At 42.4% G+C, this 270,755-nt stretch overlaps 8 protein-coding genes and 1 long non-coding RNA gene across 28 annotated transcripts; 5 read left to right on the top strand and 4 right to left on the bottom strand.

Annotated features, from left to right (window-relative positions):
- The first annotated feature begins 4,007 nt into the window (after positions 1-4,007).
- PEX5 (peroxisomal biogenesis factor 5) lies at positions 4,008-15,365 on the top strand. 4 transcript variants are annotated; one of them, XM_051780766.1, is made up of 16 exons: positions 4,008-4,122; positions 4,414-4,617; positions 5,071-5,106; positions 5,284-5,416; positions 6,112-6,246; positions 7,280-7,385; positions 8,593-8,683; positions 9,051-9,167; positions 9,532-9,624; positions 9,799-9,918; positions 10,497-10,640; positions 12,770-12,840; positions 13,010-13,225; positions 13,365-13,530; positions 13,718-13,875; positions 14,240-15,365. In XM_051780766.1, exons 2-16 carry the CDS (start codon positions 4,468-4,470, stop codon positions 14,439-14,441), a joined length of 1,938 nt encoding a protein of 645 aa, XP_051636726.1. In that variant the 5' UTR covers positions 4,008-4,122; positions 4,414-4,467; the 3' UTR covers positions 14,442-15,365. The 4 variants fall into 4 exon arrangements, with proteins under 4 accessions (XP_051636726.1, XP_051636728.1, XP_051636725.1 ...); XM_051780765.1 differs by lacking the exon at positions 4,008-4,122 and having other exon boundaries at positions 4,313-4,617; XM_051780767.1 differs by lacking the exons at positions 4,008-4,122; positions 9,051-9,167 and having other exon boundaries at positions 4,314-4,617.
- A 9,806-nt stretch (positions 15,366-25,171) lies between these two features.
- On the top strand, positions 25,172-36,067 carry LOC127468090 (uncharacterized). Its single transcript, XR_007903397.1, has 3 exons — positions 25,172-25,393; positions 33,174-33,274; positions 34,983-36,067. It is a non-coding gene; the product is annotated as an uncharacterized LOC127468090 (long non-coding RNA).
- Positions 36,068-54,184: 18,117 nt separating this feature from the next.
- Positions 54,185-55,195, top strand: LOC127468056 (olfactory receptor 10AC1-like). The gene has a single exon (XM_051780838.1). The coding sequence runs from the start codon at positions 54,185-54,187 to the stop codon at positions 55,193-55,195; it is 1,011 nt and encodes a 336-aa protein (XP_051636798.1).
- Positions 55,196-65,764: 10,569 nt separating this feature from the next.
- EPHA1 (EPH receptor A1) lies at positions 65,765-100,065 on the top strand. Its single transcript, XM_051780711.1, has 18 exons — positions 65,765-66,157; positions 69,126-69,193; positions 80,690-80,965; positions 82,624-83,014; positions 87,843-87,998; positions 88,920-89,252; positions 90,483-90,607; positions 90,710-90,869; positions 93,391-93,487; positions 94,226-94,281; positions 94,558-94,680; positions 94,784-94,969; positions 95,404-95,465; positions 95,861-96,070; positions 96,677-96,826; positions 97,493-97,686; positions 98,007-98,162; positions 99,026-100,065. The coding sequence occupies exons 1-18, from the start codon at positions 66,091-66,093 to the stop codon at positions 99,102-99,104; spliced, it is 2,889 nt and encodes a 962-aa protein (XP_051636671.1). The 5' UTR covers positions 65,765-66,090; the 3' UTR covers positions 99,105-100,065.
- Positions 100,066-103,671: 3,606 nt separating this feature from the next.
- On the bottom strand, positions 103,672-132,584 carry ZYX (zyxin). Of its 10 annotated transcripts, none has more exons than XM_051780763.1 (10): positions 132,564-132,584; positions 112,389-112,649; positions 108,580-108,779; positions 107,497-107,589; positions 106,695-107,201; positions 106,240-106,381; positions 105,986-106,155; positions 105,650-105,828; positions 105,301-105,421; positions 103,672-104,876 (listed from the first exon to the last, which is right to left on the bottom strand). In XM_051780763.1, the coding sequence occupies exons 2-10, from the start codon at positions 112,636-112,638 to the stop codon at positions 104,766-104,768; spliced, it is 1,773 nt and encodes a 590-aa protein (XP_051636723.1). In that variant the 5' UTR covers positions 112,639-112,649; positions 132,564-132,584; the 3' UTR covers positions 103,672-104,765. The 10 variants fall into 10 exon arrangements, with proteins under 10 accessions (XP_051636723.1, XP_051636720.1, XP_051636714.1 ...); XM_051780760.1 differs by lacking the exon at positions 132,564-132,584 and adding an exon at positions 130,427-130,768; XM_051780754.1 differs by lacking the exon at positions 132,564-132,584 and adding an exon at positions 116,424-117,660.
- A 202-nt stretch (positions 132,585-132,786) lies between these two features.
- Positions 132,787-166,230, top strand: FAM131B (family with sequence similarity 131 member B). The gene is made up of 7 exons (XM_051780820.1): positions 132,787-133,146; positions 151,850-151,959; positions 153,387-153,422; positions 155,967-156,060; positions 156,663-156,860; positions 157,163-157,306; positions 157,740-166,230. The coding sequence occupies exons 1-7, from the start codon at positions 133,119-133,121 to the stop codon at positions 158,282-158,284; spliced, it is 1,155 nt and encodes a 384-aa protein (XP_051636780.1). The 5' UTR covers positions 132,787-133,118; the 3' UTR covers positions 158,285-166,230.
- A 5,514-nt stretch (positions 166,231-171,744) lies between these two features.
- Positions 171,745-229,205, bottom strand: CLCN1 (chloride voltage-gated channel 1). 7 transcript variants are annotated; one of them, XM_051780702.1, is made up of 23 exons: positions 228,984-229,205; positions 201,422-201,572; positions 200,769-200,900; positions 199,127-199,255; positions 198,890-199,023; positions 198,203-198,280; positions 194,757-194,835; positions 192,411-192,536; positions 189,002-189,086; positions 186,399-186,500; positions 184,899-184,983; positions 184,348-184,497; positions 182,395-182,464; positions 180,988-181,098; positions 180,648-180,900; positions 179,775-179,908; positions 179,041-179,267; positions 178,819-178,924; positions 177,080-177,162; positions 176,297-176,332; positions 175,539-175,643; positions 173,588-173,674; positions 171,745-173,105 (listed from the first exon to the last, which is right to left on the bottom strand). In XM_051780702.1, exons 1-23 carry the CDS (start codon positions 229,032-229,034, stop codon positions 172,710-172,712), a joined length of 2,910 nt encoding a protein of 969 aa, XP_051636662.1. In that variant the 5' UTR covers positions 229,035-229,205; the 3' UTR covers positions 171,745-172,709. The 7 variants fall into 7 exon arrangements, with proteins under 7 accessions (XP_051636662.1, XP_051636657.1, XP_051636659.1 ...); XM_051780697.1 differs by lacking the exon at positions 228,984-229,205 and adding an exon at positions 207,715-208,135; XM_051780699.1 differs by lacking the exon at positions 228,984-229,205 and adding an exon at positions 207,715-208,135 and having other exon boundaries at positions 180,648-180,861.
- A 5,308-nt stretch (positions 229,206-234,513) lies between these two features.
- CASP2 (caspase 2) lies at positions 234,514-254,797 on the bottom strand. Its single transcript, XM_051780814.1, has 11 exons — positions 254,686-254,797; positions 252,180-252,330; positions 246,710-246,877; positions 244,933-245,008; positions 243,478-243,572; positions 241,859-242,035; positions 240,529-240,657; positions 240,011-240,101; positions 236,284-236,433; positions 236,083-236,192; positions 234,514-235,466 (listed from the first exon to the last, which is right to left on the bottom strand). The coding sequence occupies exons 1-11, from the start codon at positions 254,748-254,750 to the stop codon at positions 235,332-235,334; spliced, it is 1,347 nt and encodes a 448-aa protein (XP_051636774.1). The 5' UTR covers positions 254,751-254,797; the 3' UTR covers positions 234,514-235,331.
- Positions 254,798-255,347: 550 nt separating this feature from the next.
- On the bottom strand, positions 255,348-258,882 carry TMEM139 (transmembrane protein 139). Of its 2 annotated transcripts, none has more exons than XM_051780880.1 (4): positions 258,727-258,882; positions 258,423-258,499; positions 257,116-257,424; positions 255,348-255,772 (listed from the first exon to the last, which is right to left on the bottom strand). In XM_051780880.1, the coding sequence occupies exons 3-4, from the start codon at positions 257,361-257,363 to the stop codon at positions 255,364-255,366; spliced, it is 657 nt and encodes a 218-aa protein (XP_051636840.1). In that variant the 5' UTR covers positions 257,364-257,424; positions 258,423-258,499; positions 258,727-258,882; the 3' UTR covers positions 255,348-255,363. The 2 variants fall into 2 exon arrangements, with proteins under 2 accessions (XP_051636840.1, XP_051636839.1); XM_051780879.1 differs by having other exon boundaries at positions 258,423-258,508; positions 258,731-258,879.
- Positions 258,883-270,755: the final 11,873 nt, after the last annotated feature.

The raw sequence follows: 270,755 nt of genomic DNA, 5'->3' as shown, positions 1-270,755 counted from the left end.
CATCAATAGTGCCTGTCACTACATGAGCAATGAGGGGAAGATCAGTAAAAAGACTGGCTTTCTGGTCAGCGAAATCAGAAACTGGTCAAAGATACCAAGAAGTTGGAAGTATTTTTTACTTGTCTTCACTGTATGGTGGCTAGGTGAATATCTTAAATAGCACCAGCTGCAGATGGGGGAAAAGTCATTCTAGATTTCTAAACACTTACGCAAAGTCAATGTTTTCAGACCAGTTAGGCTTGATGAACTTCATTTTGTGATGGTTAGAGAACTGGCTCAAGCAACATCAGGCTCACTGGCAGTTATCTTTGAGATATCTAGATAATGGAGAGATTCAGAAGATAGAAAAGGCCAAATATATTGGCTACTAAATAACAACAACAATAACAATAATAATAATAATATCTGATTAATTATTGTCCAGCCAGCATCACTTTACTGCCTCCCCCTGTGATACTGGAACAAATAAACATTAAGTAGACCACTCACATTTTATATTTGCCAGAAAAAGAAATCAAGTCAAACCAATCTTTCATGGTGGACTAACAGGCCTTTTGGATAAGGAAGTAACAATATATGTTAAATATTCTGACTTCAGCAGGGATTTTTATTCCATTTCATCTGACAGTATAACACATTAGGAAACATGGGAAACTGATCTACTGAAACTAGCGTTAGGAGAGTCTGATGCTGATTAGAAAATTCTAAGATTAGATTTTGATGCTATGCTATCTATCTGGAGAAAAATATCAAGAAGCAGTCCCACAGAGATCTTTTTTCAGTGTGCTATTAAGTTTTTTCAGTTATTTATACAGTGGACTAGAAAGTGCGCCTATTAAATTTGCAGACAACACTAACCTGAGAGGGGTTGCAATGTATTGGGTAGAGAAAATTCTTATTCAAAATATCTTGATCAATAGGAGGAATAGCCTGAAAGACTAGAACACCATTTAATAAAAGCATGTGCAAAGTTCTGTACTTGGAAAGGAATAATGAATTTCACAAAGTTAGGAAGGGGAATAACTAGGCAGAGACCTGCATTTTGTCACTGGTCCCCATCAGGTCCAGGAAATTCAGCATAGTATTGAGTACTCAGACTGACTGAAGGATGAAGAGCCTGGAATAGCCTTTTCAGGAGCTGTACAATTTGCTTCTCTCACATCTCCGAGAATTATTGAGGCTCCCTAATATTTCACTTCTTACTACCAAATTATTTACACTTCACATGCAAGGGTCCATTGATTTTGCTTCTTTTCCTGATGACTGTAGATCCAGACCTTTTGTTTTCTGTCTCTGAACAGAAACAGTTGTGGCTTCAGCAGGACACTTATGCACCATGAGTTATAGCTGTGGTTGTCGTGGATGCTTTGCCACCATTGCCACTTCTGGCCCTTTCAGTATCATCACATTCTTTTGAGACTATAAGGGATATATGGGGCCATCCAACTTTTCCTTTTTTCTCCTTTACTCTGGGTCCAAGACCTAGAAAGTCTTGCTCTGCAAGGTTTCTTTCTGTACCTTCAGGTGGAGGGGCATCCGTGCCTCACTCTTAAGCAATGGAAAACTATGACTGAGTCATAGAAGATGTTTTCTGAAGGGCTCCTACACTGCAGGCTGTCTTCAGCCTGGTGCAAATGATACCACAACATTTTCACTAGACCAAAAGATTGCTCATTGTTGGAACTGGTTCATCAATGAGCGCTGCTTTACAAGACTCTTGGTGAGCCTGAAGGCCATCAAGAAACAGGAAAAGCTGTCTTCCCAGGAGAAGAGAAAGAGGGGAAGAGAAGATACATTTTTCTTTAGTATTTCTTGTCCCTGCAGGCAGCAGCGATGACCCTGGGTGTATTCTCTATGGGGCTGTTCTTGCTCCTCAGCCGTGCTGCTCACAGAAGGGAGGCTGTGGGGACTTTTTTTACAGGGCAGTCTTTCCAAGTCCCTATCCTGAACCAGTAAGCCAGGCTGGACTGGTATCATAGGCTGGTGTCATAGGCACACCCCAAGACTTTGTTACAAATGTTTATAAATTAGAACTGCTTCACTGACTTCTTCACTGCTCAGTCTGTGATGACTTTGTTTTTTCTGTCCATGCCTTGCCTCAATGCTTATACTCCTGCTCTCCATGTCTTTGTGTGGTCTATTGGTTTTACCTAGGAGCAGCATTGCTCACCTGTTCTTCTAGAAAGTAATTCAGGATTCTGCCCCAAAGCCTCCTTCATCTTTCTCTCTTCAAGTGCTCTTGTTAACCCTTGATCACACTGAGTGTATGTAGGATTGCCATTTGGTAATAGGGGGCGAGCCTTGCTTTGTCCTTCTGGGGGTTCATTCTGGAAGGATTGGGTTAGTGCACTCACAGTCCTAGGATGACTACAACTTACAGGAAGGGCAGACAATAGGGCAGACATCTGGAAGAGTGGAATGTATCGTGCCTGTGTTACATCGCGTGTGCAACTTGGTCTCCATGTGTAAGAGTTGTTATGTAAATGGCTTTTCAAGCATCACCACCTTAATGCAGCTACCTGTCAGATGTAGGGCACTTCCACATCCATGCCTGAATGGGTGTCTGATGTGGTCTTTCAAAATGAATCTTCCAGTAATCCCTGCTTGCTGGGCTTGGCCTTGTGCTGCAGAACAGTCTCAGTGTGCAAACAGGATTCCCTTTAGGTGGTGCTAAGACAGTGTGCTGCACATAGGAGATACCTCCCCAAACCTGTTTGGTGTGGATGTTGTATTTTCAGCCCCAGCTCTTATAACTTTAAAGATTTGCTCCTGTTGAGCCATACTGCTTGCTAGCACAGAACTGGCTGTAGATGTCACATGTGTTTCAAAGCTGTAAGCAGAGCAGTCAAGAAGACCTACTGCCAAAGAACTGTGTCTAAACCAGCACCAGATGTCAGTTTGGACAGATGAACTGCACCTGGCAAATCTGGACAGGACCATGCAGGGGAACATATTCCTTTGAAAAGGAGAAGATGGGATTTGACTCTGTAAACAATTTATTTCTAGTACCCTATTGTCACGGGAGGCAGTACACATCATGCAAACCCCTCCTTGTGCTTTTCCCATTCTTTTAGAGGCTATACACAAATGACCTCTGATTTTCCAAGTGGTTTGACGCTCCTGTGGAATCACGCATGTAGAAGGATCAAGGCTGTAAAGGAGTTGACGTTTCTATGGCTTATCTGAAACCATCACATACTTTTCAGTCAAATGCAGCCACTTTTGACCTGTGGCTACCAGTTGCAACATTTTATTGATCCCAGAGCAAACTATAAAATATTAGTCCATCAGCTGGATGAGCGTGTTCTAATACAGTATACGTTCATTTACGGATATATGCAAATATATACAGGTATGTACCATATCCATCTCGTTGAAAATATATATATGAATATATATATATGTACATATATTTACAAATACAGAAGATGCATATGGTGCATAGCATGTATATAGCTTGTATATACATATACATCCATATCTCAGATAATCATGCCATATACATACCTCCCATATATATACACATACATATCTCATATATACATACCACATACATCTTGTATATAGAGATACATATATATCTCAGATATACATACCATATACATCTCGTTGTATTCGCGGACATATGTATGTATACATGAATATATGTGTATATAACTATACATATAAATATATGTGTGCATTTATATATATATTCAACGAGATGTGCAGGGTGCATGCCATGTACATATACACACTGCTTCGCTCCAGCGGCGGCCAGCAGACAGGGGCACATCCCTCGGGAACCGGCCCGGGAGCTGCGGGGCGGGGCGGGTCCAGCGGCCGGGGGTGTGGTGCCCGGTGGTGAGCGGTGACAGGGGCGGTGACGCGGGCGGTGGCAGGGGCGGTGACAGGGGCGGTGACGCGGGCGGTGACAGGGGCGGTGACGCGGGCGGTGACAGGGGCGGTGACGGGGGCGGTGACGCGGGCGGTGACAGGGGCGGTGACGCGGGCGGTGACAGGGGCGGTGACGCAGGCGGTGCAGCCCGCGGGACTCTGCCCCTTTAAGGCTCCCCGGTGCGTGTCCCTTTAAGGGCTGGCCCCGCCCCTCCGCGCGAGCCGTGCGCGCCCCGGCGGCCCCAGGTGCGGAGCTGGCGGGGGGAGCCCCGCGGCCCGTCCCGGCGCCGCCGCCGGCGCGGGGCGGGCGGGGACGGGACGGGGCGGGACAGGGGTCCCGGGCGGTGGGAGGGAGGGGCGAGTGGGGGCGCGGGGCTGGGGACGGGCGCCGCGGCCTTGCCGTCCTGGCGAGCGGGTGTCCGTCCTCTCCCGGGCCGGGCCCGTGGGGCGGGCGGCGCTGGCGGGTTGCGGTCGGGTCGGGGTCAGCAGGTCGCTTCGCCCGGCGCTCACTCGGTGTCTGTGCCGCCCCAGTGCCAGGTGCAGGCGCGGCGGCGTTCGGCGCCGACCCTCCCTTCCTCCCTGCGCGGCGCCATGGCCATGAGGGAGCTGGTGGAGCCGGAGTGCGGGGGCTCCAACCCCCTGATGAAGCTGGCGGGGCACTTCACGCAGGACAAAGCCCTGCGGCAGGAAGGGCTGCAGGGCCCGCTGGCCTGGCCCCCCGGGGCTACCGAAGCCGCAGCCGTGAGTGTTGCTCCGCTTGCTGGGCTATGGCTGGGTCGGTCGGCTCGGGTCGGGGGCGGGCTGCGAAGGCGGCCGCAGGGTGAGCAGTGCGCGGGAGCAGTCCCTGCACAAAGGGCAGTGGGACATTTTTCTGAGGAAAGAGGCCGCGGGGTCACCCGGCACAGGGCTGTGGGGTGAGGGCATGTTTGTGGGCGCTCAGGGGATGCTGGTGGCTGTGTTGAGCTGTATACCTTGCTGTCACCGTCCTAAGCCAGACAGTGGTGGGAGGGGGGGTTGGACAGAATCCCTCAAAGTGTTCCTGCTGCTTTAGCTTTAGCAGGCAGCTAATGCAAGAAAATGTTGACAGCCTAAGCTGAAGGAAGAGGAAGATGTAATCTAATTGGGTCACAGTGTGTGTGTGGAGGGGGTTATGGGATCAAAACTGTTGACACAATTGCCCACTGTTCCCTGCAGGTATCCAAACCACTGGGAGTGGCCACCGAAGATGAGGTAAGAACAGATTAATTCATCTCCTTATAGCTTTTCTCATCAACACTATTTGTTATTTTTTTGCCCTACCTGATGCTAGTATTTCATTCTGACAAGCCCACTTCTTTCTCTCATGCTCCATGGATCTGTCTGTTCATCTTCTATGCAACGTTTGTAATCCATTTCTGTCTTTGGCAGCTGGTTGGAGAGTTTCTGCAAGCACAGAATGGCCCTTTACTATCCCGTGCACCCCAGACCTTTAAGATGGATGACCTGTTGGCTGAGATGCAAGAGATTGAACAGTCAAGCTTCCGGCAGGCCCCTCAGCGAGGTGAGGGGAGATGGAGTAGGTAGAGGTCTGGAAAAGATCTTGGTGTTATGGTTAAGCTCTTAGCAGTGTGGTTCCCATCTACTCAGCACTTGTGAGATTGTATCTGCAGTATAGTTTCAAGACTGGGCTTCCCAGTACACTGAGCTAGAGGAACAAGTTCAGTGGAGATAGTAGAGTATTCAGGAACAGGAATACATGTTGGAAGAGGAAAGGCCGAGGGAACTGGACATGTTTAGCCTAGGGAAGAGTCTAAGGGGCAGGGGGGTGGAGCGTCTCATTGCTGTCTTCAGCAGCCATGGTCAGGATCTTCACAGCGATAGACAGGAGAAGGACAAGGGGAAATGGATACAGTTTGTGGAAAGAGAAACTGAGTAGGTGTATGGAAACATTTCTTCCCTTGGAGGGGACAGTTCAGTACTGGAACAGGTGCCTAGGGAGGCTGGGGAATTGCCAGCCTTGGACAAGTTCAGAAGTTACCTGATGAATGCCCTGGGCAACCTGATCTCTAGCTTTAGTGTTAATCTGCTATGAGAAAACTAACAACCTCCAGAGATTCTTTCCAAGTGGAATATTTCTGTGATTTTATTCTAACAAAGAGAAGGAGAAAGGTCAGAGGTGATGAGGGCCAACCTGGAACACTTAAATGATGCCTTTGAGTGCTCCAATCCTCACTTCCATTTTTTTTCTTCATGTAGCTCCAGGTGTGGCAGCCCTGGCACTGTCTGAAAACTGGACCCAGGAATTCTTGGCTGCAACAGATAGCACTGGTGATGTCTCTTCAGATTACAATGAGGCTGACTGGTCACAGGAGTTCATTGCTGAAGTGACAGGTGAAGTGTCCCTTTTGGGATTACTGTCAAGATGAATGTCAGTCACATGCCTGTGTATAGTGAAGAGTTACTGAATGTGAAATTGGGAGTCTTGCTTTGGGCCCAGCAGTCGTTGTTTCCTGTAGCAGCTTTAATGGGGTGGAGGGTAGGGAAGCTGCTTTGTGATGGCTTAGCCAAATTGTGAACAATGTGGTGTGGAAACCTTTATTTAGGTGTAAAGGTCTTTTGGTTTTATCTTAGATTACTTGGAGAATTTAGAAGCACTCTATTTAAACTGCTTTTATAAAAACTGTGATTCAACTGATGCAAGTTGGAGATGGTCTGGTACTGCTTCTTGCTTTCATGTTCTCTAATTCCCTCTCTTAAGGCTAAATTTTTCTTTGGTACAAAGGTGAATCTTTGGCCAATATTTTGTGTCAGTTAAATGGAGGTAGAGGGGAGTTACACCCTGGAAATGTGCAAAGTGAATGTTTCTGGCCCAAAAGTTAAGCTTCTTATTTAAAGCAAGCCAGTGCTTTATCTGAAAAGCCATTCTGCATTGTGTATAGAACTGTGTCTGGAATAGGATCCTGTTACCATCCATGTCCTAATCTGGAAATTATGAGTAAGATTTAAATAGATCCTATTCTATTCTCCTGGGGTTGCCAGTGTAGAAAACTGGGTAGTCCCATTCCTTGACCCTCAGTCTTTATGTTTCTGGGAATATAAATTGGCATTTATGAAGGTCTTTGAGAAAGTCCTGTTGAAAACCTAGTGCTTTGTAGGCTCTGCTTTTGACAGAAACTTGTAATGCATTGCTAATTTTCTTGACCTACATAGTATTGCACAGAGAGCAGATGAATAAGTTGTGATATTAAAGCAGAAAATCATAAGTTTATTCTCACTACAGTGGCATCTGTATTAATACACTGTCTGAACCTGAGGCTTGATTTTGAGATCAGAATAAACAAATACAGAATTAGCAAATAGAAGCAAAGGTGTAGTGGTCTGCCTGTCTTACTTTTCTCCCTATTCCTCCTGATGTCCTGTGCAGATCCACTGTCTGTGTCTCCTGCCAAGTGGGCAGAAGAATACCTAGAGCAGTCAGAGGAGAAACTGTGGCTTGGGGAATCAGAAGATCAGTCTTTGGCAGATAAATGGTGAGTCTGACTTTTCAAGACGAGCTGTTGCTGCTAGGTACTTGCGTCGGTGAAATTTGGATAGATGGTACAAGTCTGCTATGGCCTGAATGCTTTTGAGTCTTTTAACCTAAAATGATGTTCTCAGGCCTTTGGTTTCAGAGAGAAGAGGAAACCATGCTTGGAGACTGAAGTTTTTAAGAGATCCCAGCTTTTCTGTTCTCTAGTTCCAGGAGGATACTTTGATTGTGTAGGCTAGATCAATCTCATGCCTAATGCAAAGCTCCTTATAGTGATTTCAGGTGTGAGCTCAGGAAATTTTTTTTAGCAACAGATGCTTTTTTAGATTTAGAGATTTCAAGCACTAGACTCTCCTAGCTGTAAACTTTCATCACTTTATTCTCACTATCTGACAAACCACTTCCATCCTTTCCTCAATATGTTTCTGGATTCAACTGTCTAGATATTATTTCAATGTGTTTTTTTCTGGTAGATAAAAGAACGGTCTACTACTTCGGATCATCTCTCTGTAGGTACCTGTTGAGTATAGTCAAATTTTTCAATTAAAGAAGCAAAACGCACACAAGCAATTTGGGCCTCTTAGATCTTTTCCTAAAAGACATTTTGCGTATTTGGATTCTCCTTCCTCTCAGCTCATGCCTTTCCTGATACCTTTCTGCAAATAATGGACATTCCTGAGTCATTGCCACCAGTTCCAAAGACTTCCTCAAGTGGTAACACCTAGAACTGGTCCTATCCTGCTGTAAGCCAGACAACATATTGAATTTTGTACTTACTGTGAGCCCTCAGTCCTCTGTGGAGCTGATGCTTTTCCAAGACACTGTTTTCCTCTTCAACAGGCATGACCTACTTTCTTTGTTCCTGGATATATGACCTTGTTTTTGGTAGTGCTAAAACTTGCAGTGTCTGATAGCATGAGAGCTTGCCAGGGAATCCAGACTGCTCTGCAGAGCTGTGCTGACTCTGTGATTGTTTAATTCTGATACTGTTTGCGTAAGTTACTCGCACAGTTAACTTAGGACTAATTTTGAATTTTTACAGATGGATAGTGGTACTGAATCACATAGGAAAACCCCAGAATCTTTGAGGAGGGGTTGTATCCCTCAGTACTGTTGTCTGGCCCATTGTATACACTGTGGTTAATGAAAGAGTTTGCTGTTGCCTGGTATCAGGCCACCTCTTTCCCTTTTACTGCCTCTGAACACAGGTATGAGGAATATCAACCTGAGGAAGATCTTAAGAAAACTGTTACTGATTTCCTCTCTAAAGTGGATGATCCAAAACTCAAGAACACTGAGGTGAGAAAGCTCCTGATTTGGGCTGAGAGATGAATTATTACTATGAATTAGTAATTTTATAATTGGTAGTAACTATATTACTGTGAGTAAGGGGTGTGTGGAATTGAGAGGGGTGAAGACAGTAAAGGAATAAAGCCTCCCGTTGCCCCATATTTCCATTTCTCCCCTGATTCCTGGAAGTTGAATCCTACAATCCACTTTTAGATGTTATCCATCTCTACAACACGACTCTCCTCCCCACCTTTCTGGGCCTTTTGAGCTCACTTTGCAGAGAGAAGCCCTCTTAGCGAAGGAGGGGGGCATGGGCAGAGGGCTTGTAGGCACAACATCTGCCCAGCTCCACCCTTGTTTCATTTCTCTGCTGCAGTTCCTAAAGTTTGTCCGCCAGATCGGAGATGGGAGGGTATCGATCGAAGCTAATCAGGTGACCCACAGAGACCAAGATCAGGCAGAGCAATGGGCAGCTGAGTTTATACAGCAGCAGGTAGGAGCCCCAGGCCTGTATGCTCTGAAGGAAGAAAGTTTTTTGCCACAGTGCCACAGTCTGGGAGCAAGGGAGAATGGCAAATCCAACTCTCAGCAATGCTGAGGGAGACAAGGGAGGGGCTGTTGGGCTCTTAGCAGAGTCTAGCCAGAAGCTGGGAATGTATGTGGACAGTTTGTTTTCTCATCTCCCATAGCGTCTGGGAGGAAGAGGAAATTCAGATGAACTCTTTTCCACTTTATAGGCCATCAGTTCTTACTGATGGGGAGGAGGGGTCGTCACAGACCCTCCTGCTGTTTTGGGATGTGCCCTAAGGTAGCCAAATTCTAAAAAGAAAAGTGTGTTTCTGTTTCCGAACTCCCAGGGGGCATCCGATGCCTGGGTGGATCAATTTGCGCGATCTGGGAACATGTCAACTCTTGATACGGAATTTGAGCAGGCAAAGGCTGCTGTGGAGGTAAAGCTGACTGAGGAGGAGGGCTGGGGTGCCAACTGAGTGCCCCTAGTAGGGTTACCTCTCTCCTTTGCATGCTATGAGGAGGGCTGGAGGCATTTTAGAGGGAGTTCTCTGGCATGTATAGATCTGAGTTTATGGTTGAGTTACTCTAGTCACATTCTGTTCTCCCTTCAGTCAGATGTGGACTTCTGGGACAAACTGCAGGCAGAGTGTGAGGAGATGGCCAAGAGGGATGCAGAGGCTCACCCTTGGCTCTCTGATTATGAAGACCTCAGCTCCTCATCATATGACAAGGTAATGGAGAAGAGGGTCTCTCAGCCCTAGCACTGTGATAGGATGCCTTGAGGAGGCTGGCAGTGTGTCTGGCTCACATGTGAACTCCACAGACCCTAAATGCTGATAGGACTCCTCACACCGATCTTTTACTGCTACTTACACTCTCATCCCAGATCAGCTAGGAGTTAAATGCTGTTTTCACTTAGGCTTGTCTGCAAATGCTGTGTGGTTCTTGTCCAACACCAAATACCAGTGAATGCAGGGATTCTATGCAATAGGTACAAGTGTTGTGTCCCCTGGCCCTGTCCATGCCCCTCTCCCCACCCCTCCCAAGCTGATAAGATCCATACCAAATGTTTCATCTCTGTGGCAACTTGTTCCAGGTCTGGTTTGGGAGAATTTTTCATCGAAGAGCAGGCAGGAAGAAGAACCATTCTTCTCTGATCTGCTACAAATTAGCAATGAGGACGAGATGCTAGCTGGTCTGCAGTTTGATTGTTCCTGATGCAACAAGACTAGATTGTGCTGTGCTTTAGAGAGTGCTCTTCTCCCTAAGCCTGTCTCCTAGCATTAGCCCTGTCTGTCTTCCCTGCTAGGGTTACCAGTTTGAGGAAGATAATCCCATGAGAGACCACCCAGATGCATTTGAAGAGGGGCGGAAGCGCTTACAGGAAGGTGACCTCCCCAATGCTGTCTTGCTCTTTGAGGCTGCAGTGCAACAGAAGCCAGATCATATGGAGGTGAGTGACAGCGGAGGTAACAGGCAGAGGTGTCAGGGTGAGTATAGAAAACTCACTTCAGTGTTAGGAGCTGTGCAGGATGTATGAAAACACCTCATTTTTTTGTGGCTCTGGGTTTGTAGCCGATATATGTGGATCCCTGGGGGGGGCTGTGAGCAAAGGAGGTTTATGACTTAAGGTCAGTTGGAGGAAACACAAAGGCTCTGGCCCAGAGCTCTAAAATCTTTGTAGCACATGATACTGCACACGGAGCCAAGACAAATTCTCATCTCTTAAGTTGCTTCTGTGAAAGTCTTTATTGGCATTGTAAGATTAGAGATACTTATGACAGATAACTGCTTTCAGTATTTGTATTGAAGTCTAATTCTGAGCAGCTCATTAGATTTGGGGTTCTGACTAAGACTTTCATCTAGATGCTGGGAGAAGATGTAACCCAAAAGGGTTGAGAGAGATGGCTTGGGTGTCTACACAGTCTTCATTTGAATTTGTGGGCCAAAGAATGATTTTTACACTGAAGACAGATTTCCAGCTCCAAATTCAGTGAATACTTTTTTCCATAAATCATTTCAGCTTCTGCAGGATGAATCGAGAAATGGAATAGTCTGTGTGCCTTTCTCCAGAGATACAGGACATGGATGTTCTCAGGAGGAAGAATGCAAATATGCTTGTATTGTCTGTTTCTGGAGTGTCTGCCTCAAGGACTTGGGGCCGCTGAATTCTCTGTGTGTCTAATTCAAGCCCTGCTAATTGTGTGTGATTGGACATACATAGTTTGTTTCTTCTGAGACTTAGATGAGTGACACCTTGGAACAGAGGTTCTTGCCTTCAGGGAATAGACATTTGTCTTTTTAGCATACTGGGAGTAGGTGAAAAGTAGGTTTGAAGGTTTGAAGTAGAAGGTTTGAAGATCAGCTTTAGCTTTAAGGTGGTCGAAAGGCATTATTAATGCTCTTTTAGAACTGTCACTTTCTTCTCATAGGCAGTGTGGGCTGCAGGCTGAGCATGATGGAGAGCTAGTAGAAACCTTAGGGGAAGAAATCTTGGTCCAGTTCTGGCTGGCTGTATTGAAAACATTCTGAATTCTTCTATTGTGACTGCAAAAAGTACAGAAGTCAAGACTTCACAAATGGTACTGTGATCAAATAGACATGAACAATTGCTCTGAAGGAAATGTCAGGTTTGCTTTGGTCCAAGTCACAACTTTACCTTGAATCTCAGCTCTTCTGCTGGCAGAACACTATGCAGTTGTGTGGTCAGCACTTCTTGAGTTGCAGCGAGCTGTATGGTGAGGCATTAGAAATTCAAGACAGTAGATTGCCTTCTGCTTGTGGTGGCTTGTACAGCATTTCTGGGTCTTTGCTAATGAAACAGTTTCCTTCTGTGATGCAGTGGATGCTGCATTTTGTGACTTATGTTCCAAAAGCAGGTACTTCGTGCTGACAGTCCCACCAACTGTGTAGCCTATTTTGAAGCCAGGGGTGTGGACATCAACATAAAGTGTAGATAAAACATGTGCTTTGGATTTAGTGCCTTAGTTAAATATTCCCTATGTCACCTGCCTGGAGATGGAAGTCATTTTCATGTACTGGTATCACGATGATTGAAAATTCAGTAAAATAACAGTGCTTCTACTTTCAGGTCTGATAGTCAACTCTCCAAGATTGCCACTTGCTAGTGGACCACTGCACAAGTACATACAGCTGCCTGCCTCGGGGGTCTTCCTATTGTTAGCACTGCTGCTATGCTGTGTTGTTCTTGGGAAATAAGAGATCGGCATTTTCCTCCTCCCTCTGCAGTTTGACCACAGTTAGAAGTTAAAAGTGGAGATTCTGTGATTTAAGTGTAAAACTGCCAACAGTTGCTTTATGATAGATTTCCAGGTAGACATTCACTTCTTTTCACTATAACAATGCCAGTTTTGTTGGCCTTGAGGACCTATGTGCCATGACATCTGTGTATCTTTTGAGAGGAACTTATACCTGTGGTTAATGTGTATATTTTGATATATTTGGTTTCATTTTTAAAATGTGTAGGATAATATGGTGGATTTAATCTCTGTGTCTGTGGCTTATTGGCTGATCTTTTTCTCTGTGATTAAGTTGGACTTTATACATCTTTATCTTCCCCAGGCCTGGCAATATCTGGGAACCACCCAAGCAGAGAATGAACAGGAGCTTTTGGCAATCAGTGCCCTCAGACAGTAAGTGTTGCAGAAGTGCTCCTGAGCATGGCTCCTTGTCTTATGTGTGGTGCCACAAGGACCATATGGTTCTCATGGTGTGCTCTGTCTCGATTGTGTTACCTCCTGTATCTGGGTGTCTCCTGGACTGATTTAATACTGTATTCACTTCTCTTTCTTTGACCTGCAGGTGCTTGGAACTGCAGCCTGGGAACCTCACAGCACTTATGGCTTTAGCAGTCAGCTTCACCAATGAGTCCCTGCAGAAGCAGGCATGTGAGACCCTGCGGGACTGGCTACGCCATAAGCCGGACTACGCCCACCTGCTGGAGAAGGAACCAGAGGAGAGTGTCTCAGGGACAAACCTGGGGCCTTCCAAGCGTGTCCTAGGTTCCCTGCTGTCTGAGTGAGTTAGGGTGACAAATTTCAGCCTTCAGCTGACAGGCTTCTTGGAGGGCTTGGGCTGGTCCAGGCAGGAACAGAGTGAGCAACCCCAGGCCAGCTCTCTCCACAGTATACCAACATCCTGTTCTGTGCTTTTCCAGCTCGCTGTTCATGGAGGTGAAAGAGCTGTTCTTAGCAGCTGTGCGCAGCAACCCCTCAACTGTGGATCCTGATGTTCAGTGTGGCCTGGGTGTCCTTTTCAACCTCAGTGGCGAGTACGAGAAGGCTGTGGATTGCTTCAGTGCTGCACTCAGTGTGCGCCCCAATGTAAGAAAGGGCAGACTGTGGATGCCAGAGGTTTATGGGTGAAGGCTTGGGTGGAGGCACTCTGTGTATGAGAGGTACATATTTGGAGTACATATTGGAGGAATAAGACAGACACACGGGGAAGGAAAGCTTGAAGCTTAAAGACATCCAGTTCATGTCAGTCCCTTCTCTCTGCTCGTTCCTCCAGGACCATCTTCTGTGGAACAAGCTTGGTGCCACCCTGGCCAATGGGAATCGGAGTGAAGAAGCTGTGGCTGCGTATCGTCGGGCACTGGAGCTCCAGCCAGGATACATCCGCTCTCGTTACAACTTGGGCATCAGTTGCATCAACTTAGGCGCCCACCGGTGAGCACAGGATGGGCAAGATGTGCTGTGACCCAGGAGTTTGCATGTGTTTGTGGGAGACAGGCTGCAATAGATTACTAGGACAGTGCCACACTGCCTATGCCTCTTGGCATAGGAGAGCAGAGCAAGTGTGTGGACTCTGCCCTGAAATCAAAGTGTCACACAGTTACGGTTGGAGTAGAGGCCATCTGGACTTCAGATTCTTTTAGAGAGAAAAGGGGGACCTCTGGTTTTTGAACGGGGCAGAATCTGATGAAGAGGAGGAAACTGTTTTGGAGGGGAAATACTTTAGAAGCAAATGGGAGAGGGAGTATGAGATGTACCATCTTTTCCACTAAGCATATGTGTGTTCTCCTGTTGACAGTGAGGCTGTGGAGCACTTCTTAGAGGCTTTGCACATGCAGCAGAAGAGCCGAGGCCCGCGGGGGCAGCAAGGAGCTATGTCTGACAACATCTGGAGCACGCTCCGCATGGCCCTCTCCATGCTGGGGCAGAGTGACCTGTACGGGGCAGCTGATGCCCGGGATCTTCCCACGTTGCTTCAGGCATTTGGCCTCCAGCAGTGACTCTGGGATGGGCTCCCCTGTGAGTGCAGGGTTGGCCCAGCCCAGCAATGAGTGACCTTTCTTAGAGAGAAAATGTTCACAAGGGTTCACACACATCTTTGCCCTGGTAGGGCAGATCATTGGCAACTTTTTTTTTTCAAGGCCCCCCCTTTTGAAGTGTGCAACTTTTGCAAGCTGTCTGTTGTGGCTTGAGCATCTCTGAGTGGTTCACGTTATCACCTCCTTGACTGACTGACACTTTGCTGGTATGCAGATCATCAACATGGGGAAGATGGCAACATCCAGCCCTCTTACCAGACTGCATTTGCAGTAATGCCCAGCTTGGCCATGAGACTTTGTGTTAGCCATTCTGCAGAGACTGCCTGCAAGGGTGTATTTTGAGTGCAGGTTGCTTTGGTGGGGTGGGATTGCCATTTGGTGAAAGGGTGAAAAATTCTGGGTTTTGAGCATGCTTCCCCATGTATTTGCTTGCATGTATGTATATATGGGTTGCTAGGGAAAACTGGGGCAGTAGTCCCCTTTTCTGGCCACTGGTGACTTCATGGTACAGACAGATGCTAGTTTCTCAGTGTCTCTTCATGAACCTTTTAAGACAAGAGTATTTACTTATGCTAGGGACACAGGTGGAGGCCCTTACCCTGTTAGGGTAAGAGGAGATCCCAGAGTTCAGGCTTGAGAGATTGTGATAGGAATAAAAGTCTAAAATGTAACCTCTCCTCCCAGAATATGGTGGGGAAAGGGGTCAAGTCTTAATTTTCTCTTGCTCACCTGTCATTGTTTTCCTTTGTGCAGAAGTTTCCCATCTTGTGTGTAACTGAATCTTGTTAATTATAAATATCTGTATATGATTCTATTCGGGAAAATGTTTTTTAATTGTAAAGTATTTTGTATAATAAAGGTATAAGCCCACTGGTTTTCAAAAGATAGATTAGAATGTCTCTCAGTTTCTGTCTCCCTTTTTGACCCAGGTTTTGTTTTTTGGATAGTTTATCTAAATGAAGCTTAAAGGACCTCATTTTGCTGTAGCCCCAGGCTTCAGTTCAGTGAGCCAGCAGAAGAGCTTCCCTGTGCCAACAGCTCTTTTTCCTTACTTAGGTTTAGAGGTCAGTGACACTTTTTTTGCATCTTCTGGCCATCTGCAGTGAGGGAGGTTGTGTTACATTTTATCACCTCTTTATGGAACCTGACTGCTGCAGTAGTCAAGGCCGGGGGCTTTCGCAGGGAGGACCAACCCTTTCTCTTCCTCCAGGCACCTGTTTCTTCATACCTCTACCTCTCAGGCTTGGTTTTCTCTTGATACTGTAACAGTCAGGAGCAGGAAGTCTGTGCAGGGAATAGTTCTTGCTGTATGTTTTCTGATCTTTAGTTTCCCCAGTGTCTCCCATCCAGCCCTGTGTTCTCCGAGACCTACCTGCACTGGTCTGAGATTGCTGTAATGCAGACAAAACAACTTGCTGCTTGTGCAACCTAAAAGGAAAGGAAACACTACTTTTGCATCCTGCTCACCCACACTGCTCCTGGCCAGAGATGTGTCTTTTGGTTTTTATTGATCTCAGTCTTTCTGTCAGATTCTTCTCTGGTAAGTGAAAGAAGGCATTTGCACCTATTCTATGCCTCACCTGCTGTCCAGGTGTTTTCCCTTCCCCTGTTCTCTGCTGTCTCTCTCACCACTCGTTTCCTTTGCCTCTTTGCTCCACCACATTCCTCTCTGTTCACACTCAAATTATAACTGCTTGACCTTCCTTTTTCTCATCCTCAGATTTCATTAATGCTTCTCCTTTCCTAGGTTTCCTAGTTGCCTCAATTACCCTTGCCATTTGGCTTAATCTCTAGACCTGGTGCTTGGTATCCTTCCCTGTCACACACTCCCCTGTCCCTGCAGTTAGGGTGGGCTGTCACCATTTGTTTTCTTTCCCCATAAATTCTTCCCACTTTTTCCCCCCTCCCACCTTAAATCATCTCACAGCATGTGTGCTACCTTTGCTGAGGATGAATCTTCACCTAGACACTAGTCCCTATTTAATCTCCCAGGGCTGAGTGAAAGTTGAGCTGCCTTTTTCCAAATTGTGTCTAACCTTGTCCTATTAAGAGCTGTCTTTGTAGGTGGAGTGTTGATGCAAGGAACACCAGCTGACTGATTGGATCTGCATTCTGGTTCCAATTCACACCTTTTGCCTACCCTCTGCAACCATGTCTCTGGTCTCCAAACCCAGCTTGAACTGGGACTCTGTATGTATCATGATCCTAGTTTGCATTTCCAGCCACATCCATGTCTTCTGTTAGGAAGCCCAGTTGTACAGAGGGGGTGCGTAGCAGGTACCGAGCATTTTAGATTCACAGAAAGATAAGGCACTGAGGGATGTTTGGATGCCCCTAATCCAACCCCCTGCTCACAACAGGCCTGACCCTAATGGTAGATCAGGTAGCTGAGGGCCTTATAAAGGATCATACTCTCCAATTTTTGTGCTTTCTGTGTTTTCTCCTCTTGTACTTTTCCCAATGCCCAGAACAGTGGCAGGGCTTATCACCACTGAAAACTTGTGAGGGATCCCAGCATGCCCTTTACCAAATCATTGGTGATTACAGGGGACAAGCTAATCTTTCATAGGGCCCTGAGCATGTGGTCAAATGGGATAGTTCAGTATGTGTTCTTCCACCTGTGCCTCTTGATACGTTTCTGCTGTTTTAATTCCTTCAGTGTTTTATTTATTTGCTGCTTAGGTCCCAATAAGTCATAGAATCTCTTGGTGTTGACCTTAACATCCAGACAGAAAGTGAAAATGTGCTTTGAGATCCTTATGTCTCTAGCCACTGTACTCCTCATTAGCTGCCATACTTTTCAAGGAGGTGGTTGTGCTGTCATTGTATATTCTGCTTTACCACTGCAGCTTCCTCATCCTGAGCTGCTGAGCCTCATTATAATTCCAAGTTTTCTTGAGTTAACCCCTGAGCTCATGTTTTGGGTCCCAGACTCCTACCTCTTTTGCTGGTGTGTGCTGAAAAGTTGTCTGAAAAGTGCTCAGAGCAGTCCTTCTCTAGAGGAACGCTCTTGGGGTGGTAACCTGAAGTGGGTCTTCATGGAAAGAGCATAAGGGCAAGCATATAGTGGCTACTCTCATATTCTCTAGGAATCTGCTGTTTGAAAGACTGCCTGACCCAGAAATTGCATCAGTATGCTTGTTTAAGAGCCTTTGGTGAATTTATTCTCTGCCTGTGACTTTTTGATCTTTAAACCACATGGCGCTTCTGGTCTTTATGATGTCGGGTGGATGCACACAAGAACTGTGTTTAAATACCTAAAGTATTTTCTTTTGGTTTTTTTTTTTAAGCCTACTCTCTCATCTTTTGTGGTGTCCTATTTCAGGTGCTGTGAGGCGTAGCAAATGAAATGGTTCTGTTTGTTCCCTACCTCTGTACCCCACACTTCTGTATCTGCTTTTACTGTATTCTTGCCAGTATTTCCTTCATGCCCTAGCCTGCCTCGGGGCCCTGACCACAAACACCATGCCTCTTTTTCCTCCTCTGAGTTGGCCCCTGATGCTCAGAAATCTTTTGGTAGGCAAGGAAGGACTGAAAGCAGTACAGCAGCTCCCCCACCAGCAGCAGCACAGCAGCAATAGAGACAGGCCAGCAAGACAGGTTACTTTGTCAGAGCAGGCTCTGGCAGCTTCTCCGTAGGGTAGCCCCTTTTTCACTGAGGGAGGTATTCCTTTGCACCCACAAAAGAGAAACTTTTTGTAGGTCACTGCTGTGCTTAGTATGGCAAAGTATTGTCTGGTATTTTCTGATGCTTTTGGATGCCTGATTTGAGACATGTAAAACTTAAAAACTCTGTAACTCTCCATGACTTTAGGAAGAGTTATAGCTACAGAGGTCCCCTGAAACACCTAATTCCAGATGGGTTGGGTTTTATTTTGAAACTTTTCCGTTTCCCTGTTGCATTTATTAAGCAGAAGTGACACCTAGTGTTGAGTCGAGGACGGGTCCGTGTCTGTCACACTCATGCTTGGACCAGGACGCTAAAGGGTTTGGGAGCACAACCTGCTAATCAAACATGAAAGGAACAAAATGCTGGATACATTTTCTGAACGTGCAGCTCTTGTGAGCTGGAGAGGCTTTCCCAGCCAAATGTGCTGTGAAGCCCCTGCTTCTCCCTGGTACTAAGCATCTAATTAATCTGGGTCTTTGTGTTTGTGGAGCCCAGGCTAGCAACTATGCCATGGATACCCACACATTCATTTATTATACAACCTAGAAAGCAAGCCAGTTGGGTTTCTGACATTTTGAACTAACGGTTATTGACAAATGATCTGTTGCATTTTTTGTTTGTTTCTTTGTTTGTTTGTTGCCCCTCAAGGGTTTGGTAGTAAATGCATTTTAGTCTGACTTTGTGAGTGGGCTGTTCACAGCTTGGGATTTTGTGGTCCAGTTGCATGTTCCTATGTTGCATTTTTGGGGACTGTTTTGTTTGAGAAACAGAAGTCTGAGAGACAAAAGTGAGACAGACTTCATCTTTGTGGTGAAGAATTACTTTACCAGCCCTAACAACTGCTAAGAGTGTAAAACCCAAAAAACTACCCCCTCCAACCACAAGAACTCCTCCAAAACAAAGGAACCAGTGTCCTGCTCCCTTGAGTTCAAAACTACCAGACCAAAAAAAAAAGCTATCAGAAACTGGGGAGGTGCAGTTTATGTGTGATTTTATTATTTTTTTAATCCTCTTGTTTTAGAGTAAGGAATAAAACAGATGAGTAATTCTTGAGATACAAACTAAGGTATCCACTGTGGGAGAGCAGGATGGGAACACAAAATGATCTGGTGGGTGAAGGAGTTTGCTGTTAATTTGATTTTTTTCACCATTTTACCTTTTTGAGCACTGTGAAGTGGGTGCATACAGAAATCTACTGCTTTAAGTGAAATTGTTTTATCACCCTGCAATAGTCTCTAAAAAAAAGAGAGAAAACCAGTCTTATGAAAGAGATAAAAATACTTTAGTCTTTAGTCTTTGCTTGTTGAAGTGTTTTTTGCATATTTGCTCATTTTCAAAGAATCTTTATGTTCATCATTCATCTCACTCCTACTGATTTTTGTCTGAGGGCTGTAGAGAAAGAGGGGTTTAACCCTTTCCTCTTGGAGTTTTCTTCTCTTTCACTTTTGAAACAAACTTTCTTTTCCAGATTTTGAGATACTGCTGTTTCTGCAGGAAGGGGATAAGGGGAAGTTTGGGAAACCTGGTCTAGTGGAAGGTGTCCCTGCCCATGGCAGGGGGGTTGGAATTAGATGATCTTTAAGGTCTGTCCCAACCCAAACCATTCTGTGATTCATAAAGAAAAAAAGCAAACAAACCCAACCCACAAAGAAAACTCCATAAGTATTTCCAGTGTCAAACCCCTAACCCCACCCTGTGCTATTCTCCTTTTTTTCAGTGGCTTACTTCCTTGTGCATAAAGCACCATATAAGTGAGGTTAGCAGCATTTAAATCCATTTAGTTTTCAATCCCAATAATACTAGGTCATCAGAACCAAGGACTCATTTTTTTCTGTGAACCTGGGAATATTTATATAGAGACCCTTTGCCATCTTTTTGTATCAATATATCCCATCATATATCACCTTTTGGTTTTCCTTGAAGCCATGAAAAGCCCCACTGCCAGCTTTGGTGCTCTGCAGAGAGTATGTGGATGATTTAGGAGTCCACTGTTGCCTGCATCACCTTGTAACATAGTTGAGATACACTCAGTATTTGTGATGCCTTCATGGCTCACACATTTGGCCAAAGGGCTTTTCTGAGTATGCGGGTGCTGAGAAAGATGGGAATGTTTAGTTCACAATTAATTATGTCATATTATGTATATAGGTATTATTTTTTAGGAACACAACTAAATAATTTCATGAGTAAAACATACTAGCAGGCTAAGAAGAATGTTGTTCAATGGCCACATAAATCCATCCTGTTCTAGTCCTTCTTTCAAGCATTCCTCTCACTGGTGTGCTCATTCTCCCTCCCTTCTCTTACCAGACAGTGAACACAATGGTTGAAGAGTGGAACAGGGCCTTTCCCTTTCCAGCAGCACTGAACTGTAGGTGGAGGTCAGTGCAACACACAAAACCATGCCCTCAAAGTGTGATTGTGTGATTTGCCTGTACAGAGAAGTGATTTCACATATAGCTGCTGCTATAAAGTAAGGGCCTGCTTCTCTCCAAATGCCAAAATGAAAATTTTGATTGCTCTGCTTCCAGCCTCTGCAGAGCAGCAAAAGAATAAACCATGTGGAATAAAACCAAAACCACAACCATGTATTTTAATGCTGGCTTAGTTCTGTGGTCTGGCACACCATGGGCTCAGCCAAGCACTAGTGAAAGAGATGCAGCATGAGGATTTGGCTGGACCTAGTGTACAGGCTGCTTGTTTTGGCAGGGATAACCTGTCTCCCTTTCCAGCTCCCCATCTTCGCTAGTAACTTCCTACCTGACAGAGGAGGGATGCCTGAAGCATCCCACAGCAAACTAATGAAGATCCCATTGCTTCCTCCTACTGTAGTACAGATTTCTGGCATGCTAGCCAATGAACCCCTCTGAAAATACATTACAGAGTGAACCTGCCTTGTGAAAATAAGAAAAAATATTGCCACTGCAGCTCTGCTGCAGCCTCCTTGCCCCACTTTACCAGCTCTGCATCTCTGTGGCTGCTCAAAAGGCAACATAGGTGAGAAGGGGGAAGAGAATTTTTAAAAACCCTGCTTAAATGCCACCTCTGTCACCTGGATATCTTCCATTGAAACCCTTTGGAAAATTAATGTTGTTCATTATAGGTGCTTCCCAGCTAAGCAAAATATAAACTGCAACCAGTAGAAAAGATCTACAGCCTATATGTCATGAAACACCTCAATACATTTTTTGTTACTGTGATTCATCTGGCTTCTGAAGAATGAGGACAAACAAAAACCAAAGTTCTAAGGTTTTATCAAGATGCTTGTGCTTCAACAGACCTTTGACCCAGAGCAATAAGATGGCTGGTTGTAGGAAGATCAAAATTCAAATGAAATAGTTAATGAGTTTTATTCTCTGAGAGTAATTTTAGCCACTTCCCAGTTCTATTGACTGGGGTGTTTCACAAGACCTCTGTGCAAGCTATAAATGGAGACAGGTGAGACGCCTTTCACAAACAGCAGCCCCGGACTGCAGGAATTGCCCTCAGCTCTTCCCATCCCTGAAGCTGACATCAAGGTGAGAGGCACACTTTTTACATGAAAACTGTAATGATTTCTTGGGCAGGTGCTGTGAAATGCAGTTGAAGAGAGAGGGGTTTTAGTGTTGAGATGAGAGCTGCAGGCACATGTGTGAGGGTCTGCTGTCTGTATCTGTGGACACTTATCCCATCTTTCAGGTGATGAGAAGATGGCTGCCGGACAAACATGCCTTACAAAGGGAGAGTGTGGAGAGGGCTCGTGATACATAATTCCGAGGGTGAAATGAAAATACTTCACAAATTTATCTTGGTCACAGGATCTCTATGCTGTATCAGCAAAATTAACTGGCTTACTATTGTTACTTTTTCTACAGGTAGAAGGTAATACTGCTTAATCAATCTGTAAGTTAAAGTTCGGGTTCCCTCAGCTTCCATAAATTCTATTGCAACTGTGAAAAAAATGCTTAAGTGTTTTTAATCACACAGTGAGATTTTCTAAAAAGGTTTAAGGGATTGTGGGAGTTTTATTACTTATTATGATGCACATTTCTTGCAGTATTAGTCTGGCTTTTAATCTTACTGGGCACATCTGGTCTTCTCTCATCCCTTCTCACAATCAGCTAGAGGAACTGCTTTTTTGCCTCAGATATATTTGCCCTGAAATCTAAATCTTTGCTCTGATGACTGTTATATGATTTAAAGAGGGAGTTGTTACCATAACTGGCTGCTCATGACTGTTCCTGAAACTGTTACTAATAAATACTATAGGTCTGAATCCAGATGACTGTGTGGAATTAGATATGTGTATTCCTAACAGTGTTAGAAAAAGACATGTACAATCTGAAATTTAGTTTGATTCAAAGAGTTGTTGCTTAGAACTTGATTGCTTCTCAGTATATGTTAAGAACAGGAATCTCTTGATTTCAGTAAAATTTCATATAAAAAGAGAAACAAGGTATTTCAGTGACTCTAAAGTTCATTTCTGCCCTTAAAAAATAGCTTTTTTTTTTTTTCCTATTTGAAGTACAAAATGCGCTTTCTTTTAGAAATTAATTCTATGTCTCACTGCTTTTATATTTTAATCTATGTGGATCATGAAACCTAGTCCAAACAATGAGGGCCAGTTTCTAAAATAATTCTCAACTGCAACATCAAATATCGACTGAAAGATTTATATTTTAAGCTATATATTAAGCTATATATTTTATTTTAAGCTATATATTAAGCTATATATTTTATTTCATTATTATTTTGCATATACCAATAAAATGTTAAACTAAATGCTCAGATGTCCCTTGCACATACACAAAATCCAATATGTGCAACTAAATAAAAATGGATAGTTCCGGTGTACATACCTCATTTTATTTTTTTCTCCAAATTCAGATTTCTGTGTCATGTCCTCGCTGTTTCACAGCTGTTGCTATGTTTATCCTCTGCTAAAAATGTTTTACTTTTCTTATTTTTTATCTTTTGTCCCCTATGCTCTCCAGCATTTTGTTTCTAGTGTGTAAAGGCTTCTCACAAGCATTTCTTGTTTTCCGTTTTCATTTTCTGCAGGTTATCATCCAATTTCTACAGCAGAAAATCTGAACTCTAGAAGTCCTGCTGAGATGGGAAAAATCATCATTTATGAGCATGCCAACTTCCAGGGTCTGTCCAAAGAATTCTTCACTGACATTGCCAATCTAAAAGATGTAGATTGGAATGATTGTATCTCCTCAGTGAGAGTCATTGGCCAACCTTGGGTGGCTTATCAGGATGCAAACTATTCGGGCAATTTAGTGGTATTTGAGGAGGGAGATCATGACTTTGTTGGTAAAAAGATGAATGATAAGATCAGTTCTCTGAAGGTGATCACTGAACATCTGCATGATCCTCAGATCACTCTTTATGAACATGCTGATTACCAAGGGAAGAGTAGAATAATAAGAGAAGCCACCAATCTGGCTAGGGGACATGACAATGACACCATATCTTCCCACAAAGTCCAGAGAGGTGCCTGGCTGTTGTGTGAACATAGTGATGGAAGCGGATTTCAATACATTGCACGAGAACACGAACACCTTCCAAATTACAAGGCCATCAAGTTCAATGACAAACTTTCTTTCCTGCGTCCCCTTCTCCCGGGTCTTTCGTGTCATCCAGGTCATCCGGGTCATCCAGGTCATCCGGGTCATCCGGATCATCCAGGTCATCACTGTTAGACTGCAAATCCTGCAAGACCGAGGGAAGATGCAGCCCAGCAAGAAGTTGGAGACCTAGATCTCTGCCTCTGCTTGTGCTGCTTTTTTCCCTTGTGTCACAGGAACAGCAAAGATGCAAGAGCTCCTTGCTGTGCTTCCCTGCAGATCTGTACTTCTTAATCCTGCCTTGCGCTCTTCTCCCGCCCCATGAATGCAGGAATTTTCATACTTGATCATATAGAAGAGACTTCAAGCTAAGAGACATGCCAGGAGTGTGTAAGCTATTGCACTCACAGCTGGCAATGCCCTGTACTATGTGATGTAGAAGCATTGTATGTTGCCTCTGTTGCCAGGTACATAAACAAAATGTTAATATAGAACCAGTATCACTTCCTTTGTAATTTGTTTTACAATACCCCTGCAATACTATGGCCTCTGCCATTGCCTGTAATCCATTTTGTGTTGATGCCATTAAAAATCCTCTTGCAAACAACAGTGGGTCTGTTTTATGCATTGTTTATTATGAATAAATATTGCTGTTTCATGGTGAGATGTCTCTGTGTATACTGAAAATGATCCCTTGTAAGCATTTTTCCTGGATCTCTCCTAAAAGATTTTACCTCTTTCCAGTTTGTTTTATCTCAGGACATTGATCACAATGATGATATAGTTTTCTATTGCCCTAAATTATAGTTAGCTTCTGCTAAGCTTGTATCCCAATCTTTGAAGGTCCCACCACCCACTGCTCTCAGTGTAGCACTTAACAGACTATTGCATCGTTCAATTTCTCCAGAGGCTGGTGCATGACAGGGGATGTGGCACACTCACTCAATGCCATGTTCTTTAGCCCAAGTATCCATGAGTTTGTTTACAGAGACCCATGGGAAGCCTGACTGCCAGTGAAGACTGAGACAAATAACTCATTGACTACCTCAGCCTTCTCCATGTCTGTTGGTACCAGTTCTCCCTTCTCGTTTATCTGGGATGTACACTCTCCTTGGCCTTTCTTTTCTGACATTTGTACTCATAGGATCCCTTCTTGTTAGTCTTCACATCCCTTGCCAAGTCCCATTCTATCTGTGCCTTGCCTTTCCCAGCCAAATCTCTACACATCCGAATCATAGCCTGGTATTCTCCCCAGGCCACCCGTCCCTGCTTCCACCAACTGTTCATTTCTTTCTTATACCTTAGTGTGAGGAGCAGGTCCTTGCTCAACCATGCTAGATTCCAGCCTGTCTTGTCTGATTTCCTACACATGGGGTTGGAGAGCTCTTGTACTTTACAAAAAGGGACCTTAAAAGTTGCCAGGTCTGGTCCCCACAAGAAGTGAGAACAGTTTCCAAGGGGATCTCATTCACCAACCCCTTAAACAGCTGGAATTTTGCTCTTTCAAAACTCGTGATCTGGACTTGGCTGTTTGCCAGGCCCATGTTCCCAAAGATAACAACCTCACCCAGGGCATGGTTGCTGCAGCCCAGGCTGCAAAAACGTACTGTGCAACACTCTTGCTTGGGAAAGAATACAGCACTGGCACATTGATCTGCCCTTCAATGCAGGGATAAACAGCCGACATCAAGGTGAGAGGCACGTTTTTACATGAAAACTGTAGTGGTTTTTTGGGCAGGTGCTGTGAAATTCAGTTAAAGACAGAGGGGTTTTAGAGTTGCAGTGAGTTGCAGCAAGTATGTGAGGATCTACTGTCTGTGTCTGCAGAGACTTATCCCATCTTTCAGGTGATGAGAAGATGGCTGGGGGACAAACGTACCTTATTGAGGGAGAGGATGGAGAGAGCCATTGCTACGTATTTCTGAGGGATGAAAGGGAAAATATTTTACTTATCTATGTTAGGCATATAACAAAACCAACACACACAACAAAATAAAACTAGACCGTTGTGGGTACATAATGCATTTTACTTTTTTCCTCCAATTTCAAATTTCTGTGTCACACTCTCACTCCTTTCCAGCTGCTGCTATGTTTATCCTCTGCTAAAAATGTTCTACTTTTCCTTTTGACCCCTATGCTCTCCATCATTTTATGCGTTTTTCCTAAAGGCTTCTTACAAGCACTGCATGTTTTCTCTGTCCCTTTCATGCAGGCTGTCATCCAGCTCCTACAGCAAGAAATGCAAACTCCAGAAGTCCTACTGAGATGGGGAAAATCATTCTTTATGAACACGCCCACTTCTAGGGTTTGTCCAGGGAAATCACCAGCAACATTTCCAATCTAGGAGCTATAGATTGGAATGATATTGTCTCCTCAGTGAAAGTAATTAATCCTGCCTTGCACTCTTCTCCTGCCCCATGAATGCAGGAATTATTGTTCTTGATCATATGAAAAAGACACTATGCTAATAGACATCAGGGTGTGTAACACATTGCACCTGCTGCTGGCATTCCGGAGTCCTGGACTTTGGAATGTAGAAGCATTGCGTGTTGCCTCTGTTGCCAGGTGTCATCAGTTCCCTTAACCAAAGAAATCCTCCAGCTTAGAAAGCTTCTGTGATCTACATTTTGGGCATCCTGCTGTCCAGTCCATTAATCAAGTTACCATGGCTGCAACTTGCAGTCAGATGCAAGTTTTTTACAAAGTGCTGGGCTTCACTCCCATACTTCCCTCAAAGTCTTTGCTTTCCAAAGCTGTGGTTCCCACTCAGGTTTGTTAGCCGATGACTTCCAGAAGCAGGTTTATGTATTACAATGCTGGGATCCTCATTCTGTGAAGTCAATCCACTTCACAGTGCTTTACAATAGTTTTGGATCAGGAAATGGCAAGCCCATCAAATGTAGCTCATACTGGACTCCTGTTCTTCCAGATGGTCCAGAACTCAGATGTTCACAGAAGAGGGGCTCTATAGGTATTGATCCTGCAAGATTCTGCTTCATACCTCATCCTTAACAAAGTCAACATTGTTAGGGACCAATGGCAAGGCAACTCTCCACAGTCCACATGTGATCCGCTATCTCCTCAAGCGTGGGGCAAGTTCATTTCTTGTTTGCTCGAACAATACTGTCGTACAGTCCTCTATGCTTCAGCTTACAAAAACCTGTTAAACAAAAGAATTGTTCAAGCTGAACTATCCTTTGCACAGCCTGAGGACCATTCAGATTAACTTCCCTAGGGCATCAAAACTTTGAGAGATCTCAGCTGTAAAAAAGATGAATGTTAATAGTGACAAAATGGTAGAGTAACAGACACAGTGCAGATGTAGCTATTTGTTGGTAACTGCATCCTCTGAATTTCCAAATTGAGAATTACAACTTAGTAAAAAAAGAATAATTCTGGAGGCATTTCAGAACTTCCTGTTGATAATATCTGTAAAAACAGCTTCTATAAAATAAATTATGTAAAGTAACCCTTGAATAAAAATCATAAATGTTCTCTAATCTATTTCTCTTAGTAACTTTGTGTACTATATAAAACTACAGGCATGTAGTTTAAATATAAATACAAAAGTTATCAGAATAATTGGATTTTTAAATTAAGAAATTAGGACACACCAAGGATTTATCGGACATGGAGTATATTATGAAGGTTTACATAATGGTAGTTCCTTAGCTAGGAACTAGTAGGTGCCATTAAAAATCACACATGGTCTAATTCAAATAGGGTTTCTGCTTCTGTGTGGTTAGACTGCTACTGAGACAAATGCAAACCAACTCAATTTTATTTTGATGTCACTGCAATGATGCTGTGCAAAACCCTGAATTGAGGGTACTTCTAGGGACTATTTGTGGATTCAAGAGATGATTAATAAAAGTTCATTTATTATTTCTGCATGTTTGCTGGTGGAGATGCAGGGAAATAATTGCTCTGAAGTAGATAAGCTCTGCTATGACAGGATGAAAAGTTTTATTAAGGTTCACTGTGACCTTTGTAATTCTCATCTCACTTCTAAGTCTGTGTGGCTCAGGATGATGGAAGATGTACCGAGCTGTTTCATCCAGAAATAATCTGTACTGTACAGCTGAAGATCAATCAAGACCTGGATGGAAATTCTTTTTTGTCTTAATACATGAACAGTCTACTTTGGGGAAATTTTGTATTACTAGGCAGCCAATAGAACAAGATAAATTTCTGTAAAATGTAATTCAGTCTAAAACCTGCCATGGTGAATGACAAAACTATAAATGAAAGTAAAGTTGTGCAAATTCCACACGGGCCTATCATCTCTTTGTAGGTCTCGTGTAGAATGAGAACTGACTTACTGTGGTCCCTAATGGGAAAGAAATCTTGAAACAGGAAAGATAGGATGAGGCTGTGAAAGCAGTTGCAGAGAAAACATCTGTCAAGAGGTCATCCTTGCATTTTGACAATATTGGTTAGTCATGACTGAAAACTTACTGTATTATTGAGCCATTTAGCATATTTCTGAGCATTTAGGATAAAAAAAAAGGAATAAGATGTATTTCGAAGTGATCAAATGTACTTTTACAATCTGTTGCATAAGTTTTTAATTTCTCTTAATCTTACACTGTTATACATCAGTCTACAGAGACCGCAGGGTTTTATGAAATGGTTCTAGTTTATTTGTCAAAACATAGGAACCATAATTCACAGTGTGATCTACTGTAGTTAAGTATTGAAATATCTGACTGCCTGAAGACCTGTGCAAACATGGAAAAACTGAGTTCAGTCTCCCTACCTTGCTCACGTCACTCAGAAGTCACCACAGGACACCACATGAAAGGAATTGCAGATGAGTTGAATTTGAGAGCTCTGAGGAAAGGCCAATGGTTGTTTTGGGAAGGAAATGAGACAAACATTTGTCTAAATTTCTAAGTTACTATTCTAGTTGCTTCAAAAACCCTGAGGTATGCTGTATCCTCACCCTTTTGCTTAAAGAGGGACACAGCTTCATTTTGTGAGAGGATAGACTTTCTTTAGCATGCTTGTGGGTGCCTGTGGAGCCAAGTGGCAGTATCTGGTGGTGAGCAACCCCCACTTCGTCAGATTACCTGTTTTGTCCCAATTACAGGCTCCTTTCTTGCTGAAATATATTATAACAAAGACTTTTCAGGTTATGGTCCATAATGAGAAACATGTTTTGGCCATCTACTGTCTCCAGTTTAGCTGGAGAATCTGCTCAAGAGGGATTAGGCACATGAGACCATTGCATTTCCCATAGGCATGCCATCAGGACTGAATGTTTTTCAAGCTCTGCCCCCCTGCCCTCCTTCCATGTTGCCAACAAAAGCACATAATTTGCTTTGGAAGGCAGATAATTTTATGAGCATTTAATTTAATCTCAATATGGATGTGCTTCACATTTCTTCCCTATTTTTGCTACCATTTGACCTTGACAGCAACAACTGCCTGTAAAACAAGAGCATAGTTTCTATGTTGGTGCCTGTGGCATTACACCTTGGAGAATGAGATCAGAAGTGTTCCAAAAATCCAACTGGGACAGAGAAGGGTTGTTTTTTCAGGGGAAATCAGTGCACAGGTGTGTGTATTTCTCCCTGTGGAGAAGGATTCAGTTGCTAGGATATTGTCTGGCCATGTTACTAGACACAGAGGCAGGATGTTCTCATGGCCTTCTGTACACTTCTATCTGTGCATCTCTACGCTGGGTATACAGATAGTTATGCATTTATTTCCATCTATATAAATTTACACTGCAATTTTTAGATTGAGTATTGTGTCCCAGACTGTGGTATCTTCTGTACCCACACTGTGAGCCTTCTCAGGCATTTCACACTGCTGACAGAAGAGGCTAGAAATGTCACCTGTGCTGTTATTCTTCACAATCCATTGATCCTTCTAGCAGCTTCAGCAGAAAAAGCCTTATTCACCCTGTAAAATTATGGGCCCCATGTCATCCTGTAGAAATACCACATTTCAGCCAAACTTTCAGTTCCCTTAGTTTCCACTCTGCTGTGGGGGAGAGGCTGAGGGGAAGAAGACAGCCAAAGTCTGTGCTTATCTCACTCCTAAGCCAATGGATCAGTTCTGCTGTGACATTCACACCGAATACCACCATTTCTGAGAGCCCCATTACCCCAGTTCACAACAGACAGCGGACCCTGCTGTGGAGGGTGTGAACAATATCATATATAGCAGATAATATATATGATATATGAACTATATATGTATGATATTCTGCATATACTGCATAATGCATAGTATATGATATGAAATATGAAACATATTATGTATATATATCGTATAATATGATGTCTTATGATCTTGGTTCTCTGCAATCTCTCTTCTTCAAGAGTGGGATATCTGGGAAACCTGAGTTCTTTTAAGGTAGACAGGAAGCTTTGGTGAGAGTGTTGCTCCTTTCAAGACCAGCTCCTCTGTCTTGGGAACCCTCTAGTTAATCAATATTTGTCCAAACATGATATGGAAGAATGTCATTTGATTCCAACTTCACAACGCCATCTTTTATAAGTGATGGGGTTACTTCTGTTGTCAGACTTGATCTTGTTGCCAAAAATGTACTGGAGGTACCATTGCTCCAGTTATCATGCATTAAGTGTTCACCCATTGAGCTGGGAACACTCTTGCCTGAGGAACCAGCTTCAGAAAACAAACTATTCCAAAGAACTTCATTTAGAAGAGGCTTTCCGAAAGTACAATTTGCTCAAATGAGTAAAAAATAAAGTGGTACAAACAGTTCACAATTTAATTTTTCAGCTTAACAAGAAGAAAATAATCTAAATACTGAAATCCAATTTTAAAATTATAGGAAACAGTAACAGGTGACCAGCCTTTCCAGTGCTATGTTCTGTCCATACTGTAGTCATTAAACAGTGTGTGAAGACCTCATTCCACCTGCAGGTGGAACCTTGGCATTAAAACCAGCTCAGTGACAAGGAGAGCACTGCTTTTGGTACATCCTATCTTTTAGCAGTCAACTATTAGCACCCTGCACACATATTACAAACATACATATATTGCAAAATAAGGGAAGCAGGTATGCTTGCTTGTCATCTGGTTTCCAGGCAGACAAGATCTGACCTTGAGCCCAATTTGTACATTTGGCAGTGAGCTAAACCAGCCCAGTCTTGCTCTGTGGTTGTCGCTGCCTGTGAAGTATTAATTCTTTTTACCACCTTTCTGAGGACAGGTTATCCGCAGGATGCTTTACAGGCAGTACAGGCCAGACACGTTTAAGACTTACCCTGCTAAGACACCAACGGAGGCACTCCCATGACTCACCCCAGGGAGCCCTGTGGGCTAGTGAGCACATACAATTTGGGAATCTGGCCTCAGCGGTGCCAATGGGTTTGCTTTTACATGGCAATACAGCATGGCATAAAAAACTGCTCTGGAGCCTAAACTGAAGGAACGTGCAAGTGTAAGGCTGCACCTGAGTCAATTAACCTGTTGTAAATCAGCCCCTCCTAGCACACTGACTGTGCCCTACTGCCACGTACACACAGTTGTGTGTACAGGATCCAAGTTCACATCTTTTTTTCGGGAGGTGCTGTGCCCTACAGACACAGCAGATCATGATGGCCCTTTGTCAGATGAACACAACAGTGTACACAAAGACCGGCCTTTGAGTGGGCAGGTGAACAGGGTATGTGAACTGTTGGTTGGACTGAGGCAACAAACTGCACCTAAATCATGATAGGCCTCTTAACCCTGTTTGGATGAAGACCCAAGTCACACAGGATCTTATCTGTACAGTGCTGTCACTTTTCAACAACTGGATTTTTCAAATGCTAGTCTTAATAAATCTTCTTTTTCATTAGTTTAAGTGTCAAAGTCTTTGAAAGTTTTGCACATTTACTATGTAAGAGAGGGAACCTTTATCCTAGAAGAAGGTGTTGAGAGAAGACATCTGGAAAGAATCTCTTTCTGAATTTCAAGGATGAAGTATGTTTCTCCCAGGGTCTTATAACTAATAATTTTGACAACTGAGAAACTCCCTAATGTTCCTAATAACTATGGATGAGTGACAGGTTTGTAAGAGTAGAAAGTGATGCTCTTCCACCAGGCTACTGCATTGCCATCTGGGTCTTCATGTTTGTTACTTCATAAATCAGCAGAATTTATGTCCTTGTATTTATGCCGCTAAAATATTTCACACAATATTCAAAGCTTGATGAAGACAGCCTCAGACCCATTAGGACCACCTAGTGGCATAGGTCTTATAGGTCTTTTAAGTCTCTCTAGCTTTTCCTGTCCTTATAATTCCAAGAATGGTCAGGTCACTGCAGACAGTTTCCTCTGAGTTGACGTCAGTAGTGTATGACATTCTTTCAACAAAAAAGGCAAGCAGAAATTTAAAAGAAAACCAACCAAACAATCCATCATCACTTTTTCTTACTTTTGTGCTAAAAATTCATTTTATGCTAACTTAGGTTTTCACAAATGTTTTACCTGATAACAAAAGACATTTTGTGAAAACATAAACCAGAAATATTTTTAACAACTGACAAAGCAACCAAGGTTGGAAGCCAATTCTGGGAATTGTTTTAGTGATGACTTTGTAATATTGTCCAGAATGCCTGTTAGTTAATTTCAAGATTAACCATCAGAGAGGAAGCATACCCTCCAGTAGCCTGATTCTGTAAAGTAACTTCCTACTGATTAGTGATGTAAGGCAGGCAGTTAATACTTATGAGGAAAAACACTGAAATACAGCTAATTCTGCAATTCACTCTATGTTTAATTCAATTCAATAACTCATGAGATGATCTTTCTGGTGGTTGACAACTGGTCAAGTACAGCAGAGCAGAAAGCAGGAAGTCAACCCTCTTTGACCCTTGGAAGACAGTGACCAGAGGGAAGATGGGTTGAGTCCTGAGGACACACTACAGAATTCACTCCAATAGAGTTTAAGGAGTGCTGTTTTCTGCAAAGAAGAGTTCCAGTAGGACTGTTTGAGAGCAAAGTCTGGCATTTGGAAGAACCAGTAACTTGATGTAGAAGAACACTTGTGCCCATGTAGAGAAGAAAATAAAGGAGGATGGAGAAATGAAGAGAAACAAGATCAGTGGTTCAGAAATTTCAAAAGAGAAAAATAAGCTGGGGAACAACATTCTAAGCTTTCTTGTTCCGTAGACAGAAATGGAAACAGTTGATACAGGAAAAGTATTAAAAAGAAATACTATATCAATCATTTACTTCAGACTGAACTGGGAAAATGTTTGGAGTCATATTTAGGAGAATAATATTGCAGGTTAACAAGGGTGTGAAAGAAACTCCATCTCTAACCAGATTAAATTATTTAATTTCAAAACTGACAGTATAAAGCACAATTTACAATATTTGGTATTTACTGAAAACAGTGTCTGAAAATATCCATGTTTCTTTTCCCATGCCTCAGCTTTGAAATTTGGACTTTTAAGCTACTATTTAAACCATACTAATAGGCCTCTATTTGCACCCTATTTCTAGGTTCTACATGGTGACCTGCTTTCTGGTTTTGAGACAACAACGTTGGTGCTTTTGATTATCATCTACAATAGTACCCTTTACATCTATGACTATACATAAAGGTGTGTATGAATACATATGTCATAGAATCAGAGAACAGTTTGGGTTGGAAGAGACCTTAAAAAACACTTCTAGGGATGGAGCATCCACAGCTTCAGCTGGCTGAACATGAGCCAGCAGCATGCCCAGGTGGCCAAAAAGACCAATGACATCCTGGCTGGCATCAGAAATGGTGGATCCAGCAGGCCCAGGGCAGTGATTGTTGGGTTTTGGGCCTCTCACTGTAAGAAAGCTGTTAAGGTGCTGGAGTGAATCCAGAGAAGGACAACAGATCTGGTGAAGGGTCTGAAGAACAAGTCTGAGGAGGAGAGAGAGAGGAAGCTGGCAGTGTTTAGCCTGCAGTAAAGGAGGCTGAGAGGGGGCCTTTGTGCTCTCCATAACTGCCTGAAAGGAGCTTGTGGTGAGGTGGGGGTTTGTGTTTTCTCCCAGGCAACTTGTAATAGGACAAGGTGAAATGCCCTCAAGTTATGCCATGCAAGGTTCAAGTTGGATATTAGGAAAAAGTATTCTCTGAAAGAGTGGTTAAGCATTGGAATAGGCTGCCAAGGGAAGTGGTGGAGTAGCCATCCCTGGAGGTGTTCAAAAAACATCTAGAAGTGGCACTTTACAATATGATTTATTGGGCATGGTGGTATTCAGTCGATGGTGGGACTTGATGATCTCGAAGGCCTTTTACAACATTAATAATACTGTGGTTCTAAGAGGGAAAGGAGGTTTAGGATAAAAAGCTACTTAAATGTTGATGGATATCTCCCGTCGAAACTCTTTGGAAATGAAGGTTGTGCATTAGTTGTGCTTCCCAGGTAAGCAAAAATGTAAACTGCAATTAGCAGAAAAATTCTACAGCCCATGTGTCACAAAGTACTTTAATGTGTTCCAACCACTGTGGTTCAGCAAGCTTCTAGAGGATAAGGACAAACAATAACCGAAGCTCTAAGGGTTATCAAGATGCTCATACTTCAACAGGCTTTGAACCAGAGCAGTGAGGTGGCTGGATGTCCTTGTAGAAATTTGATCCCTGAGTGTAATACTGGCCACTTTCAGTTCCACTGACTGGGGTGTTTCCCAAGACTTCCGTGCAAGCTATAAATGGAAGTAGGTGAGACGCCTTTCACAAACAGCAGCCTCGGACTGCAGGAATTGCCCTCAGCTCTTCTCATCCCTGAAGCTGACATCAAAGTGAGAGGCACATTTTTTACATGAAAACTGTAATGATTTCTTGGGCAGCTGCCATGAAATGCAGTTGAAGAGAAAGAGGCTTTAGTGTTGGGATGAGGGCTACAGCACATATGCGAGAATATGCTGTCTGTATCTGTGGACATTTATCCCATCTTTCAGGTGTTGAGAAGATGGTTGCAGGACAAACATAGCCTACAAAAGGAAAGGATGGAGAGGGCTATGGCTACACAATTCTGAGGGGTGAAAACGGGAGTATTTTACAACTTAATTTTGGCATATACCTAAACCACCACGCACAACAAAATAAAACTGGACAGTTTTGGGTACATAATACATTTTACTTTTTTCCTCCAATTTCAAATTTCTGTGTCATGCCCCCACTCTTTTCCAGCTGCTGCTTTGTTTATTCTTTGTTAAAAATGTTTAATTTTTCCTTTGTTTCTTTTTCCCTCCTGGCTCTCCATCATTTTGTTCGTTTTCCCTAAAGGCTTCTTAAAAGCACTGCATGTTTTCTCTGTTTCTTTCACACAGGCTGTCATCCAGCTCCTGCAGCAAGAAGTCCAAACTCCAGAAGTCCTACTGAGATGGGAAAAATCATTCTTTATGAGTGTGCCAACTTCCAGGATTTGTCCAAAGAATTCACCACTGATGTTTCCAATCTAAGAGATAAAGATTGGAATGACATTGCCTCCTCGGCGAAAGTAATTGGCCAGCCTTGGGTGGCTTATGAGCATGCAAACTATAACGGCCAGTTTCTGGTCTTGAGAGGGAGAACATAGCTTTGTTGGTAGAAGGATGAATGATAGGATCAGTTCTCTGCAGATGATCACTGAAGAACTGCACAATCCTGAGATCACTCTCTGTGAACACACCCAGTCTCAAGGGAAGGAGAGGGTAATAAAAGAAGCAACCAATCTGGCTGCGGGACGTGATAATGATATTATGTCTTCTCACAAAGTCCAGAGAGGTGCCTGGCTGTTGTGTGAGAACAGCAATGGAAGTGGAATCCAATACCTTGTACCAGAAAAAGAACATCTTCCAAATTACAAGGCAATCAACTTCAACGACAAGCTTTCATTCCTGCGTCCACTTCGCCCTGGCTGTTCCTATTAGAATGCAAATCCTACAATGCCAAGGGAAGATGTAGCCCCAGCAAGAAATTGGAGACCTAGATCTCTGCCTCTGCTTGTGCTGATTCCTTTGTAATTTGTTTTACAATGCCCTTGCAGTGCCTTGGCCTCTGCCATTTTCTGTAATCCATTTCTGTGGATGCCATTAAAGAATCTCTTGCAAGCGACAGTAGGTCTGTTTTATGCACTGTTTAGTATAGACCAGTATTGCCCTTCCATAATGAGATGTCTCTGTGCATCCAGAGAATGATTCACACAGTCACTTGCAAACATTTTTCCTGGATCTCTCCTGAAAGATTTTATCTTCTTCCAGTTTCACGGGTCAGTAACAGCAGGTTCAGGTTTGACTCAATCAGACTAAAAGTCTTGGTAAGCATGTTGATTATTGCTGTGATCCTGGCCCATATTTCACCTGCAGATTGTATTTAACTATTACAACTATGATTGTATCTCAAGGCATTGATCATACCGACAACAGAGTCTTCTACTGCCCTAAATTACATAATCAAACAGAAAGCTTTGATAAATCGGAATCGGCTAAATGATTGATCTGAATGGGAAAGTCTGTCCATTCTTTTTTAAACAACCACCTCACTTTCATTTCAGTTGTTGATGTTTCCTTTAATTTCTTCTAGGTTTTCTTTGTCAGAATATTCCTCCCCCTTATGCTACTGTGTTTTCTTGACAGTGCCTTATATGACTTTGGGTTAATCAGAGCAACACTACAGCAAAGTTTAAATGAGATTCTCCATCCTTGTAAATCAAATCTCAAAAAATGCAAAGCATGTTGCTGACAAAAGCATTAACAAGAGACCTTCCTTCAGAGATCCTTAGAGATCATCAGGAAAACAATTGTGACAGCGAAATGTGCGCAACTGCAGCAGGTTACTCCTATGAGGAATTCCCTCCTTGGCCCAAACTTGTCTTTGTCATTTTTACTGTCACAAAGCCCTATTCCTGTTCACACAGTCCCACATATTAAGAGTGCAGTTCACCAAGCTAAACACCGTCGGCCTCAGAGCTCAGCACAGACTCATCCGGGATCTCCCAGGCTCCTGGCCTGTGTATGATCTCTATGTCCCATAGGGAGGCTCACTCAAACCAGATCTGCTGCTTGAGACACCCTCCCAAAGCAATGTGACCTGTGGGGAATAAAGCAGCTTATCAATCTAGAGCTGCTGCACATCAGTTCCCATTGTGGTGACACCCAGGCACAAGGACAACGCAGTTTGAAGTGTCCTTATCAGCACCATGAGATGGAATGAGCTGTTGTTTGTGTGCACTACCGGACTTCACAAATCAGAGTAATAAATGAGGTGGCAAAACCCAGTCAAATGTCTTTGAAAAGGCTGGGAACAAACTCTCTGTTGGTGTCAGTGAAGTCACAGCCTACCAGCCAGCCTCTTCCCCACAGGGAATCACAGCAAACAGACATACCGGAGGAAAATCTCCAGCATATTTAAGAAATGACCAGTGACAGCAAGGTAGGTGTCTACCTGTCACTTTATATTCCTTCTCTTCCTGTGGTCACTCAGGAACCAGGAGCAAGAGACACTGACAAAGTTAGTGGATACGAAGTGTACAAAGCAGATGAGAGGTGATTAACTGCTGCTTGGAACCCTGTACTCAGCACATCTGCTCTTGGAAATGCCCATGACATATCAGATAGACACAGCCTTCCAACCATCCCCAGCACCACCTTTCAGGAGGTGACAGGAATAAGCTGAAAAATCATCGTTTCCCGGGGACAAGGGCAGATGGTTGAAGTGTGGGAAGTAAAACTGCTGTGTTAGGAGATCAAGATGACTGTGGAGAACAGAGGTAAGAGTATCTGGGCTAAATAAGTATGTAAGCAATAGCATCACAGAATTATAGAATGGTTTATGTTGGAAAGTGCCTTTAAGGATCCTCTAGTCCCAACCTCCCTGCCATGGGCAGGGACACCTCCCATATACCAGATTGCTCAGGGCTCCATCCAACATGGCCTTGAATACTTTCAGTGAAAGCGTATCCACAGCTTCTCTGGGCAACAGGTTCCAGAGTCTCACCACCCTCACAGCAAAGAATTTCTTCCTAATATCTAATCTAAATATGCTCTCTTTCAGTTTAAAGCCATTACTCCTTGTGCTATCATTGCATGTTCTTGTAAAAAGTCCCTGCCCAGCTTTCTTGTAGTCCCTTTAGGTACTGGAAGGTACTATAAGATCTCCGCAAAGCTGCCTCTTCTCAAGGCTGAATAATCCCAGGTATCTTGGCCTGTCTTCACAGCAGAGGTGCTCCAGCCCTCTGACCATCTTCATGGCCCTCTTTTGGACCCTCTCCAACAGATCCATGTTCTTCCTATGTTGGGGCTCCAGAGCTGGATGCAGCCTCCAGGTGGGGTGTCATTAAAGTGGAACTAAAGGGGAGTTTAGAGACAAGGATGTTACGCTATAAAGCTTCAAATGCTTTGCACAAGTCCAGATGGATAATGTCAAACACTTCCCCTTTCCACCAGTGCTGTAACTCCATTGTAGACATATTTTTTGTTGATATAGACATTTATTTAGAGACGTAGCATTTTCATTTTACTCTCACCATCTTTCAGAAAAATAATCTACAGGTAGTACAAGGTATGTTCACCTTTAATCAGCACTGAAATTTCCTTATCTAACAAATTTGCCCAGCCCCTGTTTTATGCTAGCCAGAGCATCCATAATACACTTTCCATTGCTTGCGGAAATAAATGCATTTTATTTTCAACAGGCAATCCAGTGCTGTGGTAGGTTAGTCTTTCCCAGTCCTTGAAATCCCAAGTTTTTCTGAGAAAAGCAGGAAAGCGGCACTCCTTGCACAGCTTTGGGAGGTGTAGGACCAGGGTGCAGAGGACTATGAACATCGGATGGCATCCAGGTGGGGACCCTCCTTATCCTGGGCGTCCACCAGGACAGCCATGTGGCTGGGGTGGTTATGCTACTCTTGCACTGCTCACTGTACTTTCTCTCGGTGTTACCTCGGAATACTAACCAGATTTTTTGTACTACTGAATACTACTTTATTCCAAGGGATCTCACCTGGAACCCTTAGGAAGCTTGCTTAGATCAAGCCTGGAAATAGCAGGGAGCTCAGCAGGGTCTGAACTTTGGAGGTTGGAACTCGGTGTTTTTGAAGTCCCTTCCAACTCAAACCATTCTGTGATTCTATGAACCAGGGTGGGGAAAAAGATCCTTCAGAGTTGCTTGAGCTCTGCTGCCATCCTCTGGAGAGGGACAGGATGCAGCTACAGCAAGCTGACCCTAAATGGCTTCCTTTGTTGGGTTGGGGGGGTTGCTGTTAATAAGAAAACCTGGCCTTAATTTGGGTGGGGGCAGGGGATGGGACCCTGTGTTACCGTGGCCCTGATTGGAAAGATGTGGGCAATGAAGCTGGGACCAGTGTGCCCTGAGGAACTGGTTGCCATGATGTGCAACAGCCTAGTGCCTTTGGCCCTGGGGCCAGCTGCAAAAGGGTTTTAAAGAAAGGGGACTTAGTACAAGAAACTCCTTTTTACTTATAGTCCTTGCAAGAGAAGTTAAAGAGTAAACCAAACACTTCAAGAATATCATTATTTGCATAGCTGACATAATTAATCTTTAGCGGGACTATTACTTGCAGACTGCAGTGGCTGTTATCAGATTATTGTGGTCACTATAGCCTGAATATCTGCTTCCTAGAAAAATAAATATTATCAATCATTAAAATGAATGGGGAGGAGAGGGGATGGTAGGCTCCATCAGGATAGGGTTTTTTTATTCCATTCTTGCAGTATTTGAAGGAAACTGCTAAAACTTGCCTGGAATTTCATCAGAACTCTCTATTGCACTGTCATTATGATTAACAAGATGTCAAGGACTAATGTTAAGCAAAGATGTCATGGTCTGAACTTCAATATATCATCGGATATGTCTCTCATCTGATAGTGAATGAATATGACAGGAACATAAAGGAGGGTGGTGGAAATAGCTTCCAGTCAAGCTGGGAAGGGAAGCACATTAAGATAACCTCTGCATGAGAAGCTGGAGCTGTAAGCACAAGTAAGTATTCATTTGTTATTTATCAGTTGCTCATGGATTTCTGTGTCATAAAATCAGTGGTGTATTGTTCAGAAATTCTACTTCAAGTGAGACTATCTGCAACACCATGTCAAGTCACTGTGACTTTATCTGGCTAAGTGTTGAAAATATTGATGAAGTCAATATCCTACACCTAATCCTGTGCTGCACAGAGTCCTACTGAAAAAGTTTTTCTTAATACCTGGCCCAACCCTCCCAAACCACATCTTGTGTCAGGACAATTATGAAGATGGATGAAGACTTGTGCAAACACCAGAAGGATATGATCGTTAAGTGACATGCACTGAGATTATGGTTAGCACAGTTGGTGGAAGCCCTTGTGTAAACACTGACTTTGTGTGAGGGTTGTCCACCCCACAGTACTGTATTTCTTTAATTTAGGACTTCCCTACACTACGAAAGGGTAGGTAGATGTAGTTTTTTCTCTCCTCCAAGGAAAGGTACTGAGTATGATATGAGGAGTGTAGAAAAAATATCTCCCTCAGCGACTCAAGGAAACAGAAGTTTCATGTTCCTAACTGATGTAACTATGCTCTAAACATAAGGGGATTGTGATAGTTTCAGTCTAGGCCTTCCTGGAGACCAGCTTGTAACCAGGAAGGAACTAGGGAAGTGACCAGAGAAGTATTCCATGCTATCCCTTTATGTGACATGAGATATAAATAAACCAGTCAGAGAGACCTCTCTCTCTCTCCTCTTCTGGCGAGGTTTGGGAACAGTAGGTCCCTGTGTTGGTCTTGCTTATCTGGAGCTGAGGCCTGCAGCAACTGCTGTTGTCTGCCATGCATGAGGGGAGGGTGCTGGGCTGGGTCTGACTGTCCTGCTTTTCTCAAGGGAAGTGGTGAGATTTTGCTAGTTCTTTACTGTGTCAGTTACCGGGTTTTTCAATTGTGCATACCTGTTTTGTTTTTGTTCATTTTTGTCCCTTTCTGTCCCTTTTCCCTTCCCCTCTTTCCCTTCTGGAAGCGATTTGGGGTCCCTGTGTTCATATGTACACAGTACCTTAATTGTATATATGTGATATATGTAAAATATATATATTTTATATAGCTTTTGCTATTCCGTTTTTTTTCTCCTCTCTCTTCTGGGAGCTTTTCTTCTGTAGTCTGTGGGGTTTGGCAGGAAGCCAGCTACAGGGGATGGTATCAGGAAAGCCAAGGCACAGCCGGAACTGAATTTGGCAAGAATAATAAGAATGGCTTTTATAAGTACATTGACCAGAAAAGGAAGATTAAAGAAAATGTCATATCCCACCCCACTAATAAATAAGACAGGAGAAATGGTAACAAACTGATATGGAGAAGGCTGAAGTACTGTGCTGGTTTAAAAGTAAACCAGCAGAAGAAATGAACCCAACTCAAGAGAGATTACAAGTCAGAGTTACAATTTACTAAAAAGGCTACAATAAATGCAATGACACTGTGAAAACTGGTTTTAACTCACAAAACCAGATATACAGCCCAGCTCCCTGGGACAAGAACAGAACAGTGTTCATTAGCCCCTGTGCTGAGCACCACATGGCCCCCCAGAGTGCAAAGTAAAAGCAAAGGAAACCTGTTGGTCCAGATGATAGTCACAGCTCTGTCAAAGTTCTGGTCCTCCTCTGGATCCGATGAGTGGTACCAGAAGTCCCCAAGCCCCAAGATTATATATACTTAGGTTCAGGTGGGAATGCCCAGTACCTCCCCTAGGATAGGAAGGTTCACAATGGGTAATTTAACTCTGTGAGTCATGGGATAGTTTTAGAATCTTTGATGGTCTAGGTCGTTGCAGCTGCCTATTATGCCAGTCCATTGTGGCCCATTAGCAGAGATGACCCCTCAGGCTGGGTGTGAAGGTGCTTATGCCTCTCTGGAGGGGAGTTGTCACAGCTGAGTCATTGGTGTGAAGACAAAGAAACACTCTCCTGCCTCACAGGATTTCTTTAACACTCAGCTTGTAGCCTGAGGTGTCAGGTGTGCCCTGGGCAGCTGCTGCAAATGATCCATTTGTTAACAATCCATCAGAAATTACATAGAGGATGTAGAATACACAGTTTTGCTTATACCCACGTAGTGATAAACTGGTCCTGGCCCCTGGAACTAGGACATTATCCACCCCTTATTCTATACTGTTTATGTCATGCCTAAATTAATACTTTTTTTAACTATATATATATATTTTTGTATATATATAATGAAATATTACAGACAGTTCTCACTCAAAATTAGGACCTCTTGTGGTACAAAATGTGTTTCCCCATCTTTCTCTATTACCCACTAAGTGAAACCAGGTCCTTGAGCAAAAACAATCCCACTGACGAGTTTGCCTTTACTTGAGGTAGGACTAATCCAAACAGTCTTTCCTAACATACCTCTTATATGCACCACGAGGACTTCATCTACAGTATGTGAGGGTTCTGATTGGGCAGGGCCAGCTCAACTGATGGAGCCTCGGGTGTTGACCAAACAGGGGGCCTTTGCTAAATGCAGCTCCTAATGCTTGACAGTCCCCCCCCTCCCAGTACCTTCAAGGTGGTTTCCAGCAGTCATTTCCAACCCATTCTGTGATTCTATGTTCAGAACTCATCTGGACAAGACCTTAAGGAACCCCACCTAACTGAAGTCAGCCCCGTTGTCAGCAGGAGATCGGGCTAGAGGCTTTTACTGGTCCCTTTCCACCTTATGGTTTTTGGTAAATCTGGTTTTTATTTTTCCTTTGTGAAAGGAATTTTTCGAGATCTTTATTGTTTTTGACATGGCAAAAATAGAATAACATCCTACAACAACTGCAAGAAGAATAGAACTGAAATATTATCCACTGTTCTGTAGGATTTCAACAGAAAACATGCCCTTCCAAGATAGCTCATGGTAGTTCCTGCAAGCAGCTGATCAGCAACAAAGAATGAAAGGATGAAAATATATCACAGAACAAGGACAGAAAGTAAAAGAACATAACAACAAAGTTACACAAGATGCTTTTTTTTCTGGGGAGAAAAAAACAGTTCCAGAGTTTCTTTCTGGCCAAGTCACTTTTCAAGTTCAGTGTGTAAGTATAGTTAAGGGATGACCAGGGTTCAGCCCCAGTAACTCCTCCTGCTCAGCTGTCAGCTGCTGGAGCCCATCCAGGGCAGGTTTTCATGGCTGCTGCTCCCCAGGTTGCAAGTTCAGCCAGGGCTGAGTTTGGGTGTGTAACCCAGAGACACGCACGCACCTGTCCACGGAAGGGACATGGCCATGGCCAACTGCACAGGCTGCCACAGACAAGGTGCTGCCTTCAACAGCTCCACATATAACACTTCCAGGACTCAAATAAAACAAGTATAGACAGCCAAGTCCTCCATTTAAATGCAATGTAATTACAACACTGCAGAGTTGCAACATCAAGAACAGCCTACGTGTTTTTTGCAGTCATGGCTGAGGTACTTACCAGTTCTATTCTCATTCTCAGTTTGGCTTTGTTTTCCTGGAGAGAAAAATCTTGTGTTTACAGTTTTAAATAACATACTCTTTTGAAGCCGTTCCTGAACTGAAGTGAATCTCAAAAAAAAATCAGCCTAACAGAGGAGATTGTTTCTGGGTAGAGATGTGAATACCTGCCTAATGTTGCCAGCACATCAAACATCACAGACACAGTTGACTAAAAGGAAACATTTCTGCTTTTGTCTTATTATCTGAATTTCTAGACTTTTGTTTTTTCTTCCTCAGTGTAGTGGAAAATGGTGTTAGTCCATTTATCTGCCTGAATGTCAGCACACTGTTTTGACTATTGACCTTCCTCTGCAACAGAGTCATCAAAATTCATGCTTTTCCACAGGTTTTCTCTTCTAAAGAAATATCCCATGAGACAAGTAGCAGTGCCCAGGCTTGGTCTGCTCCCAGTTTTATCACTCTGCTTTTGACTAGGGCCTATTGTTGTGGGACATTAAAAAACCTCTATTACCAATGACTTCACTGTTTTCAGTGTGGCCTTGTGCCCTTTTTACTTTCCATGCCATGCATAACTAATGACATGTAGAGCTCTATTTTGTATCTTGCATTCTACCCACCATTCAGACATTTCCATTGCTCCACAGTCCTCAACGTCTGGACACAAAACGGGTACTATTAAGTCTAATATGAACTCCTGAAGTGAAAAATTCATAGGAAGGTTGTTGTCTGGGAAAACAATTGTGCTTCTAGGAATAGTCGTGGAGCTTTCAAAATGAGACTTGTGATTTCTCAAATCCACAGTAGTGATTTGAGAAAATATGGATACTGTTTCTCCACCTTGAGTAAAAGTTAAAGCCTTGGTTTGGAGCATCTTGGAAAAAAAAAAGTTTAATTCTTAGATACAATTATATGCATTACTTAATTCCAGTGAAGTTGATCTTCTGATTTTAGTGTCCATCAGTAGTGTTGAGAAACACATATCAAGACTCCTATCTCAGTGACCTAATTTATGCAACATTAACGTTGTTCCAAATTTTGGGCAACAAAAGGCTGTTCTATTCATCAAAGCCTAAAACAAATAAAATCAGTTTTTAAGAACATGCACATATTGCAGAGTTTCATTGATATTTCCAGCTGGCACTTAATAAATTTCTTTGACTTCACATCCTTCAAAGGTATGGGTGGCCTATCCTTATTATAACTGTCAAGTGCATAGCTGCATCTGTTACAGTTACATCTTTCCCAGTTGACTACTCACCTCTTGAGGCTGTAAGACAGAGCTGTTGTAAGAGACATCATCTATCCAGATCCTCAGCAGAGAGAAAACTGTTTACATGGATTCCTAACTTTCCTTTCATTTATCTCACTAACGAATTTTCATATCTGCAGCCCATTTGAACTGACTGCTCTGATATTCTGATATTCTGATGTCCTCTGTGAACTTAAAGTAGTGAATGAGATATGATGATTGATGAGGCCATAGGGGGTAAAAAAAGCAAGTACAAAAGAAAAATTATAAACAAAGCTTCACTAGCAGTGTCTCTCAGCAGTACAAGATATTTGTCATACACACACTCAGTTGCAGATGGGTCCTCTGTCCATCTGTGTGGAAACCAAAATGGAAGTCAGGATATACTGGAAGCTGAACTCTGTTTCACTGCACAGCTACCTACAGTCAGCTCAGCTCAAGCCATTAGCAATGCAGTAGTCAATAGGCTGTGCCTGCCAAGCACTTGCCTTATACCACAGAAGACAGTAGATTTCATGCTTTTTATTTCTGTACCAGTTCAAATGCAGTTGCTTAGCACAGAAAGACTGCTGGCTAATGAGCACAGCAGTTCAAAGGAAGGCATTGTATTTAAATGGTGCTTATTGCAAAGAAGGTCTCCTCTGCTTCTCTGCTCCTTCAACTCTCTCATGTTGTGACTTTGTGCAAAAGAAGAGTAAAGAAGACTACTTTGTCTTTATGCTGTTCTAACAGGCCGTTTTCCAACAAAGTCTTCATGCACTGATCTTGTTTTTCCTCCTTCCTGTCCTGTTCCTCTTTGCCCCTCACCTTCCAGTCCCAAATAACAGAAGTTTATTACAGCTCCATTAAATTAACAGTAGTGGTAAATAGCTCTAAATCATAGAGTTCTATTTGGCATTAGGAAAAACTTTCGCCAACAGGCAGCACAGCACTGGGACTGGTATCCAGAGTGGTGAAGTCGCCTCCAGCCTTGGAGGCTTTCAAGATGCAGTTAGACAAGACCATTGTTATGGGAAGTAGAATTAGTGATACTCCAGCTCTGAGCAGGAGGTTGGATCTTCCAAACAGCTTTCTTATGTTTTTGTGATTCAGTGAAGAGCTTTTGTAGCATGGGAAAATGTTTTGGTATCACATCCACTCGATGCAGCTTCATTACATTTCCCATTCATACTCAGCTGAAAGAACAGCTGAGTACTTAGCCTGGTTTGTTGCTCAGGCTATCACAAGATCTGCAGCCTATGTTCCCCACTCTGGGAAAATGAGGTTTTGCTAATAAAGGAAACTTGCTAAAACCGAATATGGAGGAAGATCTTCTCAGTGTTTGAATATAAAGGAAAGGGCATAAATATGCATATCAGCTAGCATGTGCTCTAACAAGCAGTTTATTTCTGAATACAAGCCTTTGTACCAAATAGATCCACAAAAATACAGCTTGGAAAACATTATGGGCACCAGAGGTATCAGGCTTTTAATCACGCATCCAAGGACTGGAGCTGCTATATTGGTCAACAAACACGTAAATATGAGGAGTTTTGGTTTTTTTTTTCATGGCTAAGCTTTGCGAATGAAGATTTGGGAATGCAAGGAGCCACAAAAGGTAAGAATAGAATAGAATAGAATAGAATAGAATAGAATAGAATAGAATAGAATAGAATAGAATAGAATAGAATAGAATGTCCTGAGTTGGAAGGGTCCGACAAGGATCATTGAGTGTAACTCCTAGGACTTCCAGAGACCTGAGCCAAGCACAAGTCCTCTGTTAATGCCACATCTTCGCTGAGACTCCCAGGAGGTGATAAGGGCCTAATGCTTTTGGCCCATGTTTACAGTGAGGGCTCAATGTCACCTCATCTGCCAATTATTTGTTCTAGAGGAGCCCCAATAGCAAAACTAGATGGGAATGGGCAGTGAAGCAGACTGGTATAGCTTGTCTGCTCATTGGAAGAATAATAGGGCTACTGTCCTCTTCTTGCTCTTGTTCCTTCATGAAGCTCATGATTTTGTTGTGCCCTGAATTCAGATAAGGGCTTTGGTCACCCATGGAACACAATGAAGAAATATATGACACATCTATAGACAGGGATCCCTGCAGGCTGACAGGTCCTCATGCAGAAAAGCTATTAGAAGTCTGTTTCTTTTACATCCACTCGTCTTGAAACTATTTCCTGTAAATCTGCATTCATGGACACCTGGACCAGTAACATTGTACTGCATCTCACCCTGTATTTTGCTGTGGTGCTGCAATGCTTGGCTTTATATGAAGAATAGTTTGCCAAATTTTCACTGAGTTGTTTTAGTTTTTGCTCTTATGGCAGGTAAGTATAAAAGAGATGATGTGAACACAAGAAACAAAATAATAGAAGTATGAAATGTATATAATTATGTGACACAATAAGTAGAAATGATGCTAGAGAATGCTGAAGGCAACAGCTGAATGGCTTTTCTATTGAGCACCTGCTCCCTTACTATCCAGTTCAACAAGTTGCTATACATGGTTTCTAAAACATAGTTCTTTCCCACCATTAATGACAGATTTCTCTTTTCTTTCACCTCCAACTAACTTGCTTGAAAAATATCTTGAAACAACCTCAAGAGTTCAATGCTAGAACACATTCTGAAGCTCACCTGCTGTCTCTGACCACATATATTGCCTGTCTGCCATAGTTCTTCTGTCTAAAAAAGCTCCAGTTCGTCTGGATTTTGTTCATTCACTCTGAGATGGTGGTTTCCAGAGTTTACTTTCTGCAATAAGCATCTTTGGAAAAGTATATTGATCTAATAGTTACTCACCTCACTATCCTGAAAATGAGCTTTGGGCTCCTAATTGACATAGATGCAAAATGTTAATCTAGATGGCCAAACATGAGATGGGATAAGAAGGATGAAATGAGTGGCAGCCTGGGTACATTGGGGATGAAGTGTGTGCAGCATCAGCTTGGGGTGGTGTCTCCTTTGGAGAACTTCATAAGAAAATGAACTTTTCTGTGTTTTCTCCCAGGAGCTGCAGTTGCATCAGAATAAATTAAGCAAAAACAAATGATGTCCCCAGGTGGAGTGTCTCAGCACTGACACCCTAAGGAAGAGCTCAGGTGGGACAGTGCCTCATCTACCATTGCACAGGGAACAATAAATACATGATTTTCAGAAGTCAACACCATGATTCTCAGCAAGACCCCAGAGTGATCCCTGCCCCAAGAGGGTCTGAGCACTGCTGAGTTCCTTCAAGGACTATGAGAGTTGTAGCTACTCTGTTCCTTTCCAGATGAGTCTCTCTGGTTGCAGGTAGTTAAAACCCAAACTTTTAATTAGATCCACAGAGACATTCATAAAGTTGTCCAAATGAATCTGAAACTAATGTCAGATAAAAGAAGAAAACTTAGATCTGTCCTCAGAATGTCAGTCTTCCTTATTACCCTCACCTGCCTCTCTTAACTATTGGGGTTCAAATTAATATTTTCCAAGGCCTGTAGCCTAATTTTCAGTTTGTCTGTCTTTTTCATTTTCATTTAACCTGCTGTTCTCAGGTTCTAAACCAGTTTTCTTCCAGTAACTTTATTTTTTTCCAGATAAGAAGAGCTTGCATGTTTATGATACTTTTAAGGGATTTATTTTTTTTAGTAGAAATGCAAGACAATGCCTTTGGCTTGTTTAGACTATGACTAAGTACAACGAGGTGAAAGAAACACCCCACCTTTAACAAATCATGAGGAGTAGTCAGCTGTCAGGCTGCCTACCCTTTTTTTGCAAAACTCTGTTTTGGTTGGTTTATGGTTCATCATCTTTCCCAGACTGAGTTCCCAGACAGTGTTTATCAAGCCAAACAACAGAAACTCAACAAGAGAAGGGTGATGCTTTTTCTCACCAAGGCAAATTGATGCCAGTCATCCTGCTGTTACCGTCTCAGCCAGTTTCAGTTCCTGGTTTCCAGAAAGCTCTGAACATTATAGGAATAAGGAAACACTGCTCCTCCTAAAGGCTGTGCACAATTGTTTCAGTGCCTTGCCCCTGGGGGAGGCAGCATTCTTGACTTCTGTTGGCTACAGAATGGGGATCCCATACCTGTTAAAAAGTCTCTGTCAAAATGCTATAATTTTCAGCCCGTGGCCCTGCTATATTCTGATCCTAATCAACCTTACTGGAGTCACAAATGCACTTTCTCAAATGATACTAACATTTATTTTTACATTGCCACTCTTACCATTTTCATTGGAGCAAATCTTACATTTCATCAACCACCAGAACCAATTCAAGCAATCTGCCTTAAAACTACCTTTAGTTCTCTAATCAGATAACTCACCATCATGTTTCTGAATAATGAAGTAGCCTCTGCTACTGAACATACCTGCAGCAGAACATCAGTGCAGCTGCTAAAGCCAAAATCTTTGCTTTCTTTTCTTTGCCATACAATGGCATGATACCCCCAGAGGATCAATATCAGCATGCTTTTGCATGCAAAGAAGATCTGCAATCTTTCTTATCCTCTTTATTCTCTTTTACCACCGGCTAGTTACTTCATGTTGCTCGAACATTATTTTCAGCCTGCTGAAAAGTTTTGTATCTCTCTGTCATGGCTGCCTGGGCTGAGATTGCTGTTTCCCCAGCCATCACTGGGACTGGCCATCCCTCTCTTCCAGGTTTCCTGGTACCTGTCTTAGTTGTTTCCAGTTTGTCCAGATTGCTCCAAATTACACTGAGCTTCCTAGTTTCTGTTGCCTTCTTTGGAGCAGGCTGGCGATTCATGGGTGTGGGTAGGCAAGCCCAGCACGGGTCCTTTTTCTGAAGACCAGGGGAAACATCCTCTGAAGTGTGTTGCAATTGCTGATAGAAGCTGATATGATGTGATTCATTAACTGTAGCTGGATTCCAAGAAACTCTTTATACAAATTCGGGCTAAGGCAGGCCGTCCCAAAGCCTCGCAGGCATGTACTGAAAAAAATCACACAGTTAGAGTGCGGGGGAGGAGAGCAGGGCTGAACTCTGCAGCAAGGAAGAAGGTACATCTCTGTAACGTGCTGCAAACTCAAGACATGCAAACACTAATGCCAATGTGCAGCTTTTAATAATCTATTATGAATTTGGCTGTAAGCTGATGCAATGAAAATGCTGGGAACCTGAAAGTTGTGGGCTAAAGGAGGAAGTATGGAGTCGCTTTGACATGCATATTCTCATCCTCTCCTGCTTGTTGTTTGTCTTGTTGCTGTGTGTTCTGGCACTGAGATGCATACCTCACTCCAGCTAATGCTCCCCTGTTTGGTGAGCTGTGTTTTGGAGGTAACGTGTGGGAGTGTGTTGAAACATTGCAGGGAGGTGTAAGTTGCATGTTAATAAATGACAGCTTATCTACACACTCACAAACTGAAACAGTAATTTGCCTTACTTATTTCAGTGTAAGGTTGGGCACTATGGCAAAAAAAAAATTAGTGCATATAACTGCTGACTCTGTGGTATTGGTTACTAGGTACGTGCTGACTCACCTCACTTCACCTCCCGTCCAGCAGGAGCAAAGGACGATCTGAAGACGAGAAAGTTGGAACAGACTTGTCAAAATAGTTCCTTGTAATTATTTTTGCATTGTTACTGAGGCAGCAGATTTTCTCCTACAGTTTGGGTTATAGAAGAGGATAAATATAAAGTAAGAAATGGACCTAAACCCCTGAGTTTTATTTTACAACACGAACTATGAGTGAGTTAATCAGCTGGTGTTCTGAAATTCTCACAGAGTTTACTAGGGGGAGCAATCTTACTCTGCAAAGCATTTGACTAAACTAGATTTCACTGTAAAGATTTGCTTCCATTTATAACCTCCTCAATTTGCTAGACATAATTAGAAAATAATCAGCTCCTCAATTTTACTCCTATTACATCTGCAGAGACAACATGCCAGAGAGGCTTCAGGGTTCTTGTTTTGTTCAGTATTATGCAACAATATCTAGAAATTCCAGATAAATTCTGGATTTGGTTTTGTAAATGCTCTAAGGACATTCTGTGCCCTGAAATGTTTGCAGAATCTTAAACAAAAAGAAAAGGGAAAAAAATTGAAATAAAAAGCATTGGAAGTTTAGGAAATTAATTGAGAGACTAAAGAGCATAGACTCCACTGTCATAGCTTTAATTCCAAGAAGTTATGTGACAGGTTTAAAAGCAAGTACAAATACCTAAAACCAACTTTGTCATTTATGTTCTATCTAATTTCAAAATTGTGACATTATAGAATCCCAGATAGTGGCCTTGGAGGAGCCAAAACTCTATGAGTATTTCAGTTCATGACAGCAAAGTTCTTTAAAGTTCCTTGGGTACACACAATTCTGATCCTGTCTATACTGGATGTCTGACCAGGGCTGTACAGAATCATAGACTCAAAGAAAGATTTAGACAGCTAGCTCCAGAGCTAGATCAGGATGCTCATGGTCCTGTCCAGACAACCTGCGAACATCTCTAAGGAGAAAGATCTCCCAGCCTCTCAGGACACCTGTTCCAGTGCTGAACCACTGCTGTGAAGAGCAGCAGTTTTTTCTTTATGATTAATCAGAATTTTCTTTGATTCAAATATTGTGACTGTTTTTGCTGTGCATCTCCAAGAGGACTGGCTCTGATGTCTCTGTAGCCTCCCATTTTGTAGCTAAAATCAACCCCTCTGGCCTTGTCTTTGCCAGGTTGAACAAACCTAACCCCCTCAGCCTCCCCTTGGACATCATGTGCTCCTCTTGAGCTTGTTGTCATCTCTCGTATGGGGGAATACAACAGTGGACCCAGTGGTCCAGATGTGGCTACATGCGTGACAGGTAAAGGGGAATAATCACTTTCCTTCACCTGCTGAACACATTCATGCTATTGCAGCCCAGTATGTGGTTGGTCTTTGTTGCCCCTTCCTGGCTCCTGTTCATCTTACTGTCCGCTGGAAGCCCGGGTTCTTTTCTGCAGAGCTGCTCCCAACACAATTGGTCCCCAAACTGGATTGATGCATGAAGCAGTTTTGTCCCAAAATGACTATGCCATATAGATAAAGTATAGAAGAATATTTTGAAAGGACTTCTTTTAAACTTGTGAAAAATCTTAAAATAGCATATTCACATGTTTCTGCCAAGCTGGGTTAACAGAAAGCAGATCCATTGTAGCGGTCAAAAATCTTGAGTTTGCCTCTCTTTTGTACTCACAGAAGCCTACAGATCTCTTTAGATTTCAGTGTAAGTGGCCAGGAATGAATGTAACAATGGCAATGAAAATAAACTGGGTTCAAATAATTGCAGTCCTACTTACTGCTGAATAGTGATTTCATCTGACTAAATAAGAAACAATGGGTCATCTGAACTCGTGAAAACTCCACACACAGATGGGTTTAAAGTTTTTATATCTGCTGTGCTTTGCCTTTAAGTGTGAGTTTAGTTTAAACTTACTTAAAGACCCACAGATTTATTTTTAAGAAGAGCAGCACACATTCTGTTAATTAAAATGTTGCCATTCCAGGTACAAACTATCCCAGTAAATAATCAGGTACTTTCAATTGCTTCAGTGAAAAGAACAAGAGAGGAGAGTGCTAGTGCTACAACTCTGCCTTCCTCTGAAGGTCCAATTACATCCTATTGCTTGATTTACAGAAAAGCTGGAGTGGAATTTCCTGTCATTCGTGCAGGGAGAACAGAGGCATCAGGGAAGAGGACAGACTTCTGCGTCATATGGTATATAAGGAGCTGGATCCTGCAGAGAGAATTAATATGAGATGCTGAAAGAAAGCATTGGCCCTAGGGACACTCATAGCCAGAGGGACCCCAGACTGGGCAAGAAACAGAATCTCAGCCCAGACTGAGCAGCACACATCATCAAGGGGAAGAAGTCTTTATTTCCTTACCTTCTAACCCAGAGAAGACGGTATGTTGTCACTGAAGTGATCAGATCCAAACCAAAGGGAGGGAACCCCCTCTTTCTTCCCCACATTTTAGCTTTGTTGTGCTTAGTAGAATCCTCTTAAAGTCTCAGTACTTGGAGCAAGCTGGTCCTCAGTGACTGAGTCCACAGTCATGTATCAACCTGTTACTCCTGTTTTCTGTGAAGACCTACTACTTACATGGAGTATCAAGAAAGCTTTATAGTCAGACTTTAGAATAGCTGTTGGGGAGGTCTTGCAGCAGCAAAAGGTAGATGTAGGAGTTAGTTGTGGCTTTATAACCCTGGGAACTGTTTCTAGCAGTGGTCTTTGTTGGGTTACCTCCTTTTGCAGGATTGCTGTTCCCTCTGTGTTCTCTAAAGAACTCCTTCTTGGTCTTCACTGACTGTCCATTTTTTTTGTCTTGGAGTTTATCGTATTTTCTTCCTAACCTGTCAATTTTGCTGACTTCTGCTCTGAAGCAGGGAAATTTAATTCCTAGTTTTGCACCAGAGGTAATATAATTGTGGAGGTTTTCATTAGTTGTCTGAGTCCCCAGATGTTTTGAATCCTGCTGAGATACTGAATCACAAGGAAACCTTAGGGCAAAAATAAAAGAAAGATCTGTAGGCTTAGTATATTCACCTCCTCAATTTTATTGATTATTTCTTTCTGGAGCTTTTTTGAGATTTTTTTTCCAGGAAAACACCTGTCTCGACTAATACTTTTCCCTTCAACTTCCCATTCCTTTTATTTGTCTTTCATGATATTTGATGTAATTTTCCAGTTTCTTTCACACTAAAATATTGCTGGTTTTTTAATATAAGCAGAAATCTTCAAGGAATCACTGCTTTTATTCTTATTTTACAACAAAGTGTAGAAAGAGTGGGAATTTTTCCTTGTAGTAAATATTGTATTCCATGATGAACACATGAACAGTGAACACTGTTCAACTGTGACCAGTATATGTAATTTATTATTATATGGCTCTCTACATCCTTATCTTTCCTAGGTTTTTCTACTTAAATAGCTTTGCATCACTCCATATTCCTAGGAAATTTCTGTTCTTCTTGTGAAAAGAGGAATCTCATTCTCTCTAAGTCCAAAATATTAGCTTTGCATTTTCTTTAAAAAACCAGTTACAAAGTATGTTGTCATGGAAATCTTTGGTTGTTTACTTTAACTCTGATACCATAGGGTGGAGCCAGGTATAAAGATGTAAGCAGTGAAAACGTCAGCTCTAATTTGCAATCCTCATGTCTAATCACTGAAACCTTGCTTCTGTGTGAACTTTATGGCAGATCTACTGTAGCAGAGGGAAAAGCCAGTCAGCAAACATCTCAAATTCCCCTTAATGGGAGTCAAGCAGTAGCACAGAAGCTCCAGCTCATTGTTTAGTTGCCCTTGTACATCTCTGGCACAGATATAGAGGGCTGCACCACACATAGTGGTGTGAACAGAGAACAAATGGGTCTGCCTGGGAGTGGAAGCACCAGAAGAAACAGTAGCAGAATATCTCCAAGACCTACTTGTTGATGGTCATCAAGATGCAAACACATCTGTCTGCAGCTTCTTAGGACACAGATCAGAAAGGATAGGACTTTCTAATCTGAAAGTCCTATCAGAGTTACCTCCTAAAGGGTACCTAATGCATGTTCAAAACTTGCACATGGTCACAAACCTAAGAACAACTCAGAAGAAGTGATGAAGACAGAACTGTTGAAATTCTTTGTCATCAAAGTTATGGCAAGGAATCCTAGGGAGATCATTCAGGCACAAGAACCTTGGTGGTTGTGAGAATATGGGTCGAGAGCATGCTGAATGTGACTGAGTGAAATCAGTCTGCTTTTTTTTAACTAAATCACCTTCCTCCCTACACAGTCAGCTTTACTACACTGGTTCTACAGTACTGCAACACTATTTCTTATATGGAATTGATTGCCAAGAATCAGGTCAAATTCAACTGTCTCCCTTTTGCTTCTCTCCCTGTAGATGCCATGTGAAGGCTGCATGGAGAGGGACAATATGAGCACTGGTGCAACCATGGAGTTCCTCCTGCTTGGCTTCTCTGAGCTGCTCTGTCTGCGGGTCCTCCTCTTCCTTTTTTTTCTCATTGTTCATTTGGTCACGTTGGCAGGGAATATGATGGTCTTCATGGCAGTGGTTATGGAGCCTTCACGTCCCCCCATGCTTTTCTTCCTCTGCCAGCTCTCTGCCATCGAGCTCTGCTATACCCTAGTCATTGTCCCTAAGGCACTCCTCAGCCTGATAGTGGTGGATGGCAGCACCATTTCTTTCATAGGCTGTGCTGCACAGATGCACCTTTTTGTCACACTCGGTGGGGCTGAATGCTTCCTCCTGGTAGCCATGTCCTACGACCGCTATGTTGCCATCTGTCAGCCCCTTCACTACGTGGTTGTGATGAGTGAAGGGTTCTGCCTCAGGCTTGCTGTGGTGTGCTGCCTGGGAGCCTTTGCTGTTGCCCTGGGTTTGACAGTGGCTGTTTTCCGCTTACCTTTCTGTCATTCTCGTTGCATCAACCACTTTTTCTGTGACGTCCCTGCTGTGCTGCACCTGGCCTGTACACAGAGCTACACCCCTGAGCTGCCCTTGCTGGCTGCTTGCGTGCTCCTTCTGCTGCTCCCCTTCCTCCTAATCCTGACCTCGTATACCTGCATTGCTGCGGCTTTGTTACATGTCACGTCCTCTGTGGGAAAAGGCAAGGCCTTTTCTACCTGTGTTTCACACTTGGCCATCACTTTATTACACTACGGATCTGCCACTTTCATTTACATTCGTCCTAAGTCCAGTTACTCACCAGCTCGAGACAAGGTGGTGTCTCTGGTCTACACCAACATCACTCCACTACTGTATCCCCTCATTTATAGCCTGAGGAACAAGGAAATCAGAGGGATCCTCAGGAAAATGTTGAGAAGGAAGAAAATAGCTCAGCTGAGCTGTGATATAATCAGAGTTGAGATGTGTGTGTGTGGTAAATTTTAGTGTTTATTGGAAAATAACCCCATAATCATGTTAAGACCAGATCACCATACACTATGGCAAATATCCTGGCAGAATTCTACATGCATCACTATGTTTATAAGAAAAAGAAATCTCTGCTAAAAGAAAAAAAAAAAAAGAAAGGTCTTCAACATAACACTTGATCTAAAGGAAAATGCTTCAATGGCTTGTGAGAATGAAGAGCTTTGGTCAATTTGTGGTCTCACTTCTGTGATCAAACACATATCTATTCAGGCATACATTCATGGTCATCACAGTACAATCAAAAGATCAACAAAAATATTTAAAGCAAATAAACCAATATTAAAGTATTGGTTTCATTATTTTTCTATCAAGATGACAGTGGAAACTGGGAAGTCAATAAAAATTTTAGACTGGTAAATTATTGGAAGGTTAGAAGAAGGAAGTCCATGGCTAGAAGGAAGGGGAAAAGAGCTGTGGTTTTCTCCAAATTTAGCAGACGGTTGCACTCTGGCATCCCATCACAAATGGAAAGATTGTTAGTGCAAACTCCTGTAACGTTGAATTATTCTAGATATAGAAAATTCAAGTGCCATCGGTTTGACAAGAGCATGAGCTTCCTATGTACATTTTGCAGGAAGTAAGCTTTCCTTTTACAGGGCGATGCTTTAGATTTGGGTTGTTCCTATGGTAACATAAAGACTAAGACATTGGCCTTATCATGTGACTTTTATCAGGAAAGACTGCATCATATAAATAAGGATGCCTGGGGAGTGTTGAAATCTATCACTGTAAGAGTAATAATACTGCTGCTACAGTTACTGTAATTTCTTTAGCAATCCAGTGAGAACTACAGCACATGCTGGACTGCAGTGGGCATGAGTCTGAAAGGTGCAAAACAGTGTTATTTTATGAGTTTCCTACATGTAAGAGGAACAGGATGATTCAGACAAATTACAGAAGATGAATTCTGGACAGGAACAGAGGGGAAAGAAGCAACTTCGTTGGGCTCTTTAGAGCCCAAACAGACTCTATGATTCAGAACCCACCTCTTACATAGCAAATTGTTGAGAAAAAATTAAAATGCTTGCTTCTGTTTCTCTGTCTAATCCAAAGGAATTTCAGCACCCCAGCTGCCCTCAGCTCTCTCCCTCAACAGACTGAGAGAGCAAAGTGGTATTTGCTTTCTCTGGGCTACAATTGTTAAAAATTACAGTAAGTGGATTTGACTAATGTAAAAAATTGGCACTGTAACTAAGGAAGCTCATCATCATGGCCAGGCTTCACGAATGAAGATTTAGGAAGGCTCTATCCACATTTGTTACAAGCACGCTGGTGGCTAATGAGGCCAATACGGGACAGACATATCTGATTGCAAAAGGCACAGCAGAAAGACTCCTTAGGTGGTAAACTAAGGAAGCTAAGTTGGAGTCATCTGACAAAAGAGAAATGTGGAATTTAAAACTGGCATTAAAAGCTGTCTTCAAGTTGACAGCTTAGCCTGCCTAAAACATTAACACAGAATGTTGGCTTTCATGTCAATGAACACCTAATTACTGCTGTAAGCAAATGTTTAGCTACATTATTTAAAATTATCAAAGTTGTAGTGAACATTTTAATCACCTGTCAGGCCTTCCAAGAATGAGAAGGTGAGGGTCTCAATACTAGCACATTACTTACTAATGGAGAAGTACTTTAGAAGGACTTTGAATCAAATACTATTAAACAACTATTAATGAACGCAGGACAAATCTGAAGCATCAATTCTAAATCCTGTCAAGTCAAATCAAGCTTTGAACTTAATCCTGCTGCAAGCAGTCAGCTGGATTTGAGACCTCCAGAGGTCCTTCCTGAGATTAGCAGGATTTTACAGCAGAGGTTTCTAACTTGCCTTCTAGGAGGTGTTGATATGCTTAAATGTCTGGCAATAAAACTGAAGGACAGAAAGACTGAGGTTTATAATACTATGATCAAAACCTTGGGAGAGGCCCTCGTGTTTCTGGTAGCTGTAGGCATGGGATAGCAGAGAGATAACTGTTATCTGCTACTGGCTGTGGGAAGATAGCAAGATAGCAGGGCTCTGTCCTGAACTAGGGACATTTCTCATGAACCGTTGCTTATCAGGGGCACGTCAGCAGATCTCTCCTCACTGTAAGGATACAGATGATGCCTTTGGAAGGGATGACATGACTGAAACAGCAGCCAGGCTAGACTTACAGCTCTTTCATTCTGAGATGCATGTGGGAAGCACAACAAGCAGTGGAGGCTTTCTGGACATTCTTTCCACCCTTGCAGATGAATGAAAAGATATCCCAGAGCCCAAGACTATCCCCACACATTAGTCCCCACACAGCATTCCCACACACATTAGTCTAAGACTATCCTCATCAGTATCCCGACATCCATTCACAGCACCCCTTCCCCCTCCCCTATGGCCAACTGTGTCGAGCATTGTACAGGTCTGTAGAGAGGACTCAGGGATAGGAGTGGGAAGTGGGGTAGCTTATGAGGTAAGAGCAGCAGCAGTGTATAAGAGATGTCATAACCACTTTCTTTTTAATATGTTATCTTTCAATTGACAGGAGCTGCCTGAGGTCCCTTTTCTACCCCACCCCACCCACATTTCCAAGTGGTTGTTTCAGTCCTGTTGACTCAGTACACTGTGTGCTGAGAGCTGGGGAATGCTCAAGTGAAGTAAGACAGCAATATCCCTGTTGTAGGGAGTTGAGCATAGAATAACAAAAAAAAAAAAAAAGAAAAGATAATTTCTAAATCCTTTTCAGAACTTTGCAAGGAACAGCAGAATCCAGTCAGGCAGCACAGAGTTAAACAAGTGCATTTCCACCTCCAGTTGAAGATGGATATGCCAAAGATCTTTCCATGGGCACTGTAATTGTTTGGGTTGTGTAGGGTCTCAAGACTCCCCACAGAATGAGCACAGCTGGGCACCTGCATTTCACAAATGGTCTTGTCCTTTCTTGGAAGAAGAATGCTTACATTCCCAAATTTGGAGAGGCCTGAGATCTGGCAAACAGGGGCATCATGAAGTTTTCCAGTGAAACCAACTAAGACATCCCTAAGAATCACTTTGTGATTTACACAGCCATAAAAACAGAGTATCATCCTCGCAATTAAGTTTGTAAAGGTGGCCCTGAGCAAGCACTGTATAGAACACAGACCTTATCAGTGGTTGAGCACCAGAGCTCAACCTGTAAGGTCTCTATGATAATATCAGTGCTGTCCATTTTCTCAAAAATGAAGAGAGTTTGGATGATGATGGCTCAGACTTTGAGGGTATTTAAAGGGTACTCAAGTAGTACTTTAAGGGTGCTTAAGATCCAGCACCTTGAATGGTACATGCCATTCAAAGAGACACTTCAGGGTGGGATATCTTGAGTACTACCGGGGATACTGGTAGGATACCAGTGAAATCTCCCTTTCAGCATAGAGAGAAACCAGTGAAAAATTCTTGGTTTTTTTCTTCACACTTGTCATATTGTACTGGCAATCCAGGTAAGACACTGCCTAGGTATGCTCCTATAAATAGTCAATCTCCTAAAAGAATTAAATGCACTTGCATTAAAAATATTTCCCTATTTTCCTAGGAATCCAAATAGAAAAAAGGAATTTGTTTCTACTATGGGTAAGGGAAGTTGAAAAACTGCCAAAAGTCCAATTTTAAGCGCTTGGAAGAAGTTTCAATGTATTCATCTCCCCTTGACAGTCATGTTATGACAACCTATCCATTTTGGCTTACATGGAAAGTGAGTCCACCAGCCTCCTTTCTTCTGGATTCTTCAAAAGCTTAGAAAACCTGTAGATAATCCTATAGTTACCCAAATAGCTTTTTTTTGTATTTTGATCTGAAGCACAAGGAAAGCACTAAGGTGAAATTAATACAACCGTTTACAGTGGAGTGGCAAAATGAAATGGATGTGGGGATAGTAGTAAGCATAGAAAAATGGATGTTAATATCATGAGGGTGAAAAGCTGTCACAGAGGTTGATTTGCTTTATTGACAAAAGGCTCCTGTTTTCCATGTTTATCATTGAACATGCCAAAGGCAATGGCAATATTTAGTGTGCTTTACTATTTACATACTTTACTGTGATAAAAACTAGAATGCTATAGGAGTTTCTTTTGCAGATATTTATAGACAGAAGACTTACAAAAGAAGAGAGATGAGTCCTTGCTGAGATTGTTTTGTATTATTATATGAAATTTTGTGCCCAGCATATAAAACCTGAAAGATTCCTATAGGATATAAAAGAATACAGTCCACACCCCTATAAACAGGCTAATGGGAAAGAAATATGCTTAAATCACCTTCCATTTCTCTCCAGAATAAAAAAATTTCTGGACTTTACAAGCTTTTTGTTTACCAACTGGGTTGTTGTACAGGCCTTAAGTTTCCTTAAATGGATTGTTTCAGGAAGTAACCAGGAATGTGAGACAAAAAATAATCAGGAGACCAAAGTGGAGCTGAAGAAGGAGGTGAAGCTCTCTGCCAGCTGGTTGGTTTCAGAGTGAGTTTCACTTTGCCCTGCAAGCACCTCCACATCAAAAAGCTGACTGAAGGCGTTATTAATAATTCCAGCATTGTATCCCTCACCTAAAGCTCTTGACTCTAAAAATTCTGCTGTGCTCAGTTGTCTTCCAGGCAAGCCTAGGAAAAAGTGACCATGGGAAGGTCGATATCCACCCAATGTGTACCCTTGGCTTCACCTGCTTAAGTGCAAGCATATGAGACAGTCTGGTTTTACAAATTGGTATGCAAAGGTATAAGACCGTCTGGTTCTACAAATTGGCATGTAAAGTAGAGGGAAGACCAGATGGTTCAGCAGCATATGGCCTTTAGCCTAGTCGCTGCTGAAAATCAGGTCTCCTAAAGTCTGTGTCGTGTTTCATTGTGGTTTTGGTATACAGTTGCTCTCAGCATTCATTTTAGTTTTCATGTTTTGATTTAATTAAGAGTTCAGGTTTCAAAAATCAAGTGGGAGGCTGAACTGCGAGTAGAGTTGGCAGTGAGTCGGGAAGATGTTAACACGTTCAATGCCCTCTTCCCACTTGCAATGCAACAAGTATCTATTTCAAATATTTTCTCTTGAAACCCACATTGAAACCTCTCAGGAAGAACACAGGTTGCTAACACAGTAACCAGTGGTAACTATTTAATTTCTGCACAGCGTAGCAACACGACAACACCAAGATTAAGCTACAACAGCAAGGAATAAAGACAAGTTTATTGTGTTGAGATTGTGGAAGCAACTGTAATTTGTCAAGAAGAGGAGCATAAAAATAATTGCAGACATGAAACATACATAAAAGCTTTAAAATATCTATTATAAACACCCAGAAAACAAAAGATTGATTAATTCACACATACAGCTGCAAGAGTAGAACAAAGAAATTTAAAATCACACTATCAAAGTGACTAGTGATATGGCTGCTTACTGCATGTTATTAATGCTGATGATTTTTTCCAGAGTTGGTGAGTTACTTTCACACTTTAGCGTAATTAATCCAAGAGTGGGGAAGAACAGATAGAAAATATGAACAAATCACAAATTACAGAGAGGTATTTGCCATGAAGAGATTGTTATTGCTATATTTTGAGCTATGATTCAACTACTAAAAGTATTAGAATTCTATTTTTCTACAACCTAGTTAAAGAAGTCATGAGCATTTTTAATGGAAATTGAATTTATCTGGGTCAAATTTTATGTTTATCATATATGTACTGTTGTGTTAGTAATGCTCAAGGAGAAATTGAATCATCTTGTGAAAACTTAATGTCACAAAGATAAATAATATTTTCAAATGTGCCCAGGAAGAATGTGCTCTTGAAGAAGAGTTTTAAGTGTAGAACTGCACTTTTTGGGTTTATAAGTATATAATGTGTTATAATAGTATTTAATAGTATAATAGAAAGTAACTAACTCCTATGACCCAGATTTGTGCCACTTAGGGCAGTTTTATGAATGGGAACATGAATCAGACTGTATTATGACTGGGTTTGCATTGCTTCCCACTTGTCTATCCAAAATGTCACACTTAATGTAAGAAAAGCCCAGTTTTATCTTTTTTTTTTTTTTTTTCTTTTCAATAGGTCTCTCAGTCTCTCACGGCTTTACTGTTGACCAAGGAAACAAAATCCCCGCCATCACCAGACAAAACTTAAATTTCTTGTGGTCCTGATGGGTGAGATGGGCTGCGCTCTCCTGGAGGCAGCTGGGACTTCTGAGGCTCCACAGCCACTGGACCACGAGGGGGAGCAGAGCTGAGATATGAAGGCAAGAGAATTATCTCAGGCAATTTCTGCGGAAAAGAAAGTTCCTCCCCTTCACTTGCAGGATGGTGTAATAATTTCATTTATTCCTCTTTTGCAAGCCAAATAAGAGCAAGGCAGACCATGTGCAGGATAAGCTTATTCAGAGACAAAAGCCACAAAGCCTGCAGTTCAGTCGGCAGTGGAAATACACTTCTCTGTTTAATTAGGTGTCCAGCCAGGGCATCAGTAGGTAGAGAAACACACATAAATATGTTGCTGATGAACAAGTAAGTGGAGTTTTATGCAGGGAAACTGGACTTCTGGTCCCTGCACTAGTATGACATCTCTGTTAGGTGGAGAATACATATGGGAAGCTGCCCTTGTTTTTTGACTGGAGCCCAAGTAAGGAACTGTCTACATTCCTGTTGAAAGAAGATGTGATTGCTCATCTACCAATGATAAACTGAATCAGAAAAAGATTAAGGTGGGAAGGGATAACTGGAGGTCTTTAGTCCAAATATCTACTCACAGCAGAGTTAACACCAAAATTGTGTCAGGTTGCTCAGGGCCTTTCAGGCAAAGCTTGTACCCTCTCCAAGGGTGTTTATCTCTGCACATGTGAGGATGAATGAGGGAGTGTTCCCTGCTTCTTCTGGGTATGAAACCCCAAATCTATGGCTTGTCTCTATCAGCTTCATTCATTCTCTTCCCTTGTTATTCTTCTCAAGGGAGAAAGATAACCAGCTTGACTACTTGTGCAATCAAGTCTTCATGTATCTAAGCTAGGGGTGGCTGCTTTGTGATAAAGAGGAGTCAGCTGTGCTCCTTCAAAGGAGTTTAAAATATCTGTTTAAAATAAAATCTGAGTTTCTGAGTGAAAAATTCCATGTACAAAACCAATTTAACAGCTTAAACCACTAGATGGTAGGAGTCTATTTTCTGCAGAAAAAGTCTGAAGTCAGCTGTTTGAAATATTCTATGACAATTGTTGGTGGAATAGAGCCAGAAAACTTTCCAAGATATAATTGAAAACACTAGAATATTAAACTATGGTCATGGAGGTGAGAATAAGAGAGAGAAAGCATGAGTTTTCTACAGGGAATAAAACATTGAAACAGAGCATACTTTATGCTCTACAGAGCTGTCATAGATTTTTCTCAGAGTTGTAGAGATAGTGGATAAAAGGAGAGAATCAGAGACCACAGAACAAGTTCCTCCTTTAGACTGAAGTGGGGCTTGCTGCAAAATGTGTTTGAGGCCCCTAACATCTGTGTTACTATGACCCCTTACTGAAAGCCAGTTCAGGACGCACAGATTCAAGTTATCAGTACCAAAAGGATGCTTTGATAGTTTGGAAAGTAATATCAAGTGAGGAACTCCAGAGATTCCTAGGTTCACTTTCACTCATCATCTATAAGGATATTTAACAGCGCAATGGTGAAACACATAGCTCTTTCTAAAATGTAAGGAGCAGCAAACACAGTAATCAATTTGTAAGAAACATATGAAAGAGTTCTGTCTGAACTGCAGTTCAAAAGAAGCACGTCCCAACTCAGCCTTGGGAGTGCCCTTTGACTTTCCCAACAGTACATCAAAACAAGAGCTGGTGCATAGCCTTCCTCCTCACTTCCCTCACCACAAGCCCACATATCTGTAGGAGGAAAGCCCAGGTGTGTTGTATAGTGATGTTTTCCAGCTAGATACCTAATCTCAGTGGTACTTGAAACAGGATACTGGGAAATGGAACAAAAAAAATATGCCCTGCAATTCAGAAATTCTCAGAGGGACAAGAAACACAAGATGAGATTCAATCCAAAGACAAGTTGAGAGTAAGTTTAAAAGATGTAGTTATCTTCTGACCACCAAAAGGCATGCCAGAGGTAGGAAGCTCACTGGGAAGCCATGACAGTGAGAGTTTCTAGAGATGTAAATCATAGAGTCCTAGAATATGACACAGAAATTGTAAACATTTAATTAAGTTCTTTCAGTTTTGTTTGTCTGTTTGTTGTTAGGTTGGTTTTTGTTTGTTCTTGTTTGTTTGTGTTTTTTTGTTTTGGTTTTTGTATTGTTTGTGTCTTTTACTAGACACTCAGGGAATTAGTTTTGTCCAACAGTTTGCAAAGACAAAATTCAGCCTTGTAAGGCACAAGCAGAAGAATGCTCTCTACAAAATACTCAGCAGAGTTGTATGAGAATTCACACGTAGTGCTTCACTTTAGTGAGCACAGCCTCTGTGTATATTGCCTCTTTTACCCTTTGGATCTGCATTTTGGTGCAGAAGACACATGGCAAAGCAATCTAGCGGAGCTTTTACAGATATCAGCAAAGTTCTAGGCCTTTGGCGTTTCTACTTTTTTATGCTCCCACTTTTTTATAGATTTTCTTCAGATCTTGATCCTATTGTAACATTAGATTATATTTTGTTTCACTGTCCTTGTACACATTCTGACTGTGGGCTACACTAGGTGATCTCCAATCTACAAAAACACAAAGTGGTACATACAATTTCTGATCACTGTTATCTGGAATAGTCCAATTTCTGACCCCCATCAGCCGACATTGTCAAAGGGGGGAAAAAGAAAATAAATCTTTTCTTTATGACATCTGCTCTAACAAGCCCTAGTTCCTGCCTGTTCCTTAGATCAAATATCCTGAGTATCTGCACACCAATGAAACGAGATAGAATATCCCCAGGTTCTTCAGTTCAGAGCTTGGCACTTCTGAGATTCTACAGATACAAACTCTGATAGCATTGAGGAATCAAATATCAATACTGACTTCTTTATTTTTTTTTTCCTGAGGAAGGACATGAGGTCCTGATCTGCCCTAGAGCCTTACCCTCCAGAGTGCAAATGGCTCTTTCCCATCTCATGTCTATGCAGGCCACACCTACGTTGTCCCATCACAGAGAAGTTAGCTGTGGGTCTATCTGCCCCAATGATACATCATAGACTGAAGAAGGCACAGTACTGTACAAATGAAGATCAAAATGGATACATTTCACTAGTGCAAACTCAAGGTATGGGCCGTAGACAAGAAAACCTTTTATTGGTGCTGCAATGGGAGTAATTCAGATGCGGGGGAAACATGGGCATAAAAATTTGAGACTTAGCACTGCAGACTGATAAAGAGCACTTTAGACAGGATTAAACTGTAATGAATTTAAGATATAACTACTCTGAATGTCATTAACATTTACATTATTTGCACAGATCTTTTACTTCATGTGCTACATAAAATTTAAAGGTTAGCATTTTAACCATTTGTTCTCAAATTTCTCTTGCCTGTGTTCAAACTTCTTGGGATAGATTTTGATTTCCCAAGATGTATGGTTAGAGAATCACAGAACTCGCTGAAAGATTTAGATGCAAGGGACCTCAGGAAGTCCATAGTCCCCAACTCTGCTCACAGCAGGGCTGACTCCAGAGGTGGATATGTTACTCATGGCTGTGTCCTGGTGAACATGGAACATCTCCAAGGGTGGAGAACCCCCAGTTTCTCTAAGCAACCTGACAAGGTCCTTTCTTTAGCCTTCCTTGAGGAGGAGGAGGAAGAGAGCAGGAGGAATGCAGTCTTACAGCAAGTGTAAGTGTAATAATACCATCTGTATCTTACGGGGAGGGGTGTAATAGCTGTGCATGGGTGGGAATAACATCCTTGATGAATGGCAGAAGAGACAGAACAAAGGCAAGTTTCATATTTATGTCCCTCAGGAAGAAAACTTAAAGTCCCATGAAGTCTTCCTACAGAGAGAGAGAGAGAGACAATCCTTCTAGCTTGATTCCTCTCCCATGATTTTTTTTTTTTTTTTACTGAAAAGCAGGCACCTTCTGTCAGTGCTGAGAAGCTTAGTAAAAGAAAAACAGTAATTCTGCCACACAAAGTGGTATGATTGTCTCTCTGTGACATGCTCGGGGAATGAAATGGGCTGTTGCCCCGGTGTACAGACGGATTTCCTGAAGCTATTCAGTGAAGATGGCTCAGTGGTTTCAGTCCCATTATCATAGATCATAGAATCACAGAATGGTTTGGATTGGAAGGGACCTTAAAGACCACCTCTTTCCAACTCCCCTGCTGTGAGGGTTGGAACTAGAGCTTCCACTAGACCAGGTTGCTCAGGGCCCCATCCAACCTGGCCTTGAACACTTCCAGAGGTGGGGTAGTCGCAACCTCTCTGGACAACCTGTTCCAGCCCCTCATCGCCCTCATAGTAAAGAATTTCTTCCTAAAATTTCAGCTCAAAACCACTGCCGGGGCCGGCCGAAGCGGGAAGGATGGCGAGGGCTGCCCAGGAGGTGGCAACCGGGAGCCTCTTACGGGAGTGGAGCAAAGGTGGAGGGAGGCTCCCAGGAAAAGAGGTGGCTGCCTTTAAGGTGGGTTTATTTGCCTGCCAGATGGGAAGTCTGTGACCAGCCCCTTTAGAACAGGTAAAGGCAGTAAGGCTTCTCCACCCACTCGCCTTGATCTTTCATCACCACCGTGGGCCAGGCGGGCGGTTGTGCAACGTGCGCGCTGCGCTCGGGAGGCTGCGGGAGAGGCCCATGCGCTGCCCGCAGCAGCCCGGGCGCGGAGGCCTGAGCCGGCGGGGGCTGCGAGCCGGGCCCCCTCTCCGGCCAGCGTGGAGCTGAGCGCCTGGAGCGCCGGGATGGAGCTCTACCTCTGGCTCCTTCTCTTCTGGGCTCTCCTTCCTCCCGAGGTGTCTGGGAAAGAAGGTAAGCGTGGGACCCGCCGCCGGTCCCTCTGCCTGGAGGGCTGGGCTGGGGCGGGCAGGCGGAGAGGGACCTCGCTGAAGGGTAGGGAATGGGACCTGGCCCAAGCGCCTGGGGCTCCAGGGACACCACAGAGGGACTGGGGTATCAGGGAAGGGCAGGTTGGTGGGTGGGAGACCAAGGCCTGGAGCAAACCCCAACCAAATCTCGGTGGCTCAGTGAACGAGCCCAGGTATGTTCTCCCCGTCCTTCTCCACCTCCTCCTAGTTGAAGAACAAATGCCTCGGCATATTCAGTGATCCAAGAGAATTCTGCCCGTTTCCCTAAAACACGGGCCTTGCATATAACAAGTTTAAACACAAACTCAGAAAGTTTCTTCCCCCCCTCTGCCAACACCCCTGCACAGTCCTTAGGAAGCTCTCTTGGGAGTTAACCCTTGTGAGCAAGCAGACAGTCATTTTATTGGAGAATCTTTTACCTACCCCAGTGTTGGAAGCTGGAGCTGGGGTTTACAGTTTCCTCTTCCACCTCTTAAGAATTCCTTGTTTCCCTTCTCTGTTCCACTTACTTCCTTTTATTAGATCTAGTGATCTTTTTTCCTTCTATCCTGAGAGTAGTTACACAGTGGTTATGAAACCTGGGAGAATGGTAACTTGACAGAGAGGTGAAGAAGCGTGCATCTCTGGTCTGTTCCCTACCTCCTCCTGCAGTTAATTTCTGCTAGGGACTTCTGTGTCTCACAGTGAGAGATGTTGGGGCTTTTCCATCCCAAAGACAGTACTTTGCTTCTCCAGGCTCTTGATCAAGAGGACTTAGTCACAGCTGGCAGTTCAGCCATGGGCTCATCTCAGACTGTGAGTGCTGAGTGCTCTAAAGCACTCGTGACAAGCACGTTTCTATCAAGGATCCAGCTACGTGGATGCAGCTAGCAGACATTGTGGAGGAGGCCAGCCTAGGTGAGAAGTAATACAGGGTAGCACCACACAGGCTTTGGTTTCCAGAAGTTTGTGACCAGCAGTTGGCAGTAACACTCAGGGACCTGTCCGCCAGCTTCTCCCCAATCTCAGCCATCTCATTTGGGCTGTGTCTGTGATCTGCTCTTCCTTAACTTGTTGATCTGGGAAACAGCTCATTTTCCCAGCGTCCTGTCTTATCTGAAGTCTTTCTTCTTTTGGAGGACACCTCCGCCCATACGGCTGGACAGCCACATGAGATTCCTAGCAGCAAGGCTGTGGACCAAAGAGCTAGTAGCCTCCAAGTAGTCGTATTCCCTGTGCTTTTCTAGTCTTGCTGACTCAATTTTCCTTTCCTTCCAGAATCCCTGTTGTGGGATTCACTTTGAGAGGTACTTCTTGGCAATGGACTTCATCCTTGCAGTGGGCACTCAGGAGCTAAATGAGTTGCCCTTGCTGACAGAGCAGAGCATGGCATATGGGCTCTGCAATGTTCTTGTCCTGGCCACTTCCAAGTTCCTTTTCCCTTGCTCTGATGGAACTTGCCATACAGCCCCTCTCACTTCCACATTGATGCTTCAGTCCTGTAAAGCATGGGATAGATGTTATCTCGGTGAATGTTCTGGTAGGACTGGCTACCTCACCCTTGGAGGTTTTGAAGCTAACCACAGAAGAATACTATCTCAAATAGAAAGATTGAGAGTAGAAGGGAAGTGATTGAGGAGCCTTGTCTGGACAGGGAGCCTGTGGCTTAGGAAGGTTTTGCCATATGACCACACTGTGAACACTGTGAACTTGCAAAACCCAGATTCCTGCTTTTCCCTTCTCCCAATCCTGAAAGGGTGTTTCAGAGGTGAGAACAGCAGCACAATCCCTCTTATCTCTGATTCTGGGCCCACAGCCTGCTTCCTCATTCCACAGGACTTTTGCTGATCTGCACTTTACACTCTATTACTTAAGTTGGCAGGCAGTATTTGTAAAGCAGTCAGATGAGGGGAAGGAAACCCGGCTATTTAAATGCCATTTAAAAATTTCCCCCTCCTACCTTTCACCCCAAATTCTTTTCTGAGATGTTTAGAAATGACCCCTCTGAATACACCCACAGGAATCTAAAAGAGAATCCAAGGAATTTTTCCTGCTTCCTGTGATCCCCAGCTGGGGCTGCGATAGGTGCAGGGAAACCAGTAGTCTGTTCTGGCAGCACCAGCAGACCCAAAGGCAGGCACAAAGCTGCACATGTGATCTAACATCTCTTTGGATCAAGACTTGAGGGCAAACTCTGATCACATTTTCAAATTTCTTTGAGGGCTAAAAATGAACATAGCAATGATTTTCTCCTTTGTCACACGACTCCAGTAGCCAAAGCTTAACACAGCTGTGCAGGGCAATTCTGCAAGAGGTGGCCATAGTATGGCCAGAGCTGTTACTCTCTTGATGTCCCTGCTAAAGACTTAAACGATTTCTAGGCCACCATCAGATGGTGGACAGCCTGAGTTAGAAGTAGAGGTCTCATCAGTTTGCACAACTGATGCATCATCATGGTTTTTGGATACTGTGACAATGGCAAGTCCTTTCTACACTTCGCACTCCCTCAGTACTCTCCCACTGTGTTTCAAGCACTGAATAGTAACTCTAGGTGACACTGATTGATCTTTTGTGTTGGTAATTTGTTTGATTGTCTTCCTCTTCATCCATTTAGTCTGCTGCCTTCGTATTCCAAGGGAAAGGTGTTCAGCTGCTAATGCTGAGTTGCCATTTGAATAGGCTTCAGCCTTCTCCTTCCCTTTTGGGGCAGGTTTAGGAAGTAATAAAATTTGTCAGGGTTGCATTTTTTTGGTATCTGTGAGAGGGGGTCTTGTAAAAACTTTTAACTCCTGACTAGCTGCACTGTCTTGTATCTTTCCATCCTTCCTTTAGCAATACTTTTCTTCTGTGACAAAACAAGGATGAAACCATTCTATTGGCCATATAAGTTGAGTCACTGATTTCTTTTTTCCTCTTCTTCTTCTGGTTTTCAGTGAATCTACTTGACACAAGCACTGCGCAGGGTGAACTAGGCTGGCTTCCAGACCCTCCAGAAGTAGGGGTGAGTACACACATTCAAGGAAGGGGAGCCACTGGGAGTACTAAATGATGCAAAAGCATAATCCATGTTGAACTTTCACCCTTCCTACTGAAATCGAGCTTCTGCAGCTCTCTCCTGAAAATTTTATGCTTTGTAAATATCTCTCCCTTTCTGCCCCTTCACTTCTGCAGTCTCAGCCACTAGCCAGCTTTTAAGGACTGATAGCTCATTGAGTTTCAGTAGCTTTTCTGATGCTTGCTGACTTTCATTAGCTCTCAGTGATTAAACATATCCTTGAAATATATTGTTTCCATGAAGTAATAAAGCAATGGAGAGAAAAAAAAGAAAAAATATCCAATCATCATCTAGTTTTTCATTCTGTCATATTACAAATAAATCTTACATCTCTTTTTCTAAGAAAATAGGCATAGCAGAAGTATTACTGTCTCAAAGTCCTTCAAGAAATTAGAAACACATTACACATCTTTTAATTCAGCAGCTGACTGAAGAAATAGCTGTTAACTCATGGGGCAACAACCTGCTCTTATGAGTGGGCTGCAAGATTCTAGGACCTTACACCCAGCCCTAATGCTGTGTTTGGTCCACACAGCTGATAATGAGAAAAGCATTTCCCTTTGTTTCATGAGTACAAAACTGAGTTGATGGAAGTGCTTAAAAATCTACTCCTGAAATCACTGCAAAATAGGACCCCAAAAGACAGCTGAACTCTCAGGTATTTTTGTACAAGTACAGCTATTTTGTATGCAGTACAGTCGAGCAGTCCCTTTAGTGTCACAACCGACGTTGTCAAAGATGGTTTCCTTTGTAACAGCAGAACTGTGGCAGTGGCGGAAGGAAGGCACAAAGAAAATGGAATTTACGAAGTAGTTAGAAGGACATACATAATTCATAGTTCTAAGTTCCTCATCCATGCTCTTGTCTTTCTAGCAAGTCCCAAGCTTTCCTGTGGAGAGAGTCTTCACCCTTGATGCCTATAAAGTAGACCTGGGTTCAGCCTGTTCCTAATTAATTTTCATAACTTTCCTCTGTAATGTGCTGTGGCTGCTTTAAATTCACCCCAGCCTCCTCCTCCTCCTCCTCCTCCTCCCAGTAGCCTTGCTGGGTAAAGTAGAGCCAGACAGTGAGGTTCTCCAGTACTGGCATAACTGCCTTTGTTTTATTAGTAAACTGTTTTGGTTATTATTATTATACCCTACTCAAAACAGGTGCCCTAGTGAGACATACATGTAGATCATGTTTTGCCCATTGTTTCCTTTGTTGTCCCATCAACTGTCTGTGTGGCAATTTTACCCCAATTCTAGGCTCCAAGCATGTTCACAATGAAGTCTAACTCTTGAAGAGATTAGAAAAAATCACTGAAAAGTGCATTCTAAAAAAAATCTGATAGGAAGAAAATAAAATCTCTATTACAGAACATCTGATTTTTGCATAGTAGGTTCACAGCAGTGTAAGGAGTAGGCATACCCATCTACTTGTGCTACATCTGCTTTTCAAAATATGTATATTCAAAATGTAATTGGAACTGAGAAAACATGACCTGTGAGCAATCAAAACTAATAGATCAGGATACTGATGACTGATAAAATAACAGAGCATGAAGAATAGATTCATTGACTCTCAATGAGCAAGTCTTTTGCAGAGATTTGTCTAATCACATCATTTCCCAATAACTGCTAGGTGGAAGGCTGACAAATTACCACAAGCAAAAAGGGAAAAATGGATGATTCTCTTGTAATAGAACTTTGAACAACTCTTCATGAAATAATTTGTCCAAAATGAAGAAATAAATATGTTTAAAAAAGAACTGAAAATAATTCAGAATATTTTTTGACACAAATGAGCCAAGAGTAATACTGAATAGTCTGACTAGCTTGATTAGTAAAAGGCTGGAAACACCTGAGCTGTATTGCATACACAGTTGAAGGGTGTATTTCATGTAACACTGGTACTTGTACCTCACCTCAGATGCCAGAGATCTCCCATCTCTGAGCTGGATTTGTGTCAATACACTTATCGCACAGAGGAGGAATTTGCCATGAGGAATTTTCATGCTTTATATGGACAAGGCCTCCGAGGCATAGCCCAGAGAGATTGGATAAGTCTGTGGAGGCAGAATTACACCTTTGTTTTCTCCTCACTTTTAGCCAATGACAGTGGGTGAAATGGCTTGCCATGGGTGGTTGTTTCAGGGTCAGACTTGGTCTGTGTCCAGCACAGGCAATGTTTCTGTTAACACGTGAGCAGCCTAAGGGCACCAAGCTGTACACCAGTCAGTTTTACACAGTATGTCTAGTAGTTCAAAACTTGTAGATTACATTAACTGCCATCTTGCCTAAGCTTAAAGTTAGTCTTTAAGTGAAAGTCTCTGTACTTAAAGTGTCTATAGAGTTGTGTTTGCTAAAAGATTTGTGTTAGTTTGTTTTATAGTAGCTGTTTAGAAAGGGTTTCATTCATTTTAGGCTACTACTGGAAACTAGGCTTTTAGAAAGGCAGACTATAGTTTCTACAACTCCTTTTTTATCTACTTTACCACCCCCCTCCACCATCTTCTAACAAATTTCTTGATAATTTTTTTTGTCTTTGAAATTTTGCAACAGCAATAGCAGCTGGGCACAGAGAGGTGTATTACACCACTAGTGGTAGAATTCCACCTTCTAACATACATTAGAGAGCTAATGATGACCGTTTTGAAGGTAACAGGAGTATGGAATTTACTTGCCCTGACATTTCTTTAAGATTCCTCATGCTGCACAAGCAGCCTAGCTACTTGAACTGGTTTCAAAAATCACTGAAACTGTTCAAAAAAGACTTCCCAAATCCAATCATGAACAAATTCAGTTATTAGGCATAGTAGCATTGCTTTCTGGTAGCTTGTAAAATAACAGTATAAAAAGTTATTTATTTCTAATTTTCTTTCAAGTAGAATTGCATCAGCTTTGAACAGATTGTGATGAGAAATCATGTTATCCTCTTGCATTTTGCTTTTAATAGGCAAGGCCCTGAGCCACACAGCCTGGCTTTGAAGTTAGCTTTGTTCTGAGCAGGGAATTGGAGGAGAGACCCAAAGGTCCCTTTCCACCTAAATCTTTGTGTTTGTGTGATATTTTTAATTGTTTGTTTGTTAGAATTCTGAGCTTGAATTTTTAGCCCAGGCACAAAAGGTCCTTCCAATTTTACATGAACTCTGTAATAACAATTCCTATGGATTTTCTGTATCAGTTTATGTAGGCCTATGATACAATGTATTGAGCAATGCAATATTTGTCTTTAATGCTATGATTATCTCCTCCCCAGCTTGTGGGCCTGTCTTGAAATTTTCCTTTTATCCACAATTTCTAATTTCCTTTCTGTGTATGTGAATAACATTTGCATAATCCAGTCATACTTCCATGAGTATATGTGACTACTAAAATTCCAAGCCATTTGTACTGGAGAATGCTGCACACTGGGCTTGTCAATATGACTTTCTCTCTCTGTGCTGTTGAATGGATTGTAAATTAAATACTCTTTTATTCTTTTTTAGCTACTATGTTTTCTTGAGAGGTGTGCTTTCACTAGTTCTACAGCTGTCTATGCTTGTAGAAGGGTCCTGTTTCAAGTGACTTTGTTTTCAATTGGATGTATGTTATTTTAGGAATCACATGAACTCTGCTGCAGCCAAATCCTCTCATATTTATTACATATTAAAAATTTGGCAAGGCTCAGTTCTCCACTGGTAGCTGGTTTTATGGAGCTTATTTTTCCCAGCTTATATTCCTGCATGGATCATAGTATTATCAAAGCTCCCATATTATTTTCTTAGTCTCCTTTCTAGGTTGGTATTGTTCTCAATCTCCTATTCGTGGTGAGGAGGAGGCCATAGTTTTTTTCCTGCCTATTTCATTCTCTTGCTTGCTTCCCCACGTACATCAAAGCTATCAAATTTTCTAACCAGGTTTCCCAGTGTGCATGGCACTTGATCTGCTCAACTTTTCCAAAGTCTACTTTCAAACAGGACAAACGATGTGTACGTAATCCCAGTGGCCTAATGTATCCCGGAGGCATCCCAGTAGCCACTAGCTACAACTATTGTAGCTCCAAAAACACTTGAAAACTTTGGAAATTATGTAATTCTTGTTCAGTTCTGCACCCTGTATTTCACATGATCATAGTGGCTGCCAAAGCTATGTGAATACAATTTGAGTAAGCCAAAAATCAGATTTTTTTTTTTATGATATCGTTGTCCTATTGAATCCCAGGCATGGTTCAAATTCTACAGTGCTAAATTGTTGTCTTTAGGTAACAGACTAGATCAAGTACCTGTGACCTGTCAGCAACTTCTGTATCACTGACCACACAATAACATTTACATGCCTTCAGGTTCTAGCAGACTAAGAGGTCCCAGATGTTGATATCAGCTGATGGCTGGTTTCTGTTTCCACCACTTCTGGTCAGACAGATAGGCCTGTCATGAAGGAAATAGTGCTGCAGGCCACACAGCCTTCAACCTGCAAGCAGTTCCAGCAGAGCACTCCTTATCTCGTTAAACCTGGGCAGTTCACTTAGTCAGACTCCTTGGTATCTTACTCAGTCTTACCTGGAACAAGTCTCAGCCAGTCAGCTCTTTGTAGCATTGGAAGGTGGTGTGAAAAATAGCCATCAGAAACTCTATTCTGTGCACCTCCTCCCACAACTGTGGGCAATGCATGTCCTTTAAGAGCTAACTCAGAAGGGTGTCATCACCTCTGAAACTGGAGAATAGCAGCATACACCTCAGGCTGTGCTCAGCTTAAGTACAGGCACAGGGGATTAGCTCCTCCAAGTGAACAGGATCTTTATAGAAATAAGGGACAAATGCTTAGTAAAGAAAACAACCACCTGGAAATGCGAACAGCTCTGGCTTCAGGGTTGTATCCTGACATGACCTGCTGCTGTTGATGCATGCACTGGGTGCAGATACTTGTTGATGGTATTCTGTTAATTGAAAATTAGTTATTTTGTGTGGATTTGGAAGAGAAAGGATAAAAATATTATGGATATCCAGATATACTTTACTCAGAAGGGTGAGAAGGGTGAGTAAAAAATAGTGAGATGAGAGCAAATAAAGTGTAAATTAATAGCTGTACGGTATCAACCAGGTAGCCTAGGATGGAATCGCTGCCATAGACCCAAGTAACAATCTCAGCCAGTGCACTCAGTGGTGTGATCTAAAGGCCAGAAAAGAGCACATTCTGAGCCAAAGTGAAGATGCTGTACAACCATGACATTCATCACTACAGCTGCTTGGGCACTGTGGTGGTGACAGCACTGTTGCCTAGCAGCTTCAGAAGGCTGATTCACCCTTTTATAGCTGTTGAATGAGTGGACAAGGTTCAGTGAACTTCCTCACGTCAACACAAAAGCAGCACAAGTCAGCTGGAGCTTTGAGATTAATCTGCCTATAGCATGGTCCTCCAAGAAGACTAACAGGCTATTTAAAATAATAATAATAATAAAAACCCAACCAACCAAAAAACCAAAACCAAAATAACTTTTATTATAATACCAACCAGAATACTGGTGAGTTTGCAGGCAGGCAGGTTAGAAAGAAAAGGCTTCATGTTTTTTATTGCCTTTTGTATGCTTGCTAGATGAACCTATGCTTTGAAGTGTGATTCTTACTATCTCAGAGGTGGATCTGCAGAAAAATATGCCCATGATTTCTTGGAAGGTTATTTCCATTGTTTTTAACACCTAGTTCCCGGCTTTTCTATGCTGAGCTGACCCGAAGCTTGCCAGCTCCTCATGTGACTTCCATGCTGCCAACTCCTGCAGCTTCTTTTCTCCAAGCAGGTTTGATCATCTCAAGGAAAAGGCACAATTACCCAATTCCTGATCCATCTTTAAAAGGAACTTACACAAACAGAGCAAGTATTGTCCATCACCATCAGACTCTTTTCCAGGTTTCTGTAAGTCTAGAAGTGTAGTTGACATACCATACAAAACCACAACTCACAATAAAAAGCCCTTCAACTTGAAAAAATATAAAAAATCACTTCCATTTACGATGGATCCTATGCAATGTACAATGTAGTGCAAAAATAACATGAGAGCTAACGTTTTCTGTAGTGGTAATACAACTTTAGCCATAAATTCTGAACTCTTAAGATGCACCATCTGATTTTCCACTTCTGTCCTTTTTGTAGTTACTGATATCATTAGTCAGTGTTAAGAAAAGAGGTATATATGAAACAAATGTTCCAAAATACTGAGGTGAAATGTTGGACTAGAGTATCATTATCCCTCATCTAGTAGCATCTCTCGTGACTAGAACTGTTTTCATGCAAGACCTTACTTAATGTGGCCAGACAGTTCAGAGAATGAGCAGACAGCAGAACCTGAGTTTGATAAACAGGTTCTGTAATCAATGTGCTGGAGCTCTGTGGCTCACATTAGCACTTATATTCCCATAAGAACATGCATGAGTACAAGTTAAATTAAAAGGATGTGGGTGGGATGGAGACCTATGTGCTAGTGCCCTAAAGAACGAGTAATTACATAAAGCAGTTGCTCCTCCCTGAAAATAATCAATGGATCATTGTGGGGAAAAAATATCTCATCCCACCCATAAAGATACTGTAGATAAGTAAACACCACTTCTATGTTCATTTGTGTCAAAGGCTCCATGATGATGTGATGAAATCAAAATTGCCTGACCATAGCCAAATGATCAAAGAAATAAAAGTAGCCTTGGCTGTTCTCAGATTTAAAGTTATAGACACTCATGAAGTGTCTAGATGTCACCACACTTCTTTCATCATCGTCATCTAAATTGTCTTCCACACCAGCAAATGAACTTCAAAGAGTATTGAGAAACTTTCAGTGAAGGGTCACAGAAGCTTCATTTTGGAATACACCACTGTGGTGCTGCTATTCTTGGCTGGCTGGTCTAGCCTTACCTACTTACAGATTTTTGTCAGATGTATTTTGGCTAAAGAGAAGCTCTTCATCACACCATGGCAAGTGCCAGCAAAGTGCCTCTACTGTCACAGGCTTTCCTCTGAGGCACTACACTAAGATTGTAGTATAGTTGCAATTGTCTTCAACTCTGAATCTGTTCCAGGAAGGTTTTTTGGTCATAGTGGCATGCAAATGCTACTATACAAAAGTCAAAGACACTCCACAGGCAAAAGTGCAGCCAGGGAAAGGGGACAGAAACTGTTCAGTGGCACATGTTCTGCTAGGAGGTTTCTGGCTTGGCACAGCAGTGATGTATTGCTGCTGAAGAGGTTTGCTGGTTTGGGGCCTTGCAATTATTCTTCAGGAGGAGATTTAATGGCTTCTGAATTCTCTGAAAATTAGATGGTAAAGAGATACACTTGCTAAGCTCAGGTACACTGTAGCTGGCTGTACTAACTTAGCCAGTGTTTTCAGCTTAGTGGAACTTTCTAACCCAAAGTTAAAGAAGTTATTATATTTCAACTTTTCCAGTGGAGACATGCATCTTAGTTTAGTTACTTTAAACCTACTGGCAATATGCTTGCCCTGTTGTCGCTTCTGTAAGTCTCGTAAAAGTATTGCCGCGCCTTTCCTCAGGGGTCTGCAGGCCACAGATTGGAAGCCACTGTGCTAAGGTAATGTGAAAACAAATGAGATATAGGTCACAGCATGCAGGCTCTTATCTGAAAAGAGACAGGCAAGCTGGAGATGGAGACAGCATTCCTATTGCAAGTCACAAGCTCTTTTGACTTGTCGGAGCCTAACAATTTGCAAAACTGTCAGTCTGCTGCCTCTGTCACTGGCAGCCTACCTCTTCATTAGCAGGGATGAACTTTGTATTCATCAACATAAAAAGCTTGTTTGCTTTTTTTCCCCCCCATCTAAAAAAGACTAAAACCGAAAGAGACCACTTCGCTGATGCCTGCAGAGCCTGAGACAGTGGCTCTAAGAAGACAGATTGTCCTAGATAGGATCCTTGACAGGGACCTAACTTAGAGAAGGTTCATTATATAGAAAAAGCAGAGTAAGCCTTCCTCAGGCTTCAGACCTTCGAACTGTGTAATCAATTCAGAGTCGATGGAGGCAGATATTAAAAGGCATACACCTTATCTTATCTTGTCTTTGGATTTGTACTCACATAGCAGACCAAACCAATATTGTTTACTACATATATATATTGGTGCCCTTCTAGATTGTTATTCAAGTCATTCTGAACTGCCTTCATAAAGACAGCCTGGCTCCACCACTACTTTCTTTATATGGAATCCAACCGATTGGAGGAAATCTGTCTTCCTTTTTTCTAAACTTGTAGTGTTCTGAGGTTATTGAGACAGTACTTTGTTTTGAGGTTGACATTCACTTACTGCTCATTGCTGTGCTGGAATTATTTTGCTCTGTGTTATACCACCCCACCAAGACTTTCAAGAACAAACTTTTGAAACTAAGTGCCTGTATTAGTGTATAGGGTCCTGAGAAGCAGAGAACACTCTTTTTCTTCTCAAATCCAATGGCTACATCCTTACACTTTTAATGATGTCAAAGTACTAAGTCATGGCCCTCTCCTGAATCCACTGGCATTTGTTTTCTTAGCAACTTTTAAAGAATTCTATTTGATTTGAAAGTTTGAAGACTAGTTTTAAGACATTTTAGACTTTACTTAAAAAAAAAAAGAGTTTAAAGGGATTTTTAAAGAATAAAATTTAAGGAATTAAGGAAGTCCTTAGCTTGCTTGGAGTAAGGAATTGGACTTGATGTTCTCCAAGGGTCCTTTCCAACCTAAGTCTTTCCATGATTCTGCATGCTGTAAGTTTTCTCTAGCATCATAAAACCAGAAGTTCACTCACTGCTAGAATGAAGAGGTCTGATTGACACTCTCCCCCACTCCTACTAGAAGAATGTCACCCATCCTGTGGCCTGATGACTGGAGCAAGGACACAGTGCCTGGAATGAAATGGGTAGAAAGTTATATTATCAAAGGAGGTTGGTTCAATCTCATTGGCAGACAAACTGGAGAGCCAAGTAATTAATATTGATTGAGCCAGACTTTACCACACATGTCTATTAAGAACATTACATTAAAAATCAGAGGCATACATTTTGATTTTGCAGCAGATTCTTTGAGGATATGAGACAGTTGCCTAGCAACTTCTGGTCTCATCACCCTTTCATTAAGTGTTGTATGTAACAGTTTTCCTCTACTACTTTGAATTTAAAAGCTTCATTGAATAATAAAAAGAAGTCAGAAGCATATTAAACAATAGTTCTGTATTGTTAGCATAAATAATATCCTCATTTTACTTCCTTTACCCATCAGCAGTAGAGTCTAGAAAAAACATGTCTGACTCCCTTGTTATTTTTTTGCACCACACTGCATATGAAACTGTGCAATAGTCAGTGCCAAGCATCTTTGCCCTGAAGAGCTCAGTCTGGAAAAGGCTGGGCTAAGATGAGCTAAGAAATACAGGGGTTAGCAGTAGGAGTCTTTCCAGAAGTAGAGTTTAAAGGATTTTTTTTTTTTTTGCTAGAGCTGTCACTACTGAAAATGTAACTTTGATCCTGTATCACTTAAATTTTGAAAATGGTATATCAAGGACATGCATCACAACAGCTCATGCCTTTTGGTGAGACATGAAAAAAACACTTTCTGGTGACACTTGTCTGTGGTACTGCCTTAGGATAAACTGCTAATGGAAACTTGTCAAACTCTTGGCCTCCAAATGCAATTATGCTTTTCCCATCAGCTTGGTTGAGGCAGACACCCATTTAAAAATGCTTCTAAGAGCAATCCTAACACTGGCAGTTCCTTATGAAAACTTCTTTTCTCTTATTCTCCTTTCTAACTTCATTTCTTCAGTGTACTTCAGGATGTGTTGTAAATTCAGGCCTGTAGCATTTTCCAGAAGATTTTCAAATAAATAGTGCAAGAGATGATTAAGTGATTGTCTCTTCCAGTTCAACAATTGTGACTGACCCATCAGCCTGTTTCTCTCTTTTGCCATCTTAAGTCCTTTGACCTCCAGTTAGCGAAATAAGTGTAAATCCTGTGTAGTGCAGGTATATGCCAGCTGGATCAGATTAAGAGGGTGGGGTAACACTGGAGATTAATTATGTGGAGAGAAAAAAGGGAACAAGAAGGGACACATAGATACCATCCACAGAACTTCCTGGGAGGAGACTGTTAGAATGCACTTAGGTAAAATGCTGAAATCATCCAGATATGAGCTTGTGCTATCAGCAGGGCTTGCTGGCTCAGAGAAAGCATTCCCATACTTTCCAGAGTGGGGCTGTGTAGGAGGTATGCTCTAAGTCATAGCATCAAAACAGAGCCTCCTTTGGCACTCTGTGGGTTCCTCTCTTGTATTCCACTAGCAGAGTGACCTGGTCCCTGGCATCAGAAGCTAGGAGAGAAGCTGTTGTGCTGTGAGCACAGGAGGGGGTGGTGCCAGAGAAATGTGTGAATCTCATGCTCAGCCCATGAGACTTGACAAGCCTGGAGTAATACAGAGACTGAGGCCTTGTTTAAATTGCATCTTAACCTGGGGTGTGATTTAAAACCAAGATGCTTAAACTTGTGCCAATACCTATGTGGGCACTTGTTTCAATTTAATTTGATTAAACATTTAAAGCATAATGAGAAAAGGTAGTCTTAGCAAGTGGGGGAAAAAGGATCTAAGTTATTTTCCCTGTGGACAAAACCTCGCTTTCCAAATTTTCAGTTCTCATGTGTGACCTACTCAAAGAGACTGTTTGCATTTTGTATCTGACCTGTGGTAAGGTAACAAAACTACAACCACATAAAATTTTGCAAAAGTGTATGTTAAAATCAGAATCAAATCTTATTGAATTCATGCAAATAGTATTAGTGAGGTCATATAAACAGCTGGGCCCATGTGCTCCTCTCAGCTATTTTTTGCTGAGGAAGATGCAGAACCTAAATGCAGTATGAAGTCAGGAGAATCAACTGAGTTTTAATAGTTAAACTAGGGTTTGCAGAATATCCCACTTACAGAAGCGTGAACTCCAAATTAATAAGTGCTTGCTCTAGCACAGTCCTTCTGTAATTTGCCTTCCTATCATGTCAGGCCATCTTTTCTCTTACTCTCAAATGCTGTGTGTTATTTCCAGGGGCAGATAATAGTCCTGGTTTGGTAGGTCCTGCTGTACACTTCGAATGTAAACTCTGGCAGAGAGAAGTGGCAAATATATGGGAGTAGTGGGTCTTTTTCTCAATCTCTAAGGTAAGGCAGTACATGAAAGAAATAAATTGGAACCAAGGGAGGATGAAGAGGATGTACAAGGGTCCATGTAAATCAGATCCTAATAATAGTATCCTCTTTGATCTCCATGTACAGAGTTTAGGCAGCCATGGGGCTCTAGACCAGACACGGCTTTTGCTAAGTGTAGGAAAACTTTTAGCTGAATAGAGCCCTGAACCCTATATGAGAATCGATTTTTTAGGCAAGATTATGTCATATTTGAAGTGAAACTTGATTCTCAGATCTATCTAACAATGTGTGTTTTCTTCTGTCCTGGGAGCAGTGGAGTGAAGTGCAGCAGATGATAAATGGTACCCCGGTCTATATGTATCAAGACTGCAGTGTACTTTCCGAGGGTGACACTGATCACTGGCTTCGCACCAACTGGATTTATCGGGGTGAGGCAGCCTCCCGCATTTATGTGGAGCTAAAGTTTACTGTGAGGGACTGCAAGAGCTTCAAAGGTGAAGTGGTGACCTGCAAAGAGACCTTCAATCTCTATTACATGGAGTCTGAACAAGATGTTGGGATCCAGTTCCGCCGCCCGCTGTTCACCAAGGTCCGTATCGCTGGGGGTGAAGACTGAGTCATATCTTTCAGCTTAAACTAGTTGTATCTTTTAGCTTAAACTAGGTGTGTCCTGCTGACTGGGAGAGGCTAGGAGAACCAGCATCTGGGGAAGGGCATGGATAGTAAACACTGTCCTTAGAATAAACTTTGTCCCCAGTGCTCTCTGTGACGCTCAGAGCAGACTTTGCCACAGGAGGCACTGGAGTTTTCAAATGAGATCGGACTTCTGTTCTGCATAACCACTTATTTAACCAGACACCACATAGGTAAGGACTCTAAAGGGTTGTGACTGAGCTGGATGGTTGCACCAATCTATAGAAATAGTAAAGCAGAGACCAAAGGAATTTGACTTGCCTTAGGTAATAAAACAAGATTAGACCAAGTGACGAACAAGTCCAGTTCAGGTCTCTCTGGTCCCGATCATTTACTCCAATTGCTATGAGATATAGGGTCTTCTTTTATAAACCTGAAAGTGATGGCTTGCTATAATGAAATTCTCCCTGGTGTGAAAGTATTTAACACTGCCATGTTTTACCTGCTATTTTCCTCAACATAGGAACATTTTTGCCATGGAAATATTTGAATTGCAGAGTAGGGAACCTCTGCTTTTTTTTGCACAGGAAATTCTGCAATCTAGTTTTGTTCTAAAAGAAGCCACAGACCTAAATTACTTGACTCCCCTTTTCTTTGCAGTTTAAATGGGATATGATAAAAACAAAGAGCAGTAAAATCCACCACAGGCAGAGCAGGACTCTGGTAACTGATTCCCCTCCCTCCCCAGTGTTCCTCCACCTCCCCTGCAGCCTATGATGTGAATTTGTGAGATACCTCCACAACTCCTAAACATGCCTTATGATCCCACTGCCAGATGCAGCTGCTCTACAGATCCTTTCATCTCCCATCCAGCTACAGGGAGTGGGTGGTGTCATGCAATGGGGATGGGCCTGCGGAGGAGAGGATCAGTTACCAGGCTCACTCTGAGAAGAAAGGCCACTCCACCTGCAGTCCAGCTGTTCCATATCACAGGATGTCATGGAGACCTTTCCCATTCGCTCAAGCATGGAAAGTATCTCTCACTCACACTCATCCTTTGTTTGCTGAGGCAGTGGGAATGCAAAAGTGTGGGAGCATTTTTCACCCAGGTATCTACAGTGCTGAAATATGTTGACTGCTGCATGAGAAGCACCTTGTAGTAGATGATCTGAACTGCAACAAGAACAGCCTAAAAACAGGTGGCTGTAATTCAGTAGTCAGTTTAAAAGCTCAGCTCTAAGTGGTGTTCTGATTTTACTGCATACAATTTGCAAACAAAATTATCACAGAAGAGAGATTTGTTCCTTTAGGGGCAGTTCCTAAAGACCTCTGGAATCAGAGACTCAGAACATAGGGTACTGTAGAAGATCAGTGAATGAGTACAAAACAGTTAAAGGAGATGATGGAAAGTATGGAGATACAGAGACAGGAAAAGGTGCTTTGTTAACACCTCTTCCAAGTACAAGGAAAGTATGCAGTGCGCTGGCACTAGAAGCAGTTGACTCTACGGCCCCTAAAAGGCCTTAGTGTAAAAGAAGGTTGAGAGACATGGGTATCTCAGCTGCTGTGGCCTGCTCAGGTGTTAAAGCTGTTGTCTTTCTCTTTTTCTCTTAGCTCAACACTGTGGCAGCAGATCGAAGTTTCACAAGCAGAGACATCGAATCAGGGGCCATGCAACTGAACACAGAAGTGTGCCCCATTGGGAAGCTCTCTCGCCGGGGCTTCTACTTGGCTTTCCAGAACTCTGGAGCTTGCGTAGCAATGGTGTCTGTCCGAGTGTATTATAAGACTTGCCCAGAGGCAGTGCGGGGCCTGGCTCGCTTTCCAGAAACACTAGCAGGTTCAGAGGGGCTGACAGAAGTGCCCGGGGTCTGCGTGGAGTATGCAGCTGAAGAAGTGGGCTCTCCCCCCAGGATGCACTGCAGCACCGATGGGGAGTGGCTGGTACCAGTGGGCCGATGCCTTTGTGCTGTGGGGTTTGAGGAAGTTGATGGGAGCTGCGTAGGTGAGTATGCAGACACTAGCTGTAGGCCATGGGAGAGGATCCAGAGACCTAGAGATGAGAGTATCTGTAAGCACAGAGTGGGATCAGGGCAGTTAGTGTGGTCTATCTCTCTTGCCCGCCCTCTGTGCCTGCCAGGTGTATCATACCTTTCCTCCCCTCCTTAGCTTCTCTTTTTCAATTGTGATTTTTCTCCTTATGTGTCAGGTGTAAGACTTGCACACACCTCTCCACTCCCTCTTGGGCTTCATCCAGGAACTTTCAACTCTGCAGCTAGTTTCTGCGAGCTGTAACTATGTGATTGACACTGACTCACTCAACAACTGGTTCTCAACCCTTAAACAGAAGCCTTGTTCTCCCAGGGCAAATGGGTTAGACGCCCAGAACAGGGTATTTGTCCCGTAACTAGAAAGCTGAGAGACAGAGGGGACAGGTTTCTCCTCTGTCTCTCCTTCTTCTTGGACTGGGATGGCTTTTCTGCCATGGGAAATCATGTAAAACACATTGCACAATATCGTCGTGCCTGCTCTTCTGAGGAAGAGCAATTATAGCAAGCAAAAGAGTCACCAGGGTGCTGGAGTCCCAGCGAGCAAGGGTTGTTGAAGCAGGCAGCACAGGGCTCTCCCTTGGCCACTGAGGGGACACGATTCAGCTTCTTAAGGCAACTTTGTTTGTTTGTCATGGGAGAGGATATGTGTGTTGTTTTGGAGGTATGTACTACTGCAGAAATGGAGGCAAAAGCACAACTCTGCTCTTGTTGTCAGAGTTCTATGGCACAAGGTTAAGGTGTATAGAAAAAGGAATCCATGCACTGGTCTCAGGTTCAGCAGGTGCTCCGTGTCTCTGCTTTGTTCTGCTACAAGGAGCTGGTGACGCTATGAATCCCCACTTCTTACCGCTCATTTCGCTTGGGGAGCTGGTGAAGGTTGAAGCACAAAATCTTTGCCTTCCTCCAGCAATCCCCTCTCTGCACAGCCCAGCCAGTTTTTCCACTTAGGTGCTACAGAGCTCTCCCCGCCCTCCTGAGAGCACTCGTCTGGGAAGGGGCAGGGAAGCTGTCATGTCTGGACAAGCCTTGACTGCTATCACAGCACAGGTTCATTCTACATCTGTGCTTTCATCCCACTCCGCCCAAGCACAGCTGCAGCCAGAAGTATCTTTTGTACAATTAGCAGGGACTGGGGGGGTCTCCCCCGGGAGGAAGGGAAAAGAGGAGAACCTAGCAGCAGTAGGGAGAGGTACTTCATGACCAGAGAGCAGTGTTGTCTTGGAGGATCAGAGGAGAAGGTGAATGTAGGTTGTCTGCTGGGGCATATCTTGGGGTTCTCTCCCTCAGCAGAAAAGACCAGGCATTGTGCAATGGACTGGGAGCAATCCAGGTCAGGATAAAGACTGAGATCACAGCTTTTACTTTGTCCTCAGAATATGGAAGGACTTCTTCAGACATGTAAAGTGGGACAGGATGGAAGACCTTCTGGCAGTGTCATCTGAGTTTTGCCTTAAGAAGGAACCAAAAACAAAAAAGAAGGCTGAACCATTGCCTCTAAACAGGGAAAAGAACCTGACCTCTGCTACAGGACAAAAGACAGCAGAAAGCCAGAGGCTGAGGTTCTTAACTAGCTCACTCGAGCTCTTGGTGAATTCCCAGCCATACAAAACTCCTGGGTACAGAATGGCTCAGCCATCCTATGGTCCCAGAAAAACTCCTTGCCCAGAGCATTACATCTCAAGCCTCTCACAATGTTTCAGACTTTGCTGTTGATAACCCACAGCTCGTGATTAACTTCCTCAAGTACGTAATTTACGGTGAACACGGAGGCTGGCTGGCTGTGTCCCAGCCTGTGTTCCGGTTCCTTGATGGGCTCTGCAGGGTGACAGGTGAGCCGAGCTCCCTGTCAGCTCAGGGCTGGTGTCTGCAGGCTGCCCGGCGCTGGCTGGCACTCAGACTCCCGAGGAATAAGGAATGAAGGGAGCGCCCCAGCCATCCTCTCTGCCCTCTGGTGCCCGGTGAGCAGGCCCTTTTCCAGGCTTGTTTTTCCCATCATGTCGCCTGGAGCGGGTGCCCAGGGACTGGGGAAACCGGGGGCCAGAGGGGTTGGGCGGGAGCCGAGACTGCCGGCTGCGCGTCTCCCTCCCCCGGCAGGCGCGCTCCTGGGGCAGCCGCGGGCAGCCGCCCACCTAATTCTGCCCAGGGCCCCCAGGGAAGGGCGGTGGGAGCCGAAATCCCGGGCAGGCCCGGCCCCCGGGCTGTGCCGCCCTCACGGCCGGCCCGCCGGGCGGTCCCGGGCAGGCGCCGGGCCGGGCCGCTGCCGCCCCCTGCCGGACACCGCCGGCACCGCGAGCGGGACCCGGCCGGCTGGCGCCCCGTGCCACCAGCCGGTGACCCCGCACTGCCCGCCACGCTTTGGTTCGCTGGTGTGGACACCGCCGCGGGTGATGTGACCCGGTCCGGCCGGGGTTTGCCCCTACGCCCGGAGTCCCTCGTGCAGCTCCCTCTCCCCGCCAGGGTGTTGTCTCCCTGCAAGGCAGCTCTCCCTGCTTGAAGGGACTCGGCAGCACCGCGAGGTACAGCAGATGTGGGTTGGAGTGACACCGGAGCTTAGGCCTGGAGGAACAGAGGCTCTCCTGGGGTCGGAGTTAACTGTTCTGGAGCAGAAGTCTTATGCGGAGCGGCTGTGGGAGCTGGGTTTGTTTAGCCTGGAGAAGGGGAGGCTCACGGGTGACCTTATCACTCACTACAACTACCTGAAAGGAGGTTGTAGCCAGGTGGGGGTCGGCCTGTTCTTGCAGGCAGCGAGTGACAGGAAGAGAGGACATTGTCTTAAGCTGCACCAAGGGAGGTTTAGGGTGGACTTAGGAAGAATTTCTTCACAGAAAGGATGATTAGACTTTAGAACTGACTGCCCAGGGAAGTGGTGGATTCACCATCCCAGGAGGTGTTTAAGGCAAGACTGGATGTAGCACTTAGTGCCATGGTCTATTTGACATGGTGGTGTTTGGTTATAGGTTGGACTCAATGATCTCAGAGTCCAATCTAATTTATTCTGTGATTCCTTGATTCTTGCAAAGGTCCCCAACCCCAAATTTCCATAATTTACTGGCAGACAATCTCAGCCTGATAATGAGAGTATGTATATTGTCTCAAATTTATGGCAGATAGTATTATACAGGCAACATCAGAACCTCTGTGTTATACAAGTCTGTGGGTCTGTGTTTCCTTTGTTTTTCTTGTTGCTGTCAAAGCTCTCCTGACCCAAACTGATCCAATATCAGGAATTTTGAAATCTTACGCTGCAGCAAAGGGGCAAGGGGCTTCAAAGCTTTCATCTTCACTCCAGCATGTAGAACTGCTCTCAGTTGTGAGCAGCCTGGAGATGAAAGTAACTTTTATTGCCTATTTATATTTGGTCTGGAATATAAATGGAATCTCTTTGGGCTGGTGACCATCAATGCTTGAGCATTTTAATTCTTTTCAATGGCTTCTGCTATCATTGACTCTATAGTTGCATGATTGTGTCTCAGAATGATAGGCTTTCCCAATTGGTTCTGTTATTTCCCCAAATCATAAGGTGGTGGTTGCTCCTACTTCTTGTGATTATTTCTCCTTTCTGTGCTCTTTAGGCGTCACTGCTGCAGACTAATAATGAGTAGTCTTGTTTGGCCTTTGTTAGTGGAAAGTTTTTAGGGTGTCTCAGATGTTCCTCTGTGTCACACAGTAGGAATGGCTAAATTGTTTTCTTGTCTTCTAGATAAAGAATCACTTCCTATGCTATGCTCCACCACAGTAAGCCATTTGTGTCAGGCTCCTGAACAGATGGTTTTCTCTGTTGGGATCTCCTGAGGGATTATTCAGGACATTGTTGCTTTTATAGTGCAATAGGAAAAGGGTCATTCCCTCAATGTTCCAGTTAAATGCAAGGTGGTAGCTCTGACAGAAAATTAGTGTATGCATTCCTCAACCATCTGATTAGCAATAAGTTGGTATTTTTCTTTAGTTTAAGAACATTTGATAGATTCATTTAGCACAGGGTGGTAAACCATTCAACCTCCCTCACTCATTTTCTCCTTGCTACACAGCTATAGATGTGAAGCATTGACCTTGAGATAACTGGTAAACTGACCAGTGCTTCTGTAGATCAAGCTAATAGTAACAGAGCAAAGACAGATTGTCAGATGTTATACTTAAGGAACGTGGCTGATTATTTTTGTAGGACTGGAAATAGAAACCACGTGACGCCTATTCTCTTGCAGTCTGTGTTGGACCCACAGCCAGTTACACTCAGTGCTGTCAGTTGAACTGATAGTTACCTTGATATTCCCCAGGGCCCTGCTGAGTGTTTCTCTGTTAAAACGCTTGAAATCAGCAAAGATGCTCCCCCTAAAAATCCCACTGGCTATCCCACATGAAGTCGGGAAGCAGAGGACTCTGAGGAGTACAGGAATTTGGAGCTACTATTCACAGCTCTTATTTATAGTGTGAAAATCTTGAATTGCAGGGTGCAGACCAGTTTGGGTTTTTGTTGGAAATAGTTTCTGAGGTTGACCGGATTCCCTATTCATACAGCATCTGTGAGGAATGAGATCCCCTTTCTTCAGTCTGCAAGTCCTGTCATAACCTTGAGTTTGCATCTCCTCTCTATCTGCTCTGAAATGATTGGTCTAGGTGATTGCCAGGGGTTCCTCTCAACATAAATATTTCTGTGAACTAAGAAAATGGAAAAAAAGCAAGCAGGTAAAGGAGTGTTCAAGAAGCTGAACAAAACTGCCAGGTGTTTTCTTGTTGATTGTGGTTTATTCATTATCTTACATTGACTTGTTTGTCCTTTCACAGCCTGCCAGCGAGGATTCTACCGTCATTCCTTGGAGACTAAACACTGTCTGAAGTGTCCCCCCAACAGCATGTCCAACGATTCCGGGGCTACATCTTGTTCCTGCAATGCAGGCTTCTACCGAGCGCCTTCAGAGGGCCAGAACATTGCTTGCACGCGTGAGTTGCAGATAGAAAGAAGGAAGAATATCTATACAGACTGGGGGATGAATCTATTGAGAGCAACACCACAGACAGGAACTTAAGGGTACTGGTGGGTGAAAAATTGGGCATGAGTTGGCCATGTGCTCTTGCAGTCCAGAAAGCCAACTGTATTCTGGGCTGCATCAAAAGCAGCATTGAGAGAGCTTGTTCTCTCCCTCCACTCTGCTCTTGAGAGACCCTCAAGAGGGCTACGGAGGGCTACATACAGCTCTGAGGCCCCCAGTACAAGAGAGGCATGGATCTGTTGGATCAGGTCTAGGGGAGGGCTATGAAAATGACTGTAAGGGTGGAACACCTCTTTTATGAGGAACAGCTGAGAGAGCTGGGTTTCTTCAGTCTGAGAAGAGAAGGCTCCGGGGAGATCTTATTGTGGCCTTTCACCTCTTAAGTGGGGCATGTGAGAAAGATGAAGAAAGACTTTTTAGCAAGGCCTGTAGTGACAGGACAAGGGACAATGGTTTTAAACTGAAAGAGGGTAGATCTGGATGGGACATATGGAAGAAATTTCTTACAGTGATGATGGTGAGGCACTGCAGCAGGTTGCCCAGAGAAGCTGTGGATGCCCCATCCCTGGAAGTGTTCAAGGCCAGGCTGAATGGGCCTTTGAGCAACCTGGTCAAATAGAAGGTGCCCCTGCCTGTGGCAGGGGGTTGGAACTAGGTGATCTTTAGGGTTCATTCCAACCCAAAACGTTCTATGATTCCATAAACAAGGATATTGGAGGAAACGAAAGGTCAGGAAATGGGGATGACAGATCAGAGAGGGAGAGGCTGGGGGGGGACAGAGGGCTGCATTTGAAGTGCATCAGCAGATATGAAACTGCCATAGTACTTTGTGTATAAACAGCTGGATCTAACACTTTCATGATTCTTGTAGGCCCCCCCTCAGCTCCCCGCAATGTCAGCTTCTCCCTTATTGGCACACAGCTGAGTCTGTGGTGGCAGCCACCCAGCGACCACGGTGGGCGGAAGGACCTGACCTACACAGTCTTCTGTCAGCGCTGCCATTTCCTGTCGTGTGAGCCGTGTGAGGCTGGTGTGGTGTTCTCCCCCAGTGCTTCTGGTCTCACAAAACCTGCTGTGGACGTGGACGGCCTAGAAGCTTACACCAACTACACATTTGCTGTGGAAGCCCATAATGGTGTCTCAGGAATGGGACCTGCTCCACAGAGAACTGCTCCAGCTGTCTGGGTCTCAGTTGGACATGCAGGTTAGCATGAGAGAGAAGCTCTTCCTACTCATCACGAACAGGAAGAGGAATCTCTGTGAATATTTAAGTTATTTCCATGTTGTTCTTCTGTCTGCCACATGTGTTGGTTTGGTATGATAAGGATTCTAAAGTGCCTCTGGCATGTAAAATCTATTAGCCATGTTTCATGCAAATCAAAGTAGCAGTAATCATTACCCACCAAGAGTTCTGAATCCACCAAGAACTTAACAGACGTGAGGATGACAAAACCCTCCCTGTCAAGCAAGTGGTGTAGTCCAGCCTAAGTATTGTTACCTGTGTGACAGGAAGACCAAGGACCATGTCATGAAATATTTCCCATGACTCAGATATTGCAAAAAACCAAACACAACAAAAACCTTGCTGTAATTGAAAAAAAAAAGTTTTGAAAGCATGGAGAGATGAGGATGTTAAAAACGTTCCAGTTCTTGACACATTTCTGTAGTTTATCTTCAAGCTGGCTAATTTGGCTGTCCTGTGAACACTTTCCAGACTGCTGTGAAACGTGATTATAGAAAAGTGACATCACAGTGCTCAGCAGCGCTTGGTACATTCCCCGGGTTCTAATTTAGTGGCAAAATATGACTTCTCTTCCTGACGCTGTGCGGGGGCAGCACAACTCTGATCCAGAAAAGTGGAGCTACTTTTGGTTTGCCTCATCACTTCCTGTGATGTTGAAGGGCAAGGAGAGAACCAGGCTTAACTCTTCAGTCTTTGCAGACTCTTGAGAATTATCTTTTTATTCATGAACTGCATGTGCAGTCAGCTGAGAGATTTTGAGCATTGAGTTTCACTGTATCCTTATGCAGTTGAGCTGCATTCATAAATCATCACATAGGATAGTTGTCCTGCTGCTGCTGTGAGGGCATAAAATCCTAATGTTTTTATTTCAAATTGAATGTTTTCAGTGTAGTCCTGGATTAAATGTAATTTCTTGGAACACTGATTTTGTTTTGAGGGCCAAACAAAGTTATGCTTCCACTGTTGGGGCAGAAGCATACTATTCACGGAAAGCAATTAATTATGACCGGAGACCTCATTTCCTTTTCACCACAGAAGAGAAGGATGAGGGAGTGGCAGTGGCAATGAGAGTCAGTTCCAGTTGCATGGTATGATCAGAGAAGGAAAGAGAGAGCTTCTCTCAAAGAGAGAGGACCTACTTTGCATTATGTTTGTATTTCTTCCTTATGTTCTCTGTTCTCTCCCCTGCAGCTCCGGTGACAGTATCCCAGTTTATCCTGACTCAAAGAGATGACAGTAGTCTTTCTGTTTCTTGGCTTGCCCCACGGCAACGCAGCCGGACCTCAGTGGAGTATGAGGTCATGTTCTTTGAGAAAGTAAGGCCTGCCTTATTTGTCCTTCCCCCTTCCACTCAAAGGGGTGGAAATGCTCTCTTGTTCAATGTGTATTCGTTACTTGACCCTGTTTGAATTCTGCAGGGAGAGGAGGCACGTTACACAGTGAAGCACCTTCTTGAGCCAAATGTCACTCTGAGAGACCTGCAGCCAGACACAGCCTACCTGCTTCGTGTGAGATCCATTACACCCCTCGGGCCTGGGCCCTACTCCCCAGAGCAGGAATTCCGCACTCTTCCACCAGGTAGAGAACAAGCACTGGTATCTCATTTGGGAAACTCACTTCTCCATCAGACTGTATATTCACATAATACACAGATCTCTTCTTGTGTTCTGCTGGCTGTAAGGCACAGACACCACAGTCCTGAATTCCTTGTCATGAAGGCCAAGCCTGTTGCTTTGTAGACACAAAAGGCATTTTTACTGTTTCCTTGCTGTCATATAAAATTCACTTGTACTTGCCTATTCAGACCTGATCAGTCTCAGGTTAGTGTGTTGTACTGGCACAATAGTTAACCATCTCTTTATCTAGTTCTCCTGAAGGACATTTTGATTCTGGCTAAGGGTTGTAAGTTTGAATGTTAGTCAAATGATTACCACATGCCTCCTTTTGTGTGCCAGTTACTAGTGAAAAGGAGAACTCAGAGGACCTCAATACTTGTTTTTTTCAGCTTTATCAGCTCCACTGTATGTAGTCCAGCTCCTGAATGTAGCTCTGCCCCAAAAGATGGTATATGCCACTGAAAAAAGTTCTCAGCCAAAGCACCATGTGTAGAATGCCAAGCTATTGAGGCCACAAGACCTTTCTCTTATGTCAAAGAACACCTTATATAGGTCTTACATCTAACCTCCTCTTTCCCTGTGTCACCCAAAGGCTTCCCTTTTGTCAAAAGTTTGCTATGATGGAGTTTGCTCTCTCTTCATTTCCCAAATTCACAGATTATCCTGTTGACCCTATAGATAATTTTAGAAATACATGCATTGAAGGGATGCATTTGAAAGGCTAGTTTTATTGTACTGAAATAAGGAAGAAAGCAAAGGCATACCTTAATGTGAATAAATAGTTAAATTAACAATGTAAAAGCTGATAAGGAGTTGTGATACCATGAGTGGAATATAAAGATTGGGCTCTTTTTGGCACCAGGAGCTTTTGGTAGAATTTTCATCAAGTCACAGTGCCAAATGATGATAACATAAATTATCTTTAACCAATATCATAATGTCCTAAAAAGACTTTGTGGAAAATATGTAAGTTAGCATGTACTATTGTTTTATTATGAAAGAATATGTTAGAAAATACTTTATTTAAGATTATGCTTTATTTCAAATAAAAGTTGATCACTTCGTCATGTCAAGACATAGGTATTTTGACTATGAAAGGGTTTAAAAAGAAGTGCCTGCAAGGTTTCATTTGGTGAGAGTTCTTTGGTAATACTAGAAGCATTGTTTAGCTGTAATGGCCTAGGGGTATTAGCGGGACAGGATTTGCAAGGAGAGATTTTTTAATTTAAGTCTGAATTTGAGAATTTAGATCCCTGAATTTCCTGCAGAAGTGCTATGTATCTAAAAGCCTGTCAATTTTAGTAATAAAAGATACTATTTCATCTTTCAAATCTGGAGTTTTTAATTTTAACAAACCAAGAACATTAGCTCTGCCTCTTGATTTCTGCTTAACTAAGCTGGTGATTTTTGATTATTTTAGTGAGATGAGTCAGCATCAGATTGATCAAAAATAAGAAGTGTCAATTAAGCTTTACAGATGCTGACCTTTGGACTAGATGTTAGGAAGCACTTCCACACACAGTTCTCTGCATCATCTCTTCCTTGCTTTAAAATCTGCCCATTTATTGACAAAAATTGTTTAGGGATTTTCTTTCTTCTGGATGTTTTCCTAAATCTCTTTAGGGAAAATATAAAAAAATATAGATTCTCATTAGACATGGATATGAATACTTTTCAGTAATGTATATTTAAGTTTTTAAAATATTTTTTAAAGTTATAGGAAATAAGATTTAAAAACACCAACAGAGGTAATTTAGGATTTTTTCTGATTAATTAAAATATACTGTATGGAAATGGCTGACTTTAGCTTGAGAACCTAAATGGAAGGAGACAACCTGTGTTATGTGAGTGCTATCTGAATGCTATCCAATCACAAAATGAAACCACTTGATGCTCAGTTTTGAGAAAGCAGGAATATGATGTTAGACTGCAAGTTTGTAAGTCAATACTTGCTTGTTTCATAAGTCCTAAGCAGGCAGAGGCTTCTGTCAGAGTAATTAGGCAAAGGACCGGCCCCAGATATTGATGTGAGGGGAGGGTGTAATTAATGTCATAAAAAAGAAGAGAGTCAAGTTGGACTGTTAGGGAAAATCATGTCTTTGCTCTGTCATGGCCTAAATCAGCTACTGAGCGGGAAGAAGGGTCTGATCTGAAAGGAGTGTTGGGGAGGAGTGGGAGCGAAGGAACAGCTGTTCTTCACTTTTAAAAGTGTCATGGAATTTATGTAGAAAATCCGGCATAGGGATGAATTACTTGACTAGAAGACCAAGACTGTAGTTAAGAGTCAACCAAATAACCACCAGAAGGTGCTCCATGCACGTGAATAACAGTATGGTAGGACTCAAATGTGGTGGCTCTGCTGCCTGGAAGATGAATGGCTGCAACTTACCTAATGCCATTAGCTGGTAGAAGCTGGTTGCTACATTCCGGACAAATAGAACTTGGTCTCTTAAATGATATGGCCTTTGTCTTTGTTCCTGCAGACACGGGAGCTCTGTCTGGTGGAGTCATAGTCTCTATTATCTTTGGAATTCTACTATTTATTGGGCTGCTTCTGGGATTTCTCATCTTTCGGCGAAAGTAAGTATTGATTTTTGGTATTGAAAATGTTATAGATGTGGGAACAGCTGAGCTATGGGAGCTTGAGAAAGGGAAGCCCTGATTTCTCATGGGATGTTGAGGTCAGAAAAGAAAAAGACCAGTGTGCTGCAGCAAGATGGAAAGGGTCTCAGTAAGTAATTTTGAATAGCAGGATTGGAGGGATTGATGCCTGTAAGATATGGTTTGCTGCTTGGAACAGAGGAAAATGTGGTGATTTCTCAGTTTTTTTGCAATCTGGCACTATCATACTGTTACCATGACAGAGAAATAAAAACATTGTTATGGTGCAATCATTTCTATAGCTGCTGATCCATAAAGTGGTAATACATGTATCCAGCCTTTTCAAACCATTTTCCATATACCATTATTGTAGTGGTACTCTATCCAGATACAGAATTCTACTTCCTTTCTCAATGTCTATAAAGCTGCTATTGCTTGATTTTAAGATCATATATTGCACTGAAAGTGTACAGAAAACACAAAAAATTCATCTGTATCTCAGCACAAAACTACCTGTATGGAAACACAGCTCCCTTTCTAAACGTAAATGAAGCATCACATTTTGTTGGCAGCTGTACTTTTCCAAGTAGGTGCAGTGTCTGGTTTCACTTTGCTCTGTGCTACTCTGAACTCTGTCCAAGACACCCTGGAAGTGTTGCTTTTCTCTGTGCTATCTGCTGACCATTTTATTTTCATGACTGCTTCTTTCATGACTAGGAGGACTCGTCAGAGACGTGCACGGCCAGATTACAATACTTCAGGCTTTGATCGAGGTGAGCTTCAAAGGGATAGTAAAACCAGGGGGAAGCCTGGAATGATTTGGAAGAAATGAAAAGAAACATTAGTTTCAAACCAGATACGAGCATGGCTTTTCTCATGTAATTTCCCTCTTCCCACAACAGTTCTACTCTTTGCTGTGTACTTGGTAGATTTGTTTGCTGCCATTGTCAGAATCCCCTGGATTCACTTCTGCTTTTGTAGTTTTGCCTTACGAGTGTTGTCCAAAGAGTTGACAGGTTCATTTGTTCTTTTGTTTCCCTTTACCATAGAGAAGGTCTGGTTGAAACCCTATGTAGACCTGCAACCATATGATGACCCCAGCAGAGGGGTGCTGGAGTTCACTAAGGAACTGGATATCTCTTGTGTCACTATGGAGAATGTGATTGGAGAGGGTGAGTTACTTGTTACTCTCCCCATCTTTCAGTTTCCTCACAATGTTGTTTTGCTGCCTATTCCTGAGTTCGTCTGTGATCTTTTGCCTCTGGTTGTCCTCAGGAGAGTTTGGGGAGGTCTATCGTGGGTCCCTGCGGCTCCCAGGGAAAGAACGTATTGTGGTTGCCATCAAGACTCTGAAGTCAACATATTCAGACTCACAGTGGTGGAACTTCCTGCGTGAAGCAACAATTATGGGGCAATTCAATCACCCAAACATTGTGCGTCTGGAAGGAGTTGTCACCAAAAGTAAGTAAGAGTGTATGGGAGAGGGTCCTGGAATGAGAGCAGAACCTGGCACATTTCTCATGCCTTTCTTAGAGAATTTGCTGTCAGAGAGGCTGTGCTGGGAGAAGACAGGCATTGTCATGTTATCATATGGCTGAAAATGAGGAAGGGAGAAGTGGTATGGATTTCCAACAGAGTCCTGAGGCAGGGTTAGGAGAGATTTTCTTGGGTTGGTGAGTAGATGAGAAGTTGGGATAGTGTAAGGGATGCTGCAAGGTTATATGTGACACAAGGAATAGTACAAGATCATTGGGAGATGTCTAAGGAGAAGGGGCAGCTGCTGTGCCAGTGGAGTGGGGGTGTTAGCTGGGGTTGGACATGGGGCAATATGGAGAGCATTGAAAGGCAAGAGTAGGAGAATTTCAAAAAGGCTGACACCTCTTGTCTTTCTCAAGGGAGGCCAATGATGATCATCACTGAGTATATGGAGAACGGAGCGCTGGATACCTTCCTCCGGGTAAGAAACTCCAGTCTGTAATAGGCTTGTGTACTGCCAGAATTTGCACTTGACCTGGATTTAGGGCCCTAAAATAAGACTAGAAATAAGATCCAGACATCCACTTACTTTTGCTTACGGACACTTCCAGTCTCAGTAGCTGAAGTGTGATTCCATCCAGTTTGCTCAGTGACCAGAGTGCTGTCCTTGGTAGTTGAAGTGCAGGTGCCTAATGATGACTCTGGAGACCACCACCAGTCCCTTAGGGAGAATCTGTTGGGGCCTTTGGGCTGCAGCATTGCCTTTTTGCTTGCTCACCAATGCCCACTTTTGTAAGTTGATAAGATCAGTGACTAGAAGCCAAGCAGATTGATGTCACTTGACTGAGACCTTCTCTGACTTCTTCTTCCATGCAGGAGAATGAGGAAAAATTTAGCCCTGTGCAGCTTGTGAGTATGCTGCAGGGAATAGCCTCTGGCATGACTTACCTCTCAGAACACAATTATGTGCACCGGGATCTGGCTGCTCGCAACATCCTGGTAACACGCAGTCTTCAGTGCAAGGTGTCTGACTTCGGTCTCTCACGAATATTGGAGAATGATGCAGAGGGAACCTATGAAACCAAGGTAATGCAAAAACAATCTTTCAGTCTTGTATTATAAATTAACTGAGTGTAGTTAATAGTCATATAGTATCTGACTATAGTACCCATAGTAAAACTGCAAGTCACAGTGTGGATGATTCAGAAGGTGGTACTTTTCTTTCTGGAGTCTATGCTGACTTTGTTTGCTAAGAAATTCAGAGGGACTGTGGTTTTAAAATGAGAAGCAAAGTAAGAGGTCTGATCTCTTGGACTCAATTACTAAATCTAGCTTTGAAAATAGCCTTGCTGTGATCAGGGTTTTGGACTAGAAACATCTCTGTGTCTTTCAATGAAAGTTCCAGCGATTCTAATGCATGGTGTCCTTCAAAGTAGGGCTGTGCATGGTGTCAGGCTCTTACTCCAACAGTAGTGATTTTGTGTAGTGTTCAGCTGAACAAAGGGCTTAAACTTGTTTACTTTCCAAGAATATTTCTGTCCTTTTGAGAAATTTCCCCCGGGTGGTTACATGTCACTTCAAGTGAAGTAGGCCCACACTCTAAACCACTTTGTAAGGTCTTTGCATGAAAGCACTGGAGAAATACAACTTAATGATACATGCTGGATACGCTATGTCTCTGCTCTTTCACAGGGTGGTAAGATTCCCATCCGATGGACAGCTCCAGAGGCCATTGCTCATCGGATTTTCACCTCAGCCAGTGATGTTTGGAGCTTTGGAATTGTCATGTGGGAGGTGCTGTCATTTGGTGACAAGCCATATGGGCACATGACCAACCAAGAGGTAACAAGACACTGAGCTCAAGGGCTGATTTAAAAAAATAAACAAGGCATGTAGGCCCAACGTTTGTAGATCCCCCTCCACCTGCAGTCTTGATATTCTTTAGGACACATAACTATGTCTCCCTCCCTGCTAAAAATCAATACAACCAAGTTAAAGGTAAAAAATGTTCAACAGCAATGAGCCAAATTTAAGAGTGGATAAATCAGCTATGGCTTTGTATCTGGAGAATTCTCTGTTTGTTTCATCTTCTTCTTCCTCTGGCTCTCAACTATTGTGTCTGGTCTCATTCTAGGCTCAGCACATCTGTGAGGTCAGCACATGCTGTTGAAATTGTTCCTCAGAGTCCGTTTCCCTTTTTCACCCCATGTCTGTGCCAAGATCATTTGGTCCTTACTTCTCATGAACAAATGTCCTGAGTGGCAAAGGGGAGCTAAGCTAGTAAAGGATTGAAAGTATGTGCACATACCACTTTGCTTTTTAACATCCCTTAAGTGTCCTGATCTTGTGCTGTGCTGCCCAAACCCTGTGTCATACACATGTAATCTGTTTCAACCCATCTCAGACTGTGCAAAACAGTGAATGGCCTGCTCTTTGCCCCACAGAGATTTCTGGCTCCTCTTCCGCACTCTCTGCTCTTGGCCAGATTTCTCTCTGTCCTCTGTGCAGGTGATGAAAAGCTTAGAGGATGGATACCGGCTCCCCCCACCTGTGGACTGTCCATCTATCCTCTATGAACTCATGAAGAGCTGCTGGTCACATGATCGGATGAGGAGGCCTCATTTTCAGGAGATCCGGGCACAGCTGCAACATTTCATCTCAAGTCCCCAGCTCCTCCGGCCTGTTGCAGACTTTGATCCCAGGTAAGCAGGCTGTCACTGGAGGAGGAGAGGTTAACTGGGAGATTTTCACCTCCCTGTCCCCAGCAGGAGGAGAAGCAGTGCTAGCAATGCGGACTGGCAAGAGGCACCTTGCGTGCTCTGTGTGCAGAAGATAGTAAGTAGTCATCTCTCTCTCCTGGTGACAGAGGGATAGCCAGTGGCCTGGTCTGACCTTACTGTGCAGAGAGCAGATAGTTGGCCTAGCCCTGTCAGAGGGTGCTTGCTTGCCCTCTGGCTGCTGTCTCATAGTGCTGGCCACTTAAGGTAGTTTCCTGGCTAATGAAGGTTTTATTTGTCTCTAGGGTAACACTCCGTCTCCCCAGCTGCAGTGGATCTGATGGAATCCCCTACCGCTCCATCCCTGAATGGCTGGAATCCATTCGTATGAAGCGCTACATCTCCAACTTTCGCACTGCTGGCTTGGACACCATGGAGTCCATTCTGGAGCTCACTGCTGAGTAAGCACAGGCCACCCACGAGGCACCTCAGGCTGTGATACAAATAGCTGTGCCTGCCTCTGTGCTATCTAAATAGGCACTGAGATTTGCTTGGAAGGCATCTCTCCATCCTTCTCTATGTAGTTACACGGAAGTGGACTGGCTTCTTGCCCTAAATGGGAAGAACCAGCCCAGAATTGGGATCAGCCCAAACTGTGAGACTAATTCCCTAACTGTTCTTGTCCATACTTGAGGCTCTTCGGGGGTCTGAGCTGCTCTGAACTAACATCAGACACAAACAGCAAGGGGAAACAATAGATGGAAAACAGTTCTCTTAGCTGACCACCTCCCCTCCCTTGTAGGACTTAATAGGATAATTTTCTTGCTGTGAACCCCATATGGGCTAGTGATATCCCCCTGCCTCCATCAGCTAGGCACTGTTCTGTCATAGAGCAAATCTTTCTGGCTCCTTAGAAGGACTCAGGTCAGATGCTTTACTGACACAACTGTGTTCTCTCATAGGGTTGGGGATGTACAGCCAGCTCCAACCAAGGCAGTTACATAAAACAAATGAGCAGGCACAGACATGCTAAAGGGTTGAGACATGGCCCATATCACAAGCTGATTTAACAAGTCGTGATTTACTGGGAGCACAGGCCTAGTCATGAGGTGGGAAAGGTCAGTTGACTGGGTGGGCAGAGATACCAGGAAAGGGCAGGAACATCTAGAAGTTTCTTCCCTCTAGAGTAAAGATAGGTGTAGTAGGAGGCACTGAGGGAAAGGAAGCTTTCTGAACTAATGCTCGGTAATTGTTACCCACATCCTCATCCCCAAGGAATAAGAACAGCAGTTAATTTTTATCTTTCTTTTCCCATTTCCTCCAGGGATTTGAAACAGATGGGAGTGTCACTTCCAGGCCACCAGAAGAGGATCCTGTGTAGCATCCAAGGATTTAAGGAGTGATCAGTTGTTGTGCTCTTAAGCTTGAAAAATGCCCATTCTTACCAGATATCACTTGGAATCATTCCTATGGCAATTGCTTCCAAATGAGTGACTGGGACAAGCAAAGCAAAACAACCAGAACTGAAAATGAAAAGGCTCATGAGGCAACACCACCTGCTCTCATTTCTGTTCCCCCTTGTTTTAGCTCTACAGCAGCCATGAGTATGTTTCAGAGCACTGGTCTTAGAAACTGTTCTCAGCCCTGTCTTCTACAGTCCATTCTGTGCAGCATTGAGTAGTCCCTGTAGTCCACATACTGGAGTTTCAGACCCTCAGTGTATCACGTGGAATACAAAATGGGCTGGGAGTGGTGAATTATGTTTGAGGATTGGAAATGAGGGTTCAGATTTATAGCCTGGGACATTCAGGGAACAGGCACAAGAATACAGACAGGTAGAGACTGGGCTCATTCACTCCCTGGCATACATTCCTTCTCACTTCAGCAGCCTTCTGTCTTTCTTATTTTACAAGAGGAACAAACTATTCAGCCTTTCAAAAGGCTGCTGGTAAGGGATATATTTTTTAATTCAGCTGTTCTGCCTTGAACACCAACCCGTGGTGTACTTCTTTCTTCAGAGGACAAATTGGGAGTAGCAGCACACCCTGCTGTAACTTGTGTGATAACATCACCTCAGCATGTTGCTGTTTTGCACGTGCACACTCCAGAGGGGAGATTTACATCTCTCTAAACAGCTTAATACCTTTTCGTATACCATGAACAGAAACCCCTTTAGTTATCCATTTTTCTCTGCCCCTTTTTAAAAGAGAATAGTCTTGTTTGGCTGGATAGGGTATTTGTAACAGAAAAATGTGTAGGGGGTCTGCCTTATTCCTTCTCTGTGGAGGAAATGTTATTATTTATCAGATCTCAAGACACTTATATCTGTAAATGATATTTTGTAAATAAATCTGTGGCAGAGCAGGCTGTGTTGGTGTTCTTTGGCTTATTTCAAATATTATTGGGACCTTTAGCATACATATTATTAGTTCCAGCAGGGTCCTTACATCCATGATTAGCTGTTTCAGCTGATGGTCTTTATCCATTTAAGTGCAGACTTGATGTGGAAGTACAGTTGCATTAGGATTAAAGGATACCTATGCACCTGGTCACTTCAGATTTTTTCTTTCAACCTAGTTACAGACATACACATCTAATATACATCTTTTTACAGCTGTTACTATTCCTAAATCATAAGAAAGATTAGCAGCTACTGCTGTTGTTTGATGAAATACATGAGTAGTACTTCCTTCTGCAGAATAGACTGTCCAGGGATAAAAAAAAATTCTCACTGATGTTCCTGAGACTTTCTTCTATCTGGGAAGAGTAGCTACCTCAAGATCTATTTTTCAAGTCTAGGTTGGTGAAGGCGAGTGCTGCACATTCAGTAATCAGTTACTTGCTAGAGATAACTATCAACATTTCCATAATTTTATAATGCTCCAAGTTCTTATGGCTGTAAGTTAACACTCCTGCTCCTGGGAAAGACTTGCTTAACCACAGATAGACAGAAGGGTTAAGAAGCAAAGAGCAAAGGAACTGCAACCTAAAGCAAGAAGGTTCAACATGAGAAGCAGCAGAATATACACAAGGTACCACGGAATACACATACTACAGCTATTTGAGTCACTGTAACTAGAGCTGACAAACCAAGCTCTTACTGTGAATCATTAGTATATCAGTAAATTCAGCCTTAGTAATTGATGTCTTTAATATGAAATACAGATAATAAGTTGCTACCTGGCAGACACCCAGGCTAACACATAAGCCCTGATAAGGCTGACACAAGATTACAAGCTTATGTCATGCATGTGTAAACTTTGGCCTGTCATTGCAGGTGATAGAAAGGTGGGAGGTTGATACATCACATAGCCGTGCTATCTGGGCCCTTATTCAGAGGGACCTTAATAGAGGGGAAAAATGGTAAGAGAGGAGATTCAGGAAGCTGAACAAAGGGAAATAACAGAGCCTTGCAACGGGGGAAGAATAGCCCCATGCACCAGTACAAGCTGGAGACTGGCTGGAAGCAGCTTTGCAGGAAAGGACTTGCAGGTCACAGTAAACAGCAGGTTGTGCCTGAACCCTTGTAGCAAAGGAATACAATAGTATCTGGACTACATTAGCAAATGCATCACCAGTAACTGGAAGGAGCCAATTCTTCCTCTTCATTCAAGCATCAATCAGACACCTGGAGTGTTATGTCCAGTTCTGGGCTCCTCAGCACAAAGAAGGACAAAGACTTACTGGAGCAAGTGTAGTAAAAGGCCACTATGATTTTGAAGGGATTAGATAATCAGACATACAGGGAGAGAGCTGGTACTGTTCAGACTCGAGAGGCGAAGGATTGAGTGGTTCATCATTGTGTATAAATACCTGATGAGAGGGAATGAAAAAGAAGCCAGACATACCTCAGTGGTATCCACTGAAAGGAGCAGCAGAATGCAGTAAATTCCATTTGAAGGTAAGAAAAAGGTACTGAAAGTAGTTAGCACTAGAACAGGTTACCCAGGGAGGTTGTGTTCTCATCCTCAGAAGTATTAAAATATGGAGGGGTACATTCCTGAGCAACCTGCTCTAGTTGACCCTGCTCTAAGCAAGGAGGTCCCTTCCAACTTCAACTGTTAGAACCTGCTGAATCAGCTGGCCTGATAGAGAAGAGGCTGTTCAGTTCCATGTCCTCAGGTTACAGCCACTAGCAAGCCTGAGCATGTATTCCCAATAGGTACTCATGCACACAAAATACACAAGCATATAATATGTACATGTACATAAAAGCACACACAGTGCACATGACTGGCCTGAGGCAGAGAGCACAGCAGTCATGCAAGCACAGCACAAACAGCCTGATCCTATTCCCTTCTCTGGCTGATCAGGATGAACCTGTTAGAGGGAAATACATACATATGTACTATGAAACCCTCTAGCGTCCAAGACTAGCTATTCAGTAGCTGGCTCCATGACCTGGAGCTTGGGCTAGTCTCCTCTGTTGCTGGCACCAGGACAAGCAAATTCTCAAGGCCTGCAGCCCTGCTCAGTGGTGGGCACTCAGACATGCACACACACACACACTCCCTGGAGCCCTCCAGTAGTTAGCCTTAGACATTGGCTCTACCCAGCAGCTGGCCCCAGGATTCCCTGGTCTCCCAGTCACCTCACACACAGATGCAAACTGTTCTCTTGTAGCTGCTCCAGTAGCTGAGTTTCAGACCCAAGAGTAGCTGGCTTGGATCTCCTGGAAGCTCTAGCAGTTGACTCTCAGACACATCTTTACAGCTTCTAGCTAGACTCACGGCTATGACATGTCATGGCTCTCGAGTCTCTTACCCTACTCACCAGCTACTCTGACTTGATTTTGCTAGTGGTAACACAAGGGTATACACATCCACTCAATATGCATGGACTCAGGTATTTCCAGCTGCTGGTGCTTAGATCCACATGCATGGAATAGAGTCCATTCACAGGAAAAAAAATGTTATTGCAAAAGGCAGGACAAACTGCACTGATGACACATAGGGCATGGCCAGACAAGCATGCTCTGTACATGCAGACACCACCTTCTTTGCCCTTTTCCCCTCAGTTTTCCCATGGTGCTTCCTGTCCTTGATCACTCCCTTTTCCTGCATTTGATCCCACCCCTAGACATCCTATAACAAAGTGTTGTACAGTCATAAAATGCTCTTTCCCTGTACCCCATGCCCCTCAGAAGGATTAATCTCCAGAGTGTCCTTCCCATTGACTCCACTGGACAGGTTTCCTACCCAGACACCAGAGCTATGATCCTCTGATAGCTCTAGGTTAGAGCGCTTCTCCATCCCATCACAGTTTCTCTCCTTCACACTCCTTGGTGGTTGTAGGCATGAGCTTTTATAAATAAATTTTATATATAATTTTTATATAATTTTATATAGTCTAGAAACAACCTCTCAAAACGTCTACAAACCACCAAGAAGTCAGGTAAGAGGGAAAAAAAAAAAAATCAAAGGTACAATTTGTTTATTCTTTGCTCATGCTATAGAAAACCTCAAAGCATTTACTGGATCAATTTGCAAGAAGTCATCAAAGATTTTCCAAAAACTGGCAAGAGATTAAGAGTAGGTTTCACATCTTTGAAGTGTAGAAACATTGGTGCTTACCACAAAGGAGTTTCACCTGCAGTGACCATTGCTTAAAACCATAAACATCAAGTACAAACACTTTCAGAGTAGCAATAGTTAGGGCAAAGCAAGCTAATTGACCACTTTTATTACAGTCCACTTGCAACAGACTGGAATATTCATCTCCCAGTGACACATCAAGCAGACTACAATCTTGCTGTACTGAAATGAGTCTTCCACTGCTTTAAATGAGAGCTACTCTTCAGGTACAGAAAAATTGGAAACTAAACACTCTGGAAAGGAGACCAAGACACAGAGAGAAAAACACCACGTTCAGACTCCTCATCTCTGGAGGCAAGGTGGAAGAGCAGCTATACATTCTCCACTGCCAAAGACAGCAATTTTCATGGGCAGTTGAACAAACACAGCAGACAGGTTAATGGAAAAAACCACACATTTTATTGAATGCAAACAGTGGTTGGACAGTGTTGTTATTCAAAAGGTTTGTTCAGTTTGAGAGTTTCTAGTCTAGAAATGGGGCTCGGTGCAGTAACACTTAGAGCCAGACAGTACATTGCAATTACACTGCAGTTTTCACTGACAGCAGTGACAGGATCCCTACTGGAATGGGGAAACGTTCCTCAGTCTGCTGAATCCTCATCCGTGCACAGAGACGTCTCCTCTCCGTGTGCTGCCCATCCTTATGACAGTCTTTACTTGTAAACATGCATTCTTTGGACTGCTTTGCTACTCTGGTGCCCAGCCTGGCTGTCCAGAAACCACACTGGGAAATGATTCATTTTGGGAAGGGAAAAGGATTTTTTAAAAACAAAACAAAAAAATGTTTCCAAACTCAGGAACAGAGTAGTAATTCAAATATTGCCAGTTTAATCTGGCTAAGGAAAACAGAAAGGCGACAAGACAGTTAATCAGTAAAATCCATTAAAAACAGGAAAGCTATAGCAGGTTAGCTTTTTCCAGCAACAGTAACAGATCCTTAATGTTCTGCCTCCACACACTAACCTAGGAGTCAGGGAGGGAGCAGGGGAAGACATCCTGACAATGACGTGCCACAAGACAGAAATAAAATTGAAGACAGAAGTGGTGCTGAGATGTAGACTTCCACCTTCTAAACTCCCATCATTATTCTTGGCTCCATGGAACTGCAGAATGCTCAGCCCTTCCCAGCACCTGCCACCAGGTCGTTCTTGCTACTTCCACCAGGCGGTGGTGGAGGTCTGGTCTTTCTCCTCCAGAATCTTGAGGGAACAGCGACTGTGCACTCACCTTGATCATAGACCCCAGCCTGGAATATACTGGGGCCAGGAAACAGTAACAGAAGTGGTCCTTTCTTGGTGGGTGTGCAGAGTGAAGTCTAGGAGCGGTGAATCCTACATGAGTAAAGAACTGTGCTGGCATAGTCTCCATTGGTAGCAATCTGCCTTGTCAGGCAGAAGGGTAGGACAATGGCAGGGAGGGGAAGAGTAATGAGTGCAGGGGGGTCTCAAGGATATGCCCACTCCAAGCTCCTCAGCGTGCCATTTTTGCACGAACGGTGTGACACTTGATACACAGCACATGCCCATCCAGTGGAAAGCACCCATTCTCATCTGCTTCAATGGACAAGGGCTTCCCACAGTCCTGAACAGGGAAAGAAGAGGGAGGGAACTCAACAACAGCCCATGGCAAGGTGATCGCCTTCAAGGACATAAGAAATGCCCCACCGTATCAGGATAATGGCTCACAGCCTACTGCTCTCTTTCTCTGATGGTGCAAATGGGAGATGCTATTTTGAGGGGAAAGTGAGCCACTTCTGTGATCCCAGCATGTTCCCCTGGTATACACAACTGCTGCATTAGGGGTGTTGGAGAATACAGCCACCCTGTATAGTCCTTGTTCATGGACCCATGGTCTGCAAATGTCTAATTTTCTCCTGAACCTGCTTCAAAAATGCTCCAGATTCATTCAAAACAACTTTAGTATTTTGTCAGGACAGATAACAAAAGGTACACAGTTGCTGGTGATGGGCATGGGACAGATGGGAGGAGTTGGCCACCAGGCTTACCTCACACTTGTAACATTTCATGTGGAAATTCTTCTCCAATGCCACCACACGCACTGTCTCATCCTTCCCAGGCTCTGGCATGATAGGTTCACTACAGACTGAGCAGCGTGGAGCATACTTTCTGCAACACACAAAAACATGGAGGAGACCATGACCACTGTGGTGACATTCAAGGCAGGTTTCTCACTGCTGTTCAATAGTATTAGCCACAAGGGAATAATAAATCACAAAGAAGTTTAGGTGGGAAGAGACCTTAACTGCTACAGGGCGCATTGCTGACAGTTTTAACTTCACATCCAACAGATGACATGGGCAACCCGACCCCCACATGCATGTGCTCTCTCCATACCTATGGTAGTCATCCACACAGTGAGGCTGATTGGACTGGTCCACAATAAAAGAGGTCCCCTCAAGAGGGGTATGGCACATCACGCAGGTGAAGCACTGGGGATGATATGAGTTACCAGTAGCCTTCAGCATCCGATCTGTTATGGTCTGTTTGCAGACACTGCACTTTTCCAAGGTCCCCTGAGCCCAAAGGAAACAAGTAAGACACATTAATCCAATCCACCACCTGTGCAAGGCTATGCCACAGAGAGCCACGACAGAAGGAGGAAGGGAAAGCAAGAGAGAGCAACCACAGCAAGCTCAGCACTCTCCAGTGGCTTTTATTCCAGTGACTCACAGCATAGCAGTCCTCACAGAAGGGCTTCTCATCCACATTGTAGAACTGCTGCCCCTGCAGTTGCTTCTCACATTTGAAGCAGGTGAAGCATTCCACATGGAAGAGGCTGTCCAGGGCCCTCACGGCTGGTTGAGTTCGTGATAGGGGCTTCCGGCAGAAGCCGCAGAGCTCTGTCAATGGAAGAAGAAAGGGATTAGGAGAGATAAAAACTCACCACAGTCTTAGTCCTACTGCTGTCCACCGAGGGAACACACCAGAAGTAGCAGCCTCTGAGGGGGGCGGATGCTCCATATCCTTCATTAGTTTCTGAGTCAACTTCTCTAGCTCCTCTACCTCCTTCATGGTCAGACAGGAATTCCCTCTAGGTGGATCCGCACTGGAACCTGTGGGTCTATGCTGCAGGAAGAAGAAACATTCAATTCCAAAGGACACACACAGACAGAGTCCTTCCCACCCTGTCCCTAATAGACCTACTTCTCTCACTTTTACTGGTCGTCTCTATCCCTCTTTAGGGAACAATCTGCTATCCACTCTGCTTGCTCCTTTCTACCTTCACATGAAGTCATATCCCCTCTTCACCACTATCTCTATATTTACATCTCTCTTTCAGATGGGAACAGCCTACCCTAGTCTGTGGCACAACCTCCCTCATCCTTTGATTTCACTCCCAGTGTGCCTGTCCGAAGACATCCATAGCTTTTTCCCTTACCATGTCCTTTCCAGCAGCAGGTTGTTCTGTTGGACGTGGTTTCACCTGCACTTGGGGTCTTTCCCTCTGCTGGGCATAGGTGAAATTGGGAGGCTGTGGTCGAGAGGAGGGACCTGAAGGTGAAGGGGCTGTGAACTGAGTCTGAAGGGAGGTAGGATATCTTGTAGAGTTTGAGGGAGCCATGGGAACACTGGCATCTGATTTGGACACAGACACAGGAGAGCCAGCAACAGAAGGTGGGGTGAATTTAGGGGTAGGTTGAGCAGGAGGGAGAGAGGGGGGTGGAGGGACTGGTGCTTGGGGTTCCTTGCGTTGCTGTGGGGCTGCCCATGGGGTTGGAGTGGGGTTCAAATCAACTCCAGAGGGCTTGAAAGATGAGCTTCCACTTGGCTTTGGTGTGAACTTGGAAGGAAAGGAATGAGGAGTATCTCTGGGTGCAAATGGCATTTCCTCATGGGCTTTTGGGGCCAATGGTTTCTCCAGAGAACCTGTGGATCCTGGAGTAATCTGTAAAGGGAAGCAGCAGAAGGAAAACAGGCAGTTATCAGCAAGGTGGAAGAGAAAATATGCCACCTATAGCAGTAAGTCTGCAGCTATCCCAGACCCAGAATGCTAGGAGTACCAACTGTTACATATTTAGCAGTCCTGACAAGTTGCAAAATCTATGCTTTCTGGTCCTTCACGAATACTTCCATGCTATAGTTTATCCAGACATTTTAATCTTCAGTAGCACCTTTCTCACTACCTCTGTTCAGCAAACTAGTCATCTCTTCTTCCACCTGCAACATTCTGGAGAGCTCACCCGGGATTTGAAGGGGTCATTCTTCTCCATGTCATCCAACATTACAGACAGTGAGTCAATCTCAAGATCAATGCTGCTCATCTTGCCACGTACCTATACCGCCATCCATGAGGAAAAAGGGAGCAGAGCATGTTACAGGAACAGCCAGAGAAATGAGTGCATCCCCTTACAATAGCAGATTTTGATACTTTGGACTGTGGTACAGATTTGCTCCTTGCTTTGAGTGGATAACAAGTTGGTGAAGATGAACAGGATACAGTCTCCAAGGTCTACAAAGAGTGGGAAAATCCACAGCCCAAAGAAGTTCTCAGACAGATTTAGGTGGAAAAAGACATCTGGAGGTCTATAGTTCAACACACTGCTCACAGCACAGCTAACTCCCAAGATACACCAAGTTGCTCAGGGCCCTGTCCAGATGATTCCTGAACATTCCCAGGGATGCAGGTTCCCCAGTCTTTCTGGGCATCTGTGCCAGCGTTGAGCCACCCTTGGAGCGGAACAGGGTTTTCTTCTGTCCAAGAGGAATTGCTCTTGCCATAACTTCTGTCCATTGTCTCTTGCTGTGCCCCAGTAAGAAGAATCTTGTCTTCTCTCCAGCCCTCCTTTAGATATTGCAGACTGCAGTTAGATCCCTCCCTTGGCCGCTTCTTCTACTCCAACCCCCAATGACTGCTACGACCTTCTACTGGATTGCATCTCCTTCAGTATTCCACTGGAGTTATACCAAAGAGACCCAATGGATGCAGTCCTCCAAGATGCAGCCTCACTAGCACAGAAGGGAGGAATAATCACAGTCCTTGCCCTTTTCTCACAAGTGCAGCCCAGAGTGCGGTTGGCCTTTATTGCCACAAGGACGCATTGCTGGTTCACATTCAACTCACTGTCCACCGAGAACCCTAGGTCCTTCATCTGCAGAGCTGCAGCCCAGACAGCTGACCCTAACCTATGCTGGTCCATGGGGTGGTAGCATTTTCAGCTTTCCCAGATCTCAGGGCTTCCTGCTGCTGAGGTCAGAGAGTAGCAAGAAGCTGTCACAACTGACAGACCATCACAGAAACCATACTTCCTTTGAACCTCACTCACCTGTGGGGCAGGTACCGTGCTCACAGGTCCTTCATCAAACATCGGTGGAGGAGGAGGAGGGGGAGAAGGAGGAGAAGGAAAAGCTTCTTCTGGGGCTGGTGGAAAAGGTTCTTCAAAGGGTGGCGGGGGTGGTGGAAACGCACAGTTTGAGGAAAAACTTGTCTCCTCTCCGGGTGGAGGAGGAGGCGGCAGTGGCAAGTCTATGGGGAAGAAAGAATGAGAATAAAAGTTTGGATCATTTCTTACTCCAAGCCAGGAGAGTTCTTAAAGGTATTGCAACAAGTAGAGTCACAGAGTCATAGAATGGTTTGTGTTAGAAGGGACCTTAAAGAACATCTATTTCCAACCCCCTTGTCATGGGCAGAGATGCCACTCACTATATCAGGTTGGTCAGAGCCCCATCCAATGTGGACATCCATAGATGGGGCATCCACAACTTCTCTGGGTAACCTGTTCCACTGCTTTATCATCCTCTGAGTAAAGAATTTCTTCTTAATATCTAATCTAATCTAAACCTGCCCTGTTTCAGTTTAAAACCATTGCTCCTTGTTCTGTAACTATCTGCCAGCATAAAAAGTTCCTCCTTTTTATAAGGCCTCTTCAGGTACTAGAAGGCTGCAATGTGGTCTACCCAGTCTTCTCTTCTCCATGCTCAACAACTCCAGATCTCTTAGCCTGTCTTCGTTGGAGAGGTGCTCCTGCCCTCTGATTATCTTTGTGGCCCTCCCCAGAATCCACTCTAAGAGGTTCATGTCTTCCTTGGGCTGAGGACCCCAGAGCTGGATGCAGCACTCCAGGTGGAGTCTCACAAGAGTAGACTTGAGGGGCAGAATCACCTCCCTTGATCTTCTGATGCAGCCCAGGATGCCACTGGCCCTCTGAGCTGTGAGCACACACTAGTTCTGCTGTACCCAGGGGATCCTAGCACCCACCAAGGACAACTGAACTCCACAGGCTGGTTTCCACCTTGTCCAAAGCTTTTCACAATCATGTAATCTTTCCTCAATAGCTGTTGCTATTAGTCATTGAGAATAGTTATCATGTATTTGGTAAACACATCTCACTATGTCCTTTCCCACTCCTTGTCTCAGTTGCTGGTCCACAGCATATGCTTTTCTTGCCAGTAACTTGCTCAAGTTATTGGATACAGAGCAGCAAAGACAGTGCCAGTGGACAACCCAGGATCCTGAAGAGCTTGTGTTTTTACAGGAAAATTAGCTGGCACCTCACAGCAGGGCAGCAAGCATATAGGAAACAAGTGTGGGGGGAAAAAAACCAAGTTGCAGCAACTGCCCATTATGCATAATAAGAATCTTTGAAACTTCTTTGTTTTTCTGGGGGATGAAAACAGCTTTCTTTTTGGAGGCCAAGATGTCCTCACACCCAGTGCATATTAGGACGAGAAATTTTCCAGAACCTTTTAAAGCAGGCTGAAAAAGCACCAGAGGACTTCAGTCTCCTAGAAGAAAACCCCATTGTTTCCAATTTGCCAAAGATGCGGAACAGGCAAAACCAGACATTTTCTACTACAACACAGTCAAAGAAATGTGAATCCTCTTCCCTTCACCATGTATGGGTAAAGTTGTCCTCTTATCAACCATGCAGCAAGAACACCAAAGATGAGGAGGTGTAACTTCCACATCCCTTCTTCTGGACACCCACCTCTCTTCCTAGCTATCCCCAACCAGCAGTAGGGTAAAAGGCCAAGGCTTTCATTCCAGCTACTCCAAGTGCAACTTCTAACAGCAGTAATCAAATTGTTTCATCTTCATATCCAGCTGTTGTCAACAGGCTTTATAAGGACTGATCGGTAAGCTAAGGGAGACGATACTGCCCTTTCAGAAAAGGAAAGCCAAAATCTTATTAGCCTGTGGAATGCATAAACTGCCCTGGTATGCAACACCTCTTCCAAGCCTTCTTGTGCCACAGAAATTCTACTGGGGGGAGGGAGTAATACTGTGTTTGTAATTTTTCTTTGAAATTACAGTTTGGGGTGCAGTTTGTACATGCTTACCTTTTGGTTTATTGAAATCAAAGAACATTACAGAAACAAAGCCCTGATCTGTTGTCACATTGTTTCAGATACACTAAAAGCCTGTTTTATTAATTATTTATGGAAAAAAAGAAGCTGCCCATAAAGTTGTTATACCAGTTTTATAGAATAATCAATACTAAATATAACATTCCTACAGCAATACTAATTTAGCCATCCTGTCATTTAAGACAAAGAGACCAATTGCTATGGCTTTATATTATCCTACATTTTGTTTGGGGAGTGTATGAGAAAGGCAGAAAAGGATCAAATCAGATGCATTTCTCTCATGACTGAGTTTTGGTGGTTCATCTGTACTTCAGATGTCTTGCTGGCAGCTCTCAAATGATGATGACACAGCAGTCCGTGACAAATGGTTCTTTAGCTAATCTTTCTGTCTAGTTCATTCACAATACACATTTTAAGGAACAGAGAAGCAGAGCAAACAACACCCAGTGTTCCACTCACACTGTACACTGAAAAATTTAACATCAATCTGTCTAGTACTTCATGTAATGTATTTGTGTCAGTTTGAGACCTTCTGACAGACACATCCCTAATCCACACAACTATAGCAGAAGACCATAAAGCCTAAGATGGGATCTTGGTTTCCACAGATACAAGATTCCAGCCAACAACATACAAGAAATAGATCACCAGAGTTAGCTGGTACAATTCTAGGAGACAAAAGCACTGGCATGCCCTTATGACTTGAGACAGGGAAAAAAATGGCTTAATTTCTCTCCTCTAAGCACAGGAACAGCCTTCCTACCATCAGGTCAGCTGCCTACTAACTTAGCATGCTAACCTAAAAAATATTAGTGTTGCACAGTCTATGCTAAACAGGGAAAGAAATTTAAACCACTATTATCTGAACACATGTGTCCTGACTGAGATGCACCCTTGACTTGGTAGAACCTTGGGGTAACGTGAGCATCAAGCATTAGCAAAGGGTCCTCAAGGAAATTTCTGATGGCCCTATGCTGATTAGTTCCAACTACAGAACCACACAACCGTGCTTCTTAGAGGACACAAAACCAAACAAGCAACAAAACATGACACACAAAAAAACCCCCAACATGCCACCACCACAGGAAATAAAAAAAACACATAAAAAAAGAAAGAAAGAAAAAAGAAAACCACAGTGAATCAAGAAGTCACTCTACACAGGAAAACACACCCAACCCAAACCACTAGGAAAAGTACAAAACTGTACAAGACATACAAACTCTAAGTCTCACTTCCTGTTTATGATCACTGCCATCATTTTTTCAGGCAAATATTTCTCCCTCCTCTTCTCCAGAAGGAAAGATGGCAATTGTAGGGTCCACAAGAAGGATCTCCACAGTCAGAGATAACCAACTTGAGCTGGAACCAATCATGAAGAAGGACAACAGCATGATTCATCACTATCAGGGTCAACTTCTCTGCAACATACTTGCTCTCAGATATGCTGGCCAGAAACTGACTGCAATTACACAACTATGCACCCAGGGAATACTGCGAAAAATCCATTGCGTTCCTCCAGCATTAGTGCAGTGCAGGACTGCCTTCCCACCTCCTTTCCTAATGAGGATACTACGTACTTTGAGAAACCTTTCTAATCCATTTATCTCATTCTCGACATCTGAGACTGGAATCTGCCAGCCTCTACAGCAAGAATATCCATCATTTATAGCAGTTATGCACCTGTGGTCATGTTTATCGCAGTCACAGATCTCACACCTTGAGAATTTAGAAATGCATATTCACATCTGCCATGCCAACCCTCACCTACCTTCTGCCAGCAGGGACATGGATGCTGATGGAACCTCCCCCACCTTCCCTATCTGAGCACGCTGGGCACCAGGTCCAGGAGGCGGTGGCAGCGATGACTCTGATGCTCCCCCAGACTTGAAGGGGTTCACCTTGGGTTTAGGGGCAACCACGGGTGCAAATTTCTTCTGTGGATTGTAGAAGGAGGGCGTAGAAATGTTGATGCTGACTGTGGACGTCATGCGGGTCCCTGGGGCACCTGGGGAGGCCATCTTCTCAGCACCTGGCAGGAGAGAAGACGGAGGAAACCTACATGAAGTCATCCTTGAGCCAGAGTGAAACTTAATAGAGAGGATGTGAATGTGAAACAGAGGGATACAGGAATTTAAGTCAGGCCAGAGGGTGAGGTGCCTAAGCAGAGGAAAAAGGAGGAACAGAAACTGCAGACAGCTTGAATGAGCCATCATACTTCACCACTTCAACTCAGGATGGCATTAACCACAAAGGGGTTCTGGACACAGAGAAACACAGATCTCTGCTGCACCAGAGCCTCACACGCCGAAGGGGATCATGGTGACCAGGACGGTGATATCCCGCACCCCAATGGGTGCCCCCAGAACTGGAGTCAGCATTTCCTTTCCCCTTTACCCAATAACGCCAGACAGCTCCCCTCGACCTCAGCCTGTGACAGTCCCAGCAACGCTCCCCCAGCCCCCACTCCAAGCCCCGGCACCCCCCACCCTTTACCTCCAGGCCCCTCCATGCCGGCGGAGGCAGAACGACGGGGCAGGTGGGGCTCTCCTCGGTGTCACACCCCCAGGCAGAACCCCCGCTATCCCCGCTCCCTGCCCACGGCCGGGCTGGCCGCGGCTCCGCCGCCCGCTCCGCCCCCGCCAGGAAGCGCTCCCCGGATGCCGCCTCGGCGCCACCGCCCCCCGCCCGCCCCTTTGGGCTGCCAGGGGCGCGGGCAGCACCCCGCAGCCGGGGCTCCCCTCGGCCAGGCCTGCTGGGGGCTTGTGAACCTGCCCCTCTCCCTCGGCTCGAGCAGCCGGAGGATACCCGTACCGAGCCGGCTGCTGGGGGAACCCCAGGTCTCCTGAGAAGAGGCACATCTCCAGGATTCCCCCAGGCCAACAACCTCACTCGTGCGAGAAGCCTCCATGGAGCCAGACGCTTTGTTGTAAAGCCTGGCATGGCTATAGCCCTCCTAACACCCCAGCACAATAGGGCTGCCGTCAGCACAGGGGCTCCGTGCCAGCATTTCACGTTGGCATGTCCAAATCAGTGCCCCTCCACACTGCCGGCTTCTCTCACGGACAATAACAGCTGCTGGGACAGACAGCCCTGGTGCCACAAATATCCGCCCACCCCCGATTACCCCTGTCTGCTGATAAGACCGTCGTGCCCCATTCTAAGCGCTCCCACGACTCAGTGCAGTGTGGCATGATATAGTAACCTGTCACAGCTTCTCCAGGTCACAAGCATGTGACAACACAAACACAACGTCCATGCTGCTGCACTTTTTCTTCCCTTTGTGAAGGGCTGATGAGTTTCATATGTTTGGACAAACTCTTCTGGGCTTTTCAAAGGGAGAAAGAGGCTGAAACAGTAAGCACTAGTCAAAAAGCTGTGCTGAGCATCTTCCACTTGATCCAGCATGAGGAAAGGGCCAAGGCTGAAGAGTAATTAGCAAGGTCTGTCCTCAATCCCTCAAACTTGTAGGGGTCAAGCAAACTTGCAAGTCAGAAGGGACTGACCAACTCTCTCCATTCTACAGCTTCCAGCCAAGCTACAGAAGCTATTAAAAAGACCTCCAGCTTTTCTTTAGAGACTTCTGCCTCATGCTCGACTATTTCACTATGGTGTAGTGAGCCACATGGTGGAACAGTAGTCCTACCAGATTTGACAGCATTATGAGCAGAACACTACAGTGACAATGTCACTTCTAACCATGATCCATACTGGAGCTGGTCAACATACTGTCTTGGGACATTGGCTGCTTCACAGAAATCCACTGGCTTTGCTACCAGCAGATGCTATCTCCCTTAACCCAAAGAAGCCCATTTCCCGATATGCTATGTTGCACTTAAGGCCCTTTTCTGCTCAGGGCTGTCTCCATCCAGCAGCTGCCCCTGCTCATCCTTGTTTCTGTTTATCAGTCCACCCCCACACAGACCAAACCGCCTGAGAAAGGCTGGCCTTGCAGAGTCACCCTCCCAACCCTGGGGCGCTGCCAATGCCATCTAAGCCTTTGCAGAAACACACAGCTCATGCAAGTCCTGTGGCGCAGATTGTGAAAGCTATGGAAGAGGGAATGTGATGCCAAGAGACCTAATCTCAAATCCTTCTCATCCTCACATTTTCCCCAAGGGGAGAGATTTTTCTACCTCCTGTAACAGTATTTAAGATGACTCAAGTGGAGCTAAGAAGAAAGATGCCCTCAAAGGACACAGTGTGGATACCTAGTTGCCTCATACACTGTTTCTCTCTGACAGCAAGGAAAAGTAGGAGGACAAAACCAGGTGACATCTCCCAGGAGGTCCCGTAGTGGGTCTGCCACTTCTTATGCATCCAGAGAGCTTTCAGTTATTTGATCCCATGATACCACTTTCAAAAGCTCTGCTCCTTTCCTGCAGTAGTGAAAGCAAGAGGAATTGGAGGAAGCAGAGACCTGAGAGCCATTTTTCACCTCTGTTGGTAAAAGCAGTTTGGCTCCAGCCACGCTGGGAGCCCCTGTAAAAGCCAGCCCAGCATCGTGGTTTCATACACCGCATCTGCACTTCCCCTATTTCCCAACTTCCTCCCAATTGAGGGGAGTCAGAAGGAGAACTACAGAAAAAAGAAGAAAAAAAGAAAAAAAAAGAGTATTAAGAATAGATTCAACGGATTTAGGAGTTATGCTTATTTTCATAGAGAAAGTTCTCCGAGCCTGCCCCAAAGCTACAAAGCTTCAAAGAGAGAAAAGTCAGTCAGCTATGCAAGCTGCAAGGTAGAGCCTTAAAGCAACCGGGCTGGGGGAGGGGGATATTCGGAGTTACAAACTTCTCTCACAGATGCTGGGCTTGCCTCCTCCCTCTGCAAGGGAGGAAAAAAAAAAAGAGAGGAAAAACTCCAAAAAGCTATGCAAACATATTTAAAACGTTAGAAAGTTCTACGACTTTGCAAGCACTTGAGTCTTCGCTTTCTCAGAGAGATAGAAAGTCCTAAATTAAGTAAATTTCATACACAAAGCGCCCCAGACTCCTCTCTCAAACACATCTGGAAAAAGGCTCCCGAGGTGTCTCGCTCATCCATGCGCACACAAAAGAGAGCTTGTCCCGAGTAAAGCCCGGCAGCACCCCCTCCCTCTCCCCCGCACCCGGGGCTGTGCGGGAGCGCTGAGCCGCCTCCATTGCACTGAGAGAGAAGAAAACTCACCTCACACACGCGAACCTTCTATCTGCGGAGGGGCAAACGCCCTCACGACCGTAAATCAGCCCCACCGAGAGCGAAGGTCTCTTGTCCGAGGGCGGGAGCGGCAGGAAACCCCCACACACCTCCACGCCCCGCGCCAGCCCCAGGGCAAAGAACAAAAGCTTTGTCGCTAAGCCAAGCGAAGAGACTCACCTCTGGGGGAGCGGGAAATGCCACCCCCGGGGCTGGGGCTTTCGGGGCTGGCGCTGGGGCTGGGGCCGGGCTCCTCGGCTGCCCCGGCCCGCCCGCCAGGAGAGGCAACAGCACCGAGAGGCGGGGGAGAGGCTGAGCCCCGGCGCTTCCTCCCAACTCGCGAAAAAAGCCTCGCCCAGGCAAAGTTGTTTGACCATAAAAGGCGCGAGGCTGCGCACACAGCTGAGCTCACTCGCTGGGGAATGTGGCAATGAGGTAACGGGGGGACGGGGCTTGCCGGGGCAGTGGCCCCGGGCTGTGCCGGCTGGGGAGGGGGCTGTTCTCTGCCTGCCCGAGAACGCGAGCGAGACGTGTCTGTCGTGGTTTCTCACCGGTACCCTCGGCACCGACCCTGGGCTGGGCTCGCTGACTGCCCCCCGCATAGAGCCCTGCTCCTCCCGCTTTCCCTAACCTTGGAGCTGCCCCCAGCCCGTGATTTCACTTCCACTCGCTGAGCTGGATTTTCGGAAGAAATGCGGCGGCTCTGGTGAGTCAGGGTCCCTGCTGGCCTCTTCCTCGCCCAAGCCAGCTGTGAGAGCATCTGACTCACGCTCCCTCATTCTGCCAGAAATTAAAGCAAACATCAGATGACTCCACCGTGCAGAAAAGCGACTTGTTCTCCTTACACTGGCTGCAAGGCAAACGCTATAAGCTGGTTTATATCAAATACTATCCACAGGAATTGCTTTGTTGCATTGCCAGTGCTGCACATCGGTTTTATTTTTATCCCAGTGCTGGCTGTGGTTCCAGCCCTGCTCTAGAACGGGGACAACCTGACCCAGCACAACAGAACATGTAATTTTCAACCCCAGTCTTTGCTGCTTCTTGCTTCAAAGCCTCTCAGGAAGGAGGAGCACCAATAAAGACAGAATTCTTGTGCTGGGAGAAATCATTGTACTTGGACTTTGGAATTTGGTCTTAATATTGGGGTTAATAGCCCTACTGTTGCAAATGCCCTGGAGAATTACTGTATTTGGTAATGCTCAAGGGTTTTGTGGTTTTTCTGCTCCTATGACTTACCTATCAACACAGGTATCTTTCAGTACTGGTAGTTTACTTGCAGGTGGGTGAGTAAGCCACAAACCACACCAGTCTGCACTATTGCAAAATGCTCACACTAGAGAGCTAGGCAAAGAGATTCATCCAAGGCTTAAATCCAGTGTAAACAAGTCTTTAATTTTACACATAAGGCTTGTACAAAGAAGTTATATCTTTTTATTTAACCAGATGATACAGTTGGAAAAATTTGGCTCTCTGAGGTTTTTCAGTGTTACATACCATATGAAAATGCCACCCATAACAATGCTGAGCATATCACTCCTCACATAGCTGCAACCATTGATATATAGCTCTAAACTTAGGCATATATAGCTCTTCTGTGGGTTCTAAATAACCCCGGAGTTACTGCTGCTTTTCTAGGCATGGCATCAACTCTGTTACCTCCTATGATTAATGCACAAGGTAATTATATAGGATAAGGAAGGTATCTCTGTGCTGGGTCTTCTAAGACCGTCACTTTTCTAGTGCAGTGAGTCCTTTTCCCTCTCGTTCAGGTAAAGATGTCAGTGCACAGCTAAAAACATTTCATTGCGGAATTGCTAACCAAATTCTGGAACATCACAGCACCCTTTACACGATCAGCCTGACGTCAGAGAACTCTGCTGCTGTTCCCTGGGCTAGCCTTGACTCCAGAGGAAACAAAGAATGTCTCAGACTGAGATTAAAAAAGTGCTGAGTGAATACGAAAAAAAGATCTGTGCTCTCATATTTTCTGGTCACATCCTCATAAAACCAGATGCTTGCATGTTTGATTGTCTCACCCAAGCGGTGATGTTAAAAGTTCATGAAGGCAGATAAAGCAAAGTGGGAATAAGAAAAGCAGATTGTCTTAGGCATTTTGTATTAATTCCTCACTATGAAGAAACACATACGAAACAGAGGTGTTTTGCAGGTTGCACATGCGAAAGGTAGACTTCTCAAATCAGAATATATCAGTACACAGGGGGAAGCTAACCTGATTTCATGCTTGCCATATAGTAGACTTAAAGTTTGTGTTTTGTAATCAGAAATGAAGATGACTTCCCTATGTTAGTTCTGACTGCTCCGGGAAGAGAATTAGAATCTCCTTATGCTAGCAACCTTCCTTCATGGAATTATTTGCTTGAAAGAGTAGACATTTTCCCGCTGCAAATGAAAATTAGAGCCCTAAGATGTACACAGTTGTAGTCACTCTCATTAGTTGAAGGAAAATATTAGTCCTGAAGAGGCATTTAGCTGTCTGGGTACAGTGATGGATTAGCAGGTATACTTAGCTTGTGCCAGACCTTGTTATTTCTGGAATTAGCAGCAGCCCTCTGCATAAATCACTCTGTCTGTCCCATACCATGACTAAAAGGGATCTAATATTTGGATTATATTGTGATGCGAATGCTACTATACACAATGGGTGAAGTGACAGCCCACTACAAAGCAGGTGTTGGAGGCATTTTGAAGACAAAGTTCTAGCTGGGTGCTTCTTTGAGGCAAATGACAGGATGCAAGCCCCAGTACTGGCTATCAAATCAAAGCTTAGAAATGCTTAGAGTTCAAGGCACTCACCTCAGAGAGACTAAGTTTTAATGGAGACAGGTATAAAGAATCTTCACTGGTAATTCAGTCATGTAATGCAAAGGGTAAATAAAGAATAATGCCACACAGAAGTGATGTGGCAAATTCATATACTGCACTGGGATGAGGAGTATGCTAGCAGTGATGCCCATAAAATGAAAATAAAAACAGATGTAAGAGAAGAAAAAAATAAGTCCTTGAATGCAAAAGGAAGGATTATTTGCCAGAACACTATCATGGAGTTAAACTAGTTGGGCAGAAAATCTGTTCTGATAGCCAGGTAGGGTTCAGGTAGCTGCAGATGGGAATCTTTGTGCTAGATATATGTTTAATGTCAGAAGAAAGCAATCTGGAATCTGGACAGGGTGCTTTAGTTATTAATAACGCAAAATGTCTGTATCTGTATAATTTCTATTCATATCAACAGATCAATTAGTGCCATTTTTTCTCAGCGTGAGTTAGTTAACAATTAGTGATGCCATACAGGAGTCCATGTTTTTCCTAAGCAGTGAAAAGTTCTGACTTATATCTGTGTCAAATCTCTGATGCTTTAGTCATATAACTTCTGTTTAGTCTAACCACATTTTACTGATTATTGCTAAGTTACCACTTAATAAACTTTCCCCGTGCTGTATTAAATGCTATGTCTGAGCCTACTGGAAGAGTTAGGAATATGTAATGGATCTGCTTTGGTCCCCAGGCTGAGAGGTACAGATGAGGTTAGGCCTGCACTGTCCAGGGCAGAACCACCTGCAGCAAATTGCCTGCATCCATATGGACCAACAGATGTTTCAGTTGGATTCAATGAACTTAGAGTACTTTTCAAACCTGAACAATTCCATGATTCTATGTAATGCACCTTGCTAAGAGGTCTCCTAGGATCTGTTGTGCTCCCACAGCACGTCCCTCTCCTGGCATGCTCCTTGCTCCCACCCTCAAGTGCATTCTCCGTGTGAAAGACTACATCTGGCACAGATTGTCACCTGCCACGGCTGCTGCTCACACCCTTCATGGAGGCCATGACGTGTGCAGAGCTGCCTTTCTCCTGACCAAACAGCAGGAGTGCTGCTCAAGTTGGAGTGCCTTAGTCCCCTTGCGGGATGTTTGTTGACAGCTGTGTGCCAAACACAGAGAGCTGTGCTGGGGACAGCAGAGCCTTAAGAGACAGCAGTCCTTATGAGCCTAGTCATCTTCCTGCATCTGTGAAACTGGCACACAGTCAGGAATGCTATTTGCAAAGGTCACGAATTGTGAAGTCCCTGAATGACCAGCCCAGGACATTTATCTAGTGTGTCCTTGCTGGTTCTCTTCAAAGCATACATCAGAAGTGTCCCTCCTCAAGAAGGGGAGCTGTTTAGTAGCTACAGAGAGCCTCTGTGATCTCTGCAACTGAAGGCCCTCAAATCCCACTGTGAAGGTATTGCATGGTACACATGCACATATGTACATACTTCAAAAGGCCACTCCGCCCACACACATATAATTAGAGTACCCTGACTAAAACACTAGAATAGGCCAAAAGCTGTAAATAGAAAAAAATCCAAACCTGTGAAATGCTTTTTTAATGAGGCAAATCAGACACATACAAATAAGAGAGAGCAGAGGATCTCTGTGGTATGACCTTGGTCATGCCAGGACATGACTGGTCATGGCAGCCAGGCACCCAGGAGAACAGGGGACTAGGTGGTGTCTGTCCAGGGAAGAAGCTCCATTTCCAGCAAGGCTGGCAGATCTTTCCTAGACAGAGCCATAGTAGGGCCTCCTGAGCAGGAGGTGCAGCTCCCAGATGAATCGCCACTGCTGTTTCCTTATCTCCTTCCACCAAAATTTCCTGCCAAGCTGCTGCCTATATCTGCTTCTCAGCATGGCAGCAGGCCTGCAATTCCATGACTCCTGGGGCTTGCTCACTGACAGGCTTCCCCTCACATGGCGCTCCCACACCTACTGCTCACTGCTGCTGGGCTCTGTGCCCGAGGAATGAGGGATGCAAGCAGGCTGTCCCAGTGGATATCTCTTCCCTCAGGTGCTGTACGACCTGTTCTGCAACTCTGGAAAACTACGAGATAGCTCTTGGGGCATGCCCATGTGTGTGGTTGAGTATAGACGGCCGCCAGAGCCCATTCTGCTCGGAAAGCTGCCATTTCCACATTCCAAGGCACCCTTACCATTTCCTCAACTGTGTGCCCCACCCATTGCCACCAGCAAGACAAGCAGTGACATATTTGGATGTTCTATGGCAAATATTACTGCTTGTCAGAAGTGACTATCAAAGAAACACATCTGTCAGCCTGCTAATTTAAGAGTTCCTGTGTGTAGTGCAAGCCTCTTTCCACCCGAGTGCCATGCTCTCATGCAGGTCTCCTTTCTTCACTCTATTATGTAGTCTTGTAAGCATGGCACAAACAGGCCATGCTCCTTCCTACAAATGAGTATAATCAATAGACACAGGTACTCCTGGGTGCTCACTGTGTTGCCTCCTAGGGGATTTTGAAAAAAAGTCCCAGAAATAATTCCAGTATATGTGTCAGGGGGAGGGTGCCACAGCCTGGGAAAAGGGTTCTTTCCCCGCATCCTCCCTGTGACAAAGCTGAGAGGCAAAAGCAGGTTCTCAACTCTCTTGATATCATACTGAGTGTCCTCCTATGTCATACAATAGAAGTTGTGTAGTGGCTTCCCAGGGAAGGATCTGGTGCAGCTGCTTGGTACTGGAGGGACAGAGATGCCAAGCTACAGTCTCAGTAACATTAACCTGGGACAGGATCCTAATCAGTCCAGTCCACAGATGGCCCCTTTCTATCCCAGTGCTATTATTTTACTGCAGAAGAACTGGGATAGCCAGATAAGCAGAGACAGGCTTTGGAGACTGTTAATTCTGTGGTGCCTATGAAGAGGTGCCATGCATATGTCAGGGCATGCTGGACCTGTGAGTACATTAGGCATGCACAAGCAGATTGCTCTGGTCAGTAAGAATGAAACCTGGTATAGTCCCCACCTGCATTATCTATAGGGTGTGGATCCTGAAGCAAACTACCCTCTCATAAAACCAAATAATTGGTTAACTCCAGATTAGAGTCCTGGCAAAACCTAGTATGTACACAGTATAGATGATCACGGAACCAAGGCCTGGAGCAAAGCAACAAACCAACCAAACAGACAATACAGGCATATGGTCCAACAGTCTGCTTGCAAAAAAAAAAAAAAAAAGGAAAAATTAAAAAGAAAAAACCCCAGGCCAAATGTTACCCACAGGCTGCACAGTAAACCACCATTTGAGTACAGCTTTCCTTGCTTTCCAAAAGCAAAAGGTGTGGGGCTATATGAAGTTTCCTGCAATTCCCAGGCTTAGTACCTGTGGCTACTAGTACCCCTGCTAGTTAATTTACTGACAGTATGAATAAAAGGATAACTACAGGCCAGACAAAAATCTTTGTTTCATGGGATTGTCAAGATAATTAGCAGGGACTTGCAGTGGAGCCACTGTCCTTTCAGTGGCAGCTAGGAGTCTGTGACAAGTGACAATTTACAGGAGAGAGCTGGTTTTCAAGCAGAGTATGATTTTCAGTAGGTTGAAAATATAAGGGTGTGACAGGTCTTACTGAAGATCTGTGCTAAGTTCATTCTGTATGCAGCAAAGTGATCAAGCACTGACTGTTCAGGATAGGGTAGTAGCAATTATAGGCCACCATTGCCAGCTTTTGTAGCTAGTCTAAGTGACACTGAGAGATCAGTAGCCACAGCTATTGTTCAAAATGCAGGAGAGGTCCTCAAAAGTGTTCCACTTTGTATTACCAAGTCATTGACTATTTGCATATTGGGTTCTCCAGAGGTGTGCTGGCATGACAGAGACATAGCCTAAATTCTGGATCAGTTGACTCCCACCACTTTGTACCAACGCAAAGTGCTTTTCCTCCCATAACTGTGAACCATCCCTGCCTGTCAGTTGCAGATGCCTGGGCAAAGGCTCAGGACATAACATTATCTTAGAGGTCTTTTCCCACCATGATGATTCTAAGATTCTGTGATTAAAAAACTCAGCTTGGATGTACATTTCTGGAGATGCATTTCCAAGGCATTCTTCAGTTGCCTTGATGAAGGTCAATATGATGACCATGTCTCCGAAGTACTTGGCAAACTTCCCGCCCCTTTGCTTCCATGGCTTATGAAAGAAGTCATTTGGAACCTTTAACCTTAGCCAGAGCATTCAGTTTCCATATAAACCACTTTAGATATGCATTTGGCCAGTTGCAGTCTGCCTGAAGGTCATCTGTGTTCAGGCTTCATATGCAAATATACTTCTTCCCTGGGATTCTTGAGGCCCAGGTAATGCCTGTGACAGTGCTGGCTAAAAGCTGGGAGCAGCAGGTAGTGAAAGATGTTTGGAAACTAAGCCAGCGGAATCTCATCAGGTTGCTAATGAAAATAGGCTCAGGTTATGAGGAAAGCCCTATAAAACCATTTTCTGCAGAGTTCTGCAGATGGTTTCAGAGACAGTGTTAGTTGCCAAAAGAAACGAATGGGATATTTACAAAGCTATTTCTCCAGATCAGTGTTGCTTTTCCTGGGCCTCCCACCAACAGCTTTCTTACCAACGCCTTGGTACGTAGTGTTCAATGCCATGAAAAGGACTGCTGGGTCTTACCACCAATAATCCTTTTATTTCCTGTTTATTTGGCGTTTATTGCCATGCTTTCCAAAACTATATCATCCCAAGGTGGTCATCAAGCTTCTATTTTAAGAATATAAAACAAAAATGAGATTTGATAAAAAATGAATATTTGTCTGAAAATGTTTTTGGAGTAAACTAGAAAATAACATGGATTAGTGTAACAGCTTGGCAGATTTGAGACATTGCAAGAGACATTACATCCAATCAATGTACAGGCAAGCAGTGCAACCTCAGATGAAATAACCTGACAGGGAGGGAGCCGCCTTAGTTCCAACAGTCCACTTGCTTTGGGACACACTGGACAGCCTGCATTTCTCCAATGCAGTAAAACTGCTCCCATTTTGTCCTGATCCAAAAAAGAGGAAATCTGCAAAGAGGTCCACATTTAAATGTACATATGGGATACTATCTGTATCCATTCCCTCTTAGATTTCAAAAGGAGACATTCCACAGGGCTAGACTACATACTGCAATAAGTTTTCTTGAGGAATGGGACAGGAAAGGGTAGAGGGTACAGTTCATCTGTGAAGAATATGGATGAAGGTCTGATCTGGTTGATGCTGTTCATTGTCTCTTAACTCCTCAGATGCTATCACTGCCAGACATCAGAGACAGATATCAGCCTTTTGGTGCCAAAAACCTAAATTCAGCTTAATGACCTTAGCTTGCAGTTAAAATTAGAGGGACACTAAATTGTAGACTTTTTTACTCTTTAATGTTGCATATTCTCAGGCCCCTGGCTTGGTTTTAGGCTGGAATGACTCCCTCATTAGACTCAGAATTCATTTAGTCTTTCAGCCTACACTGATGCTGCATCCTGCTTTGCTGTCTTACCAGATTATACCAGAGTCCTAGAGTCTCCATTTGTGTTTGCTTTTGACTCGAAAATTGTTATTCTCCAAATCCCTGCACCTCCAAGCAAGGAATGGAATTTCAAGTTACATGGTGCCACTCTCCTAAACATAGCAATTATTTATGTGACTCGAGGGACCACAAGACCAGAACTCTCCTCATCTACAATAATTTCAACTCTTTCTCCCAGCTGACAGTAAACTGAGGAAGAAGTAGTAAATATGAAAGTATGATAAATGTTCTCTTACCTACTGCAGATTAAAAACAATTTTGGGAAGGTAGAAAGAACTGAAGAGCAAACCTTCTGTGAGAGCAGATAAAAGCTAACAGCCTTTGCTTAAGTCCAGTATTGATACATAGTATCTCCACAGAGTGTGTGGTGCAACAATAAACATTATTATTCCAGTAGCCACCTCATGAATTGCATTGGTGGATTTCTTTCAAGGATCAGCTATGATCCCAACAGGTTTGAGGTCAGGATGCTCTTCTTTGCTGGGCTGCTTCTGATAGGGGATGCCTCCTACTCGGAAGGTACCATCAGGATGTCAAGTGTTGCAAGACAGTAAGAAGAAAAGGCAGCAAGACAGACTCTTCTGAGATCCTGTTCCTCAAATTTCAGTAGAAAATACAGAAAGAAGCAAGGTCCAAATGTTCTTATTAAGGTGGTTGTCAGCAGGGAAAGACATTAGACCTCAGAAGACTTGTAAACAGATGGGAATGGAAAGGTCACCTCCAAATAAGCACAGAGGGAAATATTCTGGAACCCACCATATTCCTTATGGACTGCAGCAGAGCAGAGCAGAGCAGGTAGATGTATTCACATCTTCCAGAAACAGCAGCAGGCCTGACTTGATTCCAAAAATAGTTTGAGTCAATGTTGATTTGCCAGAGCCTACTCACAACAGCTGTGTTCTCTATGTTAGAGAGCAATTTCTGGAGATTTTTTAAAATGTGAGGGCCATTCTGTCAGCACATGAGCGAACAGTTTAAGTTAATATTTTGCTCCAGGATACATTATACTGTCACTATTCCAGACTTAAGAATTTGGCAGTGAAGACAGAATCTCTAGCTTTTACAATAAGAAGTACTTTCTTTGTTCAGACTTGCTTTTAAGGTTTAGGGTATTTTTGTATCTTTTTATTAAGATCTGTAAAACTCCAGAAGCACATTGCAGGAGAAAAAAAAAAACAAACAACAATGTATTTTTAAAACTGTGAGTATCCACAGTTTCTCTGAGCTTCTAGTCCCCCATCTCCAGTATATCAAAGGGAGAAAGTGAGGAGATGACAACTGATATTTTGTAAGGCTAAAAATATTGTGCCTTTTTACATAACACTGGGAATTTAAAAAGCACATTAACTGCTTGCAGATTATTTTTAAAAATGCAGTTTGAGCAACACCACTAGTATAGATTCAACTGACATTTAGCAGAAGTAGCTGCTGTATATTTCACTGTTGGGAAATGAGACATTCAGTAGAGAATTAAGTAAATGTTTTAAAAAAGGCAAAATAAGACTCAGACTGCATCAAAGATGTCTGCACTCGAATATACATCTCACATTTACCTCATGGGTGGTGTCTGCTTCTCTAATGCATATCAAGTAGCCTTTTTGACCCTCCAAAGCCACCTCCTCTGACCTTCCCTCTTGGCACTACCCACCTGATGGTGAGGAACCTTGACATTCTCAATGTGACTGCCAGAGGTTCAACAAATTCCCTTTTTTTTAACACTCCTGGAATTTCCTTTCTTTTTTCCTCCTCATTTGTTAGCATCTGCTGAGCCTTTCCTGGCAGGGAGGGAGTGGGAAGGAGTGCCTTATCTGAAATCACTTATCTTCCCACTTCACTTGCTGCTGGAAAAGCCCCAGGCCATGGTGGAAAAAACTGGAATTTGAGAGAACAGCCCAGAATACCTTCAGTCTCATTCTGTGTGTAGCAGGCGTTTAGCTGGTTTAGACACAAGGTAAGGACATATGAGGATGCAGAATAGATTTATGAAAGACACTTGCCAGAATGGTGTTGCTGAGTGGGTGAAGTTTGTGACAGATGAAGCAGACTTGCTAATTCTTTGATGCTGAGCTGCAGTTCCAGAGAGCAATGGTTCTCCATGCTCAAATGGAAGATGATGCATGATCACATGCAGTAGGTCAGTGTGCTACAAAGGCATCAGTGCTAACAGAGCAAGCTGCACCACCACAGTCCCAGATGGTAAATTCCTTTTCTGCGTTTTCTGTAAAGTCATGAAATGGGAATTGTATGAAAATGAGATCTTAATATATACAAAACAGAGCATGACACTTCTGCATGACTCTGGATAAAAATCAAAACATGGATGAAGATTCTGAGTGAATATTACACTTGCTAAAAACCTACAAAACAGCAATGTTCTGAAAAACTCTGAAGCTACAAATTCCTAAGAAAAACTAATGGAAGGCAAGTATCAAGATGAGAAAAGAATGGCGAACACTGAGTATTGAACACTTATTTGTGTACCAATATGTCAAACCCATGTGTTATACAGAAAGTTGATTACATTTTAATAAAATACCACCAAATTAAGCGAGGTCACATAACAGGGATCTTGCAGCAAAGTACGCATGTGAGTCCTGTCTATTGTTACATTACAGCTAGCCCACTGTTTGCCTGCACTTTATGTTTGGGGATGACATACCTCTTCACTGCAGAAATTCTTAAAATTTGTTTCAGAAATACATTTTTTAAGAATCTCAACTTGCATTGAAATGAGTGTGTTTTTAAGGTATCTGGCTAACATCAAAGTATTGAATTCCTCTGAGTAAGACTATCCTTAATTTGGGACGCTCTGTCAACGTTCAGTTTCCAATAGATCATGCCAGGATATACAAAGCACGTGTTTCTGCTTCAGCAGCACAGGCCAATTCGAGAACTCACCATGCAAGGAGAGAGGAAAATAATGTTTTGGCACTCACTATTACCTCTCTTCAGCAATATGGGACAAAATACCCAGGAGGATTTTTTGATAAATACACTATTGAGGTATTGATTATTTGTATTGATTAGTTCTATCTCAGCACTGAACTAATATGCTCTCCCAGAAGTTATTTATGAGCTGTGGGTGCAGGCGGAAAAAGATCGCGTTTGCTCAGATGTGAGTGTAGGTAAGCATGAGCTTATATCACAATATGCAATGCAAACATATCCTACCTCTCTCCATCTGTTGTCCCTTCTAATCTTCAGTTGACTCACACAGCCTCAAATATTTTCCCAGTTTGAAAGGACCCAGCCTTTCACTTATGTCAGATAAGTTGCACCACTTTCAGGATCTGAACTACATTGACACTGCTTTTTTCATTCTTTAAACCTCATAAAAAGCCTTTCTGTTTGTCTCCTGCACCAAAGGAGCTCTGAACAAGAACAACTATATGAGTCATTTTGCTATCTCATTTCCTTTTTGGTCCACATGAAAATCCTATCAGTAGCTAATACAGCTTGATGTAGAATTAACTCTTATGGCATCTATCCATTACTTCTATGAAGCAATTACTGAGATCTCTGCCAGAAGTAGCTTTTGCTGGGGAATCCAAACTGCCAGTGGAAGGAGGCCAGAAGAGAAGCATATTGGAGCTACAGTCCCCAGAGGATGACTTCTGCCTCTATAGATCTGATATAGATACTATTTTTGTAAACATCTCCTACTCATGAACTTCATAGGCCTCTGTATACTTTCCACAGCTGAAGACACATCTTGCAAGAAGCATGTAGGAAGTTTCTCCATGTCTTTCTGGGATAGTAGTTGGTCACACGATATTACATAAGGATTTTAAAAAGCATCAGAGAAGCAGAAGGTGGCGAACATTCATTTTTCAGAGCCTTTTCATGGGAAGATAGACATGGTTCCCAATGACACCTCTGGGGACAGGAGTAGACAGAAGGAAGACATATTTTGTGGTTGGTGATGTTTACTGGGAAGTGGAGCATTAGTTGGAAAGATTTATATTGGTATTTTTTTCATTTTAACTCGTTTAAGTGGTAGCTAAGGGAGATGACAGGGGCACATTACCTACTGTGATATAATCTGCATCCCTGATAATTAATTGATGAAAAGAATAAATTTACTCAGCAGGTATGACAGTGACAATAGCTCTGTATTTTATAAGCAGTGTTTCTTAGGAAGATGCTGTTCCGGTATTTATAATTTATAAGATCTTTATATTTATATAGAGATATAGGGAACACTTGGTAAAATAGGTTTAATGTATTCATCAATGGCTTATAGAAAAGATAAACACTGCTGAACAGCTGTCTCTTAAAACACAAACAAGAAGTTAACAATTTACAGCATAAGCCAGTCTCCAGGTTTATGACAGAGGCCTCATAGTGGGTTTAGAAGAAGTTGTTAAAAACCATACTTAATCTAAAACTGCGTTACTCTCCGCTGTTACCAGCCCCTCTACCAGGCACAAGGTCACTATCTTTAGCTTTGCTGGAATTATGTTTTCCTCCTCACTCATTCCTGCTCAGACTTACAGTGACCACTTGGTCTGAATGCCAGGGGGCGGGAAGAGACCATTGGAGGCATGGATGCTTGTCTGTTCCCAACTCACCTTGGCACACAATTCCAGAAATAGGTGGCCCTTGCCTAGGAGCACATGCTTATTGAGTTGATTATGGCATCTCAATTTCTCTCTTGCATTCAGGACAAAGGTGCAGGAATGGAGGAAGAAAAAGGTCAGGGGAGCTTTATGTTGCACTTCCTCCACCAGCATCCTTGACCTAGTTTGGGCAGCACTGAAGCTCTGCTCTGCAAACAGAAGTTCCTAAAGGCAGTGACCCACAGCCCCACAAGAGGTCAAACCTTCCTTCTCTTTTGCCCAGCACGCCTCTCACAACAGGGGCTGTGGAAAGGGAGGTCTACAGCTCTACAGTAAACAGAGAGGCACATAATTTCATCCATCATACAAACAATTTAGGAGATTGCAAGTGGCTGTTTTCTACTGCTCCTTCCTTTGAGATACCCAGCTATGTTAAGGATCAAGTGTCTCTCTAGACATTTAAATATCTCTCTCTCCCAACCCTGTATGAAAATGTTTATTTTCAAAGATCTTTCAGACCAGCATTTAAATCAGCACTTATCAAAGGTATTTTGTACACAATTTCCTACATGAAATTATAGCCTCATTGTTCAGGAAAGTACCCACAATGCCTAGAGAAAATACTTAGTGCCTGTCAAAGTGTATTTCAAAGAAAACAAAAACATTTATTTTCTGTCATTTACCTCCAGTTCCTTGCAGCACCAGTGGGAATACTGTTGCTAAGGAAAAGCAAGGACAAACTGTGGGGGACAGTTAGACTTATGCTCTGTTTCAGTCCCTTGTTCAGAGATGCAGTCCTGTCACTTCCTTCCTAGGTGATAATTCTCATGAAACCATGTACTGATTCAGAATGTAAAATAGATACTTTTCTTATGCTACTGTATGATAAACATATTTTAACTGATTTTAGAAAGTTAGTTATTGGCTAGTTATTTCTAGTTAAAACCTAGAAACTATTCACTGATGATGAGCTCCCTATTGCATAGAACCTACTGTACAGAAGAGCCAAGCAACTGGGTGAAAGCTGAGAGATGATAGTCTAGCAAAGTCTTCTCAAATTCTAATGAGAATGAAATTTGCTTTAAATATGGAGATTCATGTAAACATGGTCCATAATAAATAAAGGTGTGACTAAGAACCAAAGGATGGTGAAGAGTCTATCCTTTCATTAAATTGACTATATTAAAAATGGCAGACAAAGCACGGCTGTAGGTGCCAAGATAGGTATTGCTTTCAGCAGCTAAGTGATATTGATTCCAAATTAAAAAAGGGAGGGAGCTTGTGGCACCAGGACATGTGAGGCAGCCACAAGACAGGCCAATAGTTCTGTGGAGTGAATGAATGGACACTCGGGTATAATCCTCCTTCTCTCCAGTTCCTTTTTTCTGCTGTGCATGTCTGACACTTACTTTGCAGCAGCATGGGTGCTTGCCAGATCCCTATGTAAACTATCAGCTCACTAAAGCATCAGAAGACAAATCCATCAAGAACTGGAAAGAAGTTTTGCAGGCAGGGTAAGTGCTAGGACTTGCCAACCTGCCTGCAGAATCATACCCTGAGGCAGAAGTCAGAGCAGATGTAAATGATATTGTAGCTTAATGAAAGGAAAGCCAAATGTGCACTTGCTAGGACCTGGGGTGTGACTTTAAGCTTGAGATAAAGTGATAGACAAGCTAAAGCATCATGCAGGGGGAATTAAGAAGAATCAATGTGACTTACCTGAAATCTTCATTTCAGCAGAGATCACTCACAGTGCAAAAAGCAGCTTCACTGAGGAACAGATTTAGATTGGGTGGGTGGGTGAGAGAGAGAACGGGATTAAGATGAAACCAGACTCTCTCTGAACAGAGGAAAAGGGATTCCTCACAGCTGTGTCGGTAATACATCTTCTCAGGCCAGGATGAAATGCAAATGCTGTTTGGTGGAGTTTGGTGAAACTCCTAAGGACAGCTGTCCTGATCGATCTGTCCACAGGAGACTGCAGATACAACAGTTGGCCGGGCAGCAAAAAACATTTATCTGAAACAGGATTTGGGTCTTAATATACCACTCTTCCCATTGCAATTTGCTTTCGTTTCCCCTTTCCTTGCATTTAGCCTTCCAAGTCAATATAAATCTGCTTTTTAGAGATGGTGAAACACCTCTGGTTAACGTGAAGCTCTGCTAGACTATGGTTCCCTGGTATTTTTATAACCTGGGTTTCAAGAGTGCAGATACGTTGAGAAAAGTATCTTCAGTGAGTCATTCAAAAAGACTAGATGAAAACTGATAGGTTTGGAAATACATGGGGGAGGTGGAAGGAGGAGTGAAAAAGGAAAAGAATTTTACTTCAGGAAAAACTTCATCCTCAGCAGAGATCTAATGTGTTGTACCCAGTGATAAGCATCATAGCACCAGAGCAGACTGGCCTCGGGCACCCAGAGAGGAGAAGACTATGATTTCCTACACTTCAGCAGTGTCATGTTCATCATACATAGTACTATCTTGGATACCATAAAGGGAAAAGATACAACAGCTGCATATATTCAGACAGTGCTTTTTTTCCCCTGCCTGCATAAATTTCCTTCCTATATAAATTTTAGTTTGTATGAGTAGACTTCCTGCTTATTGTTTCAGAGGGTCAGGCAAAATATGATATGCCTGAAGTCCTTTTCTTTTCTTTATTTTTTTTTCCTTCCTTAGGCTGACTGTAAGTTGTGCATGGGAATGAATGAACTTACATATTCCCTGGTACTGCTATTAATGAGGGCTGTTCAGCTGTCTTGAGTGACTTCACAGCAATGCTGACAAAACCTGAATTTTCCAGGCCCAAGGATAAGATCAAAATAGCTCATTTGGGATCAACGAAATTCAATTTGCCATTAACTAGAGATGAATGGAAGGATGCTGACGAGATCAGAGAGGCTTTTGGGGGTGAAGAACGCACAAAGGACCAGGGAGAAATCCTGAGCATTTCAGAGAGTGGAGGTGGAATGGGTAGACTGAGGGGAGACTGTGGTGGAGGGGAAGTGGGCAAGGAGGACACTGCCTGTTGCTCGTGCCATCAGCTGAGGAAGAATTTGGGCTGTGAAGGGAGTTGACCTAACCACACCTTCTCCATCTGCAGAGATCCCTCCTCACTGCCATGTTAGCGGGGAGGACGTGGAAAAGGCCTCAGCAATCATCCTCAGGGATGAGTTTCCTTCACCGACCTGCGGGGCCACGGGCAGAGAGATGCCGGGTGGCGCCGCACGTCTGCGCCCCGCGGCCCCGAGCCCCGCAGCACGGCCAGGGGCAGAACGGGCGGCGAACACCGTCCTCCTGCCCGAGCTCGCTGCTGGGGCCGCTCCGCGGGCCGCCCGTCCCTCGGCGGCTCCCGCAGTCCCCGCAGGCAGGGCTGCGGCGGGGCCGCTCCCGGGGACCGCACCGGGACCGCACCGGGACCGCGCCGGGCCGGCTGAGCCAGGCGGGAGCGCGCCGGGCGGGCCCCGGGGGAGGCGCGGCACGGCCGCTGGGGGGCTGCCGGTAACTGAGTCGGGTCCGCAAGTGTAGTTACCGGGAAAACCGCGCCCGCCGCCGCCTGCCTCCATCCGTACCTCCATCCTTTCTTCCATCTCTCCCTCTATCCCTCCATCTATTCCCCCGTGCCCCTCGCTGCTGCTGCTGCTGCTGCTGCTTCTCACTGGGACGGAGACGAGCCCCCTACCCGCCTGTTCCCCGCCTGCTCTACTCTCCCCCCTGGCTCCCGGCCTGCGGCACCACCCGCCGCTCACCTGTGCCCGCCCCTCCCCGCTCCTCTCCCAGGCCAGTGGGAGGGGCCCTGCGCCGCTGCAAACCACCATCGCCCCGTTCCATCCCCATCCCGCGCCGCCCGCACCTGTGCTGTCCCGTCCTGCCCACTCGCCCGCCCGCGGGGGTCTCTCGCCTCGCCCCGCCGCCGGCGCGCCCCGTGCCCCCCGCGGGCAGGAGGGGCGGCCCGGCCGGCGCTGCCTCCCCTCCCCGGGCCGCGGAGGGCGGCAGCCAATCGGCGCGGCGCTGCCGGGCCGGAGCTGTTTACCCAATCTCAGCCCGCCCCCGTCGGGGAGCCGGGAGCGCGGAGCCGGGAGCGGGGGGCGGGCGGCCGGCGGGGGCTCGGCAGTGGCACCGGCGACGACGCGGCCGCGGTCGGGGAGCCGCGCGGGGCGCGGAACAAAGCGCGGAGGCGCGGCGGGGGCAGATGACAGCCTGGCCCGCGGGCTCTCCGCCCGCCCGCCTCGCCCCGGCAGGGGCACCCCGCGCCCGTACCTGACCATGACCCCGCGCCGGTCCCCGCTGGGCCATCCCGGCATCTCCTGCTGAAGGGACCGGCTGCTTTCCGACCTCCACCGCTCCCCACCTTCTCCGCCTACTCGCTGGTGAGGCTGCCGCCTCTCCCCGGAGCCCCGCCGGAGTGATGGGCTGCATCGGATCCCGCACCGTGGGTAAGGCGTTGGCGGGGACGGCGCTAGAGGATGCTCGGGCAGCCGCGGACCCCGCCCGGGGACCGGCACGACAGCCCCCGGCACGGCGGGTGGCGGGTCGCCCCTCGCAGCCCCCCTTCTGGTTGCCCGTCCAGCGCCATTAGCTGCGTGCGACCCTTCCCCACCTCCTCCTTTGCCCGGTCTCCCGTGGCGTGGCGGGGGCTCCGCGGAGCCCCGGCCGCTGGCCTAGGCGCTGGCAGCGCGACGTGCCCGGGGCCGGGGGTTCGTCTGCCCGTGTCACCCGTGACGGAAGGTCGTGGAACATGTGGGTCAGTGCGGCGCCTCCGGAGGAGGGGGTGGGAGCGGGGTGTGCCGTGCCGTGCCTCCCGGAGCGGGATCAGGCGGACGGCGGCTGCCTTCTTTGCTCGGTAGCGGTTTATTGTTATCCGAGGATACATAACATTGCATGATCTGCACGTCTTCTTCTCTCCCCCTTCCCCCTACGTAGACTTCAATGGAGAACAGCAAACAAATGTGAATCCCTTCCCTCTCGCAGAGCCATTGCGAGGGGACACAGGGGGTGGAATCGCATCCTTCTAGTGGGCCACGCACATTTTACAGCAGAGGATCCCAAGCCTTTAGGCTGTGTAACCCAGCTCTCCCCTCCTACACACATGCAGATACCAAGAGACCCCTTGATCCCTAAGCACAGGTCTCTACAGGTAAAAACAGCATCCTGGGCACACTTTCTTCCCTGCAGGAAAATTTCCTTCTGTGCAAACCACAGGTACAGTCATCAGTTATATGGAGATGTATCATTCAAGACACCAAAAGAATCTCTTGAGAGCAGACCGGAGTTCATTTGGTAGTACATGTCTCTCTACCAAGCCTGTCCACAAAGCACATGGGCATGGGGACATTTGTGAAAAAAGGAGACCTCTGAGCACAACAGAGTTGCAGCACATCCCCAGAATAAATCCAAGGGGCTGTCTCAAAGCCTGGTACTGTGACACTTGTCTCAGTGGGAAAGCCCTTTGTGAGCACTTCCAGGGAATCTACTCCTGCAGCAGCAAACTTAAACTACAGAATCCCGTTTCTGCTTTGGAAATTAATTCCCACATCTAGCCTATGTCTCTTAGTGGTCTCAAATGTCCTCATGACCTAAAGAAATCTCTGACATCTTCTATAATGTCCACATGATAATGATCACTGCATTATTTCCCTTAAGATTCTTCAAGCTCACCTGGATCTCTCTCTCTCTAGCATATCAAAACATATATTGCTTCCACCTCCTGTGTTGCCCATATCCCTCACACATCCACACTGCTGAGGACATTATTATCCTGTTAGCTGGCAAATTGTCCACGTGCCTTTTATTGATGTGTGTCTGAAGTAGCAACGTTAATTCTTGTTCTCTCTTCCCACACCACAACCAACACTCTTGAAATAAAGAAAAAGCATGCATCTAGTAGCACCCACTCTCCACTCCAGTGTAGTTAAACTGTCATACCTAACCACACAGACATTTGTTCCTATGCATGCCAGTGTTTTTATGGTCTGTGACTTGAAATCTGTGTTACAAAAAAACCCTTTTGTATAATTGAGCTATTGCAAGTATCATTCTCATATGAGAATATATATAGTTATATATATATTTATAAATGTTATACAGATATGTGGGCCTAGATGAAAGTATAGAATAGTGTCTATGCATTAAAATGATGATGGGATAATGATAATTGCATCATTTGTCTGCCACTTGCAGTCCTTAAATACAGACCTTAATGGTATAGATATTGGACTCCCTATATGATAGTGACTTTTGGTTGATGCAATATATGTTCATTCTAGATGGTAATAGCACAGTGGACATTGGGGACCTATTTGTACAGTTAACTGAGGAATTGTTCTTGACCTGGTGTTATGAAGGTGTGCGCTAAGGGGGATTGCACAACTGTAATCTCCATGGGAGTCAGATAGGAATGTAGTGATAGTGCCTAATGCCTGTTTTGTGTAAAACTTCTATGCTGTTTTGCTTTAGTAGGGGCTTCATCTGTTCTCAGTCTTAAAGGCTGGATTGAGTGAAGATGGGACCCTTGAGTTTTAGTTGGACTCCTCCATCTAAGGGGTTTTGTTCAGAACAAATCTTTTTTGGCTGCCTAGATTTTTCACTCCAGCCTTCCTAAGTTATAGGAAGGATTCTTCAGACCTGTTTTGGGAAAAGGACTAGGTCTGAGCTCTAGAATATGGTTGGCTCTAATACCCTAGCATGAGTAGAGCTTTGTATTCTCACTGTATAGTGTATCTAGATTTTTGCAGAATTAGTTTCTGCAAAGAAAGACGTCCTAAAGGTAAAAGAAAAATGGTATTCTTGTGTTAGCTTTACCTTGGAATTTGCATGGGACAGATTTTGAACTCAGAACTTGGATGGTTTTAATTAGTGATAGAAAGCTCATAATCAGTCACATTTAGTTTATTCACCGCACAAGGGCCTGTGCAGGATTGTGCCCTGAGCTTGCTCCAGGCCTTTTTCCATTCCATTTTTAAGCAAGCCACATGATTTCTTCATCTCCCGCAGGGATGTTTTACTATGATCTAGTTAGATGTCATAGTTTGCACATGTTTAGCGATGTGCAACTTTACATTTTCTTTCCCAAATATGAGTTTTCTGGTTATTTCTCCCTGGGGAAAAGTAATTGAAAGGGTCGTAACAGAGTCATATAACGTCTTGTAGTTTTATAGAGGACACACACAATGGTAATGATAGATTATGGTTTCCTGGGGTATGGAAAAAGCTAAAAAGTGATCTTAAAAGTCTAAGCTGATATCCAGTCACATCTCAATGTTATACATGTGCCTTGTGTAACATGGCATGATAGCAGTTACACAATGAGCATTGCAGCTTGGCTTCTGCCTCTGGTAATAGCTACAAGTCAGGTCTTTGTATTGGTGGTACCCCATCATAGTTCTTAAAGAGCTATCTAGCAACTCTCATCATAGCTGGGACTCAATTTCAGGCAATGTACAGGAGGTTTTCAGTGAGATTGCTACATAGTTAAGGTTGCAAAATCCAGCTAGGAACTTATAGATATTTGAGTACCAACTAAATGCCAAAGATCAGCTTGATTGGTGTCAGTAACTGAATTAGCCAAGTTTAGGATTTCAGGCCTGCATAGATGTATGAATGTGTCACAAGTGTACCTTCGACCACAGCTTAGACATCTCCTAATGTTGGCTATTCTGACTAGTGTGGCAAGATTTCTTTTAATTCCCTGAATGGATTTAGATTAATAGAAAACTCAAGCCTATTAAGCTCAAGATTGCTCTCTGGGTTTTTTTTCAGTGTTGTCTCTGATTTCTCTCATCTGTTTGCACAGAAGCCTGCAGCAAACATGTTTTGTGAAGTAATGTAAAACGGTGGGAAAATATTCCAAGAAATTAAAAACCAATAGCACTTTTGAAGTGTGGGAGATGAGAAACTAGACATGCTCACACTGGGTATCAGGAAAAACTTTTTGAGTGAGGAGTGTCCAGCATTGTAAGGGGTTTACCAGAGAGGTTGCGCAGTGTCCATTCTTTGAGGTTTTCAAGACTAGACTGGATAAAGCCATAGATAACCTGGTCTAACCTCATAGCTGACTCTGCTTTGAACAGGAGTTTGCACCTCAGGAGTTGCCTTCCAACTCAATTATCCTGTGATCCTATGCTTAGGATCTAAAGCCTGACATGGTTGCCTTTCTGAGTCAGGTTGGACCCATTGCTTTAGTCTTGTTCTGTCAGAGGACCCCGGGTCTTGTACATTTTGTTAGTACACTCCTATACATTCCCCCAGTCACCACTTTCCTTTAACTACTGAGAGTACTAAAATCCCTCACCATGACAATCCCGGTTATCAGCTGAAGTCCTCCCCGTGTGTTTTTACTCTGCCGGTTTTGTAAGAAACAGCCCAAGCCATAGCTAGGCTCATGCACCGAGTTATCAGTTCTTGACCATACAGACTGGTAAAGGCAGTGCTTTTCATTTTTCAGTCTCTGGGTCAAATCTGATTGGCCAAAGCCAGCTACCTGGCTTGCTGGACTGCTCTCTATGAGGAATGCTCAGCGTACTGCAGAGGCAGCAGTATGTACTTTCTACATTGCTTTTGCACTGGATGTTCTATACTAAGTGTAAATGAGTGGCTCATAGCATCCACAGCAGGAGAAGTGGAGCCAAAGACCACCCACTTCTAATCCAGCTACTTTAGATTCAGCAGAGTGGGAGCAGATAGGAGACTGACAGGAGAGGGGGTAAAGCAGCTGGAGCAAGCAGTGAACATCCCCTGCATTTTTCTCCTTACTCATGCCCCCCACAGATCTGTAGGTGTGTAAAGTGAGATCTGGAATGGCAAGTGTAGTCTACACACTTGGAGTGTGAAAAACTGGGACATCCAGTCTGCATACATACATCATACATATCAAGAGGCCCAGTGTCCAGTTCCTCCCTCCTCCACCTTCAACATATGAGGGAGTCAGTGAAAAGAAATAGAGAGAGAAGCCTCAGAGAGGAAATGTTAATGCAGAAGGAAACTGAGTCACGAAAGTAGGGATATATTAATTTATTTGCATGCACACAGGTAGAAGGAGAAGGAGCACAGAGCTCCATGTAGACGCTGCCGCTTTATAGGCAGTGTTGGAATACATGGAGATGAGAATGTGGATATACTATTCCTCTCTTACCCAGGGGAGAGACAAGCAGAACAGAGGGACAAAGGGATACCTTTCCTTCCAGATTAGACTGGTTTGAGGTTGTTCTCAATTCATTACTCATATTTCTTCCGAGTCTGGCTTTTTCACTTTCGAGCAGTTCTCAATCTGATCACTTTAAAAACTCAAGTAAAGAGCTCAGGGATAAGAATTTGTTTCTGCCTGTAAGGATCTGAACAGAGACCGTCTCCCAGACCTAGCAGCCAGTTGTCATGAAGAGTGTACAAACCGATCATCTCTGAGAGCTCTCTTTCTCTCGTCAGGGTTTCTGAAACATAGGTGAGTTGTTTCAAAGTTGTTGTGGGGAGACATCTAGGAAACAGTACTAAACATAAGGAAACAGTACAAAAAAAGATGTGCAAGGTATGTGTATGTTAGCAATAGTCATTAGTATTAGAAAGCAGTCTTTGGCATGTTGCTGATTGACCTCAGACTTTTTTTGTGTGTATGTGTGTACAACACAACGGATGTTGAGGAACACAACAGATTTTGAGGAACAGAACTCAGGAACAACATACTGACTTTGTGAACTCTTATGGACAGTAATATAAAAGAATTATGAGAAAACTTATGAAGGAGCTGATGAAAAAATTGAAGTAACGAATAGTTTTTCCTTGGCGTGATAGAGCTGTGAGTCTGACTTCTATAGACTGATGTGTATTGAAGCAGAAAAAATGAAACTAATCAATAAATATTGTAGGTCTGTTTTCTTGAGGGGAAGTAGAAAAAAATAGTTTTCAGCTTGTTTAATAAGGTTAAGCTCTCCAACAGTAAACAACCCTGATTTTAGACTGGTACTTAAAACAGCCAATTCAAGATAATTTACACTCGAGAGTTTTTAAGCGCTTGGATCAAAAGTCAAAGCTTTGTTTTTCGAAGTTTTGAAACAGTGAGGAAGAAATTGAAGTGAAAAGCTGGGGTGTTACTACAACTTTAAAAGCTCTCTGAGATGACCTAGGTACTTAATTTTGTCAGTCTGATAAAATTCCCAATAAAATATTAGAAGGACAATATGTCAGTGAGGATGGGTTTATAGAAAACAGATCCTGTCAAACTAACTTAATTTCTTGACTTTTATGAGACTCCCTGCAGCCAAGTACTTCTGTGATAGAAGTACCTTTACCTACAACCACGGTATTGGAGCTAAACCATGAGATTGGTAAAAGATAAAAACACTAATCAGTTAGCAGTCGGCTCAGCACCACATGATTCTCTGGCTAATAACATATGAATACAGTACATTTTAAGGGCATCAAAATTCAATAGATAGCAAAATAGTAACAAAGAAAGAATCACTGTTGAAAAACTGGTGTTCTTATGTGAGCCCACATCTCTCAATGCAATTGCCAATACTGTGTGATTTTAACATATTGCTCAAAATCCTAAGGGAGATCTAAAATACTGATAAACTTGGTAGAATCTAGAAATACTGGAAAAACTGCTAAAAATGAAAGTACAAATTAAAAGAATAAATCACTGATATGGAAAGTTTGATTAATTTTGAGTACTGAGGCCTGACAGACAGTGTGTATTTCAATCTAGCCAAATATGAGTTCATATATTTAATGAATAGCGTGAATAGTATTTACAGGACCAGAACTCTATGTTAGAAAGCAGTCACACTAAAAAAGCTTACAGGTATCAGAACTTCTAATCAGCAAATCAACAGCTACTATTGTGATGCTGCAGCCAAAGAAGCTGATATGGTTCTTTGATCTGTTGAGAGCTGAATATTGAACAGGAGGAGAGGACATCTTTTCTCTGCATTTGGCACTTGTGAAAAAATTATTTTTCATCTACTTTGTCTAATTCTATTATTATCACTTTGAGAAATACCGCAAATGGCCAGAAAATAAACGTGGAACCCTGAATAAAAGCTTACAGAAGTGACTTGATGACAGTCTTTAAATGTTTGACTGAAGAAAAAAGCTACCTCAAAGTCATCTGACTCTTCAACCCAGTAGAAAACTGTTAAGATGTGATGGAAGAATGTGATACATTCAGATTGGAAATAAGGCAAAAATCAAGTGGTAAATATACTGAACTATTGGAATAATTTACCAAGAGTTGTAAATGAGCCCTCTGTCATGTGAACATATACAAATCAAGATTAAAAAAAAATGCTCTAGTTCAAGCACAGCAGCAGAAAGTATAATTAACAAAGGGAATACCATTAGCTTCTCTTTATTTCAAGGAGGTGAGATTAGATGATCAGGATGTTTCTCTCTTAGTTTAAGCTACAAGTACTCAAGTCCAGGAGTATACTAGACTTTTACAGGAAATGTAATTCCTATATCCTGGAATGAATGCAGTTGTATCTGCAGATACTGATCAGACATGGCTTGCAGAAGAGTTTCAGTGCAAAATTTCTAAAGTACATTGGAGAAAATAGTTTGGTGATCCAAATGGTGACCATGTGGATTGACATTCCACATGGGAAAAAGAGTTTTAGGGTTTATACTACTGATCATTTATGCTCACTGGCCAGGATGGTCACAGAAAGCTGTGACAGCCAGAGGAAGATCAAAGAGCCTGTGAAGGCAGGAAACTCAGTAGTAACAGAGACTTCAGTTAACCCTACGTGTAGGCTGGCAGATTAAGTGTTTACTTCAGGAGCTATTCAAGAGACTGTGAAAGAGTAACTTGCCTTGTGCAGTGATTAAGATGATTTAGTGCATGATGTTACTACTAAAGAGGCTTCAAGTGACTTGGGGAGATTCAGACCATGGCAGAACATCACACCCACCCCAACCTCAAAACCCCAACAGTTTTATATCTGTTCATCATGGAAGAAGTGGTGGAATTTTATCCTGTGGAATTTTTCCGTGTTGGAGATGAATCAGATCAGCTTCAAATCAAAGACTCAGTGAGGTTGCAGAACAGGTAGGCAAAAAAGTCATCAGATGGTATTCATGCAAGACTTCTTGACAGGTTTGAGTGTGAAAGAGCTGAACTACTGATTACTGTTTGTAATGCTTTCCAATTACTTTGGTACAAGAAGATAGGAAGGTAGATAATGTGGTGCCAGTTTTTAAAATGATTTTGAGACTTGGAAAACTATAGGCTAGTAAACAAGCTAATATACATTACTCTGAAGAACAGAATTAGTGCATGCATAGACAAATAAGATATTCTGAGAAAGAGTTAACACTGCTATTGTTAAGGAACATCGCAATTTATAAGTCTTAGAAGGGGTTCAACAAGCATATTGACGGAGATCCAGTAACTATAGTCTACTTGGGTTTACAAAGAACATTTGTTAAGGTCACTCACCCCAGGCTGTTAAAGACATGAATCTGCTGTTATGTCAAAAAGAAGTTCCTGAAATTATTAAGGAGCTGAGTAAAGGTAGGAAAAAAGGATTAGCATGAAAGAGGGATATTTTTTTCAGATTTGTGCATATCCATAAATGATACAAAAAAGAGGGGTATCTAATGAGGTAACAAGGTATGATAATAACAGTAGTCATTTGGGGAAGCAAGCAAAAAACTGCATGCAGAGATTTGAAAAAGGATTTCATAATATCGAATTACTAGGTCATTCGATTTCACAATATCGAATAACATAAATTATGGGTGAAATTTGAGGTGGGTAAATGTAAGATGATGCACACAGGTAAAGCAATTCTAGTGTTACATTTGCAATGATGGAGGTTCTGAGTTTACTATTACCATGCAAGAAGGAGATCTTGGGATTATAATGTGTAACTTAATGCTTAGTATCACTAAAAATGCCAATCAAATGTTAGCAATTAAGGAAAGAATAAGAGAATAAAATGAGAAACAGCCTTATACTATGCATAAATCCATTCTGTGCCCTTATTTTGAATATAATATGTTGTCCCTAATTGTCCATTCCCATTTCAGACAGGCCATAATCAAACTGGAAAAGATTCAGAAAAGGGCAGCGAAGACAATCAAAGGTATCATGCGGCGAATATGTAAGAAGCCATTTAAATAGACAGGAATTTCTCAAGTATGAAAAAGAGATGATTAAGGAAAGTTATGACAGACATCTATAAAATCATGAATTTTCTCTGTGATAGGAGCAGCATGGAGAAAATGATGAGGGAAGAATACTTCATTACCTATTTCTAAAGAGAATCTAGACATCAAATGAAACTAGCAAGTGACAAGTTTCAAACAAATAAAAGTCAGCACTTCCTCATGCGACACAGAATTAAATTGTGGAAGTACTTGGCATAGGATGCTACGGGTACTAAGAGGCTTTTTTAGTTTAAAAAGGGAACAGATGAATAGAAGAAAACTCCTTTAAAGATGACTAAATACAGAGGCAATGTCTCTGTCTGAGGAACTACCTGAGGTGTAAATTGCGACAGGCTAGGACAAGTGTTTTGGGAAAATATCACTGCTATTTCCTTTATTCGTATACTCTTTTTTATACATCCACTCTCACTTCAGGGGCAAGCTGATATTCATCCCAAACAGATACTAAATGCCTCCTTTCCCACTACTCCCTCAAAGAAGAAAAAAGTGAAGAAAAGAAACCAAAGAGAAAAAAAGACAATCACTGGAGTGGGGAATGGGAAGAAGAAATAAGAAAAGAGTACAAGGTTAGCAGGCTAACAGGCTAAAACCTTGAAAATAGGAAACCAGAGAGGAACAGCGAGCAGAGCACTCCTGTATTTCCATGATATTCAGGAACTGGTAAACACTGCCTAGTGATGCCCTGTTCAGGACAAGGAAATAGAAATAGCACTGTTAGTTACTGAGATCTTGGATTTTCCTCCTTCTGGGGCTGAAGATAGCCAGCCTGATGAGAAAGGGGAAAGTTGATAAAGAGGGCTCAGACTTTAGTGGGTCTTGGGATAGGAACTGTACAGTAAAGATGTGAGAAGTGCAGCCAGAATCTTAATAGTAAGTTCTGGAGGAGTCAGAAGACTGGCATGCTTGATGTGTCAGCCTTCCTCTGACTGCAGAAGAAACATGACCTAGGGGGGTCCTGTGAAGAAACTTGTGCCTTCTGCTTGATGAAGGATTTTCCCAATGATGTTCCCAATGGTCCATGAAATTAGCTTGAAGTAGAAACTGGCAGCCAGGATTCCTCATTCTCTCCTGAAAACGAGTGGTCCTACAGCCACGTATTGTGGTTGTGTTTAAGGGGGAGGAGGTTGAACAATTGCTGCACTCACCCAACAGAGAGCAGTGACTGTCCCTTTGATGTGAGGACAAACAGCAGAGGGAGTGGGGTAGCCCTTGGGGATCAGAGGGGCCTCATGAACAGTAAGTACCCCCTGAAGGTTGGTCTGTGTAGGTGCCTGTGCCCTCGGGGCCAGCAGGGAAAATTGTGGGGTAGGATTAGGGGTGGGTGTGATGGTGTTTGTGATGGTGAACTGTAGCCTCACCCCAGCAAGTACAGGGCTGGGCAGTTGGAGGCAGGACTGGGCACTCTATGCCTGCAGCTCTGCCTGGTGTGCTCAGCTGCTGCAGTCTCAGGGTTAGCAGGTCTTTGTTATTTTTCCCAGTTGCTTGGGGAGCTGTGCTGCTCTGTCTGGTGAGGACACCTGAAGCCCTGCTCATGGATTTTTAGGATTGGGAACAGTTTGTCTCACCAGATATCTGTTGGAAATACAATGTAGCAGAGAGGAAACAGACTAGGAGTTTCCTGGAGTGTGTGTAAGATAATTTCCTCATGCAGCTAGTGAGTAAGCGAACTAGGGAAGGCACCTGCTGGACTTCTTTTTTGTGAACAGAGAAGGACTTGTGGGTGCTGTCATGACTGGAGGCCATCTTGGGCTAAGTGATCACAAAAGGATAGAGTTTTTGATTCTCAGAAGTAAGAAGGGAGGTTCAACAGAACTGCCACCTTGGACTTCTGGAGGTCAGACTTTGACTTGTTTAGGAGTCTGTTTGACAGAGTCCCTTGGGAGGCAGGTTCTGAAGGGCAAAGGAGTCCAGAAAGGCTGGACATTCTTCAAGAAGGAAATCCTAAAGGCACAGGAGTAGGGTATCGCCATGTGCTGAAAGATGAGATGGCAGGGAAGAAGACTGGACTGGCTGAACAGAGAGCTTAGACTGGAACTCAGGAAAAAAGGGAGAGTGGAAGAAGGGGCAGACCAGTCAGGAAGACTACAAGGATGTTGTGAGTTTGTGCAGGGAGAAAATTAGTGGCCAAAGGCCATCTAGAACTTAATCTGACCATTACCATAAAAGGTAATAAAAATGTTTCTATATTAGCAATAAAAGAAGGGCTGAGGAAAAATTCAGTCCTTTACTGGATGTGAGGGGAAACATAGTGACAAAGGATGAAGAAAAGACTGAGGTACTTAATGCTTTCTTAGCCTCAGTCTTTAATAGTCAGTCCAGTTGTCCTTAGGATATTCAGCACCCAGAGCTGGAAGACAGGGATGGGGAGCAGAATAAAGCCCCCATAATCCAAGGGGAAATGGTCAGAGACCTGCTACACCGCTTAGACACACACAGGTCTGTGGGGCCAGATGGGGCTCTGAGCAGCTTGGTCTAGTGGAAGATGTCCATGCCCATGGCAGGAGGCTTGGATCTGGATATTCTTTAAGATCCCTTCCAACCCAAATCATTCTCTGATTGTATGGGATTCTCCTGGAGAAACTGGCTGCTCATGGCCTGGACAGGTGCACTGTTCACTGGGTAAAAATCTGTCTGGATGGCCAAGCCCAGAGAGTGGTGGTGAATTGAGTTAACATCCAGCTGGCAAGTGGTCACAGGTGCTGTCTTCCAGGGCTCAGTTTTGGGTCCAGTCCTGTTTAATATCTTTATCAATGATCTGGATAAGGGGATTGAGTGCACCCTTAGTAAGTTCACATACAATACTAAGTTGGGTGGGAGTGTTGATGTCCTGGAGGGCAGGAAGTCTCTGCAGAGGAGTCTGGATGGGCTGGATTGATGGGCTGAGACCAGTTCAACAAGGTGAAGTGTCAGGCTCTGCACTTGGGTCACAACAACCTGTTGGCTGAGAGGATTTGGGTCTTCAGATAACAATGAATGCACAGAGGAAGGAGGCATGAGAAGTAACAATTTTTCCCTGTAAACAGCCTTCTCCTCCTGCATTGGGTCCCCCCAGGTATGTGGGCTATCTGCTTGTGACCACTGCCTCACTGTTTGGAGGGTTAATGACCCTTTCCTGGGTCAGAAAGCAGGCAATTCAGAAGTGTCCCTTGAGGAGCTGTGGATGCACAAAGAGATTCCTGATGTTGAATGTAAAGGACTCTGCAGCTCTCTAGGCCATGTCCTTCCTCACTGTCTGGATGAGGACTCACTGGCAGAGGGAGTTGTCCTTTGCAACCCTTCAGAAGAGAGATGGTAGGAAATACCAGGTTCTTTAGGGAGGTTTAATGAGAATAACCACATTGGGAAAAGGGGTGAGGCTGAAGTTAGTGTCACCTCTACACCCAGCACCTGGAAGGGCTTGATGCCGAGAGCCCTTTACGCATTGCCTCCCATGGAGTGGTTTGTATTGCCAGGAAGAAAACCTACTATGGCTTGGAGGTCACTGTCATGACCTAGGGTATCACTGCCTCTGTGAACTCTCACACTTTGGTTTTTGGGGAGAGTGGTGAGAGGCAGTCAGCAGTCTCAGTGCCTCCTGGCTGGCTCTGACCATTGCTGCTGTTCCAAAACCAGGTGCTTGATGACGACTGTGACTGAGTGTGCGGTGGCTGTGGTGGAGAAGGATGTGGTCACCTGCTGGTTGACTCCTGAGGAATATCGGATATGGTTCTTCCGCACTGTGAGGGATGAAGTTATGGCACATAGATGTCACACTGAATGGTATTTTTATGCTCCAGGACAGTGCCCATGTGACATGCGGGCTACAGAGAGATTAAAATTTAAACACATATGGAGAGCAACATATGAAATTGCCTGCTGCGTATTACTTCTGTAATGTTGGCTGTAGGCCAGCAAAAAAGGGCTGCTACCTTGGTTCATATTGACGTTTTCATACTTACTGTGCTGAATGAGGCCCCTGGGGACACATTCTCTGCACTTCAGAGAGGCAGTGAAGAATGAGGATAAACCCATCGCCACTGTTCATGCTGGCTGATACTTGCTCTGCAAATGAGACAGGGTTTTGAGATTTTTTTTTAAATTTGTGTTAATTGGATGTGTTTCATTTTGCAGTACCTCCTTAGCTTAAATGACATGACTGCTTCTCAGGACAGAACTGTCTGTGTCTAGCATTATGCTCTCTGTTCATCTCCTCGTAGTTTTGAGGATATGATGTGCAGTAGCCTTTAGTATTGGTTTGAAAATGTTTCCAGTCAAGAAGAAAAACGTTGGTGTTGGATTTTGTTCATTAATTCTACTTCCTAAACAGCTCTAAAAAGGGGACCTATCTGCAGAAAGAGGCAGAATGGTCTGGAAAACTATTGAAATTATCCAAATCCAAAGCAAAGATCCTGAGAACTGCTCATCTGATTCCTCTTCTTACAGACATCTCAGACCTGTAGGTGTTTTCATTTTTTATCAAAAATTTCCAAGACATCTGTTTTGTGGAGACCGAGACATTTCTCTGCCTTGGTGAACACCAGCTGAGCTGATGATCAGTCCTGTCTCATCCAAGAAAACAGGTTTTTTTTCTGGTCCTCTTTGACAAGTGACCCTGTTGGTTGGTGCCAACAGCAGCTAACTAATTTTTATGTTTCCTTATGCAGTACAAGCTGGAATACTTATGGAGTTGTGAATAACTCAGGTGAATTGATTTCTCTGCTTTACCTGAGAGAATTTGAATAGTTCCACTGGAGGTTCACCTCAGGGACTGTTTGCCTCACAGAGGTTTATTCCTTTCCTTGATGTTGACCTTTTGGCTAGCTTTGGTTGGCTTTGTATAAAGCATGCAGGGAAGGAAAAGGTTTCTATGGTTATGCTATCCATCCATCTGTCAGTCCTTCCCAGTAGCTTCAGCTGCTTTAATTTCAACCACATTTGACAAGACATGATGATGTTGTGTTTGACAGACACTCCCACAAGTATCATGAAAATTGGTAGCAGGGAAAGAACAATTTACAGACTGATCATAATTACTGCAATTACATTTGTTGTTTTCTTAGTTCAGGGAAAAGAAGGGAATGAAAAAGAATAATGAATCATGTACTCTAAATATTCATCTTTACCAACATTAACATTGGCTACTGATATCAAATGATAAGGTTTCTACTCTCTGCTGGAAAGTAAAATTTGAGAAATAGAAGAAAGTGTGCTAACAGGGGATAATAGCAGTGCTGGAAAGTCATTGTTTAATTAATATGTTTCTTCTTACGTTAATTGGCATGACACATCAGAAAGCAAATGACACAAATACATATTTGGTATATGGTGTACGTCTTCACTAGTGTGATGTCCAAAAGGGAAAAACAGAATTTAAGTCTCTAAAACTGTACTGATCTACTTAAGTGTGGAACAAAATAGAGAAGACAAGTTGGAGATGATTAATATCCAGCACAGAAGTTACAACACAACAGATTATTACAGGCTATAGATGCAGATTAAAGTCATAGATGCAGAAGCCTGATTCAAACGTATACCTTGTTAAATGAACAAAATACAGGCACAGGTACCAAATATAGTATCAGCGAATGCACAGTGGTAATAGCAATTGAGAAAATGTCAAGAGGAAACCCAAGGAGAATGGACTTGTTTAGATTAAGTAATGAGTAATTCAAACCGAAGTGAATTTCTTATGATCACAGAAATGCAAAGAAATATGTCTAACTAAGAAATTCTGTGTCTCCATGGTAAATTAAGGTATGTGGCAAAATGAACTAATGAAATAGGGAAATAAAAGTAGTTATACTATATCAGCAAGGTAGGATACAGTCATCCAGATGGTTTCTTGGATTTTTCCAGTGCATTCATCAAAATGGTCACTTTGCTTGGGGAACACTTGGTACATACATTTTCTAGTTTCTGAGAGTCTGTGATGCTCAGAAAACCCACAAAAGAAAAAGTAGGGAAAAGGGTATTTTCTTTCTTCCATTTTTTTCTGCTTTGAGTGTTTTTTCATCTCTATTATTTAGAAAGGCTAGATTTAAAAATAAATCTTGATTTTTACCTTAACAGTAATGTAAGAGGAAAGAGGGATGATGTTTTCCCCCAAACACTTAAATGACTTGAGTTGGAATGTTACTTTAGTTGTAATGGAGGCACCTTTTTCTGATGAGTGTTTTTCAGAGTTCTTTTTTGTCTAATTCATGTTAAAAAATACAAAGCAATGATGATCTGCCATAATGTTTTAATATATTTATGTATTTCAACTGCTTTGGTTTTCTCTCATTGCTTCATGTAATCAGCTTCCTACTTGTTCTTCAGTCATCTACTGAGTCTTCCAGAGCAGAATTTAAGATGTTTAAAACCCTCAAAACACATATTAAATTTTTAAATAAAATGAAGACATCTCTTAAGAGTTTAATGAAAATGAATTACCTCTATATCCTTGCTGTACACACCATACAGAAACAATGACAAGGAAATCAGAAACCCAGTTATCTTTCAACTTTCATCATCTCATTTCAGAATATTTAAATGAGAAATTTGATAGCATGTGTTTGTAAAAATCCCACTTTAAAATTAGCTTTATGGCCCACTCGTTTTAAAATGCTTATCAGTTCTATATGGAGAAGAGCAAATACTATTCTGTAAGAGGTGATTGATCATAGAATTACAAAAGGACTAGTCATGATTATTAGCAGAAGCTGGAATGGAAGATGGATAAGAGAAAATAAATTATATTGGAGAAGAAACGTACCATTACAAAAGAAAAAAACCCATACAAATTGATGGTACAAAGAAGTTGACGAGAGGTTGGATAAAAACAATGCTAATGTACAGTGTACTGCTTTCAGTTTCTCTTTTTCCACTTCACTGTCCATACTTTTTTTTTCTTGATTTTCCATGTTTTTTTCCTTCCATCTGTCAGAGCAGAACTTGATCTTTTGTGTCTGTGGGTTAATGTTGCTCTTGCTATTTCTAGCAGAAGAGAAAAAAACCCAGTAACCTTTATCCAACTTTCAATAAGAGAAAGCAACATTGGTCCAGGCCCAACACCAGTTAGAACACAGGGATTTTCTTTTCAGCCAGTGTGTGGTGATGTAACTCTTCAGCAGATATTACTGCATTTAAAAGCATTTAACAGATGTTAAAGAGTTATTTTCTCTCAATATATTTCTTTCTTAGTACCTATGAAACTATTTAGATCAAGAATTTATTTTCAATAATTATTCAGTCTTTATGGAGCATGCAAAATCACGTATTACTCATTCTTTTCCCTGAACTAGGTGGATGAGCTATTTCAACTGGAGAAAACCAGTCATAAATAAAATTCTGTAGGCCTTTAGTTCTACTATTGTGGAACAGGTGTGGACTTTGAGACAAATAATTGTTTGATGTTATTGTTCTTCAACCATTTGATGCCACCATCTACCAGAATAATGTTAGTATACAGCCTGGAGAAGAGAAGGCTCTGGGAAGACCTTATAGCACCTTCTAGTGCCTAAAGGGAGCCTGAAAACTGGAGAGGGACATTTTACAAGGTCATGGAAGGGTAGCGCAAGTGGGAATAACTTTAAACTGAAAGAGGATTGCTTTAGATTAGATATTAAGAAGAAAATCTTTACTGTGAGGGTGATAAGGCACTGGAACAGGTTGCCCAGAGAAGCTGTGGATGCCCCATCCCTGAAAGTGTTCAAGGCTATGTTGAATGCGGCTCTGAGCAACCTCGTCTAGGGAAAGATGTCTCCGTCCATGGTAGTGGGGTTGGAACTGGATGATCTCTAAGGTCCCTTTCCAACCCAAAGCATTGTGTGGTTCTTGGAATATTTTCCACAGTCTTAACGCTTCAAGGAAACCATTAGTGGGCTTGCAGAATTGAGAGCAAAGGTTGGGTGTCATTTACCAAATTCTGGGCTGTGGAGACACATGTGCTGAGCACCAGGCTCCCTGAGGTTGTTCTGTTTCTTTGGCAGGGGTGGGGGTGTCTTTGCAGTGCATTCCTAGAGCTGTGCTGCAGACTGTGGTGTGTGCCAGGATGTCTGTGTAGACTTACAGAAGGGCCACAGTGTTATGCTCAGAAACAGCTGCGAGTACAGGGAAACGACCTCGGGTAAACAGATAAAACAGGCGTGACACTGTTACCTGCACTGAAGGCTTCTGTACAGCTGCCTTCTGCTCTGGAGAGGTGGCATCTCTCCTGCCTCCCCAGCATCCCTGCCCTGGTCAGGTCTGTGGCAGGAATGCCCCAGCTCTCCCGTTCTAGTGTGAAGGGTTGCAGGTGGAGGGAAGGAGCACAGACAGAAAAAGGCAGCTGGATCCCTTGCCAGAGATATTTCCAGCCTTGCAAGATTTGTTTGGACCCCAGATCTAAGAGGTCTCCAGGCATGCTGGAAATAAGCAACTCATGAGTGGCCTGTTAAGACCTTGCTCCTCTCGCTTGAATACAAAAATGCCCAAGTCTCAAGATTGCCACTCTGATCAGTGGCAGTGCAGTCACCAAGAGCTCAGTGAGTCCAAATGTATGCATGTGCTTGTCAAGAAAATCAGTTAAGTGGATCATAACCTTGGGAGGTAGTCTTTGTCATGCTCATCATACCTGTGTCCTACCTTTTCCTGAAGTCTGTCCGTGTCTGACCTCTATGCTCACCTTTGTAGAATACAGTACAGGAATCCTTTTTCTTTTAAGTTTCTTCTAAGTTTAACTGCAACTTTACTCAGCCTAGTTAGAAGCATATGGGGGATGCTATTAAAACTTGGTTTGAATAATCCTGGTGAACAGAAACACACTTTGGACATGAAGGGAAAAATATCCCTTAGTTCTTTCAGAAAGGAGGTATTTTTGTACAGGAGAAAATTGAGATATGAAGGAGTGGTGGATACCACAGTATACAAATAACATTTGCTTTCTGATATTTTACATATCGCCATGTTTAACCTTTCTAGGGGACCAAATTATTTCTTTGCGTTTTGAATTTTAGCTGACGAATGCCTCAGGCTTCCCACCCATAAGTGCAGACCTCTGTGGGGTGGAGCACAGCATCTCTTGCCTGTCAGAAGATTTCTACCTGGGAAGTGCACTGATGAGAACTATGTAAATGCGGCAGAGCTGCTAGAATGAGCAAGGGAGTTTGCATATGTTTGTGGAGGAGAAATTTGCTATAAAGAGTAAATAAAAAGCTAAAAGCTGATGGAAATAGAACCATTCACATTCAGTGGCATTCCAAATAGACTAGACATTGCTGAATTGATCCCAGGAATAAATGATCATTTGGGGAGCTATATTTCTTGCCAGGTTCTAGCAAGGTTCAAGTTTAAAGACAGTACAATTGTTCCTCTCTGACATGGCAGCAAATAATTCTAAGCAGAGTTTGAGGATGGCACAAAGGCTGAAGGCACAATAAATCACTAACAGCACAGAGCAGTCCTGGTTACTTGGCTGACTATTTATGTGTGCTTCTTTGCATTTAGTTTCGCTTTTTAAATTTAATGTTCTTTAATTTTTTAATCTTAATTAAATTTTATCATTTGTATTTTATGTTATTGATATTTAAAATTTGAAATGTAATGGCAGGTATTAAGAAGGTCTTTAATCTTGCTAAGAATGGCAAAGCAAGGGCTCCAGCACCCCTAAGTTGATGTCAGACCAATTAAAATTATAATTGAGAAATGCCTTTTTAAGTGATGATGGTTTAATATTGGAAGGGAATATCAAAAGAATTGGTTCTTTTCCAGTCACACATCATGACTGGATGAATCTGTGCTTTAGCCAAGCATACATTATGCTTGAGAAAAACACAAGTGACTAGTCTTCATGTGGAGATAGCTGTGAGAAATATAATAGTTGATGATGTACATGTCTGATTAAAACCAGAATATCTGATTTGAGGCTATTGTGGCCTTAAACTCAATGATTCTCTTGTTTGCTTAGCTGAGTTGTCTTAAGACTGATAGAACAAATTGTGATGGCATTCAGAAGCCTGACCAGATGTGTTCCCACAGGAAATGAGGTGATTGCAGTAGACTGGAAGGGACTGAAAGATGTGGACCAAATCAATATGGACAGCACGAGTTCACTGCATGGCAGCAGCTTCCATCGACCTTCCACTGAGGTAAGTGCCTGTCCCAGACCTACTTACCCAAGGGGATCAGAAAATTTGAATTCTCTGTGAGGTCAGAAACGCGTGTTGTGCATCACAGAGGCATCGTCTGGGAGAGGATCAGAATGCCAATGAGCACCTGAGCACCAGACTTTCATACCTGTGTAGTTTGGCTTGCATTGAATAGAGTTGAGTCACTCCTTCACAAGATTCGTAATGAGTAAGAATTTGCAAATGAAAGTGCTTTTTAACCACTCATGACGGGAGTGGAACACGATGTGGAATAAACAGTGACAGTTCTCACAAGCCTGTAGGTCTGCATTCCTTGAATACAGATTAATATTGAAATGTCCAGCACTATGTCTGTCCCAGCTTCTGCAGCATAGCCATAAAATCTTTTGATTTGTTTACATTTTGATTTTTAGGGCTGCATTCTCTAGTAACTCACAGCCAATTGATTTACCATGCAGTATCTCAAGGGCTGGTTCATTTGCTGTTCTGAATTATTGCAGCTTCTGCACTCTTAGATACCTGAATTTTCAACTTTGTAGGGTTTAGTGCATGTAATGATGATTAATAAAAATACCAAAGCTATTTTAGATGCATAATATTTGAAGAATTACAAATAATGTTCACAAATAACCTTAAAAATTAACATACGGTTTGCAAAACCTTAACAAATATTAATGTATCAGTATTTTTATTTCCTTTTTATATGTCTTTGGCTTGGAATATAACTTCAAGAAACTTCAAGTTTCATGGAATCCTGGCAGAAATTGTTGGGCCCGATCTCGTGTGGAAGATTCAGTTAAATCAAATGCAGATCTAAAAGTCAATGAGCATAAACTACACCTCAGTGAACATCTTGATTTATATGAATGGATATAATAGGTATAACTGACTCATCTAAATTTTCCTGTGTCCGTCCACATCCCCAAAACCAAGTTGTTGAGATGTGAATCCTCCCAGCTGAAGGAAACACACTATGAATTGGTGCTGTGATGGCTGATATAGGGAATGGCTGTAGTTTGCAAGGGGAGAGTGAGTCAGAATGGACAAACCGAAACACTACAAGAAAAAATAACTTCAGCAGACTTCTGTTGCTTGCTGTATTATACTTAAAATATAGAGGTGGTGTAGCTCCTCCTTGTGTTAACCTCAAAGTGGTACAGCACCCACAGTTGGAAGGGGAGCCTTGTGAAAAAGTGTTTTTCCCTTTCCTCCTCTATCATCCTATCTGCTATTGCACCTCCAAGCACCGTGACACCTACAGATGCCATAATCAACAGGAGGGAATGAAACCAGCTTGAAAGACACAAGGTTCTTTTAATATATCAGATAACATAGAGGTTGTTGATTATTGCAAAACTACAAGAGTTGCTTGGCTGTTCGCAACTTGTTTGTTGCACTGACGTGCTGTCATTCTTTACTTTCTTCAGCAAACACGGACAGATTTCTCCTGGGATGGCATCAACGTGAGTATGCGCTACACTACTGTTCAAATTTCTAGTTATAGGAAGACCAGGATTTGTCTGCCATTGGATACAGTGGAGGCCAGAATGGAAATACAACTGAAAGTTTTTAGTGCCACTGAAATTCTGGGAACTGTCTATGATTCAAAGGATGGTGATAAATTTTTTTTTGCTTTCTGTTTTTTGCTGTCTGGCAGGTATTTAGATCTGCAGATGGCTATTGAGTTGCCTTCATCCTTTTTGGGACAAATGTGTGATGTTTCCTATGTTCTATTTTTGAAATTTCTGGGTGCTGCTACATAAGAAAGGTGTCTGTCCAGAATGTTAAGAAAATTCTTAGTCCTTGGTCATAATTTGATCTTCTCTGGGAAAAATGTCTCTCTCATATTCAGTTGCATACAGAAGTAAAAGAATTCTTAATGTTCCCCGGGGGAGATGGTCAGTACTAGTTAACTTCAGTTAACAAGCAGAAGAAAAAACAAGCAAACATTTTAACACGTTTCTTTTGCTTTTAATACCTGTGCTATGAACAGGTATTTGTTTTGTTTTGTTTTGTTTTTCACAAAAGCAAAAACAACATCCTGGAAAAGGAATAATGCATATTTATGCTACCAAACTTTTTTTTCTTTTTTTTTTTTTTTGCTCAGTAGGCTTAAAAAGTATTTTAACGTAAGTTAATTTGATAGTTTTGTACACTTGTAAAGGCAAGATTAGAAGCTCCATTTTAAGTAGTATAAATATTTTCATATTCCAGATACTTTCAAAACTTTTAAAATGTCTGTAATTTTCTGGTAATCTGTGGTTTAAAAGCGCTTGGGACACTGAATATCAAGAGGACATTTTTTTAACTAATTCTCACCCTGCTGATACTTCTTTTATTGTAGCACTTATGGCTTGGGATCTCTTGCCTAGGTTCAATTAGAGAAACAAGTTGTGCAGGAAAATAATGGTGCATGCAACAACTGTCTAGAAGAAATTTGTCAGATTTTTTTCCTCATTGCACCTCTGTCTATCTCAAAGCAAGGTACACAGTCATGTATCCTTAAAGAAAGTAGAAGACAGTTTCCTTACTTGCAGTTTCCCATTTTCCAACCCATTCGGAATCCATGGAGCTCTTCCGTAATGCAGCTCTTTCACAGTGTAATTCCATAAACCTTCTTTGGTATCTAAGCTGGATCATTAATTTCCTTCTGATCCCATTCATTTCTGCCTTCATGTCATAGCTCTCCAACCTTGCAGTGGTAGAAACCCCCTGATTTTACTTTCTTCTCTGACCAATTTCCATGAGGCAGCTCATGGCCCAGCCTGCAGGCTGTCATGGAACAAGTGGGTGGATACTGAACAGCAGTGCCCAGGCAGGAATGACCAGTGGGGGCATAGATGGACTTTCTCCAACAAGCTTCATCACCTAAGGAAATGCATCATGGAACAAGGGATGTGTTCTCACTTTTTACTGTTCTTCCCCTGCTTTGTGATTTCTTCAGCTTGTGTTACACACAGACATTCCTGGCTCCAAAGTTACAGGATGCCTTAGCTGCTGCCTTTATGCTCAGTTTCCAGAAAAACTCATCTCTCATAATTCAGCAATTGACTGGAATTATATGCAGTTCAACATCTTTAAAATGCCTTTCTTTGCCTCCAGCTATTTCATTGCCCAGTTATTGCTCCACTCACTTTTTGTGAGATCTGTGCCTGTGACCAAATGCTTGTTTTGTGTCAGGATTTAAAATTTCCGGCATCATGGTCACTACTTTTGAGTATTGTTGTGTTTCAAACATTCTAGCCTTGATTTTCAGTGAGGTTGAAATGAAGAGCAGAAGCAATGCTTGTTTAGCCCTTGTGAAAATTAAGCCTCAGATGAAATGCGTGGCATCTCTGAAGAAGCCTGATGAATTCATCTTGAGAGATTATTTTCATGATGATGTTTGTGACTGCTGACTGTCCCAGTAGTGTCCTGTCCTTGTTATTCTGGGACTTTGGATGAACATAGAGAAGACAATAAAGAAAATTAGCACAGCTGTATATACCACATTTATATACAGGTAGTTGTAGGTGCTTGAAACAGGACACATCACTGATACAGTCATGTTCATTTTATTAAGACCATATGAGAAGAATAAAAACCCCCAAAGTGACATATAAAAATTATTAACTTTAGTATGATGAATATATGATACATTAATTACTGTGCCTTGCCATTTGCACTGACAGCTCCCCATTGGAAGTTCCCTGAATTGTTCATCAGCCGTGTCTTGGATCTTTAACAAAGAGTTGGGAACGGTGCTGCATGTCTATGAAGGACTGGCAGCAGCAAAGGGAGGCTTCTCACAGCCTGGTTCTGCCTCTCCCTCTGACCTTGCCTCACTCAGTCCCAGTGCTATGCAATACCCAGTCCTGGTTAAATAGCCTCTAATTTTTCCTTTCCTTCTTTTGTTCCTATTGCTTGCTTCTGCTCCTCATCTTCCAACTACCTACTGATTTCTCACTCCAATTCACTTCCTTTTCTCCTTCCTGTATATCATTTCTTCATATTCTCTCTCTTTTCAGCTCTCCATGGAAGATACGACCTCCATCCTCCCCAAGCTGAAACGCAACTCCAATGCTTATGGGATTGGGGCTTTGGCTAAATCATCTTTCTCTGGTGAGGTCCTCAGAATTTGAGTTTATCCTTGGCAGCTTCTCTCCACAGGCCTTTGTGCCTCTTCCCATATCTCTTTGTTGCTCTCACACCTGCTCCTTTCTGACTCTCGCCTTTTCAAGGCCTTAGAGGAGTCTCCACCACCATGGTTCTAAATACAGAGATCTCATTGTTGTTGCCCTTTCAAAGAACAGATTTGTCTTACTGCTGTTGACTTCTCACCGTGCACCCCCGCTCAGACATCTTCAGTTGCTTCCCCTCAAACAGTCTTGAGTTTAACCCCATTTTCTGTTTCTTAGTTTGTTCACTTCCAGGCTTCATCCTTCATGCCCAACTCTATCCTAAATGGATTCTAGGCAAGGAAGGAAATGGTCTTTCAGATTTTGGGTTTCCCTTTTTCCCCCTTCTGAGAGCTAGTCCAAGGAAACATGGAGAAACTCTCCTGGAGAGTGATACAGGGAAACTGGGAGACACCCAGCCGCAGGCATGAATCCTGTCAGGAAAGGAGGGGAGAAGCTCCACTTCTAAGAGAGGTAAACAGCATGGCAGACAACCATGGAACTGTGTAATAGCCCTTCCTTGTTTTCTAATGTCTGGCCCCTTAGGGATATCTCGCAGCATGAAGGACCATGTCACAAAGCCAACAGCAATGGGCCAAGGCCGTGTGGCTCACATGATTGAGTGGCAAGGCTGGGGCAAAGCCAACAGCCAGCAGCAGCAGCACACGCACGAGACAGCGCGCAAAGACGCCGACGCCTACTCAGACCTGAGTGATGGGGAGAAGGAGGCCCGGTTCCTTGCAGGTAGCACTGACTTTCTGGCATGTAGATTGGATTGGTTGAGATGACTCAGAGCAGAATCCCCGAGAGACCACGTAGGAGAGGTTGTGGGTGGTTCAGATGGCCAAAACAGAGAGAGACTTGGTGGTCGAAGGATTGCCAATGGAATGCAAATGTGAGAGGGTCAGGGCCTATTGTGGGTGATGGGTGTTGCTGAGATAGGACAAGAGTGGGACAGTGTGACCAAGAGATGAGGTCAAGGAGGGTGATGAGAAATGGAGACCTTCACACATCCCTATTTATCCTTCCTGTTTCCTTTGGCACAGGAGTGATGGAGCAATTTGCTATTTCTGAAGCAACTCTCATGGCCTGGTCCTCCATGGATGGTGAGGATGTGAGTGTAAACTCAAATCAGGACAACCCAGCAAGCAACTACTCTGAGAACTATCAGGAGCTGATGGAGAGCCAAGGTAAGCTCCAGTGCTTCTTGCTAATCTTAAAACTTCCGTTTCCTCCTCTTGTTTTCATGTTACTGTCTTTCCCTTTACCCTGTTTTATTCTGCAGCCTCAGTCTTTGGGGGTGTGACTAGTAGAGTCATCCCTATTTGTGGAGCTGTTCAAGGAATCTAATTATAACAGGGAGGCTCCAAAGTCCAGTTCCTTTTGCCTTTTTTTCGGGCACAACTGTGGAAAGCTACCAGCCGTTGCAGTCAATTGTGGATATAATCAAGGTTATCTGCCTACTGCCTAGAACTGTGTTTTCTCTTTGCCCTCCTTCCCTCTAAGGGATTCATTTACCGTGTACAGTGCAGTGCCATGCACAGGCACACAGACTATCTGAATGAGCCAGCTTGGCCTAGAGAGAGTGTCTAACTGTGTGTTGTTTCCCTCCTTTACTTGCAGAGCATATGGCCCAGACGCAGTATGATAGCTGGCCTCATTCCTACGTCTCGCAGGGCATGTATTGCTTAGGTTCATCTGATGCCTGGGAGGCCAGTGACCAGTCCCTCATCGCTTCCCCAGCAACTGGCTCCTACTTAGGCCAGAATTTTGATGAGTCCCAGACAAACCTTCAGGAAAGCATTTTGCTTCAGAGCAGCTTTCTCCAGCAGCAACAGCTGCAGCAACAGCGGCAGGAGCAGAACTTCATCCAGAACACGGGGCTGGTCCACGTGTGGCCCCTGCAGACTGCTCAGAGTGGGGGTGGAGCTGAGTCCAGCACATACATGGAGGACCACATTGAGGATGAAGGGAACCCACGGCTGGAGAAGGCTCCTCTCCTGAACAAGAAGCCCTCTCCAGAGGAGGATGATGCAGTGTGCCGGGACCTGGAATCTCTATCTCCTCGAGAGGAGATGGAACATGCTGCACTGAGCCGCAAAGTCTCAGATGTCACCTCCTCTGGGGTGCAGTCTTTTGATGAGGAAGAGGGAGAAACAAATAACTGATGCTTTCTGTGAAGTTCTCATCACTGCTGAACAAAGAAAGGGGTGGCAAGGAATGAAATTACAGGGATTCTTCTCTCCAGCTCCCCATATTTTTGAGGAGGCACACCTTCCATTGTTGACATTTAATTATTTTTTTTAACAAGAGGAAAATCTCAAAGTGATTGACACATAAAAACCTCTTCTCCCCTCCCCCATGGACATATATTTTGGATTTTCATTGCTCTGGGCAACACGTGAGGTGCTTGTAGAGATCTGGATTGGTAAATAATTTCTAAATCTTTTTAATACAAAGTCTTGGCTGTGGATACAAATTCTTCTGGTACAGGGGATATGGCTGATGAGACAGGCTGGGTATAGGGAGCGACTATGTGTCGCTAGAATTCATCTTGGCAGAATGGATGGTGTTCTGTGCACATGGTCCCCTTTGATAGAATATGTGAATATAAACTGTTTTAAAATGAAGATTTGGCTTTGCAAATATAGATTGCACTAGTATTGTGTGATTGTGACCAATACAGACTATAAGGCTGTATTCGATACATATTGTACTGAAATGCAAGTTTGCTGTGTAACCAGATCCTCAATAGCACCTTGATACAGAATGGTAGGTTTGATGGATACAAACTGTGCTCCGTGGGCACGGGCTATGCTGCTGTACAGATGGTGTGGCTCTGTGGGCCAGGCTCTTCTGTGGCATGGAGGAACGGATGCAGATGTGAATCTAACCCTGTTCTCAGATATTCATGTTTTGGTTTCTTTCATTTATTTGTTTCTTTATTTGACATTTCTACCTTCCCAGGAGCTGGCAAGAGCGGTGTGTCCTTTTGGCATTGGGCACTGGAAGCCGGTGGAAAGGACATTTTCAGCCTCGGAGATAGTAATAAAAAGCTGACTCTTGCAGGAGGCTTGAGAACATGTCCATCTTGGTGCTGCTGCTGCATCTTTCTGTATTCTCCCTTGCCAGTGGTATGGGGAGACCCAGAGAGTAGGCAACAGATCCAGGAACAGCGTGTACAGCTATGAGATCACAGATACCCAGTTTACATTAGAGTTTTCAGCTTTTGCTTTGTTTTTTTTAACCTTTTTATATTGCTGGATAAGTGTTAATAACAGAGCAGTTAATAATAGGAAAGGCCTGTACTCCAGTCATGACTTAACAGAAATACTGTTCACTTCCCATTTCTGCCACTCCTTCTGCAGTGCCAAAAGTAGCTGGAGGAAAAGGGGTGAGAGGAAGTTTTCTCCTCCTATTTGTCTTCTTCCTGCCTATGTTTTCTTTTGTTTTCCCATGCCCAAGCAGTATCAATAATGCTCAGTATTTGGTCTGTTTGTTTTTCCCTCCCATCTCTTTTTTAGGTGTGGAGAAAGCTGATTTCAGGAGTTTTCCCTATTTTTACGGGTTCTACATTTTTTGTTAAAAAAACGTGGTTCATTGACTAGGGGAATTTGGTCTCTTGCAATTCCTCGCCATGTTTCTACAGACCTCCTTTTGGGAGGAAGAGGTTTTGAAAGGAAATTGTCTCCTTTTGAACTCTTGCCAGAAAAAAAAAAAAACAGAGACAAAAGCAAAAATTGTACAAGGTTATTGATTTTGCTGAAGAACCGAACAGAACCAGCAGAGATTACCCAAATGCTGAGTTTTAGTTGCAAGACGTCTTGCAAAAAAGCATTGGCAAAGCATGGGTGTAAATCAGATGCTAAATCTGATGAGCTAGAGAAATGAATTTGCCTGGGCACTGCCATACTGTTCCAGGGGCAACTCTTTCTCACTTACTCTGACTCATATCTGCTCTGTTTAATTCATGATACATTTGTTTTTTCTTTGCCTCTTCTTCAGGCTTGTTGTGTTTTTTGGATGACAGGAGAGTGATGCGTGCTCCTTCCCTGCTTCAGATTTAGTTCCTGCATATTTGCAGGGAAGAATGTCTAAGGAGAATAAATTGTGACTGAAGTAATACCATCAAGTCTCAGAGTTCAGACAGCTCCTGGCAAGCAAAGCAGGTGACATCCAGGAATTACAAAAAGTAGGAATGGGGTTCTCAGGTAGAACTTTACCCCACTCAGCTTTCTCCCACTTACACCGGCAGCTGCATGAAGAGGGACTCCTCTTTCAATAACTAAGTTGTTCCAGCAAAGTCCACTTCAAGTGGATCTGTCTTCCCTCTCTTGCACCTCTAAAGGGAAGACTTTTGGGATATTTAAGTAAGATTGGTAATTTGGTGTAGGTAAGAGGGAAAAGTTTTTGTGATCATCTTTTTTTACTCATTTGTTTGGTCTTGCTTACATCTCTCTAAGGAGGTAGCTCTTCTCCTGAATGATGACCTTTCAATATCTCTCCAAAGATGTTTACACATTCAGGTGCTAACCTCCCCTGGGCAGGAGGGTTTGATAAATACGATCTTCTATAATTCTTGCAGGACCAGTGCTAGCTCATTGTCCTGAACTGGTTTGGGTCTAACCTTAGAGCGGGGCCTAGGAAATCATGCTAGACAGAAAAGGGAGATGGGGCAAGTGCCAAGAGCACATCAGCAGATGACAAATGAGTGTTAACCTTTTCTTATTTCTTTTTTTAAAAATCCTTCAGGGAAACAAATGTTTGTTGGGTATGTTTCTTTCTGGGAGATTTGGGTGGCTTCTTGTTTTCCTCTCCAAACCGTTTTGTTCCCATGTGCCTCTCCAGGAGCAATCTGGATGTTTACGGTGACTTTACAGTAGCTTCTAATGATCCCTCTGTGTTGTTTACAGGACTGGGACAAGTGGGTCAGCTTGTCCAGGCCTTCTTTTTCTTTAATATGGACATGTGGTACATTTACTAAGATGTGTGACTCATGTCTAAAAGATGTACATTGTCTCCGTGGAAGACAGTGACAAGGAATTATCTACATGGGAAGAAGTGTGAAAAAAATTAACCTCTGTGGAATGGGATAGAGAATTATACCCTGCTGTATAATTCTGTAACCTGATCTCTAGAAACCTGTAGATAGCCTCATTCTCTGTGAATACAGACTGGTTTGAACACTACTCTCTGTAAAAACTTCCAAACTTACTAATTTTTTTTTTTCATAAAGGTCTTGACTTTCTGTGAATAATAAAATTTCAGCCTTTTCCTGAAAGAAAGAAAAAGGCTATTTTCCGTGACCTCTCCACAATCCAAAAGAGAAATGTATCTGTATTTGCTAGGAGCTTGACCAGAGAGAGCAGATCTGCCTATCTACACTTGTCACCTGCGTGAGCATCCTGAGCTGAACTGGAAAGGCAGTTTGAATCTCTTTGAAAGTGGAAAATTGTTTGTATAACCTGGCCTTTTCTTATGTAACAGGCCTGCTGGTTGTGTGTATCCAATATTAGAGAGAGACCTGGAACCTAGTGTACGTTTCCCAGAAAAGCTGTTATTATGTAGATACACCTATTCAAGCATATGGGAGGCACAGGTGCTCTGTGAGTGAAATTTGGCCTGCAATCCCTTTATCCTGGTGAGGAGGGATGAGCTGGAGAGAGTCCAGCCAAATAGTCAGAGCCCAAATTGTATTTGTGAGGCTGAAAATAAGACGAAAGGTAAGCTCAATATTCCTGATCTGCAGTTACTAAGAAACTGAGCCTGCTGTTTGTTTCCACAAACCTTTTGTAAAGCAGAGCTGCACTACAGAAAAATTTGGATATTCTTGAAGCAGTGGAGGTAGAAGATTCTCATCTTTTCCCCAAGCCTTTGTCTTCAATAGGAACTTGTTGAAATTATTTTGCTAAACACAAAGAAAGCTTAAACACAAGTGACCCTAATTTAAAAGCTTCCACTGCAAGAAAATTCTCTCTTGTTCCTTTTCCTATGATTGCTCATACCTGATTAAACTATTTCATAAGTTGTTGGGGTTTTTTTTTATAAATCTGAAGCTTTCTTTATAAGCCTTCTGAGTTCTCTTCAACTCCATTACCTCAGACTCTGGGATGGAGAAGTCAGTCTGCTCCTTTCAGTTTCTGTGCCTCTAAATTACCATCACCTTCTTCTGGAAAGCTGCTGACAAGTCACCCACTTGCTTTCCCCCTTAAAAACTTTAATGTCACCTTTAGCGACAGACTTGCAGCAAAGAACAGTTTAACCATGCTTCTAAGCTGATCCAATGGTCAGCTGCTGTGAAGGAAGGCAGCCCTTTGCCCTGGCTGTGCTCACCTCCCACAACCCTTGTGCTGATGCTGATGCACAGTTGACCCACAGCAAACCATGCACTTTTACCCTACTATAAAAGTGAAGAGGGAACAGCTGTAAGCAGAGGGGGAGATAGTGCTGTTCACAGCAGCTGGCTTTCCTTTATATCAGGTTAGAGAAATAGGGAAAGCGCGCTTTGAAGTGGCATCTTCATGATGAATCTAAGCTGCTCTAAGGAGCTGTCATGCCTCCTCCTTTCCGCCAGCACCAGCTGTGTACTTCTACTGCCTAAAAAGCACCAGCGCTAGCACTCATTTGCCTGCTCAGGAACTGGTCCCATTGAAAACTAACCCAGTCCCTTATCAAAATAAGGGGTTCAGTGGGATGAACTCTTCATATTGCTCCACTTGGTGAGGCAAGCATCACTGAGGGCTGGTAAAATGTGCAGATGGTCATGTGGAAGACTGGTTGCCAATGCAACTTAAATTGGCTTAAGCCGATTGTGAAGTACCTGTCTGAAAAGAATAAGCCCAACTGGGGCACCATGAAGGACATATTTCCCTTTCTCTTCCATAGTGTTTTTCTTGGAATTTCTAGTATGCTCTTACTTGATTTGGTGTTTGTTGTTGTTTATGCTCTGTTATTTCCCTCACTATTCCCTTCCTTTCCAAAGGCTCCTTTGAGATAAACCCTTGCAAGGGACAGGAGGACAGGAGTAACTTGATAGATGCATGGAATTAATAAAATTAACATGCATAAATCTTAGATGCACTCAGTGATTAAACTCCATGGCAGCTAAAGGTACTGATAAGTCTTATCCTGTAATTGCAAGAGGAGAGCCTTGTGCAAGAGTGAAGCACAGCTGGAGCAAGGGAGGCTTATTCCTGTCTTTAAACCAGTTCCAATCTAGTGTGAGATCCAGAAGAGCACTTCTCACCTACGCAGAGTCTGTGTGTGCTGTACTGTGTACAGCAACAATGAAAAAATGTTAGTTGTAACCCCAGAGAAGAGAACCAGGGAGAGGAAATTGTTCTCTTAGTTGGACAGAGGTATGAGGTATGGTGGTGAGGCAAGGTAGTGTGCAACAGTACAGGCTTGTGGACATCTATGTGTGCTCTGTGCAAGGGCAAGGAGAAGTCTAGCTAGAGAGGGAAAGACATTGAGAGAAAGGCTCGGGAAAAAGGTCAAGAAAAGCTAAATGTCTTTTGTTTACACAATTCGGGTAGGAAGCTTCATGGCAGACTTGCTGCACAAGCTGTAAATCCAGGATTGTTGCAGCTTATAGTGCTCCTTAGTCCAAACCACACTGTTTTTTCTGTAAGACAAAGTGATAGGAAAGGGTACCTGCTAGCTTCTTTGCATTATCTTTGAAAAACCATTCTCAACATGCTTAGTTCTTCAGGGAAATCTTATGAGAAATACACCAAGTAAGAACTTACTCCTTGTCCAAATGAAGTTAATGTGAGTTTTGTTCTCACTGGAAACCTAAAATACCTAAATTCAGCTCAGTTTGCCTTAACTGATGTATTGGTAATTGTCTGGAAGGAGAAACTCAAATAAATCCACCTCTAAATGCTATAGAAAGCAGAGCAACATTGACGTAGTCTAAGCTCTTCCTTCTGATTTCTCCCAGGTGGAATTTCCAATGTTTCTTGTTCAGACCACTCTGGCATGTCTTTTAAATTAACTTTTTGACTTTTTCTAAAAGAAAAAGAAAAAAGAGAAGAAAAAGCCGGTGCCCTTACATCTAGAAAAATGTAACTAAGTAACAGTTTCATCTTTGATTTTCCTCCCCTGTAGCAATCTGACAGGGAAAGATATCTATGCCATGGCTCAGGGAAAGGAAAAATAAACAGGGAAAATGTGAGTAAAATAGTGCCTATTAGAACTAAACATATGTGTAGGACAGACTACAGTCATTAAAGCACAGTCTCAAATATGATTGCAAGCTGTAAAGTCAATGTCAGGTGCCTCTTTTGTATCATAGGCTTTTCCCAGGCTAAGTAGCGCAGGAGCAGAAGAGCTGGACTTGTGTGCCAGATCAATGTCTCTCTTTCTCTCAGAATTTGTCATGGAACCTGGAGACACTACACTCTTTCAGCAGCACAACCAGCTCCATGAATCGACAGGTGTAGGCGTGAAGACAAATGGTTATTGTGTTAACAAATGGACATGGACGATTTGCACTTGGAACATTAGGGTCTATTTACATCCTTGCACTGGCATTTTTCCCCAGCATAGGCAGATCAAAGTGTTATCTTTTCCTTGGAAATGAAGAGAAGCTCTGTGATTGTCAGTGTTGGTCTGCACAAAAGAGAATAAATATGTGATATATTTTTCCAGTGCAGATACACGTTGTTGGAAGAGGAAAAATTTGGTCCGAGAAAGATTATGTTTACTAAAACTGTAAAGACTTGTTCAAGACTGTTCTCAGTGCAGATACTATAGAATCACAGAATGGTTTGGGTTGGAAGGGACCTTAAAGATCATCTAGTCCAACCCCTCTGCCATGGGCAGGACTTACCTATTGATAAGTAGTAACTGCTGTCTTCTAGGAAGAGAGAGATTACAGTGTCCTGTGGATCTTCCTCATCTCCTTTGACTGGGGACATTTTAAATGCCCTCTGAAACCTAGTCTTGTTTTTGCTTTCCCACAAGGGATCAAATGTCCATGCTAGCAAGACAATAAAGGCTTTTCTCCATTATGTAGACAAGATCATGCATGAAGATTTGCTTCTAATAAGATACAGGCATCTAGTCCAGATTCATTGGCCTTCTGGGTTCATTTTCATTGGGCATGGAAATCTGGTCATGAGTTGGAGGCCAAAAGGTTAAGAACCCTCTTCCAGAGCCCTGCCAAGTTCCCATGAGGCAAGTACAAGTGGATTTCCCTTCCTTTCAGATACTGCATGCTTGAGCAATGTAGCAAGCCAAAAGCTCTTTTGCAGGTATATATTCTTGTTTGGCTTTAATTTTTCTTCTCTAATTTGTGGATGTTGTGCATGATTGGAGGTCTCTGGGAATCCCTACATTATAAAATTGGGACTCAAAATAATTTAATGAGGAACAGGATTTCTCTTGTTTCAGCTATTTTTTAGATATGGGTGGGTAAAGACTGAGGTTTTGGGAGGTACAAGGGTGGTGGATGGGAGTCTCAGGGGTAGCATGCAGAATGGATTCCTGAAGCATGTATAAAAATAACTAAAGGCTTGGGTCTTTAAATGTTGTATTCTCGGTATCTGAAACTACCTTAGCATAAGTGTATGGGACAATGGAGGTTGCTGCAAAGCAATTTTAAAGAGCTTCCCCCAAGCCTGTACACTTTCTGTAGCGGGGAGGCTGCATGGTGATTATATTTATTCTTTCAAGCTAGTGTTTACAGAGGTGCATTGATGTTTGGGGAGAAAGTACTGAATTGAAGTAAAACAAGGGAAAGGGACCCGCTATTGAAAGCTTTCATCCTTACCTTGTCCCACCCCAGCCCTTAATAACTAAATGAGTCTGATTTGCCTTTGGTCTTCCAGCTCCAAAACATGTTTGCCTGAAAATTTTTGTTGGATATACTTCGCATGTTTTGATAATGTGACTTATGAGATAACACTTCTACAAAGATATATATAAATACATACATGTACAACCACACGCATACATGTGCACACACTACATATAGACTTAGAAATTTATATGGCACTACACACCTCCATGCCTGTATGTGGCAGTAACCACAGTAAAGGAGGGGAGGTAGCTCAAAATAGCATGTACAGTCCTTTATGGAGTTGTTATTAAACAGAATGTGGTCTTGCCATCCTGGCTGGTGGAAGTGTTTTATTTCTGTGGGACTGATTCCAGGGGGAGTTGCGTCTCAGGAAGGAGGATCCTAGGAAGAGGGGGTGGGTTTCCATAGTCGGATGGACCATGTTGAAAAGGATCCGTGGTGGCTTGGAGAAGCATTCCAGAGTAGGAAATATCTGATACGCTCTTTCTCATTAAGAAGATAAGAATGTTTGAGTATACAGAGCTAAAATCTAATGTGTGTCTGTGACTACCGTGGCCATTGTGGCAGATTTGAGGATAGATAGCATCACATCAACAGAATCCTCTAGTTTAGCATCGAGTGAGTTTTCCTGTTACACTGGATACATGTAAGTTTTGTCCCGATATTGGTGACATGCAGACACATCTGGCACAGAATTGGACAAGTTTCACAGCAGCAGGTTAGGACTGGACACAAAGAGGAGTTTGATGCTTAGGTACTGACTTTGGGTAGCACAACTCTGAGTTCACATTTCAGTTTTAAATCAGTGCTTCTCAGCCTGGTGTTCTCTTAGCAGATTGGGGAATTAGTTGACCCAGAGGGAAAGGAACATCTCTGCACTTCCAACATTGTTGTATCATCTGCTTCTGATCTAGGACATTAGGCCAGATCCAGTAGCTATTTGTTTGCCATATGAGACTTTTAAATTCTAGTCATAAAAGATATATATTTCCTTGTCAAGATACTTGTGCTTTTCCACTGGTTCTTCCAGGGGCTAGGCAGTGTCCCTTTGCCGTGCTTAAGGCATAGCATATTTCACAATCAGGACTATTTAGGTGATCATTGCTTTCTGTATTCTATTTGAAGTTAATTTGCTTCTTTCCAGTTTACCTGCTTTTACTACTTGAATAGATTGCCACCCACCACTCGGTATGTATATCTGCATAATTATGTGCATATAATTAATTTTGACTTGCATAAGACACACTTAACTTCTTCAGTTTTTTTTTTTTATTTTTTGTCAATCCTTGTAAGTCCCACAGTACTCTCTCCTGGTTTTGTGGAGGGCTTTCTGTCTTTTGGGTTTTTTTCCAAATGGCCTTTAAATTGTCACTACTGGTTTTTTTTAAACATGTGCCAGATGAAATCAGTTATTTCACATTTGTTTAAGTCCTTGGGAAAATAGGATTTTTCTGGGCCTGAAAGTTGTATCTCTGCAATGTCTTTTTTTCTTAATTTCACGTTATGCTATGAAGATGATGTCCAGCTGCTGAGTGCTTCACCTAAAAGAACTCTTTTACCATCATACTAGGCTAGACATATCCCTCAGTTAGGTTTGTCTCCTCTGGATTTAGCTGCTTAGCCCCAACATGAATCTTATTCTATGGTGTCTGCCTCAGGCTCTGATTTCCACTTTCTGCTTATTTCTCTGTTTAGACTAGATGGCAAACCTACCATATGTTTCTCTCATGTTACTGTTTTACAATTTCTCCTATCTTACTTCTAAGTCGTTTATGAAAACAGTAAATAAAAAGGGCATAAGAGCATTTTTGCTGCACACCTCACTGGATCTGCACTATGCCAGCTGCAAGGGTATTTTCTATACAGTTCCTCAAACAGTTCATATCTTCTGTGCCAGAGAAATTGCAAATTTGATTTAAGCATAAGATTCTGTGACATGTTTGGTCATAATCCAACCATCTTAGCTCCCATTTCTTTTCACAGCCCATTTGCTTAAGTGCACTGTAGAAGTTTGAGGGGGAGAAAAAAAAGCAATTTTTTTTTTTTTTTTTTGCAAATGCATTCTTCATAAATCTTCCATTACTGTCTTTTGCATTTGTTTCTGTGTGGAAAAACTGAAAAGCTTCTAATTTGAGTTCGTGTGACTTTATTTTTGAATATATCTCAGTATGTCTTGTATTTTTACCTTCTGTTCTTCAGACTTAGTAGCTATCCAGTAAATAGTCAGATATTAGCAGTGTTTGGGTTGTTGTTCATGTAAAGCAGGCAATTCACATTTTCATTTCTCTACATTCTGTTTTCTTTATAAATTTGCTACAGGACTTTTCCTCAGCATACATTGTCAGGTGCAATCCTTCAAGTTGGCTGAATATGTTTCAGTAAATGGTTTTACTGTGGAACAGAAAATGTTTGCACAAGCAGCACGCCAGAACAGCTGGGATGTGAACAAATGCTCATTTGAAAGGCAAGTGCTTGAACTAGTAATAGGTTTGGCTGAGACTAGCTTCAGGTAGCTTTCACACTAATCCCAGCAGTGGCCCCAGCAGTGTCTTTAGTTGCTTGTCTTTCCATGAGGCTGCACCGTGACTTAGTGACTTCCAGCTAACTGAGTGAAGGGGAGATTTGGTTCAGGGCACAGGCAACTGAATTGCAGAGCTTTCTGCTATTGCACAGCTGTGATTTGAAGGAGGTGATGTTTGAGTGTGTGTGAGTACACATGCACAGAGTTGTCTGTCCAGTGGCAGGGGAAAAGACACAGAACAGCCTGCGGCTTTTGATCAGGACCAACTTAAGCTTGCCTCCCACAAATAAAGCCTTAAAAAGTTTTGCATCACATGGCTTAAGATATAAAATATTTTTCTCTGAGAATACTAATGCTCAGGCATGGCTTTTAGGTGTAAATATTAATTATTGGTCTCCAGTGTTTATTAAATTTTTATGAGAGCTGTGCCCAGATATGTGCTTATGTGACCATGAATAACTTAGTTCTTGCTGTGACCATATTTTTAATAGTGTGTTTTTCATTATACCCTTCCTAGGGTTGGACTAATTTGGCAAAGAGGAATCTTTACTTGCTAAGCTAGTTATTGCCCTGTCTTGTGCCCTTTGGCCACAAAACACACACTTCTATACAGTGTTTGTACAACTGGGAAGGAGAGGGAAGTTATTTTCATGGACTCAACCTGTCTCTCTATTTCTGCTTGTACTATGTGGTTTTGTCCTTAGGCTTAGCAAACTAGAATTTTTCTTAGTCTCAAGTAATTTGCCAACCAAAAGTTACATTGTTCAGGCAAATTTTTCTTATTGTCCAATAGTCCATCTCCATGTGTTTTCTCCTTCATCTGACTCATGACTACATCTCTTAGCCTTGTCATAGCTACCCAAAGCCCTACCTCTTATCTTACCAACCTTAAGTTTCCCCTATTTTTTTAATTCTTTATATTGATGCATTTGAAAACAAATCTTCTGCTTTCACCTTTGAATGCCATGTGAGAGTTCTATTTTTTGCTAGATTAAAATTTAAGACATAACTTCTCGCCTTCATTTACTTCAGTGAACTGACAATTAGTTGAAATTAAGATTGCACTTATTTTGAAGATACAAGGTCAAAGGATTTTTTTTTAGTTTTTCTTTAGTTGTTTTTGATGGTGGTGTTTCCCCCAGATTTTCTGCTCTGATGGAGATATTTCACTGTTGTGTTCTTCTCATACTGTTATATGTTGGGTGCTGTCTCAGTTTAACGAGACAGCAGTGTTTACTATGGGAGAGCGAGTTCCCTTGACAAGTGTCAGTTTACTACACATTTTACACCTATTAAAGTACTTGGCATCAGCTCAGTGAAGATTTTATTGGTAAAATGGAAGTGGAAATAACTTCAGCCTTTTCAGACCATCTTTGCAGTATGTTTTTTTGTCCCATCCTGACTCCCTATGCTTTTTCATGTGTGAATACAGGTGAGAAAATGGTGCAGATGAGCGCTGCTTCTGTTCCATGGGTGGAGGCAATACCTGGAATGGATCTTGAGTAGTGTCTACAAGAAGCAGCAGTTACACTCACCTTTCAGTTTCCCCACAGAGAGAAATCCAGCTCCTCATAGGAAGCCTGAGAAGCTAAAGGCAATAGGAATGGAGAAATACGCGTGTGCGAATGTGTGAGCACACATGTGTGTGCTTGTATATTGTCAGGTGACAAACCTCAAGAAGCTTTCCAGGTTAGCTTGTGTCTTACTCCAAGCTCCCCAAGCCTCTCCATGTGCATCATTTTTGTTCCAGCTTCATCTCCCCCAGCTCACAGTCTGTCTGTAATGACTCACATGCTCACTGGCTTTGATTTAGACTCCATCTGCTTTCTCAGCCAGTCAAAATCCCAGTTCTTCTGTAACACACTGTAGGAGAAGTGTGGGACTGGAGCAGAACATTCTCTGTATTCAGGAGAGAAGAGGGGGAGGTGTATTGACTCCAATCTCAAAATTTCTCCTTGTCTCATCTATCTCAGTGGAAGCATTTGTTTAAGCTACAAAATGTAAATCTGCACTGTAAGGCTGGGGATGACTTGGAGAAACTCGTCGTTCGTGAGGGTACGTGGACCCTCAGATCTGATTTGGTCTCAGTGTTGTCACTCACTGCACATTTGTGTGGGTTTAAAAGGAATGTCCTTTCTCCTTTGCTTATATAAAGGACTATCACAGTTCCCTAAGAAAAAAAAGCAGTTGTTTTGCCTCTTCTCTGCAGGCAGCAGAAGGTGACACAAAGGTAGCGGGGAGGCTGTGTGCTGATGCCTGGCAGACAGAAATGTGCCCCTCTGGTGGAGGCAAGCAGCTGGTGTGTGCAAGAGACTTGCCCTCAGATCAGTGTTGTCTTCTCACAAGGACAGGGGGACTCTGGGAGGACAGAAGAAAGGGAAAGGCTGTCCCCAGTTAGCTCATAAAGGTGGATCATGTGCCAAAGACAATACACAGCTGGTGGGCTCTGAATTCCAGGCAGCAGAAATAAATTTTTCCCTCTTCAAGAGACTAGCTGGTAAAATTTCCTTCTACTGTAATCTTGTCACAGACTCTCCCACCCATAAGCATCATCAGAGAGGAATTGGTGCAAGGTCAGTGTCAATCCTTGGAATTAAAGCCAGGAGGGAATTTTCCTTTGGCACCTGGGTTAGAGGTAATGATATTTTTGACTTGCTACTGAGAGAGCTTGTGGAAAATTACCTGTTAAGGTGAAACTGGTCACTCTAAGTTTAGGTAATGCTATAATAATATCAGGAAAGGGGATGTCACCCAGTATCTGGGAGAATACCCCCAAGAACATATTCTCCAAGCCTGGATTTCTTCTCTGTTGCTGGTAAGTGAAAACGCATCCAATAGGCCTCTTGGGATTGCATATAAGTGCCACGAGACACCAAAAATATGATACAAAGAGATGTAGACTATTAGAAGAAAGCTGCAGAATACACAGAATTTGATTTTGCCTATTTACTGAGAAAACCTCACAAGAGCAGTGAGTTAAACAAACCAGCATCTTATCTTTGGATGCTAAGATTTTGCATGCATGACACGAACTGACAAGACATCTTTTTGCAAGATGCAGATCAAGATCTGCTCCAGATTTAGAACTGGAATAGAGAGGGATGCTGTAGACAAGGGTTGAGGTCTCTGCTGTTAGTCACAACGGAGAGAAGCTGGCAAAAGTGAGAGCTGGAATTCTCAGATATGAGGTATGCAGAAATATGTGGAAAGTAGGCAGTGCAGAATTAGCAGGAAAGAAAGCAGGAGTTTTCAGAAAGAAACCTGTTTTCAAAGTGTAGAAAATGTGGCTTCCCTCTGCTATATTTCTTGGCAAACACTCCATATTTTTTTTTATTTTGAGTTCTTGTATTTTAAGACTATAACTGTGGAAAAATTGTGAACAGTGATTCAGAGAGACAAGCACAGGTATTTGAAATATAAGTACATATATGCTGCTTTACTCCTCTTCCCCCAACACTGAGAATGCCCCCACTTGAAATTTTCACATTCTGTTTAAAAATTCCAGAGATTAGGGGAAAACAGAGAGGCTTTTCTCCCTTCCAGTGCTTTCTAAAGCCCTGGCTGAATTCAAGACATGAGACATATACCAATTATTTTCCTTCTATCTGTTTTTAGGGCGTGGCTCAGCTAAAGGACAGAGGAGAAGCTCCTAACTGCACCCCCATCCAGGAAAATCCCAGAGTAAATATTTAGAAAGAATAAAAATGTTCTACATGGGAATGTTTGGGGGGGGATGCAAGATAAGAGCTAGTAGTGAAAAGGAGCTGCAGCAACATGGACAGGATTGCAGTCAGAAGCAGCAATATGCTTCTAGGGTGGGGGCCTGGCTGTGTTACACTGGTATGTGCAGGCCAGGTGTGACTGGAAGGATGACAGCAATGATAAATGAGAAGAACTGCTCCTCTTCCACTTTCCACATGGCAGATTGACCCAGAGCATCCTGACTGTGTCCAGCAGTATTCATATCCTGTCACAACCCCTTCTGCTGCGTTATGTAGACATGGCAGAAGCCTAAGCATTATGAGCCTGTACTTTGGCACCTTCCAGTCCACATCCGATGCTTGCACACACCTCTATAGTCCAACAGCCCAACAGTCTTTGTACAGAGACAATGCAGCAGAAGAAAGGGTTGGTCTGATGCCCCTCCTCCCAGCTGAATCATACCTCTGTGGGGATTGCAAAGAACATCCAAAAGCTTCTCTTTGAGGAGCAAACACAAGAAGACTGGCTCACTGAAGAGTGTGATGGACTACTACCCTCACACCAGTTATAAGCGGACATCCTCATCCTCATCTTCATCTTCATCCAAGTCAGTGGTGCGGAGGTTTATGTCCTTGAGGATGTCTGAGATGTTTTCAGCAACTGGCCCTGTAAGCTCCATCTCTTCCAACTCAGTATCAGTGGCATAAGTGGAGCATGGGACTTCCCCCTCGTCATGCGAGTGTGAGGGCTGCGGGGAGTCCGGGCAGGGAGGCAGTGGGCTCTCCGTGCCCAAGGGTGCTGCTTGCTGTGCTGCCACCATGCCATTGTCCTCCCGGCTCCATGCCTGAGCGGCCTGACTGACCTCAGTTTTGGTGGAAGTCCGGTTGGTATTTCGGAAACTGGCGAGGGGTGGGCGGAGACGAACCCCGGAGCGCGTGGAACCTTCTATTGCCTTCTGGAGCTGTAAGAAGAGAAAAAGTTCAGAAGAAACAAATGAAGAGAAGGGTGATCCAACCTTACTCAGCAGAAGTTCATCTATTCCCCAGGGCAAAGGGACCACAAATTGAGTCATAGCTCTAGCTCTGAGGCCTATGGAGATAATCTTTTACATTGGTCGTGTAATGAAAAATTCCATGGTAAATAACAAACTCCACACCACTTTCAGAAACAGCAATAGCCACTCAGTTAAGAGCCCTACATTCACGAAAAGGATGAACCTTCTAACATTCTTGTAAATAACACCTGCTGCCTCCTCTGAAATGCAGTCATCCATTCCTCTACATGGCTTCCAAAGAGTTGATTCAGAATTCAACACTGGATTGAAAATGCAGCAATTATAATTATAAATATTCCCAGCTGGAACTTGCAGCACCTGTAAGGTATTGCAGTGATCCACAGGACATTTGCAGTTAATTAAGAGGATGGTAAGGGATCTGTACTTACCTCTTCCAAAGCCAACACTCCCCTCAGCTTCCCCATACTGGTTACATAGGCATGGCTGAGGCCCAGTAATGAGAACAATGTATGCGTCTATGGGCAAAACCACAAAAGACCATTTTAGGGATTTTGGAAACTGGTAGCATGGTACTTGGTGCTAGAGCTGGTACTTGGGATTTAGAAATGGGAATCACAAAGGCATGCAAGTCTGCAGTTATCCCAGTGAGAAACTGCCTTCCCTTTTGTATTTGCCAAATGCTGCTCTTTGGTCCTTCTGCTGTGCAGCCATAGTTGGGAATGCGTTGATGATGGAGAACATCATTCTCAAGGTCACTCTCATCCTACATCTGGCAGAGATTCACATGCAATACCCTGTGTTGTGTATTTGAGGACTTACACAGATCTATTTCATTTCAGTGCTGGAAATTGACCTAGCCTATGTAAAGCCAGAAACTGCTTAGGTTATTTATTTTAGTGCTTTCCTTAACAATAGAAGATTTAGTTTTTCCTGTTCTAGAATGTTTTTTATTAGAACTTAAGCTGGTTGCTGCTTATCCAGTGCAGTGAGAACACTGAGAACAAGTTATTCCCTTTCTCTTGTGAAGTCTCCTTGAAAGGGCAAATATCACACCGTTATCAGTCTTCTTTTCTTAAGCTTAAATATACCCTGTTATTTTACTATTCTTCATAGATTTGGCTTTCTAAAACTTTCCACATTCTCAGTGCTCATCTATGGTGTATTTCCAACCTTCAGTTTCTTTTAGCTGAGCTCTAGCTGACTTTACCTGTGGTCTTACATTTAGTCATCCTTTCACAGTTGGTGTTTGCCTGTTTTTTTACATCACGAGATATTGAATGTCATTTTCAAGTGTAAACTAGGAAAAATCTCATTTCTCGGGAACAAGACATTTTACCCTAATGTAAAAGAAAATGAGACTGCTTAAATATAGTTTGATCATGGTAAACAGTTATATTCTTGCCACTGTCAGTAGTCTTACATTTAGCTCTAACTGTGCATACCTCAGATAGTCTGATTATTTATTCCTGCTTTTTTGTGTGCATCCAAGTTAAGTTGATTTGTCTCTTTTTTCAGAGTTTCTCACTTGCTCTTTTGTATAACAGGTACAAAACTTCCCCTTTTGCAGCCTTCAAATGTAATTTCTTGTAACCCCTATATTCTCAAAGATAAATGCTAGTGGTTTTCAGATCACTTCAGCCAGCCCTTTAGAAAACACCAAACTCATCTGAACTATATGCTAACCTGTTCTTATTTTGCTCAAGGCTATCTTACCCTTTGATAACAGCAATTAATTAATTTTGTGCAAGGTATATGCTGACCATTCACATTAAATGAATATTTATAAAAACAGGCACTGTGCACTTTCACTTCAGTAGACTGCTTTTCCTTTCCATTAAGTGAAAGGCCAGTCCTCCCTTCCCCTGACATACAATGATTGCTTTAATCCCCAGTCATCCTGTGTTGACTCTAGAAATTGCACGATCCAGTTTCCTATTTCCTTGTGCTTCAGTTCAATGAAGAACCTATGATATAGGCAGACTCTAAACCCTGACAGAAAAACCCTGAGAAATCCAGGAGTACTCATTCCAGTACTGCACCCTGACAAAGTAGAGTGTAAATCTCAGTGTAATGCCACAGCAGCAAGGCATACAATTCTACTACAGTGTTAAGGTAGTGGCTGGGAAATCCTGTGTGGTGTCCAAAAGGTTTATAAATAAATGCACTCAGAGTTCTTGTCACACAGCCTTTTGTTTTGCAGGAGATTGGAGGTACACACAGAAGGTTGTAGGAACAAACTGACTTCTGTAACTGGATGTGGAAGTAGCTGGTGGTAGTAGTTGTAGGTGAAGACAAGGAGAAGAAATAAGTTATAGACTGAACTTGCAATGATAGGATGGAGAAAAATGATATATGCCTCAGGGAGATATCAGCACCCACCTTGTGCAGGGAAGTTCTCTCCACCAGTTGGAAAGGGCAGGGGTCTATGCGGCAGCTGTCAAAGCACACATTCTTGTTCAGCTCCTCCTGTTCCCAAGCATCTATCTGACACAGGAAAGAAGAGGAATCACTTACAGTGATCTGCAGTGTTGCTGCCTTGTGTACCCAAACTAGTCCCCTTCTTCTGTTAATGCTTCTTCCTTCCTACGTAGATTGTTCATCTTGCCCATTATATCACCCCCCTGAGGTTTCACATCCCTTTCTTGCTTGATGTCAAGTCCCTGTGGAAACAGAGCAATTCCAGTACCTCAGAGGTATTCTGAGAAAATGAGGTTTTGCTTCTTCCTGCTTAAAGAGGGAGTGAACATCTTTTGCTTTCCTTTCTGAGTGCATCTTCCCCTTGTCATTGCAAGATAATTGATCCTTTGTGTAAAAAGTGAAGGAATAACATAGGACCACAGAAAGATTTAGGTGAGGGGGCACCTGTGGAGGTCTCTAGTCCAAAACACTGCTTGCAGCAAGGCTGACTTCAAAGGTAGGTCACATTAGTCAGAGCCTTATCAGCACATCTAGCCAGACAATCTGCTCTTATCGGGTGAGACTTGCCCACTGTGCAACTTGAAGAAGAAAATGGCTTTAGCCATGGCTTCATGTGGCAATCACTGAGGTTGCTGGTGTTCAGGAAGTATTGCAAGTGACAGGAAATGGGTATAAGAAGCACTCACTTAACCTCACTCCCTTTCTGCAGCTGGTCTTACCTCTTCTGGTGTCATTGTCTCAACTTCTGCCGGCTCCTGTAGGAGAAAACACTCTTCAGGACAGCCAAAAACCCCACAGTTTCACTGAGTACAGAAAATAAAAACCTGCACAGACCCCCGTGGTTCCCTTTTTGCTCCAAATAGTATATTACTGAGTGCTTAGATTTTCTTTATATTCATCCATTATAAGGTGTACCTTGTTCTTGCTGTGCTTCTCTTGTCAATGACAATTCACCATGGAATTCTGGTGGAGCAATTCAGGTGCCCAAACATGGGCATCTAGTACTGATTTAGATGCTCTCAAGATATCCCATGTTGGGTCCAACCACTGTTCTAGGGTGGATGGGTCTCCCATAAGCTCTTTATGATATCCACAAAGCCTGTGCAGACGTGTCAGATAACCAAGGACATTTAACATGGCAAGAGCCAAAAGCACTTTTTAATTTTTCTCTGTCTAGCCAAAACTGTTTGCCAAATGGAATAGAACTGCACTTTATTGCAGGTTATCCAAAATATCATTAATTTTTTCACTGAGAGAAAATGCCCACACTCAATCATGGCGGCAGCCTTGACACTTGAGCAGAGGTGGCTCTTGAGGAAGATACACAGTCCTTTACAGTAATCACACCCTTTCTCTTTGGAAAATGCTGATGCTGTCAGAGTTCAGGACCATGATTGTGTCCATGTTTTGGCCAAATGCTGAATGTCTCTGAATAGTAGGTTCTATTTCCATTGCATTCCCTTCCTTCTTCAGGATACTACTAATCTCTCTGTAGCTCTAACCTGGACAGTGCTCTCTGTTTCAAGTGGACGGCTGCAATGGCACAAAAGCTGCTGGATCAGTTGCCTCAAATGCCTGGAATTGCCTGAACAATGAGAACAAACACATGGAAAAGAGAGAAGAACAAATGAGAGACAAAAATACAAAGCCCCATGCCCATCCCCTTACCCAAGGCAGGCGTGGAAATAATATGAGGGACATGATATGATAGGGCTGAGTCAGGCACAATCTAGCATTGAATTTGTAAGGTGGTGTCTGGGACATTCCAGAATGAATATTCCCATGCAATATCTGTTTTTCAAAGATAGGAAGTAAACCATTACAAAGTTGTCTTTGCAGATAATATTCATAAATCAGAAAAAACAAAACAACAAACCAAAGGCAGGACTACTAATACAGCAAACAATCTGATACATGGGATAAAATGCTGTGACAAGAGGTTTCTGCAGTCCACAAAGAGAATGTGACTTGGAGGACGAATGTGGCAAAGGAGGTAAGAATTTGGAAAACAGTTCAAAGACAAAATATATCAACAGACTGAATGTGACAGGTGCAAAGGGGTGAGGAGTCCATGGGTTGTAACAGCAGTGTAATTATGGGAATGGAAAAGACCAGAGTTATACTCCCACGCAGCATAGGCAAGAGTCAGCAAAGAGCAGGAGAGAATTTTGTGCTGTTGTAAACAAGGCTGTGGAGGAAATTTGGTCAGAAATGATAGCTATGAGCAAAACTAAAAATGGCAAGGCCTCACAGAGTCATTCCTGTACCACTTCCTCTTGTCGTTCCTGGGTCACTCAGTACTATCTTCCCACAAAATGTCTCACACACTGTCCTTGTTTTCATATGTGATTCTTTTTCTGCTTTGGTAGGGAAGGTGGATGGCTGCTCCAGCATTCCACTGCTGTGAAAGCATAGCATGGGTTTTTCTATGCCTTAGAGGTTTAGTCATACATGAGGGGTGTTGATGAACCAGAATTTGCTATATGCTGTATTATATGCTAACCTCTGGGTGCCTAAAAGCATGAGCTAGAGTCCTATCCTCTGTATTAATTCTCAATACTGAGGTATATCTCTGTGCTTACTCACTCTCTGCATGTTTCAGGATGCGTAAAGGAGAAAAACAACCCACTATCCTGTATCAAATATACATGACATATGAATCAGAAATGCACTGTGAGTACAGTCTTGAGAGCAAAGGTAATATAGGCTGGGTTGGTACACAAAGAACACAATACATCAGTATTTGTCCATCATATTAATGTAGCTGAATCAAAGAGTTGCATGTCTAAGGGAGGAACTGTTCAGTTTTGGAGAAGGCTGAACAACAGCCTAAGCTACTCAAAAACCAAGTGCGGCTGTTTAGCTCTCAGGCTGCTTTCCCCAGGGAAATTAATCCATGTGGTGAAGAAGCCAAGAGATGTTCCATGCAGACTCTCCAGAAAATCTCCAAGGAGATGTTATTGCAAAGGGTGGAGTGGGGAGTACTAAAAGAGAGAGAGCATCTTTAGTGGGCCTACTTTTGCCATGCTCTCTGAGGGATCACAACAGAAGATCTTTCTGGGTACAATACAATGATTTTGAGGTGCACTAACAAAGTATCTTTAATATTGGAATGGCAGAGAAAGCTCCTTTTCTCAGTCTCTGGGAAACTAGCACCCGCACAGGCATGTACAAACAGTTAGCATGAATGCTTCCCCAAGCTGGCTAGGATGTGTTTGAGGCATGCCAGAAGTTACCATACCTGAGTGTTGCTGGGGCTCCAAAGTTTCAGTCATTTGTTTAAGAGGACTTGTCAGGCCATTTGGCTCCTCTGGGTAACTGGGAGTGGGACTTGGGGGCTGAGTCAGCTGTTATGGAGAGAAAATAAAGTCCACCTTGTGTCATTTCTTTCTCAGCATCTCCAAATGCCTTACTGCTTCTTAAGCAGTCTCTGTGTTGCAATCTCTCCACTTGTCTCCCTCACCTCTCCCTTCTCATCTGTATCCTCATCCTCATCAACATAAGCAAAAGAGTCATGCTTCAGCTTTGGCAGGTTTGCCCACGGTCCCTGGCTGTGTCCATCGTAAGGTGCCTCAGACAGCTTCTGCTGCATTTCTTTGTTGAGGAGCTGTCGTCGTTCTGGGCTTATATGTCTCTGGAGGAGAGCTTGCAGTTCCGATCGCTCTACAGACCCCAGAAGGATCATGGTTTCTGCATAACACGGAGCAGAGAAGCCATTAAGCCACTTCAAGGTTTTGATTGTCCCTTTCCTCCCTCATGGCTCTTCAAAGTGCTTGGGCTCGTTCTGTCTAGAGCTATACAGGAGTCATTAATCAGCCGTGCTAGTTGCTACTAGGCTGTGGTAAGGAAGCTCACCCTTCCTGAGCTGTGCCCCTCCTCAGCACCACATCAGAAGCAGGCTCTTAACTTATGCAAGATCCCAGGAGGGCCCTGTTGTCACAGTTCAGTCTACAAACTTCCCACACGCCTCCCTTATGTGCTATATCTGCTTCACCACCCACACTCCAGCTTACCTGTCTGACCAGCTGGAACAGCCTCCTGTCATACATCATCCACAGAGAAAGATTTTTAGGAAGATTTTTTTTATGTAGTAGGTTCACACTGTCTGTTTCACAGGATATAATTTGAAAGCTAGTTTCTCTGGCTCTTTAAGCTGAGACAGTCTTCAGGAAAGATCAGTTTCTTCACATTGCTTACCTGGTGAGTCCACCAAAGGCAAAGTCTTCACTGTGGTGCTTTGGAGTACAGTTTGCAAGTCTCGGTATTTACAGTTGGAGGAGACAAATTTCACATCTTGGACCATAATATCCTCCACAAAGATATTGTATTTGCTGTGAATTTATGGACAATAAGGGGAAGAGTCAGCATATTAACAATGCCTAGCAGGTAAATTCCTTAAAGAAATACATAAATGACCACTTCTTTAAAAAGTGAAAGCTGAAAATACAAATACCAAATGATCTGCATGACTAACCAGAGGACTTTCCAACAGGATCAACACAGACTAACTGGATATTCATTACAGTGTTATTATTACATATATTATTATATTACATTAATGTATTCCACCTCATTACCCTACACCAAAAAATACACACATATGTATAGATGTTTTTTATATACTTACCTATGTATATTACATATACTAGAGAGAGGAAGTCATATGTATGAATAACTGAATTTTGCTTCAAGCAAAATATCCAAATAAAATGATATTTCAAACATTTGTTAAAGAAAAAAAAACCCAACCCCACTGAATTAAGATAAATGAAACTCTCTATTTAAAATTTTTAAACTAAAGCAATTTGGCAATTTTCATACAGATTCAGTAACAACACAGGTCATTCAAACCTTTGCTTTCAGTGAAAAAAGAGGACTTTTCTCTGTTTTTGTGTATGAACCCTAATTCTACTCCATCATTTGTTTTTTTGCGCTGCAAGCCTTTTCTGTCTTTTTATTTCCTTTGTAGTACTATCCTGTTTTCATAACTTTTTTTCCTCCTGTGGTCTTATCCTTTTCTGCTTTATTTCTTTGCCACTCTCTGCCTCCACCTCTGTTTTACAACTATACCTTATGTGATTCCAGCCCAGGTCTGGCAGGTAGGGCAACTTCTTCACCTGGATGATGCTGTCATAGAGGCTGGGCTGCAAACTCTGGGCCACCATGTTGGCAAGAATGACAGCCACCATCATAGGGAGGATGTGAGAGATCTGACCTGTCAGCTCGAAGCAGATCACAGCAGTGGAGACAGTGTGGCTCACGGCTCCTGTCAAAGCTGCTGCACCTTTCCCAGGTAGGGTGGAAAAGGAACAAGGAGAGAAAACTATCATATAGAAACAGCATGTCATGTAAATAAGGAAAGTTCCAATGATGGGACCAGGCGGAGACAAAGAAAGACATGGAGACTCACCAATGACAGCATAACCTCCAGGTAAGATTTGATAAACAATACCATCAAAGAGGATCCCGTTGGGAAAAAGTGCTGCCATGATTTCCCCAATAAGACGTCCAAATGCAGCACCTGAAAAATATCACTGACAGTTACAGAATTAACATTTAAGGAACATCCAGTCTGTCCTGTGTAGCTGTGCTGGGCAATCACTTGAATATTTTCTAACAGAAATAAAGCCAAAACTTACATTAAAATGACACTGCAGACTAAAAAGTAGTTCTCAGTTACAAAATATGGAAGTTAGATTCCAGGAGGAGAAAAGGATACTAAGAATGTAAATACAATTGACCCCTCATTCATCCACTTGGACACACCAGGCACAGCTGTACTTGCGCTTCTCAGACAGGAGGACATATTTTCAGACTGTGTACCATGTCAGCCCAAATCACAGTTGAGGCCCTTCAGACATTCTCTGAATGTCCAAACATTACAATCACAGCTTACAGAAAAGTTTAGGTGGGAAGGGACTTTCGGAGGTCTTGTTCTGATCCCTGCTCAGAACAGGGCTAATTTCAAAGCGAGACCAAGGCACCCCTGGCCTTGTCCAGACAGGTTTTACAGGTCTGCAAGGATCTTTTGTATTCGTGGACACAAAATGGCACAGTATTCCAGAATTGTGTCCAAAATGCTGAATGCGGGGAAATAACCAATTTCTTTGCCTTGCTGGCTAGGTTTTTCCTAATACAGCCTTGTTTGTAGTTAGCCTTCATCACTGCAAGGGCATGCTACTGAGTCATGTTCAGTAGCTGCCTGCAAGAACATGTAGGTCCTTAGAGCACATTGTTATGTTTGACTTGTGGGTACTTAATGCTGAACTTCATGAGTTTGTATAATTCAGTCTAATTTAGCTTCTCTTTCTTAACATTAGCATAATAGTAATTTTATTTTTTGTTATTGGAATTAAAACCAGTTAAAAAACCAATAACTTCTGTTATCACATTTCAGTCAGAAGAAATGAAGAAGTCATAGATTACATAGCAGGTAATAGTTTTGAGGTTGTCTCTTCTAGCTGGCCTTCAGGGGTGAAAGGAGCAATTACTACGAATTGTAGGATGAAAGTTTCTCTGTAGGTGAAGAGGCAGAGAGATTAGAAGGCCATGGCTTAGCATGTCTTCCCACAGTGTGGCTTTCCTTATATAAAAGGACAGGGATTTTCTCCTCAGCATTTGGCTTCAGGGGTTGGGAGAATGGCAAAAACAGAGATTCAGAGGCTGGTGTATGGACTGCTAATCAAGCTTGTTGTAGAGATCATGTGATGACTCCTCATACACTGGAAGAAACCTACTGGGCATGTATGCATGCAATGACTCTCTTATCCTCCCCACCTGTCAGACATATATGCTGCAACAAAAAATTGAGACTCACCTAATACGAAAACAGGCATGAAGCCTCCACAGGGGATTGGCATCGTAGTAAAAACAGCAGACATGCAGAACTAGAACAGAGGCAGAGAGTGCAGTTGTTACTGAGCAGCAATAGCATTTCCTGCAGCCTCACTCTACTGTCCATCCTGTGAATCTATGAGGAATCATGTTCTGAGGGATCTGCCAGTTCAGCCAGAAAGTAAAGGATAAAGGGGCTGTGAGGCATGAAAGGGAGCTGGAGGAATTGTGGCAACACACCAGCACTGATGCAGAGGACCTCTATGTGACCCCTGTGGTGGCAGGGAAGCTGAATCACCAAGGGGATGGATGAACAGGAGAACTCCTTTGCCTTGGACCTCAGGAGTTGATATTTCCTACTGCTCCAAACACCTTAGCTTTCTATAGAACAGGGTTGTCAAAAATTCACTGATTCAGAAAGATTTCAGTACAAAGAGAATTCTGGAGGCCTTTTCCCCAACTCCCTGCTCCCAGAAGTGCTACCTCCTAAGTTAGATGGGGTTGCTCAGAGTCTTCTCCAGGTGAGTTCTAAACATCTTGAAGGGTGGAGATTCCCCAGCTTTTCTGGATATTTGTGCTACTGCTGACCCACAGTCAGGAAAATTTCTTCCTGAAGTCTAACTCCTAAGTTTTGTTTACTCAAGCTTGTGTCTGTTGCCTCTTGTGTTATCACTACATTGGTCAAAATAATGAAATCTGTTCTGGTATTGCTAAGACCAATTCAAATGCTGACTTCGCCCAGCACATACAGACTTCTTCTGGAGGCAACAGTCTTAAAAATACCACAAAGGCCAATGTGCTCTTCCTTCCATAAGCCATTTGAGGAAAAGTTCCTGGTTGGCCACAGAGGCCAGCAAGCTGCAGAAATGGAGTACTGCTAACTAAGCTCTGTCTTTGCAGTACCAAACCTGGCCAAATATAGTTGAGAACTGGAACTACAGTGCAGTGGAGGATCAGGCCAAGGCTTTGCCAGAGTAAAACTAGCAGTTTCTTGTTTATATGGTCTATCTCAACTCTGAACATATCCAGAAGAAAATAAACTGCTTGGCACAGTTATCTAGTGAGTTGAGAAAGCCTTTAGTTAGTAAGACAAGGCCAATGACTCTAGTATGTGAGGATGCAGCTCTTCCAAAGACAAAAAGATGGACTCATGTAGTCCATACCTCTTTTATTCAGCTGAAGGAGACCTTATCTGCTTGGAACACTGTAATAAGAATTATCACACAAGCAGAACCCTTAGCCTCCTGTCAGAAATTCGATAGACTGTTTTACTCTAGGTGGAAACAGCTGTGTCAATCACTCATTGATGTCCATTCCTGATCTACTGAAACGTTTGACTGACATTGCAAGGTGGCCTCAGCTCTTCTGTTCCTTTGCAATAAATAGGAAAAATAGGACCTTTTCTATGATATTTTTATCCTTTTATATGTTTTTTTTTCCATCTTAGGAAAACCTCTTTCTTGCTGTTTGTATTTTGAAAACTGTAATACCATGTTTTCTTCTTTCAGATGTTTTCTTTTGTTCTGTCCTGTATCAGTTACACAACTGATCCTTTCAAGGCTGAACAGTTGCAACTTCCATGCACCATGTCAGCTCAGAACTTTTAATCTGCTGTTGCTTTCTGAGATGCGAGTAAAACTGTTTTCAGATGTATTTCTCCATCCAATTATGGTAAACAAAGAAATTGTAACAAATCCTTGATCCTCACATATTCTTATTTGTCTCCTATCTGTAGTCAGGAATATAAAATAGACTACCAAAATTTATTCAAATCAAATATATATTATCTGAGAGCTTTTTAGTCAAGTGTTTATTTTTGTGGAATTTGATAAATCTTTCCTGATGTAGTCCTCCCTACCAGCATCTATACAGTGAGTATCAAAGGTCATTCATCAGAATGTGTGATGAGATTGACCTAGGGAGCAGTGTTTCCTACCTTCACAAGGAAGAAGAGCAGGATGATGACGAAGATGCTGACTTTAGGATGGATCCACGCAGCAGATTTCCCTAGGATCTGAGTGTCCCCAGAGTGTTTTATCCAGGTATAGTTATCAAAGAGAGTGCTGATGGCTTCCCGTGGCATCAACTGAGCAGCAAAAAAACAGGTGTGAGTCATGAGATTAGATAGAGTAAGTATTCTAACTGTTGCAAGAAAGTGGAGGAGATTTTTACTTTGGTAATTCATGATTACTAGACTTAATTCACATTTTTCATCTTCGGGAAGAGAGATAAAACTTTACCTGAACAGGTGAAAGGATAACTACTTTTACACATGGAGTGACATCTTCCTTATTATTTGCTTAGGAGAATGAACCTATTTCAAGTTTTATATGAAGGAGACAGCAGGGATCATATAGTGCCTCCTCAGTTCAAACTCCTCCCATATCTTTCTTCCCCTTTCCATGACACAAAGTTATGGGGGCACAGGATAGGAAGAGATTGTTATGCAGAATTGCATGGAATTGCTAATACACGTTCCACTCTCACCTCTCCTGCCATGAACTGCCCAAATCCAGGAGGAAATGTCGCAGTGGCTATAAGGAAGGTTATAACCCCAGGGTATATGAGTCGACTGTAAAGGAAGAAAAATTTATTAAAATATGACCCCACATTCTCTTGTAACACTATCACTTCAGAATTACAAATGCTATTTCTGTGAAAGCTCTCTGTACCTGTATCCTGTGCTTTGGAGTGCTGTTACTGGCTCCACTTATCATCATAATTCATAGAGAGTTCACCTGTCAGCAAAGCCCTTTTTCCAACCAGAGTTAATGTAATGGGAGGGATGGAGGAAGAGAGAGGGATGTACAAAATGCACAAACTTGAATGTGCACAGGGAAACTTGTATTTGCAATGATGTGTCGACCAATTGTCAAAAGTCAGTACCTCCTCCATTTGTTCTGATTATGCCAGTATTGCTTCTTCATCACCCATGCAGTGTGTCCTGTCCTAGTGGATTTAATGTACAGTTTTTTCCCGCAGGAACCCCTTACTGCGTTAAATCTTATGGGAAAAACTGCTTCTCTTTCCACGGAATTGCTGACCATCACAATTCTGGGGAAGGTGTCCTTGGTATTCAGTGGGTCTAGATGTGCTGGGCCACTGGGCCATAGCTGGAGAGCAGGTTGAAGCCATCTGTGTTTTCCTACTGCTGTGTCCAGTCTCAGTGTGGGTTTCTGGGTAAACTGAGACACTTCATGAGCACTAGGACAACATAAGGCTACCTCTACGTGCTGGATTAATCCTGTCATGTCTCCCCTGGCAAGTTACTGTGCTCACTATAGGAAGTGTTTTCTGAGATGCTGTGGTATTCAGGAAGGCAAAATATAAACTTTAATTTCTTTCAGTCTAAGGGCCTACAAAATTCTGAAAAAAATTAAAGTAAATTCCCACTTCGCAGGCTTTGCTTCACTTTGTTATTAACTTAATTTGATGGCTCTGCCGATGCTTGTGGGTAATGCTACATAATGAAGAAAGACAATTTGTTTTCCACATAAGAAATTAAGTTAGTTCGAACTTCTATTTATCTAGTAGTTTTATTCTGCTCAGGTTTGCAACTTGCTAAGAAATGTAGGCCCTCCACACCTCTCATAGCATAAGATTTCTTCTGTTAAAGAGACTGAAGATATTTACAGTTAGCCATTTTTTCTTCTTCAGATTATATCTTTGGAGGCTAGGACTTTAGAGGGGGAAAATATTATCTATCTAATCAATAGTTTCCCTTGTCCTCTTAATGAATATTACAGTCACCTTTCTAAACCAGTAAACTACTTGAGACAATTGGGGCTGATCAAGAAGAAAATCCAGTGCAGAAAAATTCTCTTGATGATTACAGAGATCTTACTCCTGTATGAGAGCAGTTTCTCATATTTTTACTATCTCACACTTGAAATATTATAATACCTTCCAGAAAGCATTTGTTACTATCCAATAGCAGTAGGGTGTAGAAATCTGGTCTCTAAAGAGAGTATCTTCAGAGGCACTCACTGTTTGGTGAGAAACTGGCTCAGAGCCTTGTGACGCCGGATGCACAGGACCACTTGGCGATTGAGATAAACAAAAAACGCTCCAAGGAACCCAGAACATATGCTAATATGGAGAAAAATAAATAAAATCATAAAAAAAACAGACAATGCACAAACCATCAACCAAGAAAATGAATTTAAGTCATTTCGTCTTCAGCTGCTTATGAAGTCTTTTAAATGTCACTTAAAGGGTTACTCCTACAGCAACTCATTTGAAAACATTGACTCCCTGATGAAAGGGAAGAGATTACTTCGGACCTCTTTGTCATTCATAATGTCATTTTAGCACTTAAATTTTCTCTTGCTTAGAGGGGGAAATCTCATCTATAAAAATCTGTAAAATAATCTATAAAAAGTGATTGCAAGTTCTCAGTGGGGGCTGTCAAAGAGTAACTGGATAAAGACCAGTATTGTCAGAAATTAAACATCAGGTTGGAACAGGAAATAGTTAAAATGAAGGGAGTTTAACTCTGATTCAGCAAAATTATATGCCTAAAACAAATACTAAAAGTAATTGCAACTCTTTTGCCTATAGCAAAGTATGTAATTTCTATGATCCTAATCACCTAGGCCTAAGTTTCTGATCCTAATAAAGTAAAAAAAAAATATAGTGGTATAGTGGTCTTATCCTTATGCTCTGTAGCCTAATGAAACCAGGATAAATAGGGCCTAATATTTAAAGGTAAAAAAAAAAGAACAAAAAAAGACTGCATTTGGAATTTGTGAGGGGAAGCCTTATTTTATGTGGCACATAACTAATCCACATAATATTGAGAATAAACAGATAAGATTTTCATTCTATTAACTTTAAAAATGAATGGAATTTTCCTTGTTATGTGCTAAGCATGCTTTTGCCAAATCTCAAAGATTAATTTAGCATACTTAAAACATTGCATGTTGAAAAAAATCCTGCTTGGTCATTTAAAAATTGCATAGAAACAAGTTTAAACTAAATCTAAAGCTGTTCACAAACAAACATGTCCAATGAACTACTCTTAAATATTTTAAGCAAGCACTGTTTAGAACTACAGTTAAAATAGACCAGGCAATATAGGCCTAAGGACTTCACAGTGAACTACATTTCTCTGTAACACCTTATTTTTAAAAATAGATCTCTCCATTCATGTCTAATAATTTGTCAACAAACTGGAAGTGCACTTCCTGTATATATTATGCAATTTAATATTTGCTGACAGGGAAGAACAAGATCTACCTATTGATAGTGCTTGTCCTACCTGAAAGCGAAGAAATATGTTGGATAGAAAGAGAGTTCAACTTTGAGACTTAAGAGAATTTGGAGCATTCCAAGTTGGCATCAGGACTTTATCCAAGATTATCCAAGTCTTTAGAGTTGTCTTCTATTTTAACTACCACACTGAACACCCAGGCACTTGAAAGTATTTTGTAGTTGCCATATATCCTTTTCCTAGCCTATATGCAGTATCGAAAAAATCCAGCTCTGTCAACTCTGTTCAAAACATGGCAACAAGAAGTTTTGCATTCTACCAATCAGCTGTAAATCAGGATTACTTTTTTCCTTGCCAGTCTAAACAAATAGATTCCCCTAGTTCAGCATGCAAGTCTGTTTAAGGGGAAGAACAAAATGGATACATATTATTAGCAAGAACTCGTGTATATTCATGCATTTTCAATATATCTGATGTCTTCAAAAAATTCCACTTCAGTTCATGTTCAAATAAATTAAGAGGAGGGCAGCCTACTAAAAGGAGCTGTAAAACCTCAAATACATTCCTGGTCTGGGATCCAGGTCTTGCAACAGAATGTGATCACCACACCAGTACAAGTGTTTGTTCTTACAGTACATTCCCTTCATTATTGCTCTGCAGTGATTTCTCTGGAGCCTCTCTCAACCTCTAACCAGAGATGTTTCCTCACAGCAATTCCAAAGTCAGGTTTTCTCTAGTATTTCCCAATATTTATTCTTCTTGAGTTCATTCTTTCATTTCCCAATCAAAGAATCCACATCCACAAATGAAACCAAATCAGATACCTCCATAAACAAAATAAAACTGATGTTCATCTTAATAAATTAACCATCGTTCTCACTGAATCCAATTACAGTTCAGTTGCCCTTGCCACCATGTCGGATGTACCAACCTCTTTTGAAAAGGATAACCATTCTGACCTGATGAAAATGAAACTTCTGGTTAAATCTTTTGTTTCATTTTTGTCATGTGAAAAGGCCATACTTGTTGGATCGGTTCACTTGGGGATGCCATCGAAACAGTTAAAGGCCCATTCAGTAAATCTATTCCCAGAACTTCAACCAAGTTAAACTTACTTTTTCTTTTTTCCTCAGAACTTAATTTTTCAAGAAGATATGTGGAAAGGAAATGACAAACAACTTGATAATAGCCACATTTCCTTCTTTACCCATTGTGCTACATGGACATCATCTGAAGGAGGAATTCCAACAAGTAGAAGCCTTATTTGTGACAACCAAAGTGTCTAAAAGTGATGTATGTAACTATTTGGCAGAGGAATTCCTAACAGAGATCACATTATAACTTTGTAGAGCAAGGAGTCAGTTTCCGGGGAACTTACCCTATTACAGCAAACGCTGGCAGCTCTTGCAGATCAAAGGGGAAATCCATACGGAAGTTTGTTCTGAACAGGGCTGTGATGGTATCTGTGAGAGAACAAGGAGGTAGAGGAGGAAAGGTAATAATGAGGTGAGAAGTTAAATGCCATAAAATCTAGGAGTAGGGACAAGGAAACTAGTTTATATGTGCTCCTGTGTGGTTTCATGACATTATATACAGTATTACAGATTGGCAGACTGCTCTGATTTTAGTAGTGCCTATTTTTGAGCACTTGCAACCCTAGATATTATAAATTTGTTTTCAAAGATTGTATACATTTTTTAACTACAATCCCAGATTTTTAAAGGGTTTTCCTTTCTTTCTTGTCTTCTACCATCCATTCACTATTGCAGAAAAAAAAAAGCTCTGTTCACTATACTCACTGACTCTGAAAAGGTCTCTTTGCTGAGGCAGGTAGTGCTTGCATATTTGGAGAAGCTGTGTCACCCACAATTGTGATTGCCTTCTAGAAACAAAACTCAGATCCTCTCTGAAGTTACATCTGAAAAATTTTTGACTGGTACCAAAACAATGAAAGGCTTAGAAATGAGAGATGGAAAAGATCAGCTAGGCACCATCTTCTCCAGCTCACTAGTCCTGGTAGTGTTGCCCTGCTAAAATGAAATATTGAAACCTGTCTTACTTTTATCTGGAGGTATACTGTTGTGTGGAAACCGTACATATCTGTATGCCAATGGGTGAAGTACAAATTAGCAATTTAATAGGGTGGAAATGCAGCTGAATGAGGATGGATGTAAATCCCAATTTGCCCTGGATGAAGCAATTATTTGCAAAATGAGGAAATAAAAGAAGCAGTGAAAATCTAGCATTGTATAGCAATGACAGGAGGCATTAATTACTTGTTAATTGTTCAGGCAGCACTAGGTTTAGGGCAATGATTTAATCAGGTCTCTGTGGGTTACATTAGCTACTTTCCAAATTGGGAAGATCTTGCTGTCTGGCTCTTCACCATGTTCCTTCCCTCCCAGCTGCACTGTTCTCCTTTCCCATCGTGCCCATTCCCACAGCCTTCACTTAGTTCTTTCATCTCATTGCAACCTGACAGAAAACCTATTTGCTCTTTTCCTGAATTAGTCCTCTGCCAGGAAGGCAAGTTGAATGGAGGGGTCAAACAAACACAGAGATGGTACAAGGGAGGGGAATCAAAGATGGTGAAAAGCGAGATGTCCTCTTTTTTTGTTAGATCAGCCCAAAAAAGGGATCATCTCAATACAGTTTTAGGAAGCAGATGGTCCAAGCCACTAAATGGCAGTGCACTAAAAAATAGAGTAGGGCTCATTTTCAAAGACTTTTGCCACAGGGTGACCAGAGCAAAGGGAGACAGTCACAGCACTTAGTCTGAGTCTTTCTAGGTTCCCTCTCTACTCCCACAAGACAGAAAGAACTTTCCACAGAAAGATTCACCGCACCTATCTTCATTGTCTTTCCTGAGTGGCTAACCCATACTGAAACTGAATGTCTAAGCCTTTTTCTCTCCATTGGCTACAAACTTCACCACTTTAGAGTAGCTGTTCAATTCTTACAAGGTTAGAAAAAGTAAAAAGAAATGAGAAAGTCTAGTTAATGTGAAGTCTACTTAAAAATAGCTTTGAACTTTAAAATAACACATAAACACTTTAAAATAACATGTAGAAGTGATCAGAAGGAGCAGGAGGAAGGCAAGGCATAAAACACTATGGCAAATAAGATGAAAGTTTGGGACATGGTAAAGCAGAAGTTCTGCAAATTGTAGAACTCCAGTCTTCCATGGCTGGCAAACAGGGGCTTAAGCTTCAGCAGTCAAAGAGAGCGGGCCAATTGTAATTTGGAAAGTACAGATAATGGTGTAAAGCCTGCCAAGAAAGCCATGAGTATCTAGAAGCAGGCAAAGATTTTGTGGGTCTAAGAAATAAAAGACTTTTGGTGAGATGCTACACAACTTAATTGCATCTGTCACTCTGATATGATCACTTCCCTACCTGCTACTTCCTGGTAGCAGGCATAACAGAAAAATCCTTGCATGAACAAAGACTGAAAAGACTGCTCTTGTAACTTCCAAGGGAAATGAGCAAGAAAAGACATGAAAGATAAGTTAGAGCAGGCATGATAACAGATCATAAAATAATGAATGACTTAGCTAGACAAAAATTTCTAGTTCCTTAATACAAGAACAAGGAGACTAGCAACACAGACAAAGAAAATTCAGAACTATGAAAAGGAACAATTTGTAATAGACAATTGAATCATGGAGCTTTTTAACCCAGACAGTCAATGAAGCAGAACTTAAGGAGCCATTAATATGGATATTAAAGCTGTCTGGATGATTTTGAAGAAGGGACGGGAGTCAAGATGTTTCAGGATTAGGCTGATTTCTAGTGATTTGAGAAAGTAGACAAAGTGAAGGACAGGAGATTATCTCCTGTCATCTCTCTTTGAATTTCTTATATTTTTTTATGGAAGGAACAGAAAGATTGGGGGGAGGGGTGTTTTGTGACAGATCTAATGGTTGAATACCCCTTGCTTTTAGGCACTGTGACATAAACAAAGATGTATTCACTTTCTACATTCGAGTAGAAAGTGTAGTCATTTTCTATATTCAAGAGTATGTTCAAACTCCAAAAAAATCCAGCCCTGTGAAGCCCAGAGATACAAGTTATAGCACTTTCAACTAAGCAAACTGCTCCCATGGAGCTCAGATCAATAAAATAGATACAACTGTAAAAATGAAATAAAAAGGCATTATAAGGAAGAGATTTACATAGAAATGGCATCCTTCTGCACCAGAGCTCTATTCCTGCAGTGTCTGAGATGCTTTCCTGAAGAAGCTTGCCCTGTGCTATTTCTGTCTGCACAAATGTCACTCTCATGCTTTTCAGTTACTTGAGACGGTTATTTTTTCAGGACCTTCAGTCATATCCTACCAATCCTGTAGCCTCTTAATCATTTAATCATCTCAATTTTCTTGACTATTTGTTTTAATGTTTTTAGTCAAGAGATGATCAAAGTAGACCATGGTATTTCCATCAGATCACAGCAGCATACACTATGGTAGGTATTGCATTCTCTGTGATGGGATATCTCTGTATTTACAGCCTTCGTATTATTTTGAGTAGAGGCAAAAATCTCACCTCAGGGGCCCTTTTGCTTGCCAAACGCTCATATTCTGTCATTTATCAGTCATATCCTCAGCACACTTAGGAATAGGTTAGGTTAGATAATCTATGACATGACACTTTCTCTTCTCTGTACTGCAGAAATCACATGTTATGGCAGAAGTTTCAAACGTCGTAGAACATTGTGGTTTTGAGGAAGATGGAAAGTAATGCATTAATACAGCAACTTTTGTACAAAGACAGTAGCTCTTAGCTTACCTGCATCCTTGTTCCAAACTGCAAGAACTCGGAAAATGAAGGCACTAAAGGTAGCTGCAAAGAAACCTCTCCAATAATTGCGCACAGCGAAGTAAGTGGAAGTGACCTCAATGCTGAAAAGTACCCCTAGAAAGAGTTGGAAAGGGAGCAAAGTTAAAATCAGAAGTGCAATGTTAGAAGCATGAGAGAGGCTTCTAAATAGCCTTCTAGAGCAGTGGTCTCCACACTTATTTGATCACATACCCCTATCAATAAAAGATTTTTGAGCATGTACCCTCCCTTTTATGTGTATTTATTTAAAAATAATATGCATGCATTACCGTACTAAAATATTATGTACAATATAAAACATACACAAAAAAAGAAAAAAAAGATGAGATGATGAAATAAACAAACATTTTAAAAAAGTATTTGTTTTATTTATTAATGGAGCAAAAAAAATTTGTTCTCACTTTGAAGTACATCAAGTACATACATCAAGTATGTTTATTTTTTCAAAAATAACTGCTAGGTAGCATGCTACTGACAGACTCCTGTCATCACAGAAAAGATCAGCAAATTCAGAAGACTTGTCATTTTTGTAAAAGAAAAATGTGTAACTGCTCTTTAAATTCAGTTGCCATGAGATAATCAGCAAATATCTGTAGAATTTTCATGGTCACTGCCCCCCCCCATCTCATTACAATGTATTGCAAAGATTCTACTGTTTCAGTCTTGTTTTTATGAAATGAAGCGCATCAATGATACCCTGTAGCACCTTGTGCATGTCTGTCTCCCATGTCTTTGCTGCAATAGCTCATCCATGAACATCACAGTGAACAAATTCCCGATGTAGCACTATCAATGTAACCTTACCACCCAGTCCTTCTCTTAGTCTGCTCCACAGCTTTTCCGTAAAGTGTTTTTATTAAAGAAGTGATTTACTGTTGAGAACACAGCTTCTGTACTAGATCCTTCCTTCAGTGACTCACGGAAAGTAGTTCTGCATGTATTTCACTATTGAAACAGAATTTGGCAAATACCATAATGTGAGGCATTTTAGAAACACCTGTACTTTCATCCATCCAAACAGGAAGCCGCTTCTAGAGTGTAATTTGTACAAATACCTGTTTCTTCAAACCTTTAGCAATGTTTCCTATGTATCTTTCCATAGCATTTGCTGACCAAGGAATGCATTTTAGTTTGCTGCTCTATTGCTTTCTGTGTATTATTGCAGACACTTTTACCTTGGCAGGAAGAACAAGTGTTTTCTCGGTGGTATGTGGCTTTTTGTATTTCACTGTGAAGCAAGAAAAACCTTCCTGTCTTCTACACTAATGTCATTAAGTGTAATTTGTCATTAAGTTCAGTGAAATTTTGTACTGTATTGAATGTCACATGACTTGAAACATCACTAAAATAATTGTAGAGGTTTGTCTTCATGTTCTGGATGCTTAGATTTTAAATGTCTTACTATTTCTGATGGCTTCATACCATCATTAGTGAACTTCTCAAAGCACAATACACACTTAGGGTGAGGTTCATCGTTAATGATAGCAGATGTAAATCCATATTTAAAATAGCCTTTGATAATTTTGATTTTTTTGTCCAACTTATTGTCAGGTCTGATTAGCTGACCACTGCTGTATCCCATAGTGTGGCTGATTAAGAGCCTGTACTAGGAGTAGAAGTGTCAGCTCTGCCATTTTCTTGTCATTTGTCTGAGCTTGCATTATTAGTATTATCTTCAATCCATGGCCTCTTTGCAGGGATCTTTTTAAGCCACTTGTCAAATTTGTGAGGATTAGTTTAGTAACACTAGATAATATAATCCAAAAATCCACTTAATCCAATGTGGGCACATATTGATTGCAATACATTGCAATATGCTGAAAGAAAGCAAATGATTGAGGCACCATGGTCAACTCTCTGCTTTGGGAACAACCCTATGCCTCATGCACTGTATGTGATAAGTGGCCATATGACATAAGAGGGCACCACTGCGAATTCGTATACTTAATGTTAGCAAAGTTTAATTTATTTAGTTTTTTATATTAAAAAAATAAAAATTCCGCTATTTCCTTCCCACACCCAATCGATAACCTTGCGCACCCCCTGGGATACGTGCACCCCAATTTGGAGACCACTGTTCTAGAGAGCCTTCCCCTCTTGCCTCCAGAAGGTGGACAACATGTGGGAAAAAAGACTGTGTCAGAGATGCTGGAGAGGTTGGTAACAATAAAGGTAAGCTTTGTCTAAAGTAAATGACAGATCAAAAATGTGGTGCAGGAAAGGGGAAGAGGAGAGGAGGACTAGTCAGGAGAGGATTTAGGTACCTGAGAAAAAGGAAACAGAACAGCCACTTGCCTCCAAGTGGTGTCCCAAAGCAGCAGCCAACACCCACAGCACACCCCACAGTCAGGATATCCGTGTAATAATATGGCTGCTACTGGTGAAAGAGACAGAGAGACAGACAAACAGAAGAAAGAAGGAAAGAAATCAGAGAGTGAGTAACAAAACTGGCAGGTATGGCCACATAATATCACCCAGCTCTGTCACCAGTCTCAGTTATAGCTACATTTATCTTATTTCTCCCTACTGAAATGGCTTCAAAATATTCAAAAGACAAGACCTGGCATAGGACAGGCATATACCTGGAATCACACATTCAAGACACATGAAGAAGGCAGCATCTCATCTTCCATTGAAACATGCACATTTCTGTCACTGTAAAAGAAATGTCTCATGGAAAATATTCCAGAGGGTGGAATGAGCCCAAGTAGGTTTTGTTCCACCTCTTTTACTTTGGCAGGGAATCTCAGGATGCGCTTGTGCCACAGACTGCCTCAAAACCCCACCGTGTAAGTCAGCGTGTACAAGGCACATGCATGTCCAGAGCAGAGTGTGGACTCATGCTGAAGGTCCTTTCACGCTGGGTAGGTGAGTGGGTAACAGATCACCTAGTAAAACATTGTGCTATCCTGGTGAAAACTATCATGATAATAAAGGGAATTGGAAGGTATAAAAGGTAGAGACTTTATAAGAGACTGGGCACCATTAACTTGTCAAGGGATAAACTGGCTTTTTATATCCATCCTCATTAAAACATAGAATGGTATTTATCAGCAACAGTGCCAAGAATTATGCACCATGGGCAATATGATATGAAGTTGCAAGCTATATCCTGGACTAAGGTCAGCTGAAGATTACGTCTCCCAAGTAATGGAAATCACATATGGCAATTTGGTGTGATTCCAAAAGAGGAACTAGGGCTACAAACATTATTATAATTTTCTGTTTGTTCCCATACTACAGTGTTATCACAGACTCACAGCAAGTTTTAGTTTGGAAGGTGGCTCTGAGTGCTTCTCTATCTCTCCATCAGAGATGGACTAACTCCAAGGTTAGACCAAGGGTGCTAGGATCAGGGTGTTCTGGATCAGGGTGCTAGGTGAGCCCTGAACACCTCCAACAGTGGAGATTCCCTAGCCTTTCTTGGCACTTGTGCCCCCTGAACCACCTTGGGGCAAGGGAAGAAATGTTTTTTATGCAAGGATAGAATTTCCCTTGTTGCAAGGGGACATAAAGCTCTCAGCCTCTTTCTTGCTGAGCCTGATTTTCTTCCAGGCACATCTTTTCTCAAGTTATCAATTGAAGAACCTCTAATCTGTAGCAGACAAACTACATTCCTTTTTTTAAAATAGCCAGCCAGAGTAAAGATCATTATTATTGCTGCTGCAAGACCATGTTGCATGTCAGCTAACTCATCCATTTGAAGACTAACAGGAAAGTAGTGTATGGACGAAATAAAGCCAACTTAGAAAAAAACCAGCATTTAAAAACTCCTTAAACTTATGAGCACAATAACCATGGAGAGAGGCTCAGGGCAGTGCATGGGGAGGGAGAGAAGTGAAATGAAGGCACAACAAAGAATGTAGAATGTTTTAAAGACAAATTATTTATGAATATATTTCCACTGCTTTAAGAGAAGTTATGTTCCTCTGGCACATGTGCTGTTTAAAGAAATTCCATGCATCAGAAGACTAGTACAAATGTGAAGAGGAGACATAAATTTCCACATTTCTCCTCAAACTGGGATCATAGAAAGGTGGGAAGGGACTACTGGAGTTGCCTCCTTCAACTTCCTGCTCCGAGTTCTGCTAATTCCAAGGCTAAATCAAGTTCTTGTCCAGGTGAGTCCTGAACATCTCCAAGGGTGGAAATTCCCTGGAAACTCTGAGTATCTATGGCAGTGCTGAATCACCGCTGGGAGAAGGGAACATAATTTCCTTGAACACAGTCAAAATTTCCCTCATTGGAAGTTTTGTCCGTTGCTTCTTGTACTATGTCACTCTGGAAAGATTCCTGGATTAATCTTTGCTAAAACCTCCCTTTAGGTGGCTGATGACATTGGTTACACCATCCCCCTTTAGCCTTTTCTCCTTTAGGCTGAACAAACCCAACTTTCTCAGCTTCTCCTCATATATCATTACTCCAAACTCCCAATCATCCCATTGGCTCTTTGCACCTCTCTGATATGGGGAGTTCAAAACTTCACACACTGATGTTTCTGTTCTCCAGTTCATTGATGAAGTATTCATGTAGTAGTTTCCAGTTCACATTATCACCTCCTGTCACACTTGCCATCACCTCCTGCTCTGCTGCTACTCCTTACATTGAAGTGTTTTTTAACTTCCGTTCTCTACTCGATCCTTGTTGACTTTCTGGACAGCCCTTGGTGCTCTCCAGCTGGAACAATGCCCATGGCAGGCAGGGACTGAACAAGCTATTGATTAGAAATCAGCATATTACTAGGTGTCACTCTTCCTATAACCTTCCCTTCCTTTTGCTACCACCAGTTTCATGTGAAAAGAAAGAACTCGTGTTGCTAGAGTGGTAAGGTATCTGTGGAGAACCTTTCCTGAGAGCAGAAAATCTCACAGCAGGAGGCTAAATGACTTGTACATTAAATGCCACATATAGGAAGACACTTGCCTCCAAGAGGAGCCCCGAAGCAACATCCAACTCCAACTGCGCAAGCCGGCACCAGAAGGTCGAACTGCCTATGCACATTCTGGAACAGAGTGCAGCCAGAGACGGGCATGCTGGGGTTAGAGGGAGCAAAGCCAGGGGGTTAGGACCCAGAATAATGAAAATAAGCAACAGCAAGCAGCAGATTCAGCCACTGCTATTACAAATAGCAGGCTCTACACGCTTTAGTGCAGCCTTTAGTACTGTCAGCTGGTCTTCGGCAGTGACATCTGGTCCTTGTGCGCAGACACTCAAGTAAAACAGCCCCTCCAGTTGTTGTATTATACAGTAAGTTTCTGCTAAGAGCCTGCACGTAAGGGAGTTCCTGCATTTAGCTATATGTGCAGTTAATAGATTTTTTTGTACAACTAGTCAACACAGTGATCAGCCTGCAGAGGTTGTTCTGCAATAACAAAAGCATAGAGATGGTATCAGTGTCTATAATTAGCAATGCTGTATAAATTTGGCTTAAAGACAAATTGATTTTTGTCTGCAGCTACTTTTTTATACAGACAATGATCACAGTGCAAAAGTATCAGCATTGAAAACTTGTCAAATACATATTCCTAATCAGCCTCTGTGTAATTGAAAGGTAACATTGGTGGTCCTAGACTGTATATCTGGCCTCCCACTACCATTTTTTTTGGCTTGTAGTTTGCTGCTCAGCAGTACAGTGAACTTCAAACCATATTTCCTCTCTGTTCTGTGGCCTACCCATACTATCCTATGTGTCTACAGAGTTCAGCCTGTGGAAAAGCTATATGCAGAGACACATGTCTTACCTCATACACACCACAGAAGATTGACATGAACTTGCTGAGTACTGCAGCACAGATACTGGCAATATGAACAAAAGGACCCTGCAAGAGAAGAGGAGGAGGAAATAAGAGAGGGTTACCCTCTGGTTACTGACAACCATTTAGCTATTGAAGACCTCATAATTTTTCTTTGGCCATCTCAACCATTCAGACAATCAACAGGGTTGGAAAAGACCTAGATCACCGAGATCACAGAGTCCAGCTGTTAACCCAGCAGCACCATGTTCACCACTAGACCATGTCCCCAGATGCCACAACCACTCAGCTTTTGAATTCTTCCAGGGGTGGTGATTCCATCACTTGCCTGGGCAGCCTATTTCAATGCCTGACAACCCTTTCAGTGAAGAGGTTTTTCCTAATATCTAGTCTAAACTTCCCCTGGTGCAACTTGAGGCCACTTCCTCTTGTCCTGTCATTTGTTACCTGGGAGAAGAGACCAACCCCCACCTGGCTACAACTTCTTTTCAGTTTGTCTAGTTGTAGAGAGTGACAAGGTCCCTCCTTAACCTTTTCTCTAGGCTAAACCACGCTAGCTCTTAGCCACTCCTCATAAGTCTTGTGCTACAGACCCTTTAATCTTCCTCAGTCCTGCAATATCCATTTATTTTCCAGACTCTGATCACTACTGCACATGGAAACAGCAATATTTACCTCTTTCCCCACAGGCATGCCACTTCCAAGCCCAGCTGTAAGGCTCACAACTTTGGCCACAAAAGCTTTGAGAGTGAGATATTCCTTGAGGACCACTCCCCTCATAATGGTCTTGAGCTCTGGGATCCCAGACCCTGGTAACAACAGCAGAGCAGGGAATGAACTAAACCCGCAGGCAAATGAAACAAGAAAAACAAGACAGACAGAAACAGATTTTGCCATGCCTTCTGCCCTCACCAACAGCCTGTGGAGAGACGAGGTGGCAGACAATGGCGGCAAACAGAATAAGAGCAAGTGGGTATGCAACCCACACCACATACTGCATAGGAACATTCGGGTGCACCTTTCTGTACATCCACTTGTAGGCTGTAGACAGAAAAACAGAGAAGTTGTCAGTAACCACAGGTGCTCAAAACAGGTTGGTACATATCAAAGAATCACACACTTGCAAACGTGCCCATGCTAAATCTCCCTGAGAAATGCTACCCCAAAGTCTTCATTTTCTAAGACAAGCCTTGTTACATTTTGAGTATGAATTCCCAAATAAAGCAGGCATTCCAGAGGAATGGATAGAAGACACTATTAATGCCTGTGCCCCAGTGTGACCTAAGAAGAGGTGTGTTACAAGCAGTTGTGAGGTTGAATCACTGTACAGTTTCTTTTCATTTGGCAGCCTGACTCTCTTATGTGTGTCCTGAAGGAGAATAAAGTGGTCCACCAATCTTTTCTTCCTAAAAAACAGTTTAAAAGCTCTGATTATGATTTGCCTTGGAGAGCAGCAGCATGAGGGGAGCTGTGCCAACAGCTATTAAAACAGCAGTGCTCAGGCAGATACCACAGCACGAGTGGCTGAGAATCCAAACTAACTGTAGCTCCTGTGCAACTGTATCTTCTCTGCCTGAGCTGGCTCCCTATGCAGTAGGAGGCTGAGACTTGGGAGAGGGAAAGGAAAAAAACCCAAAAACCAAAGGACTCAGCTGCAGAAAGTAAAGGATAGGGACTCTCAGAGACTGGTAGACTATAGCAGACTCCTGGTAGATGGGGAAGCTCTGGGAGGAACCTTGGTTGAAGGAATATTGGGAGCTTTGAGGAATTGCAGTGTCTAGTAGAAATCAGTAGCCAAGCAGAAAGGGCTGGTGTGCATGTGCCGGTAAGGATTGGGACGCTGAAGGTAAGGACAAAGGAACAGTGCAGTTAAAAGGATGTGAGCAATGCTGTGTGTGTGTGTGCACACTGAGATAAGGGGAAGGGGGCCTGAAAAATCTTATAATTTTTATAGCTGGGAAAGGGGAAACAGACCACAGGAAAAATGCAGGGAAGGGATATAAGACAGCAAAGAAGAGATCTTCCTGAAAAGGGCCAAAGGTCAGAGTGCTATGATGCCAGGTAGCAAAAAACTGCAGGGCACTGTATAAATAAAAGTTGGAAAGAATAATGATATAAAAAGTCAAAACAGTGTCAGGAGGACGTCTCAGAACTCCTTCCCCTTCCCATCTTCATGTGCTTAATATTCTTGGGGAGGAAGAGAAGCAGTATAATAGGAAGGACCACAGTACTACTTCCCTGTGCTCCTGTATATTCAAGGGAGTAGAAGGGGAAGGTATTGAAGGTAATGGTTTTGTCTTTGGCTCATTATACACATATCCTTTGTTTATGCCCACTAACTTCTAAATTTTTTCCCTGCCATCCTTTTAATGAACCTCTTCCCATTTAACCTTCAAACTTCAAATTGCCCTGACAGCAAGGGGTGAGGATGTATACTGATGTTAAAGGAGGAGGAACATTGATCACTGGGCTTTATGGTTTTTTTTATGTTTTACGAATGTAAAACATTCGTATCATTTACAATCTGCTTTTGCAACACCTGAACAGGACCCACCCTGTAGGCTCTTTGCACTGGCATAATCCATTCCCCAGCTCACCAACGCCATGACCAGACCCAGCAGAACCAAGAAAATCCAGTCCTCTCCAAGCTTCTTGGTAATATATTTCTGCATGCGTTTAGCACAGTCTGTGGAGGGAAGAGTGAACCAGAAAAATTGAGGGAAGATAGATGAAGCACGTGTCTATCTCTCCTATGCTGAGAACTGACCACAATCAGGATTTATTTGGAAGCATCATGGGATTTGTGTTGAAGGACTGGGACCCATCCTTCTCTCACACAGTTATGCAAAAAAAATAAAAGGGAAGGGAGTGTGTGTGTGTGTGTGTGTGTGTGTGTGTGTGTGTGTGACGATACATAGGATGGAATTTAACATCTTGTATACTAACAGCAAAAGTCTGATACAAGGAAGTCGTTTTCCTCTTGTTACAGAGATCTGTTGTGGAAAAAAATATTATTATTGTTTTTTATTCCAAACAGATCTTGACTCTTCCTAGGATGAAAGCTCACATGAACAAATTTTTTCTTTCAGTGAGATTCCTTTTCCTTCCCCCTGTCCTTCTCCCCAGTCACAATTGCTTAAATTCCATCTCTCTGGCAGGCCTACCCAATGTCTGGTCATAGGGTAATGAAAGATGAAGTCTCCCTACCTTGACATTTGGAATAGTGTTCTTCTTTGATCTGTACTTGACTGTCACGTTTCAGGGGTCTTCCATTGTTCTTTTGGGCCTGTTTCTTCAATAGTTTTCCTGCTTCCTTCTCTGAAATGTCAGTTATCTGATCTGTGTATTTGCCATAAAGCTAGAGGAGCAGAAAGCAAGACAGATCAATAGAAAAGGTAAGGCAATGCTCCTTCACAGATAGCATTAAGGATGAAAAGGCAGATCAATCCACCAACAGTCCAAGGTGTGGGCCCAAATGTACCCAAGGAGGGAGACTGAGATAGAAACTCTCAGACCGATGCAGCTCATTATGCTTTTTTTCTTTTTTCTTTCTAGTTCCCACTTCTCAATCTTTCCAAAACCTTTTCATCTCCTTTTTGGGAGTACAAGATATGGTCACAGAATTCTCATTGTCTTCAAACATGCCAAGAAAAAGCTGGCTGTGGTCTAAAGAGATTGAGCAGACTTTCTGGAGGTACAAAAGAAGGTCAAAAGAGTTCACATCAGGCTGCCATCCTCAAAGCTGTCTCACAGATTTCAGCAGCACTGTAAAACATCTCTGAAGGTTTTGAGATGTATTACACTATCGAAAAGGCTGCAGGAATGTCCTGCATCTGTTCCTCCTGCTGCCAAGGATTGCTTAACAGGGCACACAGCCACTGATAGTGCCTCCAGAGGAAAAGAATCAGCATCAGCTCAGAAATATCACTGAGTACTGCACTTCTGGTATTTACCCAAATCAGCATGTTAAATCCTCATGTATCTCCAATTCCTCTGAATTTCCTAACTGCTTAGTCCAGTCTTTGTCTTCAGATACTAATCTTGAAATGCCATTGGTTATATGCAATTCACAACTAGCTACACATGCTTAGCAAGGATATATCATACATGGGTATGCAGTAAACACGGCAGTTGTGCTGTCTTGTCAACAGGATCTTAAGGGAGTTTGAAGAACCCTGACTGTGCCCCCTTGTTTGTTTACCAGATTCCCTGAAGAGCAGCTATCCTACCTCACTCTTCCAGAGTATAGGTGGGGAAGGTGTGTATTTAAGAAGCTGAGAATAAGCCTCTCCACCTCACATGTCCTTCAATGAACCAGGTTTAGCTTTACTTCAGGTCAGGTTACCACCTGATGCACTTCCCACCTGTAAGAAGGCAACTCTGCTTCCTCCGCAGTACAACATCTACTGCTCTGAGATTTTCTGGCAGGAGGAGAGTGAGCAATGTTTTTATCAGTGAAGTCAAACACTTTAGCTGGAGAACAATTAGACATAGGAGAGAGATAATGCACTACCACACACTTAGAAGACATTTCTATTTGACAGTTCCTGCCTCCTCCTTTTGAGGTAACACAAGAGATGTTCCTGTTCCCCTAAGATAAAATAGATTCAGAGACTCAAAGAGAGATTTACACTGGAAGGCACCTCCGGAAGTTTCCAGGCCAAGCCTCTGCCCACAGAATGCAAACTCCAAAGCCAGATAAACCAGATTAGGCTGCTCAAGACTTTGTCCCAGGCAATTCCTAAACATCTCCAAGGGTGGAATTTTTTCAGCTTCTCTGAGCACCTGTTTCAGTGCTCTATCAGTTAATACTTCAGTATAACACATATGACTGAATGTCCTAATTATTTTATTTATTTGCACGTATTCCTCAAGAGACACTTGAACCATATGCCATAGCTCCCTTTGGAAATCCTAGTGGATTTTTTTTCACTGAACACATCTATGCTTTATTAAATCATGCTGTTCTAAAGGTGGCTCACCTAGTGTTTCTTGGACAGATTGATCCTACCTGAACAGCTGAAGGTATTCTTCTTTTCATCACTGTATTGGAAACTACACAAATTTAATGCAATTATTAACCATATGATTACCAACACATTCTAGGTAAATTAAGCAATGCAGATCCTTTGCAGTGAGGAATGGCCATGCTCTGAACTCCATAATACAGTCAGGACAGTGAAACATCAGGCTGAAGAATTTCATCTAAAAGCTGCCACATACAGAATGCAGTCCTACATAGCAAACTGCTCAGGTTTTTTTCTCTCACTGTGTCTATTTCAGCCAAAAATGCTAAGTACTAACAGATTTTAGACAAATGCATCTTCACATCACCTCAGCTAGTGTTTCATTGCTGTTAAATGGTCATGAGGGATGCATTTATATCAAATACAGCTTAAACCCAATTGTGAACTCAAACCTATATCAAATATGAAATTCAAATTAGAATCTTCCATCTGCCAGATAGAACACCATGACAGTCTAATAGTAAGAATGTTGAAAGTCCTCATATGGTATCTCGGTTCACTGCTTCTGGCTGGCTGGAAAATGGTGCACTCAGGATGTGGGAAAAAAGAAGTTAGTCCACAGACATAAAAAAAAAGAAGTTTGTCCTGCCAAACAAGATAGTTTCAACTCATTTGCACATGTGCTTTGCTTCTCCAGGAATCTGGCAGTATCTAAAATGGTAAGAGATTGTGGGACAGAGAAAGAATCCAGAAAGCAGAGGATTACCTTAAAGCAAAATTAGGTTAGGCAAGAACTATCTACTCCACTAGAAGGCATGTAAAACTAAAAATATAACACAGTAAGACTCTGACTGTTTCTTCTTCTGTTGCTCCCTCACTAACACAAGGAACACAGGATTTCTGAGCACCAGAAAAATTGAAGACAATTTTATAAGATCTCAGTTACCACCTAAGGGTTGAATCAGAAAAGGTACTATCATGCCTAGCTTGGCTAAATGCTGAGTGAGACCGTGATAATGGTGTAAAACCAGCTGAAGGTGTAAATACCACTAAAGATTAAGGGGAGGAACATACATATATTAAAAAAAAACATCCAGGGAGAAAACACAGCGAGGGTGAAGAACATTTTCAGGGTTTGTCTTCCCAAAAACTGGGGAATTTTCATTGCTTGAGTAACAGAGGAAAAGCTGCACAGAATCTCAGAGAAAAAATACATCACAATCTCAAGACTTTTCTGGGAGCTATTTTCTGAGAGCTCAGCACATGTATAAAACTGTTCTCTCACAGTCCAAAGTCTAAGCTATTTCCCATGCCGTTCAGACTGAACAATACATTTTACACAGAATACTCCAGTCCTGAAACCCCCCTTCCCCAGCACTGTCAGTGCATCCTGTTTATAAGTTGTTGCTCCTAGTCACTGAGGCAGTCCTGGGCTCTGCTTCTCATCCCTTTCATTCCAGCCTTGTAACCATCCTTCTATCTTCATTAGGTGAATTTTTTCTGATGGATCACAAAAGAGAAGCCATATTGGTCTCAAAGGTGAAAACTCCCAGAATTAACCGCATAAGTAGATTCAGATGTCAGTAAAAAGTAGAGCCAGTGAGGCACATGCAAGCAGTGGGGGACAGCAACAAAGTAATAGTTTTTCCTGTAGAAAAGTTGGCAAAGGGGAGGGTCTGTCAGCAATTCCATTACTTGAAGGGCGAGAGGGGTTGGAGAGAAACATCAGAGCAAGACTTCGTGGAGGGGAACAATGAAGGACAAAAGGGAAAAAATACAGCTTGCAAAAAAATCCACGCAAAAGGAAAACATGTCCCCATCTACCCCCTCTTGAGGGTGGTTCAACACAGGAACAGATACCCAGAGAGCTGGGGAATCTTCAGTCTTGGAGATGCTCAGAATGTGCCCGGAAAAGGCCCTGAACAACCTGACCTGTCTTTGGAGTCAGTCCTGCTGTGAGTAGGAGCTTGGGCTGGAGAGCTCCAGAGGCCCTCTCACCTACCTCTCTGTGAGCCTGTTATTCTGTATTACTGCATTGCCTGATTTCGTATTGCACATGCCTCCCACTACACCCATCTGTGTATTGCTGAGTGAGCTCTCTGCCAGGAACACACTTTCTATAGTCACAAATAACACAGCTTCTAAATACTTCACCAGCTGTAGCTGCTTTTTCATGCAGACAGAAAGCAATACAAAATCCTACAGTGTATGATAATGTATATTTTTATCAAGGTATGTTATATCATCTATCATATATCTACTATCTGTTATCTTAATTGTCCAACATCATGTGTATATTATTATTTTTATTATTATTATTATCATCCTACTATTATTTTGTTATCTATTAAGCACTATATGCTTTTTTACCATTTGAAGGTCCAAGGCAAAAGACCAAGACTTCACTGTTCTAGGGCCTGTGTAAATCCAATCAAATCACAGGTAAAACAGAAGGCAACAGCTAGCAAAAGAAAAGTGTACAACAGAATCAAAACCTCTCTCTGCCAAATGTTTTTTCACGCATCAGTGGAGAAAGAAATCTTAATGATTAATCTAGATGGAAATGGATGAAAACATGTGCAGCAGGTTGTTTTTCATGTTAATAACATGCTAATAAGTATGCATGTTTGTACAAAGTATACATGCATATTTATAATTTATCTGAATGTGGATGAATGGCTAGCAAAATACACACATGCACAGCAAGCCTGGCTTTGCCAGAATATGTCTGCATACAAAGTTTCATACATAAACATACAAGCATATGTGTACATGGTTGTTTATGTGAAGTATTTCTGGGACATATTTTTCAGTAAAACTATAAATAGAACAGTCTTTTTTTTCGGTTGCAAATTTTGTTCACAAATGCATGTTTGCTTGGGGACATATCTGCCTGAAGATATCCTTGGGAATGGATTTGATGGCCTTCTTGTTTGTGCTTGAGGTTGTCTATCTACGTGCACTGACCATCATGCCTCTGGAGCCGAGGGCAGAGACATTCTGGTGCCAGGCAGCAAGAGCACAGCAGTGTGTTGTATCTCCTTACTGTGTCATCTGTGTCTGCTGGTGAGTATGGTTTTAGATGTGTGGGACTGGCGTATCTGGTGGATGTGCGTGAACTGGAATGTTTCTGGGATGCACTTAACTGGAGAAGCAGTTTACATCCTGCAGCTCCCTCCCACACCCCAGCTCACTGTCTGTTCATGGTGCACACACCAAGGTGCATTTCCTTTGCCCATCTCAGCTCTCCAGCCCCAGGTGCTGCCCTACTTGCACCCCATGGGGCAGGCGTGACCCCCAGTGGAGTTCTGCTCCAGGTGGGCACACGCACCTCTCCATCCTGTCCCGCCCCACCCCATGCTCCAGTCAGACCTTTTCCAGAGGCCTTCCCAGTGGCGTTGCTGATTACAAACCATCCGGGGGGTGGTTTTGGAAGACTTTAGTGTAGGACACATGCAAATTCTCTGATGTTTTAGTTTCAGAAGAGAAATTCCTGAATATGGCCAGATAACCAATTCTCTTATCTTTTGTGATGTGACACATAACCATCCTCCTTGGGATGCTTATCTACTGGAAGAAATTTTCTTGGTGCCAAATGTGGCTTTTTTTTCTATCACTAAATCACAAATGTCTTCCCCCACCAATTATTCACCATCCATGTAAGGGGATTTGTATTCATGTAAGGAGAAACACCCGCTCTATGAATTGCACATTCACACACTCTCTCCCTCATCATTTAATTGGATCCTTCATTGGACCAAAGCCCTCTTAGGTCAGATTGGTTTGAGCAGAGTGGTAGGAAATTAGATACCAGGGCTCTGCTATAAAACCTCCCTTTGCATGAGGGTGTCCCAAAAGTAGAGGTAAAGAAGATACAGAGAGTGGTGGAACAAGAAGCCATAACCAGAGTACACCTCTGTCCCAGATATTTTTCTGAACCACTGCTTTTATGAACTACAACAAAAGCCAGGTCAAGTGTAAGGGTTAGAAAATCCCTCATTTACAGCTCCCCTAAGAATTACCAAAACTATCAATATACATGTATGGGTCTATGACCACGAAGTTCTTTTTGGTCAGAGAAAAGTCACAAGAGAGCTTTACTTCATCTATACAGCTGTGCAGACAGATACCCATCCATCTACATCACTGTTCTCTTTGATTTTATTCACTCTTCTGCTCTATTTAATATCACTATGCAGATGAAGGCAGCTGCAGCTTCTCTTTGTTGTTATAAATACATTAATGCACTTGTTGATTTTTCCCCATCCCAGCATGTCCATTTCAACTCTCATTGAATCTATGGCAGGTGAAAATGACCTCTGACTTGAAATGCTGATAAGGACTCCTGGCTTTAAGTACAACCCTGAATGCCAATGCCTGACCTGGGAGTCAAGAAACAGAAAGGGGAGAATTGGTAGGACTGGGAATGGACAGCGATGTGTCCTCTACCAGCACTGTTCTGAGAGCCCTAAGAGCCTGTGTGATCTCAGGGAGACCTGTGCTGCCACAAACATCCCAGTTGTCCAGCCCTACCTGTGGGTAGCTGAGGGAGTTCTCCAGGTAGCGCGGGTCGTCCCCTGTCCCCCCGGCCTCGCGTCCTGCCTCCAGGGGTATCCCATAACGGGTGCATTTCTCAAAGCAGACATAGTCGTATTGCGGTGTGCCCCCCCACAAAGCTGGCTTCGATTCGGGTTCCTGCGTCATGGTCTCTGAGCTCTCCATGCCTCTACTCTTCCTCACGCTCATCCTTAACGGAGCTGCTGCTCTGGGCCTTACCTAGAACCACCTCGTGTTCTGGCAGAGAGCAAGGCCTCCGCATTTTCTGCTGCTCCTTCCTTCTTTTTTTCTCTCCTCAGACCACTCTGACTTGTCCTATTCTTGCACTCTCTTTCTCTCTGCACCCCCTACCCTCCTCCTCCTTGTGCCTCTCTCACTTTCTTCCCTTCCTGCACAAAGGCAGTGATGACAGGGTTCAACTATATTTATAGCAACCTTCATCTGCCACATGATTCCTCAGTACTGTGCCTGATCTCAGCAAAAGGCAATAACTCTGTTGGGATTGAATATCAGGTGTGAGCAAGAGGGGAACTCCTGAAGGAGAGGGAAGGGGGAGGGGGAAGGAGGTGGTATGACAGACAGAGATATAAGTACAGAGAAAGAAAGCAGACAGGAGGAAGCAGAAAATATTATCCAGGACATCAGTTCTTTCACAGCTTCCCATCCTGAGCAAGCCGTGTTTGCAATGACTACAAAAGTCAAGGGGCTTCCTCATTCTCTCCCCAGATACCAGGTGTCCAAAAGACTGAGTGACAATCATAAAGATGCCAGCAACTATGATGAGATGGAACAAGATAGGTGTCCACTTAGTGTCCCAAGAAAATTTTACCTAAGTCCACGGCCCACAAGAGAAGGAACAATCCCCAATGGAGAAGTCAGGCATCCCTGTAAACTGCTGAGCATTACAGTCTAATCTCAGCCTTCCCACGTGCCCTTATGGGGAACACTTTGCACTTTGAAGAATGTCACCAAACTGCTCTGCAGGTACTCAATTATAGGTGTATGCAGAAATTTATTCTTCTTAATGCTCATTTTTCACACACTAGAGCATTGAACAGCTTTTTTTCTCCAATCTGCCAGTTGTTTCTCAGCCAGGGAAAAAAGCAACAAGCTGAGCCAACACCAGTGAGCTACCAGACAGTGCTAGGAATAAGAAGCGTGTTAGAGCAACATGGCCTAGAGGCATCTACCAGTACTGCCAGTGTGCTGCCTGTATCCATTCTGATAGCTGTTAATTACGAAAGAACAGTGAGTTCAGGATCCTAAAAACTGTGTACAAAAAAAAAAAGAAAAAAGACCTCACATGTCAGGCTTCTCATACTGCAGGATAAGAGATTTGCAGGCAGGATGGTGTTGAAAGAGAGGCAAAATTCCAAGCAGTGGTCCCATTATTTCATTTTGCAGACCCCTGTAAAACATTTCTTCTTTTGCTTTTTCTTAATCTGCATAGTCCTTGAGAGTGAATTAGAAAGAAAGTCTCCAAGAAGAAGACACACCTAATTTCCTCCATAAACCACCTTTTCAACTCCTCCAGTGTTTCTGCTAAGATATCCATATCGATGTTCATTAGCAGTAATATCCATACGGATATTGTTAGTCTCTACAACCCACGACTGGTGGTGGGCCAGGCAAGCACTGAATATTTACAAAAGCAATACCAGTGCTGCCTCAAAATCTAGAGACTTACCTGTTTCTTTCCCACCAGCACTCACTTTACTGTCAACAAGCAATGTTTTCTGGAGGAAGGCTACCTACCAACCAGTAGGACAAAACTTGTAATGAGTCACCTTAAAGAAGAGTTTCTAAGTGACTATGTCTAGGAAATCAGAGAAAAACATTTGGATACCCTCATAGATTACCATCTATAAAAGCATTAATTGCTCCCAACATACTGATATGCTTTTGGAAGACCAATGTCACTATGGCATAGCATATACTATATAGTGTATAAAACATAAAAAACTCTGTAGAATATAAGTGCACATCATATATAGGAAGCCTAAACACCAACCACAGTAAGGCTCAGCAAACACCAAAGCTGTAATACAGTGCCAGATCTTTAGTTACTATTATGTGTACCGGAGGGGAACACTCATCACAGCCACTGGAAAAAACTACTGAGAACCTTTACCCAAAAGTTCACTCTTCTAGCTCATGTTTTTCAAGAGGCACAAGAATAGCACATTAGAAATTGCTACAGTATGAAAATGAACCCCACACTGCCAGCTAATCAAACTCTACTCTCTCTCTTGCCTAATATTGTTGTGAAATTTCCATGGGAAATAATTATATAATAATAGCCTAAAATAGGATGATCCTACCCTGAAAGGTTTTTTCCAAGAATTGTCCCTCTCAGCCTCTCAGCACCAGTGTCACTCACCTTATCAATAAAAGCATGAATGATCCCAAGGCCAACATTCACCAAATGACTCTAGATGCCACTTGAACCTCTACTATCCACATGAAGAAGGCAACCTACAAAAACCCTGAGCCCTCATTCTTGCTTTCCGCAACATAATACATCTCATCCAGTGCATGGAGTGGTAGAGTGATAATTGAACAATCATTGTGCTGTGGTGGTACCTATGTACACTCTAAAGACCTAGCTCCAAGGACATCTGCAGCTAAGGACCTAGGATTTATCTGATTACCGGTGGGACAGCACTTCTCATCAAAAAATATCTCTACCCCTGGTCTCCGTACTGCGATGTCGTTTAACAAGAAAAAGACTGAGAAATGATCTAACAAAATGTATAGTTCCAGCTCTACCTGTTGTCTTGCTTGTGTTTTCAGATCCACAGAGTAACATAAGTACAGAATACAGAGCACACTCCAAAAAAAGTCTGCCTTTCTGCATTGCTGCTGCCTGGCAACTGCTGTCAAATCTCCCCTATCACTTTTCCTGTAATTTCTTGCCACAGTTCTTCTTCCTGTATTTTCTTTATTGTTCATTTGTCCTGCTTTCTACTACCCAGGGCTTGCTCTGCCCTTATACCAGGACTCAGCAGTGTAGTACTGCTGCTGCTTAGGAGGTTGCCAGCAGACTCAGGAAACTAGCACAGACAAAAAAGAGAAGAAGATTTAATAACCATCTTGCACTAGCTACAAACACAGATGATCTGTATGCATAGCTTGACTCTTCAGGTGCACCTAAGCCTCTTGAAAAGGCTCACAAAAGTTTCTGGACTGCTCATGGCATGCAAGAGGAAAGGTATACAACTTGCTCATACACCTTTTTTTTTTTCTTTGCACATTACAGGCCCTAGTGGGACTGCAAAGTATGTTTCTGAGTGTACTTCCTTCAAGCAGGGCATCTTTGTGACAGATGAAACTGCAGCTATAGTCCAAATTAGGGTATTAAGTGATGGAAAAGGAAGGAACAGAAGTTGGAAGAACTCTCACCCAAGATGGGTCTCTTCAGTCAGCCATCTATTTTTCTCCCTCTTCTTCCTAGTTTTCTCTCAGGTCTCCCTTTATCTGCCTTTATTTCTCCTGCATGCTTTTCAAGATGCAGAAAATAAACATATAATTCCCTCATATATGTATATAATGGCCTTCCCATTCTACTGCCTTTATAGTGAAAGCTCTGATAGGGTGAGGGGACAGATAATTGAAGACTTGCACTTCTCTTATGGAGATTTATCACCTGAAATCCCAGTACTATTAGTCTACAGTGACAATCTTAAAGTTCCCTGTGCTCTGCCCACACAATTATCAGATATCATTCTAACTTCTGAGACTTCTGCTTATGCTAGACCTTTTTTTGGTTTGTTGTGTAGCAGATTCATCCTAAAAGATCTAGACCACTTCATGATCTCACTGTATACAAATGCAATGGCCCACCACCAGACTGCAGCCTCCTCTGGAACAAAACATCATGTTTGTTTTTCAGCTGCCACCAGTACTTCATACACAGACATTATAGCAGCTGGTAGTGCAAGCCCTCTACCACCCCAGACTGACAGAAGTTGAATTTTCTGAGGCAGTTATTGTTACTCAGAACCCTGCATGCAGAATAGAAAAACAGTCATTTAAGAACAAAGAAAAAATAGCATTCTGTGCTTTAGAAAGCTCAGTCCAACAGGTCTACCAGGCTGTGAACGAGACAGTGTAAAAGATAGATATGAGACAAAAGAAACTGTAAAGGTGAAAAAGGGAGTTTTAAAGGAGGAAGAGGAGAAAGGTAACAAAAGGAGGACTACTTAACAGCAACAGAGGGTCTAAGAGATAAACACAGAGGTAAAAAGAGACAAAGCACAGAAGGGCATGAGACAATGAGATGCTGGACAGGAAGAAGATACAACAAGCGTATTTTGCCTCAAGCAATAGCTTGAGATAGAGCAGAAAAAGATGGAAAAGGCAGGAAAAAGATTTCAGTATGTGTCAGATAAGGCAATGGCTTCTAAATGAGAACAAAGTGCTCGACTAGGACATTTTATTAGAAGAATACCCATGGTGGCTTCAAAGAGCTACAGGAGGCAATTAGAGCTTTGGCAGAGAGAGAATGCTGTGAAAAGGGTTAGGAAGAGGGAGGGAAACTGGAAGAAAAGGCAGCTTTTGAAGTTAAAGAAAGATATAGATCATGGACTGAGGCTTGAACAGCAGCAAAAGACAAAAATTTAAGCTGTGCAGGGGCACATAGTAAGCCAGGAGACACAATGACAGAGAATTCTCAGAGGACACTTAAAAGAAGGGTTGAATTCACAGCAAAAAGTAAAAAGACCAGAAAGTTCAAGAGCTTTCATCATGGAGAAATAACAAGATAATATGATGATATTCAAGTGGACATGTACTGACTAATACTAGACTGAATAGAGTAAAATTGACAGAAACAGGGCAGATTTTGAGAATCATTAGCTTTTGATAACTCAAGTAGAGAGAGGCAGAATGGGGGAAAAATCTCACAATTGAAAGCAGGTAAATACTTACAGGAACACAAGGACATGAAGGAGCCATTGAAGTACATGTTGGAATAGATGAATTTGGAAGGAAACTTGAATAGATCATGATAGGGCATGATGACACTGTGGTATGACATGATATGACAGTATGATATACCATGACTTGACAAAAAATAAATGAACTTTAAAGTTATGTCTCAGTTCCAGAAACAATCCAACTGTGACAGTCTGCACAGAGCACCATATCCATGTTAATGCTGGCACTTAAGGTAAATTACTTGTTAACTTGAGATTGCCTTGTCCTACATCACAATGTGGTCACAGGTTGGAACTGAGAGCAAAAATAACAAGCAGAGAGAACGTAAACAAACACAGCAACAAGAGCAAGATACAGAAAATCAGATGAAAGAGAAGACAGCAAAATTAGGTTTTATAAATGGATCCCAGCTCATTCGGAGCTTTAAAGTGGATCTGACTGTCCTGGTGAGACCATCAGGCTTCAAAACTCAAAACAGAACAGCCTTTACTGGAATAAAAATAAGATAATTTGATTTTTTTAAACAGAGAAAACTTCAAGCATGCAAGTCAGGAAGCACAGAAATAAATATATAGCTCATACACAACTCTTCCCCACCCACTGTGACCTTGGTTGCAATTAAGCTGATGACCTTCTGAGCTGCTAAAATTTTGTGCTTACAGTCTATTGCCTAGGAGATTGTTTCCATACCTCCACAGCTTGGATGACTCCTCCCCTACAGCTGCCCCTCTTCTTAAATTGCAGTCCTCAATTCCATCAGTGATTCCCTACCCTACAGCATCCTGTAGCTTCTATTAAATAATTTCTTCTTTGCATATGCTCAAAGACTTTCCAAATGAAGAGGTGTCTCACTGGCGGGGTAGAGAAGTGATTGTCTTGTCTTAGAATAAACCAAGAACAAATCAAATAGGCACAGTGTGTATACAAGTGCCAAAAAGTTAAAGAAAAAACTAATAGTGGACTGCTGAGAAGCAGAAAACTTTTTATAACTGGACCGTGCATCCAAAAGCAGCTAAAGTCAGTGAGAACTAGCAAACATTTAACTGTTTGAAGTGGATTCAGTGGATTTCTTATTTTCTAGGATAATAATTTTGCATGACAAACATTCTCTGATGTAATTGGCTTGAAGACAGTTTTAGCAGAAAGGACCAAAGAACATCTAGGAAATACAGATTTATTAGGGATGCTTCTAAGCTAGTGAATTTCTTTTTATTTCAGCACAGATAATCTACAGCTTGTGCCTTTCTTCCCCTTCTCTCTATAGATTGCCTGTTGCATAGGTAAAATTCATAATTGCACATTAGGTCTGTCAATCATGCTATTACACAGCAGCATGACTGACATCACGAGGGTGGAAAGAAAGTGCAGTGATGAGCTGCACAGAGCTGGGCTGCCACAGGCTGTGCCAGGGCTCCTGGTTTTGAGTCGGATTTGGCTAATTTCAAGTGAAGAATGCTGCCTCTTATGTAAGCCATGGCCAACTAGGAAAATGTGTGGTCAAAGCTGAAAGGTTTAGGAAGAGGAATGGCTTATGAAGTAAAATTATTTGGACTGAGTTGAAACGGGAAAGTTTCAAGGACATGTTTGTGGTGAGCTTGAGCTGGCGTTGGTCAAGAAGAAGAGAGCGTAAGTATGGACAGAGTATCTCCAGAAGGCCGTAGCTAGGATTAGAGATATGCAAGAAAAGAAATAATGTATTTAATTTTCTTGGTATATGTTCAACTTTCAAAGTCTTGAAAAGTAATTTCTTTGAAGTCCTATAATCTATAGATATCTCTGAAAGAGTGATTACATTACATAATTTAGGGGACTTAAGGAGCAGACTGGTTGAAAAGGACAGTCCTAATTTTTTACATACTGGAACTAGTGATCAGGAAGCTTGATGCAAGAAAAAAAATTAATTTTTCAGCCAGCTCAGCTCTCCATTCCAGGTGATGAACAGCCACGTGAATATTAGTAAAGAAGTGGTCAGGAACACACCTAGAAATGAGGAAAGGGACTGTCTTTTCTGATTGCAGCAGAGACATAATCAACCATAACCCTTTTCTCAGTAACATGTGAGTCTTGCTTACATTTCAGACTTCCACCATGATTAGAGCAAGTGCTGTGAACTACTTACAAGAATTCCATGGTTGCCAAGTACTAGTTGTTGTCTGTACAAGTTTATCCTGTCCTGTCTCAGGTAGCCGAGACAAATGGTGTCAATATAAAAGTTATAGCACAGATTGTATTATCATTGCCATTCAAGATTTTTTATATGCCTTATTTACTATGTTATACTAGTAAATCTTAGTTTTGACTAAGCTTCCTGTTTTCCTTCTCCTTCCTCCATCTAAATGCAGATACCTATACAAAAGCACCTAATCATCCAGCACAGCTGAGGTCTTGCCTGTTTCCCATAAAACAATCCCTGGTGGTAATATGAGATAAAGACTAAGGTAAACAGAGGGAAGATAGTGTTTCTCTTGGCAGACTGAATAATAAATCCATCACAAATGAGGGCAAAGCAATTCCCCTGCAGCAATAACCTTTCCTGTTATCACTGGCTGCTGATACAGGGATGATAGTGAGAGTCAGCTGACATTCACTGGACTCTCTCCCTCTTTTATCAGTCCTTTGCTTTGACTTGTAGGAAGGTGCTGGGGTAAGGGAAGAACTGCATCAAGCAAGTGCATCCAGGTTGAAGTACTGGGCCATTCTTGGCATGAAGGCTGCAGAAAGTCTTTTCTCTGTGGAACTTATTAAACTAAAGCTGCTGCATACTTACCAGCAAGAGCCTATTTTGACTGTCACAAGGGAAAAAGTGCAAGAAGTACTCCAGGGCCATGAAGCAGAAACAATCTCCAGATGTCAAAGAGAGAGGAAGCCTAGTATTTCCAGTTGATGACAAAATAAGTCAGCAGAAGAAAGTGCAGGAAGTTGCCCATAAATGGCATTACGTCCCAGAACTGGCATTTAATGTCCATGCCATCTAAAAATATAAAATATTTTTATTTATTATAAATAAAGCTGGAACAGGAGTCCAAGAAGTGGACATAGATCAACATAAGAAGCTGTTGACCGAAATCAGGAATGGTGGAGAGATAATGAGCCAACGCAGAAGAAGATGCAGAGGATAAACAGTGGAAACTATGCTACCTTTCATTCAAGTTGAGAACAGAAATTAGTTCTAGGAGCTGCTAAACTCAGACTGTTTATGAGAAATTATAGATTTTTGGATGCCATGTTTGTTTGTGTAACAGCATTGCTCACAGTCCTGCTCGTGCATTATTAGGTGTTCAGAGTCAGCAATAAACCCTAAGAGTATCTTGGTATCTTGTTCAAACACTGCCCTTGGTCTGGGGTGTATATCAATTTTTACCCATCTGTATCACAGACAGATTTTATTCCACAAATAGCGTTATGTCTATAGAATATTTTGATATGGATAAGTCAGTAAACCAAAAAAAAGCAGAGATGGTCCTTGTGAAATTTTTCAAATCCCATTCCCTCTGCTGGTTGTTCTTGCATCAGGGAGAGCATTGCTGCTCTCTGACAGGTGCACTGACTGGCCTGGGGACCTTTACTTTGCAGGAGGAGGACAAATATCTCAGACCACAGGTTTTGTGCACCACAAGGACGATGGGCTCATACAAGTCTGCAGGCTCCTCAGACACATTGTGCTGAGGCATAAGCTGTGCCACCTGCTGAAGACTCGTTGCCCTGGGAAGAAGATGCAGCTTGCCATGGCAAATGGCAACTTGCCATGGCAAATTACAACCTCATCTTTATCAGTGTTCAAAGGGAGAAGGTGATTCAGAAGGTGTTGCTATGGTGCCTCCCTGTACCATGAGGACCACAGCTCTGGCTACAGAACTGGCTGGTATACAGCACTGCTGGTACCAGTGGCATCACCACTGCTGGCCACCAGGTTCCTTTCTCCCATTCTCTCTCCCTCCAAATGAAACTGCTCAAAATGCTGTCGTTAAACCCCATGGGATGGGGGTAAAGTCTCTGTAGGTACACAGTATTCTTTTGGCTTTGGGCAGGAGGGTTCCCCACTGCCTTCCTGCAGGAGATCTTCACCAATCTAAGTGCACTTTGTGGCAGGACCACTTGGACAGACATGTCTGTCTATACAATTTCACACTGTTTTGCCACACTCATCATTACAATCCTGTCCGGTCTTGACCTATAGTCTTGTACACTGAGGAACATGATCATTGCACTAAATCAGCTGCTGCACATTCAGATCTGCTTAGAAGTGCTTTAATGTCTTTAATATCTGTGTTCTGATACCAGGTCTGCAATGTCATTTTTATTGAGACGCCTTCTTCAGCAGTCCTCAGACCACAGGAGTGTTTGGAGCCAGCTGTGAATTTTTATTCTGCCCTGCTGACAGAACTGCACTGGAAACAAGAGGCAGATATCATCAAGACGGCAGGAGGTCAGCACTCCCTAAAGGACTCCTGGTACACTCTCCAACCAGATAATAATGCTTCTTTCACCTATATCCATGTGGAAAGAATCAGTCTGAGCTGCTCCTGACTAGACAGAACCTGCATCTTGCACAAGAACATCTCATAGACAGCCTCTGGCACCTAACTGTTGTCCTTCCCAGATGACCATCCACTCTCCATAAGGGCTGCTGTCACTTCTTGCTGGCCTGATGATCATTTTAAAATGGGCATTATAGGACCTATGGAAAGACAGGTCCAAAGGCTTTGAAAAATGGCATGTACCTGATCATCTTGCCATACCTACACATAGTGATGGCTGCCAGCAGAAGGATATGGCAAACATGCAGTTGTATTAAGAGGTTTTGGAGCTGGATGGGTATTTGCCTTGTGATCCATCATTTTACAGTGAATGTTGGCAGAAGTAGAATAAGGTGTAGAATTTGGAAGTTTGATTGTCCTGACATGTTGGGTTTTTTCTTGCCATTGCTGCAGCTCCTCTGGGAAACAGATCATATCATACATTTCCTCTACACCCTGAAGAAAAAGAAGGTTCTAGGAAGTATATCACCTGCATTCTGGCAGAGAGCAGAACTAATTTTAAAAATCTGAATATTTAGAAGGTTATCAGCACACTTTGGACTGAAGATTTAGGAGAGAATCACGCATGCAAAAGCATTTTTTTCTTCAGGCTGTTTCTATGAAGGATAGCAAAGTTACAATAATTCTGTATCCTCAGGTGCAGGGCAGATCAGAGTCTGTGAACAAACAAATTAGACATAGAAAGCAAATATGGTTCAATGCAAATGAAGTACCAAAACAGGAACCAAAGCAGGTACACCTGCTTCTCCAGACTGATTCCTGCAGCTGGTCTGTCCCTCCTGTACAAGGTCACTCTTCACAACAGTCTGTAGCAAGAAGCTGCATTAACAAACAATTTTCTCATCCTTTCATAGGTTTTGAACAATCATGTGACTGAGAGGTGAACAAGACGAGTTGATGGAAAACCAGTTGTCTTGATGGTTTGGATTTCTCTTCAATCAATGGCCTGAGCTAATTTAACATTACAGTCATGGACATTAGACTAATCAGGACAGGGGCAATAGGAAAGCAAATCCAAAAACAGAGGGAAGAAAATAAGTCTATCCCTTTTCACAGATACTTGACATCAGATAATATCACATTATATTATATTGTAAGACTTCACCCTGGGAAGCATAAAGAGTCAGCTGATACACTGTTATGGAATCAGCTATGTCAGTCCTCCACATTCAGTAGCAAAATGCCATCAGCTGATGATTGTTCATTCTCTTTAGACAAGATCCCTTTACTACAAACCCAAGCACACTGATCTGGGAAAGTGGGAAAAAGGAGGTAAAACCCTACACATACAAAAAGGGGTTGTGTTGGAAGTGGAAACCACTAGAGGTTCTGAAAGAGTCAAAAATCTTTGCGGAATGATTTAGAAAGGGTATGTTGGAATATCTAACATTACACTATTTGCTACGTAGCATTCAAGCAGTTTCCCACAGCGAAGGAACAGTAAAAGTAGAGAATAAGGATGACATAGGGCAGCTCAGGGCTGTAGCTGAATGGGGAGTGAAAGGTACCATGGGGAAGGACTACTTCTTGCAGATATTCTGCCTGTTTCTGGGCCCTTGTGGTGAGGGGCTACAAGCCAGGATGGAACAAGACACTCTACCCAAGCTATGCACAGAAAAGGCTGCCTGTCACACTGTACACTGGCCTAATCAAAAGCTAGTAATATATCAGACCTTGATCTTCTTAGTCTCCCTTGTTCCACATCTCCAGACAAAGTGTCGAGTCTGGTCTTTTATCTTTTGGTATAAGGCAGCTAAAGAAAAAAAAGAGAACTTTTCTGCAGTCATGGCATAAGAGTAGTTGAGACTGCTTTTGAAATATAGCTCAGTTAAAGAAGAGAGAACACACAGCAATTCAAGATTTTTCAGTGTGGCCCGAACCTTCACAGCTGTCCCAAAACTGTGAGCAGCATAAAGAAAGGACAGTCACATTCCTTTCCTTGCACTAGCTTTGATATTTCTGCTCTGAGCATTGTGAAAGGTAAACTGACAAAAAAAATATTCATATCCTCATGCTGTTAACTGCTCAGCTGTGCTCTGAGTGAGTTCACTACAGGTTAGAGGAGCAGCATGTAAGTACCAGGCTATTCATGTGGCTGTCAATATATCATGTCAACTACAAAGTACATGCTCATGTGCAGCACTAAAACATACATTTAGGGAAGAGAACTTTGTTTAGCCTTTGCTTCATCTTCCCAAGAGAAAGATTTCTATGTACCTCTGGAATAAAGTTCCTACCCCACTCTGTCTGTTTCTTCTGTCACTACTCTGTGGCACAGCTGTGATAAATTTAGTGCTGCATTTGCCATTACTTGGAAAAGCTTAGGTGATCCTGCAGCTCTTTTGCCCTATGAGCCTGAAGCATTATGGACTTCAAACTAATGGAAATGAGGTTTCCAACATGCCCTATTTCTATATGAAAATGGAACTAAAAGCAGCCTACCCTCAGTGCCATGTCCTCTATCTCTGATAATAAACTTGATGCCAAGCAGCATTAATATCAACTACCTCTTTGGTCTGGATAAGGGCTAACAGTGTTGTTAAGGAATTCAGAAGAATAAAAATGGCTGAAGAATTGTACAAAGACTTTAACAGGATGATTGAGCAATAAAATCACAGAAGTCAAAATAAATCTAAAGTGATTACTCTGAGGAGGAACAGACATTCTAGCTTTGCATACACCAGAATCCTCCAACTGTTGCTATTTAAGCTTTTACTATTTAAGAATAAGGTCTTGGGGTTACGCGGAATGGTCATGATAATGATTCTCTCAGCATTTATTTAGAATTACAGGTTAAGAAGTAGGAAAATAAGACTGAACTAAATGCAATGTGCAACTACATCTGAGTAATGTTTGCCTTTCTGTTTCTCCCAGTTTAAAAAAGAATACAATAGAACTGGAAGAAGTTTCAGAGGATGGTCAAAATTATGGAATAGCTGCTGTATGAGGAAGAGTTAAGTAGATTTGAACCTCCCAGGCTGAAAAGGGCAAGGAGATCTGGACATGAATAAAATAACAAGTGATATGAAGAAAGTGAACTGAGAAGATTTGTTTTGCTGTATCTCAGGAGGTAGGGTCAGTTGTTCAGAAGGGTCAGTTCAGAAGAACAACAACAAAAAAGTTGATCAAAAATATTCACCTTGTTCTACTGAAGTCAGAATTTCTTGGAATTTAGATGCAGGCAAAGAGTTTTAATTTGCTTCTCCATAATAGAAGTAAATGACAGGTTTGTGTGAATCACTTAACAATAAGGGTAGACAAGAGAGTTCATTACAGATGAAGAATTAAAAATACATTCTGCATCATATTTAGAAGACAATAATCTTGTAGACCAGTAGCTAACTTGCACTGCGGTTCCTCTGAGTACTTTAGTTAATTACAGAATCACAGAATATTTGAGCTTTGGATGGGACACGTGCTGTCTTGTCCAATACCATGCTCAAGCAGTGTCAACAGAAGCAGGCTGCCCCAGGCTATGTCCAGACAGCTTTTGAATGTCTCCAAGGATGCAAACTCTACAACCTCTCCAGGTAACCTGTGCTAATACTCAGTCATGCAAATCCTCTTTCTTTATGTTCAGACAAAAATTCCTATTTCAGTTTGTGCCATTTCCATCTTGTCCTGTCACTGGGCACCAATGAGAAGAGTCTGGCTTCACCACGTTCAGTCTTCCATCAGATGACAAGACCTCACCTGAGATTTCTCTTCTGGCTGAACAATTCCAGCTCTTTCAGCCTTTCCTCAGATGTGAGATGCTCCAGTATCTTCATCATCTTTGTGACCTTTTGCAGAACTCTTTCCAGTAGCTCTATATGTTTTTTGAACTGGGGAGCTCAGAATTGGACACAGGACTCCAGGTATGGCCTCATCACAGCTAAGTGGAAGGACAGGATCACCTCCCACAGCCCACCAGCAACGCTCACCCTAATGCAGCCCAGGATACCACTGGCCTCCTTTGCAGCAAGGACACACTGCTGGCTCATGTTTAACTTGGTGTCCACCAGGACCCCCAGGCCAAGCTGCTTTCCAGTCAGTCAGCCCCCAGCATGGATTGGTGCATTGGATTGTTCCTCCCCAGGTGCAGGACTCTACACTTCCCTTTGTTGAACTTCATGAGATTCTTCTCTGCCCATTCCTCCACCCTGACAAGGTCCCTCTGAATGGTAATGCAAATTTCCAGCATATCAACTGCTCATCCCAGTTTTGTATTATCTGCAATCTGCTGAAAGTTTACTTAGTTCCATTATTTAGGTAATTAATGAAGAGGTTAAATGTACTGGATCCAGTATTGACCCCTGGGGTACAGTGCTAATGAGTGGCCTCTAGTTGGCCTTTGTGCTACTGTTCACAACCTTTTGAGCCCTGCAGTTCAGCCAGTTTTAAATCCACTTTGAGGTCCACTTGTCTAGCCTAATTTTCTTCCTGAGGATGTTGTGGGAGACAAACGCATTGCTAAAGTCAAGATAAACTAGTCCATTGTTTTCCCTTCATCCACCAAGCTGTCATCAGATCACTGAAGGCTATATGTTGGTTAAGAGTGATTTTCCCTTCACAAATCCATGCTGGCTACTCCCAGTCATCTTCCTGTCCTTCATGTGCCTGGAAATGGTTCCCAAGATGAGTTGCTCTATCACCTTTCTGGGGATTGAGGTGAAGTGGGCCAGCCTGTAGTTTGCTGGACTTCTTGTCCTTTTTGAAGATGAGTGACATTTGTTTTATTCCCATCCTCAGTAACCACTGTGAATCCCTATGATCTTTGACAGATAAGTGAGAGTGGCCTTGCAATGAGATTGACCAACTCCCTCATACTTGTGGGTGCATCCCATTAGGTTCCATGGATGTGTCCATGTCCAGTTTGTTTAAATGCTCCCTGACCTCAACCTCTTCCGATGAGAGTCCTTGCTCTTTGTCATCTGGTCCCCTGACCATTTTGCTGTTGATATGCCTGTAGAAGCATTCTTGTTGCCCTTTATGTCCCTCACTAGATTAAATTCCAGATGAGCTTTGGTTTTCTTAACTTCATCCTCACACACTGGGCTGGTGTTTCTAGATTCCTCCCAGGTCACATGATGCTGCTTGCACCTTCTTCTGTCTGAGTTTAGTCAGGAGCTCCTTGCTAATTCATGCAGCTTCCTGCTGCCTTTGCTTGATTTCCTGCTCAGCAGGATGGATCATTTCTGAGCTTGGAGGAGATGATTCCTGTACACCAACCAGCTCTCTTGGAGCCCTCTTCTCTTCTGGGCCATATCCCATGGGGTTCACCCAAGCAGATCCCTGAAGAGCTAAAGACTTCTCTCCTGAACTCAAGGATTGAGATCTTGTTTTTAGCCCTTCTCTCTTCTCAGATCTTGAGGCTGTCCTGGGCCTTCACACCCCTGACCACTCCTTTCTCCTTTGTAAATATCGGGTCCAGCAGAGAACCTCCTCTTGCTGTAGCCTTGATTATCAGTGCTAAGAACTTGTCAATGCACTTCAGAAACCTCCTGCATTGCTTGTAAACATGAGGCTCTTCCAGTTGTCTGAAGAAAGCCTCATCTAATTCTGAAATCTGTTTGGAGGAATGTGATCTGTACCCAGGCTGAGTACATTCTCAATACTGGGTAAATATTTTTCTGCAGCTGTTAAAAGCAGTAAATTCTTTCTGATAGTAAAATATTTTGTAAGCTTCTGTGAGGGGTCTTCAGGCAAATTCTGTTCTTCAGTGTCCCAGTGGAGATTTGGATAACTCCAGGTCTCAGGTTATAGACATCCACAGTCACTATAGCAGTTTACACCGTATCAAAGAATATGTATGCTAGACTATACACAGTTAAGACTAATTGGACTAACTTTAATCTGAAACAAACCTATGGGTGCACAAGATTATGTACTTAAACACTGTGTTTCTTCACATCACCAAATCAGAAAACAACATACCACATGTAATTTGTCAGAGTTTTTAGACCTACAGATAATGGCTTTCTTTGAAAATGTGCAGGTGCCACTCACACTTGCATTATCAATGCAATAGATACAGTGAAGGTGCTTTGTATTTTTATGCACTTTTAGAATCCACTCTCAATGCTGATAGTTGATAAGCAAACATTCCTGATCCATGGCCTTTTATAAATATGTTATGGAAATGGATGACTGTGACTCCCAACATCCACTTGGTTCCTTTATGGACACATAAGAATCAATTTCTTCACCAGGAGGCAGGAATTTGTCGTAGAGGTACATGGCTGAGTTTTAACAAAGTGAGCAAATCCTTTAACCCTCCCTATATCCTTATCAATGTCAAAAGACTAAAGTGTCTGTTGCAGTCACAACTCACGGAGGATCTCTTTGTTAGTCCTATGTTCAATGTGAAGAATACAAAAACATAACATGCTTTCTTGATGCAAAGAATCCACAATATAATCTGGTTCCCCAAAAAGTCCTGTGTCACTTAGTAAACACTAAATAAGCAGATTCTGTCTGATAAGGTGCTCTCCAACATTATTAAGCTATGTTTGTTCTCCCTCTGTGTTAATGAGTTAAGAGTTATCGTTTATCATGCAGGTATGTGGAAGCTGTTCCATCAAAACTGACAACAGCAACTTACTGCTGCTTTGCTAAAGCAAACATTGAAAAAATAACTTATTTTTATGTAGCGTTTACCACCAGTTTCTCTCCAGCATGCCCATGTTTTTTGCTGTGATTTCATGGAGATTCACAACAGTAGTCGAGTTTACCTTGGGGATTTTTATTTGCTGTACATTTCAGTATTGATGAATTATTTCTCATTTACCATACTTTGTATGCCACCTGCTGTACAGCTTGGGCAGCAATTTCTGTATTCCACTTGCCCCTCTACTGCCATTGTTGAGAACTATACTAGCAACAGGTCTAACTTCTTTTAATGTCAGGAGTTCTAGTACATGGTCTTTCCATACATACACCCTCGGCCACAAACTCACCTGAAATAATTTAATCTGCTACATTGCCAAATTAGCATATATCAGCTGTCAAAACAATTATGTACTTTCTTTGTCCATATATTAAAGCTTAAAGCATATAGCTACCCTATTAAGTTTCAAACAAATGTGGGATGCCCCCATATGCCATTTATACACAAGCAAGTTTTCTTACTTTTTACAGCACAAGATCAACAGCAAGGTTTAAATTGATCAGCATGCTACCAGCCCCTGGGATTTATTTGTTTGGGCAGGAGGTCTGTACCATTCATGGAAAAGCTTAAATTTTGTAGCATTATAAATAAGGGATATGTAGCTGGACAAAATCACTGAAGTATATTCTTACTGCTACTGTGCTATAATTGTGACAGCTTTCTCAGGAACAGACAACTGCAGTGCTGAGGGACACCACCACTGCTATCCCACTAGCTCCTGGTGAGAGAGCTCCTGGTGTGAGAGTTCCACTTTGTACCTGGACACTTCAGGTGGTTTGGAAATAACATTTTAAAAAGTACAATTCTGTACACCTTCCCAAAAGAACCAAATACCTGACTGATGCTGGAAATGTGTGAAAAAATATCTTTCTGCAAGTAGCAGAAAAGGCCCCTTGCACCCCCTGCCACGATGGTGCTATCCAGGGCACAGTGTTTGCAGGGAAGCTGCTCCTGTGGGGCTGTAACTGCTCCTGCGGTTCAGTACAAGGACAACGTGGGCAACAGCCAGGGAAGGCAATGACGAGCGGCAGGAAAAGTCTTTAGTACCATATCTCTTGCATGTGCTACTCACCAAACTTTCTCTACGGGAAAAAGCATTTAGGTCAGGAATATACAGCACTAGTGTGCAGCTGTGGGTGTCACCTTGGGAAGTCTTGCCTGGATTGTTTTCTGGACAGGTTGAAGGAGCTGGGTTTATTCACCCCAGAGAAGAGGCTAAGGGGGATCTATTTGCTGTCTGCCATTACCCAGAAGGAAGGTATAGACAACACAGAGCCAGGCTCTTCTCAGAGAGGCACAAAGAAAATGCAAGAGGCAACAGCCATGACTTGAAACAAGGAAAATTCATGACCAAGGAGGTTGGACAGGATACTGCCAGAGTTCCCTTCCCATCTAGATCTTACTATGACTCTGGTTTTTTTGCTTTGATAGAAACAAAAACAAAATAATGGCAGGCAAACTTCAATTATTAATAGAACTATGGAGACCACACCTGCTAGCAATACAAACTGGAAGTGAGAGAATTTCCTCAGGAATATGCTAGGTCTCACAGCAGAGCTTATGGCCACAGCAAAATATATCAAAAAAATTCCTAGGTAGGGCAGCTCTGCACATCTCTCCCATGCAGTGATGGACTGAGTTAAAAATTCCTATTTTTCTTTTCTACTGTCACAGTCAGCAGCCTACATCTTGCCATGTACAGCTTGGCCCCGTATTCATCTGCATCTTTTGTCCTCTTCAGCTTTAGAACGGGCAATAGAAATCTGCACAAATGATCTTTCTCATGACCTCAGTTCTCCAGGTCTCTTCTGCCTTCTCATATTACTTTCTGTATGATTGACAACATCTTCAAAAAGAAAAAGAGGAGAGAGGAGTTGTGGAGAATCCCCCCTCTGCCTTGGGACAGCACAGGGAAAGGGTCACATGGGATATTTTTAGAACAGAATCCAATGGCAGGGATGTGAGGAAGGCACAGAGAAAAACACAGCTGTGAAACCTAACACTTGGCTTCACAGATATTGAGAGCAGGAACGGCAGAGAAACAGATTGAGGAGACGCAGCAGAAGACAAGTGAGGAAAAAGTATATGAGGATAACAAGAGAATGGTAAAAGAGTAAGTGACAAAGAGGCAATGAATACCTGGGAAAGAAATGGCTAAAATAGATTATTGGAGAGGAATGGGGAAAAAAAAAGCCAGGAGTGGAAAAAATTAATAAAGTGGCCATATTATATAAATAAGCAGAGATACTTCAATCATAGAAGGGATCTAAGGACAAGAAATGGTCAGATGACTCATCAGCACTCTCATGTAGACCATTTGTGACCTTGACGGCTGACCAGCAACTACTCACTCTACCATATCTCCTCATCCCAAAGTATAAGTTACTTCACAAGTAACTTAGGTTACAGATTGTGACACTGTAATACATTTTCTAAATCAGAGGAAAATAGAAATCATTCCTACAGTCTTTGAAGTCAGGCAACGACCTACTTTCTCTCTTTTACTACTGATCAGCATGCCCAAAGAGCAGCAATTGCTTTATGTCTGATGTCTTAAAATTAATGTATGCCGCATTAGTTCAGAAGTGCTCTCTGCTATTGTTCACTCACTAAACAAGAAAGAACTAACATGACTGAGAATACAGAGTGAAGAGAGGTAATGATGACACTTGAGAGGAGCCTGCTCCTAAAGATAGCATTTAAGGTGTAAAATTGCTAAGATACTCAAATCCTGAAAGTGTCTGGTATCCACTTAAGGCAACTACATCCAGAATTACGATCCCTTTTTCACTTGCTACTTAATCCTTATAAATGCTATTAATTTTTCTTGTTTTGAGAAATAATTTATTCTTCATTGAGATTCAGCGCCTACTTAACACTAATGCTTGGATTATATCCAGCAACTAGCTACTCTCAGTAATTAGCTGCTACTCTGCCTATGATTCCTGAGGACTTGAATATAGATGGTCATTCTCAAAGAATTCCCAACTTTACAGTCATCTCTTACGAAACAGGTTGTAGCATGGCTGCCTCCTTATCACAAAGCTTATCTGGGACTTGAATTCAATAAAGAACTGATCCTTTTAGGTTTACCTATGCAGATACCTCAGGAATCAAACGGCTACCATTTATTACCCTATCCTGACCTGTCCAGAAGCCTAAAAGAACTCTCAATGGCAAATATTTGGGATGAATTTATGAATAAATTAAGATCATGTAAGACATTTTCTTTCTTTCTCTCACTAATAGCTATTCAGTAATATACAAATATTTTGTCAAAGACTTGCCTTCGCTCACATAATACAGACCACGATCTTTGAACTCAAGAAATCTAGTACTAGTTGTGTCTTCCCACATTCAAGAAAACTCTCATTAGTCTAAATACTCTGACTGGTCTAGTTCTACCCTAAAGAACCTAAAACTGAAAACTGTAGATATTCATGAGTTTGTTACATTTGCAGAAGAAATACAGCCATTTTATCCAAATAGCATACTTGCTATTTCTGCATCTTTTGCTGTCCCATGCTCTCTTCTTTACCACTGCTTTTGTTCAGGTTTTTATTATTTCCTTACAGTTCAGTGTCTTATGCAATCATTACAAGTTTGTTTACTATGCAAACAGGTCACTGCAGTCCCATTACGTTCTATATTAGGCTCAGTCTCGATGACCCAGTGTTGGTACCACTCACTCCGAACAGTGAGGATGATTCTTTTTTGTATTGGACAACAAAGTCAGGCTGCCAGAGATGAAATATATCATGATCCAGCCTTTCCACTGCAATGATTGTATCCTTCAGCAATATTAATACTTTATATGCGATAAATAGGGCTCTTAGTAAAACATTGTTGAGCTGAGGGCATATGCTTGTGATATGCCTATTTGGAGCACTCAGAAATTTACATTCATTACATAACTCTGAATTTTAAATCAATATTTCAGTCATAAAGGGCTATATGGTCACAAAGATCATACAGTTCTTCATTCATCTGTAAGGCACTATGTCCTACACAAGAGTAGTGTTCAGCAGCAGAGAATTTTGAACTGAAAGCTACTCTCTTGTTCTTCAGCTCAGCTTTCTGCTCCCAAAGACAATCACACCTTCTCCTTAGTAAATCAGATGTTCTAGAAACAGAAACCAGAAAGTGTAGCAACAGCCTTCATTCAAATATCTATAAACAAAAGCAGTACAAGACCTTACTTGGATGTGCCCAAGAGATACCATAGAGCAACAGGTAAAGTCTCCATCTTTCTTTTCAGTAGCTTAAAGAAGATGAGATTGCATACTTTCCTCAGCCTCAACACAATCTTATTTGTCTCTAAACACTGCTACCAAAACTTTGCATGCTCAGGTCACTATTCGTTTTTAGAGGCTGGGATTCCCTTCGTGCTGCTCCACAGGCAATCTAGAATGTATGATGCTACTTCTCACCTCAGTGACCAAAGTGGCTTTTTAGACACAGTACAGGCTGCTACCTCCACTTGCCCAGAAAAGTGTGAGGACTTACGAGATGCAATGAATCTTAGTTCTCCTAGTTGGTGGTAACTCTTTAAAGTATTTAAAGCAGAAACTGGTACAACAGTTCATATCCAAATACCTATAAAGCAAAGCAGTGCCTGACGCCAGTTGGATATGCCCAAAAGAACAACATGTTCCATGCTCTCACAGCACCTGTTAACAGCCACTATGGCAGAATCCTAACCACATCTTCTGGGAGCTGCAAGGAAGGGCAGGGAAAGGTTTCAGTGTCTTATCTGTGGTTGTCTGGAAAAAGGAAACCCATTCACAACCAGCAGTTGAATTTATATGCATCTCTGCAGAGTAGGCATTGCTACAGCCCTGAGTCACTCCAGCACCTTTTTCCTTGTCTGGTGATGTAAATTTTTCATCCACGTGGATCAACTCTCATTTTCATACTGAGCAAAGGAAAATATGGCCTCGTTCTCTCTTGGAGGAAGCCACTACTGGAACAAGTGCTCAGGTAGATCTCTCACAGAGTCTGTCTAATGCAAACAGGGAAGGATATTTGTAGGCAAAGAAAGCATTGAGCCCCTTAAGCAGAGAACGGAAGCCAGCTATCATGTAGGAAACGTTCTGTCCTGCTGCAGGTATTGTACTCACCAGTGTTTGTTGGTATCTGAACGCTTTTGTTGGAGAGGCATCCCCAGTCATATCCCCAGCAACCGTGTCCTGTGGGATTAGGGTTTGTTCAGGACAATGTCTTCCTATCTGCCACCCACAGCAGAATCATGGAGTGAAACAGGCACAAGGCTTCAGCTAAAATCCCACAGAGCACCCTGAGAGAGAAGGTTACTGGTGAGGGAAAGACAGAGAGGGAGAGTGTAACCAGAAACTCCCTGCCCCCTCCTGTTCAGTCTGCTTGGACACAGCAGCCGCTTCCCTGCCTTAATCTCTCTCTGCTGACCTGGCAATGGGACAGCTCAGTAAATTAACAGGAGGTAACATTTCCCTCTCCTCTCTCAGGCAATGTCATTCTTCACTGCATTTGGAAAGGGTAAGGGGGACCATAGACAGAATAGGTGCTGACAGCAGAGAGAGACTAGGGATGAAAAGGGTGGAAAAGAAAAATTACCAAAATTAGAGACAAGAGAACCATCCTGCAACTTAAGCAGGATTATTCCTACAACTCGTTTCAGGGACAACTTTGTGAAGTGTCAGCATCTGAGAGGGGAAGTATTCCTAGCTGGCTGTGGAAGAATATTCTTCATATAAACTACAAGCTGTCTTCACATTTAACGTAATTTTTCTTAAAGCACATCCATTATTGCTCGTTACCTCACCATGAATAAGCAGCCTTCCTCACAGTCTTAGTACCTTCATCCATGGGCATAAACAACACTCAGTGTCTTTTTCATCCAGAATCACAGAATGGCTGATGCTGGAAGGGAGCTCTGGAAGTCATCAGGCCCAACCTCCCTGCTCAACCAGCACCCCTGGAGCCAATTGCTCAGAGCCATGTCCAGACAGCTTTTGAGTATCTCTAAGGATGGAGACTCCACAACTCTCTGTGCAATGTCCTCCAGTGCTCAGGCATCCTCATGTAAAGACATGTTTTTATTCTTGTGTTAAAGTTGGTGGGTTTTTTTCTTAATCTCTGACTAGAAATGACATGGGAATATAGAAGACAACAGAAAAAACTATGCTTAACCAAATTTTGTTATACCTAAATCCAGTCAAAGTTGCTCAACAGCACAGTCAGGAAGGGTTTGTGGGCTCAAGGATCCTGGGACATCTGCAGGGTTGCAAAATAGGGAGGTCCTGTCTCCTGCCCTGCTGTGTGTTTGGGGCCTTTGCCACAAGAAAAGCAAGGAGGAACTAACAGTATATAAAGCACAAAATCAGGGTGCTGCTGTGTGCTTCTGCCTTGAAAAACAGCACTAAGCAGCTGTAGCAACAGCTACATCCTCAGCTGAGTCAGTGCTACTGTCTGCTGTACCCTGAGGCAGCAGCAAGCACAGAAGTGTGTGGGGAATGAAGCAGATAATATAGGCCACAGATCTTTTCACAGACAACTGCTCATTTTTTTTATCTGCTATCTGTAAAGCTTTTCATTCAGGGAAAATGATAAATTCTATATCTAGGCAAAGCAGTTACTTAGACCAACGTCATGACTTCCTAAGCTGCTGCTCCCACTAAATAAAGATGGGTTATGTAAGGTTATGTGAAAGGTGAAAGCATCTCCTTTATTAAGGTTATTCAGTCAAGGACTTTTTCAGTGCAAAAGTTGGGAAGCCACAACTAACACCACAGAGACCCAGAACTCAGAGACAGAGAGAAAACAGAAATCATGCAAAAGACCAAATATCTAGTCACTATTTGACAGGCCATTAAGAAAACTACAGCCACAGCTTTGGACACGTCCAGCCCGGACTTTTTAACTATTATGAAGAGGGAAACAAGAGGAACATAAGGATTTGAACTAAGTCTGCTGGACTGTGCAAAACTTGCTAAGGAAAAGGTTTGGGGAGGAACAAAAAGGGGAACAGATGGAAAGGGACAGGTTTCGTGAAAACCAAAGCTGGTCAATGTCTGTCCTATCTTCTTATCAAATGCCTTCTTCCATGAAATTTCATTATCCCATGCATATGATGCTGTAAGTTTGAGATGCCAGCAGCTGGCAAGACTGGCATGAGTGAATTTGGGGTCAGCAACTGCAGTCAGACCAGGGGTGTTGGGGTTCTGGGGACAGGAGCTGAAGCAAGTGGGGTCTCAGCATCAGCAGCTGGAGTGGCCATAGCTCTCTGGATCATCTCAAGGGGTGCCCAGAGTGTTAGCTACAGGTCAGACCTGTGTGAGGAGACCTGGCACTACTAACTGGGTCAGACCAGGGCTGTAGGCAGCCCAGGTCTGTGGTCTTAGCAACAGGAGTGCACAAGTGTATGCTCCAGCCTCCAGGATGGGACCAGGACATGTCCTGAATGCACCTGCTGGGGCATGAAGCCCAGGGTTTCTGGGCTGGGCAGGAGGAATACCCAAGCCAGAGATGCAAGAGGCAGTGGCAGTTTGTAACATTCCTTAACTGCTTTTTCTGTGTAAATTGATTTAGAAAATTTAAGCCGGTGCTCAGTGCGACCTTTTCTTCTCACCCTAAGTCACTTTACACGTGACTAACAGCTAGCTAGTTTGTGTTTTTTCTTTACAAACTGAGTATAACAAATTCAAATCTAAGTATTTTCTTAATACAGCATGATGCTTACCTTTGTCAAAACATGATTTCTATGGGAGGTGTAACTGTTCATCTTTATTTTGCGGCTGCAAATCAAAACCTTTAGGAGTGACAAAGAAAATTAAAATTAAAAAAAAAAATGGCCTGAACCATAGCAATTACAGTTATATTTCTAAGTTAGAGAAATAAGTCCAACTGTGAGCTCTTTCAAAGAGGTAATGAATTACACAGATGTCATCTTAAGAATTTGTGCATGCAGGTGGAACAGTTTATGCAAAAACACAGACTAAAGACCAAGTTATACATAATACTTACCATAAACCAAGGTACCAAATGCAGATGAATGGAAACAGAAGAATACCTTCACAAGAGAGAATTCTGTGTGTAGGACTGGCAAAAGCAGCAACACCAGGCCAAATTGCACTGAGTAGGACATAGCTCACTCTTAGGTAAACAGACTCACCAAGGCTGCTGATCCTGTGACAATGATTGGTTGTAACTTCTCTGGAGATCCTTGTTTCATTCCCTTCCTTTTAAAGAAACTGTTTTCTGTATGCATATGCTGATGACACCATCTATTACATAACAGTATCTTTTCTTGCATTTCCTTCTCCTAACTTAATAATTTAGTGTTGTGATGTAGTGAAGAATTCTCATACCCTGAAGGGTAAGAATACTTGGCACAACACAGGTACTGTGTATGTTAGGAGCCTCAGCTTTGCATAAATTTCATTTATAAGATGTTACTCAAATCTTTTCATGTTTTGGAAAGCATGCCCTCTTTCAGTACCATTCTGTACATCCTAATTTTTAAGGGTACCAATGACTATTTTTATAAAGTCGGATCCTTTGAGTACCTATTACTTTTAATAATGGTAAATATGGAAACAAAATCAGTTTAGAACTACAATTTCATTGATTATACTGAATTTTAAATAAATGTACAATTTATAAATAATTAATAAATATTTTCATACAATTTAAGATTTTTAAAATACTTTGTCATCATTGGATTCACTGTTTTCACTCCCCATCCCATAAAAAAATCTTTGACCTTATTCTTTAGGTTTCAAGACAAAAGTGAAGCTGTTAACATTTGTCAGCTATCCCAACTATTAAAACTAATTCCTTATACTATACTAGTAGCTCAAAACTTACTTCTGTGAAAATACAAACATCTTGTTTACTACGACTTCTGGACTACTAGAAACACTTTCTCCACAAGTAGATGTTGGTAATTCCAGTGCTAATATTACTACTACATTTCCTGTACCAGAATTCAGTAGTATTAACAAAACCAATGTACTCCTTCACTAAAAACAGAACTCAGACTCTTCTAGGTGTAACAAATGACAAGGTAAATGGCAACCTCTAGTGGGTCTGGATACTGGGGATTATTTTAGAACTAATGAAAACAGAGCTTTTACCTTCTTATTTCACACTCATTGGCTTTCATTGCTTGTTTGTGAAGGTGGAACAGAAAGTTCTGTTGGTTCTGTGCTGTACAGCTGCCCCAAGTTACAAGTCTTTGGCATAACACATCAAGGCCTCTGTACATCCCCTGGCATTTGTTCCCATGCAGCTCTCTGATTCCTTGGATATTCCACTTCCAGGAGTTTTCCTCCAGCTGGTATCTTCACCTTCTGTTTGGGCTCTTCCTCTTTCCAAGACTCCTTTTTTTCAGGAGCCATTCATTTTGGCAAGAACACCAGGCCCAAAGTTTTCTGATGTGCTGAAGCACATCATCAACCTCCTACCTGGTGGTTCTGCCTCATATGTCTTTATTAATGTATTAGCCTTTGTTTAGCTCAGGTGTTATCAAAATTTCAAAGCAACTCACACTGGTTGCAGCTAGCAAGTAGCAGGCCTAAGAGTTCAAAAGTGCCTCTGGGATGTACTATCTCAAGAAATTACGTGAAATTGTTTTTATATAGAACCTCCATTTCTACACAGAGGTCTGACTCTCCAAATGGAAGATACTGCACAGATTAATCAAACAAGAATTCTTTATTTTAATGCTTCAAGGCAGTAAAATACAAGTATACAAAAAGAACATACAAAAGTGGCAGTGACAATACAACTTGATGCAATCCTACAGAAATTTAATCCATCAGAGTGGACTCTTCATCAATATACCTATCTGTAAAATATTGCACCATTTCATAGAGGGAGCACTCAGGAAGACTGTTTGTACTCCAGGAAGGTACAACAGCCTTTAAACTTCAGAGTAAGGCACCAATTGGCAAGTATGATTCTTGTTCAGTTTATCACATTGTGTGTAAGATAAATGCAAGACAAATGTTAATGATGCACCTTTGTCAACTGGAGGAAACTCAGCCTTCATTTTCCTAGGCAGAAGAATAAAAAAGCATATGTCTAGTTTTCCAGCCTCCCTTCATGTCCCTTTGTGCTTCCTATTCATAATTCTATCCTGAAAAAAAATATTTTAAAAGCCATACTTACATTAGAAAAGGAGTAAGCCAGGAACTACGCTAGCTTACTACTACAAAATGAAGAAGACTGAGACTCAAGTGAACAGCCTGTAGTCCATATGTAATCCAGTATCCCAGGATTTAGGCTCTACCACAAAACCAGAAAAATGCCCATCTCCCACATCACATCAAGTGGGAGTAACTGCAATTGGACACAGCAAGAGACAAGTTACAGCTTGAAGAGACTGTGAAGGAAATTTTCAAAACAAGTGGTAGATTATGCTTTCCAATGACCATGGCTGAAGAAAGAAAACTCATAATAGGGTAATAATGTGAAACTCTTCCCTTTCATTTAAAAGGAAACAAACTCCAGTGATAAATAATCTAAGTAACATACTTAGACTGTAAAGAGCTGCCTTGAATATTTTTGTTAATTAAAAAAAAACAAGCGATCCTTTTGTTCAAGGCTGTAGGGTTTCAGGGCTTCAGTTGTACAGTGCAATTTATAGACTCCTGAGAAGTTGGTGGACTGAATGCTGTCAGTCATGACACATAACTAGTATGGCAAACAAATTCCTGAAAAATAATATTCCATGCAATTGTTCATTCTTGTGACTATGGGGAACTAATCTACAATTTATAGATCTAAATCTATTTCTGGGGCAGTTTCTGCAGACTTGTCTAGGTTTCTGTTTGTTTTGCTGATAATCTGGGATGTCTTGTAACTCTCTTGATAACTTCACTATAGAAAGAATGTAGAAAAATAGACTTTTAAGTGATCACAATGGGTAGGAAAGTGCTGAATACTGAGAACATAACCTTTCATTTTAAAGAGGGGGAGGATTCTCCTTTACAAGGGAGCTCTTTTTCTAATATACACAGTAGTAAACTGTCCTGTATGAAGAACCACACAGAAAGTATTTAAAATTTTTAAAATACAAGCATAAGATAAGTAGCATTTTATGACTAATTTTCCTTTCAGAAAGGCTTAACTTTTTTTAAAGTTGTACTAATAGTCCATTTTCACTTTCACTTTGTTTATAAATGTCCTCACATCTCCTTCCAAAGGATGTTCCCATGTCTTCCAAATTCTAGTGCTGATCCTCTTTCCATCAATTTCTATACATACAAAGCAAATCAGGATATTAGAATTTTAAACCCTGAACTGAATCAGATTACAAAGAGAGTTGCCAGAATATTTTAGAAAAACACATCAAGCAAGAATTGGACTGGTCAGATGAAGAAGCATTCCTTGCTTGCACATCTGATGTCACAGTCAGTAAGAATAAAAACGCAGACATCCATAGTCAAAGTTCAGGTTTGGCAGTATCCCTCTTCAAATACAGAAGGTTATTTTCCTGGTAGATAGCCAGGAAACAGGTAAAGATCCCGACAGAGTGTGCTAGAATATTCTGACATTTCCTTGCAGCGGTGAAATTCTGTGTCTGGGGCATAAGCCTCTCGTTGCTTGATTTGCCTATTCACCTAGATGTGATATTAAAAAAATAAAAAAAAAAATAAAATGACTGGAAGGATTAAGATGGAAGAAAAATGTCATTGTTTTCTGTACTCATAGATTATTCTGTTTAACATATTAAGTAGTCCTCTTTGTATTGCCTTTCTAAACTGTAAGAAGGAGAAAGAACTAGGGTGCAGTTCCACAGCAGCTCAAGTTGCCGTGATCACACTGCTTTCTTCACTCCTTCTTCCCCAATTTTCTCAGTCTTTACCTTATGTGAGTACTAGAGCTTTTACAGTTATGTGGTGTGCCTGTTCAGGGAATGAATTCACCTGAAAAAGAAAGTTATTTCTATAGAAGAAAAGTAATTCCTGGCAAGAAAGATTAATTCTTCTTGCAAGTTCATCATGTGACCACACAAGTGAAACAAAAGCAGTGCAAGAAACAGCATTTTTACTTTGGTTAAACTGCTATGGAACTGCACATAAATAAATAAATATGAACTGGGAAACAAATAGTAATTTTGCTACAAACAAGGCAAGAACAATTGCTTTAACAGTTGACTAATCCTACCATTTTGAAGCACCGAAAGGCTCTTCAAAAACCAGGTAAAAGTGGGAGGGTGAACACACTCCTGCTTACCTTCACCAACATGTCAGCCACGTGAGTGTCTCGGGAGTCCTCTGCAAACACAGAGGTGAGAGCTTCGATATACCAGGATCCGTGCTTGGTGTTTCGAATGGCCACAGTGCCTGAAAGGAAAGTGTCTATGATGAAGTTTTTGGGGAACACAGACACATAAAACCTCTTTATGCACAAACAATTAGGGCCTCTACCCAGTACCTTTCAGACAAGCATATCCACAGATCATATCCGAGCATGTAGGCAGACGCAGCTTGAGACTTTCTTCCTTGTTTGCATCACTTTCCTCACAGCCTGAGGAATCTGACCGTTCTTTCCCGTCTCTTTGATCCACTCCCTGGTCGAACTTATCTGTGGTGGCAGTAAACAAGGAGGGGTGGGGGGGGAGAAGAAATTATCCAGAATTACTGAGTGTAGTTTTCCTGTACTTCCTTACTTTTGGGCTCTGGTCAGCAATGCCACAACCGCTGCCAAGCAGAAAGCTTTTGCATGAACTTTAAGTTTCTTCAGCTGTTTTAAAAACTCATCTGAAAGTCCTTCTGCACAAACTAATGCAGACAACAACATCTGCTCAGCTTAACCTGACTTGGTCTGCATGCTGATGTCTGCTCCTCCCTCCTCCTATGCAGTTCATGGGATAACCATGAAAGAAGAGAAGTTTCTGACAGTTCTCCACCATGCATGGAAGGATTTGATGCCTAGCCATAAAGTTGTGATTTTCCACTTGTACCTACCTGAAAAATATCCAAAAATGTCTAGTGCAGTTTGCAGTGCTAAAGACCTATTTACTGCAGAACTCAAACAAGAGCTATAATTTTAGTTGCTCAGGTCTACCTCCAAGCTATATAGAAAATATGGACCAAATATCTCACCTAGTTCTAAAACCTGACTGCAATACTGCTTGTATTAATCAAAAGCATAAATTGTGCAGCAGTAAAATGCAAAATAATCTGAGCCCAAATATGAGAACTCCAGTACACGGAGATTAGTTTAAAATCTTGAGAGAGTATTTGATGCCTTTTCTAAGATTTATTAGTATGTACTATAAAAGTATAGATATTCTTAATCGGTTTTTTTACATGATGCAGTTTCCATTATAATCTAGGTGGTGATAACTTTGATAGTTCAGATATGTTGTAAGAAAATTAAAGCTACATTTTTATATAATTTTGCCTTCTCCCCCCCTTTACTTTTAAGATGAGAATCTATTATTCTACTTTCTTCCTAACAGCATGGGTCAGACTAGTCTTAGGAGATGAAAGTGTCCACTTCAAAGGCCTTCCTGTTAGATGGTTCTTAGTTTTTGATGCCAGCTCAAACCTTCAAAGTACATTTGGACTTCTAACCCTTTTACAGGCAGTGGTACTAGTGGTATCTCATAATTATGCACAGGAAATGGTCAGTTCATAAGTCAGTAACATTGTTCTTTTCCTCTAAAGTGAAAGCAGCAGTGGGAGGGCTGTGATTGTCTGACAGGTTAGATACAGCCTAGAATAATGCTCCATAGCTCAAATGACTTCCATTAAGTTTCTTCCTCATCTCTTTAAGGCAGCAATGCAAATTTTTCCATTTTTAACCACACTTTTTTCATGTCTTTTATCACAGTTTTCCAAATCCCTTCAGTTCTCTATCTTCTTAAAAATTCAGTGTACTGTTTACGGTGTTTGTTATTTCAGATAAGACTCAGGTAATTTTACAGTCAAGCTATATTATTCACACTGCCATCATCCCACTATGTAAAAAGTCAAAACTTTTTTGATTAAAGCTTCAGAATTACACATCTTCCTTGTGCATTTGTCTTCAAACACCGCTCAAGTCAACTTACCAACATAACTAAAACCTGTAAAACACTAACCCTCTGCACACTTAACCTCTAATTTATATCAGCAATAACAGCCACACAGATTGATCTAGTCTGTTCACATTTTACTGAAGCTGCCAGATAGGTATTTTGCCAACTGATTTAAATAACTGCTAACTACCCATTTGTCATTACTTCGCACAGTTCTTTACTCTTCTGGATCAACTACTACACTAAACACAGATATAAAGCAGCTTCAGAGTTACATTATGTCATACTGAAACTTTTCCCATTGTTTTCTGTAACCACTGTTTTTTGATCCATGACTGTAGGTGGACTACTTCATTTCTTTAGTAGACTCCTGCCAAAGGCTCTTTGGAAATTAACACTTTACTGAATCTTCTTTAGCCACATTTTTTAATGTGCCATTAATAGAACATAGAGCAGGCTTACTACATAACATTAGGGAAGAAGAATAACCTGTGTATTTCTCATTTTGTTTCAAATAGCTCCAGCTAACTTGCACATCATTGATAGATTTACTACTATTCTAAAGTTTCCATACTATTTATACAGTCTTTTAAATGCTGTTTTTGAAAAAAAATTGTATTGGCTAGTCTAACCTTTGAATGCTAACATGAAAGGGTACACATTTTTGTTGACAATTAATTACTTTGTAACTGGCTTTCCCCTCCAACTATTAATCAAGGTTTAAAAGAGGTTAGAAAGGGCAGGGTGTTGCCTTTTTTTTTTTTTAATCGAGGAAAGAGTTTTCCCTTTCAGTTGTTCAAGTCTCAGTCCTTTGTCTTTTGGAGTATCCCAGTTCTAAAGTATTGTGCATAGGAAACTTTACTACTCTTTCTTAACTGCAACTTTTTTGGGAATAAAAAGGCCAAGCTTGATTTGTTAGTCTTAACAGACTTGTTATGGTAACATTACAGTCAAATAAACCTAATTACCAATTATTTCATTACATTTATTTCCACACTGAGTCTGCGCATTCACATTTGCTCAAGAGTATCTAAACGTTCAATAACATCAGGAAAGCAATCACATTCATTACATATTGTAAACATGCATGTTACAATATTTCCAAATACTTAGAGGGATTGGAATGTTTCTGATTGCCAAAATACTTCACGTAGACTTTAGGTTTTTCCCTGCATTGGGATTAAACAAGGTTAGATAACAGGTGAATGAACTATCCTCTCGGCTAGAGGACAAACTATAAAGCTTGAGAAAAATAAAAAGAAAAGGACAATTGCAAGGAACAAGGGAAAAGCAGAGGAAAGAGCATATACACTAGAATCTCTATCATAAGGAGAAAAAACAAAACCATAAGACAGAACTTCACTTTGGAGTATCTGCAATTTCACAGCGATCTCAGAAAGTCCAAACACTTGATGGAAAAATTCAGTCATTAGTAGATCTAAAAGGTGGTTAGTTACAGATATGTGTTTAGTTACAAAAAGAAGGAAAAAGAATAGCAGAATTAAAAAAAAAGACAAAAACCACAAAGCATAGAAAAAGAACAGGTGTATGAGAAACAAGGAAAGAGTTCTGTACATTAGCATGTAAGAATTCTCTAACAGTATGAGGAACAGGGTAGAAAGAATGGCCATTTTGAGGTTGAAAACAGGCTAGGGTAAAGTAAAAAAAAAAGACACACCCCCAAAAATACTTGGAACCAACTTTGACAGCTCAAGAGACAACCACAAGAGACGCAACACATCGAGGATGAAGAGAAAGACACGATCTCTGACAAGACTCCAGTGCCAGTGTACCTCTCCATGCTGTGCTGCAATTTGTGCACTGTATGCCCCACTCCCCTTAATGCAGGCACAGTACGAGAAAGCCTCAATGTATGAGTGGGGTATGACAGAGCTTTATGTCACTAAGGTGCTCTGAGGTCTGCAAGTCAATGCACACACCTCATGCAGAGCAAAAGACACTTACAGAGCAACAGATGCAGTGGCAGCAGCAGGGCAGAGGGAGGTGAATATGGGTCCCACTTACACCTGAGAGAAGCAAACAGGAGAGATGACAGCAAGTTGAATGTGAGGGTGTGCATGTGTGCAAAACGAGCCTTAATGGCATGCCAAGTACTTTTAGCATTTGGGCACTCACCTCCCCGGCAGGCCTGAATAAAGAACATTTTAGGTTTATTCTGGAGATTTGGACAGTTTGCGTTGTCAAAGAGCCGGAAAACCTCCTGCAACTGAGAGAAGAAAGAAGATAAACATTCTTCACTGTAGCCTTCTATAAGCCAAACCCAGCCTCACCTTGCTTCCCTGTATTTTGGTTATTACCTCATCAGTCTTGGTATTTTCTCCTTTATCTCCAAACTCAGCATGTGACAAACACACCCCTTCCCCACCTACTGCTAGTTTGAGTTCTTGCACTCTACCTAGTACTTGTACAGAAAGAGAGAATGAAATAATTTCCCCCTACTCGCCAGTCTTTATCTTCCAGACCACTCACAGACTCCTGCCCTTTTCTTCCCACAAGCCCTTATTTTTTCCATTTAAAAAAAATGTGAATCCTCAGTCTCCCATCACTTCATTTTTTAAAAACTTTCCCCCCCCTCTTTCTTGGTACTTTCCTAGAGACAACCTACAACACCACATTGGGATACAGCAATATACCTGTAGTAGCTTGCCATCACTACCATAAACCGCACCCTCCACACCATGGGAAAGCAAAGCTACAACGCAGGAATCCACGTACTGATGATCTGGCAGCTTGGAGAATCTCTCCAATGCATTCTGCATCTCCTGGAACAGAATAAAAAAACCCGTTTAATCCTTTCCAGACTTGCACAGGGAATGCAAGTCAATATTTATGGAAAAACAGAACCGGTCCCTCCTCTTACAAAAAAAAAAAAAAAACACCACCCACATAGAACAAGTTTATAGTAAAAAGATGTGTTTTATTTAAAAAAACCCACCCAAACCCAGCAAAATGTTCTTGTTCTTTTATGTAATATTCAGTTCTAAGTATGACATTGTGAAGTAAGAATCACTTGGCCAACAGGGGGATGCAGCAAGTACCTGAGTTGGTACATGTGGATTCAACACAGAAGAAACTAACTGGTATTTTACAAAGGTTTTACACTGACACTTGAGTCTGACTGGTATATTGGAGTAACTTAACAGATATATGCTCTGGGACTTCAGGCATTCAAACACTAGTGGTCAATAAATAATTTAAACTGAAAAACTTTATAAACTCTGACAACATGGCAGGTGCAAAAGTATTATTGTAATGTTGTAAAAGCTGCTTTCTTGAGTAAAACACTCTTTAACAGGTTTTGTACCACCTGGGTTCACAGGGATTTAAAAGAAATAAGAACAAATGAAGCTGGAAAAGGCAGCAGTTGCATTCCCAGGGATAGTGGCTTGATTAAGTTAGTCACGGAACACTACTAACTTTCCTAAGTGAAACACAGCCTCTTCTTTAGCAAAGCAAAGACAGAAAAAGTGGAACTTAACTGCACAGATACTGGAAGACTGATAAATAGGACGACAACTGACTTCATCAATGAAAGGACATGAAAACACCACACTTGCAAATACTACATCAAGTATTTGCAAAGTTTAATTTTTAGGGCAGCAGAACACTGTAAAAGTCTATCTCAAGTGTACACTTTATTCATTTGTGCTTTAAAAACACATGCAAGGTGTGGTCTAGAAATTCTTGCACCTTGTACTAGAGTCAGACTGCAGTAGTACCTCTCATGGTCCTTTGTAATACTGCTTTCCATCGTAAGAGCTCTGCCTTCCAAGCTTCCTCATATTGATCAGTATGTGAACAGACATTATCCCATTTAGCCTTATTTTCTATTCATAAGTGATAATTCACACCTTCCTGTTCAAAGCTTAGTTCCACACCAAAGGGAACATCTTACAGTGATTATGTAACAGTTACAAACTCTCATTCATACCAGTTGTGAAGTACTGGGATCCACCTCCTTACCTGTGCAGTTCGATTAGGAAGAACAGTCACTCGATACCCAAGGTGCTTGAAAAGCATCTCCAGGGAAGCACAGTCCACGTCTCCCCCTTTGCGATACTCCAAGTCCTTCTCACAGCTGAAGCTGACATTGCTGAGAATAAGTGCCAAGCCTCGGGGCTCTGATACCACCTTGTATGCCTGAGAAGAAGATTTAAAACAGATAAATTTAAACTACACAAAGGAATAACAGTGTGTTAGAGTAGAACAGCAACCCCTACATACCAACTTGATATCATATTCCTGTATTTGCAAGCTTCCACAACTGATAAGCCTATGATACTATTATTGTTGGACTGGCTTATTTCTCATTTTAAAAGAAACACAGTTTATTCATTTCAAACTGCAAATTAGCTCTTGCTAACTTTTTTCCCCTTTCCTCACCCTCACCCCTGCAGGGCCCCACATATTTCTGCCATCCCCATCAATGGTACTAGAAGAACACTTCATAACATTTAGCTAGTATTTCTTAATTGCTGTTGGGAGCAGACAGAGATGTAAAATAGCATGTGAGTGCAATTGTAACAGCAAGAGACTGTCAGGCATTGATCTTGAAAATTATGTGACTGGCAAAAAAGCTTAACAGGAAAAGAACTAATTTAAGACGAGTATCTTCAAACTAACTTCCCCCTTTGTCCCTACCAATCTAACAACAACAAATCAATAGTGATTCAGTTACTAATACTCCTGTAAATTGGAAGTAAAATTTAATACCAAAGGAGAATATCAAATAAGGTGTATCCAGGCATAGATGTAAAAGGAGCCAGTCAAGTTCACACTGGCACTGCTTATTAATCAGGTCACCTCAACAGACAGTTTCAAAAAACCCCCAAAAACCCCATGATCAAACAACCAAACAAAAACAAGCACACAAAGAAAAAACACCTCTGTTTTGCTATACAAAGAGCCTCTGACAGAAGTGTTGTTAGCACATTGTGTAACCCTAATGAAGCATTTGCCCCATTATACAAAATAATTTTATTCCTTAAGCCCACCCCACCACAATCCATGCTTTACAAACAGAATAAACAAAAAGTGATTAGACTATCTACATAACTTCAAACACTGCAGCAGAAGATTAGAAATCCAGGATGTTCTACCTAGTACTACCCAGCACAGAATCCTGACCTGGTTCTTAAGCCTAAGGACTCTTTCAGGTAGAGCTGGCAATTGAAACAGCCAAGTCTGTTAGTGATTACTAATTGAAATGACCTTATGGTCATTGACAGGGTGTGTCATCATACAGAAGATGAGGACACAGACAGATAAATTTGAGGCAATAATACTGACAGCTTACACAGAGCAACAGAACAAAAGGCATTTCACCAAGCTCTTCATGAATGAAAAACAGAGGCAGAAATTTGTATAGAGTTACAGAACTTCAATTTCTTGACACTTGTAAATGAGAACTACATCAAATGGATCACAACTGGTAACACCTTTCAGTTACACAAATAGCACAGCACTGATCTGCATCCCAGTGAAGTGTTTCAACTCAAGAAGTTTAAGTAGCAGGTGTTCAGCTGATAGACCAAACACCTCACAACTTTCACATCTTAAGAATTTCTCTGTTAATGACTTACCGAGTGCTGATGATCACGATAAAATTCAGGAGTGCAATATTTCACTGGAGGAATTGAGTGACCATCTCCATTATCCAAGGAAACTTCCATTGGTCCTGTGTAAGGCAAACATATCAATAATAATAAATTTCAATCACAAAGTCTCTGCATTAAGGAAGTAACTTGCAAATTCTGAACTATATTCTCTTATGCATATTTCTGTATTATACTATTCTCACCCCTAAAAATTTTGTTTGATCAGGGACTACAGACACAAAATGAAACACAGCAGGAAAAACATACTGTAAGGGTATTTTTTTTTTATTATTTTAATTGGTGACTTGTTTTCTGGCTTGTATGTGGGCTAGACTTATCTAAGGCCTAGTGAATTTGGGTCTACAGAATGAAAACACCATTCTCATCTAAAATTAGAGCCTTGTGCTGTCATTTTGCACAGTCTGTTATTCCTTTCACAGTTTGGCTGACAAAATGTTGCTAGAAAAATTCAAACAAAATACTGTTTTTCCTTTCATAAAAGGCTTCCCATGCTGAACACATGCATAAGTGATCAAATGAGAAGTTTCCAACTTTCACAAAGTGCAATGCCCTTTTTTTTTTTATCTGCCTCAACACTTCTCTCTGGATAACAGCAGATGAGGGGAATGATAATCAACTATTTGCCATTTGCAGGCAAACACTCCTCTGTACCGAAGAAACTGAGCTAATGACATTCACGATCTCCTTTGAAATTCTTTTTCAGCCTTTTGAGGCATGGCTCTCCTGGATGGAGGAATATATGCTCTAAGAAAATCAAAACAATCAAACCCTAAAACCGTTGCACATAAATAAAAAAAAAAAAAACCAACCCAAAAAAGTCTCCAAAAAATAGTTAGGGAAAATGAATACTCCAGACATTATCACAAGCAACATAAATACTAGCAAGGAGATTCATTCCAACAACTATTTATTAGAACAGTTCCCTGGTCTAAGTCACAAATGCATGTTAAAAAAAAGCTGATTTGCTGCACTCGACAGAAGCTACAGAAAACCAAGTCGCGCTCATGTAACACACATAAGGCCTTATACTTAGACTGCTTTTTCCAAGTAATAAGTTAAAGTTAAGGCATACTGCCCAAAATCAGTATCTTGTCACAGCTCTAGTTCAGTGAAACTCCATTACAAATCTTAAACAAAGAAGGAAGTCTTTGAAAAATCTAAAATTTTACTGACGTGTACTGTTTTAAGCAACAAAATTTCCTGTAGGAGTAAATGAAGCTGACTAGAAACTAATTTGGTTCTCTATTTCACTTCCATTTTCTAGCCTAAATCACTCTCTTCATCTGTCAAGTTTGTATTCCTGGGATGAGCAAAGTGGTGGCAAGCTTGTTTCTAGAATTGAATTAAGAGACTATTAAGAAATTAGAAGCAGCCAAATAGATATCAAATCAAGTACCCACAAAGTCACACGCAACTCACCAATCCAGCGTGGTCTCTTTGAATTACAGGACTCACTGACAGGGAATGGAAGATCTGATCCATGACAGTGCTCAAGCTACAAGACATCCAATACATAAAAAAAGTAGCATAAAACAGCTATTGTTTTCATCTATGGTACAAGCCTTAAGTTATCATGGAAAAAAGATACATGCATTTACCTACACATAAAAATGACTTGAAAATAATATGATGGTTCACATCCAAACAAAATAGCATGACAAGGCACCAGCATTTTCTCTCAAGATAAAACTCCTTCCTTTCTTTGCTCATCTCTACTTCTACCCAAATTCTCAGTCTGGAAACCTTACACTGAAGTCATCATATCCTCCTTGTTTTGGCCAAAAATTTGTCCAGCGATTCCTATATTTTTGTCTGCTGTCAAGATTTCATTGTTTGAATAGTAAAGCACAATTGAAAACAAAAAAAAACCCCAGAAGAGCGTAATCTAATAAATCCTATGTTTTAATAAGGGAACATCTCTGTTCAAAAGTGTCTTGTCTCCATTCCTTTGTAGAATATATGCTTAATGAGAGTTTCCATCCTTGCCAATGCACTAAGAATATGGAATCTGCAAAATTCTTCCTTTAGTTCAATGCTAACATCTACAGATAGTGAAAAAGTGAAAATAAAAACACCAAAAGAAAGAAATATAAGTATCTCTTTCCTCAACAGACAAGACCAGCTTTCAGTAGCTTCCTACTCAGAGAACCACTGAATGTTAAAACAAAAAAATTTGGAGAAAATATTTTCTTTGCAGCTTTTGGATTAATGATGACATCCATTAACAACATGCTGGATGCAAGAACACCCAGGAACACTGTACAGTTCAGAAAGAGATGTTCAAAGCCCTGCACCTGGGGAGGAGCCATCCCGTGCATCAATATATGCTGGGGACAATCCAACTGGAAAGCAGTTTGGCAGTAAAGGACATGTCAAACAGGAACCAGCAATGTACACTTGGCACAAAGACAAATAGTACCCTGGGCTGCATTAGGAGGAATGTTGCCAGCAGCACAGACGAAGGGAGGTGATCCTTCCCCTCTGCTCAGCCTGGCAAGCCTGTATCTGGAGTGCTGTGTCCAGTTCTGGGCTCCTCTATACAAGAGACACGGACATACTGGAGAGAGGCCAACAACAGGCCACAAACATGAAGAGACTGGAGCACCTCACATACGGGGAGAGGCTGAGGGAGCTGGGACTGCTCAGCTTTAAGAAAAAAAGGCTCAGAGGGAACTTATCAATACATATGAATACCTGAAGGGAGGTTGTAAAGAGGACAAAGCCAGGCTCTTTTCAGTGGTGCCCAGTGTCAAAACCATAGGCCATGGGCACAAACTGAAACCCAGGAGGCTCCATCTGAACATCAGCAAACACTTTTCTACTCTGAGGATGCCTGAGCATTGGAGGAGGTTGCACAGAGGGGTTGCGGGGTCTCCATCCTTAGGGATATTCAAAAACCAGCCGGACATGACCCTGGAAAACCTGCTGAAGGTGATGCTGCTTGAGCAGGGGAGTCAGGCCAGGTGACCTCCAGAGGTCTCTTCTACCTTGTGACTGGTGGTAGCATGAAAATTCTCTTCTTCCCAAATTCCCTCCTCTCTGTTTTTACTAAGGCTTCTACAAGCTTCAACTTGCAACAAAATCCCATCCTGTTTTTCGTAAACAATTGGTTTTTTTCCCCATTTGACAGAGTCCTTTGTCCCCAACCCAATCTGAAATGCAGTCCACCCGTCTTATTTTTTAAAAACTGTTATACCCTTGCAATCTCATGGCTCAGGTCGGACACTGTCTTCAAGATCCTTGCCTCCAGATGCTGCTGCTGGGTTTCTCGTAAAGCTTCACAGAAGGCTGAGAAGGCATTAGGGCCTCTCTTGGGCAGCAAATTGAGGAATTCCACATTTCGGTCAAAGCTCCCAGACTTTGCCTAGACCCAGAGGAAAAGAAAACAAAATCCACGTTCTATGTAATTAATACACGACACAATTAATTTTCAATGAATTATCAGAACAACTACTTTTTAAATTTCAGATAAACATTTCACCACTATGCTTATCTGTGCTAGATCCATTATGATACACTTCCTAGCTGATTTTGTTCACACTCCTCTGTTCCTATTTGCTCAAGGATGAGAGTATATAACAATACAACAAGCCAACAATTCATACATTACCATGCACAGTAATACACCATATTCTCTCCAAACTTTTACTTCCAGTTACCGTTGGAATAGTATCTATTTTTCCTCATTGAATATACAAAGAGTCCAAAATATGATTCCACTACTATCCAATGGTTTATGGTCGCATGTAGATACTCAAATCCTCCAGAAAACATTAAGTAAAATACTTACTATATACAGTCAATTCCACAGTGGTACTTGGTAGGTACAGACTGTAACATTTAGACCAATGAGGCAATATATTCTAGTCTAAGTGAAAAAGTAACCATCAAAAATGAAACTTAATGTATTTGTTAAACATTGTCAAGAAGTTCTATTTGTTAGAACACTAACAGGGTATTTGCCAACAAAATGTATAATTTATACAATAATAACCTTCCTCGTGAAATCTAAAAGACACCAAAAATCACATACTAAAATACTGGATACCTTAAATAAGTTTTGTGGGTTTTTTTTTTAATTATCACTTAGATCTGAGATGTCTCCTTTTGGTGGATGATTGAAAACAGTTGGTGAGAATTAAGGCTTAACAAGACAGCAATCACAGGAAAACAGTGCCTTGAGGCACATATCTTCTGCTACAGAAGACATCACATCACCTGGTTTCTTTCATAAAATTTAAAAAATAGTTTAGTATACTGCAAAATCTTGTTGATCCAATGTTCATAAACCTATTGAGAATTTCAGAGCTAGATTAATTCATGACTAACAGCATTTATTTTTGTATCAACGGTGACTTCAGTATTCTCCTGTCCTTTCCCTTATTTATCAAACTTCTTTCTATAAATTGGTCTTGATTTGCTACAGTAAACAAGTCACTTTCTTTCAGGCTCCTCATAAATGGCCTTGTCCCCTTGCCAGTACCTTTCCCTATTCCCACAGAATCCTCAACTTTCAGAGCACTGTTGACTAGAGGTGCATACACTTGTACCTTTCCAGAGGTATGAAGGCACTTTCCCCTTTCTCCCAGTAACACTTCTCCATTAGTCCACAGAAAATAACCAGCTCCGTACACTTATATCTTCCTGTAAACTCATTGAGTTTTATTTTAACTAATAAAGTAAATTGAGAGCTTATTTCCAAAGTATATATGAATTGTTTATTTCTCTCTGGTAGGCCTGCAGCTGTTTGAGACGAACTGAGGATCACTCATCTTCTTCACTTAATGTTTCCGTAGTCTGTGACTCTTAAGTCATAAATCATAGTTAAGAACACAGGCTGACCTTAAGAACTGGATTTTAAGTTTTATTAAAAGGTTAAGAAATTTCCATAACATTCATATTCTGCATATGTATGTATGCATCATATTTGTATATATACCAGTCAGCTTTTGGAAGACTTCTTCCCTAATGTTTCATTAAACACCCAAAAGGCTGTACCTCTTTAACTTCCACATCAACACCACATTTAGACTACACTAAATAATGTTCAGCAAACATTCAGAAGTAAAACTTCCCTAAGACACACTTCTTTCATTTTATTTTCCAATACATCCTTAATTTCTTTCTGTACCCTCACAGATGGGTTTGATAATCTGCATAACAGGAACTGGTTGTAAAACAAATTCTGAATTTCTGTCAACATTCCATAATATTAGTCTTATTGAGCCAGAATATAAACACAAAATCTGTGAAAAGATCATACATATTTTACAAACATTCTAAACAAATTTATTATCACTTTGTCAAAACCAGTGATCCCTTCATTACTGTCTATCGATCAACACAGAGTATTTAAATTTCCAAATCTACATGGTCTCAATCTTTGCTTACAGTATAGAGTGTTCCAATTGTTTAAAGAGCAAAGTTCTTGCTATCTTATCTGCCATTTTGAAGGTCCATCCTAGAGCTCTGGAAGAACATCTCATGCTCTGAGAAGAAAGCATTTAAAAAGTGGATTTTGGACTTTGCCTTAAAAACAGCTGTTTCCACTATCCCACTTTATTTTCACCTTATTTTTGCTCTGTGTTCGAAATTCCCCTCTTCTGGGTCTTCACCTAGATAATTTTATTTACATCATCTTCACTACAAAGAAAACAATTTTTTTTCTTTACTCTTTATTCAAAGTGTATATAGTGGAAAAAAACTCACACTGTTTAATATCTTTGTGAATGACCCAATTTAAATTCATTCCTGTCAGATCCTATTATCTCCCCACATTTCAGACATCAAAGGAAACTGCTTCTGTTTATTAATTCTTCTCCAATGTACACCTTAAACTCTTTACTTTTCATATTCCTTATGAGCTCTTCATCCAACTCAATCACCTTTGTCTTCTGTGGCTCTTCCGGCAACACCCTCCCCTCCCCTCCCCCCTTTTTCTTACTTGTGGTAAAGTTTCAGTACTGGTTTCACACTTCACACTTGAAAAAACTTCATCCTTACTTCATCTCCCTGAGCTACTTGGTTTATTTGACTTTCCTTAGACTACAAAAGATTATTTAAGTGCTCTATTTCCAGAATCATCTTCTTCTTTTGTTCATCTTAAATCAAGTTCACAGGACCAATGTCACTGTTGTGCTTTTAAGACAGTATGATTTAGAATGTAACTATTTATCCTGATCTTGATTTCCTGACTTACTGGAGGAGCAGGGGGAGATATATATATATATATATATATATATATATATATATATATATATATATATATATATAACCAATTAGTTATAATATCCAGAAAAATCTACGCTTTTTTATCAGACACAGTGACAATTGGCTCCTCCTGTTTCCACTAAAGTACCTGATGACTGGCATCAGAATGCATTTTCAAGAACAGGCTACCTAGCAGTACTTCTAAGACCTTTGCTCACACTTGAGCCAGAGACTGGAAGAATATTAAAAATTCACAGACCTACAACAGAAAAATGAAAGGGAAGACAAAGTGTTTTCCATTCAAGTGATTTTTTTTTTCAGGCATCTTATTTTTTCTCTCTGGCACTGTTATGACTAGTACTATCCTGTAAATGTCCCCTTCATTTCTATCCTTCTAGTACAATGCATATTTTGCAGTACTACTGTTCCAGTTGTGAATGCTTTCTGCCCACCTCTGCCATATTTCCATTTTTGTTGCAATTTCCAGATCCATACCCTGCAACAGTAGTTCAAGTCCCTTCGCTCTCTTGCTCAGGCTGCTATTGCTGTTTACATACATTTAAACTCCTAGTTATGTGTGTATATTGTATTAGGCAGAATTTTTTCACTAAGCTATTACTCTTTACCTCACTTATCCATCATAACACCTTTCTCCTTACTGATAATCCATTACTGAGTATTGTTGCATCTCCTTTTACTCAAATACACCTGGAGGGGAAGATTCCTTTAGTCTTCTTCACCTCTCAGTTTAATATGTCTCAACTATAGCAGCATCTTGCCAAAAGGAGTATTATCTCTGGCATTACTCTAACTTTGAGAGGGCTTTTTTTTTTACCCTTTTCCTTCCCCTCACCTCACTCTCCCTTCAGTGACAAACTGCAGGCCATCAAATGAACATCCCTACTAATCACCCATACTTCAGCAATGTTACTGTTCAAGACCCATGGGCTGCTAAGCACCACACAGACGCTCAGTTACTCCCTCCCCAGCAGGACAGTGGGCAGAATCAAAACTGAACAAGCGAGAGAACTTGAGATAAAGATGGTTTAACAGGTAAAGCAAAAGCCACACAACACAAAGCAAGACAAAGAATTAATTCACTGCTTCCTGTCAGCAGGCAGGTGTTCAGCCACCCCCAGGACAGCAGGACTCCATCCCGTGAAAAGGTGACTTGGGAAGACAAACACTGTCACTCTCAGAGTTCACCTCTTCCTTCGTCTTCCCCCAGCTTTATACGCTGACCATGACACCAAATATTGTGGAATATCCCTTGGGTCAGTAGAGGTCAGCTGTCTCAGATATGTGCCTCACCCCCCACCCCCCGCATGATTGCTGAAGTGGGGTGAGAAGAAAAGTCCTTGGCTCTGTGTAAGCGCTTCTCAGCAATGCCTAAAACACCTCTATATTATCAACACTGTTTCCAGCATAAATCCAAACACAGCCCCGCACCAGGTACTATGAAGAAATGATTCCAGCCAAAACCAGTACAAGAAGGGACTTGAACTATTTCAGGTAAGACTGCCCGCATCTCCCACAACTTGGCAGGTCCCATGAGGAACCTGTCATTATCTTTGACACTGAGCCAAAGTATGCAAAGTGATTCATGTTATCTTTGACAATGACTCAAAATTAATCTGGAAGTTATTTCGTCATTGTTATCAAGAATCTTATCAGTCTCAGGTTTACACTGTAAGCAGTGATGCCCTGAAAATAGTTCATAACCTGTTCTTATTACAGGACCATCAACTTTATAGGGAACTAAAAACTCTCTCAGTTGCTTACTTGAGTCCTGAGATGCCCTTGCCGTGCAACTTCAGTCATTTCCTTTCCAGTCTGCTTTCTTTGAAGACCTGTATCTCCATCCTGCATGGTGTTCAGTGCACTACCATCCCTCCCTCTGGAAGAAATCCCAAGCTATTTCCAATGACTTCTCTCCATAGTACCCTCTGCACAGGGTAAGTAACACAGGCCCATTTGTCAGCTGAGAGTGGGCCTTGAATCCTGCAAGGTTCTTCACGCAGTTTACAAAAACACATATACAGCACAAATTCTTTGTGTGAAACGAGCCACAACAAGCTGGTTGACAATGTATTCATTTACTTGCTTTCACGGTGTTCTTTTGGAAACGTGTACTATTTCTGCTTCTACGAGTGGAGAAAAAAAAGGCTGAAAAAGACAACAAAGGACTCCGATCCACAAAGTGCAGCCTGCTGCAATTGCACATCAGCACCCGAACAGTGAACTTTTGACAAAATACACATTGCCCAAAGCACCTCACAGTTCTTCTGCACGCTACAATCAAACCCCACACGGCTTTGCTCTTTCCCTAAATGCAATCACGTTAAAATGTGCAGGTAACACACAGGCGAGGTTTCTTTCATGCTGCCACTCCTAAGAACGACACCGAGCTTAGCCAGAAATAATGGCCACGGCGCAGGCGAGCCCACCCCGCGTACCTGTATCATTTCCACCATCTCCGGGGTGATGATGTCTTTCTCTACCATGTGCTCCACCAGTACATGCAACACAAGCTGCTTCGCCAGGATCACCCGGTTCTTCTTGAGCGCTTCCTGGTGACACCGCTGCATTCCGCACGCCACCAGCATCCTGGGAGAAGAGGGGAGACCCGGGCACACTTAGCGGCAAAGACCCACCCGCACTCCTCCCGACTTTTCGCTTAGGAGGGATAGCACGGGCGGCAGCCTCCCGCTCACAACAGACGGAAAAGGCCCTTCCCGCCCGCCTTTTCCCGGCGGCACCCGCGATTCAAAGCGCGAGACCCGCTTTCCCGCCGTCACGTGACCTCCCACGGAGCGGGAGCGGTTTCCCGCCGCCTCCTGCCCGCGCGCGGGCTGGGGCGCGGCCTCTCAGGGGCGGGGGATGGAGGGGTGGAATCATGGCGGGGGGGTTGTAGTGCGGCACAGCAGAGGAGCGGCATGGTCCTGTCTGCAGAGAGTGTTAACAAGTACAGCTTTCCTTGCGAACATACTGGTTCTTGGAAATTTATTTTGTTTTTTAATTTTAGAGGTTTTGTTTCCTGTGTTTTGTCACACGTGCGTTTCAGCGGAAATCAGCTGAAATCAGAAAAGATAACGCGCAGTAGTTCAGAGGGAGACAGGGAGCACACAGGGTTTGCAGAGAACATGTGAAATACGAACGGAAGATCAAAGTGACCATCCTTCTAGCATAAGCAAATTCGCAGCACTTGTCATATTATCACAGGGTCATTATGATTGGAAAAGCTCTCTGACATCATTGAGTCCAACCTTTAAACACCACCTTGCCAAACTAGACTATAGCACTGAGTGCCACATCCACCTCCAGGGACAGTGACTCCAGCACCTTCCTGGAGAGCCAGTTCCAATGCTTGACAACCTTTCTGTGAAGAAACTCCTGATGGCTAACTTGAACCTCCTCTGGCACAGCTTAAGACTATGTTCTCTCGTCCCGTCGCTAGTTGCCTGGGATAATAGGTCACCCCCACACACACCTGGCTACAACCTCCTTTCAGGTAGTTGTAGAGAGTGATAAGGTGACCCCTGAAACTCCTTTTCTCCAGGCTAAACAACCCCAGCTCCCACAGCTGTTCCTCATAGGACTTACAAAAACATCATGTAAAGCTTCAGATGGTTGCTCCTTGGTGTGCAGGAGTTCCACATGCTAAAGCTTAACACAAGTCCAAAGGCTTGAAAACCCTTACAGAAGCTGAAGACAAAATCCAAGTGGTCATAACTGATGGCATTTTTGGTCTTTGTTTTGGCCAGCTTTTAATCTGTGGTGGTTACATGAATTTCTTCCTCACTCCTGGCAGTTTGGTACACACAGAGTTGCCCAGTTTAAGACTCAAAGTTTCTATGCCTATGTTGTCTACCCATATAACTTTTTAGTGAGGTTTTTTCTGTTCTGTTTGCAGTTAGAGGAGGGAAATGCAAGTAGTGATTGGCTTTAAAGAAATCACATTGCCTCTGTCAGCAAATTTGTCTCTCACAATACTTCTATGATAGAGGTATCATACCTCCTTCATCACTAATGATATTAAAGTGATGTAGCTGTACATTCAGAAATGGAACACCTCTCCTTTTTCTAAGCCAAGATTATCAGATAAGCAGAATGTGAGCCAAAAGCATGGCTTTGTGGAGTGGTTGTTTTGGGAGGAAATATAAATGATGCCACCAGGAATTTTTAATGCAGTCCTGTTTATTTACAAACAACATAGAGAGTCCTTTTTTTTCTTTGAACTATAAAGAATCAAACTATAAGAAATAGTTTGTTTGCTTCTAGCTGTGGTTTGATGGTTCCTCATAGGAATTCAAGATGATGCAGTCATACGAGCAAGGCTGTGATGATTGCTGCTCTCCTTCATGAGGCGATTCGGACCACCATTTTTATTTTTATTTTTTAATTTGGACATTCACCAGACGTGAATGTCTCCTTGCATGGTCTATGAATGTAGACCACTTTGACACTGCAGAGGCTCTCAGTTTAACTCACCCATTTTAAGAGACTGCACATCACCACTGATCAGTGAGAGCTAAAACCTGGCTCCAGCCTAGAGCCATCATGATGAAGAACACTTGTGCCTTGGGACTATTATTCTCAGGTGCTCTCCACTGCAGCTCTGGCCTCGGCAGACAGACTGGACCTTTCCAGAGTCCAGAGAGAAGCCTCTGAGTACAGCGTGGTTACAGAGATTTCCGTGCAAGTCCTTGCCATGATGACAATAAAGTATCTCAAGCCATCTGTTAGGGGCTGTATTACAGCAGAGACACACACCCTGCACTAGAGCCACCAAGACTACTGATCTAGGCAGAGGATGCTTATATATGTGTATATCCCACTGCCAGCCTCTCTTACAGGAGGAAAACTTATCCCCCTCTTGCACACTACCAGCTGTGTGGGATGAGAACCTTGTGAAGAACAGAAGTAATTTCATGATGCCATGCTTGCCATCAGTTTTTTTACCTTAAGTGACACATATTGGGTGGTACCAGCTTCCAGATGCAGACAGCCACCCTCCCCTCAGTCATGCTCCAGTGCAGCACAGCTGAGGATGTGGCACAGGTGTGGCAGAGGGGCAGCGACAAACAGCACAAACCATAAATTTTTGTTGCCGCAAAACAGCAACTCCGGGAAGTGCAGGCTTGGTCTCTCTGTAAGGATTTCCGGGTGGCTGATGACTGCACAGCTCTCAGCAATGTTGCTGTTTGTAATGCACAGGCAGAACGTGCTTAGTGCTGTTTCTATTCCTCCCTTTTCCCAGGCAGATTCTTTTGGCTGCATCTTACAGTCCTTCTTCAGAGGTTCTTTGATAACCTTGTCTGTTCTCATGATTTGCTCTTTTCCCCCATAAAGGTATATCTTCAGTTTGAGAATGTTGCCGTATATAACACAACTTTCCTCACGGTGGTTTTATGTATCTGCGAAGTCAAAGCACTGTGGTATTGCATCGATTTTTATTTTGTGCAAAAAGATTCTAGTGACATCAGAAGCTGTGTTTGTAGTTCAGCTCTGTTTCAAAGAATGGTGAGACAAACTTTTACAGTTTCAGGCATGAAAAATCTCAGCCCTTTCACCTTCTTTCTAAGAGCATTCTGTATTAGGGTAAGGGTTTGGTTCTGTATTCATGGAAGGTGAAAGTAATCATAATGCAGAGGGATGGCAAACATCTTCAAAGACCTCATCACTGATGGCACTCTCATAAGCAGGTGGTGGAGTGAGTGGTTCTAGTGGTTCAAACCTGTCTTCAATATCTCTCTCCTCATGGATGTCTGAAACAAACCGCTGTGGTCTTGGGGGCAACACCAGCTGCAGCTGTATCCTGGAGCCTGTGTCTGTCTCAGAGGTGGGCCTCGTGTCTGGTGGCACTGACACCCGGAGAGCCTCGACCATAATCTCTTGTTGACCAGAGGATTCGATAACGACGCTGTAAGGAGGAGGCTCGCTCAATGGCGAGGGCACTGGGCCTGGGTTGGATGTAATTGTCCATATTGCTGGAGATGACATGGTCATCACCTCCTCATAGGTGGGCGCTTCATAGGCAGCATTCACCCTTGTGCAAGAGAGGAAGGCCAGTTACATCGGTTATTTTACTGCTCAGTTTATGCAGAGGCAGATAGCACAGATTATGTACTATGGGGACCATGCTACAATCAACAAATAGATGAGACTGAGACAGGGTATCTCACGTGGTATTGCTGTATGTATTCTGCCCCTGGATCAGTTCACTTGTCCAGCCAACTTAATGTCTTGCTTACTGGTACAGAGAATGGCTCATCTGACCATTTTCCCACACTCCCCAGAGTAAGTGAAGTCACCCCCACTGTTCAGTTCTGTGTACTAGGCTTAGCTTGATGTCCCTCAGTTAAAATCTCCTACGAGTTAAAATTTATTATGACAAATTGTTAACTACTGATTATTTCTTGGAATAAAACAGGACCTTGCTTTTTTAATACATTAGATCAATGTTCATCTATTTTTAAGAACTGAAGAAAATTAGTATTTTCATTTCATTTAAACAAGGACTAGTTGTTCTGTGTTGAGAAGAATTATCTGCAAAGAAAAAATGCTACTTTAGGAACATTTTTCTTTTCAGGTCATATTTTCAAATAAAAGATACTAATTTTCTTCTAGTATGCCCCCAAGCTAGCAGAGCCCAATATAGACTTTTTTTTTTGTAGTCTTTCTAAAAATAAACACATAGTAACATTTTTTCTCCTCCCACAGGTCCTGTATTTGAGACTGTTAAGTCATTTACGGGTGTGGAAACTGATTACCTGGATTATACAAGGAAGCAAAGATACAAATAAAGTCAAACTAGTCAACTATAGTAGGCAAACAAGGGTTAAATTAGGTGATACTGAGAACCTGCAAATGTACATGAAGCCAAAAAGAAGTATTCAAAGCCTCTCAAAATCAGGATTTATTATTGTCAAATTGGGATTTTAAGACTGGAAACAGATCCAGATACAGGTTTCTTTTAAAAAGTTTGCCAAGGAACAGTAGCTCCAGAGATAAGTTTTATAGAACTAAACCCAAATAAGATTCAGTATTGCTTCAGCATTTTTTCTTTTTCCTTGTCTGAGTCATTGTTTGGCAAGCCTCGATTACTCAAAGTAAAATAAAACTGGGCCTGGATCTGTTCAACCTTGGAAATTTTTAGTGAATCAGTTTCCGGGGGGAAGAAAATACATATTGAACAAGATACAGGAGATGTGTGGCATAGATATTTGCAACCTCCACCTGAAGAATGAAGGAAAACAACCTGAAAACAACTTTTGTCTTTGGGAATGGAGTCTGTGTTTGTTGCCCCAGGGGAAGGGCAGCAAAACAGTGTGTAAAATGCCCATGACTGAGGTGAGAGGGTTAAAAAGCAATAACCAGGTTGCTGCTTACCCTGCTTGGCTTTGACTGTTTGGAGGTATTTCATTTGCGTCATGTCGGTGTTGATTCCTCAGGTAACACTCAACAAACACACTCAGCAAATAGCCGACCAGGCACACTCCCCCTACCCCTAGAAAGAAATAGCCTACTGGGTTGATATTAGATGAAATGGCCAGCATGGTGACACCAATGAGAAGAGCAGCAGTGAAAAGAAGCAGCAAGGTTTGGCGGATGTTCTTCCAGCGTGTCTCTAACCACATGGTAGTATAGATGGTGGTAGCAGGTAGTTGAGAACAGATGAGCAGTTAAAGGGACAGACATCTGTGGAAGATGGAACAGTTTTTTCAACATGAAACATGAGAATATAAACACATTATAAGTATCATGACCAAAGTAAGAACATACATACTAGAGCAAAGGACATCATGAGAACATGAACTATGCACATACATAATAAGTCTGCGAAATCCGCATAAATGCACACCAATGTAAATGTGCTAGAATTTCCTGTGTGAATGCATATTGAATAATAGGAACACTCGGACACACAGTTGGAAGACATGAAATGCATAAATAGACCCTAAGCACTTATTGCCAGGCATATCTAAAAAGATCTGGCTTAATAGAGCAGTCTGGGATGCAGATTTGAGGTTACTATGAAAGTGAAACAGAATAACTTTAAGGGTTAATTCTGGGACATTTGTATGTTGCATAATGAACATTCAAATATTCATTCAGATCCCAGAAGAAAAGCAGCCTTATTTAATGGGCCTGTCTGCCCCACTAAATTGAGAATCTAACTTCAGTGTAGCATTATAGCAATAATGTTACTTTAGGTTCTGGATATAGCTAGGGTATGTGTGTTTTTGCAAAGTGTAGGCATAGTTTGAATATTTGCCTATATCCTCAGTTCTTTCTCTGTTGATGTGCTTATTTTTGCCCCATTCTAAAAAACAAGAGCCTTTTCTGTCCTGCATTCCAGACCCCATCTCAGTGAAAGAGACAGCAGTCAATATAGAATGAATACTAGGGACCTGTGGTATTCAAGAATACCATAATTAAGTTGTCTTGCATGTGTTCTGCTAACCTACATGTATCCCCCTGTTTTGATGAAGACCCCTTTGAAGGAAAAAAGCATGACACAAGGGGCATGTTTTTTATGAATATGCATCTCCAAACAAATATACAGTTTTATATAGTTCCATGTTACATTGTGTAACATGTACACTTTTGCACACTAAATATGTCCCCTTGTTACAGCAAAAATAGTTAAATGTATATATTCAGAAGAAACACATTCTTTTTCAGCGTATACTTACCAGAAAGAGGTCTCGGTGGGTAGGAGCAGTCATGGTTTAACTTCTCTCTTCATCACAAGGAAAAATGTGCACTGCTGCTTCCCGTTCTGACCCAAGAATAGGACACCAGTTAGAACTCTCCCTTCCTCCTTTCGAGTTTTCTTGTAGGGAAACAATGAAGATTTCTTTTGAAAATAAAAGTTGGAAACTACTAAACATGGGAAGGTACCAAACAACGAGAAGATCCCATTGTATGAGTTTTGCATGGGAAAGTAGAATCTCCTTTTTCCAGGTTCTGAATCCAAAGCAATTTCTAGACGATCACATACCTCCTACTCTTTTGCAGCTCTTCTCGGTCTGTCCCACAAAAGCAGGAAACTCATTAGGAAAGAAGGCGGAGTGAGCAGTGGGGGAGTGCTCACCTGTGTCGTATCTGTTTGGTCTGCTTTACTTTAATGGGAGAAACTGCCCTGAAAATTCTGGTGGTTTTTTTTTTTTTTCCTGCGTAGCAAAGGAATCTTGAACTCTGCCTCACAAAGCAGGAACAACTGCCTGCCCAGCCCACATCACATGGCCCACACATAAAACTATTTACAAGTTCTGTAAAATGTAAAACTATACATTTTTCTATCCTGATCAAGTGCTTTTTGTCAAATGTTTTTTTATGTCCTCTTTGATTTTACAAACAAAAGGGGGAAAAAAAGGGGGGCAATGGGTTATTATATCACAGAGGGCTGAGTTAAAAACCTTTTTACTCCCTAATGTATCTGGGAAAGATAAGCAAGAGAACAGGTACTGAATTACTTCTGTTATCTGAACCTTTAGTTTGTGTCTGAAAATTAGAATAGAATAGAATAGAACAGAATAGAATAGAATAGAATAATTTCAGTTGGAAGTGACCTACAACAATCACCTAGCCCAACTCCCTGACTGCCTCAGGGCTGACCAAAAGTTAAAACCAGTTATTAAGGGTATTGTCCAAATGCCTCTTAAACACTGACAGGCTTGGGGCATTGATTGACCCCCTCTATAGGAAGCCTGCTCCAGTGTCTGGCCGCTCTCTCGGTAAAGAAATGTTTCCTAATGTCCCTTGACGCAGCTTTGAGCCATTCCCACGTGCCCATTCACTGGATTCCAGGAAGATGAGATCAGCACCTCGCTCTACTCTCACCCTCCTAGGGAAGCTGCAGAGAGCAAGGGGGTTTCCCTTCAGCCTCCCTTTCTCCAAACCAGACAAGCCCAAAGTCCTCAGCTGCTCCTCACAACACATGCCTTCCAACCCTTCCACCAGCTTTGTTGTGCTCCTCTGGGCACATTCAAGGACCTTCACACCCCTCTGAACTGGTGGGGCTCAGAACTGCACCCTGGAGTCCATGTGAGGCCACACCAATGCTGAGCACAGTGGGACAATCCCCTCCCTCTGAGCGGCTGATGATGCCATGTTTGATGCTCCCCAGGACATGGTTTGCCCTCGGGGCTGCCCAAGCACACACTGCTGACTCACACTGAGATGCCGCCCACCAGCACCCCCAGGGCCCACTCTGCAGGATGCTCCCCAGCCACTCCTCTCCCAGTTTATACTTGTGCCTGGTGTTACTCCATCTCAGATGCAGAATCTGGCATCTGACTTTTTAAATTTCACACCATGAATGATTGCCTAATGCTTCAATCTGGCTAGATCCCTCTGCAAGGCCTCTTGTCCCTCAGACCTGCTCTTGTCCTCTAGATCTGCTCATCTCAGCAGTTGTATATTACCTGCAAAATAGTCCTGTCCTATTGCACAGAAGTGGCCCTAGAATTGAGCCCTAAGGAACACCTCTGGTGACCAGTCACCAACCAGATGTAGCCCCATTCACTACACCCTTTTGAGGGTTCTTCACCCAGTCCACAATGAAACCACTCATCCCACAGCTGGAAAACTTCCATCCAGAAGGATGTGTCCAGAAGTGACAGTATTAATAAACTTACTAAAATTCAGAAAATCTACATCCACTGCCTTCCCTTCATCCACTAGGCAGGTGACGTTATAGTAAAAGGATATCAAATTGACTAAGCAGGACTTTCTTCCCTTTGTGAAACCATGTTGACTGTGACAGATGATTGCATTGGTCTTGAAGTGCCCTTCAATAGTACCCAGTATGATCTGCTCCATAATTTTTCTAGGAATTGAGGTTAGATTAACATGTCTGTAGTCCCCCCAGTCTTCCTTCACACCTTTCTTGAAGATTGGAATAACACTGGCTAGCTTCCAGTCAGAAGGGACCTACCCAGACTCCCAAGACCTTTGGTAGATGATCAAGAGAGGTTCTGCCATAACATCCCCTAGCTCCTTCATATCTCTGGGGTGAAACCCACCAAGCCCCATTGGCTTGTGAACATTCAGTGATACTGCTGGTCCCTTACAATTTCAGTGTTCACAAATTGAAAGTTACTGTTCCCACACTCATGGTCCTCCAACTCAGGGGACTGGGCAGCCCAAAGTCCACCATTATTATTAAAGACGTGGCAAAAATCACCTTGAATGCCCCTGCTTTTTCTTCATGCCTACTAGTCAGGTGACCATCTTCAACAAATATCACTGAAAATTTTAAACTCAATCATTTCATGATCACTGTGGCCAAGACAGCCTCCTACCATCACATCTCCCATAAGCCTTTATTCAAAAATAGCAAGTCTAGGAGGGCATCCTTCCTAGGTGTCTCACTGAGTATCTGTGACAAGAAGTTATTTCCTACAAACTTCAGGAATTTCCTAGATCTTCTCATCTCAGCAATTTGTTATTCCAAGTTGATATCTGGGAAGTTGAAATATTCCATAAGGACAAGGGCTACTGATGCAGAGATTTCTCTAAACTGCCTATAATAACTCATCAGTGCTTATCACATTGGAAATTCTCAAACACTATGGCATGAATTACATCCAGGAGCTGGCTGCAGCTCATGTGTGTCTGGAATAGGAAGATGCTCTACTGCTAAATGTTTATTAATAGTATTTAGTTTGGAACATTGGGCCAACAAGAATTCCGTGAGGTTTAACAAAGATAAATACAAAGTCATGCAGGGATGGACTAACCCTAAGCAGCAGTACAGGCTGGGGTCTGACTGACTGGGTTGCAGCTCTGCTGAAACAGCCTTGGTGGACATGATGAACAGGAAGCTCAACAGGAGTCAGCAGTGTGTCCTTGAAGCAATAAAGGCAAACTGTGTCCTAGGCTGCACCAGTAAGAGTGTAGTCAACAGATCAAGGGGGGGGATTGTTCTATGCAGCACTTGTTAGGACACACCTGTAATACTGTGTACAGTTCTGGTTCCCCCAGTTTGGGTATGGTCTGAAAAACTGGATATGGTCTGGTGAATTGCCACAAAGATGCTTTGAGGGTTGGTGAGTTTTGACAACTTAAGAGGCTGGATTTGTACAGCCTAGAGGAGACAAGGCTTGGGCAGATGGTGAGTGTCTACTTACAGTTTTCAATAGTAGTAGGTGGTTACGGAGTAGTAAGTAGTTATAGTAGTTACTAAAGAGTAGTAGGTAGTCAGAGGAGGGAGGTAGTCTTCATGAGGGTACATGGTGACAGGACAAGAGGCAATAGGAAAAAGGGTAAGTGCCTGTGGATATAAGAAAAAAAAGTCTTTAATGTGAAAAGAGCAAAATGCAATTACTTGCCCACAGAATTGGAGGAATCCTCTTGGCTGGAAATATTCAAGACACAGCTGAGTCTAAGGATCAGCTTTGAATAAGGGGTTGGACCAGATAATCTGCCCTTCCAGCCTAGACTTGTCAATATTTTTATGTTTTGAATATTTTCTCCTCATAATTGCCTTTTTTGACTGCTGACAGATAAAGGACCTTTAGTTCTAATTGTTATCCATTCTTTGCTGTCAAGAGAATTCCTTGAAGATGGCAGACTTAATATCCACATAAAGGGAAGAAGTAAGGATTCTGGTGTGTAGCATGTCATTTTGCAAAACTATCATTTAAATCAAAGCTACAATTTCCATTTCAGAGTTGCCTGGTGTTGAGAATATCTTGACTGCTAAGGAAGATTTGACAAAACTGTTTTCACAGCCTCTCTTCACAGGAATAATGACTGACCCATGGTAGAATCTGCACGTGTTGGTACTAACACCAACTTCCTTCTAACCAGTGTAGCTGGTGGTTGTTAGAATCATTCCTTAGAGATAAAAGATTTATATCTGACTGATTTGAGGAGGTAATTAAAATTATTCTTCCTGCTTGTCCTCCATTTCCTCTTGTCCTTGCCTTGATTCAGTGCTCAGCCGATCTCTTTCTGAGCCAGCCCGGCCAACTCAGCTAGTGGGAAAGTATTTACATTTTTCCAGAGTGAATTTAGCAGGCGGAATCTAGTCTCCAAAGTATCATCTAACCACTAGTTCTGCATTAAAGGGAAGCAATGGGAATGCGTAGCTAGAGTGGTGGAGGAAAAGGGAGGAAGAGTGGATAATTTCCAGGGCTGCAGTGGCTGTCATTTGACCAGGTCAGCTCAAACTACTGGAGTAGAAGGAAATTCCTCCTTCTTTGATAGAGTAAGTCTCACAGAAAGGTGTAGATTCTAAGACCCATCTTGTACTCAGCAAATCCTGTTAGTTAGATCAGGGATTTCCAGCTCAGCCTGATGACTTTAGGCAACTCCCAGCTCTGGTACATTCACTGGCTACTGTTGAATCCCTCCAACAATCTGATCATTGTTGAATCCTCCTTGTAAGTACCTGTAGAAGGTACTTATGCTTCTTTTTGCTGTGTGGAGGGAGCTGAGGCACTTTGCTTGTCTGCGCATTCTACTGTGGGGAGTAGGCTCTGCTTTGGGGCTAGATCTTTTTGGTAAGTTAAGAGAAGGTCAGAAAGGTGAAAACATTCTTCATTATTTGGTGGAAAACTACCCTGGTGATTGGAAAGGGTGTATTTGATTTGTGGATAGATAGAAAGATGTTGGGTTGGCTGAAAATCTGTATAGTAATTTTGACTGGTGCATCATTTAAAAAAATGTTAATAGACATAGATATGAAATATCTATGGATGAAAAAGGCTAGAAATTGTAGGTGTCTTTGCTGTGTTAATTGTTGCTTGTATTATTTCAGTTTATTTCTATTGAGGTCCAGAGTTCAGTAACTCCTGCAGATTTTACACATGGAGTTCATGGATGACGGTGCTGAATATTTAGGAATTATTTTTATTCGTTTACCTGAATGCATAAAACAACAATACTGTACAATGCAGCTGTGAATGCATTAGTTGAACATGTTTATGGATGTGATTGGACTGCTTTGTGGGTCTAAGGATACAAAAGAGGATGAACCACTATGAACTAACCTTTGCAATATGTTTTCTAGCAACACAGTTCTACATGAGGCCTTTTGGCATTTCTGAAACACTTCTGAAATTTTAATCTGTCTGCTGTTTTGATTCTCTCCATAGTCTGGTTCAGACTGTCATTGGTTACAGTGGGGGGGGGATCCATAACAAAGAGAAAAATGATCACACAGCTGCGTCAAGAAGTCTTTGGTGATGAAAAGATGCGGAAAATGCAGAGGGGCTCAGGAAAGGCCTGAGACATCACTATGCAGGGTTTGTTAAACAAGGTGTTGAAGTCAGGGAGAGTAAACAAGGACATTTATACTGCCATCCTAAACTGTCTCCCTTTCATGTGCAGAAGAGATTTTTTTTTTTATGGAAAGCTTTTTATTCTGTTGTTCAGTCATGCTGTGGGGACCTTCATTTAACAGTAGATCTCTTAAGTTAAGACCATGGATTTCCTTTTTTGTTTTTAATTCTTTCTTTGTTTCTTCCAGTATCTTCTTGTCCCCCTCTAGGAAGCATTTCACCTTTCCCCTGTTTCATCTCACTATCTACTCAACCTCCTGCCCTGACTGCTACTAATTAACTTAGTACCTACAGTAAGCTCACTTATCAGCTCGGTATGCAGAGAAGCTTGCTTTATTCCCAAGGGCCTGTGACGTACATACCACTGCACGATTAATCTCATGGTAATCGCTAAGTCTGTTCTTCCCCATAACCTTGTCCTGAAGCAATTTCTGAGAACCTGAGCAAGTACTGGAGACAAAGTGCTACTGAACCACTTTTCCTGTCTTGTCTACCTCTCCTCTTGTCTCCCAGGTTTTGCTTTGTGACTAAGCAAAATGCATCATTGCATTGTATCTACAGAGACCACAGGGCAGCCATGACCTCTGGTTTATATGTTTCTGGTCAGTACAATGTCTTAGGCAGGAGAAAGCAAAACCCCAAAGAAAGCAAAATGCCAATGCTTGGGTATTCAAAAAATGTGTGTAACTTTGAGAAAACCAGTTGTTTGACCTGCATAGCTGAATGTTCATACATTTCTTGAGAGCTGGCAATCTCTTTTTGTCTTCCAGCTTATTCCAGTTCTTACAGGACAATGGTTGAAAGTTATCATATGTGTAGTCACTGTGTGGTGGGGTTTTTGGCATGGCTGTCTTCTACCTACAGTAGCTGAGATGTGGTCACAGGACTGATATTACAAGAAGAGCTTCTACTGCTGCTATTAATTCCTCAGCTGTCTGAAGGTTAAATGAAAGGCATAAATCTACAGAGAACAAGTCAGAGACACTTGTTATGTTGTGCAGAACTAATGGATTTCTCTTTGCTGAAAGTGAGGAGTCACGTTCAAGATGAGAAGTGTTTCAGGGCTGTCTGCACACCTAAAGTTCCTGTGTCTTTAAAATTAACAAAGCAGCACCTCCTTGTCTGCCAGGAGAAGAACAAGTAACAAGCATTTGCCAAGACTATAGGAGGGTTTTTATCTCCTCTTATAACCTTTTAAATTCACTTACATCACATGTTTTGCTTTTTGTCTGGAAAAAAAACACAAGAAAGCAAATGCAAGAAGCTTCCTCATCTTTTTATTCTGAGTTCTCTTTAGAGTAACGGCTTTCAAATTGTGAGGTTTCATTAGCATTGGTAAAACTTTGTGCATCTGATTTAGTTTGATGATAGAGCCCAACCTGGTCTAAATTATTTACTTTTTGTTGGAGGACTTTATACACTTATGTAGAATCTCTGCACACCACATTACTTCTACTGATGAAAAATCAGATGTTACTGTATTTGGGATGTAAATTGGAAGTATGCAGTTCTTTGAAGGAATCCACTCTGGTGACTGCAATGCTACTAAATGGAACACTACAGTGACCTCTCCTCTTTTGCTAATTTAGAGCTCCTAATGTGGATCAGACAGAGGAGAAGATGTCTGGTGGTGATCACTGAAGGTGAAGAAGAGTGAGAGTAGTTAAGATCCTACTGCTAGAATATGGTGAAAGAATTAAGTGGAATACCTAGTGTGGAAAGACCAAATGAGCAGAAAAAAATAGTTGCAAGATGAAATTAAGGAATCAGTTGAGAACAGTTAAAAGAACACAGTAAGATCATTTGCTATCATTCTGGACTGTACTAGGTGTCTCTGGAAATAAGAGAAAATAAAACCTGTAGATGCTGAACTGCTTTTTGATGGAACATTCTTTTCTCTAGACATAATTGCACCATTCTAAAACAGGAAAGTTTTCAGGCAAAGGACATGAGATGCAGTGAGAAAAGTTAATGTGTAATTGCCACAGAACTTCTGTTCCTTATCTTCCTCCCTGGTCCTAGTGACATATTCTTGCTGCTTATATTGCCAAACCTGTTATACACTGGAACCCTCTCTGACATGTTCTGAATTCCTAACAAGACATAAAAAAGTAAAAAGGAAAAAAGCACTATTTTCTCTTGTGTTAGGAAACCAACAGTCACAAAAACCTGCAGGAAGTGCCAGTACAGCCACAGGAGAAGAGAAAGGACCTCATGGCCCATTCCTGTGTTGAAGAAAGGTAGATGCCCTTTTCCTTTCAACAGCATTAGATGATTCTGCTAGGGAACCACACCTGAAATATTTGGGCATTACCACTCAGCATTAAAATATAGTCTCCTTGGGTTGGAATTCACCAACTATCCAACTCGCTGTGATACTAAATAATTGTGGACTAAAACATAAGAGGTGTGAGAGGAGTAAAAGAGGCTGAAGCTCCTGTCACAGAATGCAGATTCCTGAGCAGGAATTTGGCATCGTTTGCTGTCACTGGTGGGACCCACCGTGTCTCTCCATGAGGTGCCTTTACATTCCTATTGTGCAGAGCTGCACTTTCTTCAGATTCTTTCAGTAAATAGAGGGGGGAAGAATGGAGGAGGTATTGCCAGGCAAAGAGATCACTTGACTATTTTATTGATGAGCTGTGCTTTGGAGAAAAATAGTACACTGCTGTTATTGGTGCTGGTCCCCTCTCTAAGCGTTGTGCTTTATAGCAAACACAGTGCAGAATCCCATATGCTCCTTGGTGCCTATTCTCAGTCTAAGGTGCCCATAGTCTAAAGCAAGTGTGACAAAGACACAGAACAACAATTCAAGTACAGAAGGCCAGAGAGAGATAACTTAGTCAAAAAAAGAAAAAAAAAGAAAGAAAAATTAGTAAAATCTATTTTAATAAAGATAGTTTTTGCCTGAAAACTATATATATAACTGGGATCCTTTTTTTTACTTCATTAGATATCTTCCATTCAAAGACAATACCGTTTGTTTCAGCCTAGTTTTAGCACTAGTTTTCACTACACTTTGCTCCAGCTATGTGCCATAAAGGCAGCACACCTCGGAGAGAGGAAACTCAATCTGGTTCCTTTTTCTGCCTCAGGAAAAATGAGTGTTACATTTCAGTAACATCCCTGCAAACAGGCATTCACAGGGGTCAGTGAAAGAGCAAATATGCTATTTTATGAAAGCAAATAGTCACATGAGCAGAAAAGACCGTAGCTTCTATCTTGGCCTGGTTCCTCAACATGCGAGCTGCTAGTTTATTTAGTGATACATACAGGTTTTGTCCAGTTCTGGCATGGATTTGCATTCCTAATAGACACTGCCAAATTAGCAAGAGCACATCATAATGCATTTCTGGTATGTGCCATTGTCATGCCTTATAGTATTGCAGTTTGTACGGCATCTGAATTGTTATTCTGGTACATTCTAGCATGGCATTGTGACAATGTTTTGGATGTTTGTTCCTGTGGAGGGAAATGACTGTTTTCAAGGTCAGCCATCAGCTGCAGGGACAGTATCATAAAGAGCACTGTGCCACATCACTGCCAGTCCAGCCTACTCTTTGTGAATCAGTGCTGTGAAAGCAGTACACCACTTTTGCTTTCTCCTGAGGCGGCAGCAGTGGTGATTACTGCAACTCCTATTGTTTATAAAGGGGAACTCTGTGTTATCAAGGCTTCTGTTGCTGAGAGATAGCTTTCTTGTTCACTGTAGGCAAGTAAAAATCAGGACACTCAATACATGGAATTAACTGTATATCTGTTTGAACTGGTGGCTTTGAGAATTTATTAATGGTGAAAACTGCAAGTCTGCTGCTTCCATGAGAAAGTGCTGACTAGTTGCAAAGGGTCTTTCTGTGAAAATGAGAAAATTTCCATTGAAGGGAGAATTTCAGGATAGAGTGGTCATAGTTCATGGCCATCTGTGTTGGACAGAACTCATATTTGATGCCAATGATGATCCATGAAATGGTGCCTCTGTTTCTTGGGAAGAGTTTTCAAGTTTACTGACTATTGGCAACCTCTGATTCATAAAGCTGTTCTGTGAAATCCCTTGCTGATGAAAAATGTCAGAGTGATTCAGAGGACAGTGTTTACTATTTGAAAAGCTCTCAGTGACAGTCATTGCATGAGAGATCATAGTTCTAGTTGAAGAGACTTCTTTGAATATATTGGAACTACTGATGAGCTATATATTCTTGTCCACTGCCTCCTCTGCTCCTCCCTTCTTCCTCCAAATTTTGTCTCGCTCGATTAAAAAAAAAAAGGGATAATAGTCTTTTGTAACAGAATCACTGTTACATGACCCTTTACTTCTCACACTTGAATTTGTGGCAGTATGTGACACCCAGATCTCTCACAAGTTTCCGGTCTACACCTGCTTGAGATCCTGCTTGAGATTAATATTGAAAAAGTCTCCAAGCGTCCATTAATATTGATGAAGTTGCCAAGTCTGTGATACATAGTGGTACTGCTTATACTCAGATTCCCCTGCTTATCAAGCTACTCAGCAACAACTCTGACCATCATCAAGACTTCCTAAATTTTCTACTTCAGTCACTGCTATGGGATGTACATTTGGCCATCTCCACGATAAGAGCTGACTCGCCTGCTTCCTTGGCAATATTATGTTCACCTGCTGTTCTTAAAAGATATTTACAGAGCAGCATGAGGAATGTATGGATGTGAAGTAATTTCTACCGTTTCTTAGGAGCACTGTGAAGGCCAAATGATGCACTGATCTTTATTTATACAAAATCCCTGACAAGTGTTTGATTATATTGAGGACTACAGCTTTCTGCATCTCTTGCTTCTGCTTGCTGCTTTCCCCTTGCAACCCTACCTTGAAGTGTCCTTCCATGTCAGTCCAGCTATAGTGAACTTTGTTAAGCTTGTCTCATAATTTTTAAAATTCTGAACCTCAAGTTTATGAAACTGGCAACATGAGTATCTACCATATCAACACTCTTCATTATGGGGCTGGAGAAGGCAGAAATATGTTCATTTCCATGCAAGGTATGTCTTATTTACTGTAATAAAGAACAAAATATGACTCATTAAAACACTTCTAGAGATATTTTCAGATATTATTTTTATGCTCTTACTTTATATTTTATGAATTTGCAGGCTAAATATTTTTTTCTTACAAGTTGTGTTGAAACTGGTAGGTCAAACAAGCAGTGTAGAATCTGACTGTAAACATGTTTCCAAACAAAACAAAGACAAAATCAAGGCTTCTTATTAATTGTGGCTCTCTAAATGGAGAAGTTTTGGCTACAAATTGCCATAGTAAGAGGTTTTTGTGGTAGTTCGGTTTTTTGTGATAGGTCAGTAAGAGACAACTGAAGTGGAACAGCTTGAAGAACATGTAGAAAAGGGTGGAAATCAAACCTGATATTCTCCAGATTAACACTATATGTATATAACTGCATGAGTCAAGGGGAAAAGAAATTACTGTTTTGGGGTGATAGATGAAATACTGATATTATAAAAAACAAGGCTGTGATTAGCTGATTCCCCACATTTGACATGCCCATGCAAAACTCTTCAGGATGAGAGAGTAACTGGTTGTTCTTGCTGTTCCTAAAGTCTCTGGTTTAGCTGTTGACCCTTCTGAGTTCTCTTCATACCATTCACACCAAGCCAGATGGGCTGGTTAGTTGCGCAAATAACGCAGTGTAAATATTTACTGCCTAATAAATCTAACTTTCCTGATTTTGATAAAGTCCCACTATTGATTATAGCTCTGCCTTTCATTCCATAAATATATTTGCATCAGTTATATCAATATATTTATCAATTCTTAATATTCTTTGAGAAGGAAGTAAACATCTTGTCCTCCTTTCATTACATTTTAGTTTGTGCAGCTTTCTTGGTGTTAGAAGATTGCTGGATTCTCTCTATTGTCAGTTTTATGTGTCACCAAAACATTGCTGGCATTCTTTATTTCAGGTCTGCAATTTATAGAAGACCACTTGCTGCCTGAGAATGGCTGAATGCTTTTTATCCCATGCTGTGCTGGTTTTGACTGGTTTTGGTAGAATTAATTTTCTTCAAAGTACCTTGTATGAGGCTGTGGGTTGGATTTGTGCTAGAAACAGTGTTGATAATTTAGAGGTGTTTTAGTCAATTGCTGAGCAGTACTTGCACAGAGTCAAGGCCTTTTTGGCTTCTCACCTCACACCACCAGCTGGAAGTGGACACAGCCCGGATAGCTAAGCCCAGCTGGCCAAAGGGATATTCCACACCATTTGGTGTCATGCTTAGTATATATAAAGCTGGGGGAAGAAGGAGGAAGGGAGGGACATTCGGTATGATGGTGTTTGTTTTCCCAAGTAACCACAATGCATGATGGAGCCCTGCTGTTCTGGGAATGGCTGAACACCTGCTTGCCCATGCAAAGTGGTGAATGAATTCCTTGTTTTGATTTGCTTGTGTATGCAGACTTTTCTTTACCTATTAACTGTCTTTATCTCAACCCATGTGTTTTCTCACTCTTACCCTTTTGATTCCCTCCCCCACCCCATTTCAGGGAAGTGAGTGAGCTGATTTCACTGCAATCTATGAGGATTTTTTTTTTAATTGTAGCAGTTGAACTCCCTGCAGCCTAGGAATTTTACTGGATTCTTACTGACTAAGGTGCTTTATGCAGGCTGATTTTCCGGTGGTGCTGTTTGTCCTCTTAGTGCTCTCCAGGCCAGTGAGGTGCTTAACAAACTGGCCACAAAATCATTTTCC

Source organism: Manacus candei, unplaced genomic scaffold (assembly GCF_025592945.1).
Source record: "Manacus candei isolate 608988 ecotype Guabito, Panama unplaced genomic scaffold, ASM2559294v1 h1tg000014l, whole genome shotgun sequence".
Classification (NCBI taxonomy): Eukaryota; Metazoa; Chordata; class Aves; order Passeriformes; family Pipridae; genus Manacus; species Manacus candei.
The sequence above is the reverse complement of the archived record's forward strand: the minus strand, read 5'-3'. Positions and strand labels throughout refer to the sequence as shown.

Excerpts from the sequence above, each read along its gene's own strand:
- TMEM139 (XM_051780880.1), bottom strand. The coding sequence starts at position 257,363 with ATGTGGTTAGAGACACGCTGGAAGAACATCCGCCAAACCTTGCTGCTT. Across the intron at positions 255,773-257,115 it reads AACAGTCAAAGCCAAGCAGG|GGTGAATGCTGCCTATGAAG; the intron begins GTAAGCAGCAAC and ends CTCTTGCACAAG.
- LOC127468056 (XM_051780838.1), top strand. The coding sequence starts at position 54,185 with ATGCCATGTGAAGGCTGCATGGAGAGGGACAATATGAGCACTGGTGCA.
- CASP2 (XM_051780814.1), bottom strand. The coding sequence starts at position 254,750 with ATGACTGAGGGGAGGGTGGCTGTCTGCATCTGGAAGCTGGTACCACCC. Across the intron at positions 252,331-254,685 it reads CCCAATATGTGTCACTTAAG|GATGCTGGTGGCGTGCGGAA; the intron begins GTAAAAAAACTG and ends CTCTTCTCCCAG. Across the intron at positions 235,467-236,082 it reads TGGCTGACATGTTGGTGAAG|GTGAATAGGCAAATCAAGCA; the intron begins GTAAGCAGGAGT and ends TATCACATCTAG.
- CLCN1 (XM_051780697.1), bottom strand. The coding sequence starts at position 207,927 with ATGAGCGTGAGGAAGAGTAGAGGCATGGAGAGCTCAGAGACCATGACG. Across the intron at positions 194,836-198,202 it reads TCTTCTGTGGTGTGTATGAG|CAGCCATATTATTACACGGA; the intron begins GTAAGACATGTG and ends TTTCACCAGTAG. Across the intron at positions 178,925-179,040 it reads ATACAGATGAGAAGGGAGAG|CTGACTCAGCCCCCAAGTCC; the intron begins GTGAGGGAGACA and ends TCTCCATAACAG.
- EPHA1 (XM_051780711.1), top strand. The coding sequence starts at position 66,091 with ATGGAGCTCTACCTCTGGCTCCTTCTCTTCTGGGCTCTCCTTCCTCCC. Across the intron at positions 94,970-95,403 it reads GGAAGGAGTTGTCACCAAAA|GGAGGCCAATGATGATCATC; the intron begins GTAAGTAAGAGT and ends GTCTTTCTCAAG. Across the intron at positions 95,466-95,860 it reads CGCTGGATACCTTCCTCCGG|GAGAATGAGGAAAAATTTAG; the intron begins GTAAGAAACTCC and ends TCTTCCATGCAG.
- FAM131B (XM_051780820.1), top strand. The coding sequence starts at position 133,119 with ATGGGCTGCATCGGATCCCGCACCGTGG. Across the intron at positions 133,147-151,849 it reads CATCGGATCCCGCACCGTGG|GAAATGAGGTGATTGCAGTA; the intron begins GTAAGGCGTTGG and ends GTGTTCCCACAG. Across the intron at positions 156,061-156,662 it reads GGCTAAATCATCTTTCTCTG|GGATATCTCGCAGCATGAAG; the intron begins GTGAGGTCCTCA and ends CTGGCCCCTTAG.
- ZYX (XM_051780754.1), bottom strand. The coding sequence starts at position 116,595 with ATGTTTGCTTTAATTTCTGGCAGAATGAGGGAGCGTGAGTCAGATGCT. Across the intron at positions 107,202-107,496 it reads ATGACCCCTTCAAATCCCGG|ATTACTCCAGGATCCACAGG; the intron begins GTGAGCTCTCCA and ends TTCCCTTTACAG. Across the intron at positions 105,422-105,649 it reads TGTGTGGATGACTACCATAG|AAAGTATGCTCCACGCTGCT; the intron begins GTATGGAGAGAG and ends TGTGTGTTGCAG.
- PEX5 (XM_051780766.1), top strand. The coding sequence starts at position 4,468 with ATGGCCATGAGGGAGCTGGTGGAGCCGGAGTGCGGGGGCTCCAACCCC. Across the intron at positions 5,417-6,111 it reads CCGGCAGGCCCCTCAGCGAG|CTCCAGGTGTGGCAGCCCTG; the intron begins GTGAGGGGAGAT and ends TTCTTCATGTAG. Across the intron at positions 9,919-10,496 it reads GCTCCTCATCATATGACAAG|GGTTACCAGTTTGAGGAAGA; the intron begins GTAATGGAGAAG and ends CTTCCCTGCTAG.